This window comes from Aphelocoma coerulescens, chromosome 5 (genome assembly GCF_041296385.1).
Source record: "Aphelocoma coerulescens isolate FSJ_1873_10779 chromosome 5, UR_Acoe_1.0, whole genome shotgun sequence".
Taxonomy (NCBI): Eukaryota; Metazoa; Chordata; class Aves; order Passeriformes; family Corvidae; genus Aphelocoma; species Aphelocoma coerulescens.
The window spans coordinates 16175077-16382755 of NC_091019.1; the positions used below are offsets into that span (position 1 = coordinate 16175077).

The 207679-nt window shown below is 39.5% G+C and overlaps 3 protein-coding genes and 1 long non-coding RNA gene across 12 annotated transcripts; 3 read left to right on the forward strand and 1 right to left on the reverse strand.

Annotated features, from left to right (window-relative positions):
• Nucleotides 1-5706: 5706 nt before the first annotated feature.
• Nucleotides 5707-15944, reverse strand: CYP2R1 (cytochrome P450 family 2 subfamily R member 1). 2 transcript variants are annotated; one of them, XM_069016833.1, is made up of 5 exons: nt 15072-15944; nt 12933-13074; nt 12012-12644; nt 10680-11009; nt 5707-10071 (listed from the first exon to the last, which is right to left on the reverse strand). In XM_069016833.1, the coding sequence occupies exons 1-5, from the start codon at nt 15330-15332 to the stop codon at nt 9896-9898; spliced, it is 1542 nt and encodes a 513-aa protein (XP_068872934.1). In that variant the 5' UTR covers nt 15333-15944; the 3' UTR covers nt 5707-9895. The 2 variants fall into 2 exon arrangements, with proteins under 2 accessions (XP_068872934.1, XP_068872935.1); XM_069016834.1 differs by lacking the exon at nt 15072-15944 and having other exon boundaries at nt 12012-12208; nt 12933-13021.
• Nucleotides 15945-24505: 8561 nt separating this feature from the next.
• On the forward strand, nt 24506-27425 carry LOC138110747 (calcitonin). Of its 2 annotated transcripts, none has more exons than XM_069015929.1 (4): nt 24506-24611; nt 25586-25681; nt 25947-26078; nt 26880-27425. In XM_069015929.1, exons 2-4 carry the CDS (start codon nt 25596-25598, stop codon nt 27076-27078), a joined length of 417 nt encoding a protein of 138 aa, XP_068872030.1. In that variant the 5' UTR covers nt 24506-24611; nt 25586-25595; the 3' UTR covers nt 27079-27425. The 2 variants fall into 2 exon arrangements, with proteins under 2 accessions (XP_068872030.1, XP_068872029.1); XM_069015928.1 differs by lacking the exon at nt 24506-24611 and adding an exon at nt 25096-25177.
• Nucleotides 27426-30210: 2785 nt separating this feature from the next.
• Nucleotides 30211-34878, forward strand: LOC138110749 (uncharacterized). Its single transcript, XR_011151037.1, has 3 exons — nt 30211-30718; nt 33636-33900; nt 33998-34878. It is a non-coding gene; the product is annotated as an uncharacterized lncRNA (long non-coding RNA).
• An 18754-nt stretch (nt 34879-53632) lies between these two features.
• On the forward strand, nt 53633-179029 carry INSC (INSC spindle orientation adaptor protein). 7 transcript variants are annotated; one of them, XM_069016838.1, is made up of 14 exons: nt 88211-88273; nt 114028-114135; nt 117430-117681; nt 119082-119427; nt 119953-120005; nt 121611-121734; nt 123950-124063; nt 129612-129737; nt 158245-158416; nt 160580-160758; nt 171646-171712; nt 173522-173677; nt 174332-174408; nt 175762-179029. In XM_069016838.1, the coding sequence occupies exons 4-14, from the start codon at nt 119083-119085 to the stop codon at nt 175888-175890; spliced, it is 1542 nt and encodes a 513-aa protein (XP_068872939.1). In that variant the 5' UTR covers nt 88211-88273; nt 114028-114135; nt 117430-117681; nt 119082; the 3' UTR covers nt 175891-179029. The 7 variants fall into 7 exon arrangements, with proteins under 7 accessions (XP_068872936.1, XP_068872942.1, XP_068872937.1 ...); XM_069016835.1 differs by lacking the exons at nt 114028-114135; nt 117430-117681 and adding an exon at nt 53633-53836 and having other exon boundaries at nt 88180-88273; XM_069016841.1 differs by lacking the exons at nt 114028-114135; nt 117430-117681; nt 175762-179029 and adding exons at nt 53633-53836; nt 174856-175350 and having other exon boundaries at nt 88180-88273.
• Nucleotides 179030-207679: the final 28650 nt, after the last annotated feature.

Below are 207679 nucleotides of genomic sequence, written 5' to 3' on the forward strand. Positions count from 1 at the left end.
CCCCCTTTGCTGCCATTATTACTACCATTGAAGTTTTTACATAACATGAGCAGTGTTAAAACCAGATATTTCTGTCATTAATAAAATGTTGCACTATTGAAGCTGGCACTTACTGATCATACACCTGTATTTTGCATTTCCTTGGTCATATATTCTTCTAACAGATAATATGAAGACTACAAAAATTCTGCTTCTTTCAGTATGCTGTATTCTCAGCATTTTGTATTTAGACAGTGTTTGTGTACATAAAATATCATTTTAATATTGTTTAATATCATTTTGCTTTGTTGGAAAAAAATGATACTAATTAGTTTGTCTAAAGTTACTGCTCTGTTATTTTACATGCCAGGTTTCCATTTTTTGTTTCCCTTTGAAATTATTTTAAAAATAGCAGACGTATAACAAGGTAAAAATTAAGATTTTGTCTTTTACTAGGGCATTGGCAGGACTTATATGTGGTGACATCTTTGCCAGCAACTTTCTTATCTCAGGTTTCCCTTAAACTCTTTAGGAATACTGAAGCAATTTTAAAATCTAGTAACAAGCAGCAAACCTCAGTGTTTCATAAACTATAATGCTAATATGTCTTTCCAATTAGATATTTCCAAGTTACAACAGCTTGCTTCAAAGATAGGCTTAATTATGAATGTATTCAAAATCCACTTTAAAGTGTCTGTTATTTATGTGTGCACAGTATGGGACTAATTGTTACTCTAAGAGCAAGGGGAAAAGAATGGAAAAAAGTTAACAAAGGTTGGTTCAGGTCACGTTTGCAGAAGTGGATGTGGCTGTAACTAAAGGCATCTTAAATCTTTCAAAAATGGTAGTGGAGGGGTCCTCTGAATGTTGGTTGGGCTGTTGTCCAAAATAACATATCCCCATACAAGGCATATCACTCTTAAATCTGTGATCACACTTCAGTAATTCACAGCTACCAGGGGATGCTGAGGAGTGCTGGAAACCACACAAAGGAGCACACTTAAAAGACTTTCTAATGCAAAGCTACCTCTTTTTAAATTTTCTTTTCCACAAGTGGACCAAATTAGCCTACACTGAAGTTTATGCCATGCAGAAATACAACTTTTATGTATAATATTGTCAGGTTTGAGTCTCCCATCTCCTCATTGCCTTCTTTTACAATGTATGTTGGATTACTTGCACCCATACATACAGAAGTAGACCTACCAAACTTTCTGTAAGGACAAAATTCTCTCCATGCTCCTGGAGTCCTCTGGATGTGAAGGAGCTGCTAAACCAGTCAAAATGAATTGCTTGGAACCTCTTCCTGTGAGTTCTTCCTCTATGACAAAGTGAAATGGTGAGTGTAAGGTTTAAAATGAAAGGAATGGTACAGCATTGCTTCAGGTAAGTCCAGACTAACAAAGTTTGTTTAAGACCCGATTTGCTCTGTGCATAGAACCATTTCTTTGTATTTGCATCCAGCTTTGACCACAACCTGTGGCAGGTGAATCAGCAAAAGGAGTTAGCAGAATTCAAGAGCTCAAAGTTTTAGCTTTGGTGCCTGCTCCTGGGCAGACTTAGTTGAATCTGGGCTTCTGGATCCTCTGAAAGCATAGACAGAATTTGAGGTAATCCAGAGTGTGTTATTGCCCATAGAGGGTGTGGGCTCTCCCTCGCTGGAGATATTCCAGAACAGTCTGGACACAATCCTGTGCCATGAGCACTGGGATGACCCTGCTGGAGCAAGGAGGTTGGACCAGATGACCACTGTGGTCCCTCCCAGCCTGACCCATCCTGTGATTCTCTGTGGCACCAACATTCACACGGCAGCACTTCCTCTCTTGTCCAAAAAAACATCTGAGATGTGCAGAACTGGAAGTGTCTCATACTCTGGTGAGCGTGAGAGCAGGAATCCCAGCCTGAGAGCCATGTTTTGGACTGAAAGGATGGAATTAGCTTGGATGATGAGAACCAGAAAGAAGAGGTAAGGATGACACGAATATACTACAGATATTCAGAAGAGAGACACTGTTGATTGTCTCAGGAGAGTTTGTATTCAAAATAATATGGAAACAGTATGTCTTCATCAAGTCAGAATACTTGGATTTTTAGAAATGAAATGAAAATGGTAATGGAAATAATGATGCAATTATGACCACTTAAGCTGTCATACAAGTTTTAGGAAATTGATCCTTCTGTGGCCAATAAAGATTAGATGAGAGAAAATAAATATACAAAGTTGATTAAATGAGGTACAAAAAGTATGATCAACACAGTACTTATTTTGCTTTTTTTCCTCCAGCTCTCTTCAGAATTGTGTCTCTGGACAATGTGCTGCTTCATTCATGTCTATGTTAAGGCAAATGAGGTAATGAATTTCTTTCACTTGTCCAATGAGGAATTTTCCTTTTGATATCTTCTGAAGTAAGACTTAAACTTGCTATAAAAATTACACTGTGGATTCTCAGAGATGAAGCTGACAAAAGAACACAATTTTTAACTGCTCTCTACCTGATCTTAGTTTAATAGGGCTGTAAGCAGTCCGTGTATTTGTCCTCTGCTTAATGAGAGAAGGAGCAACACATTTTTAGAGGAAAGAAAGCTAATGGACTAAGCTGCTACAGGATAAACATTGCATTGCACTTTGCTTTCTAGTTGGCAGAGACCCTTCTGGCATAGTGTACAGCCCCCACAACTTTATGAATCCAGATAATAGATACATGAACCTCTCTCAGTGATTTTGTTGTCCATGTGTTACTCTTATTTCTCTAAGACATTTCTGGCTTAAGCTTGAAATAGTACTTCTGGTTAGTCTCGTTCCTGGTATCTGCAATACTGTAAAATCCTCCAAAAAGAGGTAACTACCAATTGCTTGTTTTGTTAATAGCAGCATTAAGCTAGAAAGTGGTTCCAGTAAAGAGGAAACTGTTTTCCTTTGGTTCTGAGGGTGAAACATCTGTCCAGAAAGGGTCTGACTTTAAATGAAATCTAAGGATACCATCAGAATACTGAATAATGAATGCTTGAGGTATGAAAATGATTGACACTTGGTTCTATGTGACACTACAGACACCCTTTAAAAGGGCACAACACAACCAGAAATGTTTGACAGGAGGGTCTCTTTTCAAATCTGCACACCCCAAGTCATTTTTTTATTTCTGGATTTCAAGAGATCACAGGTGGTAGCAACTGGTGTCTGTGGTAGGTTCTACTACACAGGCTGTGCCACCTGACAGAATGTTGCCATCTGTGGAACCTCATAGAGTAAAAATCTTCTAGTGAGGTGAAATCTTCTGTATTCTGGTTTATCTGTGAGGTTTCAGAAGAAAAAAAAAAAAGTAATCTTAAACAAACCCAGCCTTTAAATAATGGTGAGAGACGACGGTGTTTCAAATGATCCCTACCATTCACCTTGTGATTTGTCCATGTTCTAAACATCCTGCCAAAAAACAGGTGATGAGTCACTTCTGACTCATCTCTCTAAGTCAGCAGAACCCTTTGCACCTTGAATGAGATCAAAATATCTTCATTTTAATTGCATATAAAACAAGAGGTAATGCTTAGCTTAAAATGCAGGTACCATACCAAAAATCCAGAGGATGGGGTTGACATTAATTATTGCACATGAGGAGCAGAGTGCAGATTTTGTCCCCTGTGCCAGTCGGATGCGAAAACTTGCTCCTATATATAGCCATTCAAATGGGCTTAGCATGCCCCTTTCTTTCTCATGACATTCATCCTAGTAGAGTTTATTAATCTGCAGTATTGCCAGTTTATCTGACTCATATTAACTAAGCTTTCTTTCAGTCAAAGAAGTCAATAAGTAAGCCCCTCTATTTGTCTTTGAGAATGGGTTTGTAATAATTTTTTTCTATTCATCATAGCTAAGTCATTACCAAAATACTGTTTCTAATTTCAGATGCCACACCCCAGGAAAAACACCTGTCCATTAGACAGATTGCAGAGTTCCAGTACAGACCAGTGAGACTGATGACGTGGCCTGAAGAGAAGGATAAAATTAATTAAAGAAATTTTTTCCTAGTCTGGAGAAAATGAGACTCAAGTGAGACATTCTAAGGTTACCTTACAAGCCTGTTTCAAAGAGTAATCAGAGTAATGCCTTCAGTGTTTGTAGTGTTTAGGACAAGAAGTAACACCTTTAGGTTGCAAGGCTCAACATGACTGATTGTCTAAGGATTGAGAGGGCTGTGAGTCACTGAAATAGATTGTCTTGGGCTATTAAGAAAGTCTCTGGCAAGAAAAAAGAAGTCTGAAAACCAGCTTTTAGTAAAATTGTTAGGGGACCTGATGAGTGAACTGCATAACTTACTGAGATCCTCTATGAACCTATTTCTTTAAACACTAGGATTAGAGGTCTGATATGGAAGCCTTAATACCAAGACGAAAATGTGCACAATTATCGAAATAATAAAATTCAAACAACAGGAACTGGAGGTGTCAACTTCTTTATTTCAGTAAATATTGCAACCTTTTTATTTTAAATGTGTTTAACCCACAAGGTCTCTCCCATTAAAGAGAGTCTTTTTATTTAGAGCTAGAATCCTCTTGAAAGAATAGACGAGATTTGAAGCTCAGGCAGAGATACGAATCTGCCTATTTGTCAGATTGTGAATAAATGGAGATCAGTAGCCAAATATTTTTTAAAAATATGATTATCTAACGTTAGTTTGCTAAAGCTAATTAGATTTTAAATACTTGTCAAGCTATGTGGGCCTTTCTAGACATTAAGAAAGTGCATACTTAAGACATTGGGAGGTGTTGGATGCTTTAGAAGACGATGTCATTCATATACTTAGCAAAAGAATTAGTTTAAGTGAGTTGGATTTTTTAGACAAATTTTAGCTCTTAGCACTAAATTTTATTCCAATCAACAATGAATTATTCTTACAGCCTCTATATAATAATGACATTCATTATGGCACAAAGAGCTTGAATATTTTATACATTATACCTACAATTTGTGGTGAAGTAAATGCAATATTATGGTATGTTGCACTTCTCTCTATAGTGTGTATAGTTTAGACTGTACATTCTTTGAGAGAGAAATGGTGTGTCTTTACAGAATGTAAAATAAAATGGAACAAGATCTGAAAATGTCCTGAAGTGGCTTTATAAAGCAATTTTTATGCTTCCAAAAAAAGGCAATTAAATTAACTTCCTAAGCTATATCAGCTAAAGAGGGGTTGTGAGTACCAATGTTTTTCCTGGAAGAATTAGGCTTATAAAATTCCACTGTGGTGCATGTTCAGCATTATTATTATTGTTTTAAATTGAGCTTATTGTGGGAGTTGAAGAGAACCAAAAGGGCATTTTGACCCCTTAAACGGGGATGCCTGTGGAGAAAGGAAACTTAATTACCTGAGAACAGCCGGAATTCTTTCAGATGTTTTATCCATAGTGATTCTATTCCCTAACTTTCATTCCTTAATGGTAAGAAAGTGTACCTGTATTACCTATATTAGTGAGGGACCTGAACAATGAGGCATCCATTACCCCCTTGTTTTGGTGAGAGTATAAAGTGTCCAGGAGACATGGATGGGTGGATCCTGTTGTCTAGATGCTGATGGGCCTAATGTGGATGAACATCCAAGCAAATTAACTGTACTGTAAAAAGCTTTTTGATACATAATATTTTTTCATGCTTCTGATAAATCGTAGTTTACACAAATTAAAAATATTTCCTTTAAGTTTTTTTGGCATGAGTGTAGAAAAGGAAGTCAGGACTTGAAAACAGCAGCAGAATAAATAGTAAGTTTATTCTGTTTTCTGGAATATTGCTATAGGCTGGTCTACATCACATGTAAGATTTTGGGCAAGCAGCCATCTGCTGCAGTAATAGCAAGATATTGGATTAGATTGCACATTCCTGATATGCTCCCATTATTTTAATGGGTTTAATCTATTTGGAATGTTACTTATTCGGAAGAATGTAACAAATGTAATGTCTCCTGAAGCCTGGCAGCCTTCCGAAGGAATGACCACTCGAGTGTGGGTTCTGCTTAATTCTAATGACATGGAGAGAGTTGACAGCCTTCAAAAATGCCTGAAGGGATAATCTAGAACTGGGAGAATCTGCTGATGCTCAATTTATATTGTTATGAAAGGACAGAATAAGGCAGGAGATTTCCAGAGCCGTGGTTTAATTTGATCTTGATTAGACAGAGGGTTTGAATTATCAGGCCCAGTGCCAAAAATCACCTGGGAAAACTTGCTGGTTTGGAAACTCATGTCTGCACCTTCACAGAGCAATTTGTACAAAAAGTTCCTCTTTCAACCTCCTACTGAATAGTCCTCTGAACTTGGCCATGTTACCTTTTTTTCATCAGTCTATCTCTCTCAACCAAAGACAAATTTTGATCTGGTATCTTCACCATCATGATTTTTTCCCCCTTGTTTATCCCAAATCCTTATGTTTTCATATCCAATGCATTGCTACAAAATTTACACAATCTAATTTTCACTCATTTTTCAAAGGGAGTTCGCTATTTTTTACTGTCTTTTTCTCTGAGCTTGCTACTTTTCTCATGAACTCGCTATCTTCATGACAACATAATCCACCTCATCTACTCTCTAGTGCTTGCACAAACCCTTAAGCTCAATTCAGGCTAAAAAAATGCAGATTAGTCATTATTTTCACTAATCAGACAGCCTGACTTTTAATTAGATTAATAATCTGTGTAGCAGAACAACACCTTAAATCAAGAAAAGACCCGTTTGCTATGTGAGCTCAGGCTGCTTTAGCACTGGAACAGTTATGAGAAGTTCTCTAAATAGTTACTAGCTCCCAGTTAAAACACTTTTCTGTGTACATAACATCAAACATGGTATATTATAATCACTGCTATAATGTTCTCCTTTTCACTTCTTTGTCATCGTCATCCCTTTCTGAAGAGAAATTGAGATCTGGCACATGAGAGATTTTTCAAGGAAAAAAATGTAGCTACATCCTTTATATAGTCTGAGTTAGGTGAACTACTTCAAGTAAGCACTGACAAGCTAAAAAAACAAAGCATTAGTAAAATTCTCTAGGTTATTCTCTCACAACACGTTCTGGATACACATAAAAGTATATCACAGTAAGTTTAAACCATTTACTTTCAGAGAAGCAGTAATGTCTCTTGAACTTTTATGAAATCTCCCTTTGTATAGTTAATTTCTGAATTCATTAATTAATGAACGTTCCTGCACTCATTAGGTTCACACTTAGGATGTGTTCAGCAGTATCACCAGGACTGCTGGAAGCTCAGGAAATAAAGTGGTAAGGAATGAGCTTTTTCTTCAGCATTTATTCAGTGTCATATATGACATGCTTGTAGTGCTCCCTTTTCAGTCTTTGGGGATGCTGACATGGCTAAAAACAACCCAAAAACTTAAAGGTAAGGATAGAGATCGGGAAAGGAGGATTTAAGACACTCTGGTGGCACTACTGCAGCTTCTGCAGCAGTGTTAAGAAGATACACTGGTTAATATATCAACCTTTAATCCCCAAACAATGTTAAACAGCAGCCAGCTGCTATCTATCCTAGATATTTCAGCTGGAAATATCTGAACATCCCACCAGGAAATTCTGAACATCTGTCTGGCTACTGATGTTCGTTACTGATCAATGTTGATACAGTGGAGAAATTCCAGAGGACTAGAAAAAACTACTATTATGTCAATATTTCAAATTATTAAATTGGATCATTAGGATAATTCTAAGTCAGAGGGAAAAAAATGAAAAAGTTGATGGAGAATGAAACATGTAAATATGAGTAATACTGATACAGATTTATAGAAAAGACAGTTTGTCAAATGTATTTGATTGCTTAAACGAGACCATAAGTTGGCAGATAATGGTAAAAGTTTGGATTGCTATTCTGAGGCTTTTATAAGGCATTTTGATTTAGAAACCAGAACGACATATAATCAATATGGTTCTCATTAAATGGATTAAAGACTAGCCAGGAGTTAGATCTCAAAATACCTCAGCAAAAGGGAATTATAGCTGGTCAGCTGCATTTTGAGCATGGGTGCCTGCAAGAACTGCTCCTTGATGTTTGTTAATCTCCCCCCCACTTCAACTGGCGCTGTTTGAATCACATTTTAACCAAAGGATGGCCGAGAGTTCTTGCAACCCAGAAAGCAAGACTGGGTATTAACATGACTCTGGCTGTCTGATCTAAGAGCACAGGGTTGGGAACAGAAGAATTGCCATGAGTCCAAAACTGCAGCGCTGAACTCTTCAGGGCTGCTTCATTCTGAAGGCACCCAAGTTCAGTAGATTCCACAATTTTTCCTTGTGCACATTTCACAAGCACACAACACTTACTTGGTATCCAGAAAAACCGTGACCATGACTCCTAATCCCACTGCTTGCCAACAGCTTAGGAGTGGCTTATTCACAGCTTTCATGGTGTACCCAATGCACAGCAACGAGGTTTGCCTCCTTCCTCTCTTTTCTGAGTCTTAAAATCTTCTCTGCAAAAGGCACTTAGTTGTTCAGGAGGTGGAGTAGCCTGCCCAGCCCCTTCAGAGCAACATCAACATGTGTTAGAGCTGCTCTCTGTGAGACATGGGTAAATTAACCTGGACCTGCTGCATCTAACAGGCTGTTAGTGAGTGGACTGGTATTAGCTCTCTTTGCTTTTTCTCTTTTGCTGTTTCAAAAGAAAGGAAGTATTTCTCCTCAGTATAGGCTGAAAACATCAGGTCAGCAGAGCAACACCAATTCCTGCCTTTCAACTTTCCTGCAGCTCCAAGTTTTGCAGCACTATCTGTCCAAAAAGCCAGGGCAAACACTCAGCCCTGTCCTTAAATAGCTTCTTGCTCAGCGCATGCTTTGCTCTGAACCCTGTCCTGAGGCCCTCTCTCCTCACACAGAGGGGACTAAATATACCGTGTTCGAAGTTCTAGCTTCTGTAGGGTCTGCAGACACAAGTCTTTATCTACCAATAACCACAAAGCAAGAGCTGGCAAGAATAATAAATGAAGCTGGCAGAAGTCAAGTGCAGACCTTACAGCTAAAATTTGTGCTTAAAATTAATTTAAAATGTTTCTCCCCATCCTATTGCGCTTGTCCTGCCCAGAAATCTCTCCTCGGGCCAGAAGGGCGGGCAGATTATTTTCTTTACCCGTAGTATAGCTGCATGTGACTCTGGTAACACAAATACTGGTTTTTTCAGACTATTTAAGCAGAGATTAATCATTACATAGTACTTTGTATTGGGAGCCAGCAGAGCACAGGTGTTTGGAAATGCAATATACTGGAGAAAAAAAGCCCAGTGATTGTCAGGAGTATGGCAATACTTGAACACTTTGTGTATGGTGCTAAGTGAGAAGCAAGCCATAAGGGATCTTAAAAGTGAATGCACAGTTATCTGGTTCACTAGAAAATTATGACCAGCTGGGAAGATAGGGCAAGGAGAAAGAAGGATTAAAATGCTTTAATAGACAAACTGTTTTTCAAGGCTGGAAAATACAGCTTATTCTCGGTTACAGATATTTAAATAGATACCTTTTAAACCCCTGTTAGCTATGAAAATTTAATGGAGAATTACAAAGAATGGCTTAGCTGGAATAATGTAAATGATATTTCCACGGATGAATTCAAGCATAAACATTTTAAACCATATTCTCCATGCTTATGAAAATATCCTTTCAAAGTAAAATGGCTTGCTAAGTAATTAAATATTTAGAAACTGCATCAGAAGGTAGATTCAAAATAGTCCTCTGGAGTGAAAACATCAGTTTCACACAGGATGTGTTCCACACCTTTGGTTCAGGTTTGGTTTTTTAGTGTGAAAACCACGTAAAAAGAAACTATTAGTCCTTTAAATTTTTGTTATTCTGACTTGAATAGAAGGAAGGCAAAGTGGATCCTGAGCTGTAGCTTGGAGCACTGTGCTCCACCTGCCCATCTCCACCCTTCCCTTCATCGCCTTTCGGCGCAGATGAGGTACGGCTGTGGTTGTAAGGTCATCCCTAATCTTGGCTTGAGCTCTGGGATCACTCCATGAGGAAAATGCAGGTGAAATCGTTGTAGCAACGAGGTGAAAAACAGAAACATTTCCATTCGAGCCAGCTGTTCTCCAAGACAATGTCTTCTTCCTGGATTGAAAGAAAAGGTTTTAAAAAGATTTAAGGTATCTTCAGTTGCATTTTTGCTCTTATGATGAATAGGAATGGTCATTTCTGTGTTCTAAGAGTGCTGTGTGAATCTAGTGGTAGTATTTTGTAAGAAGGATAGGTGATAACTTACAGTAAGAAACTGATTTTAGAGAATTTGTTGCTCACAAATGCCACTGGAACTTATTCTGTCAAATTGATTTAGATACACTTGTTACCTACTGTAACTTGTCTTGAAGTGCCAATCTAGACAGAAAATGCTTTAAAAAATTATACTGTGAATTTCAGCCTTTTTCCCTACTATTTTCTTAATTACATCTACTGCCAGTCATTATGAACTGGCAATTATTATAACTTTATAAGGTGGATTCTTACTAGTTTATATAAAATACTGAGCTCATCTATATAAAAGATGTCATGCTAAAATTTGTTTTCTCTGGAGCGCATTATATTGAATATCTTTAAATTGAATTATATTGAATATCTTTAAATCAGAACTGAGGACATCATTCTGTCCATTTATTGCCATCCTTTACACGTTACACATCTCTGGATTTGTGAAAAGCAACAGTGGAAGGAATTGCTCTTACCGAGTGAAAATGGAATAAATGCATCTTTCTTGACAAACTGCCCATTAATGTCCAAAAATCTCTCAGGAAAAAACACTTCTGGATTGCTCCAGTATTTTTCATCAAAGTGAACAGAGTAGAGGTTTGTAATGACTGTGGTGCCTTCAGGAATCGTGTAACCACGCACAACAGTGTCTTTGGAAGTTGCATGGAAAATCCCTAGGGGGACTATGTTACAGAACCTCAGAACCTCGTGTAGAACAGCCTCAGTGTAGGGCATCTTGCACTTCTCTTCTAAGGTGGGCATTTTGTTTGGACCAATGACAAGATCGATCTCTTTTTGAACTTGCCCTGTTAGGAATAAAAGCTGAGGTTTATTTTGTAATAGCCTTTACGTTTCAATTTAAGCTAAAGAATTTGTGTATACATACTTTTAAAAGAATACTGAAACATGAAATACCTTATATAAAAACCAGTAGCCCACAAGCTTTTAAATTTAGACTCTATTTCTAGCCACAGGTAGTGTTATTATCCCCACTCTGAAACAATGGTGAAATTGATACCAGAGCGATATTTTTTGGGTCAAAGCACCAGTAGTAACTTTCCAAGTTATCTGGGCTGCTCTTCCTCCAAATCCTGGAAGTCTCAACTGAACCAAGCAGTGCTAAGGTTTTGGCAGGAAAAGTGAAGTGGAGGCAGTGAAAGCAGAAACATGACTAGAATCACTTCTACAATCCAAACTTCTACACAAAATGTCTGGGCTGACACTCAGACATCTATTGCTGTCTTACTTCAGAATGACTGTAACACATCCTTTTATTTTTAAATGCCATTTATGCTCTTCCAAAAGTGTAAGTATTCCTGTCTATAATATGTAAATCTGTTGTGAACTGAGGCACTTAAGATAAAAAGAAATTGTACTTAAATTGTTAACCACAACCTGATTTACATTTTTGCTGACACTTGTACGTTTTTAATTTAGTTTATTACTTTCATATTTAATTACATTTTCTTATTATTTATTAACGACATAGATTAGTACATCTGCCAACAACAGATCATGCATCACAATGCTAAACTTAAATATATTAGAAATACTTAAAAATATTAAAGCTTTATAAAAATGTATTCAGAAAATAGTATGTTAAAATTTTCTCATGACACTTGAACTTTTGATATCCTCTTTGTCTGCATTTAAAACAAGCTTTCCACCTGTGTCCATAGTATATTTGATAAATGATACAATAGAATAACATATAGAAACTTTTTTTTGGTGATGACTATGGGTCAATGCACCATTTTAAATTTGCAATAGGAAAGTGAATCAGTTCCTCAAAATGTCAAATTTCTTACCTTGAATGTTTGGATAAAGAGCCATAAATAACACTGCCCATCTTAAAACATTTGTTGTGGTTTCTGTCCCAGCTATGATGAGTTCTCCAACAGAGAAAATTAAATTTTCTCTTGAATATGTAGATTCTGGGTCACTTCCATTGGAATCCATCTCATCTAAATATGCATCTACGAAATGTCGAGGTGACTGAGGCTTCCTATTTTCAGAGACACGTTCAATAAGCTCATGAAGAAACTCATAGACTTCAGCTGCATTTTTAAACAGCTGCCGGTGTTTCCCAAATGGCAAGATACCAATCCAAGGAAAAGCATTATATAAAAATACAGAAGCACTAGCAGCTAATTCAATGTTTTCACTAAAAATCTCAATCATGTGCTGAAATTCAGTATCTTCATATGTGAAACGTTCTCCAAAAATAATCAAATTAGTAATGTTTGAAACAGCATTTGTTATCAAGTGCTTAAGATCAAATGGTCTGCCTTTGTATGTATCAATGGCATCAAGAAAAAAGAGAGATTCTTCTGAAATTTTGTGTTCAAAGGACCTTTGACCATATCCAAAAATTCGAAAGGTATTTACAGCTAATTTGCGGTGTTCTGTCCATCCTCTGCCATATTTACTGTTCAGTAAGCCTGAAAAAATATTTTGACATGGTATTTTATGCAATGCTTTATTTTTCTTCCCCCATAAGATAATAAAATCATTTAACAAGATAAAAAATGGGATAAAATATTTCAGACATCTTGCTACGGAACATAGTCCACGAGTGACAATCCTTTCCAAATAATATCTTTAAAGAAGCATCAAGTATTTTATGAAAGGACATCAAGTAGTGAAAATGGCTAAAGCAGATATTTCATGTGATTTGTTCATCTATGGGACAAAAATTACATTTTTATATGAAAGACACTAGCACTCACCTCCCATGTTTGTCAGCTTCTTGAACAAGGGAAGAGACGGCCTGTCTGCAAAAATTTCACTTTGATGGACAAGGCACTCCTTGACTGCGTCATAGCCATTCAGCACAACAGCAGATATACCCCCGAGATCAAGGCTGAAGATCTTTGGGGGGAAAGAAAAGGAATAAAATGTGTCAAATGCTATTACACCCCAATCTGGATAACAAGGAACGAAAAAGTGAAACAACACTAAACATCAATGCAAAATGCAGAGTTGAATAACCTTCAGCAGGGCATACAGGTGAGCAGAGGTGGGACAGCTGTGGCATTACACAGTAGAGTCTGTTGTGGGCTAATTTGTTCTGTTAAAAGATAAAGTAAATTAGCCCACACTACATTCTGTGCTTTGCTGTGCACCTAAAGCAACCAGCTCTCCAATCTAAGGACTGGGGACACTTTCATATAGTCCTTGGAGAGCAGTGAGAGCTGTGGTGACAGCCAACAACTGAGAGCAGAGCCCAGTTAGGCCCAGCTCCTCCTTCCTCAAGTGGTTAGCTCTGGATGCTTTGCAAAAAGGTACAATACAGCCTGCAGAAGGCAGATACAGGATAAAATTTAAAAAAAATTAAAATCTGAATCTACATTTTAAAAATTAAAACTGAGGCTAAACTCAGGACTGAAATCTTAGATCCCTTTCCATACATTCCCTCAGCATTATAAATCTGTATTTTTACCGATACAAATCTCTAGATTTTTCTTCACATCAAAGCTGTTGACCTCCACAACATGAAATTGTGTTAGCCTAATGATACATTCTGTGACAACTGGGGTTGTCACCCAAAGAATTGTCAGGTGCTGGATCAGGTTGCCCAGGGAAGTGGAAGAGTCACCATCCCTGCAGGTATTTAAAAGCTGTGTAGATGTGGCATTTGGGGACATGGTTTAATCCGGGGTTATAACAGTTGGACTTGATGATCTTAAGGGTCTTCTCCAACCTAAATGATTCTATGAGTCTATGACTATTTTATTTTTTTTATTTTAGCAAACTTGGTATTTTCACTGTTATAATGGTTCTTCTTTTTTATGTGACAAGAAGACACTCCAAATATAATTCTGCCCACATCTGTGAGTTTTGTATACTTTGATCTAGTTTATTTATCTTTATTACTATGATATACATGATTAAAACAAAAATAAAACCCCTTTGATTGTATTTTTCCACAGTCCCCCAAATCCTCATATGCTGTTTCCATGTTCCATCAAATTCTGCGGGATCCTTTCTGAGGGCAGCTGACTAATCTCCACACAGAATTCCAGGCAAGTAGAAAGCTTGGTTTATTTGACAACAGATTTTCCTTTCTATTTCTGATCTGTTTGTCCTAGTATTTAGTATTCTGCTTGAATAACATTTACCCTTTTTTTTTTCTTTTTTTTCTATTACCAAAATACACATTAGATCTAGTTTGGAGTCAAGTTTTATGAAGCTTGTAAGAGGAGATTGGCAGCTTAAAACTGGCTGATGAAAAGAAATACCCGATATAGAAGAAAGTAAAAAAAATAAACCAAAACAAAAAAAAACCAAACCCAAAAACAAAGAAAAAAATATACATTTTTACATAGTTACACTAACACACTGTATCTCAAATATTCCGCTGGAAGTACTTTCAGCGAGTGTAACAGATAACACCTATTACACTCGCTGAAAGTACTGACGGTACTGAAGGTGTTTTCAGCGAAAATTTATTATTTATCCCAGTGCCCACTCTCTGACTGTTGCAATTTATCACTGTTAAGCCCAGGACTTGTGGATATGGAACAAGGGAGCTCCATTTGTGGCAAGACACCGGTTTCAGCATTGCACCGAAGTAAAAGAACTAAGCGCAGGAGCCTGAGAGAGCGTGAGAGAGGTGGGCACCCTTCTGTCCCGGTGCTCGGTCCGGGCTGGCCGCAGCAGCGGTTCCGCCAGAGCCCTGCGCTCCCGCTCCCGGTACCGGCGGGGCGCTCCGCCCTCGCTGCCGCGGCCACCGGGAGCCGCTCGGGCCGGGCCGGGCCGGGCCGGGCCGGGCCGGGGCAGGGCGGCACATCCCCCCGGGCTGCGCTGCCCGGCCCGGCCGGCCCTCCCCGCTCCTGCCGCGCCGCGGGGCCCCGGGGCGGCGGTACCTGCCCGTGGATCTGGCTCTGCCGCCGCATGTAGACGTGCGGCTGCTCCGCGCCCAGGGCGGGGATGTTGCCGAGCAGCGGCAGCCCCGCGGGGCCGGGCGGGAAGCCGGGCGGCCGCCGCTGCTTCAGCAGCTGCCGCACCACGGCCGTGAGGAGCAGCGCCAGCGCCGCCGCCAGCAGCAGGAGCCAGGTGCCGCTGCCCGCTGTCGCCGCCGCTGTCGCCGCGTCCGGGCGCGGCCCCGGCTCCGCCGCCGCCCGCATCGGCCCCGCCGCCGCTTCCTCCTGCCGTCCCTGTCCCGCCGCCCGCCTGGCGCCGCGGATTGGCCCGCGGAGGCTCCGCCCGCCGCGTCAGGAGCGCTTCTGCTTCTCTGCTGGTTTGCTGGGTTTTCCCGGAGTAACAGTCAGAGGGGGTCCCGCGGGGTTTGTGGGGTGTGTGAACCCGCCGCCGGCTGCGCGCTTCACGCTCCGACCTCGGCAGCTGAGGGAAGGAACCAGCGATTCTTTGCTCCTTGTTAGGTCTCTGAGGAATCTCAAATCCGCAGTTTCGAGATGTCTTTCCCAGAGACGCTTCAGGCTCGGGGAGCCTTGGGCCAATAAAGCCCGCTGTGATTCCCGCTGGCAGATGTGTGCCTTAGAGGTTTCTGGTGCTAGGTGGGTCGGGGCAGCTCCCCGTGGTCACTGAGCCAGCCACGGCCAGGCCGGGAGCAGCAGCAGGAAAGGGCCCGGCGTCCCCGCGCTCGCAGGCAGCACGGCGGGGAACGTCCCGGCCGTGTGACCAAGCAGCTCGGAGATCACATCCCTAACATGCAAAGGTCGTTGTTCCTTAGCGGGATGATGGCTCAGGAAGGAGGGCTTGCGCTGCAGAAGAGACCGAGATCGGTAAGGCAGAGGTCAGAGAGCAGTGTTGCTGTGCCACGTGACGTTCTTGGCAAAACACTTCATAAGCAAACCCAGATTTGTTTCCGCTCACACTGGTTTTGCTATTACATTACTACTATTTTACAGGCAATTCGAGGCATAACAGGAGCATTCCTGGCCCATTACAATTTCTATGCCATGTGTTTCTAACTGGAAATGTTTTTCTTGTTGAATTAATATCTGTACTTAGATTTTTAAGAACTTTGATAAGATCTAAACAGATAAGGAATTTATGCTGATGGAGTTCATTATTAACCTGTGTCAATGCCAGCATCCTGTATCAAAATCTTACGAAGTTTGTCAGAATACAAAGAAGTGCCTTGAGCCCTACTGGAGGTTTATTTTTTTCATTCTTCCAAGTTATTTCTTCATCCTTTCTTCCAGTATGATACTGCTTGGTGTCTTAACAAAATTACTTGGGCCTGAACTGCAAAAAATGTCGGTATTTTCAATGTCAGGGCCTAAAGAATTTTCACCAAAGGGCAGGAGATTCAGAACCTCAGCTTGGCTCCAGCCAGAGGAAGAATGAGGAAAAATTGCCAAGGAGTAAAGTAAGATGTGCACATGCTTAAGTGTCTGAGAAAACATATTGCTTTGGCTTATTTTTACTTCTTATATTCTATGTTCTGTTATTCAAGTGTGTAATACCCAAAGTTGTAGATGGTCATGATTTCCACAGCATCTGTGTAAGAAAGGCGATTAACAGTTTTGGCAGCAAGCATTTTGAAGGGGAAAAACAAGGCAAAAATAGCATAGGAAAGACCCAAAAAGAGGGAGAAAAAAAGATACAGAAAAAAAGACACAGCAGAAAAGTCCAAATATTTGACTAAAAGGGAAAGAATAGACTTGAGGGGGTGGGGGGGAAGCCAACAATATTTGACCCTTATCTTCAAGCAGAGGAGAGAACAGTCAAAACTGACCTTACCATAGTGTTTGAGCTGTGGGATGGAGAAGAGATGGTGATGTTATCCACTGTAACAGAGGAACAGAAACTGAAGAGCATGACTGCAGGAAAATGAAATCCATTTTGGTCAAGCCAAATACTAAAAGGTGGTGAATCAACCAAGATTAATGATCTGAGATCCTCTAAAAGATGCGTGATTAAATGGAGGTAAAAAGCAGCAGCATGGACAAAGATGACTGAAACTTGTCAAAAGTAAGAGATAAATAAACCCTTGTGGACAGATGAAATCACCTAAGAATGCAGGTTTAGGGATGCATGACTCCAGTTGCTGTCCAAGGGCAGGATTCCTTGCCAGTTTCTGATTGATCTTTTTATTTTTTAATATTTTTTTTCATTCATTCATTCATTCATTCATTCATTCATTCATTCATTCCTTCAGAAGTGTGTGGGCAGCTTGTGCTGAATTGCTTCTTTGGGGATGTTTTACTCATCTTAATCATGGATGATCAAATGAGCAAACTCATAGGATGAATAAAGGGTTTTTTTTAATTTCAATTATAAAAATGATGGCTGAGTAAAGAAACCCATTAAAGCATGTATCTTTATTAAATTCTAAAACATTCTAGTAATCAAGTTTTACAATTACTTTGCACTGGAAATTCTGTAAGCAGAAGTTGGAGTAACAGGAAATGATTGTGTTCCTGTCCACTCAAGAAAATCAGAAAGCAATTATTTGGCTTTGTATTCTTTTGCTACACATACTTATATATAGCTTTGACTTTTGAAGAAATATACTGACAGGTGTGGCTGGTCTTTTAGTAGCAATATTACAATCTTGATGATAACTCTGGGGAGAAAAATTGTTTCCAAGTTCCATTAAATATCTCACAAACTTGGATTTATCTGTAAGTTTGAAACAGGCTCTGGTTTTCTTATTCTTCAGAGCTGACATTGTAGCTGCACTTCTGGAAAACAAGGTAAACCTTTATCAGGTTAAAGTGTTTTCCATTCCTATAGTAATGTCTCTTGTCCAGTGAAATCATGACATTATTTATGAAAAGCAGGGAAACAACTTCTTTATAGACAGATTTGTAACGATTTTGCTCCTTGCCTTTGATGGTGGGTCAGGGAAAAGAGGGAGAGCTGTACAGATGTATGTAAAACAGGCATGCTTGTCATGAAAGAAATTAATTTCATAAGCCCACTGACAAGTTGAGAGTCATATGCAGATGTTACCTATTACACTCACAAAGCTCTTTTTAAGCTATGTCATCATAGTGAATGATCAACTTCCATGTTACAATTATCTCCTGGGCTAATCCTGTAATGATGTTGGTGCTTTACAGATTATCTAAAACACAAAAACACATCTGATGTTTTCCCTTGTGAATTTGGTGATTGACTGCTGAGAAAAAACCCACCTTTTCCTTCAGTCACATCCTTTTCCTTCATCACAGTCCAACTCTGCCTAAACATTTCATGTCTGTCAAGCAGACTCAGAAAGCTAAGAGACTGGCTTAACTTCAAAAGTAGTTTTGGCATGTTGTATTTTCTGGTTCTTTCAGAGTGTACTCAGGTCAATTCTATGCATAAATTTAGAAATTTATCTTTTTAATTGATGGTCTCATATGACTATCGGTTCCCAGAAACTCTGCTGAAAGTAGATTAGCAAATATTATGTTGTAATAGCCTTTGCCTTCACATACTGTTTACCAGCACTGAAAGGAGAGAGATCTTTTTTAGCCCCAAATTTCACTGATGGCAGAGGCTAAATCAGTGCTGTAGGACCTAACAATGTCAGGACAACTGCATGGCTGTGGGAGGGACTGAGGAAAATACTGAGTTACCCTGTGGCTTCATCAGCCCTCAGTACTGGCAAGACAAAGAATGAAATGATGACACGAGGACTTCCACTCTTCTTACATCCTGTAAATAACAAGCAAGGATTAATGTGAAGACTTGAGAAACAGTTTCTCACCCTATTTTTGCTGACATGCTCTGACAATGCATAAGATAGTATCACAGCACTTGTGCAAGCAATGAAATCAAAGTTTTATAACCATGCTATTGCTTAACAGGATTATTTTTCTGTTCTAAGGTTGTTTTTTTCAACTCTCATTTTATCTGCAGAATGCAAAAAGCTGAAGTCCAAATGGGTGCTGATTTTGAAACATTTTCAGAGTGAGATTTTCCTCCATAGTGCATCCCCTCAGTGTTACCCTGGTAATGCTGCAAGTCTGACCTTGCCTCTGTTTGTTGAGTGTGAGGGGTTCTCCTTGTCAGCCTGCTGGAGGTGTAGCTTGGGACAGAGCTGGAATTTTGCCAGCTGTAGAGGGTGGGAATGTGTTTCCAGGTGGCAGGAGATGGCTGGAGCCTCTGTAGACCTGCTTGGAGGCTGAGCTGTGCTAACACAGCACAGAAGATGACAAAGCTGTAGCAAACTTCCTTGTGGTCTGCCCCTTCTGCCTGGCCAATCAAACCTCAGTGCAGGACAGTGTGGCCCAGTCTGGTTTAAAGGATTATTCCAAATTGGATTTTGAATATATCTGGGGAAATTGCCACAAAACCTACAGAGCCTTTTGGTTTTTTTTGTGCAATAAGAAGGTTTCAAGGAGATTAAACCAATGCAACACTGATCTTCTGTTTAAAATGTCTGTCATAAATCAGTCTTGGAGCTTTTCTAAGGCGTTTTGGAGGAAAATTTGCTTCTAGAGTGATTCATAGATTTTTCACTAATTAGTTCAACAGCAGTTCCACTTACTCAAAAGTAGGCACTGAAGCAGCCTAAATCCAGATTTAATGTCCATTAAAAAGGAAATGCTTTAGTGTTGGGATTTATATCAGTATTCTGGTTCTCAGGAAAGTACTGCATTTTTATAAAAAAGAAGCTTTCCTTTTTGGGCCAAATTCAAATGAAACTATGAGATATATAGGTACAATGTTATTTGTGTGGATAAGCTTGATGTGAGTTTATGCTAAATCTGAATGTGGTTTTTCAGAGACTATGGGAGCAGGGTTGAGGAAATAATTTGACCAATTAGGGATGTAAGTTTTGCAAAACCAAATGCCTACAAAAGTTATAGTGTAGGTTTCGGAGTTTAAGCCACACTCCAGCTATACAAATTATGGTCACAGAAACTGGAGGTGAAAGATATGAAGGGAACAAATGTAATGGATTATGTTCCTTCCTCAGAGCATCTCACCTGTATTTGTCCCTCCTGACAGATGTTAGAGTAACATGCCATAAAATCCTCCACTGAAAGAGGTGCCATAACTGCAATGCAACCTATTCTTGCATGTCATTAATCTCAGCTGCAGAAAGCTCTTCTCATGTGTGGTGTATCCTTTGTTGCCCTTCAAGACTATATCTATAATATTAGTACCAGATTGCAGATTGTTATTGTTTCATGGCAAGTAGTTATATTTTTATTATCACCTTTCACCATAGTCTTTCCTTCTGTTGTGTTTCCCTGATCTTTGTTTCCCTAAATAATTTTATAGGATCTCTGATAACTCTTACTGGCATTTTTTGGACTTTCTCAAACTTGCCCAAGTCTTTTTGATCTAGATCTTATCAGCAGCAAGTGGAGTGTAAGGATTACCTCCCAGGCCTCAAACAAGATCCTGCTGACATACAGCGTGCTTTTACAGCAGCACACCACCATTAACTCTGGCTTAGTGTATTTCATTTTCTGCAGAAGAGGTTACAATGAAATGTTAGAATGTTAGCTCTGCTCACCTTGCCCTACATGGCTTGTAGAGTCTTCTTAGGGAGCAGTGTTTGCTGGCTCTTCATGGAGACAGGATCCTGGATCAGAAAGACCAGGCATCCACCAAAAACCCAGAGAAGTGACTCCCCCAGAAGAAAGAGCATGTGATTTTTACAGCTGGCTTTATCATGAATAGTCTTTACCTGAAAAATCTTGATTAGTTGTTATGAAGAACAAACTCAGAGAAAGCAGAGACCTGAATCACGCTCACCTCCCTCATGGAGAACCTACTGTGTTTGTGGATCGTGGCCTCATCACTGTCTCCCCTTTAATTTTTGTAGGGTCCACCTTTCTCTGATATGAACCATGGGAATGGAGATTTTATCTGTGCAGCTCACAGTCTTGTCTTTCTTGAAGAATTACATTTTAGTATTGAACAAAAATTGCACCCTATGATACAAATGTGATATTTTTGTTTACCATCGTGTCAGTTTGTAGCATTGAAGAACTTCACTGCAGTGTCTGTGGCTTCTTGGCATAATGGCAATATTTACAGTAGGAAAAATGGTCATACTTTTAAATGTATTTGTTAAATTATATCAAAGAGTATAATATTGTAAGAAGTTGCATCTGGTGTAGAGAAAGTCACTTTAAAATAGCCCAGATTTTTCTTATTCTCTACAAATTAAAACAAATTTATTTGAAAATGAAATTCATTTTACTTGGAGCTGGAGGTTGCATTAGATCATCTGATTTCTTAAAAAAAAAAAAAAAATCCAGTAATTCTGTGGCTTTTTATTTAATCTGCTTTGAACCTATACCCAGCACTAAAAAAGGCAGAACAAGTCCCTGGAACAGATTGTTTCAGTAAATGTCTCTCTTTCTTAGTGCAGTGCTGCAAAGTACCCCTCTGTGCTAGATTTTCCACAAACACTTAACCTCTAGTTTTGGATTTATTAAGCAACACAAGAACGTCATCCTGTGAAAATCCTGTATCTTTTTCACAGCTTCAAAAATAGACAAACTGGTCAACTGCCCTTCTTCTCCATCTCATGTACAAGAGAAGAGAGATTTGCAAAAAGAAAATAAATTTGGGGAGACTAGATGACATATAGCTAAGGGGGGGGGGGGGGGGGAAGTAGGACAAGCGTTCCAGCTGGGAGTCCCTCCATTAGCGCTGGCTAGGAGCAGCCAAAGTGCCTGCCAACATCCAAGTGCTACATCATCTCTACGTGCACAAGAGTGGATCTATTGGCATTCGTACCTGTTGGTTTAAATTTACACTCCTTCCTGTGAAAGCTTAAAGTAGAAATGTTGGCATCTGAAATCCTGTAATCACCGCATCCCACAGGCTCCAGCCCGGGACCGAGCCACGCTGGCAGGAGAAGGGCTTGAGATGACTGGAATCAACCACAAGGCAAAATTTAGCTTTATCCTCCCCAAAGGAGGACACTGAAATACCCTATTACAATAGAATCGTCTGGAATTTTATTGTTTTAACTTTGAACACATTCTGTGTGGACAAGGAGTAAATAATTCCCCAAAGGAAATGGGAACGATGAGCTGTTAGTAGAGAAAAAGAAGAGCAGAGTTAGAGAGAAATATCAGTCTAGCAGCCTAGTCATTTGAGTTCCTAAATTTTATTTCTGTTGGTGTAACTGTATAAATCACATTAAAACAGTAAAAGCAAAGCCGAGCCGCTCCTTTAGGTACTGCCTAATATTTGTAAATGCATCCTCAGAAAAGCTACTTTAAAACCAGAACACGAGTCGTGAAAACGAAAGAGATTTTAAATCAAATACTTTGACTCCTTCTCCCCGGGGATTCCCTTGGTGAGCATACGTGCGAGGGAGCTGCTGTTTAAAACGAACTTTCAAATTTGGCAGAGCGGGGGGGGAGTAGGAAGCCTTCCAGGGAGCATCCCTTCTGCCACCCTCTCGAGGGCTGCAGCTCGTGAAGGGCTACGAAGACATGTTAGGGAAAAAAATAATCAACCTCAAAATCGCCTCAAATAGTGGTTTGGGTTGTCACCTGGAAAAAAGCAGAACCCGGACCCCGAGAGGGTTTTGCAATTGCCGTTCTGCAAAACGAGGGCGGCGAAGCGCCGCAGCGCCCGCCGGTGGCCGCCCCCGCGCTGGGAGGGGAGGGGGCCGGGGCATCCCGAAAGGCGGATGGCGATGGACACAGCAATCCCTCCCCGGACGGCAGCCACTCCTGTGTGCTTTCTGTATGTCCGCGGGTTTTCTTCTAAACTTCCCACCTAAAATCTCATCAACAAAACATCACCCGCCCCGCGGCTCTCGCAAAATTTATCCACCTCCCGGTGAGCACACGGCTCCTGCCGCCGCAAGTGACCCTGTCATTGGCGGCTGCAAAAACATAAACGAGGAGCCGCCGGGATGTTCCCAGGAAAGCTCCCTATCCATCTGAACAGCCAAACGCGCCATCCAGCCACGCTGATCACCTGCTCCCTGCGCGGCCGCGCAGTGCGCGCAGCGTGAGCGCAGTGTGAGCGCAGTGTGAGCGCAGTGTGCGCGGGGCTCTGCTCGCCGCCGGGGACGGCGACAGCGGCATAGGCGTCTCTCACCGCTGCCGCCGGCGGTGCCCGCAGCCGCCGGGAACTGGGAAGCGATGCAGGGGGGCGAGGGCAGGGGCGGGGATGGGCGGAGCCGCGTCGTACCGAGGGTCCCGGGGACGGTCCGGGCCCCTGCGCATCCCCGCCCGGCCGTCGCCAGCAGGGACATCGCCGGCTGGGCAGCCCGTGTGCCGCGGGGCTGCCGCTGCCGCCGTGCTCGGCAAGCGCCCAGCGACTTCGGGCGGGCAGGAAAGGCGCTCCCGGTCTCCCGGTGGAAGCGCTCTCTGTGCCCAGGCGCTGCAGAGCATCTCGCCCGGGCTGCTTCTCCCCCTCCCCACGCCCGCTCCGGGCGGCAGCGCTGTTGTGTCCCCCCCCCCGTGTCGCGTCTCCCGGCGGTCGCCCCCGCCGGGCCGGTGCTTGCTGCGCCTGGGCAAACATCCTGAGCGGGCAGGTGCGGCGGCGGCCGCCGTGACAGAGGGTCCTTGGCGGGTGATGCATGGGCGGAGGGCAGCTGCCCGGTAATCCCCGCCGGCGGAGTTCAGCGCCGGGCAGCGCGGGGGCGAGCCCCTCTTCCCAGGCGCCTCTTCCGTGCGCGGAAAGGCTCTGCACCTGCCGCTGAAGTTGTTTGATGGAGACGGTGGTGATGCTGATGGTTTCCTCTAGGAGCGCGGAGTTACTCCGCGGCCCCGGCCCGGGGGCGGTGCGGGCGCCCGGCAGGGCAGACCACGGGAGCCGCTCACTGCCTGCATGGGGCTGCTCGCCGGTGTCACTCGTCCCTCGCCCCGGTGAGGAGCGGCGGGGGCCGGCGCCAGCGCTCTCTCCTCCGCCGGGGAACCGAGGGGGCTCTGGTGTGCTCCCTTCGGGCAGCGATCAGCACTGTCGTCCGCCCTGCCCCTGTCCCGCCTCACATCCCGCCCGTGCCCGCCAGCGCGGAACCCCCGCCACCCACACTCGGCTGCTGTCGGGGCGCCGGGAGAACACCGGGTACACCCGGCTCCGCGCCGGAGCCGTGGCGGCGGCCGGGGGGCCGGGAATTCCCGGGGAGGGTGGGCCCCGCTCTGCAATGCGGTCCCACTGCTGCAGAGGTCGCCACGCGTGAGCGGTCCCGCGGGGGCGCGGCGGGAGCGGCCCCCCCGCCCCTCCGTGCGCAGCGCCCCGGCCGCGCCTCGCCCCGCGCCGCGGCTTTTTTTTGTGAATGGGACGCTCAAGGAGCGGGCCATGACGTCACCGCCGGGCCCAATTGGCGCCCAATGGCGGAGCGGGCCCCGTCGGGCGGCCGGCGCGGGGATTGGCTGGAGGGCGCGCGCGGGCGCCCACGCAGGCGGCGGCGGCGGCAGGTATAAAGGGGGCGGCGGGCAGAGCGTGACACCGCGGATCGGCGGCGACACCGGCACCGCGCCCGCTCCTCCGGCCGCGCTCCGCTCCGCACCCCGGTAAGCGCCGCGCCGGCCGCGGCTTCTTGCGCGGGGCGCGTCCCGGCAGCGCCGAGTCCCTGCCAGGGCGCGGGGCCCTGGTACCTCCATTCATACGCTCGTGTACGCGAGGTAGCGAGAGCCAAGGCGGGGGGGGGGGGGGGACAGTACTTCCCCGGTCGGTCACTTCCTTACCCCGCCGATGCGACGTGGTGTGTCCGGCCAGGACAAAGTGCTGCGGCAAAGGTCACGGCCAGAGCGCCCCGGGGAGCCTCGGGGAAGCGGGGCGTCCTTTGGAAGGGGGCTCGCAGTTCCCGTCGAGTATTGGGAGCTGGCAAAAATGAGGATGATGTGGTGGTTATGATGTGCTCCTTGGAGTCCAAGACACTGATGCTGTGAGAGAGCTGTATCTCAGATCTTCAATAACAGAAAATTTTACAGGTTTTGTGCTTATGACTGATTTTTAACTTATCCTCTTCTCTGGTTTCAGAGTAGAAATATTTATTGAAATTAAACTACTTAATTCTTAAAGTGTAATCTGAACTGGGGTGTTAGTGTGCTGGCTGGCAAGAAGCAAGCAGCTTCAGGTAAAGTGCTAAGGGGGCACTTTTTTCTTAAACATGTTAAACACATACTGTTTTTCCTTTTGATTTGTATCTGTCCATGTCAGACACACTGTCTGAGACATTGTGTGCAGTAGTTACAGGAACGTATTTTCTGCCAGTTTGAGGAAAAGTGCTTTAAGTTGAATGCAAATAGCTGCATGTCTGAAAAGCCCCATTTTTCTGCCCTGTAATAGTGCTAAGCTACCATAAAATTTTGAGAAAATGAAAGCATAATAGCAATAATCAAAATAAACAAAAAGGTGAACTTAAAATATAAAGCTATTCATATTTGTGCTACTTGTGGCTAGGAAGCAATGACCTCTTTAGTGGAACTTGCAGGATTGAGAAGGTTGGAAAACAGCCATTGCTTGATGTACCTCTTTGTTGTAGAGAGGAAATCATGGTTATGCTGAAGATTTCACCTTTCCTTGCTGTTTATGCCTTGGTTGTGTGCCAGCTGGACAGCTTCCAGGCAGCCCCAGTCAGGTAAGAAGCTGGTCCTGTTGCTGAGTGCTCTGTCTGAATGCTATGAAAATGCTTAATATTCTTTAGAGGTCTGTGAGGGAAACAGACCACGGTGAAGGAGAAAGGTGGCTGCTTTTTGTGCTGTGGCTCGTTGATCCCACCTATGAATGCCTAGCGGTGCGCATGAGGGGAGCGCATCGGGCTGTGCGTAGTCACACTGTGGAAGGCACTGTCAGTGACACGCAGGAGTGCCTGCCAAACCCCTGTTTTCCTTGCCTCTGCCCAGACCTGGCTTGGAGTCCATAACGGATCGAGTGACTCTCAGTGATTACGAAGCTCGGAGGTTATTAAATGCGCTGGTGAAAGAGTTCATACAGATGACAGCAGAAGAGCTGGAGCAAGCCTCTGAGGGGAACAGGTAAGGACTGCAGTCCTGGGCAGCAGAAAAGCAATGTGGGAGTGTTATGTGTTTGATACTTAGCCAAAGCCATCTGAGAAGACCCTCTGCAGGTCAAGGTCTTTTTATTTTCTTGGGGTTATGGCTAACTGGTAAAGGATGATACTGCAGAGACATCCTAGTGTTGGTGTCAAGAGAATGGCTTCCACCTAGTTAACCTGCCTCTGTCTCTTACTTCTGAAAGTGGAGGGCGATTTGAGCTTGAATGAGTGGGTTGTGTTAAAATATGGCAGCAAAAGGTACGTCTTCCCAGTGGGAGTGCTAGGGGATTACTCAGTCACTCTTGGATTCTCTGTTGTGCAAGTGCATGCTGTTGTAAGGCATGGAAAGTCCCTGGCAGGAGGGATGTGTTCCTCCCCGATGCACGCAGCGCCACTCTCCCTCGGACCAAAGGCATGCAGGAGCACTTGCATTATCCTAACAGGATTTGCATTGCAATGCATGGGGATGGATGAGGCACTGAACAGCATGCGGAATATAGGGGAGGTTCAACTTCCTGACCTCTGACTATACGGGCATCCAAAAGGCTAATGGACTTGCTTGTCATCAAAATTGGATTCATTAACAAATAGTGTTTTCCTTCTGACTGCTTATGTATGAACTTGCCTTGCATGGAATGTGATGCTGAGAGTTTGGATTTATTTTGAATGAATTTTTAAGTCTCCTAACAGTAGATTTTTATGTAGGGAAGAAATGCATGAATGTGCATGTTTGAGGTTACTCTTCCTTTGGGCATGTTTTTATTTTTTTTCCCCCCTGCAGCCTGGATAGACCCATTTCCAAACGCTGTGCCAGTCTGAGTACTTGTGTGCTGGGCAAACTGTCTCAAGAATTGCACAAATTGCAAACTTACCCTCGCACTGACGTCGGGGCTGGAACTCCTGGCAAGAAGCGGAATGTGCTGAGTGACCTGGAACATGAACGCTATGCAAACTATGGGGAACCCCTAGGAAACAACTAGACATGCTTATTTCTCCCCTTCTCCCTTTTTTTAACCTGATGCATGTGGATCTAACTTTGATTGCTAACTTTGCTGTGTTCTTTTGGTTCTGTTTTCGACAGAGAATGTTTGAGATGGACCTAATGTTAGGAAGACAGAGAACATAACATGCATACCAAGCTAGGGGAGAAAAAATAAATAAAAATGATCAGCACTGCCTTGACATTCCAAATGATTTTCTTAGACACTGATTAAAAAAAAAATTGAAACAGGGTTCTTCATTTCTGGCTGCTAAATGTACAAGTAGATTCTTTCTTTTGTGCTTGCCCATGCACTTGTTCAATAAACCTATTTTTCTATAAGGATTAGATCTGCTTGGTTTAAGAGTTTGTTTTAGAATGTGAGATTTCTAGGTGAGGCTAGAAACATTTTAAAACTTAATGTTCAAGAGAGGCAATGCTAGTAACTTCTAGAAAAGTTGAAAGAGAGCTTAGAAGTCAAAGTTCTACATATACATTGATATGTACTGCTGTAATCAGGCATGCATGCAATCCTGTTGGTAGGGACCCTGAGAAGCAAAGAAATCAGGAAGACTCATACATAGTCATTCAAACAAACTAAAAATGTAATCCTGTTTAAAACTGGGTACTGAACATGTCCAGGTAAGAATTTTGTGATTTTTTTCTTTTCTTATTTTACAATAGGTCTTTGCACTATATTTGAAACATATGTACCTTTAAAATATTTGTGATGATTTACAATTCACCTACATTATGTTGTCTTGAATTAAGAGCCAAACCCAGATTTCTTTACAGTTCTGTTGCAGCACTGCATCTATCTTTTAATCAGAGGCCTCTTTCAAAAACTTGGCATCGATGTTAAAAACAACTCTTCATTGTTAACATTAATAAACTGCCTTGTGATGCTTAGCTGAGAAAAATCCCTCCTACTGTTAGAAAAAATCACTGCTTTAGTAGAAAACTCTTTAAGCAAGGATTGTGTGAATGCATATTCCTTGCAGTTCCCCATCTGGCACAATTGTTAGCTGTAGGCTGAATTGTGAGCACAGAACTAATACTGTCAAAGTCTGAAGTGCTCCACAGTGAAGTGCTGTAGTAGAAAGAGGTCTCTACTACTGCAGGAAAGAGAGGTTCTCCTATTCCCACTAAGTTCCTGGAAGCAGTTTGTGTGTTTGTGTGGTTCAGCTGTGAAAGCAGCTGGCCAGCTGCTGAGCAGGTACAGCCCTGTCATAGTCACTGACAAAGCTCCTGTAGTCGTCAGTGATGCTGCAATTCCATTTGTTTTCTGGCTGTTAGGGAGCACAGGTGTTGGAGTGAGAAGTGAAGACTGTGTCTGCTACTGCCTTTCAGGAACACCTCAAGCTAAACACAAATGTGAGCTTTTGGAGGAAGCGGGGATTGTTTAAATGCTCGAACCTCCTCCGCTCCACTCTGTGGCCATAATGCCTGGCTGGAGGCAAGGCAGTAGCCCAGGTGCTGCTGAAAATCTGGCCTGGATTTAGTCTTCAGTCCAGCTGCTTTTGTAAAGTGAGCCTGACTGAGAAAACCACAAAGAGGCATCTTTTAGCAGATGTAAGCTGTGCACATGGAAGGCCCAAATGCCTTCCGCACAGCCAGCCTGCTTTTAATCCTACAGAAGAGTCTTTGCTCGTCATAGTGATGTTCCACTGCGTGCAGGGCTCATGCTGTGGGATCTAACTCTTCCTTTTCCTCCTGAAAAGCAGTGTAACAGCACAGAAGAGGGCCTGCAACACAGCCACCTGTGTGACCCACCGCCTGGCAGACTTCCTGAGCAGGTCAGGGGCAGTGGGCAAGAACAACTTTGTCCCAACCAACGTGGGCTCCAAGGCCTTTGGCAGGCGAAGAAGAAGCATCCAGATATAAGAAGCTGAATGGTGATGTGAACACGGTAAGTACATGGCACCAAACAGAACCTGTGGCATCACCAAAATTTTAGTTTTGCTGGGGGAATAACAGAGCTGCAGGGGAAACCTCTGAGAAGGCAGGCCAAGTAACAGTGTAAAAAGAAAAGAGGTGTTGCAAATAGAATAAAGACATGTAGACTGTGAAGAAGAGCTTTAGGAGATGTTGTGCTTGGGTAACTACCTTCACAGTGCATTAACTAAACACAACAATTTGGTTGGAATTCTTTGCTTAACATTTCATTATCAACATATCAGTAAACTCTGGTTTTCTTTCTTACAGATTGCAATGAAACTGAAAACTCGACTTTAATTTCTAATGGAAGCAACTCTTCTTCATAAACCAAGACCGCCAAAAAGATTAATTTTTCATCCTACTATTGAAAATGTTTTATTTAGTACAAATGAAAACACTTCTGTTATGTATAGTAAAAGAGGATCTAGTTATTAAAGTTAAATTATTGTATATTCTTTTTATATGCAACTCTATTTCAAATAAAATGTGACGGCATCTATTATTTATTTATCTTCCAGCTTATGTGATCCATGCTACTTATCCTGGCCCTACTGCCAAATCTCGGGGATTATACTAAACTGCTGCCTGGCAAGGCATATGAGTATTATACAGTGTGCTGTGCCTTGATGTAAAACACTTAACTATCCTGATTGTACAGTATGTTTAAAAAAAAAAAAAAGAAATCACTTCAATATTGTATTATTTGTGAATTTACGCAAAATTAAAAAAAGTATTTTAGATACACTTGGATTGAGAAACTGATTTTTCATTTGGACACGCTTATGGATACATGTGGCACTAAGCCAACATCATGGCAGATCAGCTAGGCCATTGATCTGCTCCAGCCTTATTAACTATAAATACTGGGGTTTGAGTCAAAAGTTCAGGACAGAAAGAATAGCTGCTTTTTATCTATATTAAAAAACCCCAACTGAACCAAGAGACACTACTTTGACTTCTGCAAGAAAAATAAAAAGAAGCCACAGCTACATTTAGTAAAAAGATGGAGACAAATTTAATCATGTGTAGTTTAAGACTAAATATTTTTATACAGGCTGTAGTTCAGATGAAATGGCCTGACATCTGCTGTAGATTTTTGCGTAAGGTCAAAAAAGTGAATTAGAAAGGGAGGGAAAGAGAAGCTACGAAAATGTACATTTCTTTGAAGCAATCCTGAGGCAGAGTCTATTTAGGGATCAGGGATAAATAATTAGAGTGAGTGCAGAAGAGGGTAGCTGGATGCATTCCATGGACTTATAAGTGGTGCTGCCAACTTCCTTCTCAAAGCTGCTGCTGTTTCAGTTTAGTAGCTGAGTCAGATATTTGTTTAGATTTGTTTCGTGCTTTACAGCCTGACCCTAAAATCTGCTTCATCAGTTCAGATGAATCCCAGAATGGGTGAGGGAAGAGGCCACAGTGGTCATCTGCTCCCACCTCCCTGCTCCAGCAGGGTCATCCTGAAGCACATGACACAGGATTGCATCCAGAGGATTCTGCAATATCTCCAGCAAGGGAGACTCCACCCTGCTGTGCAAAGCAGAGGTGGGGGTTCTCACGATGTCTCTGCGTGTCTCTGCTGCAGGTGTAATGCAAAAGGGGACCTTGGCCAGCCTGGTGTAGACAGTGATGCTGCCTGGTGACAGCGCTTCCAGACCATGCTTGTTCCTGGCTGTGGGTTCACTCCTTGGGGAACACCAGCTCTGGTAAGTCAGTGTACAAAGCAGGCCTTGTAGGAGATGAACCCAAGGATCTGCTTGGGTTAGGCCAAACTGCCAGTTTTGGAGCCTGTAAGCATTTGTTGCCATGTTTCAGGTATTTTTCCCCATTTTTCTTTACACAAAGTGGGGATCATATGCTGGGATCACCTGGCTACCTCACCTCAGCAACACCTTTCCCTGTCACTGCAGGTCCTCTTTCCCTGCCACTGCACTTTGTCTCTTTTGTTTCCTATTTCAGCACTTAATGGCTTAATCTCCAAGATAAAATGCAAGCACAGTTTTTGGGGTGAATACTTGCAATTTAGCGATTCATATTCAATAAGAAGCCAGGCAATGTTCATAGGCCCCTCCTGGCTTTAATGTCCAAATTGTCAAGCAGTTTATTTTTCCATTTCTAGCCATTCCCTGCTCAGACACACCTGAGGCTCTGTGTAATTGAATGACAGCTGTAGTGTCCATCTAGTCTAAAAACTATTAGCCTTTCTTTTCAGTTTAACAAAGTTATGCATTTTTCTGTCAGACAAAGGGATTTCCTCAGACCAACATTGTACACCACAGCAAAAGCCTAACAAGTAAAACATTCTAGTAACCTTGGTGCTGGCTTTTACATTGTCCTGGGTGTAGGAAATTTGGGTGAAACTTTTGATACATGGTTTTTGTGTTGATTTTTGTTTTCTTTTTCCTTAGGAAGAACTAGCTACTTTCCTGTTTCAAGATCTATTCCTGTTCTATCTTCTGTCTCATTTCTCCTTAGAATCTGTCTGCACATCAGTGCAATACACTTAGCAGTACATATCCCTGTAAAGGATAGAGGGCTGAGTACTGTGGAAGCAAGGGTGAATACAAAAAACCTTTTCCATGATGTGAAGGGATAGAAGCCCTTCACCACAAAAACGGAGATACTCAGAGCTTTAGAAGAAGCAGATTGTTACTGAAACTAGAGAAAAGCAGAGTTGTAAACAGTAATATTTTAAATAAAATTTTTTAAATTTTAAGGTAGTAAGCATGGTAGAAAGAATTGCAAAGCTGCTAGAAGGTTGCTTTTACTGACTGTGAACAAGTGGAAGAAATTGCTTCAATTTTTAAAAGGTACTGTTCTGGGTAATATTACCCAAACTTTTCAGCTCTCAAGTAAACCCCAAACTTCCACCCCAGGAGAAAATCTATTTTGGAATCAGCATTTAAAAAGGAAAAGTGTGGTTTCTAATGTACTTGTCTTTCCATTTTGATTACACTGCCATTCTAAGGATACTTGAAGCTGGTGGAAAGTATAACATTGGTGCAGTATACCTGAGTGGCACCAAACCCAAGTTCCTTAGTATTCTGTATTCATGCACGAATGTCTATGTTCTTGTTGATGAGGCAATGTCAGCCTGACTATAGTTTGGTTCTAACATTTTTAGATGTTTGTTTGTGTGTGTTTTCTTTAACCACTAAGTTTTTTTAAAATCTGTGGGCAAATGAAGTCTTGGGAGAGTGCTTTGCAAGTAAAGGCAAAAGTGGAAGAAATTTCTGAGAAGGAAAAGAATATTATCAGAGGATAATTTATTGTAGACGGTTCTCATGTAACCAGAGTTTTGGGGTTTGAATTTGCCAATTGTTCTCCAGTGGTTTGGATTTTCAGTGCCAATATGGACACATGCATCACTGAGGGCCCATGAAAAGTTATGAATTTTGCCCAATCCTCTGCTCTGAGCTCATGGGAAGATAAAAATGCCCCATCTTGTGGCCAGTGAATAAGCACAGTGAGAGCAGGGCATCCAGGGATCCTTCAGATGCTTTTGCCTTGCAGGTGGGTGCAGCTTCCAGCTGGATGTGAGCAGGGTAGGCAACCTGGGCTGGTGACAGGAGGCAAACTCCTGCTCTTGTCAGGAGCCCCCAGAGCCACTGTGCAGGGCTGTGGTGCCACCGGGGGTATCAGGCAGCCCTGGGGCAGCTTGTGTGGTACCAGGTGATGGAGAACAGGAGCTGAAACCGGTATGTGTCCCCATGGACCTTTGCAGCTGCCAAAACAGAGATGCAGGAGCTCTTCAGCTGTGTGCTTTTTCCCAGGGGACAGGTGGTGGTCTGCTTCTAGATCTGACTCAGTTTTTGGTTCAGGGTTGTTCACCAAGACATTGCTGCATGTCTTGGTAGAGCATCATTTTGAAATAATCCAAGCGGACTTCCACCATGGCAATTTTTTTTTCTTCTTCTGTTAGTGAAATTTAATTCATCTTCCTGAAAGCTTCCATTATCTGCAGTGTGAGAAAGGAGCAGAGCTAATGTTATTGCTTCTGACACTGAACACTGCCAAAAGCAACTTATATCAGGCAGTAGTAAATTTTGGTATTGGTTGTCTAATCCAGCATTGTCATGTCTAATCAGCAGATTGAACATCTCTAAGAGGTGAAGAGTTTAAAACATGCTGGAGAGTTCAGGTCTGTGCATTTTTCTAGGCTGAAATGTCTCAGAACAGGTGAATACTTGTTAAACTGGGTGCTTTAAACCTGGCTTCGCCCAGGTTGAGCACTGGCAGCTTGGTTCCAAACTGGTCACAATCTCTGCCTCTGACAGTCAGCTGAAGGCTGCCCTGGCAGCTCAAAGGGCTCTGCATGGTGCACACATCTGCCGTCTCTTTACTGTTCTAAAAGGCACCACATCCTCCCCCTATTCTCCACTTAGGATGCTCCTTATGCCTTCTAAAATAGTTCTTTTCTGCAGATAATGTCCAAGAAGTATAGTAACCTTCTTTATTTTTTTTTCCCCCACAGAAAGAAAATAATTCCCATTTCCAAATTACCCCTAACGTTGTCATACTTTCTCTGTGAACTTTCCAATCTCTGTGAGATTTCTGATTCAATGGAGTAATCAGAATCATTGCAACATTTATCTTTTCTTTCTATTCTTGGCTTCACCACAGCTCTTATTTTCACCAATTACTCTTTTGGCTGGGGCTGAGCTGTGATGCCAGCTAAATTATTAGTTTCACCTCCACGAAAGCAAATAATTGCCTTCAAGTCTGACTGCTAAGCCACGAGGGCTTTAAACACGGACCAATGTGTGATTCCGAACCGCGGGCGCAGAGGCAGCGATGAGGGGGAGCTGCCTGCCAGCCACCCCGGGCGTCTCCCTGAGAGGCCACCTATCCCACTAGAGCACAGAAAGAAGGTGGACAGCACAGCCAGGTTAGTGTTTTCAGTCACTAGCTCCTGTCCTCCCACAGCAGCTGTGACCCAGAATGCTGGGCATGGTGGAGAGTGCCTCCTCCTCCTTCTCTGCCAGGGTTGATGGAGACAGCAGGCTTCTGGCAGGACCTGTGGAGCCATGGAAAGAGGAGCCCACACCGTAGCAGGTTTGGTGGCAGGACTTGTGACCCCACGAGGGACCCACGCTGGAGCAGCCCCGTCCTGAAGGACTGCAGTCTGTGGAAAGGGACCAATGTTGGAGCAGTTCATGAAATGCAGCCATGGGAAAGACTCACACTAGAGAAGTTCCTGGAGGACTTTCTCCTGCTGGAGGGGACCCACACTGGTGCAGGGGAGGAGTGTGAGGAGTCCTCCCCAGGCAGAGAAAGGAGCTGCAGTAGCAGCGTGTGATACACTGACCACAGCCCTCATTCCCCATCACCCTGCACTGCTGGGGGAGAAGGTAATGAAATTGGGGGTAAAGTTAAGCCTGGGAAGAAGAGAGGTGGGAAGGAGGTGTTTTTAAGACTTGGTTTTTCTTATTATTTCACTGTGATTTGTTTGTAATAAATTAAACTGATTTCCACAAGTTTAGTCTGCTTTGCCCATGACGGTGAGTGCTGAGTGATCTCTCCCTCTTATCTCATCCCATGAGCCTTTCATTATATTTTCCTTTCCATGCCCAGCTGAATTTGAGAGTGACAGAGTGAATGAATTTGGTGGGTACCTGGAGTCTAGCCAGGGTCAACCCACCACACTAAAGGAACATTATCACATGGCTATTTGGACCCTTTATAGTTTCTTTGTAACTTTGCAAACACTTTGAATGTACAAATATATTGTGTCAGACACATTAATTTGCATATTATTCTGCTGACTTGCTTGAAAGACTGTTACAGGTCTACACTGTCTCTTGTGGAGGGAGCCAATTATTCTAGTTAGCATATGTTCCTAAAATAGTTGAATAAATAGTTTATAATTCCATTTGTAGCTCAATAAATGACCGTGATTTTATATGGAATAATGTCATAGTTGTTATTTGTGGTTGATAGGAATGGCCTGTTGCTGGAAATGAATCCCAAGAAGGTGCATCAGGGGAAGGATGACAGTCCTTGTAGTTCAGTGACTTCCATGTGGACAGGCAAATTTTATCTATGGAACAGGCTGAGGGGAACTTTTTAGCATGTCAATCCTGCTAGAGAGGCAGAAGAAGACAATGTAGCATCATTCCTGAGTGTTTACCTTTTCCAAGGAAGGTTTTACTCCTTGTTAATGCAGTCCCTCTTTATCATTCTGTAGTTAAAGATACTATCTAAGAGTTAAATTAGTTATGAAAATGAATATTGATTTGTGTTCTTAATGTAACAGAAGTAGAGAATTACATAGAAAAAGGAAACAGTTTTGATCTTCAGATACTGGAAATACAGAGTTTAAATGAAAACTGTCATAGTTTTTGTTTAAAACGCTTACAGATAAGCAGATGAGAGACCAAGCCACTTGAAGCACTTTATGTACATTGAAAGTAAAGTCAGACTTTTTTCATAAAGTCTGTGCTGTGGCTTTCTCTAGTTTAATCTTATTCTTGATAAGGTTATACACTTTAGTGTGCAAAAGGTTTGTTTGCATTATGTGAAGCTTCCATTTGCTTCTTTTCCATGGCTTAGGTTCTCAGAAGAAAAAAAATGTCTTTATTGCACCTTTTTCTGATAGACAGTGGCAGAGCTATGTGTTACCTTGCTTGTCATGTCAAAACACTGGATTTATAACTGTGTGTTCTAAAACCACATGTATTTAGTATTTAACTTACTGAAGTGCCTTTGTGACTGCAGTCTTTGATAGGATTTGTGTCCCTGTTCTGTTATTCCAGTGACTTTCTCAACAAAGCGTTCATTGCTTATTTGTTATCTCTTGTTAGATTTGCAGAAGCTGCACTTCATAAGCTGCCACTGGTGCCACTGCAATGATGTGGCAGGTAGGATTGGAGGTAAAGCCTCTACTCTTACAGAGGCTTGTAATTTGGGAGGTGAAAGTGAAAAACACTTCTAGTTCAGGTGCTTTTGATGATATGTCAAGATAAAAGTAACTTGGGTTGTCTTTCACAGCCAGCCAGCTTTAAGCTGATCATGCTCCATCAGCCTCTTAAACACCAAGAAAACTGCTGTCTCCATCAGGCTGTGGGTTCTCTAACTATGGACACCAGGATTATCTTTAATTTTGGGTGATTTCCCTCCCAAGCCAGCAGTTACTCTCTTATCAGAAGTTCAGCCTGAAACCTGCTGGGCGTCACAAAGTACAGCCCTCAGCCCACCATTTGTGCATCAAGTGCTTTTTGCTGTATACCATCTAATGACTTTATTTAGTATCCCTTATGTCTCACAACTCACCTTTTTCTCAACATTGCTATTTCCAATTCAGTTGGCATTTCTCTCGTGAGCTGAATCTCCTTTAAAGCACACACAGAGGACTCTAAATTGATACAAATATAGCGTGTATCTTTAAATCCCATTTATATCACCACTGAAATGCCTGTAAGGTAAACAAGGATCTAGACTAACATTTCTATGTCTTCATTTCAGTCTCAGGATAAAGTTATATCCGGGAGGAAGAGAGGAAATGGCGTTTCACTTTCTGTTTTAGCAAGTTTTTAGTGACTGCAGAGAAATGAGAACTCTATAAACCTGCTCAAGTTAAGAGAGTGATTGGTAAATACATCTTCTAGAAGCTAGAGGGCACAGGAGCCACAGAAAGCCTCTGGTATAACTCAGTTACCAGGAGGTGTGAGTGAGTCAGAGTAACTTTTGCTTCTTTTTACATAGAGCACTTGCTACTCAAGTTCAAACAGATTTTGTTCTCTTTCTGAAGAGAAGTGACTGAAAATCAGAATTGTCTTTCTGGATTTTTATTGGTCTTGCAGATGGTCTAAAGGAAAATCAATTATTCGTATTGCTATTGATATAGGTGAAGTTGCCAATATATGCTTTCCATTTTTAATCCAGATTAGTTCAGTAATAAGATAATTTTCTGCAGGAGATCCTGCCATTAATAGAGAACTGTTTTAATGGAAAAGGTCAGAGCTGAGTTCATGGGCATAGGAGTGTTGCTATCAAGCCTAATAACCACAAATTTCAGATTTTCAGTTGTCTAGTTGGTCTGGTGGAAGTATTTGACAACTTTTCTCACCCTTACAGAGTGTTTCTGTGACAGTCCTGATGTATTTTATGTTACAAGCCAAGTGTCTACCAGTGTAATACCTGTGTGAGAAGGACACTTTGTGGTACAGACCAATCTCCTTATTTTGTTTGCATTTTGAAATAAAGTTCACAGGGCTTACCCTAAGTGTGTAAGTGGAACAGAATATCCTGATCTGCTCTTTGGAAGACCTCCCCAAATTCCAGTGTGCTTTGATTTGGGTTCCAAGAAAGCCAGTGAGAGAACTGCCAGTCTGCAAAGGATACAAGATGTATGTATGCAGTAATTTATACTGAGTTTCTCAGGGCAGTTGACTTCCTCTCTTAAACAGAAAATCAGAGGCACTATGAGTTTGTAGGGCTCCAGCAACACAGAAAAGATTCCCTCCAGCCTTTGGGGATTCTACATTTTCCACAGGCTTTATGCCTAAAGCCAGATGGGTGCTGAACCATGGGGTGATATTCCAGTAAACAAAACAGCACTGGTGGAGTAATGAAACTGCTAAATTATTCACTGGGTCCTGAATGATGCAGAGAGCATTTTCTTAGTAAACAGCCCTGAAGACTAGAGCAGTGCCAGGCACAGCCCTGCCTGTGCTGTGCACCTGGCCTGTTTTCCCAGGAAGGCACCTGCAAAAATCCATTTCTTTGCATAAATGGACTGGAACAGTCATGTTTATCAGCTGTCAACCAAACTCGTCTTGGAATTAATGACTCATCTTGGAATAGTCAATCTAATTAAAAAAAACCAAACACTTAAGTGCATGCTGAAGTGCCATGGACATAAAATTAAAAGCACGTTTGAATACTTTGCTGCAAAGCAATGGACTTCTACACATTTTTAAAGAGAAGCACATCTTCACGCTTGTTGCCTGAAATCTGATTATGCCTAACTACAAAAACACAGAATACATCACCCAGGTTCCATCAACTGGTTCCAAAAAAAGAGTATTTTATACCAGCAACATAATTTTAGGCCACAAAGCATTTTCCCAGCTGGCCTTTGGAAGCTGAGGAACAGCACAGCCTCATCCCAAAGTAGGTATCTCGAGGTACTTTACTCCCACTGCTGTCATGGTTTAAGAACGACCAGGGATATGTTAATGTGAGTAGGAAATTTAAAGGAGGGTGTCCAGCATGGGCAGAGAAGCTGGAGTGGAGAAAATTATGATGGTGAGACCAACTGTGTCTATAAAACTAAACTGGTCTTTCAAATAAAAAATATCTGGAGGTTTAATTTTGGATGATGCTGAGAGGGAGTGTCTGCTGAAGCCTGCCAATAGAAATGGTGTGTGAAGCAGTGCTTTGCTCTACAGCTCTGGAGGAAAGATTACATTGGGTAGAGGGAAGGGAGAAACCCCTTTGTGGAATGAATTTGTAATCCAAGCCTCTTGCCTTCCCAAAAGCAAATTAGTTTTCCAAAATCCCACTATAAACTTTGGTGGAAGCAATAAATGTGCAACATTAGCTCATGATAGTCTGGTTGCTGGTATCCACTCATGGCAGAGAAGCACTGGCAAGGAGAATCATGCTGTCACTTCAGATTTGTGCTGGGCTTGAACATGGTAGTGATGACAGGTGCTATGAGAAAATCCAAGAGCAAAATAGTGGGTAATACCACAGGGTCTGAGAAACACGAGTTATAAAATGCTGTTCTTTGGGTGCCATCTGTACTGTCTGCTCAGTGAGGCAGAATCCTGCAAAAAAATAAAAATAAAAATAGAGTATGAGCATATGATCAGGGCTGCATTTTGAACTGGGCAGTAGTGAGCCAAGGAAAGGCTGGTGCACTCAAGCTTTCCCCTGTGTGACTTTGCATGTAATATAATGTCTTTTAGCATTATATTAATATAAAATCCTAGCATATAGTAATACACACATTAATTTAACTCAGCTGATGTTCCATTTTAGATATCTGGCTTGCTTCTGATGGTGGTTACTGCTAAGAGCTGTCATACTAGTTGAAATTTATCAGGGACAAGGTACAGAGTTTGGTTCATCATCAAGTGTCATGGAATAATTTCTTTTTTTCAACCTGTAATGTTTTAAAAAAATATAATTTAAAATTTATTACAACATTTGTCTTGTTCATTAAAGAGGAAGTAAAGCTTATTAGGATGTCCTGTAATCTTAGGATAAAATGTAGCAAATTAATCTGATAATTTATCATAAGGATCCAAAAAGTTATTTGTTTTGCTACTGGATAGCAAATCATATGGCTGTTGGAGAAGGTGACTCTGCTTAAAGGCATTTTTTTTCCTGATAGTAATTTGTGGGAGACTGAGACATGGCTTGTCCTAACAATGCAGGTTTAAATTTAATACAATATTATCAACTTCATGCAGTATAGGGCTGCTGTCTTTGCCTTTCCTATAAGTGTGCATCCCACCTTTGACAGCTCTGTTTGGTAAGACCATGTTGCTAGACAGAGGCACGGAAAAGTTTTACAGCTGTTTCCCTGAAATTGTACATATTTTTGTGCTGCCACTGCAAGAGGCCTCCCCTTTCCTGCCTGCTGACTGGGGCTATCTGCCGTGTTTGGCACTTTATTCTCTGAGCTTGACCTGTAGGAGAACATAATTTATAGGGTGTGGATACAAAAATGCTGTTAGCGAGGATTTTCTTGCTAGTTTCTAAGTCCGTGAGAGACTTTTCTCTCTCACAGAAGAGGTAGCAGAGTTCTGTAAACAACCAAACACCTGCAACCCTGAAAAGTCTTGTTTAGGGTATAGTAGAAACTATTTTGACAATGGATGTTTTAGGATTTTAGCCAATCACCCCCAAGAGGTGGCTGATTCTTGTCCAATTAGACTATGAAGAAAAAAGTCTATAAAAGAGTTTGTAAAATAATTAAATAAATCAATCTTGCTGCACAATTCCTGCCTGCTGGATCTTCTCTCCTCCTCCTCCCTATGGCTGCGGGACACGGTGATATACCCTAGGGCCTAGGCCTGCAGTAATAATAGGGAGAAGGGAAAACAGTGGGAAACTATTCACTCTAAAAAGTTAAATACTCATGACTTTTCCTGCACAACGGGCTTGAAATTTTTGACTTGATCTTTTGTGATATCTTTGCCTATAGGGCTGAAATAGGATGAAGTTCAGTTCCTGCTTGTCTGAACTTTTGACACTCTCGCTGGCTGTTTTCTGTATGTTATTCCCTATCCAGTCCAGATGTTTCTGCACATGAGCCACTCAGCCATTCAGCTTGTTTCTTTTGGAAGGCAAAGCCTTGATTTTGTCTTGTGATGGAGGACAACATTAGAACGTGGAGAGTACCCATTTTTTGTGGAAGGACTCCAGCGGCTTCGGCATTCCTGCATGATTGGATGTGGTTACTGCTCAACTGCTGCTTCCAAGCTGGCCTTGGCAGAGGCTGTGTGATTTCTGTAGTGTTTCTTTGGCCTGTTTTGGGTGCCCTGTTATGTGTTCCTGAGACTGTAATTTGAGCTTGTGGAAATCCCGCAGGAATGGTCCTTGGGTCACTGGCCCTCCTCTCAGCCTGTGCTCCACTGATTCCGCCTGCAGCCTGCACTCCCAAGGGACCTTGATGTCTTAAAACCAAATTTGGATCTGTTCCTCCTTTGAAACATATGTTTACTTGTAGTATTTCTAAGAAAAGATTATGTGAAAAACTGGTTGATCACTCTTCAGGCCAGATTTCTAAACTAGCTCTGCACTGAGCAGGTCTCACTAGAATGACAGAGCCTGGCTGAGTGCTGCAGTCATACATGAGACAAAATTTTGAAGGAAGACTTATCAGAAAGCTGACTTTGGGCTACCTTGGCAAGACCCTGATTAGACATCTTGTTTTGGGACACAGTGCTTGTATGGGTGGGAAGAGTGTATGGAAACCTGGCCTTCCTCACAGAACTCTTGGCCTAGGCCAAGCTGTCTGGGAAGTGAGAAGCTGGGTTTCCTCTGACTTTCTCTATGTGTAACACATTTTACATTATTGAGTTGCTGGAATAAATCCATGAGGGAGGCAGAAGAGGAGAAAGGAAGTTCGTGTTTTCTAGTCAGAAGATTAAGAACAAACTTCAGTGGTGATAGTGTGGGGGTTTTGGTGCATGCCTTGCTGCAGGCGCTGCCCAGTTACGGCCAGGGGCAACACAAAGCAAAGACTGAGCAGAGGCTGAGAGCACACAGAAGTGAGAATATATAACAAATGAAATGAGAAAAGATAAACCAGAAAGGGCTGAAATCCAAACCTTAAATTCAAAGAGCAAAGATTCTGCTTCTTCTCCCACTTTCAAGTTTTTGGGAAGTCACTTTTGACTTTTCACTAAAAGGTGTATGGAGGAAAAAATGTGTCCTAATCTTAAGAACTTGGTATGCTGTTTAATCTGCATTGGATTGTTGGGGTTTAACCCAGCAGGCAGATAAACACCACACAGTCACCCATGTTCTCTCCCCCCACCGCCAGTGGGATGGGGGACACAGTTGGGAAACAAGAGTAAAATTCATGGTTTGAGATAAAGACAGCTCAGTAGGAGAGAAATGGAAGGGAAAATAACAACAACAATAATATGATAAAAGAATTAGAATATACAAAACAAGAGATGCAGGATGCAACCACATCCAGTAGCCAGGAAAAGGATATTGGTGGTACCAGTAGGAGTGTTAAGGAGCACTGGTATCTATGCCAGTGCTCACTGAACAGTTTGAGCACTTACAATGAGAATAATTAATACCAGTTTCCTGAGAAGGTGGTGGAATTTGCCAAGCATCCAAAAAACAACCAGACCATTTTCAGGTCCTGATTATTTCCTGATGAACTGCTTGACCCCAAGGGCCTATAGCAGCCATTACAGTCTGCCTTTGCAAAGCCCCTTAGAATAGCTCCATTCAAATACAGACATAATTACACCTCTCCTCATAATATTATATTTCAAATATCTTCCCAGTAATCAGGATCACTGCAGTGTGTGAGGGGTGAAGAGCCCCTTTATCCTTACAGCAGAAAGCACATGAACTGTTATGAGCTAAAGAAGATTTATAATGGGAAAGGCTAATAGAAAAGGCTTTGAGGCATCATCATAGTCACAAAAAAGGCATGAGGAAATCTGAGAGCGAGTGACAATGCTGCCCCTTTACCAGAAAATGCCCCGATGGAGTGTGAGTGAGAACAAGAATCCTCTGCCTCCCCCACAGAAAATCACAGCTACAGAAGAGTTGTTGTATGTTTCAGTTTGTTCCCATGGTTTTAATCGTCTAACTTACTCTAATTATTCCTATTCAAGGCTGATTTATGTTTGGCAACTTTATGTTAAAAGAAGTTCCCTTCAACAGAACAACACATGCTTGCAGGCAGCATGGGGGGAATATGATCTGTTCAGATGCAGTGTGAGGGAGTTATTTGGCCAAGAAAATCTCTCTGACACTGCCTGTGCAGGCAGATTTTTCCTTATTTGCAGTAGGCCCTCGGTTTTCTGTCTCCCCTTGATGAAGAGCAGCAATGTTGACCTCATAAGGGATCCCTTCCAGTTTGTTTTCCAGGGCTTTTTTGGTACTAATACATAGGGTTTTTTTAACAACTGTATGCTTTTTGCATGAGCAGTACATAACACAATAGGAAGTCCATAAGAAGTTTCCACCAGCTGTGCTGTGTTATGCTGCAGCATTCGGAGCTCTGCTTTCCAGAATGGAGCACGAGTTTTTGTCAGCCGTCCTCACACTCACACTGGGACGGTCACTTCACAGGAGGGAGTGGGACACACCTGACAGCTGTGTAACCAGGAAAGTCTGAAAAATTCCAATGTGTCATAGATGCTAAGTGTCTACAAGTTGTACCAAAACTGGCTTCCTACTAAGGGAAACGTGAGGAATTGGCTGCTCTCTCTTTTTTTTTTCAGGAACTGCCTGTCATCTGGAAATGAGCTTGAGGGGCCTATTAGAAGGAAGCAGGGGAGCCATAATGGGTGTAATCTGGCACATGGAAAGGAACTGAGAACAGAAAGTTTAATAAACCTCACTGAAATCTCTGGGAAAACAACCTCTGCTTGTTCTGCTGCCTGTACAGAGATGTGGATTTACAGTTCCTCCTCAGTGGGAACAGATGTCAGCTGGGGAGGTGACCATTTTTCCAGATGAAAAGCAACCAGTAGTAGTGAGTTGGTCATGGGACAGACAATGAGACCACAGAGCAAACAGGGAGCTGGACTAGAAGAGGAGCCTGAAGTTATGGCCAACCACCCCCAAAGGCATTGCTTTGAATTGCAGAAGGTGACTGATGTGCCCACTGTCACCTAGACACAAAGATATACAAGCATATGAATCCTGGGGAATGAAGTGTGGTAAATTGTATTTAAAATGGAGGAGTGAGTGAGCTCTACACTCATAAGTGTTACTTCAAGAAACTTTACTGAAACAGTCTCCAAAGTCTGTGGACTGCAACCATACACAGTGAACAAAGTGTGCTGGTTCGACTGAAAACCTGTAATTTGTTAGATTAGCAGTCTGCAGAGATACAGTTTAGCACTAAGTGAGGGTTGCTAACTGAAAAAAAAAGAGAAATAGATATTGATTTGTCTAATTATAGGCAGGGTTTATTTAAAGTGGAGGTTAGTCTGCTTTAAAAAAAATGTAGTAGTGAGTAGATGTATTATGTGCTCAGTGCATTTATTGTTGGAAGCATGGGATTCCTACATGTGGTATCATGTATTTGCTTCTAAAATGTATGAGAAGAAATGTGCTTCTTGATACCAAATTGTCTTATCTTTGAAGAAGTAGAGGTGACCCCATGTTATGTTTATGGTGCTATCAAAGTAGCCTTTGACTTAATGAAGGAGATTTGACATGCCCTATGGCCATTGGTGTTTCTGAGGGGAATAACAAGGATTTTGATGGTTTCTCTGTGGAAAGCGAGCTGGATCTGCATGACAAACTGAGTGAGATGAAGCTGTATCTCTGTGGAAGCCATGCAGGGGTGCTTTCCTTGTCCCACTTGGTCTTCATGAATCCTGGGGAATGAAGTGTGGTAAATGACAAATTCCTGCTGGATTTTTTTCCCCCCAGTTTTCATTAACCTCTGAATAGATATTATTTTAATTAAAATAATCTTGACAGCACCTATGAAAAAGATGTGGGGGTTGTAACAGCAATTAAGTGTGTTGTCAAAGATGATAAGCAGCCTGGTATCACAGGAAGGAAATTAACACTCTGACCAATAATGGAACAGTAATCTTAATCCAGTGCTTTTTGCCTCTCAGGAACTCTTTAAAATGGATGTATTTTGGAGGCCAGGCAATTTTAGAACAAGACAGTTAAGCAATCAGTGCCATAAAACATCTCCATTTTAAAAGTCAATGTCATAGTGGTGTAATAGTGGCTGATGGCCAGCCAGCAAGAATTGTGATGTTAATTAGACATTAATAATGCAAGGCCTTGATGATTTTCCTATATTTTGGTTATCAGAATGATTGGGAATTGTATTCAACATCAGGTGCTGGTGGTGGAGCTTAAAAGTGATCTGCATCAATGGCAGGTGTCTGTTTGGGTTGTCTGCTGCAGACAGAAGGCATGGGAATGCTGGCAGCCTTTCTCTGCTGCGAGGAACATCAGGTTTGGGGGCCTTGCTTTCTAGGTTATGTCACCACAAGTCTTTTATTACTTAGGAGCTGCTCTGAGCACATAATTCACAGGTCTTTTGGTAAATTGCAAGCTCTCTAAATTATAGGATTTTGCTTGTCTTAAGAGCACCATACATCCTCAAGATGACTGGCATCACACTGGGGTAAGCAGAATTAAAATCAAACCCTCTGTGCTGGCCCAGGTTGGGAGGCACTGTCCTCTCCCCAGGAGGTGCAGGTGGAGCTGCTGTGGGTGCAAGGACTGGATTGCTCTGCCCCACACACTCACAGGGGCCTGGAGAGAAAGGCTGCCCAGGAAGGAGCAAGCTGTAAAAACAGCCACAGTTTTGCTATGGGAGAGGATGGCAAGGGGTTGAACTAAATATTGGACTCAGATGGAACCTTGGAAGAAGAGGACTGGGAATAGTCCATCAGTAGGTGCTAGAACAGATATGGGCAGGCTTGTAGGATATGGAATGGATGAAGCTGTGCTTATTCACGAAGTCTGAGGTAAAAAGGAGACTGAAGAAAGTTTATGGTTTACGGTTTCCTGGGTACCCCTGTGGCACTTCCTGAGGTAGATGCGTCTTTACGTGTCACCAGTGACATGTTATCCTGTATCTAAGAATTAAATGGAGAAATCCAATCCTATGTCAGCAAGGAAAGGGCTGAAAAGTTTCATAGACACCCTGCCTTGTCCTTATCCTGCCTTCCTAGGTATAATTCAAGCAGAACTGTGCCTTGGCATCTAGGGCTCATTTTACCCTTCTGCTGCACCCCTGTGCTCCAGCTTGTGCTCCTTTCCTTCACATTTTTTTGTCCCACTCTGAGCAAACATGAGAATTCAAGAATGGAATGATAGCATGTCATGTTCCTGGTTAGAGAAACCTGCACTGTAATATGCCTGAGATGTTTCAAAGGGAAGGAACTTCCTCGTCCTGCTGAAGCTTTAGTAGCCCTTTGTCATTTCTGGTAATATGTGGGTAGCAATCTACAATGTGCACCCTGTGCATCTACACAGAGGTTTTTTTAACTCCCTTTTTCATCCCTAAAACAAAACCAAATCTCTTCAGTTAGTTGAAAGCTGCATCTCAGAAGAGCTGTGATTTGCTGAAGAAGATAATAAGTAACAAGATGTTAAAGAAAGAGCTTATTCTTTGTTTGCTTTGCAGTGTGAAAAGACTGGATCCTGTTACTCTAGAGACTAATTCAAAATGTAGTGTGAGAAAATTCCTATCCCAAGGACATTTACATTGTAAGAGAAATTAAAAAATCCAAGCAAAGAAGCAACATGTAAGTTAAGAACCAGGGAACGGGGACAAGGGCTTATTTTCTTCTCTGTTAAAATATGTATTGTTTGTTCCTTGCAACCCTCCAACTTACTACTGCATATGGATGAAGGCTTTAGCCTGAGGGATGATGACAGCCAGGACCAGCTCACTTCTTGGACTAAATCAGGAGGGAGATTTCTTTAGGAGCAGTGTGTAAGGTAGCCCAGCAGGCAGCCGTGGCTGGAGATGCCCTAAGACTGAGGCTGGGCAGGACCTTGAGACAGGGACTCAGACCTGCAAAGAAGACTAAAAGTCAGTCCATAATGGAAAAGGTCGGTCAGTGATGGAGAACATCAGAGGAGGATGGATGAGAGCAGAATAGCAGCCCCTGTGAAAGGGACAGTGGATGAGGAAGTTGGAGCAGAGAGGAGAAGGCAGCAAGGACAAAAGTCCAGCCTCCTCGATGATGACAGAGTTTCGGGGAATTGAACTAAAAGCTTCCCTTGTGAGGAAAGTTCACATCTGAAGAGTTCCATGGATCAGTCATGATGTACACTGAGTTTCAGAGTCAGCTTCCAGACTGAATGTACATGGGAAATGGCCATACTTTCTTACTGACAGAAGAAGAGTAAAAATTAAAAGCAATAGAAACCAAATATAATTTCCAAAATATTTTCCTACTTTACAAAGCCAGAAGTTTAGAAGGTTTATTTTGTAAGACAGCAATAGGCAAAATGTGAAGTACTTCTCAGGAAACACCTGTGCTGTGTAAAACCAGTAACATACCAGACATAACATGGGTGGTAAACCAAATTTTTATTGCTCTGCATTATATCATTACATTTCTTTACTAAAATTATTTGATTTAAAAATATCAGCCTACGTTTGTTGAAACTGTCTTGGTGTCTCAGTATTGACAACAATCTTTTAAAAGAAAAGGTTTTTTACAACTTTCTTCCAGTAAAACACATCTGGATTTTTAACCTCATTGGAAGTTTTTAATGAGCTTTTATATCAGACTGTATTGTAATGGAATTGTTATTTATCTCCAAATTTATCCAGTTCCTCCTTTCTGGACTATCTTACATTTATCAGGGTCTTTAATTACATTCCTCTACTAGCTGACCACTACAAAAATTGAAATCCTCACCACAAATCTGTAAAAATGTTTCCACTTGCATTGGGAGACAAAAATAGAATAATTCCATGTCTTTTTGGACGGATGCCTAGCTGAAACTATGCAGGGTTTGACTGACAAGAGGATGTAGTCTTTGCTGAGAGAACTTTCTTTAAGGTCCTTTCTATTCTTCAGGAACATTTAAGTAGATGAATGAAGAGAGGATTTATGCTAGTTTCCCTTCATTTTTGTTAACTCTGCCTGCTTTTTTGTAACTTTTGTCTCCTGCAACAAAATCTTTTCAGCTCTTCGGGCTTACTGAATATATAATCACAAGCTGGTAAGTAGTAACTTCAGAAAGTTTTGGTTTGAAATGGCACTCTATTCTTTTGTGTACAGCTGTGGTAGAGGAATAAAACCCCTTTGTGCAGATAAGAAAAAGCAGAATTATTTAAATGCTCAGTATTTGCCAGGGTTATAACTGTAAAGTGTAGTCTTTCAGTGGTGAATAAATACAGTTAACACATAACTCAGCCTGCGAATGCAGAGGAGAGATTTTACTTGGGTAAGTTGGGAATTATTTTGCATCTGAGCGAGCTCTCCTCACTGCTCTGCACGGCACGTTATCCTTTTCCTGGGGAATGTGGATGGGAGCTTACCAAGCACAGCAGGTAATTGGCTGCTTCAGCTGGAAAAGCAGAGAAAGGATATTTGTTGGTATATACAACAAGAAAATGAGGACAAATGGTAATTGCTATTGGGTGATAATATTTGTCCATAGTCCTCTGAGGTGTCTGTGAGATTAAACCCATGCAGGCACTTAGTAAGGGCAGTGAGTGTGTTAAATGTGAAGTTTAGGCAGTTGAGCAACTTTTTCTGTCAGTGCATTTTGGGCTGGAACTTTCATATGCTTTGAATATAAGAGAGGAGGTGAATGTGTGTGTGATAACACGGCTTTTTTGAATGATTTCTTCTGCTGTTCAGGGCTTGTGTTTCTGTATCTCAGTGTACATTTTTGTGTTGCTACTTTATTTGGAACGATAGCTTCATTTTGTGTGAACGGTCTTATCTGATGCCTGTGGAAAGTGAACATAGCTCAGCCTTTAGGAACTTTTTCCTGTATTTATAAACCTTGCGTACGCTGTGGCAAGTATTTCCTCTTGGAAAGGGAAAGTTATTACTGGGTTAGGTACTTTTTCTCAGTTGCACATGTGGCAGTTTCTACAGGCAGACTAAAAAAAAAAAGCTGTAATGGTATATGTATGGCTTTTGTTTAAAGTGGTTTATGTCCAGATAGGGTGGGGAAGTGTGTTGGCAGTGTAAAGACAGATGTACCAGGTTCCTCCTAAAATAGGGCCATTTTCATGGAAACCACTTTGTTCTCTGCTTTTTCTCTCCCTCCTTTCTTTAACTAAATGGAGCATGTAGTTTAAAGTCAAGGCTGATAGATACTAGAATAACATAAAATCTAACTTAATTTTCATAATATTGTGTAAAACCCCACATATCTGGGGTTTGATATTCCAAAAAATCTGTCCCTTTGGGTAAATATGTATGATGAATCTCCCTGGAGCTGATTGACACAAGAATATAATATTTACTTCAAAAATGTTTGCAGTTTTATGTTGCAGGATTCCAGTCCTTGGACAGTTTGATTTTAATTTGTTTCTTGAAAGTCTCACCAGGAACAACATATACTTTGTTGGATGTTGAAATTGTGCTGCATGCGTAGAAAGAGACAAAAGTGAAATATTTAATGGGTTTGGTAGGTCTACCTGGCTGTATGTAGGGAGGATACTTGGAAGACTGAAACACAGATTATGTGTTTTTAGCATTTGACTACCTGTAACAAAAAAAGGTTTGTTTCCTCCCCTATGGTAAAGATGGAAAAGTGTTTCTTTTCTTCTTTTGTACACCCTTGTACTCTTTGAGGTGGCATTAAATTTTCATCAGTGTCATATGAGGTAAAATGCCTATTAAAGCATTAAGGAAAATGGGGTTAAGACATGCACTGTCTAATAAAAGAAATTAGTATTTTTTGGCAGTCATCCTTTGGCCTGTGTGATTTTTTTCCAGAGGGCACTGACATTGCTCCTAGTTTCTTCAGGACTGTCATTCTGTGCGTGGACATGTTTTTTACCCGTTGACCTTTTTTATTTATTTTCTTGAATGCCAAATACTTAATGTGTCATTTCTGGCAGAAAGTTCTGGTGATCAAAGAGGAAACAAAATTGGCTTGAAGCAAGTTGCTGGAAAGGCACACACAGGATGGCACAGCCATAGAAAGTTCTTTATTTTTCCTGCAGGAATTGCGTACCAGTCCTCATACCAACTTAATGAACACAGGAGGAAGCACATACTTTCCTGGGCCTGGAAAGCAAATGTGGTCTCAGAGTGCAAGGTTTACTACCAGGATAATCAGCTAGAGTGGAGCAAGCGACCGCCTGCCAACTTTCTTTTGCCTCCTGTGTACCTGGCCCAATTAACTCCATTCTTCATTCTTCAGTCATCTCCCCAGGTAGCTACCTGGTCTTAATGAGCCATAAAACCCATGGCACTGGCCCATATGGAAATGTTTTGGGGTGTAGGGGGTGTCTTAACCCTTTGTAGGGGTCTCTGAGACTGTCAGGGGCAACAGGATGTCCAAAAGGAAATTCAGAGGATATACCTGTGCACTGGATTACTGGAAGAGTCTCTTTGGGTAACGTAGTGCTACAGTGGGGATACTGCAACACGCGTATCAAACGAGGAGCCCGTGGAAAAGAAATAGATATGGACAGATTCTTGATAGATGTTTCAGAGATGTTTATTTCTCCAGCCCCATGGCTGGGGCTCTGCTGAGGAACTGTTCCAGTCACGGGACCCGAGGGTCTTTCCCCGAGCAGGGGAACACAAAACAACCAATGGGGAACGAGGCTGACCAGGAGCCAGGGAAACCCCGTGCCTCCCCTCAGGGCCCCTCTCCCAGGACCCCACGGCAGGGGGAAGGGACCCCGACAACGTAGGTCATGAGATGAAAGCTGGATTAGTTTGGGAGAGCCACACAGAGGACCCAGTGGAGTAACTTCAGCTAAGCACAAAGGGAAGAACTTCAGCTGGGATTAGATACGGTTGTTCTTATCTCTTAAACAAGATTTCTTCTTTGCTTCTGCCTGCCTGCCTGCCTCCCAGGAGGGGGGATTAACCATAACTTTTCTAATTGGACTTGTAAATGGATTGTGCTTAGTTACAGCAGCTCAGTTCTTTCCCTGCCATGGCCCCTGCGCTTCCTGGACTCCAACCCTCCATCTGCAGAGGTCCATGGGGTGGGAGGTAGCAGGGAGCAGATGGTCTGGTGAAAGACATTCATTCTGCAGACCTCAGATTCCAAAGACAAAGCCCTAGAAAGGCCTGAACTTCTGCAGGTGAAGCTCTGCAGGGAGGGAAAGCACGTCATGCTGTGATCCCAGCAGAAGGAAAGAGATCCACAGCTTTTGAGTAGGCTCATGCTTGAAAACATTTTAGCAGGCTTGTGACCTTTAAAAGAGATTAGAGCTAGCTATTAGTTTATTTCTACCTCCGATATTCAGTTGAGTGGGTGCTCTATATTAGCTGTGAATAGTATGCAAGTGGTATTTCACAGAAACTGTGTAGAGCCAAGGAATGTATTTGATTATCTATATCTACTCCTTGGGGTCTTCCATGGAGATGTGCTTAAACTCAGGATATAATCCAGAGCACAGAATTGAAACTATTGATTGAAACTGGAGCAGATCACTGGGACTCTGCAAAAATTTAGGGCTAAACCAAACTTTTCTCAGATCCTGCCTTTCTTTGCATATTTCTGAGTGTACCCTTGGAATCCAGTTGCTCTCATGAGGACTGAGAATTGGAAAGGTGGATTTCTGACTCATATTTTTCTGGGAAAATTGAGACATATTGGGATAAGACACCTGCTCTGTGTCACTCTAAGTCACCTAGGAAATTTAGAACATTTTGTGAATTTAAACCTGCTTACCTCTCCTGACATACAGAAAAAACCTGTGGAATCAAATTTACTTTTCAAACATTCTTATTTTTGCACCTTCATCCTCGGTTAGCTCAAGTGACAAAAATCTTGTTTTGGTGGTCGTGAGCTCTGTCATGTGGAGCTGCACATGATCATTTCTGATACCAGAATTCCAGCTTATCAAAATTGCAAAAATTCAGAGTTACTGAGATTTTTTTTTTTTCCCCAGATCTAACAGAGAGCAGGGCAAAGCTACTTCTAGAGAAATGATGCTGTTTTTAAATGCTCACAGCCCCAAACTCTGCACCCTGGCAGAGTGCCAGTGTAGTCAGTAGAGTCATATAAATTTGTCCTTGGTCAGGAAAAGCCCTCATAATTTTAAGTAAGTCATATCTACATGAAATAATAATAAAATCTGTGAACTTGTATCATACAAGCATGCCTGGAGAGGGATGAGATTAAAAACCAGAGGTGCTGGTACCTGTCAGATTAATTTAGTGACCTCGATTTGCAAATCCAAACTCACTGACTTCTAGAATTCTTAGAGTAAACTAAAATGGTGATGGGTCTCTGAGAGCCAGAAACTGCTCACTCTGATGCTTTTTGTATTCTTGGTTAGGAAGGAGTTAAAACCAGTGCTGGACATGAACTGAAACATTCAGAGTAAGAGTTTTCCAGAGGGGGCTGCGCTGATTGAGGGTGGACTTAGCACTTTCTGCTGTTCTCCTGCTCTCAAATTATGAAAGGTGTAACAAACCCACTGGCTGTGAGGGCTCCCAAGGAATGGCTCACAAAAAAGTAATTTGGTATTGGCCTAGTTCAAGAATTCTCAAAAAAAGTCAGCCCTGGCTTTGAGCTGGAACACAGTCCCTGGTGGCTGAGAGCCATCCTGCCTTGCCCATGCCAGGCTGTCAGGCTGCCCTGGTCAGGTCCATGGGGAACAGCACCCACATCCTTGATTTGACTTTGTGTGTTAGCTGGGACAGAGATATGCTGCCCTGCTCAGTGCAGAGGAGCAGGGCTAGCGAAAATGTTTCAGTGCTGTAATTTCAGCAGAGAAAACATGAAAAGGAATAAAAATCAGATCATCTGGGCAGCATGGGCTCTATCTCCCATTAGGGATTTGCCACAGGAAGACAGTGCACCTTGTCTGAGGCAGGAATTCTGACTCTGACCAGGGTTTAAAGCCCCATTTCTTTCCATAGCTATGCACCAGATACACCCTCTCTCACCAGCTCTGTGTCTCCCCCTGTGAGGATGCAATCTTGCTTCTCCAGGTTTTGCTGTGGGACAGCAGCTGCCAAGGTCCCAGTGCTGCAGGGAGGTCATTTCCAGGGCTACACCCAGAGAGGAAAAAGCAGGAGTACTGAACAAACCTTGGCAAAAACTGATCATCCCTTGGTTAAAGTCTTTATTCCTCTGGCATGCTGAAGGTCTGCTGAGGGAGCCAGAGCACTCATGAAGATCTGCAGCCGGCTGTGTGTGCCTGGTTAAAACTCACTCAGGCAGTATGGCTGTGTCTGTTGTCTCATCCACTCTAAAATATGTCATGTTAATGATCCTTGTCACATATGTCAGAAGTGCTGTATGATTAATAAATAAGAATATTTCATGTGTTGCCTTTGATACTGCGTCAGTCAGACAGTGGCAGGGCACAAGCTGTGCTCACAGAGCCCTTACTGCAGGTGGAAACTGCACTGGGGTCCTGACTGCAGCACGCCGAGCTGGTGACGAGGCATAAAAACTTGCATTCAAAAAGTGTCTTGGAAGTATTTCTTGAGAACAGAACATATTGCAAGTAGTGTATTTCCAACCTGCGAGGGCCACTTTAGGAATAGCTTTTCTGTTAGCTAATTTCTGTCCTTAGGAGGAAGCAGCTTCCTTCCTCTCTTCATCTAACTCCTTTGCTGTGTTGACCTTCACCTGTATGACTCGCTCCCTGAAATCCTCTCGGGAGGATCAGTGTCAGTTCTAATAAGCCAGCTGTCACTTTACACCAAACAGAAAGTAAGTGTTTCATTTGTTAAATGGGCCAGGAGAACCCAGTGGCTTTTTCTACCATCCTCATTTTTTTCTAGGGGAAAGCGTTTTGCTTTGACGTGACTGAAAGCGCATAAAGCGGATTTGAAGCTGCAGATTTAAGTGTCTTGAGTGAAGACTGCCATGTAAGGCTTTTCTTTATTTATCAGTTGTACTGAAACACGATCAGCCTTACAGCGCAGGGTCTGGGCACAATGAGTTTTCTTGTGTTTCCAGGCAGAAGATAAGGGATACGCCATGAAAGGAACACACTGGGAATGTCTTTCCTTTAGAAAGCTGCACAGGAAGACACAGGAAAAGTAAGATTGTTACACTGAGCTCTTGGCTGCCAATGCAGGGTGCAACACTGCTTCTTGTTGGGAGTTTTGCCATTGACTTGATTGCGAACAGGACAGCTTTCCTCTGTCACAGCTGTTTATTTGTTGCTCCCCTTCCACTGCTTTTTGGTGCTGACAAGCACAACCTGTGCCTCTTCACCAGCTTGCACAGGTGGGTTATATTTAAACCACTAAGCTTGGAAAGTATTTGAGAGTGGAAGTTAAAGGGAGGACTTTTTTTTTGGTGCCTTTTACACAGAAGCTAGTGTCTGAATTCAGCAGCTTGTGGAGCACAGGCTTTAAATGGTGCTTGACAAATGGGAAACCAGTATATGTCACTGACTGACCACCACCGTGGAGAGCACCTTGAGACAGGAAGAGAAAGTGGCAGCTCCAATGCATGAGAGGAAGGCCATGGTTTATCTCTGTGAACCTGGAAGTTGTGTAAGTATGGCTGCTTCTGGGGATTTGACTCTGTGGTGGGGATTTTGAAGCTGAAAACAGGGCTGTGTGTGGAGCTAGATGATGACAGTGAAACATCACCTGCTGGCTCTGCAGTTAAGCTCTGTGAAGCCAGCCCCTCTTCGCAGGCAAGGCAAGGCTGCTCTGCCATGCTCCTGAGGGCAGTGACTGCTTGGCTCTCAGGGCAGCTCAGAACCTTTTGCTCAGTATTGTTTGGAGGTACCGCATTGCAATAGCATCCCACAGGCTCTCCTTTCCCTGTGCACAACCTCCCAGGAGCTCTTCAGACTTCTGTTGTCACTGCTGTTCCACAGGAGCCTTTGCCAACAGAGGCTAAGGGACAGCAAACTGTTTAGGGCGTGTTACAGGAGGCTGCCCAAGCTTTACCCTGGATGTCCTTCCTGGCTGCAGAAGTGGGGAAGGCAACTTGCCTCTTGTTCCTCTGGGCATTTAGTTTGTCTTTGTCTCATGATCTGCATAGGCTGGAGGCTCAGGGCTAAAATCTTTCTTCATTAGCACTCTAATTTATACTCTAAACTATGTGTTTGCAGTAACTGAAATAGATATCTGAGAATGATTTCAAGATACTTAAATCTAGTTAAGTACCCAATGTACCTTCCCTGAGGCTGAGTGAGCTTTGAAACTGTGTATGTATGACAAATATACATCTGTCTTCTTTGTGTCTTCCCAGGTGTGGGGAAAGGCCTTTAAAAGTTCAAATCTAAAACCTTGTGCTTGGCCCTGCTCTGCAATGAGCAGCCATAAATTGCAAAGAGGAGGTTCTGGCTTTGTTTGTTCAGATTTTTATGTTGGATATTTTTCTTGGATGTGCCTGCTGGATATGTTCCTAAGGCTATGACTTGCAGAGAGTGGTGAATCTGTTATCTAGTAATGTTTCTTGTGTTTTTGTTTTTCCCCTTGGTCCACTTCAAACAACTACAAAATGGGGCTACCTAATCTTCAGAAAAAACCTAAACAACCCACCACCAAAACTTCTGTCCATAGCAATACTGAACCTTAAAAAAATACCCTGTAGCCACTAAGCCACACAGCTTTGAATAATTGACTTTCTCAACAACAGCTGAAGTTTGTGGCTTTTCAAGTGAATGGAACTGGAGCCCACAGAATCATTGTCTGTTCAAGCCACTGCCCAGGTGGGAAGCGGTGCTGGGTAATGAGCCAAAACTTTCTATATAAAAAGAAAAAAGGATAGCTTCATTTTCAAGAGGTCTAGGATTGGATTTATTTTAAATAAAAGTGTGTTTATAAGTGTAAATGTATATGGAAAAAACAACAGATAATCAGCCTGAAAAATGTGTAAGCCACAGATGTCTTTTGGCATGTGCCACTTGGATATAAACCTAGAAACACAAAGCAGGTTCTTTTGTGGTTAAATCTCATCATGTGAGGGAAGTAAAGTAATTCATAGTCTTGGTGTAATTCCTTGTTGTTGTATTTGGAAAATAGGCAACACACAATTCAAAAGATAGTTCAGACTTTTTATCTTTGATAAAACTTGGTCCCTGTCATTCCCATGGATGTGAGGAGAGTTGTTACTTAGGAAAGTGCAATGTTCCCTTGTGTAGGTACAAGGCTCTGCTGCCAGTTAATTCAGTATGCTCTGAGAGTACTGAAACTGGGCCATTGAACACTTGTTGATGTTTAATCAAATTGTGATTTATGGACTCAGACTTTCTTCTGAACTTTATATTACTTAGAGCCTGTCTAAGGGACAGTTTCTAAGGGACAGAAGCAAGAATGAACAAGAAGAAAAGAAGCAAGAATGAACAAGAAGCCCATTTTGATGTGATATACCACATTTTTCATACAGTGAGCCTATCCATTGCAGAATTTTGTCTTGTCCCAGGTGTAGGGATTTTACTACTTGTAGTCTGCATATATGAATTAATAAAAAGATAGGTGTCCTTCTTATCAACTTGTGGTCTAGATGTGGGTTTAAGGCTTTATAATCTTGGACATGAAAAAAATGCCTTGGAGGAGAGATTTAAAACACCAACATCTTCAGATTGTCTCACTGAAAATATTCTCAATGTTTTTGGCTGGAACACCACCTTACTCTCATCATTTACATTAGCCTTTCTACAAGCCAGTTGTGAGAAAGCTTTCCTGGACAGAAAACTGCCTTTCTCTTTTCCATATGTTAAGGATTAACTGGCCTAGTTACTTTAGGAATGCATTTCCCTTTCCTAACTGTATTCCTCAGAAAAATACTGTAGGTAGGAATCCATAGCAATCACTGAATATGATGACCCTGAGTGCCCTGCTGCAGAGGCACTACCTGTGCAAAGGAGTACAGCTCTTGGGAAATGAGTTACCACAAGAAAAGAAACATACTGGGTGATTTGGTGGGCAAATCTAAATCACTGCTTTTTTAGTCCAGTGTCATTTTGAAATTAGTAATATGTTTGAAGCTGGGATAAATCTTCAATATGCTTCCTGGTAAAGTGTCCTCTAAGCTTTCACTGCTATTTTTTTGTCCTCTATAAATGGAGAGGCAATGAATTTCAAATATGAAATGAAGAATTTGGAGACAAAATTGTGATTATGTTCTATATGTGCAAACCTAGCTTTGCATTTAGAAGCTGCAACTGAACTTGTAATGAGTGACCTATTGTCATAATGAGGGATGCATGTTTGCACTGATTCCCATTTAGCAGTTGGTTTTCTATGCTTTGGAAGGTGGGGTGAATTTAATTGTTTTTTTTTTTTTCTGCTCAACTAGAAATAGGTGTGCATGTTAGCTGGGTTTATTTTTGGGGGCGAATGGAGTATGAAAAAAGAAGTTTGCCTCATAATTACTGTGTGAGTGGAAAATGTTAGGCATGTGTTAGGATTAATATAGCCAACACCTGTGAGAGCTGTTTCAGTCAAACAGCAGATGGTGTAAATTCCTTAGTAAATAATTTGGAGTTAGTATTCCTCTTCTGAGTAGTATGAATCTGTCCTCTCCCCCACTTTTTTCTTTTAAGCCCTCCAAATCTGCTTTCCTTTTCTGTCTCTAAAATGATCCCCAAGCCTTCACTCTCTGTTGATCCAAAAAAGACTACAACTTCCCATTGAGACCTTTGGAATATCTGTGGGCAGTAAAGATGATCTCCTCTTGGATCTGTTAATCTGCAGCAAAAGTTTTGATTTATGAAATTATTTTCACGATATTCTGCAGGACCCAGCACAAGTTGCAGAAAGGTCAATGATGAAAAAGGCCTGGGTACTACACACAGGTCCAAAACGCTGTAACAGTAAATTGCAGTGCTGGTAAGTGTCTTGTTGGTTTGAAGGGTGGCAATGTGACAAAAATAGAGTCATTGTCTCGGTCTGAGTGTCATGGAGAGGGTTTTGTGCAGATGTGAAAGCAAAGAGAGGAAATGCTGTAAATTGTCAGTACTACTATGAAGTCTTTTACTCACCTGTTAGTTTTGCTTGTTCATAATAAAGTACAAAAGTTGTGAAACAGTTTGGTCATAGTTATGAATGTGCCACTGCTGCATTTTTTAAAAACAAAAATAGGGCAAATATGAAAAATAGGGAGGACAGAGGTGTTGAATCTCTTTCAGTTTGATCATTTAAATTTCTGATGCTTCTGGATCTTCCATACTCCCATCATGGTGATGAGTGGAAGTCAAACCACCACTTTAATTCTAATGCTGATCTGGACATGGCAATTAGCAAGACGAGGTTTGATGCCGATTAACAGAAATGTTCTGGTTGCAGCACAAGTCCTTGTCCAAACTAAAGTCGAAGGTGGATGGCTGCTCTCTGGGTGCTGAGGATTTTGTTTTGTTACTGGATGAATAGATGAGAGAGGAATTTACTTTCTTTGTGAAGTTTCTTCATTCAGTTGTCTTTAGGGAGATATTTTAAGACAAAAGAAGAAAAGCAAAAGCCTTGTTCTAGAGGTGAAAAGAACAGTGGAACTTCAGAATCCTATAAATTGCCTTTTAAAAATGATCCTACTCATAGAGTGCATGAGATGAACACTATTTTTGCCTCTTTTGAGTTATAACTTTTAGTGAGAATGCAGCTGCCCGCTGTGCAGTGCTCAAGAGCAGTGCCAGAGCTCATGGACTAGTGCTCTGTTCCACCTCCCACGAAAACCCCACATACACAGAAAAATGACCTGGTGGCAGGATGTGATCCAGATAATGTCATTGGATTCAAGAATATTCTTTTCCTTCTCGTAGTTGCTGGGTGGTTTCCATGGATAAACATGCCATCTAAATGAGGTGCTTATAAAAATGTGCATTTTCCTAGAGTGAGGTTCTTTCACAAGCACCTGGTGGCAGATTTTGGAGTTATTCTTGTGCAGAGGCTGGCAATAATGCCTCAAGGACAGACAGAAGAACAGTTTTAGATTTAATCAGGTTCCCTATACCTTGAGTTCCTCTTCATGGTTTTTGCCTTTACGATCCTAGTCGACAGCTCTTGTACTTAATGAGATAATTTTGGCTTTTCTCTCGAATCTTGCATTTTTTTGGATCCAGCTAGGAAGTCTCATTATTTGTTTCTATTTTCAGCAGAAAATGGAAACTGTCCTTCTCAAAACTGGAGCACAACAAACTACATCATAAAATAGTAGTAAATAAAACTTATTCTAAACCAAACAAAAACTTTGTATAGTATTGTGAATCTCTGTACCATTTTGTCAAAGGCAGACCACAGTTTAATTGAGCTTTCAAAATAGAAAAATTAAATTAATCAAATCTATTTCTATGGAAAATAAATGAGGCACTTCTCATCACATGAATAAATTGTTCCTTTAGAATATTGTTTTGTACCATTATGGCTTCAAATACCATTTATGTTGTCTGCTAATGAAAGGTGTCTGTAGCAGCTAACACACCAGGTATGGAAAGGGCTCAAAATTCCCAATTCCTTTCAAAAGTGAATACAGTGTGTCAGAAAGGAGAGGAGAAGGGGGAAAAGAGTAAGGAGCTAGAACTTTTTAATAACAAGAACTAACCTGGGGAGAAAAGTTCCTATAAAAGGATAATACATAAAGAGTTTTTCACACTGCCTCAAGTTTTTGTTAAAAATGTATTCAAGATTTATAAAGATATTTTCAATTTAAAATACTTTTTTTTTTCTTCTCTCTTCCCTCTCACAGCTTAGCTACCTCCAAAATAAGTTGAAGGAATGGGCACAGTGGTAATTGGTTTGAAGAAAATGAGATAGGGAGGCAAAAGTTGAAAAATATTGCTAAAGAGGGATTTGCTTTAAGGAGGCAACTGACCTATCTCAGTGTTTTAAAAGTATTATTTGAGCTTTCAGGCTGTATTAGCTCAATGGCTTTATTAGTTGTTGCATATACTAGATATAAGTAACTGTAACTCTAGATTTTGGAGAAATACTGACGTGCAACTCTATTTGCCAAATCAATATGTTCATTACTTGTTGCAGATTGGATTCCACAAACGAAGTGCCCATGGGTGGTGATGAGATCATATCTGAAATACCAGACAAATTCTGTCATGGCTCCAGGTCTCTGCAAAGCAATGCCTGACTCTGCAGTGCCTGTCTCCCTTTGACCTGGCTGATGGCTGGTATTTCTGGAAAGAATATTTAAGTTTGTGGATGTTCCTCTTTTATTTATTTATTTTTTTTCCTTTTCTTCCCAGAAAGCCCAAAGGCCCCAGGGCAGGGTCTTCATGGAGGGGAGCCCTGTAGTTTGGCTTGGCTCAACCTCTGATTTATTGAGGCTGAACTGCTTCACAATTTCCAGTAAAAAACAAAAAAACCCACATTTGTGTCAAAGACTTTTTATTTTTATTTTGATTGCTGTGGAGTTTAACTGCCTCAAACTGGGGCCAGCCTTTGTTCTGTCTTGCAGTTAAGTAACTCTGGCATTTATGATAGCCTGCAATTACTGTACAAACTATCATTTTTCCATTTCAAAAGTTAACATTTCTCCATGCTTGCAGCATTATCTCAGATACCACAATTATGTGCATCCTCAGGAGGAGGAAATGGCTGTGGCACATCACATACTGTGGTGTGGTGAGTGTAGGGAAGTGTATTTTGGGGGTTTCTCTGATAAGTGTTCTTGTGGAGCCAGGTTTTCATAAGTGTCTGATGAGAAAAGTTAGTTCACAGCACATACTGTAATGCCCTTCCTAGGAAGGTTTGCAGCTATTCATTCTTAAGTGATTTAAACATATAGGTAGGAAAGGTAAATACAAGGTAGATTACAGCAAAAATAAACTAGTGAATACCCAAAGCCTCATTTAGTCTGAGGCACACATGAGAACATCATCCAGGAGTCAAGAAAGACCAAAAAGTGTTTCTAAGTAGGCAATGGTCTCAAACATTTGAAATTAAATCCAGTGTGCAAGGAAACCACTTCCTACAGGAACTGCTAAAAGAGCAGGTTGGCTGTGGCAGGCCTGGGAAAACAGTGCTGTGCTTGATTTGTTTGCTCTGATTTGCTCTTTGGCTTCCTGGAATTTTTGGAGTTCAAGCTCAAATATATGGTACCTACAAGCAAAGCAAGAATAAATCCCTACCTTGCCTTTTTGTCAGGGGTTTGCTATTTATTTTTTCAGGCAATCTGCAATCTGCATATGACACAGAGCACGTGGGAAGGCAGGGATTTTCGTCATTGGTCTCAGATGAGCTGAGTTCCTGATGGCTTCAGTGCTCTGGAAACTGAGGGATGTTTGCAGATGGATTTGGATTTATAAGATGTGCTGCAAAAATAGATGCAATTTTAACGAAACCTTTCACAAGAGGCATATAAATTCTTCTGCCTTTTGCCAATGTATTAACTAGGGACGTTGAAAAGTTGTGTCAATCTCTCCTTTGCCAGAAGCTGTGGGGGAGAACTATGTTACAGCCTTTAAGTATGACAGCTTTCTATTCTTCTGGAGCTAATCTGTCAAGTCAATTTTTTCATGACCAACTTTTTACAGGTATGTAGATTAACAGTTTATTATATAAATGTAGTCCAAGGGCACTGTTAGTTTATTTTCCTTTAACATTAACATAGAAGTAAGTGTAACCTGTTCTAATGCTTTGATGGTTTGATGTACTAGGATGGCCAAATACTTCAGTTTTTCTTTTTGCTCTTTCATGACTTTGAGACAGCTGGTAAACACTTGCTTCATTCTGCATAAAGGATGGAATCAGCTGTGTTTATTGTTGAACAATGTAGTGTTGATTTGGTGAAGAAGAGATTAAAAAGACCCAGGGAAATACAATCCCAAAGCTTGGCTGACATCACTGTTTGGCAGCCCATTTAATATAGGAAGTCTTGTCTCCTCCTCAGAGTTCTTTGGAGTTCAGGAGAGGCCTGTCTTGTATTCAATCTGCTTGTCCTGGTCTGTTCCATGGCTTTGCTCTCATCTGGTGGAGGGAAGGCTGCAAAACCTTCCTGCTGCAGCATCACTACCTAAGGCCTTCTCTCCCAAAGACCACACACAGCATTTTATGTGGCTTCTGCTGTAATAAATCACATAAAGCAGCCACTCATACAGGGCTTGTAAAAGCTGACTTTTTGTTTTGTCTAAATGGTGGTCTGAATAGTGCTTGTACTCCATGCACCTGTCGGGTATTAATAGGAGAAAAACAGGATACAGTTTAAAACTTATATTTTATAATGTTGTCCATTTTAGTGTTGCCATGGAAGGTGACAACACCTTGAAAAGAGAGTTTTACTCTGGATTTTAATTTGTGCGGTTAATGGTGTGTTTATGTGAGAAATAATTAAATGCACAATGGTTTCTTAATCTATTTATAAAAATTCAGTGGATGGCCAGTTAGATAAATTAATCACAAAATGTTGAAAAGTCTAGTAGAAATCTAATTATGAGTGAAAATAGATTCAGTTCTGCAGATGTGGGTAACAGAGCTGGTGTAGGGTATGGAACACAAGTCCTGTGAGGAATGGTTGAGGGAGCTGGGAGAAGAGGAGGCTCAGGGGAGACCTTTTTGCTCTTTACAACCACCTGAGATGTGGGGTTGGCCTCTTCTCTCAGGCAACTAATGACAAGATGAGAAGAAATGGCCTCAGGCTGCAGCAGGGGAGGTTCAAGCTGGACATCAGGAGAATTTCTTCACTGAAATGATTGAGTCTTTGGAATGGGTGGAGTTGCTATCCCTGAAAGTGTTGAAGAAATGACTGATGTGGCTCTTAGTGCTATGGTTTAGTTGACAACGTGGTGATCAATCAAGGGTTGGACTTCATGATCTTGGAGGTGTTTTCCAACCTTGATGATTCTATGAAATATCTGTAGTCCCTTTAATATCTTGGACGTATAAAAGCTCTCTTGGCGCCATCAGAAAAGTTTTCTGCTTGATAAACTTAGCACAAGTGTCTGATGTCTCAGTTTTACAGTAACCTTGCTTGTTTGAGCAGGCAGTGTGATATCAGGGAGGGCAGTAACCTTCAATGTGTTACTAAAACAATCAGATTTTGCCTTTCTGCACAAGTACACAGCATGTGTAGAGTGAACAAAGCCCTCCTCTGCCTTTTATTCTCAGTTTAATCTGCTAAGAAAGATGAGGAATTGCCTTTAATGAGCCCAAGAAGTAGCTATGCCCATTCTCATACCCCTTTAAAACAAAAAGTAGCCAGATGTGGCTCTGATTCTTATGGTAGTTGGGTGCAGTCTCTCCTTGGACTGCGAGCACTATTTTGTAGTGTTGCCCTCAAGTATTGTGCAAATGGATCAAAACCAGTAATACACTAAATATAAATATACTAAATACACTAAATATATACACTAAAATATAAGGAAATAGTGGGAAAACACTCGTTGTTTATGGTTTGTCCAAAATACTCTTCTGAAGTAAAAAAGTGATGCAGAAAGGGTCTTCAGTGAGATTGTTTAAATGTTGAGCAGGTGGCCAAAGTTCTGTGCAAGTCAGCTCTGTTGACAGGGATCCACCACAGTTCAGAGCCGATCAATATCGGTTCACAAGCTGAAAATACTGGTATAAAACCTGTTGTGTCTCACTGTATGTGGCTGTAAATTACACTTTTCTGCAACAGCACCTTGAAAGTCCAGCCTTTAAAGTGCCACTAGAAATTAGAGGTAGCAATGTCATTAGATCCAGGTAGGTTTTTTAACACTGCAGTATCAAAGGAATATTCCCTGGTCCAACAAAACTTCAGTGAGGAATGAAGTGCTTGTGTTGACAGAAGTTGGTAGGTTCACTTGATAAATAATATTTTTTTTTCTTTTTGTTTTAATTAAAATGAGGGATACAATTTTACATCCTACCATATTGTTTTCCTAGTAAACTGGCTTTCAAATCACAGTGTGAGTTTTCAACTTTGATGTTCAAAATACCCATTTGTGCCAGTATTTTCTGTATGGGGAGCAGAAGCTGACTGATTAAGTTGCATATGCTTGTGAGCCACCATGCTGTGTCACCCCCACAGTGTGCTGACACAGTGTTTATGTGTTTGAACAGTCTTTTCCCACAGATATGTAGCTCTTGCATCACCTCTTTTTACCAAAACAGGACAGTATGTGCACAGATTCTTTAGGATATTGGTAAAGAATGAAACAAACTTGCATATAACCAAAAGCAGCCTTTATTTTTCACCCTTGTTCTCTTTTCTTGGTTTTCCTTTTTTTTTTTCCTAAATGATAAACTAATTTTTGTCTGAGCTTGAGTTGTGATATCATTGTTCCTTGTTCAACTTGTTATTTACAAAATCCTCTCCACTTGTGTTATTTTTTTCTACATGAATCCATGTTGTCATTTGCAAGACCATCGTTTGCCTACAACTACATATTTTTGGTACTGTTTCTTCATTGAGACACATGCCTAAAGACTCGGTGGCTGTACATTTTGTTTTGAATATGAAAGCTGTGAAAGGTCTGTACAGCCCATTGCTGTGTCTTTTACTTTATCATTGGAAATAGATTGCCAGCTACAATCTGTATGTATTTAATTTGTCAAAAAAAAAAAAGTGTTGGCCAAATTTTCACATTTTAGACTTATTCAATTTACCTTAATGGTCTTTAACTGAGAGTTATGTTCACACAGTAGAGGATAAAATAGACTGAAATTTTTTCTCAGAGCTATTAAATTTTTCAACTTGATGAGTTCCCATCTAGTCCAGAAAATACAGGTTTTGAGTGTGTCCAGTGTCCCTATCACTTCTGGCAGCAAAGACCTAGATTGCTTAGGGTTATTGGAAGATAAAGGAATAGTGCAAAGCAAGGAACGTGAAGAGGAATGTGATTATTTCTGCAAGGCAGAAACTTGCTTTATTTGACAAAGAACATGCTCAAGCTTTAATGAAATGGTTTGGCTTTAAGCACACGCTCTGTATCTTCCTGGCTAGACATGCATTTTGCAGAATCAGGGTGTGAGTGACTCACTGGGCTGCACAAGAACCAGGGACAGAATGGAACTTGTGCTCCAAGCAGAGAAATCCCATGTCATGGAAAGCATGTCACTTCCAAATGAGCTACTGGGGGCAATAGCTTCCATGTAGACCTTAAGGTAGGTGGGCTACGCAGCCATCCCCTCTGAGGCATTAAAAAACCGTTCTGAATCTAAGCTATTGCATGAGGGGCATGTTCTATTCAGTGTTGCAGTTACTAGGAGTTTCTGTACCAGATTTCTCTTGACTGTCTTCAAGAGTTGTGTCAAAGCCTTAGAAACCTTGGTACTCTAAGCATTTCAATGGTGAAACAGCAGCTGTGCTGAGACAAGCCAGAGGTAGCCCATGCACAAACCATGGGGTGTCTGGGGGAGTTAAAGGCAAGTGCCAAAGGACAACACAACCGATTTCAGTGAAGACTCACAAGCAGCTTGTCTGGGAAGTGCTGAGGCTGCTGGCCCTAATGTAGCAAAGCATTTCAACAGGTGTCAGGTTTTAAACATGTCAGATTTTTCATTTTGTTTCATATGAGCATCCTTAAGTAGTGTGCTGGATTGGGATCCTGGCAGGACTGAAACCTTAAATATCTTTGCATGTTAAGCAGTGTAAGTTATAGCAAGAATTTCTTTGAATTTGCAGCTTTTTCTTAAATTCTGTAAGATGGTTATACTGTTTCCCTATTGGTAGTTCCTGCTTCTTTTAGTGCTTGAAAGAATTCACTGGGTTTTATAATATTTAAGAGTCTACATTTTTCTTCCTACTAGATATGCAAACATGTTTAAAGAGCTTGGAAAAAAAAAAGAGAGACCAATCAATAAGCCCTGCAAAACTAATACTGATGAAAAATACACTTCTTGCACAGCTTTGAGGTTGTCCATAGAAAAAATTGCAGTCTTGTCAAACAAGCCATCACAGAGAAGCACTTATTTGTTTTCTGGCCTGCCAAAAAAAAAAAAAAAAAGTGATTTTGAGAGCTATATTTGCACTTAGCATGGAGGCAAAGATAAAGCACGTCTAGCAACAGCTCAGCTGAGCTCAGCTTATCTGAGCTGTAAGAACTCACACTTAACAGCAAACCATCATAAATGATGGATTAGTTCTACAAAATGAGTGCTGTTGAGCTTGATTCTGCTTATGTTTCATGATTACATTACACATCTTTGTGTTTCTCTGGTGATGATACCTTTCCCTTTTGTGAAGTTTCTTCATGCTGTTCTCGCATATTATCGAAGAAGGAATTTGGAGACTGGATGGCAAATACTGAATGCAATGCCTTTTTCAAAAGGTATTAGTTGTTTGCCAAAACTAGGTGAATAAAATGACTTTTCAGCATAGAAAAGCATATGTTTCTTTTGGCTGATGAGAAGAAAGCTGAAGGAAGGCTGGGAGAGCTCTCATGATTCAGGCAGCAGGACCTGGACTGTACTTGCCCAGTTTGCACTATTGTAACTTGCAGGTTTCCTGCTGTTCTTCTAAAACAGATTTTTCACATTGATTGAGGGTCTCTTGGCTTGAAAGGAGGGAGAATACAGCAGTTTTTCAGTGCAGAAGGGGGGTGTTCCAGCTGTAGGTTCTCTGTCTGCCCAGCTAATGAGTCTGCCTGAGATGGACTTCAGCAGTTTCCAATATTGAAAACTGGGCCAAGCAAAAAAAACCATAGAGGACATGATTTCATAAAGAATTTTACTTACTAGAAAAAATAAAAGTATTTAAATGCAGATCTTTTGGAAATGAGCACTATTACTGCTGTTCCTCCAGCTGGTTAGATTTAAACTTGTAATTACAGAAGCATACCCAATAAGCTGGCCCCCAAAATATGATACTAGTTGCCTCAGTCACTTCACAGACCTGACTATAATCTTGAGGTTGCAAAGGTTTTCCAAAGGGATGAATTTGCCCTTTCATTTCTCTTCCAAAAATTCCATTTTAGTAATGAAACGTGATCTCAGCTTTTGCTCCTTGTTCCAGTGGAAGCAAAAGGAATTAAGTCTACTTTCAGCATTGTGTCAGCTGCTGGTCAAGGCTTTGGTTTATGATCTGAATCTATGGTGGTATCCAAGTCTGCAGGTAGGCCAGTATTCACAAGAACTGTGAAATAAGTAGAATCCTGCACCATCCACCCCCTTCCTGGTGAGTCTATGAATTCAATGATGGTAAAGGTCTCTTGGAGCAATTCTTTGACATTAGCTCTGCTTGCTTGTTCAGGTTACTGAAGGGGGAGCATGTGGAAGATGTAGAAATGTCTTGGGCAATATGGTTGTGGCAATATTTAAAAAAAATTATTATTTTTGTTGGTTTTTTTTTCCTCAGGAGAAGTTTCTGCACTCAATGCAGTGTGAGTGCAAAGTATCTATGCAGGGCTAAAGCATTTACTGCTTTCCAGCCTTCCACTCTGCAGGCGTGCAGCAGGCACAAATGCACTCAACAGTCCTACAGAGAACTTGAAAAAGTGGCTTGTGGGATAAAGGTTTGCTTGTTTATTGGGGTGGATTAAAAGACAGAAAAGTAAATGTCATGTCTAAGTACTAAGATATGCTGCTGTGCTGGGTAAAACAAATTGAACTTTACATCTAGATTGCATTAGTGCGCTGCCTTCTTTGCTAGTCACGATTTATAGGTTTGAAAAATACTTTCAAGCCCTAATTATGAGCATTTCTTTAGTCACATAATTTGAAGGAACAGTTTATGGTTTAAAAGGGAAGGATTTTTTCTTATTCATCTTTTGGTTCATGTCTTTATTTTTTATATTTCTTGGACTTAAATGTTCTTGTAACTGTTACAAGGTGAAGTGAATGCCAGAATAAAAATCTCAGTCTGACTGGAAATGAACATTGCCTTCTTTCACAGTAATAAGAATATCTGTTCTTTGTTTTCCTTAAGTCAGTTTATTTTAATTATGATAGTAATTAATTTTTCTTTTAACTAATGAAATATCAGTTGATTTTAATAATAAGTTTTGTGTGATCCAAGTTCTTTTAGTACTCAGCTCACAATAAATTGTTCCTACAAGTTATTGATAAAGTTGCAAAATTTTGTAAGAGCAGCTAAATGCTTTTCTGCTTTATGACATCTTTTCAAATAATTTTGATTTAAAAATTATCCTTCATGTACCTTATTTAATAGTGAAAACAAACAATTTTTTTAAACTAGCTTGAAGAATTGATAAATTCTTAATATTTACAGAATATAAATGTTATCCTTCTGGGTCATATACTTTTAGACTATGCTGATCATACAGGAAAGCAGCTTTTCATTTTCCCTTACTGGTCCAATGCTGCAAGATAAAACCAGTGTACAAGGGAAAGGAAGTGTGCCTTGAGTACACTGAGTTTTCTGTGTGGGGCAGTGGCACCCAGAGGTGCTGCATTTTCCCCACAGTTTGCTGTGTTGCATGTGCTGAATTCTAGTTTGTTGTCTACTTCAGAGCAGAGTGTAAAAATTTCAGAGAAAGTAGAATAGCTGTAAATTTATATTAAAATAATGGACCATAGCACAGTATTTTTAGATTCCAATTCTCTATAGCAAAAGGAGTGAGCCATATTTTCAGCTGGTGAAAGCTGGCACTGCTCCATGATTGCTCTCTTTTGTTGATATCCATGCTGTCCTCCAGTAAAACAGAAGCTGTTTATCCACTGTAGGTTATGTTCATAATGAATCTATATCAGAACACAGTTTTACTTTGGAAGAGTAACTTTTTAGTTCATATGTCGGATGTGAGCTTTGCATTTATTCTGGAGTCCATATTTTACCCAGAAAATGAGTGTTTGCAAATTTGGAAAATATTTCTGATTTTTTTTTTTTTTTTTTTTTTTTTTTTTTTTTTGGTGATGCTTCTTAATTTGACAATCTGATCCTTTGAATCTGATCTGATTTCTTGAGGGTTTTTTTCTTCAGCATCTGCTTCAGGAGGCCTACTGGCATGTGGAGGAAAAAAGTATTTTAAGACTTGTTCAGTAGAATGAAGTGGCCTGTTGATCATTAACTGTCTTCAAAAGATGGAGTACCACCAACAGATTAAACAGGTGGAAAATGTCTACACAAGAACTTTGCTGTAATCAGAAACAAACCATTAGAAACTGTTGTGGGGAAACCTTTGAAGGCAGGCTGGGTTATACACTTTCCCAGGCACTGCAGTTGGGAAAACCAACCTGTTGAGAGTCAAGCCTGTGAATAATCAAAACTAGGTCAATTTGTTCTCAAAGATTGAGATCTGAGTAATTTTGAAACATGAGCTTTCTTCATCTAAAGAAACTGCACTGGTAAGCATACACTGCATATAGGATTTGAGCATGCCTTTCCAGCCCCAGTGCAAGGGAGTTGGAAGTGTTTGATTGTACCAACAGTGGACTGACCTTTTGGTATTTCATTTTTTCCGGCTGCTGTTTGTTACAGGCCAGGTGAAGTGTTTCAGGATGGGTGGTTGATTGGTTTTTTTTTGAAAAGAAGTATTCACGATGTGTCACAAAAAATCATTTTGATGTTGTGTGATGGAGCAGGCAGATGAAAGGGCTGACGTCAGTCCCTGCCACAGCAGTGACAGACTGAAACGTGTGCTCCTGTTCTTTTGAACTCGTGTCTTTATCAGTACCAGTTCACACACTGATGTGTAAACTGTTAGAGGCAAAAGCCAGCTCCTGGGAGTCTGCAGTCACTAATACTAGCTCAGGCTGAGGACTGGGGGTTTATTTTATTTTAAAGCCATGGTATTTAATGTCAGTCTTTGTCTTGGAGCCTGAAGAGTTTGTGTATTGGATTCTGGAACTCCTGTTTCAAATATAACGTTGAAATGACAAATTTACTCCCTGCCTGTTGGAACAGGGTTTAGTTTTGATTTGTTTCTAAGCTGTTTAGAAGAGAAAGAAAATGAAGATAGAAGAATACCTAGCCTGTGCTGGAAACTTTGGTTTTCTTTGCTGTAGTAGTGAAGATGGTGATGTGGCTACTTTAGTCCCTCTACACACAATGCTTGCACACATCCACATGAAATCCCGCCAGGAAGGTCTGAGTGGCTGCAATAGCTACACTGAGAAAAGAAAGGCAGAAAGTGAGATTGAAACACTCTGTGTAGTGATTTTTGCATATCTGATCTATCGTGTCTTAAGAAACGCACTTTGGTTTTTCTAGATCTGATTTCTGTCCCTTACAGTTTCTGCTTACTCTCTCCCACAGTCCACAACTATTCTGCCAAATGAAAACGAGAAAATATACTAACTGTGTCTGTACTGAGGAAGTGGTTTGCCATATGAACCCTATAAATGCTGATACCAAAACTATAGTTGATTATACGGATGTGGGCCCTGGTAAAAAGGAAAATGGGGTCTGTTTGCTAGCTAAAGGGAAAAATTTTGCTGCTGCCTAGGCTTTCTGCCAAGGCACAGCTGAAGTAACAGTATTTTAGGTGTGTGTTGTGTGGGAGACTTTTGTCCCTTTGATTTTTATATAAGTTCTTGTATGAACATGGCTGTGAACAAAGAGCGAGTCTGGTTTGATCTCACATTGTCATGGACTTGCAAGTGAAAAGGTGAGTGCATACTTTGACAACTGAGCATGGGACAGGGCTCCCAGTGCTGCCTTCAGCCCTGAGTCGGTGCTGCTCATTTCCCTGGCATGGCTGCAGTGGAGTGTGGGCAGACCCAAGGCAGATGCTGCTCTTGAGATTCCTGTTGCAGTGCTGGTGAGGGGGTTTGACAGCTGGAAGTGGTCAGAGGAGCAATTGCTGGCAGCAGAGTGGGAGACAAAACTGTGGTGTGTGGGTACCTGCAGAGCTCCATCCTCTCTGCTTTCTCCAAGTGTCCATGCTATCCAGCAGGAATCTTCCTGCCAGCTGGGAGTTAGAGCAGCTATTTAATATAAACATTGGTTCTCATCCAGGGAAAATGTAGATTGGGGAACATGAGGTGGATAAAAAGTTGGATTTCCCTAGAAATATTAGAATAAGGTCATAATGCATGGCACTGTTAGATACTAGTGTAGAGTCAGTGAGGTGCAGAACTTTACTCATCTCTCAAACTGAGATTTGCTGTTGAAATTCTCTCATCCTTCCAACTTACGAGGTATAAACTTTGTTACTTTTATACCCACATTATTTATTTTTTTTTAGCTGGGACCTGCACTTCGATGTAAGCTAGAAAATCAGTTAATCAATAGATTTTCTTTAAAGGAAAAAGTAGCAATGAATATTCAGCAGTTGTAAAAATGCTCTTGAGATTGCCATCTAATAGAGGTGAAATAAAAAGTGGAAGCTGATTAGAGTTCCAGAAAATGGGATATTCATCTATTTATAGGAATTTGAGGCTTCATCTGCCAGGTTTTATAATATCCTTGATTTTAAGCACTTCTGGAAAAATCATTAAATGAAGGAAAAGTAAAAGGAATGTTAAAAGAGCCAAATTATGTTGATTTACAAAAGAAAAATTCAGCCAACATCAATTGCAAAATATAACACTGCTGTATCTGAAATGTGGTCTCATCATTGCTGAAACATTGCCCCATGCCAGGGACTTACTGTCTCCAGCACAGACTGATGTCCTAAGCCTGAGATACAATGGGACTTTTCATGGTGCATCTTCTTTATTTACAGGGTCATTTTCAATGAAAGTGCCTCCCCAGAGGAGATTTTTCTTTTAAATCTATTTTCTTGCATTCTTTTTGTGTTTGAATGCTCTTGCCTCTCCCATTTCTAGCTCCTCTCCTTTGGAGAACATCTGTGGGACTTGTGAAATGAAGATGACCTTTGGTTGCTGTGAAAATGTAAAAAAAAGTTTCTGGACTTCCACTTCAATGGAGATGTATTAAAGAGCTCCTGACATTGTGGGAGACCTGGAAATCCTCAGGGAGTTTTTGTACCTTGTGTTTGGTTATATTAAAAAGACTCTGCATATAATGTTTTAAATCTAAACATGTACAAATTATGAAATTAAGTGCTGTTATAGGGTGACATACTCAATATCACATGTGGAAATGTTGCCTGGTTTTTTATTTATCTAAGTATTACTATAGCTAGAAAACAATGTCAAGGGTTTTGAGAGGGAAAAAAGGCTCAAAACAAAACTAAGCAGAGCTTGATATTATGTGAGAAGAGATGGACTGTTCATGTCGCTTATCATGGTGCTGTTTTCCAGCTGATGTGTGTGCCTGACCCTTAATGTCTGTGAATTGTGATGTTGATGCAAATGCAGCGCACCTGCCCCAGGTGGAGTGAAATTGTGCACTGTATTTTGGTATAATTTCACTTACATGTGAAGGATGTTCAGGTGCTTTGTAAATAACACTTGCAAATCAGGTCTATTTGTAGCAGTTATGTCCTTGTACTGGAGAAAGTTGTGCACAGTATGGACAGGGCCCCTGCTTGGGACAGCAGGGACTGGCAGTAAGTGGGGCTGAGGACAGGAGCTGTGAGCATCAACATTCCTGCCTGCACCATCTGAGAGGAGATGATGTCAAGTGACTCATCCTAGGCCGAATCATTCCTTCCAATCGTTGCTCCTGTATTTTCTTGGCAGCAGTATGTCCACATTATCAGGCCAACTTGGCCGTGTTGTCACTGCTGGTGGGAGTGGCCCACTACAGCCTGGCCCAGGGGAAGGGAAGATTTCTCTGTGAAGAGCTGAGGGAAAACTCAGCTGCAACATTGGCTCCCCCTGCCTCCTCCACTTCAGTGTCTTCTAAATTTTGCTACTCCAAGCAGCATATTCTGAGCAACTGCTCAGAATCTGAGCAGCTGAGCAGAAATTTTGAACACTCAATACTGCTTGGGGGTGTTTTGATGTGTAGCAATTTTACGGGCAATGTACCTTGAATGTCTCAGTTCCTCTGAGCTTTCCTATTTGGCTGTCGGGGGGATTTTGGAACTAGAAAAATATAAGTGTTCTCTATTTGGTGGAGAGAAGTCTATTCTGGTGAATTAAATTATTAAAAATGTGGATCCAGGTTCATGTTGTCCTTGCATTTTGTCATCTGTGATTTTTTTAGATTTCCTTTTGATAATTTCGTCTTCCTGTGTGATTTCAAGTGCCACACAGTGTTTTCACTCTTCTTAACTACTAGATGAAGGATTGGCTTGCAGTCTATTTCAGTGCCTTTCAGGCAGGTGATTTTTCAGTGGAAATTAACTGTGGAATGTTTCAGAGGGTCATCACAGGTTTAAAGGATTTAAGTCCAAGCCACTTCCTTGTGCACCAGAGGGAATGTCAGCAGATATGTTTAGTCTGAGAGCAGGAGGGTGAACAAGGAAGACATTGTATGAAGGGGTGTGGGCTGAGCAGTGGTAGCCACCAGGGACTGAAAGACCAGAGTGTTGCTTATTAAGGTCTAGAACTGTTATTACTCTTGTATTGCTATAGCATCTGAAAAGTATTTAAAGGGGAGGGGACTTTCTGCAAATAATAGTGGAGCAATCTTTGCCTAGTGAAAATTGGCATAGCTTAGATCCATTGAGAACCTTGACTAAAATTTTCTTAATGTGTTTGGTTCTGGTAGAGCTAGAATCTAAAACGTAGTAATTCATAAGAGGGTGAAGGTAGGTAGGAAAATAAGCAATAAGAATTGATTTGCAGAAAATAGGATGTGCAGGCCTTTCCTAGGAATTCAGGAGTTGTGTGTAGGAGGCCTTTTGAATAATCTGGCCAGCATTGTTGGCTATAAGGCACCAAATAACTGTAAAATTTATAACAGCCTAGCTATGGTAAGCTGGTCTCTGGACTAAATTCATCACTGCAAGCAGCCAGCCTGGATTCCTTGCTCATGGAAGTGAGTTAATACATGCTAAGAGTAGGAAGGGTTTCATTGTGCCAGCTGCTTTAGAAGAATTGAATAAAATCGGGGGGGGAAAAAAGAGTAGTCCATTGAAATGCTGCCTCTGAATAGAGATACTGGCAGCAGTTGTGTTTTCTGTAGCGTGCTCCTTGCAGTCCCCCAGCAAACCTTCACTGGCTGGCACAGGCAACTGCAGCTCCCATTAAGCTTAGCAGGAGCTGTGCTTGCTGAACTTGGCCCTCTGCCTGTAGAAAATTAAATGTGTTGGCAGGTTAGCCATAGAAAATGTTCTTCTATTTGGGGTGCTCGGCGCTTGTTCTGAGGTCTTCTGGGCTTGCGGATAAGAGAAATTCTCCAAAATTAGGGCTAGCCACGAGGGCTTAGACAAATTGCCTCTTCCTTCTTTGCCTCTGATAAATGCTGGGAGGCCTGAGAGCTGCACAAGCATGGTCACTGGCAGGCTCAGCACACATGGTGGCCTGTCCTGCACCTTGGACTTCATGGTCCTGCCTATAATAATGAGAAGCACTCCTTTATTTTCTCTTTTATATGGCAAAGGTTTGACAGGGGACAACAAAGTCACAATTTTTTTTTTGTCCAGGTGTAGTGGTCAGACAAGTGTGTGTGCAGTGGTGATTGTAATGTGTATGTACTCACACACCCCCTTCAACTCCTGGAGAAGAATAGATGAATGTGTGAAAAAATCCTCAAATTATAGCTCTGAGTTATTGCAGTGCAACCGTTCCCCCCTTTTCTGGGCTCTATTTTAGCCCCAACTTGTTCTTTATTTGATTATCCTTCTGAATCCCCCTCTTAATTTGTGAGAGTAGATGAGCTGTCCTGTCCTGGGATTTCATAAATTAAAAATACCCCACTCTTCAAATGTCTTGGGACATTGAGTCCTTGTTTTGGAGAGCGGGGTAGTCACTTAGTAGTGTAAATCCCATTACAGGCAAATGGGATTCAGAATTGCTCATGCCTATTTCTTTTATTTAAATGGAAATTTGGTCTCCTGCTAGCATATGGTCACTTTGTGTGCTCCTTGAAATTGTGCCTAAAATAAAGCAGTCCTATAAGATGCTGGTATTCCTTGCATAGTATGATGACTTACTTTTGAAGTGGACAGAATTATATTAACTGGAGTTGCAACACTTCAGTCTCTCAGAATGTTTACAATAAAAATCTGATGCTGACGAATATTGTGGAGTGTATTTATTCTCCTGCTGTGGATTAAACAATTGATTCTGGAAGATTAAAATGCCCTACCTGCCTTCTTGCACACTTCTGTTTTGCCATGTCAAACAATATAAAATGAATACTGCACTTCCCTCTATCTAATTGAATAATTTACTGTAAATAGCTGTCATTTACTTTAGAGCAGTAGGGGATCATTAGCCAAATGGATGTGAGTAAGTCATGCCTTTAATGCGTTAGAGGGGCCTAAAATGGAATCATCTAAATGGGACCATCAATACAGCAATGCTGAATTAAGTCAGAGGCACTTAAAGCTTTAAGTCCTCTTTCTTGTAAATTACATGCTCCCTCGGAAGAAAGATAATCAAGAACTTGCATAAAATATAGCATCTTTGTTTCAAAGCTTTATTTTTAATGAATAAAATAGTACAATTTAGATGACATGATTGGTAGGTATAACTGTGTTTTGGATTTCCCTCATTTTAATTACATCCCTTCCTTAATCATTGAAGCCTTCCTGCTTGCAAGCAGCTACTTGTGCTGACTAATATTGGCTCCACTGTGTGAATAAGTAAGATGAGCAGGTAATAAAATATATTTTCTTGACTTTTATGGGTATATGACCTGATAATTATTTGCAGAAGCTGGTATTTTGTACATGTAATTTTAGAAAGGTCCCAGTCAATCTTAACTCCTAAATGTACAATAAGTTTTTGGGTTCTTTTACTGCTGAAGTCAGTGGCAGGGCTGTTGGGAACTTTAATGCATTTGTTCCTCTCATTGACTCCTCCTGACCCTATCTACTTCTTGCATCCAGTTTTCTGTTATCCTGGAAAAGGTTGGTCTTCAAAAGTTCAATCAGAAGCCAAACTTTTAAGGACATCCTAAGGGGAGGATGTAATACAAGCAGCAATTGTCTTGAGGTATGACAATTTAAAAATTATTGTAAATAACTTTAACTTTGGTAGTTTGTATTATCCATAAGAATTTCCCTTTTGAAGCTGGGGTCCTTTCAACCTCAATGATTCTGTGGCTATGTGATTTTCTGAGTCAGTGACTTTGTGGGAGCTAGTGATGCAGGTGCTACAAAAAAGCATTGCCTGTCTGAATTTTGACTTTGCTGTTTTCTTCTTCTAATTTTTTAGGGGCTCTAGGATGTTCAACTTCCTGATTTATTTTTCCATGTTTACTCCCTTCTGGATTCCCCTCTTAGTCACCTGCTGTCAGGATTCAACCATTTCACATTTTTACCAAAGTCTATTTTTGTGCCTTACGCATTTCACGCTCACATGTATGAAGTCTTCAATTCCTGGAATTAGATTTGGGATGATGCTTTAAAATCAAGTTGAGGTTCAAGGGATGTAAAAAGGCACCTCCAGCCCCCACCTTTGCAGACATAATCTGTCATTGCACTAAAGAGAGTAGAGGAATTTGGAACATTATCACTTCAGAATATGGAGAGAGGTTAAATAAGTTTCTATGTAGCTGTGAGAGGATGGTGAGAAACCCTGCTGTGAAAAGCAGGGTGATTTCTGTATTTTCATTCCCTGGATGTAACCAATGCCCTGTGTTTCCTGTAACTGATTTCTTTTTCTACCCCATCTTACTGAAATGCCTTTTTCTAAAGGTAAATTCATCTTGTGCTTTGAAACTTTTCAGAATTTGCTTATGAACTGCTTTCCCTTTTATTGGATGAGTCATGAGTCGAAAGCTCTGTCCTGTAGTTCTACCATGAGTAATGCCTAACATTTTCTTGGGTTCTCTTTTAGAAGACTATTAAATTAAAAGAAGAATCTGCTTTTTGATATCTTAATGGACATTTAGGTGGCTGGGTCTCAGAACTGATTTACATTTACCACTGCAGTAATTTAAATTTTTTTCCTTCAATTTAAGGATGTCACTGTTTTCCTTGCATGTACATGTTGCTGGTCACTCTATCTTTAAATAAATAAATATATTTCAGGTTTTGGGTCTGCTGTACGAGTGCTGACTGTGCTTTTGGGGACAGTTTTCTCACTGAGGTTTGTACTGACAGTAGGTAGGAAAGCTGGACCATGCACATGAGCTTCAAATTACCTATGTGACATTCAAGTTGTGGTAATTAGTATAGATGATATGTGGCTTCAGGATCCTGTTCTTTCACCTGAGCACTGACTGAGAGAGGGCTATTTCCCTGAAACCTCTGCTCTGAGTCTTGTCCAGATAACATGAATCTAAAAAAAAGAGTTCTGTGTGCATTCTGTCCTGCTTTTGGGGCAGACTGTGCCTGACTGCTCAGGTGGCAGATCCTTCCAGTTGGATGCCAAGGAACTGGCACATCAGTGGGTAGGCATTGGCAATACCTAGCCAGGTATTTGACATGCCTGACCCTCAGATATTTCCTGGTATATTGTAAGTGTAATTGGCACAGGCAGTTCCTTGGATCCAGCTGATGTGAGGGCTGGATTGTTGATAGCGTCTCTAAACTTAGGCACACTGAAAATAATGACAGCCACATTAGCAGGTGGAATGTACACTCTGTCACCCTGAGGGGTTAGGAATGTGTCTGTTTTCTTGCTGAGGCCAATTATTGCCTTAGGTTACACTGGAAATACTGGGAAATGGATGTGTGTTTCAAGATTGGCAGAGCTTTCTGAGGCTGATCGTGGAAAATGGAGATGAAGGAAACTCTTGATCATGGAACTATCTCTAGAAGTGGTAGATGGAAAATGCTGGTATTGTAATAGTGAAATGAGCTCTCTGGAGAGATTTTGGGTTTTCTCAGCTGCTCTTGCAAATGGGAGATGGGCTGCTCCACAGCCCACATATCACAGGTAACAACAGAAACAGGTCAGAAGACTGAAATTTTTGGGGCAGTGGATCAGCAGTGTGACTTCCAAGTTTTGGTGCATTTGCAACTGAATGGTCAATGCCATTGGTCAATGCCAAATTTCTGGAAATGGAAGTTCATGGAGAACTTTTACACTTGTTTATTCTTACCAGTCTCACATGTCTGGAGGGTTAATAGTGCAGAGACTTGCATTGGAAAGGAGTGAACAGACTTCTTTCCAAATGTGGGTCTAGTGTGTCTCTCTTTGATTTGCAGGGAAACAAAGTTCTGTGGCATAGTCATAAATAACTGCAAAGCTCAACCTAAAATTATGGGGTTTTTTTCTATAGGGAGGAAAAATAAACCTGGAATCTGAGCACTCCTAAGCCTAATGATTAGAAATTCACTGAATTTGGCTTCTAATAGCAAAATCTAGGCGTTGGGACCTTTTCTTCCAACTAATTCTGATGTATGTGTCTCTACTTGTGCCATCACAAACTGTTACAACCTCATGATAATGATAGGAAATATTTATCAAAACACTAGCCCTGTTCTGCAAGGAGACTTGTATAAGTTAAAAGATAATTTTACTTTTCTTCCCATATCAATTTTTAGAAAATCATGAGAACAAACAATGTAGCCATCCTGGAACAGACTGTGTAGCAGTTCATTGTGTACTCAGAACTTGTGTGCCAGTTCCTTGCATAATGGGTTACTGAACATCAGCTGATAGATGTGAAGTAGTTGGACTCCTGTAGTTTGCTGCATATCTGGGAATTACCAGATGCATAAGAAGATACAGGCTGTGACTTGTATGCCTGCCAAATTTGGGGGTATAGTAATTAAAAATACTGCGACACATAGTACTTTTTAATTGAAACTGCACAGGTCCCTCCTGGGCTACAATATTTTCAGGTGTGGCATAGCTGTTCACACACATCAACATCTGAACTTTATTTCCCACCAAACAGTACTCCTCTCCTTATATTTTTCCTTATTATTTTGCCTGTGCTCTCTGCCTTGGCCCTTCCATACTAAAATTTCAGCCTGTAAATTGAGTAGGGGGGAAAGATAAAAAAAAACAAAACCAGCAACAACATCAACAAAAAAAAAACAGAAAAAAAAACCAAAAAGAAAACAAAAAACAAACAAAAAAAAAACAAAAACAAAAAAAAACAAACCCCAAACTCAAAAAGTTCCAAAGAAAGCTGACCTGTGCAGGGCCAAAAGTTGGACTTGATGATCCTGATGGTCCCTTGCAATTCATCATATTCAATGATTCTGTGGACCTCATCATAGTCTACAGCTTCCTCATGAGGGGAAGAGGAGGGACAGGCACTGATCTCTTCTCTGGTGACCACTGGCAGGATGCAAGGGAATGGCCTGAAGTTGTGTTAGGGGAGATTTAGGTTGGATATCAGGAAAAGGTTCTTCACCCAGAGGGTGGTTGGGCACTGGAACAGGCTCCTCAGGGAGGTAGTTGCAGAACCAAACCTGCCAGAGTTCAAGAAAAATTTGGACAATACTCTTGGCACATGGTGTGACTCTTGGGGATTGTCCTGTGGAGGGCCAAGAGTTGGACTTTTGATAATCCTTGGGGTCCCTTCCAACTCAGGATATTCTGTGGCCCTAACAAAAGCTGCCATTCCATCAGGTAATACCACCTAAACTTTCTTTGTTTCCCCTTCCATAGCTCTGCAGCCAGACACTCAGGGGTGCTCAGAGTGCACAGACTGAGTGCAGCTCGTTGACTTGAAGTAGGATTTGCACTTTCTGCTCCCACACCCAACTTGATCTCTGGTGCAGAAGTAATGTGAGCAGGCTGGAAAGTCCCCCCCAAGCCTTTAGGCTTGCTTGGAGTTTCTGGATGTGCTCTGCTCATGTTACACCCACCCCTGAGACACTGAATATGGGAATAACCCTGCAGAGCAGTTTTGCCTCTAGCCCTGCTGAGGATTCTGTGTCTGTGATGTTGTTACAGCTTTTTGGCTCCTCCACATTTTTTATGCGAAGGGCAGAGGAAGAAGAAAATGTCTGGTGATTGGATACTCTTTGGCAGTGGTTCAAAATTATAAATGAAGTATTTTCTCCTTACAAACAGAAAAAAGCCCACTGCTGCTTTATTACTTGTTCTCTGTGTAGAATTATAATGACTAGGCAGCATAGTTTACTGACAGGCTGTCTGGAAGTGTTAATTGGAGTTAATTAAAGGAAAAAGCAAGAAATAAAACTATACTCAAATTTTGCTGTAGGCTCAATATTCTTATTTTTTAGTGAATAGGTAATTTCACAACATACTCTAACTTTTTTCCAGCTTTCAGGAAGTTTGTCTACTGAATTTGCTGTGTCTATCTTGAAAAGGCAGGCTTGAAGGTAGAACTTGTAATGAGCATGAAGAGAGCTGGGATCTTTGCAAATACATAGATCAACCACATGTATTTTACATTTTCTTTGGTGTGTTGGTCCATCTTGTATGCTTGTTGCCCAATTTGATTGCCTGCTCTTGCATTCTGCTGAGTTATCTTATTAGCAGGCACTAACTGATCTCTCTCTTCTGCTTTCTTCCCTTCTAACTTTTCAGTACTCTGATGTCCTTGTTTTTCTTTTCCCCAGTATGTTGTAGAAAGGTGAAAAATTATGCTGAAGTTTATTAAAAGAAGTAGGAAGTTTATTAGCAATTCAAATAGAGAAGTGGTTTAAGGACTAAAGATAACACAATCACAGAAGGCCAAGAACAGCTAGCTTTTTGATAAATGTGTGTATATCTGTACTGGTTTAAAGCTGATCTTAAGGTTTTCAGAGTTATGACCCAAATAAAGCAATTTGATATTAACTCGGTAAAATGATGAACTTAATCACCACTGGCAAATACTGTGAAAATACCACCACTGTTTGCCATGTAATGCCTTCTGATGCTAGTCCAATACAGCCTTGGCTAGTGTGGGCTATGACCTGAATTAATAATATTGTTTTGCTCTTCTCTGTTAAAATGTCAGATTCTTTTTTTTCTTTTTGAGGAATATCAAGGTAAATAAAGATGTCTTTTAAACTTCCTGTCTGACTAACAGGAATGGCTATTAGGATAAAATCCTTTCATTACAGGTAATGGTTTGTACACAGAGATGTGCAAATATTGTCATATTTCCTTGCAGTGAGTTATTTGTGTAGGTCTCCATTCTTTTCCCTTTGAAGTGCTTAAATACAGCATTATCTTCTCTATGTACTTGTTTACAGTATTGAACACTAGAATACTTTGTTTCAGTTTGTACTTGCATCATGTTTAACTTTGGGTAAGTCACATAATTATTTTTCTTTATTCCTCAATAGGGAAAGGACTTTCCTTTATCTCTTTTCAGGTTAAGATCCTTTTGGAATTTTTGCATGTTTGTAGGGGAAATAATGAATCTTAGCTCCAATTTCATTACGCTTGGAAGAGTCATGTTAATTAATATCAGAAAATTGTGATAATCTGTAGGCATTTCTTCTGAGCAGCACAATCTGCACTTCTATGTTTGTTCAATCTAAGGTGCAAAAATCTCCCATTTTCCTTGTGCCCTACACAGTGGCTGGTTGAAAGAACAGCCCTTTTATTTTTGATCTCTTTACATGGAGGCAAGATGAAATCCTGGCTATGGTGTTGGGGTAAATGAGACCAAAACAGGGCAATCTAATTTGAGTTAATTTATTGTCAACACAGACCTCTGACCTCTAATAACACACTGGGGTCCCCAGCACTGGAAGGATTCAGACTTGCTGGAGTGAATCCGGAGGAAGACCATGAAGACTATTAGAGGGATGGAACACCTTTCCTATTAGGAGAGGCTGAGAGAATTGGGACTGTTCAGCCTGGAGAAGAGAAGACTCTGGGGAGTGTTAGAGCAGCCTTCCAGTACTGGAAGGGGGCCTAAAAGAGAGCTGGAGATCAACTTTCTATAAAGGCACACTGTAATAGGCGAAGAGACGATGGTTTTAAACTGAGAACAAGTTTAGATTAAATATCGGGAAAAAATTCTTTACTGTGAGGGTGGTGAGGCACTGGCACAGGTTGCCCAGAGTTGTGGATGTTCCATCCCTGGAAATGATCAAGACCACATTGGAAGGGGCTGTGAGCAACCTGGTCTAGTGGAAGGTGTCCCTGCCTATGGCAGGAGGTTGGAACGAGATGATCTTTAAGGTCCCTTCCAACCCAAACCATTCTGTGTTAGGGGATGCGTGGGGGAGCCAGCCCCAGCTGGGGGCTCCCATCACAGGGAAGCTGGGGGCCCTCAGAACCATGGCTGTGAGGTGCTGAATTTACAGCTGGCATGCCCTTGATTGCTGCTTTGTGTCTAGTCTTGGGGACAGGGGTGGGGGGAGAAAAAGGAGGGGCTGGAGTGAAGTTGCTCAGCCTGGTGGCAGCTGGGCACCTTGGAAAAGGAAGCCCTAATACCATGCACTGGCCACAGGTGCAGGCACTGCCATGGCTGAGGGCAACCCACAGTGAAGAGAGCTGGTCTGCAAACCAGGTGCTGAAAGCCTGTTTTATCTGTTCCTCTAGTAATATAGTTGAACAGAAGAGGCTGTGACCAGGAACAGGGTTGCCCCTGTTGTGCATCTTTGAATCAAGACTGGTGTCAGTGCAGGTGATGTCAAACTGGCTCTTTGGGTTAGGGGAATAGGAAAGCCCTGTGCTGTCTGTGTGAAAGTAAGGGAAGTGTAAAAACCTAGGAGTTGTACCCCTCAGAATGACGTGGTAGCAGCTTGCATTACTGCTGCTCTGAGAACCAATAAACATTTATATATGGTGATTATTCTGCACCGAATAAAAGGTAAAATATAGCTCTGGAGTGCACCAACCTGACACTTATTACTCAGTTCCTGGACCTCAAAAGTAAATTCTTTTCCAGTGAAACTGCCTCTAAAATGCTAATTGCTAGAAAGGTGACCACTAATCAGACCACAATAGTGCCAGCTATAGAAATTGGTGTGCTCCTTTCAGAAGGGGAGATTTTAAAGACTTTGATAAGATTAACAAAAAACCAAAAGATGCCAAGTGGCTGTTCCAGTGGCCTGCTGCCTGAAATGATTTTGAGGGGGAATGGATGAAAAGAAGTCATCAAATCTGTTGTGCCATTCTTTATCTCCTTATTTTAAATCTTTTCATAATGTAGTCCATGATGATGGAAACTCGATTTTTCTGGATATTTTGGATTTAAATGGGAAAATTTGCTAAAGATGCATTGTAAGAAAACCCATGCCTTGGCAAAAGGACTTACTGTAGTTCATGTGATTATTGATCTCCATTCCTAATCTTGGAGAAAGCTGGGTTACCTAGATAAATGTGTCTATGTTTTTCCCCTGATGCCATCAGAATTCTAGTTGCATTGCATATATTCTACTTAGTGCATTTCATATGATCCACTATCTAAAAAAAGATGTGGAAGGAGCAATCCAATAGATCTTGCTTTCAAAGCAGGATTATGCCTTGTGGTGATCATAAACAATTTTTTCTTTGTGTTGAAGGAGGGCTTTAAAACCAGGAAAGGAATTAAGGAATTGAACTCTGTAAGCAGAGGAATGGTACTGACTTCAGATTTCTTTGGTTTTTTTTCTTCCACTGTGAAGGATTTACACAATAATGTTCCTTGTCTGTAATTTTCAGGATGGCCTATTTGACTAAGGTAGATTTTTTTTTTTCTCCCTCTCCATCCTCCTGGATATTTCCAAGGTACAGTTATGTAAAACAAGGCTAAAATGGGAAATATCCAGAAGAAAAAAGAAATAGCACAAACCAATTTGCATGAAAAACTACATTAGATGTATGTGTGTGTATACATATATATACACTCTCCAAACCTCCATATATATTAAAATTTATACTTTAAAAATATTTAATTTAATAGAACTTTATAATGAATATATAATAAGACATATTTTTTACAATTATGAAAATATAAGTGAATGCAAGAAAATATTTAAATAGATGCCAATAAAAAAATTATATATGTTTTTTATATGTGTATATATTCAAGGACCACTTGGATGAGGATTTGGGCAACCTGATCTTGTGGAAGGTAACCTTACTCAAACCCAGGGTGTTGGAACTAGATGATCTTTATGGTTCCTTCCAAAACAAAGTGTTCTATGATATATTAAAAGGAATATTTTCAAAGACAGAGGCTCATGTAAAATGAGATCCTCTCTCTGCAGAAAGCAGAGAGAAAAGAGAGGAAGAAATATGCAATAAAAATAAAACCCCTCTTTGACTGAAACTGGATTTATGCTTCAGATTGTACTTGAAGTGTAAGGCATAAACTGTTCAGCAGTACTTTCTCTGATTATTGGTTCTGCAAGAGCAGCTGCCATGAATGAATGCCACAGGCAGTGCCTTTTCCCACCTCTCCCTCCTAGTTTTAATTTTGCATTCTAGGAGTGTGGTCCATAGATCTGTGTATATGATCCCATGCTGATACAACCCATTTTAATGCATCATTTGAAGGGCTCTTCATTATTTTTGCTCCTGGTTTTATGGTTTCTTAGATTTGTGACACCCAGCTTAATTTTGAGTTGGCTCTTACTATTGTAATTAATTCATGTCTATATAAGCCTCTTATAAAGCAGAATGACACAGGATCTTGAGTTCTTAAAGGGTTGGTGTGGAAAAACTTCTGATGGGCTGGATGTGTTGCTGAAGGACAGAATGTATGTATTTACTTTCTGACCTCTCACATACATGCTGTCAGAATTTTGCTCTTAATTTGATTTGTGGCATTCCATTAACAGTTATTCTGCGTATAGGAGAATAATAACTAATGATTCCCAGACTCCCAGAATTGTAAAATAAGGGCAGGCACTGTTTGGCAGAAAAGAGACTGTACTTTAGTACAGACAGGAACTGTTCATATTAATCAAGTGATATCTGGTCTGAAATGACTTCTAGCTAATAACTTCTTATTCTCAGGTTAACCATATTGCTTACAGGTAACATGCTCTTCTAATTCAGATGATTATTAATAATCAGAGGCTAGATGTGTGGATTTCTATCTCTTTCTGAAAGAGAAATGATGCTCTTTTTTGACCTTATTTTAAGATATGATTAGTGTTGAAATTATGATGTTAGGGGTTAGAAAGGGCCTGGTGAAAGTTCACAGATTTGACTTTTGATTTGAGCCTTTCCAAGGGTGAACATATGTGACATGAATGAGCTCAAAAATTTGAATTTAATTGTGTGAAGTTTCAGGGCTTATTTATTAAGGATATAATTTTGTGATAGAGAACTTTAGGGCTATCAGTAGTAGAAGGAAATGAGTCACATTGAGTTCACCTGAAAAACATGCTTGTTAGCATGATACTTTTGGGCATGGATGTTATTCCTAAAAGAATCCTTATGCTAGAACCCTCCTAATGTCTAGCTTGTTAAATATAAGCTAAACACACTGAATGATGGAGAAGAAATTTAAACTGGGAGATTTTACAAGATACAGTTTGTTTTCCTAGCAGAAATAACAGGTTTTGCAGGGTGCTAAAAAGCCATCTGGCAGTGTAGAAGCTGCTCTCCATCGCTAAACAGGCTGGTGCCAACAGGAGGCTCCCAGCAGGGAGTTCTTGTAAGGCCAGAGGAGTTTGATGTGGAAGAGTGGGATAACAGCTGCCAGCTGCACCACTCTGCTAATGAGGTGTTGCACAGGTTTCTCCCGTGCTGCCAAGCCTGGTGTAAGTTGGGATGAGGCTTCTCCTTTAATTTACAGGTGGGCTGTTGGACAGTTTTTTAAGCTGATTTTTGTTCTCTGTCAGTTGCTGGCAAGGCCTGGTGCCTGTCTATGAGCAAGATTCCCCTTCCCGCTTTTGTGGTTTTTGGGGTTTTTTCTGGCCATGAAAGTCACGTCCTTTAGTGACACTTTGCTGATTTCTGAGAGCAAAGCTTACATGCTCTTTCAGGTGTGATGCATTATTCTCTTCTGAGCTCCCGTTCTCTGAAAAAACTTTTGGCTGACTGTCTTGGATGGGATTGAAATGTGGTTTGTGCTCTGCTTATCTACATCTCCTCCATGAGGAAATAACATCTCAAAACCTAATTCACTGTTGACATGACAAAGAGAAAAATGCAGGGCACAGAGCCTGCTGCCTTGAATATGTGTAGCTCCACATGCATGCACTGCTACCTACCAAAGGAGTCAAACAAATGATAAGTCAGCCTTTACATTGTGATACAAACCTATGTGCAGATGTAAAACCCTATATAAGGTGTTAAATAAAAGGCCTCATAATAGTCCAAGAATACAACTTTATTATGGCAGTGTGTCACTCAGGTTTTTACCAAAATTACCAGTATGGCAAACTAGAAGCAGTGGGTTTTTTGGTTTTTTTTGTACAAATTTACCTAGACATCTCTGACCAGCTGTGGGCCTAATCATTGGTCATGGAAGCCAGTGGAAAAAAAAATTAGACTCTCTTACAGAACTCTACTGATGTTACCTATTATTATGTATATACTTAATAAAAGTGAGTGAGTGAGTGTGTGAGTAACATCTCCATAGTCAGCTAGAGTAGAGGACTTGGCTTTTAGGAGTGCTGACTAGAGCTCCTCACTGTGCTGTGGACACAAATAAAAAGCAGAATCAACTAAATAGGAGGACTCATCAGCTCTCTCCCAGTCTTTACTAGAAAGTGCAGTTGTCTTGGTCTTACCTGGAAAGAGGAATGAGAACACTGGAAACTGAACAATATCTGTCATGGGATGTTGTAATTGCCCAGCAGGTAGAGGGGCTGTTCCAAGAAGCACCAGAAGCCTGTACCATATTTCACTGGTGTTTCAACCTCTCTTGTGACCCTGGGGGTACAGTGGATCCTCTGGCAGACTGCCAGGTGCCTGGGGAGAGCATTTCCTCACACTGCCAACATTAATTTGGGATTAAAGATTTGAGCTAATATCTAATCATAGTCTCGAGCCAGACAGTTTGGTTAAGATATTGTTGTGGCATTATGTTATTGTTCCTGAAGAATAAGTAACCTCTAAGTAGGAGTTGATAATGTTTTTAAAGGCTCTCAGACATAATATAAAAGTGTGTTTTGTGGGAAGACAGCATATAAAAACTTGCATTTTTGTCAGGTTTCTAATTTATGGGGAACAAGGACATGCAATAATCTAATTTATGTCTGTGTACATTATGTCACTGATCACAAGTAATGGAGTACAAGAAGGTGCTTTGATTTGTATGTGTAGAAATTGGTAGTAGGCTGAGCTAATGGTGAAGTAGCTTTGGCTTGCCAGAGGAAAACCTTTGATTTAGTGTTGGTAGCATGAGAAGGTAAATCCAGGTCTCATGCTGAGCAGAAACACATAGCTAGTGTCCATGAAATCTGTACTTCTGCAGGCTGAAATGTTGGGTTTTGGGGTCCTTTAAATGATAAGATTTAGAAGGGGAAGCTTCATTTTGGAGATTAAGATTTTATGCAGACATATTCAGCTTTAAGAATATGAAGACAGTGATTATCGTGATATTTGGCTGTTTCCAGTAAATGTGATTATATGACTTTTATCTGGTAATCTTAAATGCCTTTTATTAAAGACAAATTCTACTAGTGGAAATGAAGATAGCTGATTTATTCCATTTGTTAGTGAAATCTGTATATCATACACTAAATGCTTTAAATTCCCCCTGCCCCCCAAAATAAGCTTGTTTTTCACATCTTGGTGTGTCACAGGAGCAGAAGAATACATGCTAATATTTTCATACTTGGGTATGTGAATCTTCAGTCAATGCCTATGAACTATCTGCCATCTTTTTAAACCAGAGATTTCAGTAACAATTAAACTATTTTTTAACGTATTTTTTAACAGATTCTTTTCCTATATTTCAATCTTCTTAGTCCATACATCTAAAGAAGGATTATATCGAGTTTGTTATTTCCAGGAAAACCTGGGGGGTAGGGAGGAACACGGGGTGACACCATCACCAAAGCAATCTGCTGCTAACAGTGGACAGGACATGTGAACCCATTACGTTGGTTGTAATACTTTTATGTACTCAGGGCATGTTTGTGAGATCTTGGGGAAAAAACAAGGCCATGCATTAGTAATGAGATCAGTTTGCTATGAAAGGCGCTGAGGACCACTCTGTGTCAATTAAGAGCAATTTGGGGTGGCAAATATCTTGAATGCTGGCTGACTCAGCTTGCACAATGCAGCCAATAATCAAATAGCAGAATTTCACAAGCAGCCACATCAAAGACACTCTGCCTCAGTTGGTGACATAAACAACAGTAATTTCCTGTGTAAAGTATTTTCTCTAGGAGTGAGATCCATTGAACCAGTTTTTTCTTCACATCTAAGAAAGCATAATTTTCCCACTGTTCCTATCTCCTTGTCCAAACAAATTCATTTCCTCCATGTTCTTCCTGAGTCATGGATTAATCTTTTCCTTCAAGTATTTCACCTTAGTTTTCTTCTAGTCTTGTGTGTGAGTGAAAAGGACTTCACCTTTTTTGGTAGAATAAATCCTCTATGATTTTTGATGTGAATATACCAGATTGATCTGTAGTAGGTAATGGCGTAATATAAGGTGAGGTTAATTAAAAGAAGAGCACCCTTCCTTTTGTGAAAATGAGGTGTCTTTCTTCTCCTCTCTTGTCCCTCTCTAGTACAATAATGTTTGGATACATCTCTTGGTCACTAGGAGTAGAGGAAAAACATTACAGGAGAAAGATGTGTGCAGCATTTAAAATGGATATAAAAGGAAATTGTTTAACACGGAACGGTCAAATACTTCAGTAACTTAAGACATCAAGGACCTTTCTGTAAATGAAGTACTTAACAATCCTGAAATCATATCACAGAATAAGTAAGGTTGGAAGGGACTTCACTTGCTATCTTTCTCACAATAACATGAAGAATTATTATAATAATACATTTTCTCTAGCATTCTAGTTAATACAAAATAAATGAGGCTAAGTAATACCTCAATGCTAACTCAGAAATGTTAAACCCAGATGGTTTTGACTTGTTCAGTAGTCCAGGATCTTCCAGCTTATGCAAAACCTACACTGTTTATGCTGTAAAATGTACTTAGTGGCCTTGGTTATCTGCTGGAGTTGTGGGGTACCTGTGGAAAAGGAGCCTTTTTAATTGTTTTAATGAGTTCTCTCCACAGAAGAGCAAGACAATGCCGTGCCAGCCTGGGGTGAAGATGCCTGAGTTTCCCTAGGTTTACTAAATGGCTGTTTTTTTTCTAGATTCCAGCCTATGGAGAAGTGCACATAAGAACTGGATAAATATGGCTTTTAAGGGCGAGGACCACTTAGATTCCCTTTCCTTACCAGTTCAGCGGTAAGTGGTGCACTCTATTATCCAGATTTGAGTGATTAAATGCTTCTGAGGCTGCAGCTGCACTTTCCTTTGAGGCTCTGAAGATTCTTAAAAGCTCACTTTTCAACTCAGTATTAGGTAATATTCCTACAGAATTTGGAGAATGAAATTTGAGATAAATGTCTTTTTGTATACCTGGAGTCTGGTAAATCATGGCAGTGTTTCTGCAGCCATCGTTTTAAATGGATGACCATGTTTGCAGTGGAAATGTGACCGTAGTGACTGGACTGGTTCTTAGTCATGATGGAAATGACTGGAACCCTCTGCACTCTGGGAAGACTGCTGAAAGTTACAAATGTAAATTATTTAGTGTGGTTGACTTTGTTCTGGTGTAGGTATGGTAATTATATGAAGGTTATGATATAAATTCTCCGGTCTGTGGTGTCCTGTTGGGAGTGGAGACACTGGTGACTCTGCTAATCAACAGATTTAAAAAAAATCTATCTGTTGGTTGCCATCTAGTAGCTGTCTCTGTGTAGTGTAGCTTTGCTTATAGCATAACAGAGGTGCCATGAAAAGAAAAAGACTACAATAACCTGCAGTCATTATGTGGCCCAACTGGGTTTGTTTTGTTTTGTTTAGGAGGAGGAGGAGGAAAGAGGGTGAGGCCTGCTGAATGCAGGAATAAAATCAGAAATAAAATGGATTTACATTTCAGTTTTTTCCCTAGTCTTCTTTCTTCAGGTCAGACTGCAATTTTTTATTGTAATTAACTGGCTGCTGACATACAATCTCAAAATATGATGCTTTTCTTCATTAATAATTTGATATTTCTCTACCTTTCCTTACCTTGGTCTTCCAGCAGACACTTTGATAATGCCATTAAACTCACAGTCAGAGTAAAACCATATAAATACATTCTCTTCTGGAATAAACACTATATAGAGGTATGCCAAGAACGATGAGTTAGTTAAGACTTATAGTTGTAGAAAACCAGCTGGAAAGAGAGCCAAGGGAACAGGTCCTATGGGTGGCCAAAGGCTGATCCGTGCTGATGATGGCAAGATTTGTTTGCCAGTACATAAATGAGGAAATAACCATGAGTCTCTCCATGCCAGCAATTGGAAATGTGGAGTAGGAATAATGCACTTAGAGGTAACAGCAGCACAGAATAGAAAAGCACTGAATTTCGTAGGCTGGTGACTTCTAGAAAAGGAAAGTGCCTGCAAGTCACAGGTGTGCAGTGTTTGGGGAAGCAAAGCTCTGCCATGTTATGTGAACAAAACCACCCTACAAGGACTCCACTGTAACTTAGCACAAGAAGTGACTTGGAAAAGTCCCATATAGCAAGCATTATGTTTTGACAAAGCGCTTGACTCAGCAGGGAAATTCTCTATAGTGAAATTTAAAAGTAAATAAATAAATACTCTCCCTCAACCACAATAAAAAAAAAAAAAAAAGAGCTTTATAAGTTCGATTTTGAAAAAGAATCCTTTTTCCTAAAGATGAGGGTTGTTTCTGGTAAAGGCCCTGTAATAAATGGGCAGACTGAAGTTGTTAGTTGTCAGAAAAGGTGAAGGTACAGAGAAGGCTGGAACTGAAAATAAGAAAAGGTGTTTTTAACCTAAGAATTCAGCAGAAAGAGCACAGTATGGACTAGATAAAGTTCAGGAGCTGTACAAAATGCTTTTCTTGATTACTAAAATAACCAAAAAACCTCACTCAACAGCTTTTCCAAAGAAATGGAATTTTTATGAGATTAAGTCGTTTCTTTGGGTTAGAGAAAGGAGTGATATGGCTCCTGTAGGGAATTTAAAACAAGGGAATTTTCAAAATAACAAGATTCAAATATTATTGTTTTTATTGTTCCTGTATCCAAGGCTAGGATGTATGACAGTCTCAGGATTCCAGTTCCTGCTTTTGGTGAGAGGGGCTTGAATTAACTTCTTGTGTCCTGTCACAGGGAGAAGGTACCTCAAATCCAGCTGAGGTTAATCCTGTGTAGGAGCACAGCCATGTCTTGGTTCATGCTGAGGTCATGATCTTTCAGAAGTAAAAACAGGCAGGTCCCTAAGCAAGAATATCTGTCTCCATAGGAAAAGTGTATCATAAACGTGCAGATTCCAAGTGTTTCCACAGTGGTCATTGGGGTCAACAGTTATCTTGGCTGTATAAGGATTTTAAAACTGGGGCCTTAAACCAAGTCTCTGTGCTGCATGAGTTGTTTACACTCTTTCCTTAGATTTTATGGGAAATCACAGCTTGTATTGGAGTCTCTAGAGTACTGAATCACTGTGTTAATGGCTTCCTAACACACTGTCAGACCTGCTGGCTCTAATTGACATCTAGATTTCTATGGATTCAGTATTTAAAACTATGCACTATCCTGAGGAAAAACACAAATTATTGTTACAGAAACTTTATTTTCTATTTCAATGAGTTAGGAACTTAAATGAAGGTTTTGTCTCTTAGGAGAGAAAACAATTGGAAATAGATCACTTTTATAAAAGAGTAATTTAGTTATTCTCCAAAAGCTCCTTTGTGAAAAACCTTACAGGACCATAAAAATTATGTTTTCATCAGTGAGGGCCAGTTCACTGTAGCATGTGAAATGTGTGTGTATTCCTTAGAGATGCACATTAGCCCCATTCTGAAATAGCTGTTTTTAGTGTAACTTTGGGAAAATGTCAGTGCCCTTTCCTCATCTTTATACTGGTATTGTTTTTCCATATTTCTGGTGAGCTTTTACACTGTTTTTTCCATCTGGAATAAAACCTACCTTTCACTTATGCCCCCATCCTTTGTCCTGTGTCATGAATGTTTGTTGGCCTTTTTGCTTTCAGTGGGTTAAAACTGTAGTTTGCACAGGCTTTTTTCATTGTAGACATGCGGATTTTTATACTTTCCACACTGGATGATAAACTAAACTTAAGACAGTGCTGAATCTGAAGTCCTTCAACTAAAGAGCCAGTACTCATAACCAAAAGTTGAAATAGGATGCTGTTTTGGCTTCTTGGATTATGTGTTCAGTTCAGGGCTGCAATTGGAGAAATACAGTATAATTAGAATTTTTAAAAAAAGAATAAAGAATCATCTTTTATCAAAATTAGGTTACAAAAACCAACCACAATTGTCATCACCAACTTCCCCTCTTCCCCATAAAAACCTCCCAACCCCAAAACAACAACGAAGTAAAAACAAAATAAAATTAACAAAACAAACTGAAGAAAAACCTAATCCTGAATATGGGTCAATGATGTGCACTGGCAGCTCATAAAACCAGTTGTATCCTGGGCTGCATCAAAAGAAGCGTGATGGAGATTTGAGCAATCTGCTCTAGTGGAAGATGTCCCTGCCCATGGCAGGTGGGATGGAACCAGATGATCTTTTAAGACCCTTCCAACCCAAACCATTCCATGATTCCATGAATTGTTTAAAATAGCTTGACAGTTTTCAGCAAGCAAACTAAGGCTGCTTCCAGAACGCCAGGGCACCATGTTCTCTTTCATGACTCTGTTGAGTACACTGCTGCAAATGATGCCTTTATGCAAATAGAAGAAAAAAAAAAAGAATTGTTTATATTTGGTATTAATTGACTTTTAGATAGTATTCATCAAAAGTTGAAAGTTGTGACTGGAAATAGAAGCAAGAGAAATTCAGGACTTTATACTGCAGGCACTGCATTGATTCTGCTTGTTACTTTGCCAAATCAGGATGAAAAACTCATAGGACTTTATAGAAAATATGGACATATGAGATGAACAACAGAGAGGTCTATAGTCCCAGAAGTGAATATTGTTTAAAAGAAAAAAAAAAAAGGAAAAAAACCCTTTATAAAGTAAGAGGATTTCTACTTGATCAGGAACTGAATTATTTTAGGGACCATTCACATCACATTTTACTTCTACTTTTAGAGCTTCATGTGGCCCCTATACAGCTGAAAAGAGGTATTTTCAGGGGTAAGACCTGCAGAACCTTTCAACGTATTTCATATTGTGTTCATATGGGGCTGTCAGGAAAAGAATGGATTCATCCATTGGTCTCTACTTGCAGAGTATCTAAAATTTCTCAGTAGTCAATATATGATTTAGTGCTCTGAATCAAAGGCAGTGAAATTTTGTTATCCTGTCATAGAAAGCGAATTCTGACTAAAATGGCATCTATTTTTTAAAAATTTTTTTTAAATTTTTTTTTTCTCTTCAGCTTGCCAATGATGTCCTGCCCCTTGTATTCTGTAGGTCATGGGAATCTGTAGGTATTGATGCCATTGTTTTTCTGGCCCTGAATTTTGGGCAGTGAGTTGTTTGGTTGCATGTCAGTTCATTGAAATGTTTGCTGTTTCATTATCTATGTGGTTTCTTAGATATGAGTCCCCAAGTGGAGGGCTTCTAGGGATTTGACTTCTGTGAATAAATGTGAAAAAAGATTGTTCTCTTTTTTTCCTCATTCTGGTCTATTTTTTTTAAACCATCTCAGTTCCTCTTACTTTTCTATTTCCAATCTGCATGTCTTCTGTAATTTGTTGCCACATCTCTTAGTGCTTGTTCTCACAAGATTTTCCTCAGTTTTTTATTTTTTATATACCACCTCATTTAGTTTTCAATTTTAAGACCATGCTCCAGTTATAATTAATCATAAAATACTTTTTAAGTAAAATTGCTTTAAATGCTTTGTCTGATCAGGGTTTGTATATGTCCTATATTTTTAGGCATCTTCTGCAAGTGCTGAATTCTTCCTATTTCAGTTTCCTACAGTGTTTGCTGCTGATAACCAAGGCCTTGTTCTGTATTTCTGATTTTTTCCCCACCTGTGTCTGCAAACTGAACTTCCTGTCTAACAAGATCTTCATTCAAAGCAGGAAACAACATTTATATTTCTGTCTTGTATTTTACAAGCTACTTGCTGTGCATAGATCTTTCCCTGTTAGTTATAATCCTACATTCCCTATGGTCAGTTTTATTTGGGTTACTTCAGGAATTTGTTTGTTGTGGGTCCTTGAAAGTAGTCAGGTAAAGACTGTAAGAAACTCTAGAAGAAAAAAAAAACAAACCAAAACCCAAGTTATTTGTAATACAAGAGGTAGAGCAGAAAATTTTCAGAGTTCCAAGTTCAGTGTGTTTACATGGCTCTATGATTTGCTGTTTTGAGTTTTCAAAAACCATTTGAGAATTGAATACTTGCTGGGGAATTGAAAATGTGTTTTGAAAAACTTCCTTTTGCAATAGGCTGTAGGAATAGATTATGACAGAAGAAAGGAGGGTGTTTTGGCAATAATGCAATAAAATCACCTTCTAGTGACAAGAAATAAAATCAGTTATTGCATAGCTCAAGGCACTCATGATACCTCATTTAATGACCATGCATTTTTTTTCTTTCATTTAGTTTACCCTACAACAATTCAGCAAATAATTTTATAGCTTCAGAAATTGAGCTCACCTTACTATGAAGTATTTTTGACTTTAGTGATTTACATGGCACCTGCAACCAAACTGAAAACTGAGTTGTTTGTAGGGAGTTTTTATGGTGGTTGTAAAACAGATTTGTGAATCTGTATGGTCCTTCTGGGAAGGATTTTCAGGCATGCTAGCTGACCAAGTCCAAAGGGTGATGTTAGTAAAGCAGCATGTATTGATTTGCCATCATTTGATGGCATTCATGAGGAATATGAACTCAACAGATTTTTTTTTCACCCCCCTGTGAATCCATGGGTAAAAATATCTCTGTTCCTCTATTTCAGGATGTTAGAATGTAGGTCAGCAGTTTAGCTAGCAAGCAGCAAAAATAATTGCATTTCACTTGTACTTTGGGCATTTTTGGGGTCTGTAAGTCTGCCAGAATGCAAGATACTTCCTAACCTTTTCCTTCCAATAGTTTTAGCATTATATCTTTATATTTAGTTGTATAATGCACTGTAGAAATATGTTATACTACTTCCCAGAGCTATGCTGTAAAATATTGTATGTTGAACTGTAGAAGTCACAAAAGAATTTTGGCTTTTAACCTGAAGGAAATTTGAGTTTGTCTGTTACAATAATTGTGAAGTTATGGTGACTTTAAAATGTGAACAAATTGATGAATTTAAACAATCTGACTGGCCTACCTAGACCTTTCCTTCATTAAACTTGGTATTTCTTATTTGTGGCTTGCTGTTACTTGGAAACTACTTTTTAAGGATCAAGGACTGTCTTTCATCCTTAAAGACAATTAAGAGTTTATTCTGAATCCCTTGTCAGGGTCAGTGATGTTTCCTAGTATGTGGCACACAAGCACTGTAAAGAGCTCAAAGTAGTGCTGGTGTAGCCTTTATTATGGAAGAAACTCTCCCTATTATTTTGAGAATGAGTATTTTTGAAATGTGAGAATCTGTAGAAGAGGCTCCTCTCTTTTGGTGTCTTAGATAAAAACCAGTTGCTATCTGCACAGTGGATATCTTGTGTTTGTGCCTTGGTATCCTTTTCAGAAATTAATTTTAATTAACCCTCAGATTAATGTCTTTGAAATCAGTGACAGAACTGTGCCTGAATGTTTGGTTGCCTCATCTACCAGGCATAGATGATGGGTTCTGACTACATCTTCACAACTGTTGCATGAAGTTTTTATTGTGACATCAAATTAGTAGTCCTGTCAACTTTACACCCTGTAGCTTGCTCTTCTAGCCATTGGTTTATGGCTTTGACTCCACAGTTTGTGCTTCTCTGCTTTCACTGATCCTAGCAAGACCTTTTCAAACGATTCAAATATTTGTGGTCTGTGTTGCTTACTTGCATTTTGACTTTCATAAGCGTGTTTTCCTGTATCACATCTCAGAAGTGATGTCGATCAGGTTTAGACATCTGCCACCACTCCTGTTGGAGTGCTCTGTTTTCAGAAGACAGACTTGCTAGTTATTTCTGTGTAAAATTAAAGGTTTTATCTTGCACATGGGAGCCTTCTTTCCTGTTTGTTAATCTAACAACGTGAATGATGTATTGGCACAAATGCTCTGATTTCCTTTAGTCCGCCAAATATTTTTACTGCAGTTTGATACTTTTCTGCTTTATGAAATCTTCTAGCCAGGTAGATGGAGTCTTAGAAGTCTAAGATATTATAAATGTACTATGAGAAGATTATGGAATTTTTTAAAATTGTAAAGCAATTCATATTGTCATCTTTTATTTTGCCATTTTCTATTATGATAATGGTTTATAATTTATATTTCCCTTAGCATTAACAGTATTCCTTTTGGTTCACAGGTGGTGTTCCATAAATTCTCTCTCTCTGAGAAAAAAAAGGGCAAAAGTCAAAACCTGAACCTGTTTAATTTTGGTGTAATCTTAAGTGAAGTGCCTAGGTGTCTTGCTTATTTGCCATACATCCTTAGAAAAAACCCCACCTAAAACCCTACTATAACTCCTCTTTTGGTTGAGCTGCTGGGCAGTAATGTTATGGTTTTTTGTCATAATGTTTCAGCCACGGGTAGCTGCTAGAAACCACAGGCTTGACTGCTGTACTGTCTTTGTGAGCTTCCTGGCATTAAATAATACTGAGCCTGAGCTCCAAGTGTACACTTTCTGACCCCAGTGTGTTTGCTGTGGGGAAGACACATGCAAAAGGAACCTCTCCCAGCAACAAAACATATCAAGTTATTGTAATGGTCTGATCCTGTCCTGCTCTGATAATTTGGTCATGCAGGGAAGAATTTACAAGTTAGTCTTCAGGATGGCAAGGTTAAGTAGTATTATTGGTAAACAGTGCATTTTACAAGGAAAACACAGAGCCTGCCTTGTCTAATCTTTGACTTCTTTGCTTTCCAAGTCTTTCTGGACTTTGCAAATGACAGAAAAGACTGTGTGTCTGCTCTTCCATTTACAATACAAGTTATTAGTTATTTGTATTATTGAGACACTTTGACTTTCTATGCAACTTTATCTATGTCAGGTAATCTGAACTTACTACTCTTGCTGGCATAACATTGGAAACAATAGTATGATTTTTTTTTTTTTTTTTGGCAGGGAAGTGTATGGGACACCACCTGTGAACTAAAAGGGAAAATTGTTAATGCTAAGGAAGGTAAAAAGTGTAAATTATTATCATAATAGGTAGACTAAGCGGAAATGAAATGGCATGCCATGGAACCAAAAGTTCCATAATTTTCTCTCCTTTCAGCAGTTAGACCATATTACTGGTATTATCACGTTGGTAATGTAGCTGCAATTGTTCTGGTTAGCCCTGGAAGGAAATTAAGGATGAAATCCTTGCTTTTTACTTCAGTAAATATCCAAAATACCTTTCCTGTACAAAATTGAAGCTGCTTTGAAGCATTCCAGGGACCTTCACCTTTACTGTTCTAACAAAAAGGGCAAAGAACCAAGTCGTCCTCCTTAACAGAAATACAACTCTGCATGAAACTTGAAAAAAAAAAGCTCAGACTAATGAAGGGATCCTAAAACTCAAGTAGTCAAGTTCACTGAGTTAGTTATTGACTTATTCTGAGAAAATATGCTGTTGTCACCTGTCTTCAAAAGGGCAGTATGGGTTGTTGAAACTTATTTAGCACTAGAGACATCACTCCTCTTGATTCTATTGTGGCTGTAATGCTGATTAATCTTCTTGCCTCAGGCAAACCACTTTACCTTCTCCTGTCTTTGTGTTCCACCTCAGCTGTGGAAACACAGAGGAAGTCCTTACTGGCCTATCTCCATATGTTTCTATTTCAATGGTTCTTATACAGCACTGTGCTATGAGCTCATGTGCCCTGTTATGCTTGCTGTGGGTGCAGCAACCTCCTGCACTGTAGTATGTGGGAAATGTTGAATGTTACCTACAAGCTGCTTTCAGTAAATGCAAAAAATATGTTTCTGTTTACAAAACATAACTTGTTCCTTCCATATGTTACATTTTATCATCATTTTCACAGTGGTGATTTCTGGCAAGTGAGTTCATTAAACTCTCTTTACAACTATGGCCATAACAAAGTATGATGAGTAAATACCTCTACCTTGGTATTTCTGAGGTTTTTCCCACAATTAAATTTTTAAAAAATTAATTCCTTCATTAAAGATATTTTAATGGTCTTACTATGACTTGTCTTTTCAGCTATGTAGGACAAATACTAGTACCATACTGAGTTAAATGCAGTATTTTTCACATCATTTCATGTTTCCTGGAAATTTCTTCCTTATCTAATTGCCTGGTCTCTCTTAATCTGGTTCACTGTTGCCTGGGGATGGTTGGGAGGATCTTGTAATCAGTTGTTCAGTAGCCAGTAATGAGCAAATTTAAGAAAGCTATAAGGACAATGCTCCAACTTTGTAAATATTTTTTTTTGTTATTTTCCCTTTTTGACAAATAACATAATGATCTTAAAAAATGTGCTGGTCAGTGTGACCCCATTTCTGGTCTCATTAAATTGGCCCATGTCTGTTAGTGGTTGGGTTTATGAGCTCATATTAACCCCGAGGGATTTGGAGTGCAAACAGGAGTTTAACATTAAGCTGAAATGTGACTGTTAACAATTCCAGTTGTTTTGTTTTGCTCCTCACAGTCTTTCAGAGAATGTGGTAAAGTGAAAATATATGTACACACATAGACAAACACATTGTTTTATTTAGGGCAATCTGCATAAAGGACTATATGTAGTTCCTGTTTCTAAACAAAAAGCTTTTCATTATGTTGCATGTATAAACTATGCTTCAGGTATTTGAATTTTGCATTTTGCTAACTGTGGATACTTTATTGTTGAATTTAGTTCAGGGCTTTCATGGGAGTATAGAAAACATCTACATCAAGAATGTAATATTCTCTTCAACTAAAGATATGGAAATAATTTTCCAATATCTTAAATGTCAGCAGCACTGATGTCAGGATAAAGATTAAACAAGAGCAAAGCAGGGAAAAGCTGAGAAAATTATTGAAAGAAAAAGGGAAGAACTAGGGAATGGTATCCAAGTAGTTGAGGCTGTTCAATGGATGACAAGATAGGTGAAAGCAAACTTTTGGGAAGTACTGTAGAGCAAAAAAAAATCTTGTTCAGTATCAGCTGCCCACAAATAGCATTTTGATTATTATGTGTTAGATTAGAGTATTATGTGTTACACAGCTTAACTGGGATAACTGTGGTAGTGGGGTGGGATGAAAGCAAAGGGCAGGCAAATACTGGAATTGGGAAGCAGTGAAATCAGCTAATGATACTTACTCAGATTGTTAACCTTGCTTGCCAGAATCCCAAAGTAAGGGAGCCATAGATGTCCACTGGCTGACTTATAGGCCAGGCTTGATTTCTGGGCCAGAGATTTCTATGCTTTGTGCCATCAATGCAAAATGACACTTTTTACATTATTTTTAAACTTCTTTTAAATTTTAAATAGCAACTTGCAAAATGAATTCACTTAAAATACTAAAGTTAATATTTCAAGCATAAAATCTGCCATACTGGCCTGTCTTTAAGACCTTGTGAATATTACAAGTGTCTAGTCTGCAGCAGTGAAGAGTCCTTTATCCAAAGGTGTTTGAGTTGGGCTCTCAATCTTGAGAACATCAAGGAAGTCCTCAGGCTTCCAGATTTCAAGTAACAATCCTTAAAATCAACTATTGTTTAACTCTTTCTTATAGTCCAGTGCAAGCAGTGGGAAGTCAGGAGGGAGAATTACAAATTCATACAATCTTCATAATTTTATTTTTATATTGTTTTGACAGAAACTTCTCTCAGTGATGGTTCAGGCACAAAGCTAATTTTTTCCATCTCATTTAGAAGCAAACAAACTTTTCTCAAGCTTGTCTTCCTGTGGCACAGTCCTGATGTGGAGGCGTAGGGGCTGTGTTTATGTTGTGAGGGTGAATCAGGAAGCAACTAGATGGGAACACTCCTGGCTTAGTCTAACCCCCTATTGCTCTTGGCTAAAGTATCAGGAGCAACCTGGAAAGCAATCAGCTGCTACTGCCAGGGACAAATAAGATATTTTGTTCTGCTCCAAAGGGCTGGGATTGTACTGAACATTCTCTGTTTAACTGCTGGATGAGAGATTGATCTCAGTAACTTTGAAAATGTATTTTTTTATTGGTAAAATGTGAAAAGAGTCCAACTGACTAAACTGCTGCACAGCTGCCCTGCTGTGAAGGAGAGGGTATTTCAAAGTGCACGTTTTTCCCAGCATTGTTCTACTGTAGTTCCAGCTGCTACAAATGCAAGGTGCTCAGTAGATGCTCAAATGGAACAATTTTTACCACTTAACAGCTTGATATAAATTTACATTCCTCAACAGATCACACCATTTTGATGAATTTTCCAGCATCTAAGAAGTGATACTGCTCTTTTCTCACCAATTAAATTTCAGTGTGCATATGTATGTGTTTGTGGAAGAAACAGGAAGAGTTTTTGGACAGCTCTGATGTTCTTTCAATTGGAATTTAGCTCAACATTTGTATATCTTTTAAAATTTGACACAAATAGGGATATATATGACATACATTTAATACAGTTGTTATAGTGCAAAAGCACAGAAAATTTGATTTCAGTTTACTCTTCTAGCAAATAATATGCAGTGGTTTATGTTTCCAGAAAGAAGCCTAAAATTATGTTTGGAAGTAAAATGGGCTCCATGAATTAAAAAAAAAACTTGTTGTCATTCTCTTTGTTTCCTGTTTGCTTCTGTCTTTTGTAGGCATTTTTCCAGTGATCCATCCACTTTGAGGATTACAACATATTTTTTACATATAGCTTTTTTCCTGCTGTCCCCCCAGTGTGTCTTAAGGAATGTTTTTGCATCACTGCCCTTTCCCTGTTGTATACATGATGCTTTTGACAATGACACTTAAGCTGAGATTTTCTCAGAATTGCTTAGAGAGACAGGTTACAAAGACAGCCAAAGCTATGTGGGGAGGTTGTCCCCATATTTATATTAGAACCATTAGAATGTTGTGGATGGAAAGGGACCTTAAACATCATCTGGTTCCAGCCCCCTGAACAGGGATACTTTCCATTGCATCAGGTTATTCTAAGCTCTATCCAACCTGGCCTTGAACACTTCCAGGGATGGGGCATCCAACATCTCCTTGGACAATCTGTTTCAGAGCCTCATCACCCTCATAGTAAAGAATTTCTTCCTAATATCTAATATTTAAACCTACTCTCAGTTTGAAGACATGGCCCCTTGTCATGTCACTACATCCTCTTGTAAATAGTCTCTCTCCATCTTTCTTGTAGGCTCTCTCCAGGTACTGGAAGTTCACAATTAGGTTACATAGCTCTGAGTCTTGTATCACCTTTTCTTCCCCTCTTCAGCATTTCATTTGGGTCCCCCTCAATGTGTGCTTGCACATGGACATGTGCTTGTGTTGTAAAATGATGCTTACATGGAGGCCCTGTATGAAGTCACCCTTTGCACTTTTCATATGTCTCTACCTGTTTCATACTCTGAAGAAATGCCTTCTGCAAATACGATCACCTCAGCATTAAATGAATCAGGAAAGAGGAAATGGATCTGCTGGAACATGCATAATATTTCACAAATGTGATACAGGAACTGTACCTGCTTCCTGCAGGTATATTAACCTTAGTTTGATTTGAGCCTATAAAGAGCCTCCCATCACTCTTACTCCCAAACAGTGCTTCTCCTCAATTTAGGTCCTTAAAAATCTATAACTAGAAGTGAGTTTAGTTTTATATCTCAGAACATCAGTGGTGAAAACAGCCCATTATCATCAGAGCTTTGTATACATCCCTGCAGCTCGTTAGGACAAAGGTTTTGACTTCAGTCAGAAAAATGTGGTACAGATTAGCTTATTTACTACAGTTATGTAAGAGAAGACTTGTTAGGATTTCAGGCATTCTTTTATGTCAGAAATAGTAAAAATTTTTGCTAATAGGCAGCAGAATGATGCTGATATTTGTCTCGACACTATTCTCCAAGCTTTTTTCCTCTGGGTGTTTTGAAAAACATTCAGAAAGCTCATAATGCTGTCATTGCTAAGCACCTCTGCAAGGGATAACCATGTGGTTCACTGAGCTACCTGTTAAAAAGTGATGAAAGGATATCCTAACCAATGGTAGAGTGACACAGAGATTATTCAGCATGACCTAGAGCATTCCTTTGGGAAATTCTTATTCAGTTTTCAGGAAATATGATGGTAGAAAGTTGAATGCATCTCTTATGCCTGTGGAAGGTGCCTATTTCTCAACATCTTAGGTTTGAAAATTAAAGGGAAATGAAGTTTGTAGGACTGATTATCAAGGTATTGCATTTGTTTTTCACAAAGCCAAAGTTGCAGAACAAATTAACTGGAGTTCTGAGTACAGTTGGCTGAGAAATGGCTCTTCTGTTTGAATATTTGAGATTGCAATTTTGTTTTACCTCTGCACAAAGATGTTTCTTACCTATTCCACTTAATTATTTGAAACCAGCAGAGGAAGATCTTCCACTGAGAGCTTCTATCCATAAGAACAACCCTCAAAATTGGGGCTTGAGCCCAAGTTCGTTATAAATGCCCTAATATTTTTCTGGATAAATACGTATATATGTGTTGATAGGCAAATGGTTCCAGCAGGATTTATTGCATGAGGCAAATGTTAGAACAGCAAAGATCTAGCAAATGAAATCTGAAGTTAAAATATGTTAAAAACACAACTTAGTGATCTGAATGAGGAGATATATGACCAGGTATTCACCCACAGGTATCCACATATGCATATATGTGCACCCTTAATTGTGACTCCAAGTTAAGTCTGATACATAAAAACTGATCTGATTGGAAAAAAAAAAAAAAAGGGAGAATGGGATGGAGACAGAAGCAATAAAATTGCTCAGAAAACAGCCAGCTACTTCTAGATCTGATGTATTAAATAGCATTTTGGTATTTGGGTTGTAGTCTTTTCCATCTGGTAGTTACTTTTATTATGTGAAGTATCATGACATTTGATTTCAACTGTGTGTGTATGGACACAGACAAGATAATGACTTAATTGGAGTGTGCCCTGTCATGGTTTCACTCCTGCTATCATCAGCCATCATTCCAGGCAGCTGTGAATACAGGAAAATTTAGTTCCAGTAAGGTTATGCTTGGTGCAAAATCCAACAATATATTTAATATATCAAGGGTGCTGTGAGACAAAGGTGATATTTCATGAATCAAAAAAGAGGATAGTCTCATCCCTCTCCAATCTCAGTGGAACCAATGACACTTATATCAATACTGCTCTTCAAAACCTCACTATGAGACTTCGACATGAATAGTGTAATCTGGAATATCTCAAGTCCTCCAAACTTCCAAGTTCAGGTCAGATGTCTGTGGGGTTGTAGTGGTGTAAAAAAGGTGGGAAGGGGAAAATCATAAGTACACAACTTTGGCCATCAGTACATATCTGACAAAATACAGACAGAAGATATTTAATGATGTTTTTACTGATTCAGTTGTTGGAGGAAGTTAGCAGCATGCAAGCATTGATTTCCCTCCACTCCCAGCTTTAAATAGAGAATTGAAGGTAGTTTTAAAGTGTGAAATTGTGGTGAACTGCTGTTGTTTTGCTTGTGCCTTCTTTCACACTGTTTTTAATGGCTGGTTTTTTTTTTTTTTTGATCAGCCTTAAATAAGTTCATTGGCATTTCTTTTCTTCTCTCCACTGGAAATGGGCGTCTTTGCCTTCAGTACACAGCAGTAGTGAGAGGCAGGAAATCAGAGACATTATCTTGTTTGTTTTGGGGAACAGAGGTGCCTATCAGTGCCTTTTGAAGAGCATGTCTATTCAAATTATTAACTTCTGTAGTATATTGAAGAGGAACGATGAATCTTTCGCCAGGTAGGAATTGGATAATTGGATCTTGCCTTCTGATTTCAGAAGGAAGGTTCAGCTGCTTTTCTTTCAGTTGGATAATGTCCAGTCTAAGAATTAATTTAGCGAAATAAAAATTTTGGGGGAGAGAGACACTAGAGAGAGAAACAACATTTCCCTCCAAGTTAGAGATGGCCCAAAGTACACTGTGTTAAGCCTGTAAAATGTTTTAAATTCAGTATTTGGGTTTCAGGACATTGTTTGAAACCTTCCAGGAACAGGTGTCAGGTGAGAAGTGGAATCCAAATTACACATCTTTTTGCTTGCAATCGATGTGACAAATTAGTGCTGAGATTCCTGCCTGAATTTTTTGTATTAGTGGCAGCTACAGAAAAGTACATCTTGCTTGAGAACTGGAGCTTGAAAAGCTGTTGAGCAGGTGCTTTGCAAATTTTATTAAGTGATGAAAAGCCTTTAATAAAGCTAAATTGATTTATCCTTGCATGCTGAATAACAGTAGAACACAGAAATCACATAGAAAACTGGATCTACTTTATTTGCTTCTCTATACAGTGAAGTTAGTTATCTTATTCTCTGTTCACATGATGGCAGCAGAAGAGGATTTTTAATCAGACAAACACAGAGATTTTTTTTTCCTATGAAGATTTTACTCTCATAATGCAGGCTGAAAAAGGGAAACTAAAAGACAATATTCAGTGAATAAGTAACTTTATTTTGTGTGTATTTCACACGTGTACTTTTCATTTCTGAGGAAATTTTTTATTTCACAGTAATTTGTATGAAATAAATTCCTTTAGCTAAAGCTGATGACATAAAAGACTTAATATGGGGCAATACATCCTTGCTTCCATTTCTGATATATTTTCAAATCCGATTTCCTTGATGTGCTGTGAGGTACCATAAAGGATTATAAGAGGACAAAAACCTAGTTCCACTCATCCTTTAATTGTTTTTTTAATGCAAAATACTGTACTCCCATAAAACATCCATTTATTTATATTTGCTGCCAGAGGCTAATTCATTGAACCTGGGATATATTATTGCAAAACAATGGTGTTCACTACATTTTACGCTCTGTTAGCTGTTTTCCAGGTTCTTTGATGGCCACTAAGAGTTTATTATTGCAAAATAAATAATTAAGAAGGGATAATTGGCTTATTTTTGTGCAATGATACCAGAATGATGTGGGGGGTTTTTTGGGGGAGGAAAACATCATTGTTCTGTTTTTAATGCACTGCAGAATGTGGAGCCTGCATACCCTTATGAATCATGGATAACTCATTTGTGCCAGAGATTCACTGACAGTGACCTAAACCCTGCTCCTGCTAACTGAAGAGGAATAAATAGATATTCTGTTTCATTCTACTCACTAAGAAGGGGGAAAAAGAAGCAATCCTTATTCTGTCTTTTCTTTCTGTCATCGTTTGTAATATTCTCTCAGTCTGTGTAAAAGCCATTTGGTTCTATCCTCAGGGGTTTGTAATTCTTTTCACTTGCTCCCTTGTGAAGGTGGAGATTGACACCTGTGCAATGGGGCTCTTGTCAGCCAGATTTGCTCCCTCCCTTGCTCCTCTTTTACACCTGATATTATGAGTTGCTGTGAACAGCAGAGAGGTGAAAAGTCCTTGCTAATGAATTATTTCCCAGGAATGAGCAATCTGTGGGATTCCTAACCCACTCATCTTTACTTTTGCCAGGAAACCAGGCTTTGTTTGTTTCTTCACCTCATTCAGTCTTGCAAAGGACCCTTCTGAACTCTTGTCTATTTCAGGTCTTGGAATCCAATTGCTTTGGATTCTATATTTTAATGAGAGTGTTCTAGTTGAGGCATTCTTCATACTTCAGCTGTTGCCCATCATTCCAAAGCAACTATACGGTGGTAAAAATAACCATCCATTTCCTTTTTCCTTTTCCTATTTGGCCCTCAGAACTCTTCTCAGGATTGCTTGGAAAAACTTACTCCTTTACTGTGTTATGGTAGCATCTGGAAGCTCCAATCAAGATGAGAACACTGTGTGCAATGCTCAGTGCAAAACCAAGGAAGTGTCACTTCTTAGGCTAAGCAGAGAAGAGAATTTAGCAGGAGAGAAGGATGGCAGGAGGTAATGAAAATTCTCAGAATATTAGTAGGAAAGCAAAGAGTGGAGCCCAACCTTTGAAATTTCTGCTTGCATGTATCCACTGGATTGGTCTTCTGCTCTGAGTAACATTGTTGTGGCTGGAGGGCCACAAAAGCTTCAAGGAATTCAGAAAATATAAGTCTGGCTGTGTACAGCCTCCCACCACATCTGCATAGATAAGTAAGGCAAAAAGAGAAAAATGTTGTATTTCTTTTTCTGATGTGAAATAGAGCACAAAGCTTACAACCTTAAACAAAAGTTACTCAGAAAACATTGTGGGAAGGGCACGTTGTTACTGAACCTGCATGGTCAGCACAGACCCCTGGAAAAAAGGGATTTGTCTGGGTGCTTCAGTCTGTTGGGTAGTGGTTCTTGCACCCTTCTGGCTATCTTGGAACAATACTCATTGCTTATACACCTTCCCCATCACATGTGTTGTATTCGCTCTTGAAAAATAAATTCTGTGAAGAGCATCGCTTATGGAATGGAAAGGAATCAAACTTGGAAATAATCCTATCGAGGTCTGCTTTGTTTAAACAGATGTACAACTTCCACCATGCCTGGGCAGTGCTTCCTTGCACCCCGCAGTGCACCCCCTAAACCCTTGAATTTCAAAGCATTCACTATGCATTCAAATGTCCATTCATGCAAGGAGTGAAAGCCTTTCTTAACTGCAAAGGGTAGGAAAATCTATTGACACCAGTGAAGGAAGTATTTCCCACAATTCCTTCCTAAAACTGTATGGTTTTGAGATTTAATGTTCAGTTTAGGGATGGGTTTGCCATCATTGTTTAAGTCAGCATCTTCAAACATATTTAAGCTTTTTTATTATTTACTCTTCTCTTTCTTGCCAGCATTGGATGACAGTATAAGACTTCATTCTAAACAAACAACTCTGTCTGCATTATTGCTGGAGGAAACAACGCTAAACTGTTTTATCCCTGCGTTCCAGTCAAAATATCTTTAGCTTCTTTCTGAACCATCTTCCTCTAAGCTTCTGTTCATTTAGCATAGTAAAGACGTGCTGCCCATCCATAGTATTGTTTTGCAAACACAGTCTCTATTTCTACGGTGTTTGTAGTTTGGCCTGTAAGAGTAATGCACAATGCAAGGAAATGCCAGAGTCAAAAGATGAAATAAAGCTGTTTGGTTGCAAGCAAATAACTCTGATGAGTTTATTCCTTTGCTTTAACCTGTCTTATTTCATAAACAGAAGTCTAGAATTTATAACGATCGATACAAAAAAGAGGAAATTCTTAATACACAGAGCACAAAGTTTTTGTTAGTGGAGCGAAGTAATTTCAAAGGTAATGGAACCAGACTCCTTGTAACTAAACAAAGATTTGCTACAGATCTGTCTGTGTGGATGTGAATGCCCCTACTTAGCACAAAGGGTCCTGTTAGGGGAGGCCGCTCCTTTCTATGCTTTCCCCAGTCTCTTCTTCTCCACTGTGCTGACAAGTGACTTCCTACAAATACTATCTCCAGTGCCTGAGCAGCATGAAGGCAGCCAAGAAAAGGGCTTTGTATATGTACTGTTGGATCTTTCTCTCTGCTGCCAATGCAGGTGTTGTCAGAGCCTCCTGTCTGGCTTCCAGGTGTGCAATTTCCTTCTTCACGCGCAAGTGTAGCAGCCGAAGGCTCGCCTCCTGCTCCTTCAGCCTCTGAAGGATTTCTTCTCTTCTTCCCTTCTCAAGAACAATTCCCTTCTCTTCAGAGGACAAGAGCAGCTGGTCGATGTCAACAGCTGCCATCAGCAAAAGGAGCACCCAGAACAGTCCCACGACCATGGCAGATCCTTCCTTGAAAGAGAAAGGAAGGTGGAATGACCCAAGATTCAGACTCTCAAGAAGAAAAAGAAGCTTCACACTGGCATAAAAGCTTTCTCATCCTTTCCAGCCCTGAAAAAAAGCTGGAAGCCAGAGGTGCTCCTCAGACCATGCCTGGTGCTGCCAGTTCCAAACTCAGCTGCCCAAAGAGGCTCCATCATCATGTGGTGATGCAGAAGGTGAGGAAGGTGTGAGACACCGAGACACAAAACAGAAATGGCCATGTTTGAGGAGAAAGAAGTCCAGAATTTTAGATGAAAGAGGAAACAAAGTCCTCCAAGCAGGAGGAGGAGAGAAGGGGCCTGACAAGCTGGTGGCAGGCAGATGGGGGAGACATTCCCCAGCTGTCTTGCTTGCCCTCAGGGTGGCTCAGGGCAGGTTGGGTACAGCAGGACCTTCTGCTGGAAGGCAAGGAACGATGAAGTGCTGTGAAGGAACTGTTGCTACAGAACTCACACACTCTCACTTGTTCATATGAGTTTTAAATCTTAAAAGTGAGAGTTTGTCAGGCTCTCCCTCTACTACTAAATTCCTAGAGATGCTGGAGAGACCTTGACTGAACCTGAGGGGCTGGTGGAAGGTCACTTACCAGCAGGTGCCTCTCAGCAGTAATGGTGGCTGTGCTGCAGCACCTCCCTCTGACACCAACCATCTGTTGTTGCCTTGGAGACAGACCTGGGGTCCTTGGGTGCCGGGGTCATGGAGTCCTAGACTCACAGAATCCTGGGAAACCACAGATTCTGATGCTGAACTTTTTACCTGGAGATGATGCTAAGCCATCAGGTTCCTGAGAACATTCTCCATTACTTGTATTGGTATTTTCAGTGAATATCTTGTCTCTTCTCAATTCCAATGTAGGAATATGTTGTTCTTAAAATTCTTTATCCTTGATTGTTTCCCTTGGGGAAATATACTGTAAGCATCATCAGAAGAATCATGAGTGGCACATACCCAAGCCTCATCCAAAGTCCACTAAAGCCAGAGGGGGAATTTACTTTCAATTTTAAGGAGTGTTGAAACTACACTTCTTTATCCCACTTAAAACTGGTGGTTCACATTTGCTGCTTATGTTACAATCCTCAGGTATCCATGATTATCACCCAAAAGCCTATGACATACTACATCGCTGTCCCACAGAAATATGCTTTATAGCAAGGTGGCTCAGAATTCCCATTTTCAGTTGAAAAATACTGGACTACTTTGTGAAAATATTTCTGCCTCAAGTGTTTTATGATAAAGCACACTGTCATCATGAGCAAAGCATGATGGAAAAAGGGATAGTATAGCCTGAGTCTCTGTTTCTAGATGTGGCCTGAAATGCAGATATGGTGTGAGTCTGGTTTTTCCTGTTGGTTGTTATTATTGAACCTGCTTTATTTGTGTTTAAACCTTCATTTAGACTGGCTTTCTTAGGTTCAACATCTGCACAAATGAAAATGAAATGCAGCCAGGAACACTAACCACCTAGTTTTGACTTTGTCTAGTGAATGGAAAGAGAAAGATGTGTCTGAGATAGAAGCAAAACACAAAATACAAAAGGCAGGAAAATTTCTCTACTTAGGCTGCTGAACTTACTAAAAAATTTTTGTAGTGACTCGAGGTGTAAAATAACAAAATATAATGTTTGTATCTAGGAAGTGAGAAAGGGTGGAATAAGATTTAATCGGAAAGGAAAAGGAAGACCTAGTAAAGAGTAGTTAAAGGTTTGGAATAAAGCAGGAAATGGGATGACAATAAATGAGTGTACCAAAGATGCATAGTAATGAATAATCAATCATTCTCTAGGGCAAACAAAATTACCCCTTATCATTTTCCCTCTGAACAAAGGAAATTCAGTGGTTATACACATGGTATTTACTATTAAATACAGAAAACTAGTTATTAGACAAAGGGGTAGTGACAAAAGGTACTTTTGAAAGTAGAGATTTAGAAGTGGACTTTATTGAATTATTGAAGAAAAGGGGTGAGTAACTGAAATTTCAAGGTTATGCATTTGGGGGTTGGGAACTAGAAAGTCTGCAACTACCTGTAGTTCATTCTATGGAAAAAAAAATAGGAGGATGACCTACATATGCTGGTTGATTGAGATGACTGTGACTGCCTTTGCCAGTAAGATGTGGTGATGAAAGCAGAAACTCAGCCCTAGACTGTATGAAATGAGATTTCTGGTGGAGATAAGGGTGTACTAACATCACTGAAACTTACTGTTAGACTTTGTTTCGTATCAAGCAGGATATCATGTCTTTCAGTAAAAAATTAATTTAACAAGAACTACAAATCTATTCAAAGCAGGGGTCTGGAAAGACACGGTTTCATAAAAGGAATCTGAAGAATTTTGCTTGTCAAGTCTTGCAAATTAGAAGCTGAGAACATGTGTTTGCTTTCTAGAAATGCATTCAAAGATAAAATCTTGTTCAAAAGGTAAGATTAAACCAAAAGGGAACAAACTGGCTTTTACGAAATTTAGATTAAAAATAAAAAACTTCCAACCAAACTTCCACTGTGATTCTTGAATAGCCATTTAATATAACATATTTGAGCCCTCTAAATTATTTTTGGAGTGATTTTTAAGCCATTTATGAACAAATTATCAGAAGTGTAGGTTTGAAGGCATAAGATTTCCTTTTCCATTTTCTGACTTCTACAGAAATATATAAACCTATGCACAAATATTCAATTTGTTTGAAACTGCTTCCTTATTGGATTGAGACCACCTCAGGTATTTTTGCCAACTCATTCCAGTATTTGTGACACTGTGTTGCTACTTTTCATCTTTTTAATTTTTCTGTTGAAAGGTTAATATTCTGATGGGAATCTTAGAAAAGTCAAGATCAGGCAGTCATTTTCTCACCCCTTTTTTGACAGTTTTAGCTGGAGCTGATGTGTAATACATGTGAACAAGGGTCTCCAAATTTCTCTAGTCTCCTGAGTGATACTGATCTCATAGCTCCCTGTAAAATGCTTGTTGCTCCCTTCATTAAGTAATCCAGGCTTTACTTAATCAGTAGGGTTAGGACCTTAAATGAGTAAATAGTAGAAGGTGAAAGGCTAATGCTGCTGCTCATAATGCATGTCATAACTCCTTTGACTAAGGCACAGAGAGCTGTACTGTTTGTTATTAAACTACAAATTAAGGCAGATTTGGAGGAAGGAAAAAACAATGTTCAACAAGGCACTGGTGCTATTTTCATGGACTCTCATGCTAGTCTCCAAATTAGTCATTGCTTGTGATTGTATTTGAGCACTTTCACTGTCCACGGCCCCAGATTATGTCTGATGTTGTTTTTCTCCTTCTCACTTTCATTTCTGGTTCTCCTTCCCTGCCAGGTGTCTCTCTCCTGCAGCATATTTTTCTTATGAGGCCATGAGAAATATTGTCCCCTACAATTACAAGTGTAGCCTGAGCACTGGGAAGCAGTGAACCAGGATGAGCTCTCTCGAGCATATTCTCTCCTGCTGCTGGCCTTGTTGACTTTTCTCCTTCACAATGCAGGAAACATGCCCTGTTATTTATGGGAGTGAGAACTATAGGTGTACTTGGGAATCTGCAATTTAAATGTGTGCTGATGGCAACATCCCTTCAAGTTTATCAACATGCTTCAGTCGCCATGTCAGATTTTAAACTCCTGGAAGAATCTGTAAGGATGTTCTGAGAAGATCTGTCATGCAATGTTCCATGAGTGCTGGTCCTCTTACATTGGGCTAAATGAAGCCAAAAGTCGTGGATTCTGCCATTGTGTAAAACGCTAAGGTCTCTCAGCTCTACTATCTCATCTCTCAGGAAAACTATACATGTTGCACATTTTTGCAAGACCCAGGCTGTCATTTGCAAAGAAATTGAGTCATGGGATCTTTCATCTTCAGCACTACTTTTGTCTGTTCACTGGAGAATAGTTTGTTACCAATCATCAGGTAACATGCTGAGCAGAAGAACCAATATCCTTCACAAAACTTGGTCAGCAGATTACTTTTTGCCCCATCCCTCATGTCCAAATTTAGGAGTGGCTAAAATTGCCTGTTTCTAAATTTTCAACTCCTTAAGTTGGGTCAAAGCTCATTAAGTCTGATTTGAGTCCATAACAGTTTGTTAAATCTAAGCATGCCGATATCACAGGGTTCAATAAGCTTAGTGGTTTTGAAAACTTTCCTTGGTTTACCATCTTATAGCAACAATGCAGTAATATTAATTGTTAGCAGGAATTAATGATACTATACAAATATAAAACCTATGTATTTTGGTTGGTAAGCACTGTGACAATATTAGCCTAGTCTTTGTCCAGCTTTGTCTGAAAAGAGGCCAATTAACAGCCTTATGCTGTCATTAACTTGCTGATAGTGGGGCTTTTTAGCATTTTCCTCCTTTCTTTCAGGAAATTATATTCTTTTATTGAGGTCTTAATTGCTGGGAACTCAGTGGCTTGTCTGTTTGTCAAGACAGCTACTGTTTTAGCAATGTAATGTGCTAGGCAGGAAGTAAAACTCCTCAAAGCCAGCTTGAACTGTGCCTCAGTATCGCTCCAGCAGATGGAGGCTGGAGACGACAGGATCTACTTAAACTATACCCATGTAAAGAGAATTAATATGTGATAAGTTTGTCCTAGACTTTCCATAAACCAATCAGCAAGCTGAGTTAGCCTGTGATTTTACAGAGGGACTTCCTTATGTTCTGTAGTGTGCCAGCAATTCTGGGCTGGTATAATATTTCCAGACATTTTTAGAGGGACAACTCACAGTGAGGATTTCTCAGAAAAACATAAAGATCTGAGGAGAATACTGGTGCAGCATTTACACTAAATTATTTATATGGCCCTCTAAAGAGGCCTGATGAAACAACTGTAAGTTCACACATGATACCTTATATATTACAAGTGATTACTCTGTTTTTACTTTCTTTACAGACTTTTCTACACTGATGATTTTTGAGTAATTCTGGTTTTGTTGCCAATATTTATATATTCTGCCCATTGGCACACTGCTTCCTGAGGCTAGTGGTCATATCTCTTTTACTTCTTTGCAGTTTAAACCCACTCCTAAAGTAAAGAGAAATTTTGAAACGTCTATAGGTAATCACTACTGGCTAACAAAGTTCTGCCTTCCACTTCAGGACAGCTGGCTGAATGCAGTGCACCTTTCCTTAAGTTGTTTTGTTTTGAGAAATATTTGTGCTGTAGTTTGCATGATCTGTTACTGACTTAATTTGGGGAAGTTGTTAGACTTTGGTAACTGTAACAATTGAGTAATCACTGAGGCAAACTAAAATACCATTTTAATATAGCCTGTTAACTTTTTCAAAACCTAGGAAGTAGCTTTTTATCCATGTGTTCTAAAGGCCTAAGTAATTCATGCTAAAGTCACCTTTTGTCACAGTGAAATTGGATTGCTAGTGTTCCACTGGGAAAGGAGTAAGTAAAATTAAGGGGGGAAAAAAGAACACCCTGCAAACCGTTTGGCTGTACTTTTATCTTGCCACATCAAGTACAAAACCTAAATATTTGTAAGATTCTATTACCTTAGGAATGATCTACATAGCAAGTGCAATCACTTAAAAACAGGAATCTGATTCTTATCTACTTTAAAGCTACTCTGTATGTTTTAAGCTATCTCTCCTGCTAGCTCTACAAAATTTTGCCAAAATCAGTGCAAATACAATATCATGTATCTAGAGGGCTCTTTTATGTGATTAATGTCATGTAATGCAACTGAAGATAAATGAGCACTGTCTCTATGGCTCTTCTCTCTCTTTTTCCACTGAGAGTTGAGTTCTGCTGGCCATTGTATTGATGTGGAAATTGGCCCTGGGTATATTGCATACCCATGAATAATTTTGAAAAGATGAATTAGAAAAAAATTAGAGATTATTTATGTTCAAAGAGGGGGTTAAATTCATTCAGTAAGTTGTTTGTTGCCAATTAATTACCTACCACTAATTAGAATAATAAATTTGAACAGTGTTGTAAGATTTGGCATTGACTTTTACCATAGGCTTATCTGGAAGCAGTACTAAATGCTCTCATTAGTATTGGTAATAAATCTGTCATATTAGCTGAAAATGGATAAAAAGGCTAAGAAGCCTTGAAAACATAATTTGACTGAGCAGAAGCCTTTACACTTTATAAATATGACCACTGGAATTACTCACGTGAATTGATCAGCTCAGACTTCGCACAATGTTATAAAACATGAAACTTTTGCACTTAGTGAAACTCAGTGCTAAATTGGAGGTATAACTCTTTTTCATGATAACATTTGCAATTTAAAACAGGAGTGTGTGTGCTGCCAGTAAAATGGTGGTAAAGAGCTTCAAGCTGGAAATTTTAAACAAATGATCTAGTTATTAACTCTTGACTTTTGTATTCATGTAACACCAATGAGAGAGGTCAATTCTTTTGTTATCAATCCATCTTGTCTGTCCTAAAAATCATGATTTTTTAGTCAACAAACAACTTGAGAAGATAGAAAATAGCAAAAAAAATTAAAGGAAAGAAAAGAGAAATGCTGGTAACAGAACTTTGAATATCATGTGTCTCTTCTTAGATATTTAAAATAGGAGTATTTTTTTAATGTCTTTACCCAGGATGAAATTTGCCTGCAATGTGCTATGTAGTGCAGGAACATCTATATGAAACAAGGTCTGAGCATCTTTTGAAGTAACACACTTCTAACAGGGTGTTGCTCTAAGCTGGCCTCAGCCAGTGACACCAGAGGATTTTTTCAAAATTACACAATTTTTAAAAGGCTGTTTTTTTGGCAAGCACACTAGAATTCAGAGTATTCAAATTACTTGTTAGTCAAGTTCAGTTGAGTGCTCTTGAAAACTGTGTCAAATACTTTACAACCTCAATTAAAACAGAATGACTTTTAAGAAATATTGGAGACTTTCTCTTGAATTTTCTTCTTGCACTGAATTATTTTTACAACTGTTTTTACATTAAATGCTGCTTTTATAATGTTGAGTCTACATAAATTGCTTTTCTGTCAATATGCCACGGCGCACTAAATTCAGTAATTTTAACTAGTGGGGAACCATTATCCATCTATGTATCTATGCATCTTCCTTTCAAGAAGGAAAGCCTAAAGGCACAGGAGCGGGCTGTGGCCATGTGCCAAAAGATGGGGAAGAAGACTGACCTGGCTGAACAGAGAGCCTTGGCTGGAATTCAGGAAAAAAAGGCAAGTTTATCACTTTTGGGAGAAAGGGAGAGCTGCTCGTGGGAGCTACAAGGATGCCATGGGATTATGCAGGAGAAAATTAGAAGGCCTAAAGCCCAACCAGAATTAATCCGGTTACTTCTGTAAGAAAAAACAACAAAAATGTTTCTATAAATATATTGGCAACACATGGGGGGCTAAGGAGAATCTCCTCCTTTATTGGATGTGGGGGGAAAACATGGTGACAGAGGCTGAGAAAAAGGCTCAGGTACCCAATGCCTTTTTGCCTCAGTCTTTAACAGTAAGACCAGCTGTTCTTCAGCTTCTCAGCCCCCTGAGTTGGAAGACAGGGGTAGGGAATAGAATGAAACCCACATATTCCAAGGGGAAATAATCACAAAAGTCTATGGGATGGAGGGAATCCACCCAAGAATACTGAGGCTCCTGGTAGAAATGCTCACTAGGCCACTTTCCATCGTTTACCAGCACATCTGGCTACATGGAGAGGTCCCAGGTGACTGCTTTTTAGCCAGTGTGACACCCGTCTTCCAGAAGAGCTGGAAGGTGCATCCAGGGAGCTACAGGCCTGTCAGCCTGACCTCAGTGCTAGGGAAGGTCATGGAGCAGGTCATCCTGGGTGCCATCATGCAGCATATCCTGGACAACCAGGGGATCAGACATGCGTTCAGGAAAGGCAGGTCCTGCTTGACCAATCTGATCTCCTCTGACAAGGTGACCCACTTAGTGGATCAGGGAAAGGCTGTGTAGATGTTTTCTGTCTGCCTGGACTTCAGTAAAGACCTTGACACATTTCCTGCAGCATTCCACTGGAGAAGCTGGCTGCTCATGGCTTGGATGAACGTTGTGTCAGGCAGGACCAGGGCAGTAGTCGTCCCCCTGTACTGGGCACTGGTGAGGCCACACCTTGAGTGCTGTGTCCAGTTCTGGGCCCCTCCCTGCAAAAAAGAGATTGAGGGGCTGGAGTGAGCCCAGAGAAGGGCAATGGAGCTGGTGGAGGGTCTGGAGCACAAGTCCTGTGAGGAGCGGCTCAGGGAGCTGGAGGTGTTTAGCCTGGAGAAAAGGAGGCTAAGGAGGAACATATCTCTTTTTATTACCTCCTGAAAGAAGAATGGAGCAAGGTGAGGGTTGACCTATTCTCCCAAGTAACCAGTGCTAGGACAAGAGGAAATAGTCCCAAATTGCCCCAGGGGAGGTTTAGATTCAAAATTATGGATCATTTCTTCATTGAAAATGTTGTCAAGCACTGGAATGGACTCCCCAGGGAAGTGTTTGAATCCCCATCCCTGGAGGTATTTAGAAGCTGTGTGGAAGTGGCACTTAAGGATATGGTTAAGTGATGGACCTGGCAGTGCTGGGTTAATAGTTGGAACTGATGGTGTTAGAAGTCTTTTCCAACCTAAATGATTCTCTGATTCAATAAACATCAGGGTCTCAGCCAGTTAACCAGATACTTTTGCTAAATTAGAGAGAACTGTGGAAAATCACACCAGTAAGGTCTCTTATGCTTGAACAAATCTTGTTTAATGTATTTAATGACCTGAAAAATAGTTATAAAAGCAGGATAATACAAGACTGTAAAATTCTAGAAGAATTTATATTTTAATGAACATAAATTAGTGCATGTGAGGAGGGAAAGGGAGCTGAAGCACAATTTCTTTCATTACAGGTATAGTGAACTCTACATTATGTATTATCACTCGTGGAAAAGATTCCAAAATCAAAATAAGTATATTTTCAGAAAGGTAAAAATGAAACAGCCTTCTGGAAAACACTTTAGTAAAAAACAATTTAAGAATTGTTGCAAAGTAGGGACTGTGTAGAAAATGTGCTTCAAATGTAAAAATTTACCTGAGTCTTGTATACTGTGTCCTGTTTCTCCCATCACATCTTGGGACACAGGGAAACTTGAAAAAGCTTTTTGAAAAGGTGGGGAGAGTAAGTGAATGACCAGAGGGTTGGAATAAAGTCTATAAGGGGACAGACTAGATAGACTGAGTTTCTACACCATAGAAATAAAATAACTTAGAGAAGATGGGGTAGAGCAAATAAAATAATGAATTGCATGAAGAGGGCAAATACAGAACTGTCATTTCATTTACAGCATCTCAGAATATAGCAACTAAAGTGTTTGTGTTCATATCTCCAGGCAGCAAGTTTAAAACAAACAATAAGAAACACTTTTTCATACAAAAAATAAACAATGTGAGACACTGCCACTAGATATTGCAAAGGCCAAGAGTTTAACCGAGTTCAAAAAGGGATTAATGGCTACTTTTGTTTCATGAATTGTAAAAACATCCTGCTCAGACACGACTTCTGGCTGAGGAAGTTCCTAAACCACTAATTGCCAGAAGATGGGAAGGAGGGATTGTTCAGCTCTTGCCACGTTTCTTATAATCTTTCCTTATGCATCTCCTAATGGGCATGTTGGGACCAGGATAATGGGCTAAACAGGGTTTGTTTGTTTTTTTGTCTGAACCATTATGGTTCTTTTTATTTTGTAGGCGTAGATTTTTTTTTGTTTTTCAGTAATGGGAAGACAAAATGGAAATTTCCAACTTGTTTTTTGAGTTCAGTAAATGCTATCTGGAATATGACTCCTAATAATTAATTAGGGATGATCACATTTTTTTTCTTTCCTTATTTTAATACGAGTCTACAAATTAATCTGTAGAATGCTTACAAAGATTTTCTCTAAATACAGTGAGATTTGGATGAAGGTGAATAATTTATGTATTTCATTTGAGTGATAATGATGTATGTCTAATTTAAAGGACAATGTGTCAGAAAAGCTGACACAGTAAGCAGGGGGAGTTTTCTGTGGTCCTCTGGAAAGAGATGAATGGTATTATTTTTGGCTCTTGTTGTTAAGGAATACTAAGTTTCAGTAAAAGAATATCCTACATTCTGCAGTTGTACTTCTGGCAATTAGTAGGAACAGAAGCAAACAAGGAGATTTTCTTTAACATCTGTGCTTTTTTTTTTTGTACAACTCATTATTTTTTTTTCTCTTTAGAGTGAAGAATGACTTTTGGGACTAGAGGAAATAAGAATTTTTTGTTGTTTTTTTTTCTCACTAACTTTCTGTTCTAGTTTTTTATCTATGTGAATTTATAATGTAGAAGTTTATTTCTACTTACTAAACAGAGATTTAATCAATTATCACAGTACACTTTGGAAATGAAAGATATATTACTCTGTGTCAAATGAGTTTATCCTGTTCTGCATGCAAACTATGCACATTGTCATAAATCATGGTCTCAAACTTCTAAAGTTGTTGTTTTTGTTTATTAGGAAACTTTGCTTCAGATCCAAAAAGGCAATAAGGAGACTACACATAGCAAGAAGAAAGTGGGCCTCAATCGATCATGAAATGCAATTACACAATATTCAAAACTGAGTGAAATAAAGACCTTAAATAACAGTAGCCTGTAAAGTTTGGAATTAAAAGTAGTTTCTTCATATATTGTGAAAAGGGAGATTGGATCAATGAAACTGATCTCTTGTATCTTGTTTGCTGTCAATTTACATGAAATGATGCTTGAGGTGAGCCTCCTTTTCCTGTATATGCAAATACATTTTGTTTATTTATGGAATATTACTAGAGTGGTCTGGAAGGAGATTTCTCAAGTTCAGCTGGTGCTCACTGTATAAATGGAAGCACAAGAATTGAAAAAGGCTTCCACCTGGTCCTCCTTAGCTTAGCTAATGAGATTGCAGATTTTGTTCTAGCAGTAAGGCTTTATATAACAGCATGGACCATGACTGGTGTGTTGCTGAGTTGCAATAAATCAGTATCTGAATTAAAGGAATGAGGACTATGATACAAACTTTCTTTTTGTCAGTTCTGGTATAGCATCATAAAAATCTGCTCATGCTCATGTATCCAGGGATTAGGCAACAATCCACTACACTGTCAGACTAGCTGTAGGATACCAGTGGAAGTTTGAAAAAAATAGTTAAATCCATTTTTTAAAGTAGTTAAATCCAGTCTTGCTTTCACTTGATCTGATTTCTTCTTTACCTTGCATCTTCAATTCTTTGGAAACTTTTAGCATGGTTAGGGTGAGGATTAACGTGTTTTTATTAGGACCTCGGCATCTTATAAGAAAAAAAAAATTAGGCATCTTCATCTCAAGACTCTGAAATTCGTGATCCCTCAAAAAGATGAGCTCAGAATCAGTGCAACTTCTGCCTCAGGTACCACATTTTACTGGCTGGAGGGTGCAAGGGCACAAAATGCAGGCCCTTGTGTCAGGGTACACTTGTCAAGAAGCTTTTCAGCCTTGCTCGTTCACATCATGTTTTTTGTAGTGTCAAAAATATGCTTTGGAAATCAGTGTGCAAATTGTACAGAGAGCAATGAGAAATGAGGGGGAAGGTAAAGGTCTGGTTTGGAAGTAGAATCCAGTTCTAATTTCAGGGATTATGGCATGGAACAAATAGATATTGCTGGCAGTATTGTTCACTGTCTTTGTTTGGCTGTGTAAGTTTGGAAGGGCTCTGGAGAGATGCTGCAAAATAAAATCTTATGTTAAGCCCTTAATAGGCCAAATGTCTAGAAAAACCCAACAGTCCCATAAACAACACGAAAACACATTCATAGCTTTGCTCCTACTCCGCATTAAACTCTGAATGTACAAGAAACATTTTTCCCCAAAAAATGCAATTTAAACTTCTGTTTACTTCTCTCTAATATCCACTGATTTTTGAGATATAATTTTATAGCCGGGTGTGCGGTGTAAAAGTGATTAGAAATCTAGAACCTGTTTTTAGAATAAAGAGCTAAACATTTCACTGTGTTACTACAAGCAAATTATTTGTTCTGTTATTTCCTTTGGTCAATCCATTGCAACCTCGTAGTGGGTGCAGTTGTATGGTGTTGCTGGTGGTTATTCTAAGGTTTTTTTGCTTTACCTCATTCTTCCCTCTCCTCTGCCTTCCAGCATGCACTTAATCCAGGTGGACTCTGTTCAGCGATGGATGGAGGACCTGAAGTTGATGACAGACTGTGAATGTATGTGCATTCTCCAGTCCAAGCCCATCAGCATTGAGAAGGATGAACAAAATGAACTCATCCTTTCCTCACAGCACAGCACTTGTGATAACTTGCAGCTTCTGCTAAAGAGGGCTTGGATCATAAGCACAGAATTGACCAGGATTGCTCAGAAGCTGGACAAGAACAGGTGGCAGAGGGTCCACAGCATGACAGTGAGGGTCAACTGCCACGTGCGTTCCATGATCAATGAGTACAACACCTTCACCAGGAGTTCTTCAGAAGAAATGCACCAGGTGAGAAGATGCCTTGATGGCATGTTTCTTCTGCTTTTGGAATTTTTATTTTACTTTAATTATTAAAACTTGCTTTAAACAATCTGTAAGAAATCTTTATGTACTGATACTGGTCCCTTGTTTAAGGCTTTGCCATCCTGTTCCAGCAATGGAAATATTCTTGACTTATTTTGAATCCTATTTTATCATGGGCTTGATTCTGAATATTAATAGTGTCGTCAAATTGCATTTAAAAAAACATTTTGCTTTTGGAGACTACAGGACTAAAGTATTTTGACAACCAACCTGTGAGTTCCTTTGCATTTACAGTGTAGAAAGTGCTACTTCTTTATTGACCTCTTTTTTATCTCTACCTGTTTTATACAGAAAAGTAGATTAAGGGTGTTCTTATGAAATATTATCTTTTGGGATAATATTTCATAAGATGGAGGGTTTTCAATTAACAAACAAGCATTACTTATTTTTGTAAGGCAACTGTGTGTATGGACATAACTTTAAAACCACTTTCTCTTTCTCTCTCTGCAGCTTGAAAAACTTTTAGTAGACAAGTGTTCAGAATTTACAGCATTCACAGAAAGGTAACTTAAATTTTGTAGTTGCAATATTAATTTTGCTGTTTTATTATGTTGCAGAACTTCTAATGAGAAGCACAAATCCCTGAGCACCCTCAACTGTTTGAGCTAGGCCCCTGGAACTCTGCAGTGTTCCTAATGTTAATCTCTTGTGGGTGAAGTGAGTTGCTTTTACCTAAACTTCATCCTAATGAAAGATGGGATCTGCTGCTGCACAAAGAGCCTGACAAAGATGCAAAGCTGCATGCAAGTGTATTTTTTAGGACTTTAGATTTAGGATTTTAGAGAAAATCTGACTCTACTGATATCAGTGACAAGGTTCCCTTTTAGATCTGTGGAGTCAAGATTTCAGGTGATGTGAAAACTTGGGTTGTGAGACTGTCGTATTACATGTTCCTGTAGGAACAGATCCATGTATTGTAAATCAAACCACAGTAAATACACATTCCTTTAAACTGTAGTTGTAGGTTTACTCATCTCCCTTCACTCTGGAATACTGTGACTGGAAAATAAAAATCTCTGTAATTCTTCTCATGGTAGTTCCACTTTCTAACATAAGTTACCCATTTCCTCCAGCACAGTTCAATCACTCTTTTTTAATTTACTTTAAACACTGTGCAAGTCATTCTGTTTTGGGGATATCATCAGGGAAAAAGACACTGCCTGATTATCAGGAAGTAACATTTTTTTGGAGCACTATTGCTTTTTGCCAAACCTGCACAGCTCAGACTTTAGTTTTATATTCTACTATGAGACACGGTGCTTAAATAATGAGCTCCAATCTCAAAGTGTCTGACCCAAATCAGCCCTCTCCCTTGTCTTTTTGACAAAAAATTGATATACTTGGCTGACAGACAGGTAAAGCTGAAAAGGTGACCTGTGTGCAGCTAGAGAGGCTGATCGCCCAAACTATATCTTCCATTACAGTGGCCTGCCTGGGTGAAATATGTTTTGAAAACTCAAATGAATGCCTTTCTGTGAGGATATATTAGTTATTTTATTTGAATTGTATAAAGTTTTCCATCTTTATCTCATTTCTTCAATTATAGCCAAACATCACTGGTTGCAGAACAACTATACCAACTCTGTAAAGATGCTTTATGTATCTTTCTGTATAGAGGGCCGAATTTTATTTTTGATTATACTGTTTAACTCATCTGGACACACATTTCTTTCTTCATCCTTATCCTGCTATCCTTAAACTATGACAAAGAAGGTAAAGACATGAAAATTACTGAAAGCCCTTCATTGATCATGAAAGATGGGTGGATATGCACAGCTGCAGTAGAAATGCAGGCATCCAAGAGTGATTGGAAAAGAGCAGTGTTACACTGTATAAACACACAGCATCTGCGGCAAAATTTGGCCTGCAGTCTGTGAGGTAAATTGTGATACCAAAATTATTCAGTAGTGTCCACTGTTATCCTTTCATGGTGTACTTACCATGTGTAGGCAAAGCTTTGATTAAAGTCTGGAATGATGCCAATGGCACAATGTCCTTGTGAACAGCTGAATTCCCATTTCACCCGTGATTAACACGGGCCTCACCTCTGACAATCAGCTCCATTGAATCCTTTCTTCTTCATCCCTATTCTTTCTCTTTCTTTTCAGGTGCTTACAGACTGAAGATGAAGACATACTGAAGTCCATGAAATCTTGTGTTAATGAAACACTCACTACTGTTGCCCAGTATTTTGGCCAGTTGATAGAGCTGGTTTTGACACATGAAGCACAGGTTTGTTTGTAGTAAAAAAAAAAATCCCAAAAACAAACAAACAAAAAAATAAACCAAAAAGGTCTTCCAAAATTGTTGAATCTTGAGGATAACCATCCATTAAGGATCCAAGGTTGGGTTGGATGGGGCTTCTGAGCAACCTGATCTAGTGGAAGTTGTCCCTGCTAATGGCAGGGACAAGGCAACAGGAAGGTTTTAGAGGCCCCTTCCAGCACAAGCCATTCTATAGTTCCGTGATTAAGAGAAGGATTAGAATTACAGCTCTCAATTTGCAACAAACTTATGATCAGTAACTCACATGTTGCAATGAGATTTAGGTATTCTTATTCTCAAATCCTGCAATAACCTGAAATTCTGAACAAAATGAACTTGTGGCTCATCATGTTACTTATTTTTCCTGATGTCTCTTTCTTGCAAGGCATCTAAATGATGACTTCTGGTTGTCCCTTCCAGCCTTACCCATTCTGTGATTCTGATTCTGTGAAATACACTGAGTAATTTCTCTGAGGCTTCAAATAAGTTAATTGTTTTTCCATTAGATCATTATTGAAACAGTAGCGAGTCTAGCCAACCTATCTTGACTTACACTGTTTTCTTTCTTTCTCAGTAGAAATCCATACTCTAATCTTCCTCACATATAAAAACCTCAAAAGTAATTCTGCTCAATTAATGTGTTCATGTTTTAGAGGTGATGTTATGCTGAAATTTTTTGTTGTCCCTGCAGAAAAAGAGGAGAGGTTTAATGAACACAAATAGTTAAATAGCATCTATTACAGTGCCAAAACAAAATTAATGCATGGTATTGGTTAAAGTTTAACATACCCTGATCTGTTAAGATGGCAAAAAATATTGTGGTTGTTTCAGAAACATCCCTTCTGGTTTTAAATGGCTATTACCAGGAGGTGAGAATATCCCAAATACATTTTTAGAATTACAGTCAAACTAACAAGCTACTTGTTAATGCTCTTCAGGTGGGATTTATGAGAAGTACATGAAATGTATGAGTTGAAGTGTGTAAATAATTTTGCATATTTCATATTCAGTGAGTAGGTTGCCATTGTTAAGATGCTTAATCTTTTCAGTCTGAAGAGCAGTTCTTCACTGCTGACATTTCTGCCTTTGGGCATCTTGGCACCTACTGATACACCTGAAATCCTACTCCATTTTTTTTAAGGGAATGGAAATATCGACTCCATATCATCTTGTGTGTATTTGTGTGGCTGAAGGACTTGGATTAGAAGTCATTAATAAAAACAATTTTATGAAGAGTTTTCTGAGCCATTCAGTCAGGCTGTGTGCCCACTTCTGCCATAAAAAACACATTGTCTGGGGGTAGTTGGCTGTTCTGAAGCAGACTAAGTGTCTGCGTGAGAGGTTTTATCTTAAATTGTATAAAGAGCTTTTTCTCAAATCAGTGTATCAGGATTTTATTCAGGATAGGTTCATATCAAAATGTGAACTCAAGCTATGTTTTTTATGGAATATTCTTCTAATGCTAAAGGTGGAAGAACAGAGCCTCTTAGAGGGAAGGTAACTCAATTTTTTATAAATAACAGTGTAAAAACACCAGTGTAAAATACAGTGGAATACTTCCTTGAACTTTTGCAAAGTTGGATTAAATACAGAAATGCTTATCTTTCTCCTCCTAGCAAATAGAATTAATTCTTCTAATGATTCTATGCCTTTTTTCAGAAACATAAAATTAAATAGACTTTATGGTCTTCTCACAGCTGTGCTTCTCTAAAGCTGCAGTGGCACAAATGCAAAAGCAAGATAATTATTTAAAAAGATAAAACTATTTAATCTATTTCATACATTGGAGAAACAAACTGTGTTTCTTTATAAGAATCTCTATTTGTCAGTGACATTTTGACTAAGAATAGTGATGAACCCAGAGCCTTAGAAGGTAGTGTAAGAAGGGGTGTAGCAATATTCCTTACCAATAAGGTGGAAATCTTGTATGGCCATGTGATTCAGCTTCTGCACTAACTAAATTAGTTGCCTTCTGAAAATTCTGGTTCAATCCCAGACCAAAAGCCATAACAATTTACTAAATAGCTGAAGACCATACTGAATGTTCTCACACTTGTACCCGTTGTCTCACTCTGTTAATATTTATTTTTGAATATCACTATCTTTGGTTACATCTACTCAAATGCAGTGAAAAATGTGTGTTATCAGTCTGACTCCAAGTTTTTTATCCTGCATCCCCCAGAACCTGCTGAGGCAGATAGAGCTCTCGGGCAGTCTGTACGTCATGGAGTCGGCCATCAGCAGTTTATTCAGCCTTGCCCAGGAAGGTGCTCACCTCTGCCGCATCATAGCCAAGGTAAGGGATATATGGACTAATCCAAGGCAAACTAGCCATACAAGGAAGTAATTTTACTGAAGAGCAACAAAATTTACTCTGAGAAACTACTTTTTTCCTCTTGTTGTGGTGCTTTTGCAAGTCTTACTCTACATAATTTACCACCACAACTATTGTATTAGAGGTTTTTTTTTCCAAAGAGGACCACATCCCCCCAGGCTTTAATTTAATAAAGCCCAGTACCTGTGCAAGCAGCTTCAGTAGGATGGTTAGCTCCAACAGGCTTCTCAGCATTGCTTCAGTTGCTGTCTTTGTGCCAGCTGAGGTATTATCACTCCCTTCATCGTTTTGGGAACTTTTTTAGTGTCTCACCTGATAGTACTTTTTAAATACCAGCCATATAAATGGAGAAAAACTTTACAATTTGCCATGGCTGTGGCGGACTGTGCAGAGAAATAGCAAGACCTCTTCAGCTGTGTGTACAGGAGGGTTAGAGATATTATTAAAGATGCAAATGTAGAAATACTTCGCACCCATGATTATCCTTTAACAAAAGACCATCATTGCAGTTACTGCTGTCAATGTGTGTTCTCATTTACTGAGTAGTTGGTGCTAACTTTTGGTATAAATGAGTCATTCTGCCAAGATCTGTGATACTGGAAATCCCTGCAGAGTTTGCACCTTTGAGGACGCTTGGATCTTGAAGAAGTGAGAAAGGTGGGACGTGGTGTCTTGATGAGGATGGGATAAGCACAACCACAGGGCATGCAGAAAGAGGACAACCTCCCTCCCCTAGCTTCTGCTTGTGGAGTGCTGTGCTAGTTCCTTGTCCTACACAGAGACAGGGTTAGACAGCAGCATTTCATTACTTCTGATGTGCCTTTAGATGGAGATTTACACCACAAAATGTACTCCTCTGATCTGAAGCCTGAGAATGAGGCAGACTCAGAAACCTATAGTGGATTCTGGCAACAACCTGGGAGAGTCTGTTTTTTTCTAAATTGGTATTTGAGCTCCACTCAGTGGTACCCAAAAACAATGTTAAAATGTTGAGTATTGAAAAAATGCAGAACTAACAAATTAAAGAAAATTGGTCTTGGGCTTTTTATCATTTTACGACTTCCATAACAGTTTAATTTCGCAGAAGTGAAGTCTGACCTTTCATAAATCACTAAACCAATATATTGCTAAAACCTGGGCGTGTGTCACAGGTTTACAACTGAGGAAATGCATCCCCTTGTGCAAAGAACCCTAAGTGGTGTTTGGCTGCCAAATTACAGCAGTGATTGCATAACCTGTCCCGTGCTTCTGTCTGCCCTGTGCACTGGGAAATGCATTTCTCCAGACTGACCATTATCCTTCACTCTCTGTATTGTCTCAGTTCCCTGCATCAGTGACCAAGGGGGCAGAGGAACTGCAACAGACCAGAATTTCAAATTGGTCAAATGGGTAAAGAGCTCTGTTCAGACAAAGAAACTTAATAGCACTGAGCTTTGCTTGCTTTGGAGGTTAACTTGCACCTTTTCCAAAAGCTCCCAATACGAATAAAGTATGCTTTTATTTATGGTTTGCAGACTTTTTGGCATTTCCAGTTTTTGACCAAATAACACATAAATGCTGTTTGTGCTGTAATACAAGTTTCATTTGTGACAGGCATCACAATCTCTGAAGCAGAAAGGAAGAGAGGGATGTAGGTACAAAAATGCTGTTAGCGAGGATTTTCTTGCTATTTTCTAAGTCCGTGAGAGACTCTTCTTTCTCACAGAAGAGGTAGCAGGGAATGTAAACAACCAAACACCTGCAGCCTTGAGAAGTCTTGTTTATGGTATAGTAGAAAAATATTTTGACAATGGATGTTTTAGGATTTTAGCCAATCACTCCAAGGGGTGGCTGATCCTTTGTCCAATTAGACTATGAAAAAAAAAGTCTATAAAAGAGTTTGTAAAATAATTAAATAAATCAATCTTGCTGCACAATTCCTGCCTGCTGGATCTTCTCTCCTCCTCGTCCTTATGGCTGCGGGACACGGTGATATACTGTAGGAACCAGGCCTGCTGTAATAGAGGGACACTGGTTTTAGTTAGCTATGACAGTAAAAATTCAGGGTGATTTGAAAAAAAAATAAACTAAAAAAAAAAAATCTGTAAAATCTGTAATTGTTCTCAGTCATTATGAGGGTGAAAAAGGACTGAAGTCATGCAAAGATCTCAAAATCTTTTACAGAATCTGTAGTACCCTTGAGAGCTGTCATAGTATTCTTAAAACTAGCCAGAGAGGTTGAATATTTGTTTACTGTGAAAGCAAACTGTAACAAATTTGTTCACGTAACGTTGAAGTCTTACTCTTCGTGATGAAGTGTGATCTTGTGGAACACTGCTCCTAGTTTTATTCCTGTTCCAAGCTATAAATTACAACTCTAAAGCACACCAATATCTAGAATGTGCAAAAAACCCCCCCACGATAGTATTGCAAAACTGCAGAATTACAGGAGCTGGTCTCTCATTTTACATTTTGTTGAGGGTTTCAGTCTTCTCTCTCCTTCTCCCCCATCACCTGCTAATAATTTACAGAAACTAAGAAAGTCTATGAAATGCTGAAGCATCCCCTGTAATTTTATTCCACCTACAGGCATTCTTTGACACTTTCTTTTTTAGCATTTAACTTTGTAATCTGCTGTGAAAAAATCATGTTGCTGACTCACCCTGGCAGGCAGTAGTAGTTCTCACTAGCTGTCAGAGACATAAAACCTAAGGTCTCTAACAAAAATGAGTAGTAGCATGGACAAGATAAGAAAATTAGCATTCCTTGGGGCAAAAGGGCTACAAATAGATTTGGATTCGTAACGATCAGAAGAATTGGTAGAAATCTGTTTCTAAGTTCCAGTAAATAGGTCACAGAGTGATAAAGAAAATAGTATTTTTTAAAAAATCCATTATACTGATGATAGAATCCAATACCAACTGTACTGAACAGAGTGCTGTGATAATAAGCTTGTAAAAGAGAAAGAAGCCAAAATGAAGATATTCATACTTTCATAGAACCCCCTTTGGAGAATACTTGACTATTGGAATTCCTTACTCCTGTGCGGCAGATCACTTAGTCTGAGAAGCTTCTAATGCATCTTGCCTTACCTTCTTGATATGCCAATTCCTTTTCTAACAAGCATTTATGATGAAGATCTCTTTGGAGATCATCTATCAAAAGAATTATAAAAGCTGTCAAAGCCTTGATGGGAATTTACTGTGCTTTGTGTCATTTCAGTCTGAAACTGCAAAATATTCCACCTTAGAATTAGATGCCTTTTGCTTCCCCTCTTTTTTCACTCAATTCACATAGTTTTGTTGATTATATTTCAGGTGATTTCGTGACCTACACCTAGCCCTTCTGAACAGCATCCCACAAAATTGAACTCCTGTTAATCCAATACAGGAGAGACATAGGTCATCAAGTAGTGAAGCAAGTGTCCCTCTCCTCCTCTGAATGTTTACCCACTTGACCAATTTGTGTATATCCCTGTCAGATGGAATGGTTTGGCATCATTGCAAAAGGTACAGGGGATGAATCTTGAAAAAGGTGAATAAAGTCTGAGAACTGCTCCAATCCCAGTGAGGGGACTGGTTTTTGACAAGCCAAGGAATGAGGCTCAGCATTTTCCACCCATCCAATATTTCACTTACAGATCCCTCGGTTCATTACTCATGGTCAATGTTTTACATCTTAGTAATGGCACACGAGGCACAAAATAAAGAGTACAGATCTCCTCCTGACAAATGCAGTGATAAATCGCTTCCTGTCCATCAGAGGCAAAATCAGGGCACCCATTTGGCATAGAAAAGGCTTGAAGCAAATGTGCCAGCATCACTTGAGCATTACTAGATTTGTCCACAAACTTCTGCTTATTATGGCTAAAGCAGAGGATTAGATCATCCCTGATTCCTTTGAACTGTGGGAAAATTCAAATTGATAATGAAATAAAAAAACAAAAAACAAAAAACATATTACCTTTGGCTTGAGAATGATAATGCAACACCTTTTTCCCTGTATTTTTGATAGATACTTTAATTACTGCTTGAGTGAAATATCAGTATCCTTTTGAGGAAGGAAAAATATGACTGAAACTTTTTTATTCGTGTACTGCCTCTTTTTTCCTTTAAAGGTTCAGAAATATCTTTCTGCCTTAGACTATATATAGAGGTACCAGATATAAAATAACAGAAACGTGAACACTCGCAATTCCAGAAATAAGTTTTACTCCTAACAAACTTCAGCAAGCCTATTGATTTCACTGATGTCACAGAAATTCCATATGCTTGTGCAAAGACACGATATCAAACTTCTATCTGGAAAATGTGTTGAAGAGTTAACTTTGTCTAATTCCATATGACTTGGAGTGAATTTTTTCTTAGACTGAACAGAGGGTTTTGCTTCCTCTATTATTCTCTACAGTATTCAAGCAGACCTAGTACAGAAATATAGAATTCTGGAAATGAGTAAAGTCTGAATTGTAGCCCAGAGGTTTTTAGTGAGTATAACCTGTTGAGATTTCAAATAATGCTTGGGGAAAAAATGGCTGAGGGAAAAATAGATGATTTATGTGAATCTAAATATATTTTTAAACAGAATCTACTGAAACAAGCTTAAAAAAAGGGTGCACTTTTAACACAGTCCATGATTTCAACTATTTTTAATTTACTGCTCTAATCCGAATACTTTAGTCTGAGAACTTTCACCCATCGTCAATAATTTAAATGCTTTCCTCTTCACCACGTCTGCTTTTGCATCATAAAAGTCATATGTAGTTTACCTGATAGCACAACATTTTGAAATAAAAAAATAATTTAAAAAAACTCCCACCACATGAAGTGCAACAATTGTTGGCATTTACTTATATTTCTATTTGTTATGTGAAATGTGCTAAAACGTATGTTTGCAAGCTGTGTTGGGAATTAATTAAGGATAGCTACCCTAGTATGTACTCAAGTCTTTGTCACTATTGTTGTATTTAAAGAAAAGCTTTTAGGGATGCAAATTTTATTTATTAGAGGATGAAGATATGGATTGTGTCTGTTTAGTATTTGACACCTATTTCCACCTTATTTTCAGTACCTCTTCAACCGTATGACCTTCTGGTTCATAATTTTAGTGTTAAGTAAATATTGCGTGGAGCTCAGAAATTAGAGGAATGGGAAATATATGACAATAAAAATCTATTTTATACTAATAGAATATGGCTGAAGGATCGCTTAAATGTCACTCTAATTGCCACCTATTGATGTTTCTTTGTAACTTTTGCAGGAATGTCGGGTTTAATTTAAATGGAGCTTGTAATTGGTAGAAGTCAATCACTTAAGCACACCTCCTACTGAGGCTGTATTACTTTTCCATCACTTAGTGTACAAGCATTAATCCACTTGAGTTCTCTGTGTGAGCTTAACACCCTCTTTGTTGGTGTTGTTGCTATAGCTATTTTGGATAAACTGCTAAAGGAATCCACCCATCAGCCCAATCTTGGTTAAGTACTAGGGAAACCTCCAGTGCTGCTTTCCTGATTTCTGTTTTTCCCCTACAGGAAGGAGGTGTTGTTTCTCTCTTTAAGATCTGTCGCCAGGATTGTTTCAGGTGCCTTTATCCCCAGACCCTGAGAACACTGGCATCAATTTGCTGTGTAGAGGAAGGGATGCACCAGCTGGAAAAGGTAGGCACTTCAGGATTCCTTACTGACTGTGTCATAAATAGAGAAGCCCTGTCTTTAATCTCTTCCAGAAATTGATAATTTGGTGGTGTTTGATACTGTGTTCCATACTGTGCTCACCTGTTCAGTGCTGAGCACATCTTCAGTCTTTACAAAATGAGTCCCAGCAATAGCATTATCTTATTATCCTTGTATAAATAAGCTTTCTAAGAGGGATAGTTTCATAAAACAGGTAAACATGTTACTAACTACATCAAAAAAAGAGAACAAACTGGAGAAATTATAATTTCTGGACTCTCTGAAATGTTTGTTTAGAAACTCCACTGTTTCAAGTCATCCTTAAAAGACAGAAGGCTTTATACCTCTTTAAATTCTTTCCTGATGTTCTGATAGGGCTCCTGCTTGTGCCAGTGCTGCAGCTTGTGAGAGTTGTAGTGCACAGAAAGAAGTGGGACAGATATGGTCATTAGTCGATCAAAAAATGTGTCTGCTAATCAGCAGATTTCATAAAAACCACTTTTAACTGTGATGGCCGACACCAAAAAATTATCCAGATAAAATTATATCAACTTCCTTAGGCTCCTTTTCTTTCTCACACTCACTATCTTCTGCTGTGTTTTGGAAAACGAACACTTCTGGTCACTAAATCATGATCTCATCCTTTGTATTTCATGAAACAGTCATCTTCCCCAGCTGAATTATGGCCTCTTCAAGTTAATGATAAATGATTTCACTGCCTCTTTACATTGACATCTCTTGTAATTTACTGCCCCGAATACAAGCAAACTGTGACCGAACACCTGCAGCAAAAGCAAGTCTCTGAGTTTACAGTAAATGAAGATGACTTAAATTTTTTTTGACATAATGCTGGTTCAGATTGACCCAGAATCAGTCTAAAAGGATCTTTCATTATGTCCACTATAATGGCGGAGTTAATAGAGTTGGAAATGAAAAAGATTGATTTGAGTCACCCGGTCCAATTCCTGGCAGCGCCAACATGTGTTTAATGTGGCCCATATCAAAGCTGATGGAACAGGAATCCCAGAAAAATTGAACACTTTCAAACTCATGTTTCTTTGATCTGCTTTAATGTTGGCCACGAGTAAAATTGGTCAGGGTAAACTTGATCACAATCAGGATTGGAGTAGTGTTTAAAGGATTCTTAACTGAAATCCCTACCTTCAAGGAATTTCAGTTCTTAAATAATCTTCTTTAAATATGAATAGATTTTTCTTTCAAAATTTGAAGCACTCTTCCAAACACAAAAAAGAGGTAAAAGTATTAGCAATCCTGTAATTACAAAAGTTATCATAGGACTTCTTATCTTGCAGAAAGGGCGGCTTCTTTTCTCCAACTAAGTATCTGGATGCTGGTGAATCATTTAATTTCTCTAATATGAATATCATTATGCCACCTAGTGCATTGAAATATCAGTGCAATTTGAACTTGGTTTTTAATGACAGAAACTTCATTAAAAAAAGCAAACATAGCCACCAAGCAATTCAGATTAGGCAAATCAAGATATAAACAAACAAACAAAAACCTGTGCAAGCCCTTCTTCCTGTATTTTTCAATTCGATTGCATCGCCATTGTAGTGTTTAAAAGACCACTTAAAAGAAAGCAGCAAGAGTTCTAATTTGTTATGAAACACTGGTACACTTTCTGCAGTAATTGCAGTTCTTAATTGCTAAAGACATCAGGAATATTTATTCATCCAGTGCTTTTTGACCTTGCCAATTCAGTGCCCATTTCTAAAGATGTAGAAAATTGCCTATTTTAATGAAAAATACAACTTTCCATTTAAAAAGAAACCAACTTATTGTTCTTCCCAGCCACACATAAATATATCACACTGGAAAAAGCCATTATCACCTTTTTTGTCGTCTTGATAAACAAGCTGATCTTTGGTATAATTGCAGTGATAAGGTAGTTGTTGCAATGATTAGCTTTTCCTCTTTTAAGTGAATCTAGTTGGCTCTGTGTACAATGGTGTAAAATCAGTTGGTTAAAATGGGACTTTGGAATAATTATTTCACTTGCAAGTGATTTACTGAATTGTGATAACATACTGGTACTCTTACTTTGTTGTACGTTGAAGTGCAGAGCTCCAGGAACTCAAGGGTAACAAATTAGGCACTTAAAGTAGAAAAATAGTGAAGAAATAGTCCCATTTTGTGCCCGAGAACCACATAAATAAATGATCTCTGTAAGCTGTGCTCAACAAGTGGTAATTTTGGTGCTTCAAGCTGCTTTTGGGTGTCTGGTTGTTTAATACACTTTAATTTTGTAATCTGCTGTGACATCAGCAGGTTTGAGATCATTATTTGGTCTCAGCTTCCCGACCAGTCCTATTTCAGAGGGGAGTGGAGAGACCCTGGAAAAACAATCAGAACATATTATTCCTACAGCTGTTTGTCTCTGTACCCAAGTAAACTTTGTCATCTGTGTCTTGTGGCACTCAAGCATGCAAAGTTTTGTGGGGAAAACTCACTGCACCAGAAAAGATGGTTATTCTTGGTTTGGGCATTCAGAGTTTATACAGAGGCAATGAGTAATACAGGTACTCGGGAATAGAGAAAATAGATAAAATCCCTAAACCCAGAACTGGAAGGAGTTTGTGAGAGCTGAGCTTGACTGAAACTGAAGAACAATGTTAGTGTTGCACATGCAGACAGACCTGGTGGTGTGTCGTGCCTGAGGTTTAGGACAGAAATACAATGATGTGGTGGGAGATTGGTTCTCAAGATTTGTTAAGGGCTCTGGAGAGAAGAATATCTGAACCTTCATGAATGAGCTCTGCAAACTTAATTCACCTCAGTGTAGGAAGGACTGTTGGAGGCACAGAGTTGGGAGAGATTATTGTGTGTTCACAAATTTAAGGTTCAAAAAAGTAAAAATTGTGATCTTGGTATGTATATCCTGCAAATTGAATTAGGAATAACTGTACTTCAAGTAATGCTTTCATTATCAAGACACACATAAAACCTAACAGATATGGTCTTCAACGTGGAGCAACCTTGCCTGGAAATGGGATTTGTGTTTGAATTGACATGTTTTTCCTAAACCAGTTCTTCAGCCCTTACCCCCCTGAGGCTGCATTAATTCCTTGTTTTGCAGAGCTCTCTGAACAAAGTGTCTCCTATACATTTGCTGATGCACAGTCTCATTAAAGTCTAAAAACTGTGGCAGTTTCTCTGCTTCAGGGCTGTCTGTACAACAGTTGGTGATGGTGGTGCTAAAAGGCATGGCTTTCCAATTTTTGCCCTACTGAAGCTCAGTTGTGTGGCTTTCCATTGAAGCTTCTGTGGCAATAAACCTCCTGCTGCAATAAAAGAGCTGCAGAGCTGATTTAGAACTAAATAGCAAACAGTGAAATGTACTGCAGCTTTTACTGTGCATGTGAAATGTTATCACATTAAAAAATGCATCTTAGGTGGGACCTAGATCACAGGTCAACTGCCACAAAAACAGGATGATTATACAACTAGTCAGCTGCCTAAATTTTCACAGTGTGCAGAGTACAGTTACTTACATTATTTAAACTACTCCAGAATGCAAGACACCTGGAATCAACTCATTAAGAGGAGATAATCCAGAGACATGGGTGACAACAGCTGTTGCTTTCATTAGTAAAACCTTTTTAACAAATGACACAGCTTTTATCACTGTGCTTTAAGTAAAATTGCCCAGGAATAGATTACAAATTACTTTGAATCCTTCATTTAAGGCACACTAAATCAAATTACCTCCAGAAGAAGAAGGGTAAAGAAAGTATGAAGTATATATTATTTTGTGGCTGGGAAACTATATGAATTCTACAAAGACTTATAAAACATGAGTGACCTAAAAATCTATTACTCACTCTGAACCCAGTCTGAGTCTTAGAATAACCATATTCTTATACACAGTAATAATTTCTGCATGATGGGAATGTAGTCTGTCCATGATACAGCTGAAAAAACAAGCTTTTCTGGGGAATTAAGTAAAATGTGTATTACAGAGCCTCCTCCTACAACTTATTCACAGTTTTTGGGTGCATGTGTGTTGATTACTTAATTCAGCTCTAACCACTTTGAACTTTGAGTTTCAAACATGAAACTCGGTAAAAATCATGGAGTAATTTTGCTTCAGGTGAAATCTCATCTACTAAAACCACTGAAGTTCATGTAACTGTACAATGAGACAGAAGTGAGAACTCTGCATTAGGAAGAAATTCCTCACCGTGAGGGTGGTGCAACACTGGGACAGATTTCCCAGAAAAGTTGTGGTGATGCCTGGAAGTGGCTACCTGAAAACAGAGGCTAGACAAGAGTAAGAGAATAAAAGTAGGTATTTATTTGAAGGGCCTTCAAAGGTACACCCTGGGAGTGTAAACCAATGAGGGGCTCCACCCAAGATGGACCCTGGGTCAGGGGTTCTTCACACTTTTATAAGTTTGGTCCATTTGCATATCGGGGTTAATTCTCCAGTTATAACTTCAGTTCATGATGTAATTACCCCAGGTTTGCTCCTCCTCTTCAAAGGCTTTTAGTTTACACATTTTGGGGCCTGGGACAATCAAGGTGTCCTTGAAGAGCAAACCTAGAGAGGTTTGTTATGTCTAACCAGCATGAGAGAACAGCAGCTAACAGGCCAGAGGAAACTTCAGAGTTACACACTGGGCAGTACAGGATTTGAAAAATACAAAAGTTAAAACCTAAGGCATCAGTGGATGTCCCATCCCTGGAAGTGTTCAAGGCCAGACTGGATGAGGCTTTGAGCAGCCTGGTCCAGTGGAAGATGTTGGAAGTAGATGATCTTTAAGATCCCTTCCAACCCAAACTATTCCATGAGTTATGGAGAGGGCTTTGATTATGAGAGCTTGGAAGGTATGAAGGTAAAGTCACTAATTCAAAGGCTGAATGCAAAAGTTAGCCGGTGGCCCATGGATTTCATTGTCACAACATGGGAATGCTCCACAATCATGAATGTTTTAATTTTCATAGTACCTGGTATACAATGGAAATAACTTTGTACAAGAGATGGAAAATTTTCCTGATCTGAATGACTGATATAGTTGCCTTCATATTTCATTATTCCAAATACAAAATGTCAAGGGATCTTATTAATAATAGTCTTCTCGGAAAGGTATGTGAGATTGCCAGTTTAGATATGAGAAACCCATAGGCTGCTACATTTAAAAGCATGTCTGCAGGCTGGTTGCTTCTTTTAAGAAGTGCAATAGTAGTGTGCAGCTTTCTGAGAAGCAGTGAAATGTTGATTTCTATTATGGCAAATAGTGGTTGATTCAGAGGACTTCCAGCAATGAGAAAATCTCAGAAAGCACAGAGGTCTGCCTCAGCCTCTTAGCCTTTCTCACTCCTCAGAGAAGAGCTTCGTGTTAAAGTTTCTTTGTTTCTTAGGTGAAAAATTCTCATGGCCTATTTTAGTAGTTTCAAAACAAGGAATTATATGGCCTATGAGATGAAAACATAGCACAGTTATTTTATTCTAAAATGATTTGAATTCAAGAACTCAAATGATTGAGATTTTTTTTAAAGAAAAATATTTTCAAAAAGGCCATAAATGTAAAAATTTTGTTTTAATTCATGGAGAGTCAAATTTCATGTTATTCTGTTTCCTGAGTGAGACAGGACAAGGCTGGGTAATACCAACATAATGCAGGATTCTTAGAAGCCATTAGAAGGTGTCAGGTTGTTAGAGACCCTTCTCTTGTCTCTTTCCCACAAAAACAGGTAACGTGCAGTGTTACAACCCTTTCTGAATTTTTCGTGGGTCATGCTGGCAAACACTTCCTTAATGCTGTTTTCTAAAGGGGAATACCATTCTTTTATGCTCCCTAAAGCAGTGCTTGTTTACAGGAGAAACCTGTGAAGCTTCATGGTCAGGAAGAGCCTGGAAACTTACTTTGTGCATGCTTGAAAACACAGAGCGCTGTCTTGTGTGCTAAAAACATGTGAAATGATTTAGGTGGATAGGATTCAATGATGCATTGCTTTTACAGCCCTTTGGCTGGAGAATCAACTCTTCTGGTCTGCATAACGCACTTCTTTCCATCCTGGAACACTGTTTTGGCTCATCTTCCATGGCTGTTTGCAGCCAGGCTTTGAAATCACACTTGTGAAGTTACAAATGGGAAGCAGGAATGGATGAAGAGGTTTCAGAACTTTGAGGGAGAAGGATAACCTTTTAAAGACTAATTCTGGCAACTTTTGACACACAGAGCACAGCACGCTGAAAGTTGGTGGCATTGATAGCTGGAGCTGGGAATTGTGTCTCACTGCTGTCAGTGGGTAATTGTGCAAGTCACGTGAGAATGAAGAGCAATGAGAAAAAAAGAGAAGTCAAACTTCAGGAGTAGCATGGGGAACAACATTTTTGAAGCTGCTTTTTACACAGCCTTTTAGATAACCAGGCATATCTGTTTCAGTAGCTGAGTTTGTGGTACAATTAGATAATGTAAAGTTCTAGGCTTGCAGCTCTTTAATTTACTGGACACTTCTTCTGAGTAAGGCTGTTTAATTAATTGGCAGTGAAAAATGTGCTGTGTTTGGCAGATTACATTTCTGTCAAAGCCCCTGCAAGATTCACTAAATCACATCTGAGAGTGCAGGAGCTGCCCTTCCTCAAGTGCTGGCTTCATATGTGTTAGGTGGTTCAAGTTTTACCTCTGACTACACAGTTATGTACATGTAATTAGTAAATGGAGCCTCTTTCAGCACCTTCCCAGGCAAGAGTAACAAGACTTCTTAGGTCACTGCAGAATCTGACCATCTTAGATGCAACAGGCTGCAGTTCTAAGGCAAAATAAGGAAGTCATGGAAGTGACTTATTTATGAACACTGAAAAAGTGTGTGAAAAGAGGTATAAAAAACTCCCCCATCCCTCCCCCCAAAAACCTCACAACAACAACAAAAGAAAAAGCCTAAAACCAACTGGGAACCAATCTCTGAAGTAGCGTTTGATTTGTCGAAAACCTTCTGCCAGTTACACAGCAGATTCAAATTTGTTCACTTTATGTTAGTACCCACTTTTTCATGCAAAAAGGAAAGCAAGAAGGGTTTTTTTATGCCTTATTCAAGAGCTGTAGAATTGAATAAAGACAGACACGTTGGATGCGTACATTGCCAGACGTCTGTAGGAAAAAAGTTTACATAAACTGCTTTGGCTGAGGTCATGGCCATTATTTCAATTCTGTTCAAATGACTAATGAAATTATAGTGGTTGTGTTGTAGTCCTGATGTTCTGAAGAGATACATATCAGTTGCTCTGATAAAAGATATTACCTCTCCTTACAAACCTTGCTGCACTTAAATCATATAGATTTTAAAAGAGGGAGAAAGGAGCCAGCAAGTGTAGCACTAAAGATAAACATTTTGATAGCACTGGTGAAGGAGGACAATGTGGGACTTAGCTGAGGAGTTGGTAAATACCTGCCTTGGGCTTTGGAGGACACAGATTCTACTTTTTATCAGCAGATCCTCCTTTAGATATCTGGCCTTGCCCAGATTCTGCAACCATAAAAATGTACACTCAGCCTTAAACCTGTGAGTAACTTAATTTAAAAAACAAGAGAACTACTTCCTGCTAAAAAGGCCAGCAGACATGCACATCTGTTGGTCTGTTCAGATTTCTGATGGCAATAAATTTCACAAAGTAAATATTAATTTGTTGACTACTGAACACAGTGCTGTGGCACAAAGGAAAACTTTTAGAGTCAAGTCAAACAGGTGCAAGATCTTTTTGATAAACTTTGTCTGCCTTTTCAATGGAGTGCAACATGCAATCTATGAATTTACATACAAATCTATTTATAATTTGGTAAATTTGTTAACAATTTATTGATAGATTTGTATGTCAATTCAAAATGAGCTGTCTTCTAACCCAACAATGAATATTTTAAGTCCTTTCCCTCTAGTGTGAGTCCTTCCACATCACCCACAGATATAGGCTTTGTGAGGTTTGTCCTCAGTGATATATTGCTTCAGCATGGATCTGTGATAATGTGTCCACATGCAAAAATTTTGTAGCAGGCAAAGCAGCCCAGTTTTATTGGTTTTTTTTATGTTTCAGCAAGACCCGATCAAGAGAAGGCATTGCAGTGGCCTTCAGGTATTATCACTGATGTGCTGGGAGTAAATCTTGCCACTGCTCTATGTATTTCATGGCTTCAGAGCAGCGTTCAGCAAGTGAGAGCTGACAGAATGAGGTGTACTTTGGTATTTGATTTCCATTCAAGATGTAGTTACTGAAGGAGGAGAAATTCCCTTCTAATCTATCCCTCAGCTCTGTGTTTTTATACACCTCAATTTTATTAATTGAGATGCAGAAGAGACTCTACAGATTTCTTTTTTCTTCCTGTTTTAAAAAGATAAATTTCATTGAAATAGATTTTAAAAGCTGAAAAGGAAAGTCCTCAGGCTATGCCAGGTTATTGAGGTGTACATTTCAGTGTGCAAGATCAACTTGGAGCAGTGCCTGTAGATTGCCATTCCCTCCAAGTTCATTTTGAAGCTTTGGACTGCTGCCAGGTTATTGCTCTGCACTTGTTTGGCTCCCATATAATTTACACATGGTTTTTGCAGTCAGTTCTGTTAGTATTTTATGCTATCTATTGATTTTATATTTCGCTAAGTATTTTACTTCAAGCACTCCAAATAGCTCTAGATTTATGTTTCAAAAGTCAGGATGTTAAGAGAATTTTATAAATGAAAAATAATTTGGAAATCACCAGATGATGATTTTTCTGTAACAATTTAAAGTATTACCTAAAGTGATGACAGTGATCAGGGCAGCAAATGATCCACGAATGACGTCCGAAGGAACAGAAGCCAACACATCAAATAACAGGTGGGTTTTCCCTACCTAATAATAATAATAATAATAATCTATCGAGCAAATTTAATTTTAAGATGAAAGAAACAGCTTACTCAGCTCCTAAACTGAAGGCAGAGATTAATGAGAATCAATTGAAGCATTTAAAAAGAGAGAGCTTTTTTGGACCTCGAATATTCCCCTTGTCCCTGACAGAGGCAGAAAACTGGAAAGAGATGGCCTTACAGAAAGACCTAACAGATGAGTAACTTTCATAATCCTTTTCTCCTCACTCAGCAGGAAACTATTGCATCTCATATTTGCATTTGTATCCAGTTGTAAACACATGTACTGAAAGTGCTTTAGTTGCATTTTTTAAATAGCTTAGCTGTAGCCATGATAAAGGAGAGATAGGAGCGAAAATGCTTGTAAAAGGAGACAAATACATTAGATATTTCTCCTCTATAAAATCTCTGCTGAATAAGTTGTGCTGATCCAACCAATTCATCCTGCTGCAGATTTTATGACTCAGTATTGTGGATAATTTTTCTGGCTCATTAGAAAAGTCCAAAGAGTTTACTGCTCAGAGCTTCCCTTTCTTGTCTGGCTGATCCCTGAGCTTACCTAAAGCCCTGCTGCTTTCTGAGACCTCTGCAGGAAGAAGAGCAGGTACCTTCCTGCAGAGATCTGGTAACATGCCAAAGATTTAAATGCCTTTGGAGCCTGAGGATTCGTTGCCAGCATTATTTTTCCTTCTAATTCTTTATTTTCCTGCCTGAATTAACTATCACTCTTTGAGTTTTCTAGTGCTCTGTATGGTTTCTTGTTCATCTATTCCTGCTTGCATAACATCGATTTTCAAAAATGTTAATACATATTTAATTTTGAAGGACTGAATTCTCGGATGCATATTACTAAAAGGCAAAAAGAGAAAATCCTTTCTTCATTCATCTAACTGCACCTATGGAATTTCTACTAAAACTATACTTTGAGAAGTACTGAATGATTAAAACTCTCAGAAATAGAGTTATTTCTCCTGGTTTCAGGTGATATATATTTCTTATCTTTAGGGCATGACAGTTGGAAACAAATAGCTCTGGCTGTTCATAAATGAGCAGATCTCAGTCATACATGAGGGTAACATGATGGAGGCTGCTAGATGAAGTGACTGGCTTACTTGGTCAGGAAATTGGTCATATTGGGGGTGACAGTCAGGACATGAGAGCACTGCAGAAAATTGGTTTTCATCACAAGAGCATCCATATTCTGAATCAACTTTTCATCTTGACCACTTCCTTGTGCTTGCTTTTTGGTAGTAGTTCAAACTAGCAAAACACATAAACCTCAGCTTGTGTTCAGCTTAGAACTTGGCTCTTTTCCAAAACCACTTTTGCCATTCTCGTACTCCCATGAGTGCTACTACCCCTCCTCCAGTTCAGCCTGGGGTTAACAAGCCCTTGAATCACAGCACTTCCCAGAGTTCACACTTAGGCAGGGAGGCTCTAAGAGTCCTGCTGTGACACAATTCAGTCCAGGTGTGAACTGGGAATCTTTTCTAGCTGCAGATACTGAGGAACCTTTGCAAATCAGGTCCAAGAAGGGCTCCCAAAATCTGAAAGATCTGGATATTGTTACTGAGAGGGAAACGCACAAGTTTGTATTTTGCAAATTTTAATTTTATACAGTTGCTCGTAGTTTTTGTTTGGTTTCACACAATGTTTACCAAAATTACAGTCAAAATACTTGGTTCAAACTCTCTTCTCTTTCCTGCTCTCCAGCACCTAACACTGTAAGAAAGTCAGAAAACATTTTACAAAACAAGGGAAAAGTACATGCAGGAAAATGTTACAATATCAGCCTTGGCCAGTTCTAGCCCTGGCCACTATCAAACTTTCTACCAGTCGGTTTGCTTAGTTTAAATGAGTGCTTAGTAGTTTAACTTTACGCCTCAAACAACATCATAGAAACAAAAAATAGTGTTTTCCTGTTGGTAATATTCTGACTCTGCCACATGGGCCAGAAACTAACCCTTAGAGAAACTGAGTCTTTCCCCAGAGGTAGTTGTAAAAAAAAGAAACTGATGAAATCAAACCCAGTGTAATCCAGCTGGCTAATTAGATGAAACCTGGTACCCTTTCCTTGTGATGTTCATTTTAAGTTAGGGCTGGCATTACTCAGGTGAAGTGTCTTGCATGTGCTCCCGACAAACCAAAGGGAGTTAATTGCATGAGTTTTTTCTTACCTCAGGTTTGTAATGAGCTCAGAGTTACCCTGTGTCTTAACTGAACTTCACCCATGATCTGTAGGCGTCTCCATGTATTTCTTGAAAAAAGGGAAGGTTAAACAATAATTAATGGCACATGATGTAGAGATGTGTTTGTGTGTCAGTGTTAAGAGGATTTTTTTGCTTAGGCTTGTTTGCAGGAAACCACTTATGTCTGACGCACTGCCTGATTTACACTAAAACTTTCATGTTTCATAAAGCATCTTTGAAAACACTTAAAGAGCTGTTGGAAAAACAACCTCTTCTGGTAAAGATAATAATGCTGTTAGAAAAACATCTAACAGCATTGCTTGTATATTTACCTGACCTCTACCTTTCTTCTCTTGCCTACCATTAAGTTCCCAGACAGTAGCTCTTTCACTGACTGTTCCTTCCCTTGCCAGTACTGTCTCGAGCTTTTCCTTTTTAAGGGTTCTCAGTTTGTTCATTTGCAGTCCCTGGGAATGGATGAGCAAGCTTTTGCATGGATCAGGGCACGCTCATATGCTTGTCAGACAAGGATCTTCAGCTGAGATGAAGAAGGAATCCCTATGGGACCAGCAGGTTGAATTAAGAAGACAGAATTCTTTCCAGTTTTTGCAGGAACTCATCTTTGTCACTTTGTTCTCAAAAGAAGGTATTGGAAAGATTTCACAGTAACTTAAATAAGCCAAGGGCCAGTCCTGCCTGACCAAACTAATGGCTTCCATGATGGAGTGACTACACTAGTGGACAAGAGAAGATCTACTGATATAATCTATCTGGACTTCTGTAAGGCCTTTGGCATGATGTCTTCATACTGAGAATCCTGTCTTACTGGAATGTGTGCACTTCCTTTATACTTCAGATATAACTGATGGATTATTTTGCTCTCACCAATTTTCATTTGAAACTAACTGTTAGTTTCAATCTCAAGAAAATAGTATTGAAGGAAGACAGTAAATGGTACTGGTCTGAATATGGGCTCCTGAGGGACCCCCCTCATCACTGCTCTCCATCTGGACACCGAGGAGTTGACTACTACTTTCTGATTGTGAGAATCCAGCCAATACATCATCCAAGAATAAATCCATGTCTAATCCCAAGCCTGCTGGTGTAACTAATGTGTCTTTCTAGCTTCTCTTGTGTCTCCATAATGACACACTTGCGTGTCTCTGCCAGAGTCCAAATGTCTTCTTGTCTGTCTTTGTTTAAATGTGGGCTTAGCTGGATTGCAAAAAATGGGAATTGCTGGCATGAACACTTCAGAAAACTGGATTTGGAAGGGAAGCCAAAGGTTTATCTTAGATACATCCCATGAAGACTTGTTGACACTCAAGAGGGGATCTATAATGTCTGTCACTGAAGAAGTTGATTTTTTTCTATTAAATGTGCCATGAAATTCTGTGATGTCATTACTACAGTGGTATCTGACAGTTGAGCAGAAACTGTTTTACTAGATTTACTAGTCCCTACACTGCTGTGCTTAGTTACAACTGGGAGGTCAGCTGAAGGTTTTCCCTCCATCCCTCAGGACTTTATATCCTTTCCTCCCATATGTACATCCATCTTTTGTAAGGAGATATGTATCTTCTATGTATATCTTGAATTTTCAAAGAAGCCCCTTCTTAGAAGAGTTTGTGACAGCCTCAATGGGACTGAAGGCAGAGCTGGGTGCCCACAAAGCTGAGTCCTATGCCACTGGAGAGACCTTGTCACTTGCAGATGTCCAGTAAGAGCCATGAAAGATCTGCACGTGATGACATCATTTCCTGGTCATTCTATCTTCTACAAACCTTCAGCTATACTGGCCAGAGTCCTGATTAACTAAGGTTTGTAAAATAACGGAAAGAAATTAAACCTAAACCAAAAGAAAATACCAAATCCTAACAGATAAGTAAAAATGGAAAGCAATGCTGAGGTTGAAGCCTTCTGATACCCTGACAACTGCCCAGAAAAATGCTGAAGGCAGAACAAGTCTTTAGAAAGTATTTCTGGTGGCTGTGCGCTGGCAGTTTCCTGAGCTGTTGGTGAGGTAGGAAAGACCATACACATCCTAGATTCCTGGAGGTGGGAATGGGCTCTCCCACCCAGAAATTTTTAGTTCAGCTGTTAATAGGAAGACGGGGATCTCCGAGTTTTTGATAGCACAAATTGATTTATAAACCTGAACAACTTTGCATCTCTTATGTTTCCTTTACATCCTCATGACACACATCAGTTTAAAGAGCAGGTAGATAGTACTTTTGTCCTGTTGCTTTTTCTACCTTGATTCAATCAGCAGGCATAATGGAGGCAACTGTGTGGGTGATGGTCACTCCTGCAGAGTTTGCCATATCTGATGAACAGCAGCAGCTGGAATGCTGAGAGAGCACTAGAACAGGGCTGCTCTAGTAGAGTGAAATTCTGCCTCTGTCTCAATCTTCTTTTGCAAGTGCTTCTCTTTCCTGCCCTGGGTGAATTTCTTGAACTTACTCGATTACCTTACCAGATGAATTGCTGTTTCTCCTTTGCCAAAACCACCACTTTTGAGTCTCCAACAATGCAAGAGCAGCCAGGCTTCAGGGCATTGGTCTTCCCTGCTGCCCCCAGACCTGCCCCACAGATCTGTTTAGCTGCTGGTGTCAGTGATTTAGCTGACTTTGAAAAACTGTGGGTCAGATTAAGTTTCAGTCTACTTGCTATTTGCTTTTGCTGATTTTCCTGCTTTGTTGTATAGTCTCTTTCTCTCTTCCTGCTGCATCTCCAAGTCTTAGAAAAGTCTATACTGCCAGACTACTGCTTACATGCTCTTTTTTTGCCCATCTCTGTGATAATACAACCAATATTGGGCAGTCACTTAAGCTTCTCTTTGCAATAAAACTTGTGTCAGAATACAGCAGATTTTCAAGGAAGTATTTTGGATCTCTGCTGGAAAAGATCCTTTCAAAGGCCAGGGACTATAGACATTTCTGTACTTATCAGTGTCACCCTATATGAGTGTTGAGAGGAGTGTGAGGAAAGATCAAGTTAAAAAAATAGACTTCATAAACGCTGAGACACTGCTTCCCCCACCTTCAGCAACTTGAAACAATTGTGGTTATGTCAATTCTGCCAACTGAGTAGGGTAATAAATTATTCCATAATGGAAGACTGGCATGAAAATCTCCTTCTCACAATACTTCACCTGGAAGGATTTTGTATGTTTTCTGTAAGGTCTCAGTATTCCATTGGGTAATATTTATTTATAGAATTATATAGATTATTGAATATAGTATTATGAGGAATATATTTAAATATTTTTATTAATTAATATAATATTAGTTAATATTACTTATTTATCTATTTATTTAATTCTTTGAGGCCTGGGAAAAGGAAATAAAGAAAAATCCAAGAGCAGGGATAATGTGAAATAGACAAACCAAAGGTGATTAAATTGTCTGCCCAGAATTTGCAGAAGTGATTCATAACATTAAGCTTCAGTATTTTTGGGTTCCAGGTTGAGTCACCAGAATGATATCGATCAAGTTGTGGATATCCATGCACCATCAAATGGCAATTAAATCCACTCCATAAAACTAATACTTAATTTCTATTAAATTAAAAGTTGGCTGATAATGTATTTTTTGGTGTTATTGTCATCCTTGGGATGTGCACACAGTTTAAGAGCACTGAGTGAATGTTTTTAAGGTATCTGTGGGTCTGTGGTAAGATTTTACCCTTGTGCTAGTTAAGCTGTCGTCAAAGCACTGTAGATGGAGACAGAGAACAATAGAATAGTTTGGGCTGGAAGGGACTTTTGAAGGTCATCTAATCCAAGCCCTCTGCAGTGAGATTAAAAAAGATACGGCAAAATAGAGGGCTAAATTGATTATCAGTCAGAATGGAGGAACAGATCCACACATGGGGATAAAAGGCTTATTCAAATACAAAACCAGGAACGAATCTGAGCGCTTTTGCATGAGAGCTTTTCAGCTGTAGCAAACTAGGAAGAATTAAATCCTCCTCGTATTTCTGTGCTGAAATGATTATCATGTGGCATTTTAAAGTCATAAAAACCAAGTGATAATTCTCTGCATATGGTCTGAAAACTTCACGAGAGTGAAGCACAAGTCGAAAGTCAGTTTTGCCAGGCTGTTGACTCCCGCAGCAAATGCACATTATGCTGTGCAATAGTGGCACCCAGTGGAGGCTGGAATTACAGCAAAGTTTGTCCTGCCGCTGGGTAAGGTCTGCCCAAATCAATCCCGTGTTTAGGAAGGCAGCAGAGGATTTGAAAAGACAGGTTTATGAGGACCAAAGCTATGCACCACTGAAGCATCCTCCTAAATCAAGGCAAACCATGTCAAACGGGCTTTTAATCTGAAAAGTTTAGGCTCTCTTATCTATTCACAACAAACTGGATAGCGTGAGAACTGTTTTCCTACAGGATAGACGCTCTGCTTTAACTGCTTTAATTAATTAAAAAAAAATTCCTTAAGCAACATCTAATGCAAGAGAATCCTGGAGAGTGGCGAAAAAAATGCCTTCTATTCTTGCAGTCCTGAAAGTACTGCCTGGAAAGCGACAGTATCAGCCTCAAAAGCTTGGAGAGAGCGTGAGGAGCAGGATGTGCACATGGGGGAAAAGGGGATTAGAAGGAAAGCATGGCTTCTCATTCAGTTTCAGTCTGGGAGAAGCTGCAATAGTCTGAAAAGGCTGTAAGGTGCATGAGAGAGGAGTTGAGAGCAGCAGGAATGCCAGGAGTGTCAGGTGGGTGGGAAGGAAGCATCAAGGGAAAATATCTTCAAGTTTTAAATTCATGGAATGCTAACAGCAGCACCACCAAAAGTAAATGGTTATTAATAATAAGCTGTAAGCAGAACAACTCAGTGCAGAGTCCTCAATATATTACAGTGTGAAATACCAGATTTCTCTAAAGAATGCATTATTTACTATGGGGTGCTCCACTTGCTGCTCCGTGGGGAATGAGGCTATCTATACTTGTCATCTTCTGGTTTTTGCTTTCTCAGGCATCGTGTATTGCAAACAGTTGTGATGAACAGGGATTTGGGAGTGACTGACACATAGTGCTAAAGAGAATGGAGTGAATTAGAATAACCTTCCTGTGCATGAGGTGCTGCTGAGCTCAGATTTCAGTTCCTGTTATTTGTAGGCCTACTCATAAGATCACAAAAATGTGATGAATGAGAATGATGATCTGAGTTCCTAGAAAATGTCCATCCTTGACTGCTTTAGCACTCTCTGCCCTTTGCATTTATCTTAGGATTTCATTATAAGCATGGATGCTTTGGCATTTTGACCATGCTGGAATTACTCTAGGTCTGCAGAGGATGCAGGAAAACACCTTCCAGGACTTTCTGTTGATCTGGTTATTATTCAGTGTGAGAAACACTCAAATTATATCTGGAGAAATGACAGTTCATTTGGACAGTAATAGGTGGAATTATTTCAATGGCCTATATTCACATATTATGTGGTTGTAGGTAAGATTTTATCTTCATTTTATAGCACGGGGTATGAGAGGGAAATTAAGTACTCAGAAGTGAGAATCTGCCTCAAATGTATAATGTGAACTTCATGGCTGATCCAAACACGACGTTTTATTACTGCCTAGGTTGAGAAAGGAATTATAGTGAAAAAAGAGGCAAAAAAGCTGTTAGAATAGGTTTGCAATTTATTTTTGAGTAATTTACTTGATTTGTTCTGAGCAAAATAATTAGAAGGCATAAGTCAGCTTTTAGTTACTAAAGATTGCTCCTGTCTCATCCTGTATCCTGGAAGAAAAACTGGGTTACAAGTCACAGGATCTCACCTAGGAAATATTCATGGATGAAGCCACATGACTGACTTCCTGCTCCTGTTAGCTGAATTTATTTATGTGTTTAAAGGCTGTGACAAATTGCTTTTCTCCTCACTCAGAAGAGGATTTTTGATGATTTGTGCCCCAGGGAACTGGCAGTGTTTGAATTTTCCAGCCCATGGACTTGAGTGTGGCTGTGTCAGATGAGGTTGAGAAACACACCCTGCACCTTTATTTTACCAGCTTTGCCATTGTATTAATGATATTGATGTTGCTCTGAGTAAAAATTATGTGTTTGCTGCTCTCCTTTGGTTCATCTTCCCTTCAAGCTCCTTTAAACATGAAATAACACACTTGCATCTAATTTTTGGCACTTTTTTTTTCTCTGCTAGAAGAATTTCTGTCTTGTATGAGCCAGTAAAAATGAAGCACTTGCCACAAAATGTATGAAGAAGGTAAGGCACTCAGGACCTAGGGCATTGGAGAAGACATTAGGACAGAGAAGTCAATTAATCAGATCAGGGCTCCCAACCTAAAAAAAAGGACAGGTCATTGAGACACTCATGTAATTACAATTGATTCTTCTTGCAGAAAAAAAAACAACCCAAAAGACAAAGAATGACAATTGCTGAAAGTGGTAATGGCAAAGGAAGTGATTTTAAGTGGAGATGACACTGGCTTTTTTCCCTTCTTTTTCTCTCTTGGTTTTTCAAGAAGGAATGAGTGCTGACTTCTAATCTTTCTAGTCCTAAAAAGAGCAGTAAGCCTATACCAAAAAGTAGTATTTTATAGTTCAAATAAAGAGAAAATAACAGAGAGGGAGAGATAGGAAAGGATATAAAAATCAAAGACCTTTTCAGTAACATGAGAGATCAGTTAAAGCTCATTAAAAGCCGACGGATTAGACTGTTGGTTTTTAATTTTTTTTCCTTTAAGAAGAATGGTTTGTGGCCAGTTACTTTGAAAAAAAACATTTGCACTTTCCTTTAAAATCCTTAAGGCTTTGGAATAGGTACTTGCATTTACTTTGGCCATTCATCTTTGAAGTGACTCGTGTATTTTCCTTCTGGTTAAAGTTGCTCTTCCCTAAGACAACTACAGATCTAAGCCATGAGTGACAATAAAGCCCAGCCAACACCTCTGTTACTAATGGGCAACTTGTCCATAGTGGCTGGCAATGGAGATGACAGAGATATCCTGCAGGTTTTGTGCATTAGGAATGGGAAGCATTAGCTTTCTGTCACGGCAAGGACCATCTAGAAGGTGATTTGAATCTACTTTGCTTTAGAAATGTCTTTGCTCAGTGATGGGATTAATGAATCTCCAGAGTTTGTGGTGAATCTTTGCTGTTGGCAATATGGAAGTTATTTTGATGGGAAGCAATATGGAAATAAATGCTATTGGTATTTGATATGGGTGTTAGGAAAAATCATAACCACAGATAAAACCCCAATGATTCACACTGCTGTACATCCACACACAGAGTTGCTTCAAAAACTGGCAATTCTATAAATATTTTGAAAACAAAAGCCCACATGTTCCATGCAACAACTGCTATTTAGGTTTTCATACAGAACTTAAGAGATGATGTTGTGACTAGAACACCTAAGTGCCTAGGCAGTCTGAGAGTATTCATAACTGTTTAGGTGCAAGGACTTTTGTTATGGCTCCTAATTTCACTGAAGAATGCTAAGAGTTCAGTTTGTCATATGATTAACATGCCTCAATTGCAAGGCACTTTTCACACATTTTGGGCAAAACCAAGCCTGAGGCATGCTCTTTATTCGTGGAGAGAGCCAGCAGTTCTTAGCACACCAGAGATTCACTTCAAGACAGTTTTGAATCACCTTCACGAGAACATCTCTTCTTCTTATGTAGAGAGGAAAAGAAAACATGCAAGAGAGATTGGCCTGAATTTTTTATTTGGAGGCTAGTAATCCAGGGATAAACAATATGGGGGATATTTTAAGAAGTAATTTGCACTGATCATTCTTTTATTTCCTTCAGGATCCTTGTTGGATTTGAACTTGATATAATTTGTTTATGTCAAAACTTGTTTTGTATGGTTTACTTTCCTCATCAGACATGAGTCAAAGTAAATTTCAAAAAATATGCTAAATTCATCTTTGGTAAAAAATAATGGGAGAGACATAGCACAGACTTTCCAGTGTTTTTTCCCTAGCACTCACTATCGTTGTTTTCAGTGGCAGCTCAGGCTTGTTACACTTTCCCAAGGGTGAGAAGGATGTGACCAGAACTCTGCCTGCTGCCCAGTGAAGCTGGACATATTTGTATATTCTGAGATGTGGTGCTAATATAAATGGAATGTCCACAGTTATTTCTTCCTTTTGTTCTTTGTCAGCTGTAGAGATGAAATATCAGAAAAATACTTCAACTGACATATTTTATTTACAATCTGAATTCTTCTAGATTAGATTGCCCAGATAATGACACAAATTTTGTTTTTAATGCTTTTGGGAGTGGGGAGTGCACTGCAGGCAAGTCTCAGGAGAAAATCCAGTAAACCATTGTTTCTTTCTAGGCAGTTGTCCTTCAAAACAGCATTTTTTTTTTCTTCTAGATGCCTCGAATTTGATTTCTTTCTAGAAGTTTGGTAAACTTCAATCTAAAGTTACATTCTTTAGCCTCAAGGATTCAGTAGTTCTGTTTTCAGAGCAGTATGTATGTACCCCAGTTTCCTGGCCACCACACTTTTCTAGTAGCTCCTCTAGATTTCCTGTTGTGTTATCTCTTCTTCCCTCTGAAACAGAACAGGCCCTAATCCTGGGAGCTCTCCTGGAGCCAGGAGAAGCCCTGTACTCTTCTGTGGAGACCTGAAGTGGCTCTTCTGTTCTTTATGGGCTGGCAGATGGCAGAGTGTAGCTTGCTCTTGTGAAATTTCTAGTCTGGATTAGAGCTTTACAGATCCTGGAGGATTCTGTTGGTTTGGAATATGGAATGGGAGTTTTCACTGCTTATGTGAAGTGAGTCTTGAGTGTTATTGGGGAAGTCTAATATTTAGTACTTTGTAGTTGTTACATTCCTTCTGTTATAATGTCTCTTGCATCTTTCTAAAAATGAGAGAGCTGGTTTATGGATTAGGGACAATATTAGAAAAACAGGCAGTGACTGGATGACAGAACCAGAACAGTATTTGGGACTTTCCTAAACTACATGTTTGTTTTCCCAGATCTGTGCAGCTAAAATATGGCAAATTGTGGTTTTATCTTTGCCATAGAATAACATTTACACACTTATCGATCTAAAATACCTGGAGAAGATCCTGGGCTATTGAAGTTGGAATCTGCTCACTAGGTAAATTCAATTTCAGTCAATTCTGACCTGTTTCAGTCAATTCTGACCTGTTTTTCTGTTGTGAGATCAGTTTATAAAAATAAGCTGACTTAAAAATATGATTTTTGAATGTAGATTGGAACTGCACCTGTACAAAAGCTCTGTGTTGTACTGATCCTTGGAAATTTTTGTACTTGTCCTTGGATTTTCCAGCTTATGTTGGAAGAATAATCTCTATTGAAAGTGTAACAAAATTTGTGGTTTTATTCCTCCTGGTTCAAACACCAGCTTAACTTTAAATACATGTGGTTATTATCATTCATAAGAGTGCTTCTTTATGTTGAGGTCTTTTAAGGCAGCAAAGAATATTGAGTAGAAGGAAAATCAAAATTCAGCTTGCAAAAATATTCAATTTTCTCAGCATCTTAGGACTGTCCTTATTTCTTCTAAGATAGAATCAATGTAGCAACTGTATTTGACCAAAGAGCAGCACTGGCAGGTGCTAATGGAGAGAAAAACATCTGAGATCACTTTAACTGGTAACTCCAAGTAGATCTCTGACTGCTCATAAAGATTGTATGCAAACAGTTGATCTTAAACTTGAATTTCTTAGGCTTAAAGCAATTCTGAAATTTTTTTATTGCCACTGCAGTCATAGAAATAAATCAAGGTTTGTAGGAGACCCAAGGAGATTTACCTAACTATCAGGAGAGGAACCTTAGGACCAAATAATTTGGGTCTGCTGTAGCCAATAAAGTTCTATCAATTTTCACCAGATGAAAACGGCCCCTTTTTCACTTTTTAAAATTTTTTTGTTTGAATAAGGGTAGCAATTTCCTCTGTTGTTATTACAACGTGAATGGACTCTTATTGAGTTGCTCACTAAAAGTTTTATAGCTAAAGTACTGTGAGAGTTTTCATTATAAATGGGTATCATAAAACTCTACAACTTGCTTGTAAAAATTCCCTGCCAATAAAAATCTGGCACATCCAAGGTTGGTTCTGGAGTTAATTTATTTAAAATAATTTATTAAAATAATTGAACAGCCATTGTGAAGTAATGAATGTAGCAAACAATTCTATTAATGCCTGGTGCCTCATAGCACTGCTTTTAAAAGCAACAAAAATTTTGGGAAGAAAAACATGGATGAAGCAGTGAGTCAGTTTTGTTAGCTATGTCAATTTAGACATAAGAACATTTTTCTGAGCAAGTTATATGTATATATTTAATACTTTACATTACATAAGTGTTCTACTATTATGGTGCATTTGATTATCGTACATATGATTCAAACACTGCAGAAGCCTTGCATTTCAGAGACAGGATGTTTTTTAGGCTAAACTGACTGACACCATTGAAATAAGAAATATTTGCAGGAAAATTTTTTGCATAAGGATCTTTTCCTTAAAAGTGTTTCTAAAAATCTCATATTTGGAAAAACAGTAAAAAAAAATGACAACGTCCTATGCAATGTCCATTGCTCAAACACTTTCTCTGCCTCTCTAATGTAACTCTGCTTTCTGCTGTGGTGTTTCCATTGTCATAATTTGAGAAGAGAGTAGGGTTGTGTTTGTATGGAAGTCATGGTATAATGATACACTCCTGGCCAAGAATTTTAATTCAATGAGAAGTTGTATGTGAAATTACAGTAATAACAACAAAAGGGATTATTAAAATTATTAATTCAATTTTTAGCATAATCAAGTTAAGGTTTCAAAGATTTGACTTGAACAAATCCAGAATTTTTGCAGGAAGATTGTCAGATACTTTTCCTGAGAGAGTAAAGACTCTGTGAAGAGTTAGATTAGGTGATAATGAGTGGCTGTGACCTCCATGCTGCTCTTTTTGGATAGGGACCCTTTCTCATTATTGTAATAGAGTAAGAGGCTCCTCTAAAAATGTGGTGTGCATGGGATTTTTTTTTCTCCCCATGAAGAGGTACACTAAGAGACACTTCTTGAAAATAAAATCCATGGTGTCACACCAAAACCTAAACGATACAAAGTAATCAAACATGCTGAAAGAGTGTCCTTGTTTTTAAATGCCAGGCACCAGGTGTTGGAGAATATGCCCTCACGCAATGAAGTGTCTGTGACATTATTTATTTAAAAGTAGGTGATTGGAGCATGTTTTTTTCAGGGAGCACATCTCATTTTCTGGAGTGCCCCACTATGAATAACCCTGGAGCCCCTGTTTTTTTATAGGAATAGTTGAGGTGGGTACTTTTCTTTTTCTCAGACTATGATCCCCCAGGGTAAATAAAAATGAGGGCTATGTGAAAATGACTAATGTATGGTCTTTCCTTAATTCAGACTTCAGGTCCCAGTATCTTGTTCAGCATTCTTGTACAACACTTGACAGCTCCTCTCATCTTGTTGACAAGTCCTTTTTTGGGTCTGTGTGGCTTCATTTTAATGGATTTCAGACCCCAAAATATAATATATAAAGCCTTATCTATTATTTAAAAGAAACAAGTATGTGCTTTCTGGAATTTGTAATGCAGATGCGCATACCAAGAAAACCCTACAAATAGGAATAGATTCTTGCAGCTTAAAAACAAGCCAGTGTATCCAGCCCTTGAAAATGTAGGGCAAAAGAACCTGAGCAACATTTGGTGTCATGCATCACATAACTTCAAGAATTTAGTCTTTATCATATGTGAGCATAAATAGTTCTTCCCTATTCTTATACGATTCTGACACTACAGGTAACATAGTCATTTTTGGGATTGTTTGACAGAGTAGGAGAAAGAGAATGTAACAAATGCCGAGTACAAGGGTCATTGCAAATGTCTTCCCCCCCCCCCGCCCGCCCCCAAGCCACCATACTCATTTGTGACCCGTGGTTTTCCTTCTGTTTTATCCCAATCCTGTGAACACCAACAGGGGCTGAGTAGAAGCACCTGTACTACAGATGACTTCCACATAACTGCAAGTGAATTCTTTTGCAGTCTCTTCTCCTGCCCTTTGTAGCCACTCTGTTTATCCTGTAGAAGTGGAGGGATATCGTATTGGAGGAGTAGATCAGGAAAGCTGAGTTTATCCTTGGGTGTTTCACTTATGTTTGTAGAGAGCAGTTTGAAGCAATGTAAGCTGTGATTTATGGGAGTGGGAATATGTGAGTTGCTAGGCTAATAGCAGTGCAGTGCCTGGTTTCTTTCATCAACCAGAGAAATACTTTAAAAAGACTGTCTTATCCTTCATATCAATCCTCAATATTGAGGGAGTTCAAAGCTGGCTATTCTCTTATCCTTGAAGCAAAGACAAGAGAGAAGTCTGGATATTGATGTTACTGATTTGGTCCACCCTTTCTCTAAAATGACTTTTTCTCTATTATCTCTTTGACAAACAGTTGTACTTTTTATCTGCAACAAGCTTAGAGCATCTCTGAGTGCCGAAGAACATGAATTCTGAGGTGCAGGGCTGCTTCCTCTTGGTTTCATTGGGAGAAGGGGTTTACATACGATTTATCTTTTGACTCCTAGTCAGCCCAGAGTAAGGAACTTATTTAATCTTTCCCTGCAGTTTGTTTCTCCCTGCAATATGGATGTAAGGTTGCTACTCAGGCGTTGCCACATTTAATGCATCCTTCAAGCTGATACAGCCAAATGTCTTTTTTCTTATACCATACAACAATATTCCTCATACAAAACAGATCAACCTTACACTTCTCCTTGATGGATAAACATCAGGAAGAACAAATACCTCTTCATCAACTTGACCACACCTGAAGGAGGGAAGTTTAAAAGGGAAGCTCTCGTCAAAGTTGCTGCAAACCAAAGCAGAACTCATTGCCTGTTTAGATACAAAGCTAAAGTTATTGACAGAAGTTTCAAAGGCGCTGAGTTGGGAGCTGTTCAACCTCTATTCAGCCCCACACTGTTCTGTCATGTATGAAATAGGGCTTATAAATTAGATGCCATGGCCACTGTTGTAGAGCATTAGTTATAAAAATCATTGCCGTTTTTTTCACTGGCCACTGCTGCTGCCATAGAATTGACGCAGTAGTTTGGACTGCTTGGGATTTTATTTGGGGATGTTTTAATGGCATCACTTTGTTACAATATCACTTTATTTTCAGAACAGCTGACCAAGTGTTCATCTGGTACAAATCAGCACAGTTCTCAGCTAAGGCAGTTTTCATCTGCAGAGCACTTGCAACGCAACTGCTCAAACATAAAAGATCATTATGCGCAAGGTAGCATACTTTTGTCCTTTTCCATTCCTTTCTTAAAATGTAGAAATAACACAAGACTTGTAGATCTTCTAAGAGACAGAATAAGTTACAGAAATCTACACAGGATATACGTCAGCCTTGATGATCAGAAATTCAGTTACTCAGTAACAAGTCATCAAAATAACAGTATATGGGTTTTGCTGGATGAATATGAAAATCCTCCCTCCCTGCCTTCTTTCTCAATCACCCTCTTCCTCGTCCTAAACATTTTGATGTGTTTGGGTTTTTATCCACCTTTTTATATTTGGTTTTCCCTGCTAATGTTCATGTCTTTACCTACATAGTTAACCCGTCCTAGCTTCATGTAGGAGGTGCTATTACACAGCATGTGTGAAAGGATAGAAGACACACAGCTCTGATCTATCAGCTCTTGACTGTTGGATCAGTCTCTGCTCTTGATATTCTCCTCTGGTAAGGTTGAGATTGTTTAAGGGGAAATCCCCTTTGTGATAGTGTTTCCACATTTGCTGCCTTACATCTGGATCTCAATGTCTCCCTTCTATTCTTCCATTAAAACTGCTTCAGAGTCTGCTGGTTCTTCTTACCAGAAGTGCACAGATTCAGGCTGATAGTGTTATCCATGGATTAGATAGTGGAAAATCAGCTGATAACCTGTCAGACTTTACAGTCTCACTAAATGACTCTGGAGATCAATTTAGAGAAAGCAAAAGAAAAATTTTGAGGAAATTTACCAATATGTAAGGATCATCGGAACGTTCAGTGAGCAAACAGGAATGGTAGGGAAAGTCATGCTATGAGAAAAGGCCTTTGGCAGCATTTTATACAAATGAACATAGACATTACTGTAAGGAAGGCAATGGGTCTTGCTTCCCAGAGCAGCATGGAAAAACTGCCTTAAACCTCCTTGTGGAAAGCACAGAGTTAAGACTGCTGTTGTGTGTAATATTTCAAATTGTGAAGTCATTAATGCAATTCACCCCAAGTTCTGGATTGGTATCTTTAACGGATGCCTAGTTTTATTTAATATTTTTAGGAGGAAGGACAGGTATACTGAAGAAAGAAGACTCTTGCCCCAGAACTCATTCATTCGTGTTGTAGAAAAAAGAAATTATTTCCCTTCAGAAGACTTGATCTATGCAGTAACATGGTCACACATTTATTTTGTCACTTGGATTAAGTTTCTACAACAGGGCTATGCTCATAAGGATGTAAGTTCCTGGCATTTTTCCAGTTATCAATACTGAAATATCAGTGATCAAGCGTTTACTGAACGCCATTCCTCAAATGCAGGGGCTCCTCAGCATCTTGTTGCATTCATGGAATTCATTTGTTTGCATTATCTGGCTAACTGGTTCTTTTGTATTGCCAAGGTGATGAACAGATTTGACATTTAGCTGATTACTTCACCAAAATTAAACAGAAAACAGGGCAGCCATCCAAAGTTCCTTTCAGTGTGAAACCTAATTATAAAAATGCTTTGAGCAGCAATTTCTTTTTGGATGTTAAAGTGCTTTTATTAGATTGTTCCCCTGTCATTTTAAAATTTATTGCTAGACACTTATAAATGGGGTTGCCTGCTGAAGTAGAATTATTTTATTTTCTATATTTAAGATAAGAGGTAAAAGTGTATGGAGCAAATTTTAGGCTGAATTTGTTAGTATTTTACATGTTTCTGAATAAGAAGGAGAATAACTAGTGCTGGCTTTCACAGACCCAAAATATGTAATTTATCTTTGTGTCGAATGAAATCATTTTTTATTGACAATTCAGCAACTCCCAATTTCCAAAAACTATTACTTAGCAAATAATGAAATCAAATATATGATTTAAAAGTTGAGTACAGCCCTGTATTGTTAGGAGCTTGTATTATTAATGTAGATTTACACAATCACTGGTGATAGAAAAATCTAACCATGTACTTGCACCTGTCTTTCATAATCCATTACCTGTTCTCAAACAGCATAAAAGTAGTCTTAAGTCATTTGTCAAGGTCATCAAATAAGAGTTGGCCAAGTGAATTTTAAACAGAAAATTTAGAGCTGAAGACTGCTGAACAGATCTTAGAAGAAGTTTCTTGTGAAGTATTTTTTGAATGTCTTGGAATATGTTTAACTTTTTATACTGCCTGTTGTTATTAACATCCTTTGGACCCCAGACAAGGTGTGATCTGGGGAGATTTCAAGGTGACAAAATTGTGGGATTTTGCATATGATATTGTCTAGCACACTTTGGGTACTAAATCATCTTGTGAGGACATAGATTAATTCTTGACACTGAGATCTATTAATATACCTTGAAGCCCAGTGAATTATGTGAATCTGCTGTTTCAAGCTGTAGAATTCTGCCATAACTAGGAGGAAATATTTTGCTGTAGGTAGATTAATGTTGAAAGCTTGTCAAAAAAAAGTTTAATGTTGAAAATTTATTCTTTCTATTTTTGCCAGTACTAGAGCTTCTACAAGAAATACCATTTGTGATCTGAGGAAAAATAGAGATATAATTTCTTTTATATTTATATGTGTTATTAGAGTTTCAATGATATAGTCTATTCCCTATTAAAAACTGTATCCCAGTGAATAATCTTACAGAGGGTAATTTTTACTCCCATCTGAGAGCTTTTCTCGTAAAATAGAGTAACTGTCAGTGCTTATCAAATAATTTAATTCATGCCCTTTGCAGGATAAGTAATTTAGATAACATCCTGTATTAATAAATTTAAAAAATGAGAGTAAGAGATTTGCTAAATACCCTTTTATGAAGATAATGGATAGATTTTAACATGGATGTTCTGAGGAAGCTTTGAGTTGACAGAGAACACAGTCTGAACAACAGAGCTAAGAAAGAGTCTTAGTGGTTGTACAACACAAATGTGAGTTTGGCTTTTGTTTGAGTGTAGAAGTATATTTCAGTACTAATCCTTCTCAACTCCTCTTTGTAAAGTGTCCAGAGCTAGGGGTGTTTAGCCTGGAGAAAAGGAGGCTCAGGGGAGACCTTGTCACTTTCTACAACTGCCTAGAAGGAGGGTGGAGCAAGGTTGGAGTCGGCCTCTTCTCCCAGGCAGCCAGCGACAGGACAAGAGGAAATGGCCTCAAGCTGCACCAGGGAAGGTTCAGGCTGGGCATCAGGAAGAATTTCTTCATGAAAAGGATTGTCATGCATTAGAATGCATTGCCCAGGGAGGTGGTGGTGTCACCATCCCTGGAAGTGTTCAAGAGATGACTGGACATGGCACTTAGTGCCATGGTCTAGTTGACAGGGTGGTGTTCGGTCATAGGCTGGACTCGATGATCTTGGAGGTCTTTTGCATCCTAAATGATTCTGTGTTCTAACTACTTGCTTGTCAACGTGATAAATTATTCAGGGCTATGTTAAATGGGGAGAAACACATTGCTGCTAATTTGAAATTTCACAGATTATGCCTCTGTGCACGGAGAACGTTCCCTTCCTGCACTTGGTTGCTAACAATGATCCCAGTGGATGTGCTCCATTGCTGTCTTTCATTGTGTCAGTGAGTCTCCTGTCATCTAACCAATATGTGTGTAAAAGATCTATCTGCCTGAACTGTGTAAGAACACTTCAAACACTCTAAAGTCATAAACCTAAGTCATTTCTCATTTTTCTGTTTCCCTTTGAAGTAAGCAAGGGATATGTGGACCTGGCTTTAATTTAAGTGCTCTGCAAGCTCATCAGGAACATTTTGGCCAGGGTCATCTTAATAGTATTCTTTTCAATCCTGTGTTTGCTTTGGGACAATTTCAGGGAAAAGTGTCAAGTGTATCTGTTTAGAGCTTAGTGCATACTCAGGTTCGAGCCTTGTGGTGGACCTCAAATGAGGCATAGTAGCAATTGGCATTTGCTTATCAGAGCTTATTTTTGGATTCATTTTTAAATTAGGATGTCTGTCAGAAAAGATTTTGTTTGACCAAAATTGATTTCATGGAAACATTAAGGAAGAAGGAACTGCAAGACTTTTGGCAGGTCCACAAACTCATGTGCTAAACTCATTTGTATTTGCTAAACTGAAGCTTCCTGCATCACAAAGGCCATCAAGTTTAGGTTATTTTTGAAAATAAGTTGAGTAGTTTAGTCACCGTTGAGAAAAGACAACTGGAAAACCATCTTTGGTTGCAAAAGTGCTTCCTACAGTATTTCTAACTTCTACCTATTGTTATTCCATAGGTTGATGGGATACTGTGCCTGGCTGACATCCTCACTGATAGCAGCCATTCTGAAGCTACTCATGCAGAAGCAGCTGCAGTAATAGCCCAGATCACATCTCCACACCTCACGTTCACTCAGCATCTCAGCAGCTTTCTGGAAAATATGGAAGAAATTGTGACAGCACTTGTCAGTAAGTTTTCTGCAGGACTTCTGAGTTCAGTTAAAAAAACAGGGCAGGACTCTTTCATTAGAAATATTCCCTAAATAAGGTTTACCATACTTCCCTTAACAGACAAAATAACAATTTTAAATTTTGAACCAGAGAATTCTGAAATTGCGTAATATTTTTTACTCCAGTCCACATTTGAATAGAATTTATGCATGTTTGTAAAAATAATATATGTGTGAAAATCTACCTTAAGAGCCTCAGGAAAAAAAGACTCAGCAAAGCGTTCTCTTGCCTGATGTTTATCTGTAAAAGAGCAATATTAAGAGCTGCTAACCTTCATGCCTGTTCTATTTTCCAAATTTGCTAGAACTCAAGCTCACCACTACATCTGCATTTGTATGACAATTCAGAGGAAAAGTAGTGTGTCGTATAATTTATAGGTATTGTTAAAAAGAAATAAAAGATCTGTCTTTCTTGTCTAGGCCTCTGATCCATGATTAAAAGAGACAAAGGTAACAGCAAGATTTTTCTTAACCTGGGTCAGTGAGGATACTTTAGAAAAACAAGATGACATTTCTCATTACTTTATAAAGAGAGGAATATCTTATTTCTGGCACTGTGCTCCCTCCCTCTCAAATACCAGAAGCTTTCATTCAGGCATTCTCTTCTCTCTAGTTTGGAAATTCAGTTTCCCAGAGCTCCACGTCAAAATGTACTGTTTGGGTTTTCTAGTTTGATTTCTCATGTATAATGGATCAGTACATTTGGATGTTTTTCTAGTGAGCCCAGTGGTTACAGTTAGACTGCAGCATTTCAATTTGAATGCATGTTTTTGTGTTTGGGTTTTTGTTTTAAATAAGAAAAAAAGAGTAGTACCTGTGTTTGAGGATTCTGCAGTGCCTGGGAATTATCTGAAATGTATTTAGGAATTCTTCAATAGGCCCAAACAGAACTAGTGATGCAAAAATCAAGGGAACAGTTTATTCCTGATGTCCAGCAACAAATGGAGAAGCTTTTGCTGTGACACTGCCCTGAATCCAGCAGGTGGAATTAAGCTGTGCTGAGCTTGATTCTGTTGTAGCTAGAGGCATCTGTCCTGATTTGTTTCAGATGATTTTCTGGGTTATTATAGTGTACCAGAGCCAAGGGCCAATCTGAACAGCCTATCCAGAAGGCATTAGCTGGTGGATCATTTCCTCAATTGTTGCTGTTTAAGTTCCACAGGAATTTTAGTGATATATATTCTGCCCAAGAAATGTAAGCATTAAAAATGGAACATGTATAACTTTGCAAGAGCCATTTCAGTAATCACACACCAGTTTCCTTGTAATATTTATAACTCAGTAATTGAATTACTGTAATATGTTCAATTTTTAAACCATGCAGAAATCCCATTACCAGGTGATTCACATCTTAGTTAAAGTACATATGTACGAGAGATTAAAAGGTAGCTGTCTCTTCAGCACTTCTTATTGAAGTTGAAAAATATGCACGATGATTTTCGACTACAGAGAATTAGATTTAGAGATAGGCAACATGTATATGTACCTTTCTCTAAAGAAGAGGATGTATAACAGAATTATTCTCTTATGGAGCATTTACTGTTAGCTTTCTGCCTCCTGTATTTAAAGCTTTATTTTGAACAACATGCAGTGAAATATTCCCAATAGAATGGTATATTAGGTAGAGCATATAATTCATTAGAGGTTGTAGTAAAGTGGGTGTTGGTCTCTTCTTCCAAGTAACAGGTGATAGAACAACTGTAAATGGCCTCAAGTTGTGCCAGGGGAGTTTTAGATTGGATATTAGGAAAAATTACTTCATGGAAAGGGTTGTTAAGTGCTGGGAAATGCTACCCAGGGAAGTGGTTGAGTCGCCATCCCTGGAGGTATTTAAAAGCTGTGCAGATGTGGCACTTGGGGACATGGTCTAGTGGTGGACTTGGCAGTGATGGGTTTGGTTGGAGCCGATGATCTTACAAGTCTTTTTCCACCCTAAACCACTCTATGATGTTACATAATTGAAAAAAATCAACTTTATTTTTTGTTTCCTCTTTATCTCAATGTTTATGAACTTGATATTTGCTAATAAGATCACTACTGCAACTTGCAGATGCTTAAATATTGCCTTTAAATGCTGCAATAAAGGAATGACTTTTATTCAGCTTATTTTCTGCATTCCTAGAACTGTGCCAAGAAGCCTCATCAGGTGAAGTTTTCCTGCTGGCTTCAGCAGCTCTTGCCAATATTACTTTCTTTGATACCATGGCTTGTGAAATATTGCTCCAGTTAAATGCAATGAAGATTCTCCTAGCAGCATGTTCCGACAAACGCATAGTGGATACTCCATATTCTCGGGATCAGGTGAGGAATTTCTCAGCAAGCCACTGTCACATTTGTGTAAAAGCCAACAGATTTCAGCACTGTGTCTGTTTTGGCACAGTCAGACCTAAATTTCTTTCATGTATTCCTTTCTTGGTTCTTTTCAATATATGCCTCTTTCTTTATCTGCTTCAGTTCCTTCTTTGATTTTGGTTTGTTGTGGTTTTTTTTTAATGAGCACTACAAAATACAACAACTTGAATGTGATTTCCAAAAAAAAAAAAAAAAAAAAAAGGTGCAGTTTCAAACATTTAAGATAGTAAATTTTTTTTTTCCATCATGAATTTGGCCAAACAGTGACACAGAGACCCAGAGAGGTGGTCGATCTCTGTCTTTGGAGTGGTTCAAAACTTGAACAGATGGAGCTTTGAGGCAAAGATATACATGGAGCCTAAATAAATGGTTGTCAGTTCAAAGAAGAATTAGCTCCAAAAGCTGAATAAGGATCTGATCCCCAGCCCATTGACGTCGGTGGGCTTTGGACCAAGTCCTCACTGCCTGGTAGATGGTTTGCAAATTTTTATTGGCAAATACTGCTAATGTACTTTTGCCTTTCTCTTTCCTTCTCACCATTATTTTAATTTTTTTTTTTGTAAAGGGACACAGACTACTTAAGGTCTGTGGTAATGCACGGATGAAATCAGAGGGAATTCTTTTGCTCCTCTCAGGAACTCCTATGCAATGGGGTGCTGCAGAGGCACTGCTTATTTGGCATCTCAGAGATTAATTTTGCCTCAGCAGAGTAATGTGCATGAGGCCTGAGGGTTCCAGCAGTCACTGCTGAGGGATGGAGGTTGGTACTCAGCTCCCTTAATCTACTTCTGTTCAAGAGACCTTGTGATTGTAACTAAAAGTCCATCATTCAGGCCTCACAACCTTCCCCTTCACACCTCTGAAGTAGCCAAGAGATGACTTATGGTAGATTTAGGATCTGCACTGTCAAAGAAGGCTTTGTTCACCCTTAACCAGGAGCCAGGCCTTGGAGATTAAGGCACAGTGGACCCTAGAAACTAATTATTGGTGTTCTACAGGGGTTACTAGGTAACCTAGCTTATATTAATAACACTTACTAGTTTTTCAGCTCAAGACTGTGCATAAAAAGATAGAATTAAGCCATAATTACTGTGTTGCTCTTTGGGCAAAGTCAAGGATACCAGCTGTGGTGTTGACATGGCTGGGTACTATTACATATGTAGAATTCCTCAAGTCCTTTTTGTTTTATTCCTCCCGTATGCTCTCATAGTTTTGATTTCCGTATTTCTTTATGCCCTCATCTGAATTCTGCTGTCACCCGTGAGTCTGCAGTTTGCTGTGAGGGTAGCACACCAAGCCCCTTCTTTTTATGAGGCAGGCAGACATTGAAAGAAATACCTATGACTTTTTTTAGGTGACAGACTTGTTCCAGGCCTTTTACAACCTGCAAGCTGCAAGTTCATCTCACTAGCTGGATGAAAAGCAAACTGAATGGCATCCTTCCAAGAACTGATGAGATTTCATCCCTCATAACCCCTCACCTTCCATCTCAGAATGAAAAACTAGAGCAGAAAGGGTGATATTCTTTGTGGTGTGCTGCAGGAAGCTTCTGAGCTGACTCCTTGGCTCCTGCAGCAATGGGAAGTATAAAATCCTACCTTGGGGTCTTCTTTTATTGAGCACTGAATGTCCAGCTGGGATCTGAGTGCTGCTCATCTTGTCTTTTAAGAGCTGCCAGTCAAGAAGTTTTGGTAATGTGGAAGTCTTCCTTCAATTCCTGAACAAGTGTGTGTTTGACTAAATTGCTCCCCTTGTTTCAGTCCTGTATTTGGGGGTGGGGGTGGTATCTGCCAATTATGGAATACATTGCCTTTTAAATTGCCCTGAGCCTAGTTGCAATGAGGAAAATACTCTCACCTGAAAAGAAAAAAAACAGTACAATACTATATTTTTATAAGGCTATCATAAATTGCCATTTTGGTTTTTGATTGTACATCCTTTTAGGTAACTAATGTAGTCAATATCTTTTCCCAGTATATATGTTATTATGTCCCAGGCAGTAGACATTTGCCTAGGGAGATGTACATTAAAGATGAGTAGGTTTGAAAATTTTTTTGATTCAAGATTTTATTTTGGAATATGCAAAAAATGTGAAATGTATTTTCATGGACTAATGTCCATTCTGAACGATTAAGTCATCCTGGCCAGTGAAACAGATGGTATGGAATTGAGTTATACTAAATGTTAAAACAATTAAACAAAGTAAGAAGATTCATAGCAGATGCAACAAAATATGGTCTGAATTATGAAATTGTATAAAAGAGTCCCTCAAACTTAAATGCTCTGTTTTCCATACAAAACTTTAATTGAAATAACACAGCTACTTATAGAAAACCACCTAGTATTTCCAAGTATATTACTACTTTAGCATTAATGCTGATTTAAGAAAGTTTAATTTGCTAGACTGAAGTGTGCTTTTCTCTGTAAGCCAAAAATGGGAGAAAGACAGCTGAAACGCAGGGAAGGAACAGTGAACTTTGTTTTCCTTTGTGCCATTTTATCTCATCTTAAATTCACACTATGTCCTTCTATACAGGACATAGAATTATTATTAGTTACCATCCTCTGTGATGGTACAAATAAATAACAGTCTTCCCAGGAGCTGGATGTCGGATACATTGTGTGTTGTCTGCGAGAAGTATTTTACTGCTCAAGCACCTTTAAAAATGTTCTGCCTTTTGACTTCTGGAAAGCTTTTTTGTGTAAATGATAACAAACATTTCCTGTCTTCACTATCTGAAAACCAACCTACTTCTTCTTTCAGTTCCAAGGCAGTGTTAGATTAGGTCAGGAAAGAAATCTAGAACTGAGAGATGGACTTACTGATAAACAAAATTATTGTTGTCCATTTTATAGAAGCATGTGACAGTTTCTGTAGCCAGCAACATTATACTGAGATTCCTCAGTATTTAGCAAAAAACATGGTATAAGTATTGTCATAAAGCAATATTTTCCAGATTCTTTAGTTATTTTCCATATTCTTTAGTCCCTTCTTTTGGGTCAAAATGCATACGAATGTACCATGTTATTTTTCTTTCTGCAGACAGTTATTTTCTGAAGAGGGGGTTTTTTACTTAGAGAAGTATAAAAATATCCTGTCAGAAGGGCTCATGCCTAAATTCAGCAGTGTAGTATATACAGTCTTAATGGAGTTTAAGCCCTGTCAGGAGAGGGGTTTAGCCAAACCCCTTATCATTCACAGTCTTCTTGACTTTAACCATCATCTTAGACTCTACATGGAAAAATATGAAATATGTATGTGTGTGCACAGTATGTTTATATATAATAAAACTTTTCTCTCTGCATTCCCACTTGTCTCTTCAGTGTTGTTAGTATTCTCACCTTACCTGTGAAGTTGTGGAGGTATAGCCTAACACTTTCTGATCTTCTCTTATTCAGGCAGACAAAGAATTAATGTGCAGTGAACACATCCATTTTAAAGTGGTTATTCTTAGGTCTAAAATCAGTGAATTAAGTTTCAAAACACTTTGAGGTGGAGAAAGGCTATTAAGTTGGAAGGAAAAAATGGAAATGGTTGCTGCTTTTTTTTTTTCTTCTGATAAATTCCTGTTTTCTTGGTATTTGGGAGATGCTGCTGGTTTTGTCATTTAGATCTTCTGTCTCACTTAAGATTTTAAATCCTCAATACCTCTAGGTATTTCCTCTAGGTTCCACATTTTTTCTCTGCTCTTCATCTTTCTTTTCCTTATCAGGCATTTGTGTTTTTTTTTTTTTCCTGTCTTTCCTCACTTTTTTCCTCCTTAAATGGAGATTGTCATGTCAAAAGGAAGTTAGAGACAGTTGTTACTTTAATACAAAGAAGTTTTGCTTTTTAAATATTTTTGAACCCCAGGTAAAACACTCTAAGAATTATGTTTCTAATGAGAAGAGTATTAACACTTCTTTTAGATTTCTTTTGAAAATCCCTGGCTGTATGAAAGAAACTTGCAGTACTACTTCTCAATGTGAGTTTCTTGAATACTGGGGAGTTTATTAACAAAGCCTCCACATATGGACAAGGTCATAAAAGGGTATCTGTACCATTTTCTTGCACAGGTCTCTGTTAATATCCAGCTCTGACATTAGTACCATGATCACTAGACATGTGGTTGGGATTGCCTTCCCTCTGAGAGGCCTGGCTGTGCACTGTGCCTGGTAAACTGTACATTAAAATTGTAGGATCCTTTCCAGTATTGACTAGATCACACTGAGAAAACGTGATTTAAACTAATATAACTAGAAAGAGAACAGATAAATTTAAAAAAATTAAGTTATTTAAAAAAGCTTAAGAAATCAAGAGAAACATGACTGCCAGTAACAAATGAAAAAATGAAAATTAGGCCAAAAGTCACCTGACTATCTGAATTTTAACCACACCATTATATTATTGATATCCAAATAAGTTTCCCATGCAAGACTGTGATAATAATTTTCCTGATGTCTTTTTTTTTTTCTTTTCAACTGGTTATCTCTTTCTTTTCATGCACTGTTGCAACTGCTGGACTCTGCCTAGCAGGCTGCTGCTCCCGGAGAGCTCAGCGAGGTTTCCTAGGGCCATGCAATCAGTCACATCCCTGAGTCCATTTCGGACAGCCCCTCCATCTGGCTCCGGCAGCCAGCAGCGTTACAATGCAGGGGTGGTAAAGAAGGCAGAGAAGGGTCTCTCATGAGGGCTTGAGATGGCTTTAATCACATCTTGTCCCCGTAATGTTCAGAGGTAGAGAGACCCCATGGTCTGAGTGCCGGGTGATTTTGTCAGGGGCCCAGGGGCGGTCCCTGGGTGGGGTTGGGGTACAGGAGCAAATAGGGAGAAACCGAGGGAGTGGCCAGGGCTAGGGCACAAGGGGGTCATGTGAAGTAGGAAAAGCAGTGGATTAACAGATCCCCACATCACACATGTGACCAGCATAAATAAATAACAGTACTGACTGGCATTATGTGGTCAGTGTTATGGGTTGTTATACTTCAGGGGTCCAACTCTCTATCTTAAGCGCTAAAATTTTTGAGACAAAATTCCTGCTTAGTTACAATTCTGCCTTTCCCATTTCAGATTCTATGCAGGATAAGACAATGTGCTCCCACTTGCAAAGCAAGGAGCTCAGTTGGAAGAATAAAATCTCTGCTCAGTTGAAGAACTAATTTGTATTGAAAAGCTAATTTGTACTCTGGGGAGATCAGATGCCTTAGGTGCCTTTGGCTGGTTGAACCCGTTTCAAAACATGAGAGGCTTTTCAACTCCTTGGAGGAAGTCTGAAAGATGGTTATTCTTTCCCCCCACCAGGTTTTAACCTGAAAGACAGAAAAAACTGTGGCCACTAACTCAGTCACTCTTCTAGTTATATGCCCTGGTTTATGGGATGTGTTCTTTCACAATGTGACCCATACAGGGTGCATGTCCTATGTGCTTTTTTATAAACAAATAATGTGAGAACCTGGATATTCTGCCTATTACTTATCTAGATTAGTCAGCAATAGGAAGTAAAGTAAATAAAAATGTAGTAAAGACTTCCTTTGTTCCAAAATATAAGTTTCCTACGGCTTTAGTCCCTGCTGCTATGCCTCAGCATGCCAAGAATACAGTTCCCTGGCACAGTCTCAGAATAAACCTAGACTTTGCAAGCAGATCCTGTCTCCAACCACTGTTATTATTTTATGGGGATGTTAGCTTCTTCTGCTCATCTAGGTGTATTTATGTCCTGTTTTCAGGGAGGAAAACTAAATTCCCTATCACAAATATGGCTATCAGAAGCAATTGGAATTATTTTCTCTTTTTAAGCAATATAATGCCCCAGAAAATATTTCTAGAGACTTCTTAGTGAAGTTTTTTTCTCCCAGTAGATAACATCTTGAAAGGTTTTTTCTCCCTCAACTTGCTGTAATGCCTGTTCTTGATCCCTGCTATATGTACTCTTTTGCTGTCTCCCTGTGGATGGATCTTGAATTGTGATGTTCTGATGATTTTAATTTACTTTCAGAAACAGAGACTCTGTCTTGCTTCTGAGTAGTTTTCAGGTGCCACTTTGTTTCTGAAGATGGGTATCTGGAACTTTGCAGGCACACTATCAGTTATGCTTATGTCATTTATTTGAGTGAATTACAAAATGCTCGTATAATATGTACAAAAATTAATATTACTTAGCAATCAATCAGCCTTAAAGGAGTAATTAACTAAGAGAATTAGCAATTCTATATTGATCTACTTTGCCACTTTATTAAATTACTTGCTAATTCTTTTTTTGAGCTTGTGTCTTTCTTTTTATGTCAGGACTGTTGATAAAAGCCTACTGAGCAGTGTGCCTTTATTATCAATAAAGGTATATTAGTATCACACCTTCCACCTCTGTAGACACCCCCCTCCCACAAATGAGGTAAGGGACCCTCAATTGTGTAAGATATTGGCCCTTTAACAGGCTAAAATATGTGCTTTCATCCTCCAAATCCTGTGGCATCTTTCTGCCTGAGTAGCTGGTTTCACAATAATGGGAGATACTTTCAGATCATCTTAAATCTCCCACTAAGGGAAAGTTATCAGAGAAGCCTTCTGTTTCTTAAGTATTCTTTAAGTTTAAATCTCTTTGATAGATTTACACAGATTTACACTTTCAGTGTATCTTATTTTATAGCAAAGCATTTGTATCTAGTTTTCACTTTTGCATCAAATATTCAGTACCTCTGTGCGCTGGTTGGTGAGCATTAGTTGCCATTAGTTGTTTAGAAAAGTGTTATTATAGTGTTAGTAATTACATATTTTAGCAAAAACAATTTTCAAGGTGACTGCAGTTTGAACAAAACTATTTTAAAGGTTTTTAATTACCCGTGTTTTCTCAAATTTAAATTGCTCTTGACAACTCAAATTTCTACAGTTTAGTGCAAAGCAGACTACAGAACTGAAAAGGAAGGTTTACCACTCGTAAATTCAATATGTGTGAAAGTCTTAGGGAGTGGAAGGAAGCTGCCAAAATAAAAACTAATTTTAAATTATGAAATATATGTATAGAATAACCAAAGGAGATCAGCACCACCAATTTTATAAAAATATATGATATTGTCATTTAAGAGAGGTATCTGTTTAATATCTGTTTACTTATTTTGCTTATAAAAACAGAGATTTTAAATTAGATTTCAGACTAATTTCCAGGGCAACTGCAAGACTAAGAAGATGATGCTGTATTGACATTTGAAAAATATGAAATAATGACACTATTTTTAAAGTTAATTTATTAAATAGGGAAATTTTCCAAGGACCTAAAGGCACCCTTCTGCCTCAAATATGTCTTTATACTCAGTTCACCAAAAACCATGTAATGATGAACCTTCGAAGCTTCTTGATCTTAGATGTGTTTTTTTAAGTTCTGAAGGTTAACTACTTAGTCTCTTGTGAAAAATCCTACTACTCCCAGTGAAATCTCTGCATGTTGCTATTTTGCTAAGTTGGTGCCCCTTCAAAAGGTGCTAAAAGATGAGCTGGTCTGAGAATTCCTTTGCTGAGCTTTTGCATTTTCCTGTGTCTCAGTGCTCCGTGGTTCAGGTGTGTAGAGCCGAGCACGCTGTAGCAGGCAGGTGTTGAGCGCGGGATGAACCCGGCAGGCCTGTTCCACTGGTTGTTTTTAGCAGTGGAACTCGTGACACTGACCTGAATCATCCATCTCTGATGGCAAAGAAATGTCATAGGCCTTCCAGGACCTGAAGGGAGCCGACAGGGAAGATGGGGAAGGACTTTTTACAAGGGCATGTAGTGACAGGCCAAGGGAGAACGGCTTCAAACTGAAACTGAGTAGGTTTAGATTAGATAGTGGGAAGAAATTCTTTGCTGTGAGGGTGGTGAGGCACTGGAATAGGTTGCCCAGAGAAATTGTGGATGTCCCATTTCTGGAAGTGCCTGAAGCCAGGCTGGATAGAGCTCTGAGCTACCTGATCAAGTGGGAAGTGTCTCTACCTACAACAGTGATTGGAATTAGATGATCTTTAAGGTCCCTTCCAACCCAAGCCATTCTATGATTCTATGCTGATTATTCATTGATCAAGTCTATTTTTCTGTGGTCTTCATTAGTACAGTGGATTTAGGGCTGCCAGCTCACAGAGAAAACTGCAGCAACCAGGTTTATCACACTGCTGTTTTAGAGAGGCACCTGCAATTCTTGATGGATTTGGATAGCAGGGAAAGGAGTGTGGACCAGCCTGTGTCAGTCTATCGGAGAGCACTGCTAAAACACAGATACTGGAAATGCATGGATCAAGATCCACCTCTAAAGCAAATCTGCCTAGCAGAGATACAGGTGCTGAGGTAGGGAATTATGCTGGATTCCCTGAAAAAATTTGCTTAATAGCACATCTACAAATCCCAGAGGTTAAGACATCACTAGCGTACTGGAATTAGTGGGTGGTTTCAGCACATTCCTTCTGCGTGGTAGGATGGCACTGGCAGATGACCAGGTCTTACATGTCCTGCCTTCAGGATATCCTCTTTCTTATACTTTGAGTTGACCACAAGTTCATTTCATGGCTTAGGAATACAGAAGAATTGCAAGAATCATAAATTGTGTCAGGTGCCAGTGCTTTGTAATCATAGAGTGTGCTCTTTTACAGGATTAATTACTTGAGCAAGTAATGAAATTGATATTAAAAATTGAAATTGAACAGTAGAGATTCCATGTTAGATGTCTTCAAGTCTTTCAATTATTTCAAAGTTATTTCAGTTCAAAAAGAGGTTTTAGTATCTTTTTTTTCCCAGTAATTTTCAACTATGAAATGAGGCTTAGGCAGTCACTTTTATCTGTATCTGTTTGTGTGCTCCATGTCTCAAAATAACCTCTGAACTGGTTTGCTGATTCAACAGGACTTTGTAGTTATTTTTGAGACTGCCTAAGGCTTTATGAAATTTGGAGCCAGATAATGGGAAGAGAGTCTAAGGTAAAGATTGCACTGTAAGTCTGGGTATCATTAGACAAAACCCCCCTAAAAATCTGCATCTAGAGATGTAGGGAGACATGCTACTAGAAAACATCTATTTATGTTTTTTGGTAAACTCTAAATCCAAAAGAGATGAGATTTCATTAATACCAGTACTCAGGGACGTGTTACTTTCTGAAATCAAGTCTACATTTGTTGAGTTTTCCTCTAGAGTGTTTACCTTTAGTAGGAAACTTCCTTGAACTTTGGAAATTTTCATGTAAGTTGCATGAACTTTAAAATAGGAAAGTGTAGGGGAAATAGAGCATTCAAAGTCAACTCTTTATTCTGCTTGCCTATTATACTTTTACATTATCCTATCTTGTTACATTGTTTATATCACAGGAAAATGAATTTTCTTGGGAAAAGAAAAATTATCCATATGGAGTGAGCTAATCCATGTCTTAACTACCATTTGAGTCCTACTAAGATTTTAAAAGATAATATAGGTAAAACTTGATGGTCATTGATCATAAGGGTCTTTTTTATACCCCTCTGGAGAAGGTTGCATACAAATCCATTAGGGTAGTCCATAAACCTTGCAAAATATGGGGGCCACATAATCAACACAAAGGAAGTACAGCTATAACCTCAAATAATTTTTTGGTGTCAAAAGATGCACACAAACTATTTTTATGTATGAAAATACTTATTAGACAAAATAAGTTGAAGCAGTGGAATAATTGGCATGTATTCAAATTGTGGTTAATTGAATTCTTCATCTGTGGCTTAGAAAGCCACATGGGGTACAGATTCTGCACAGAGGAAGCAATTTTCATTAACGGGATATAATTTAGAATGAGAAAACATATACACTCTGCCTGCAACACAGTTAATAATTAATATGGAATAAATACATAGACATACACTGAGTTACCATATTTCTACCTGTCACTCTAGAGTTTCAGAAACTCATTTGCATGCTAAGTAAGTATATTTATTCAGAGAGATGACACTGTAACACTGCCTTCCAAAGTGGAAGACCTTTATGTCATGGCATCGGAAATGAGTCATCCTTGTTTTTAAAAAGGCAAAGTGAGATCAGAATGATGATTTGATCTCATGCCTCCTTAGATCTAAGTTTGCTGGTTTCTGAACTGACACTGTACTGTTAAAAAGTTGATAACCATTTCCAAAATTGACCATTATTTTTGAGGCTGGTCAGTTTTCCTGAATTAGATTAGAGAAAATTTAAAACCTCTTAAGAAAGGATATTGTTTCTGTTTTGCATTCTGGCCATCTCTAGCATTTATTATTTGGTCTCTCACATATGCTGTTAATATTGAGATGTGTCTGCATGCAAAAAGCAAACTATTTGAAGGATAAAGAAGAATGTCTTGCCAGATGTGTGAGAAAGTATGTGATATCAATGAAGGGAATGGGGGACTGAAAGCCAACAGCACCACAGGGTCCAGGCTCTGTCAGTGGCTTGTTGCATCACTTTAAGCAAGTTGATTTACACCTAACCTCAAAAACAGTTAAAGTTTTTTGGGATAAGAAATTCTGTAAATCAAGATCTCAGAATATGCTTGTGTACATATCAACACAGAATGTGTTGGTACAAGCCTGACCATGGTCTATACCTCTGGAAAGGTATAAACAGATTTTTAAGTCCAGTTCCTTTTGAGATAGTGCCTTGACATGCACACCTTTCTTGACTTCAACAAAACTGAAAAATATTCCTTAAATATTCCCTTGAATCAAAGCTCAAAACTCCAGATCTCTTGTGAGGATTCTTAGCATTTCACCTGAACCGATTCAGCTCAATAACAGCACTCCCAGATGTTTGCCATATTTCTGCCATATTTATTTTATGAACCACAATGATATTTAATATTACTGAATTGTAGGACTAGACTTCATATTTCCTTCTCTTTTTAACAACAGGTGGTAACAATATTGGCAAACATGTCTGTGTTGGACCAGTGTGCTTCAGAAATCATTCAAGGAAATGGTATGTATTTTAGCTGAATTATATTTTTTCAATTTATTTTTGGAGAGTCTGAGTAGATGGGACTTACAAGGTAAAGGAGAAAGGCTTCACTGATAAAGCTTCATTTTACATCCTATCTCAGCTGGATATTGCACATTGCTGCAGGGCACAAAATGAGTCCTGGGGGTGGTTCTACATGACAAATAAAATGCCACTGTTTTAGGAAACTTTGCATTTGTGACCACATTGCTGGTGTTCCGTGTGTGTGACTTACTCCTAGATGCAAACCTAAGTAGTAAAAAAGGTTTCAACAACCTTTACTGTGGTAATTACACCATGTGGCAATTCTTACAAGCTGCAGGTCATCACCTGATGCTGAGCCGTGCATACCTGCATTTTGTGTCACTTCTTTCACAGGTGTTCAGAAGTATTATGTACTTATTACTATACAGCAATTGCCAGTTTTTTTCTCACACTTCTTTGAATACCACATTATGCAAAATTCACTATGTTGAAGAAATCCTGGGTGTTACTGGCACACCAGAAGTCCAAAAAGTTAATAATTCTGTGAATGAAATAGAGGAAGATATAAATGCTGTATTAATACACCTACCAGCAAATTCAAGGCCAAGAAATATAGTAAAACAGGTGCCTTTTTTTTTTTTTTTTTTTGGTGGGAAACATTAAATTGCAGTGAAAATTCATATATATTGCTTTGCTAGGCCAAGTAGGCCTAACTCATGCTAGGCACTGCAGTGGATTGTCAGGGACAATGACACCAGGTAAAATTGCTGTATAGACTTCATCATGGAAGTTCACAAGAAACATTTGCCCCCTGGCTTTTGAGGGGGTTTGACATTCATTCTTTGTGTAAAGTCTTTTTTGTGTCTGCCTAATGTTATAATAAGCAGGTGCTAGTCAGAAGCAACATTCTGAGAATGGTCTTTGAATGCTAGAGAGTTTAGATACTTTCTTCTCAACCCTGACTTTTTTGTATGCTGATTGATTATTATCTAGCTGCGTGGTTCTGATGATAATTCTCTGAATTATTTATGCAAATGTTCTAACAGTTAAAAATCCTCTGATGCTACCTGAGGTAATCTGAATGCCTAATAGCATATGGAGTCTAATAGCACATAATTGTCTTTACACTTAAAATAATCTAGAAAGGAGAAGTCTTTTTTTTTTTTTTTTTGTGGTACTACAAGAAGAGTGCCAACTCCTACAGGCAACAATAAGTTAGTGAAGCCAATTTGACATGGATGACATTGTCTCTTCTGGAGTGAAGGGTTAGTCGTACAGTAAACTTCAAGAAACAGAATGTAATCATTCCCTTCATTAAAGGATTCCTCATTCTGAAATACCCTTAAACAGTTTGAGAAGGAAACTTTTAAAGGCTTGCTTAAAAATATGTAAACAAACAAAAAATAATTACTTTAATTGAGACTGAGACTTCATTTAGAGAGCTGAAATATGCCATTACAGGTTTTTCAGGTAGCAATTCCCTTCAGGTTAATTTAGAAGAAAATAAGGAATTGCATTAAGTTGACCGAAATAAATTAGTGAAATTTAAAATACCAACTTTTAGAGGAGGAAAGAGTTAGTGCATTTTCTAGGTCCAGAAGTTCTGTAGCTTCCTAGTGGAGACAAACTTATGCACAGATCAGATGTGCCTGAGTGCTGATGTCCAAATTGCTGCCCTTCTTTTTGTATTCTCCATGCCCTACTTGGGCAGTGACTGGTCTGTATTAACCCAGCTTTCCTTTTCCCTTTAATGCACTGAGTTTTTTTGTTGGAGAGAGGATAACGATGGCTCTTGTGTTCTTTTAGGTGTTCAGCTTTTAATGGAAATGCTCTTTGAAAAGTCCTCCTCAGGAAATCCAGCTGAAGTTGCCGCTTGTGAGCGAGTCCAGCAGAAATCTGCAGTGACCCTGGCACGGCTCAGCCGAGATCCCGAGGTGGCAGATGCAGCCATAAAACTCAGCTGTAAGGATGTGTCTTCTGCTTAATGGCACTGAAAGAGGGAGGAACTGCCAGTCATGGAGAAGCTCTTTCTAATTTTTAGCCTCACTTGGTGAATTTTATGAAAGATATTCCCTATGGAGTCTGTCCAGAGAATGACTGAGGAGATGGAGCTAAATGAACCTCTGGCTCATTTCCCAGAGGAACCTGAGGTGCAGCATCCACTCAACGCGTAGCTGTACCTTACTGTGCTGACTGACTCTGCTGCCTCCTCCACTCCTTTATGTAAACCCTTGTGCAGGATCTGTCAGGGCACAGAAAACCAGGACCCCAGCAGGTCCAGATGTGATGAATCCAACGGGAGGGAACGTGTTCTTTGGGTAGGAGTTTTTTAAGGGTGCATTGGAGGATAAGTAGGGAAGAAAATGGAGTTACAATTTCCACTCTGAGAGAGCAGTAGCAAGTAAACTCAATTTATTTGTTTATGCTTTACAACTATTAATTATCACTGCTCTGAACTGCATAGCTCCATGGAAAGTCCCTTAAGTATTTGCATTTCATCTTTGCATTAGAGCTCATATCTACTAAAAAAAGATAAATATGATGCATCTAAAAAATTCTCAAAATAAGAAGTTGTTTTTCTAAATTATTTCTCCTGACACTCTTTTGTGCACTCAGGTATTCCTCACCTGATTAAACTTTGCAGATCACCAACAGAAAGAAATAACAGTGATTCTGTTTTAGTGGCATGTCTGGTATGTACATTTTAGTCTTTCTTCCATGCTTATACTGGAAAATTAAGAAAAAAACCATCCCTATAGGTTTCAAAATGCATCAGTATTGCAGAAATGTTTTAAATTCATGTCAGGGTCTCCTGCTTTTCCCCTTAAGCATAATCCTGTACACTGTCAATTATTCATCATCTGATTGAAGATTTAACACATAAGGAAAAATGGCTTCATCTTCACATTATTGGGCACCAAAGAATTTCACTGGAACACTTTGGAATTTAAGGATGCATTAATTCCTAAATTCCATTCTGTGATGGTTCTATGTTTGTTGAAATTAGCCTTGAGTCATGGGGGTAGCAGCCCTTTATCCACACACACATACATATGAAAATATCTATGTAAAGCATCCAAAAAGGGGGAAAAGTGTTTCTTGCTTCCACTCCAATTTTTTGTTCTATTTGTGTCTCCAAGACAACGTAGTGCACAGTCAAGGAGTGGGCAACAGAAGAGTAACATTTTCTCTGCTGAGGAGAAAGATTCCCGCTGCTGGTCCTGCACTGCACGGACTGTGAGCCAAATGCCAGAGCTGAATGATTTCACTGAGCATTCTGTGAAAGGGCCCTGGGAACATGAGTGATCTAGGGTTAGGACACAAGCTCTGATGGGTGAAGACTGAAGAATATTGTTTGACAGTGCTTTATGTTATTAATGTTGTTTTAAATGTAAAAGTAAAGCTCAGTTATTGCAGCTTGTTTGTTTAAAGAGGTCTCATTCAGGATGAAGGAAGTATAAATGTGAGCATTGAAAAAGCTGTGATTATTCTTCCTACATGCCAAGAAGACTTGTTAATCTTGTATGGTTAGAGCAGAGACCACAGAGCAATGGCAGCAAACCAGACTATGATTTTTCTGTCTCACTGAAGTTTTTGCTGCACATTCCTTGAATCCATGCCTATTGCTTGAGACGTTACCTACCTCCCTGTCTCAGCAACTCTGCTTCTCCTGATATTTTAGTAACTGTCTGAAGACATTTTCTGATAGAAATGTGCTAAAAATATTGTCCTTGACACATAAGATGCTTCAAGCTCTGACAGATATTCTTACTGGTGTCTGAGGGCTTGTACTGTGCTTAGAGCTGCTGCTTAGGTCTAGAAGTAATGTGCCCCAAAATAATTGTCATTTAATAACTTTGCTTGAGGGAAGTTTCATCTGACAGATGAAGACACTAACGAGAGATTACCCAGGCAGCAGAATTCATAGACCTGCACAGTTCAGTTTTGAGTTCTGCCTATTATTTAGATATGGCTGTTGTGGACTCCTGCAAAGAAGACTTTGCCAAACCTGTCTGCATGGCAATGATGCTGGTTTGTTTTTCTAGGCAGCCTTGCGGAGACTGGCAGTTATGAGTCCTGGTGGACTGGAAGATTCAGACTTTCAGCAGCTGGTAAAGCCCAGACTCGTGGATTCTTTTCTGCTATGCACAAATATGGAAGAGAGCTTTGTATAAATGGGAGCCAAAAACCTGTGAAGAATATAGGATGATAGGTATACAGTTAGCTAACACATGTACAATTTTATTTTGTTTTAGTCCTATTGTTATTTATGACTTATTTATTCTAAACCCATGAACATGTGGTTTGTAGGAGCAAAGGAACAGAATAAGAAAACTTGTTTCAGTGGTTTGCAAAGGTAATTTTTTATTTTATTTTCCTGCCAAGACACACCAGACCTTATGATTGCCATCAAACAAAATGTTTTGTTTAATATAGTTGAATTAAGGTAATGAAGCCAAGAATTTGTTGCTCTGATGTTAAATGCTTGTAATGATGTTTTATCACTGATATTTTTCTATAGTTAGGACATTTTGTAGGTTTTTTAATAAATGTTTTAGCCTTATCTGTATTAGAAGAAAAATAATCCCAAAAGCTGCAAGTATATACCTTGAAATGAAAGGGATGTTACAGTCTGAGTCCAGTTCTTAACTGTTGTTATTTTTTAATAGAATTATGTAACTGAGAGAAAAATTTCCAAAAAATGTTCAAATACTGGTTTCAAATGATGTTAGAAGACATTCTTAGGCTGTATAAAGATGTGCTCCATTAGAGGATACAGACTTGTAGAAAGTTCTTTATTTACATTGACTGAAATTTCCTACAGAAATTCATAGAATTGTAGAAAAATCTTTGATGGTGTGTGTGTTTTAACTCATAACATGAGATTTTCCACCTATGGTTTAGAATCATTACACAGTGATAATGTTTTCTCCTTTCCAAGCCTTACAAGAACTGGAATTGCTCATGTTCAGACATGTTTTTAACATTCAAGCTACTGTTTTTGTGAAAAGCTGTTCACACATATGCTAAATAATCTGAAGAGTTTAATTAATTGTAACTTGAATTTTCACTTTCCTGGTTTTCTAACTAGCCCTGTGTTTTTTAAAACTCAAATGGGACTTTTAGGAGCTCTGGAAGTTGAGAAGTGGATGATAACTTAAATAACAGACATGATTTTAAAATAGATTTTTTTACCAACATTCTTAATTCTTGCTTTTTCTTTTCATCGAGAAACTACATATATTGAAAATTACTTAACCAGCAATATCTTGGTAGTGTTTTTTTTCCTTAACTTCTCACAAAGCACTCTATAGAATACGAAATAAGATATACTTTTTTCTTGATGGCTTCCAACCGTTGCTTTGGATCATTTTATGATCAGCAATTTTAGGATACTAGGATATCTGCCAAAAAACCCCCACATTTCCTTCTTACTGTACTCACTTTGTAGATATATTAAGAAGCTTAATTCATTAATGTTTATTTAGTGTTATGTGGTGTTCAGATGAAAGGCACCAGGAAATTGTGAGCTGTGGTTGACTTCCATATTTTCTGTATACATGAAATCTGTCTTGCTTCAAGCAGTGAGACAACGATGGCTACTTTTTTCTCCCTTGATTGTATGGGTTAAGAAGTCTCTGCCTTAATGTCTTTCTTGTGAGCTCTTCATTTAATAAGCTCTATCTTGACTGAATTTTAAAACCTTACAAAACATACAGCGACCTCTGTCATGAGCAGCTATTCAAAGAAGTGTTGAATCAAATGTTCTAGCAAGCACAGAGATGAATTCTGCTTTTTTTGCTTACCTTGAGACAGCTTCTTAAGTTTCCAAGATTGTTAAAATGTATGGTACTGTAAAGCTTTAAAAATATTGTATTAGTGATGGACTTTAACACTTTCCTTGCTAAGCAGAAGTACATATGTGAGCCATGGATGTCTTGGTATAAACAATAAATTCATAAATTTCATTGAAAACTAATTCAAAATAAGATTGTGTTGCTATCTTTCTGATAGCATGGCAACCCCTGATAAAACACATATCAAATTCTGTAGTGAATTGCTGTACAGAACCTCATTCTGTCAGCTTCAACTAACACCAGAGATACGAGTTTCTAGATGGAGTAGGGTTTATCCCATAATAGGTAAATTTAAAATCTCATTTAAAATTTTTCTCCACACGTGCACAGTGAACTGAAGCAGCTATTAAGAAAATGCCATCATGACTCATAATGTTTTAATGTCATTTCCAACACGTCAATCAAATATTCAGGGAGGAGGTTGGCAACAACTAATTTGCTCTCACAGTAATGTGAACTGAATTTACTACAGATACTCTCAATCTGCAAATACATGTCCATAATTCTAGGCCCATTTTGTCCATTTATGTGTGTATATTATGAATGTGTCTGTTTATATTACAGGAGAAAAATACATTTAGGTGGAACTCATATTTGCAGCAGAAAATATATCTTGAAAGAGCCATTTCAGCAGACCTCTTGTTACCTAAGTGTCCTCAAAACCATTTTAGCTAGGTCTGATTTTTTCACCTAGAGTTGTGCACTTTATTTTTGTATATGTTAAAGTTTATGAGAAAATAAACATACCTCTAACATTACCTCTTGATTCACTTGGAAATATGAGTCATTAAAAACATTGATTTACTTTTCTCATTAATTCTGAATGAGAATTCTGGATTCTGAATGAATTCTGGATTCTAAATGTTTGCTTTGAAAGTGACTCCTCAGCTTTTAAACAAAGCAAGCCAACCAAACAAAAAAGAACAGTTTAAGCCAGAATAAACATTTTTGCTTTCAATGTAGTATGAAACAAAATATTTCATATCAAGAGATTTTCACTAAAGTATTGTGGTGGGTCAATCTTTGGACTCCCTGTGTATATACATATACAGGTGGGAGAGAGAGAGGTGGAGAGTATGTGTAATACATTCACAAATCAGCTAATTTATGTGGACTCATTGACCTATACTGTATGTAGCTTAAGTATTGGTTTAATCTTCCTGGAAAATGAATGTTAAACTTGTTAGAAATGTTGTAGTTTCACTTAAATTCTTCTGAACATTTTCAATTTTGTGTGAGGTTAAAAATGCTTAACAAACATGCAGTGAGTTGCAGGATTCTTTGTAATTTTGATTTACACTCCAGCAACTTTGGACAATGTCTTCAAATTTCGGCTTTCATTTCAAACTGTTTACAGATATTCAGGGCCCAGATGTTTCATTCATAGAATAAAGTTTGGTTTTTCTCAGTTTATTGTGTACTTGGTACATGAATCACTTATGTGGAATGTTACTTGTCTGACCTTTTCAGTTTAAAATAGTATTTGTATCTACAAAGAATAAAAAAATGTCTTTGTAAATTGCATATCTTAACTATTTTTTGGGGTTGCCTGTTAGTATACAGAAGACTGGATTTCAAATGTAGGGTTTTGCCTTTGTACAAGAGTGATTCTGGTATCTCATATGGCTTGTTCCAAATTTTTGTGTTGACCATCTCCTTTTAAATAACAGCAATGAACAGTCTAAATAACCTTGGCTTTTGTATTTTGAGGAATCTGCTTTGATTTTCAGTTTATATTAAATTTGAGGTATTTAAAGAAGCACTCTAGACACTGTAAATTATTCACCAGTGTTCCCATTTTTAAAGGAAGGGGAGGGAAGATGTCATTAAGCATTGAAAGAAAGGTCTAGAGTGAATTTGTTAGCTGGAGTTGGAAGCGCAGAACTGGTGGGAAGGTGCGTAAATAATTTCAGCCCTTGACAAGTTAAAGAACTGGGAACAAGAAAAACACAGGGCCATCTAATCTAGATAATTATATTCTTTGTGAGGGCCCTATCTCTATTTTCTGGCTTGCTCTTGGATCTGAGTTTCTCTTTTTTCCAGCTGTGAAAAATTTCTTCCTCTTGGGAGAATATATTTGTATGATTGCTAGTTATCTAATAGAGGAGAGTTACATTCCAAGGTCTGGTCCTGATAATTATTAAATTGATAAGGTTTTTGCTGAGAAACTAAGTAACAAAAATATCTTGTAAAATGGATGTTATAAGGATCACCTAGAACAGAAAGAAATGTTTATTGTTCTTATAACAAGAGGAAGGACCAACCTATCTTCCCAAAAGCCCGAGAAAAAACATAGATATGGTAGCTTACTCCCATGTTTTGGTACTTTTACAAGCAGACCTGCTAACTAAGAGTTTATGAATTGATCAGTTGTCAGCCAAATAATCACTGAATCAGAGAAGTAAAAGCAACCCACTAGACCTACAGCCCAAATGCTGGAACATCAGATTTTTTACTTTAATTTTCAACAGCCAATCAATGACTTTTAATACTTGAAATGTTCCTAGAACCCAAAGAAACCTATGGGAAACCAGTGGGGGAGAAAAACAATGAAAACAATGTAGCCGGTAGTGCTGCTAATTTGCTTTGGAAAGAAATTAAAAAGGATCAAAAAGCTTAAATGATGTGAAGAACAAGGTGTGTATAATGCAGTGTCTCTCCCATCACTGTTGTGATCACCTGTGTTACAAATCACTGCTCATACCCTCTTTAAGCTTTCTGGATTACCACTGGTTTTTAACCAGCTATTGTTTATGTTCTTCACAACCTTTAGAATGTGACCTAGTAATGCATATGTCTTCTAAGTGATCTACTTAGTCTGATTCATTTTTTTATACCACATATTGTAAAAATTTTCTTTTTTTGCATAGTTCTGAAAAGATAAACCTAACAAGATGTGTCTGTTACATATGTTCATCAGTTGAGACAAAGATTATGATAAATCAAGTAGATATATCTAAAAAGATCCAGAAACAGCCATATGTGTTTTCACTTGTATCAAAAGAAAAACTATGGAATGGGCACAAATGATCTAGGGAATTCTTATTTGATGCTGCTTCTTCTGACTTCTCCTGTAAGTCAGTTTGCTTGCACTGAAGTAAAGAAGAGCCAGAGGTAACCTCAAGGTTTCCAGGATTCTGTAGAGTTAGGATTGTAGAGGTTTAACACAAAATAAACATAAAAAAAATCTTACGACATGAAACTAAGGATAAAACCCTTTTTTTCAGCAATTAATACAAGTCAATGATTTTAAAAGCTTATTCTATCAGTAGAAGAAATCATCACATGCTTTATCTAGGGGAGAATTTTCAATTTTGTATATCAAAATATAAACATCTTGGTATTATTACAAAGTTCAATTCTGTAAGCATAGTCCAGACCAGTAACTTAGGTCTTTTCTGTAGAGAGAAGTGGGCAATACTTTTTTTGATGATGACTGCCCGAGAGAGAGTATACATAATACCATGGGGCTGCCTTTTTTTTGTCCAGTGGCTATTGAAAAAAGGGCTGATGATTTCTATGAGGGAGTTGTCTAAACACCTCGACATCTGGCTCTTAGTTCAGATCAGGGGAGATGAATTCCAGGCTCAGTCTGGAGACAAATGGGAGGCACTCCCTCAGCTAGGGTTTTACATGCTGTTTACATATCAAACACAATTTGCCTCAAACCAGAAAATTTTGCAAGATCAGACTCTTTTGAAATGACCAAGACACCACTTACTTACTTGGTGTGTACTGACTGATGACTTCTGTTTGCCAGTATTTTAAAACAAGGAATAGCTAGAGCAACTCATTGATCTCATGATAATATACCAGGTCACACATTTCTTATTACAGAAAAAGCTCTGGCATTTGAAAAAAGGGGGAAAAAAAACAGGTCACGGGACACTAACCCAGAACTCCAAAGTGAGCTATCCTGGAAAATATGTGAAATACCACTGAGCTGATCAATAGCATTTCAAATGCCAGAAAAGCTATTGCTCACCAGAAAGCAAGAAAAAAAAAAAATCCCCTCAAACCCAGCACACCTTCTTTCCCAAAAAGTAATAAGCTGAGCTGGAAGAAGAAGGAAGGACTCTTCCTTACAAGGCAGAGCCTGGAACATAGCAACATCACAGGTAAGACACTGATAAATGAGGACTATTTCCAGGTGGTTCAGGCCATTCTATAGGAACCCACGCTGGCTTGGAAGTTGTTTACTATCAAGACCATTGCTAAACCCTTTCATGGAAGTCTCAGGTGCTGTGTTTACTGTGGCTTAATCTTTGAGCTGTCAAACATTGGGAACCCTTTCCTGAATGCATATTCGAGAATATGCTTTGCATCAATGTTGGAGATGGTGGATGGGTGGTAGTTCCACCACTGTGTTCCTTTCTAAGTTTCTCTTGGCCTTTCCCCCTACTGTCAACTGATTGATGCTCTCCTTTAGAGTGAATGACATCTGAAGGATTTTCATGGCTCAATGCAAGGGAAAGCTACTGAAAGTTCAAAGCCAACGTCTGTGAAACCCAAGATCTGTTTTACAGTGTATTTGCAGGTGGTGTCTCACTGCTCTGTTACATCTGCATCAAGGCAATCTCTTGGTCTAACATCTTGGCTAAAAGTTTGTCTGTTTCCATGCTTGCACTGTTCTCACCAGCTGACAACTATTTCTCATCAAATATTATCTATTTTTCTTTTTTGAAAGCATTATACTTATAGTTACCAAAATGCTGGGTAGTGCACTCAGATGGAACTTCTGGATTCTGCTGCAAAGACCAGATGAATGTGCATGAATTGTTCCTACTCTCATGTTTTGTTTCTCTTTCCTGTGTAGGCTAAAAGCTACAGGAGTGAGGTGTTCCTTTCCGTCCTGTTGTATGATACTAAGGTCTCTAAGATTGCTGCTTTCATTTGAGGCCACTTAAAGGGAATTTATTTTAAAAAATATTAATAAAAAGACCAGTTCCTTTGACAGTACCAGTATGGTCTTTTTGTTTGTGCCCTTAGATATTCCTTGTGTGGAAATCTCTTTGCAGCTTCTTTTGTAGTTAATAATCTGGCATGGCTGTAATAGAGATGTCTTCTGTGTCCAACCCCTGTACAGCTGCAGCTTTCATTCACTAAAAACAGCTGAATTCAAACTTTTTTTTTTTACCATTTATACTTCTATTGCTTGCAAACTCATCTGAGAGCCCTTTTCATGTGGCAGTACTTTTGTTGCTTCTCATACTCAAAGTTTTGCCTTCTTCATTTACCCGTTGATCATCTTTATAAATTTTTTCACTTTTCTCATTATGTGTCTCAATAAAATATTGTAGCTGTTTTAATTCTGATTTAAACGTTATAAGTTGGTGTGGGCAATAATTGAAGAGGCTGCTGAAAATTAAATTACTAAAATGTGTTTTTGGTACAGAGGTGTTATTGACACCAGGATCTCAGGCTTTAAGTATTTTGAAATAGTTCTTAGGTACTTTTGAGGTAGAGCATCTTTCACTAAAGAAGTATGGATATATTTTTCTTAAAAGATTCTTTCTAAGATAGTTTTTTTTTTTTTTAATTAGAAATGTTTCTATTAAAATAAACACAAATAGACCCTCACTGTCATTTTAAAAGCTATCTAGAAAATAAAAACTATTTTGTTTAAAGAAGAGTCACAATAGAATTGACAATTTAACAGTTAACAATTCTTTAACCATTATTTTGTTTTCTACAGTCTTGTTGCATATGAATAAAGGTATCAGGTCATTCCCTGGTGACTGTCAATAGACTATATATTTTATTAATATTCTGAGGCTACTTTTTCTGATATAGAACTGTTTCCAGGCCTCAGTTGTAATCAGTAGAATGAAACATGGCTGCTGTTAAGTGAAAATATTAAAATTCTGCAATTATTTTAAAATTATTTCAGTTTAGCACTTCTTCCAAGGCCTGGAGACTGCACTGGTGGAATAAAGTTCTCAACTGAAAATTGTCTTAAGGTCCCAAAACAACTCTTCACTGTCCAGTGACTGTCTATGATTCTAGAGACTCTGCCTTTGAGAAAGATTTTACCAAAGAAGTTATTATATTCTTTTTCTTTCACAGCATTTTGCAGAGTTTTTATGTCCCTTTTTACCTTGAGTCCACAAATTACACTGTTAGTAGAAAAAAAAGAAAATTCTAGTTTCACTTAGGGGCTACTTTTTCAGGCAAGTGAGCAGATATCATGTTTGGTTTTACTTGCAGCACTCTGGTAGTTCTACACTGCAGACTGAAGGTGTGTTTTGTGTGGGAGGCCAAGGGGCAGGAAATGCATGAACTACAAGCAAAAGCAAAGGTCTTGCTGAAAGTGCTTTGTCTGGTGGAAGACTGAACACAGCCTTTGTCCTTTGGAGAATGCTCCATGGCCCCTATGGAGTTCAGGTGTTCATGGCCTTCACTCTGTATCCTGTGGACTTGTTTACTTTTTAAAAAACCTTGAGTGGCAACTTCTCTCTGTTCCCATCAGGACAGCTGAGAGCTGCAGCCCTGTGGATAATTCTGATTTTGTCTGCATACCTCTTTTTTTCTGCTTTATTTGCAACACTTGGCTGCTGAAGAATCATCTTCCTTACTATTTGTTTACTCATTGCAGGCTTTTCTGAAATCTAAAAAACTGCAGTCAAACTCACCTCCTAATTAATATGCTTTTTCTATGCAAAGACACCATTATTTTTGTCATGCTAGAGCATTTTCTGGAAAACTTAATCAGTTTTGTCAGGGACAGTTGCTCATATTATTCTCCTCCATTTGCATACTCTCATCAATAAACTGCTTTTAACAGTTCAAGCAAAAAATCTCTCTTCAAATTTAAGTTATTTTCGAACAGGGAAAAAATTTCAAATGCCTTCCATGAAAGTTTGTTTTTTTAAAAAATAGAAAGCAATCAGAATCTTCTAAAAAGAATCAACTGTCACATAGCAGCCCAAGGTTTTGCCATAGACTGTATTTTTCCTTTTTTCTTGAGAAGGAGTACAATGCTGCTATTGTTCAGTTTAATGTTAGTTCTGGCTGCTATTCTACAAATCCCATGGACAATAGAGTTATTTAGAGGCCCCTTTGCAGCTGGGTGGGAAAGGAATTGCAACAATAATCTTTTAAATATCCTTAAAAAGTGCTTGATAGTTTTTTAACTTGTCCTGGTGACCTGATCCCATGAAAAAAGACATTTTAAAAAGTCTAAGGGATGCACTTGAATCTTATCTCACTTCCTACAATACTTAAGAACCAATTTCCCTTGCATCTCTAATGTCTTTAGTCAGTTTGGCTGTTTCAAGCTGGGTGAAATCTGAATGAGAGTAAGTAATCTAGAGACCTGCAAATGAACCTTTCTGAAGTCTTTAGACCACTGTTGAACTCATCAGAAATATATGATCATTATACATTGTTATGCATCCAAACTCTCTTCCAAGTCTTAAAGGGTGAATGTAGCCAGAAAATCAGCTTCCCTTAGGGCCACATGGTCAAGTGAAAAAAAAGTCACACAAAACATTTTCTTATCCTGGGAACTGTTGAGAATTAATTTTGTCTTCTAATGTCCCTTTGAAAATGTAAAATTTGCTCTAAAGAAAAAGAATATTAATACCTCTTCAGAAAACGAAGACTAAAAATTTTTTTCTGTGGCAGAATAAGTTCTTCTTAGTTTGGTTTTTCATATTATAACGTCCTGTGGATCTGAGTTGTTTTTAAAAGAACAGAGTAAATTTTTTTTTGTTGTATTTCATATTACAGAGAAATATAAAGGGATGAAAATTTATTAATTGTCAGATGTGAGGAGTCAAGATCAGTATAAAAAAATGAATATACATTGATGTTGTTTCTTAAAGAAGCAGATTTTAGCTAGACATGAGTTTCATCTGATATTAGTTTGAAAATATTTTCTTGCATGGAGACTTAGTGTGTAAAGAAGAAGGGAAAGTACCAAGAATGGATGTAGCTGACCAGAAGCATGAGCCTTCTTCCATGATGTCAGAACCCCAGGCCTCATGGGTACCTTGTTCCCAATGGGAATGGAGAAAAATGTAGCCGTGAGAGTCAGGTGAACTGAAGCATGAGGTCTCATTTTTCATGAGAGGAGAGGATAGCAGCAAGCAAAAGCTGGAAAGAATTGAACCCAAACGTTTAGAAAGGAGACACTATTGGGGCTTGTTGAAACTTGGGAAACAAAAGCAAACGAAATGTTGCAGGGAATGGTTATGAACACTGGAAAACTCACAGTAGTCACAATCAGGGCTGTAGTTACAATCAAAGTATCATTTAAAACTTTGATACTATGAAGTATCAAGTGACAAGGGAAAAAATTAATACAACACTAGGTACTGTTTTGTATTAGCAACAACATCACAATCGACAGCTGATCTGCATGTGCCCTGGTTTGCAATAGTGGCATGAGTTCTAGAAGCTCATTAATTCCTTGACACAGATTAGAAAAATGGATATATTCTTTTTCTGTCAGAACACAATGTAACCTAAAGCAAAAGGAGTCTCTGTGCTTTCTCAACTCATGATGAAGTGCAAACTGAGTTTTCAAAAGCTTCTTTTAGATGTACTTAAGGACTTGCTGAGGGAGAAGTGGTGACATCTACTGGAATTTTAAAACACTTCATCATATGTTTCCAAGGCTGCTAGTGAGACATATTTGGTTTAGGTCTAAAGTTGAATGAATAATGCAGAAACAATTTCTCCTTATATTTGTGCAAATTTGGAAGCAAATCTTCAGCCATCTTGGGGTTGCTTTTGGTGTCATTTCCTGCACACACTCACAGAGTTATTAAACTTTAATCGCATAACTGTTGGCAGAAAATAAATGTTAAGCTCACACAGGAATACTATGAAAAGTGAATTTCTAATGTGCTTTCTGTAAGCCTGTGTACCACAAAGCTGATTCCATGAGTTATGTTCATTAGACTGGAGGATGGAAACAATATTAAGTGATTTATGGCACTAACTGCAATTGAACAGTGAGCTTGTGCTTGGAGTAGCAACCCCTTACTTTAAAAGAAATTAAAAAAGAATTCAATGAGGAAGGAATATGTGAAGGAAATTGCAACCCGCTCCCCACATTTCGTGGTAAGAAGGAAGGAAGCTCATCCATCATTAAATGCATTCATTAAAAATTATTCACTCAGATCCATTTAAAACATGTTCTAACTTTAATCTCCTAATTTCTTGGGGCTAGATTGTGATGTGCCCTGCATGCCCAATAAGATCTCGAAGGCTCTTCCTGCATCCTGATGTAGGTTACTTGGACCTTGGCTCTGGGCCTTCAGGAGCAGCAGGGTTATGGATGTGCTCCCTTTCTCTCTTCAGAGAAAGCCTGCGGAGGGGAGGGAAAGGGGAATAAGATTGCAGAAGGGGAAGCAATTCCTCTTGATACAGAAATCCCAGCTAGCTGGGTTTAGATGAGGGTCAGGGTTTGCCAAAATTTTATTGCTATGAACCAGTGAATAAATGATTTGTGCTGGGACAAGGAAGATGTAGGCAAAATTGGCCTTTTAGATGTACCCTAAAGATGTGTTTTCCAGTGTTACCTGTGTGCCACTGCAATTTGCCTATCTTATGCCCTTGAGTCTATGCCTTATTTTAATCTCTAAAGTTCAAAGACCTTATGACTTTACAAAGTTTATGACATGATTGTATGTTGTGATTATGGCAAACAATTAAATGTTGTTGAAAGTGAGGAGCAGGAGTTTTCCCACTCACCTTAAACTAAAAGCCAAATTACCAATGCTTGAAGTACATTGGTACTTCACAGACTGCTCCACAGAGTTTCAGAAACTCTCTATTTTACTGGGCTTTTTGCATTTTCAGCCTTTGCACACAATGGACTAAATAAATTGTGTGATTTCTGGTGGGTAATGTTAAATGATTGCTCAGCAATATTTAGAGTAACAGGCACAGAAATGCAAAATGGAGAATGTTGCTCATTTAAATCCCACCACCATTTTTCATTCTTACTAAGGACTGCTTCAAATATTACACATAGCTGGCTCACATTATTGTACTGGGTTTTTTACTCAATATATCTATTTTGTTAAAAATTGCCTAATCTGTGAGAAACTTTCTGTAAATCTTTCCACCAAGCTGTCCTTAAGGATTTTCTCCTGGAATGACAAAAGGGTACCATTTGCTGCTATGCATCAAGACAGACATTTACCACTAGCCTCACCCTTAATTCTGAAAGTTTCAGATGTGTGGAGACTTTATGTGGATTTTTCCACCTGTGAGCATATGAGTTGTTGTAATATTCCATTCTTGCAGCCTTCAGCTGGGTCCTGAGAATCAAAGGAGATCCCAGCCACCACAGCTTTTCCAGGAATGAGATTTGTTTTGCACATCATTTGCAGTGTGCTCTGGTTATGAGACTGTCTGGTTAAAGAGATCACAGGTGACAGTCTAACTTACCTGCTGCTAAATATTAACAGTTTGGCTGTCAGCATTATGGTGGGAAATGCTGACGTGACTGTTTTCTGACTCTAGTAATAAGTTTTAATCCTCCAATTTTGTTAGTAAGTGTTGACTTTCCTGCACTGTGTCTCTGATTTGCTAAACTGACACATTTCTATCAATATATCACTCCTATTTAGCTGGCCTGCTGCTCACAAGTTTTTCTAAATTTATCCCAAATAACACATTTTTAATTGAAAAGAGATACCCTGAGTCTGTATGCATATCCACATCCATTTCTAACCATTTTTGAGGCTTAAACCTACTCCTGTTGCAGACCCTCCAATATCCAAGATCTGTGGACAAAGTCCTTGTATATTTTCAATTAGTACTTTTCATAATGACACTTTGGTGGATCAGGTCATTGCTGAGGAAACACATCTGCATGTAAGAAATGCCAGAAGCTGCCTGTACAAGGATGCTGGCAGAACTTCTGGCACAAGTTCAGAGTATTTTAGTACTACTTCCACTTATAAAAGCTGAAGATCTGGCTGAAGACATTAAAGCAAAAATACTCCTATGTTAAGCTAGTAAAACAATAAATGATTGAGGGTGCAGGTACTAAAATCTTCCTCAGACAATAGCACATGATATCCAATTAATAGCTGTGGTGAATCTGTCTGAAATGCATTCCATATCATTTGTGGCAAGAGTTGCTTTCAATCGGAGATTACAGAAAACATTTAAATTAGCACTGAGAATTACCCTGAATAACAAGCTCATTATTTACTATATTTGCATTTATTGAGTTTATTAGTTGCACTGCCTGGTTGGATTTTGTAGATCCTTTTCTATCCTTTCTGTATGAAAGCCCAACTATGGAACATTTCTGAAAGCAACAATTGTGATTTTATAATGAACCACAAGAGGGGGGAGAATGAACATAAATGAAAGAACTTGATTTTAATGAACTGTTACATTTAGGACAATGCTGTATCAATGCTGAATTTAGGAATCTTGGCCAGGTGTTGGCTGTGGAATGAAGAGTTTGAGCTAGTGGTGAGATGTTTTCTCTAAGATTCATCTTTTCAGGTCTCCTGATTTATTGCTGAGCTTCACTTAAAGCTGTGGGCAAACCACACTTCCAAAGTCACAAAATGCCATGCTGAGTGTGTTCATCCTTTCCTTTATTGCCTTGATCAAACACAAAAAAATACTAATGAAATGGTAAAATTAGAGATCTCTGTGACCTGAATAATCAGTTTTATAACTTCCTACCCTGCATTTTAATTTTTTCCCCCCTTTATAGAAAGGAGCTCTCTAACTCAAGTAATCAAGGACTTCCTGGTGCATAGATGAGTTTTTAGTGTCAATATGAAAAATAAATCAGCTCACTCTTGTGATTATGGACTGACACAGGACTGGTGAATTTCCAAGTGGTTTCAGCCTACTCTTTAAAGAAGTCTCACAGTCCTCTGGTCATTGTGTGCAGAAGCAGTTACACTGATGACAAAGCTGGGAACTCCTAGAGGTGGTACTCTGGGACTGCGGAGGGCACATGTCCCTTGATCAGCCTTTGGGAGAGGATGCACAAGCAGCTTTGGCAAGGAATCAGCTTCATAATCCCAGGACTGTGGTGGCAGTTCCTATAGCCAGCTGGAGGGCAAGGAAGGAAAACAGATTTCAAGAAGTCACCCACTCCACTGTCCACTTTCTTACATTTCAAAGCGGATACAAGGGACAGAAACTTTTCCAATATTTAGTCCTCTGTATCTAATGTTCCATGTTCCTCCTGTCCTAGGCTGTCAGTCCCCTGGGAGAGGGATAAGAAAGAGAAGGATTCTTACTTCCCCCCAGATTAAGAAAGCAGCAAAGCAACAATTATCACAGTAATATGAGGATGGTGTTGCAGCAGGTGTTTGCAGCATGGAAAAAAAAAGAATGGAATAGTCAGCAAACCTCAGCTTTTTGCTGCAAGTAATTACAAGTAGCTCAGTAGACTGTAACTCTGAGAGAAAACCATGTAATATTATTAGGCAAAATGATAATGTCCTTAATTTCATGTTCAAAAGCTGAATGGTTCTGAAGGAGGCTTGCAAAAAGAAATTAAGATAGTTATACTAGAAGAAGACAGAACGTTGATTACCAGCAGTGAGGTATCCAGATTTGACTAATGGCACAGTTATTGTATGCATAAGCCCTAATGGTGTTTAAGTGGTTGCTAGAATGAATGCAATTAATGTAATTTATTTGTCAGCATCCAAACACTTATAATACTCAGAATAGGATGGGAGGTCCCTTGCCTAGCATATAACCCTATGAATGTTTTTCACAAGTACACAAAACCAGTGACTGTGTGGGGTTTTGTGTTTTCTTTTTTTTTTTTTTTCTTTAATGATTCTCATGTTTTAAGGGGAATCATCTACATAACTTCACTGATTTAAACTGATTTTGTTTTGCTTCGTTTCATGGATTTCAGAGAGATATTTTGGGATGTTTTAGTTTGCCTTGCCACTTGAAGACAATAGGCTGTATCTATCCTACATGTCCTGAGTTGTTTTTTTTTTTTTTTTTTTTTAGAGAGGGATCTTCCTAGTTTGTCTGAACTACTGTAGGGTTAAGAGAAAATCGATTACTTTCTTAAATTGCTTCAGTGATTGATGGTGATCTATGCTTAAAACAACCCAAAAAATCCCATGTATTTCTAATGGGAGTTTCTTTCAGCTGAAAGCTGGAGTTCATCTGTGAGATCTTGTCATGCTACATCAAAGAACCTTGTGTTAGTGGAGAACTTTCCCTAAGTTTGACTGGGATGTAATCAAAATCTTTGAGTGGCAGAGATAAAGCTTCTGATGTTTCTCATTGTGTGTCTGTTGCTTTTGATTTCACATTTTTGCAACTTTCTAACCATTTCAGTATTTTCACTTTGCGTTCTTTGGGGTTTTTCTTTGGGGTTTTTCTTTGGTGGGGTTTTTTGTTTGTTTGTTTTAGATCTGAAGACCTCACTAATGTGATGTCTGAGAAAAATACTCTTGTGGTGTTCTTGTTTGATATTTTCTTACTTACCCAAGGAGACAGGGACATCAATCCTGTTGAGAGATATTCCTCTCCATGGTACAGCTCTTCCAAGTGTGTATAGCAGCTCTACTGCAATATTCTCCACTCTCCTTGCACTAATGTGAAAACATCCCAAGCTTTGGCATTGTTCCTCGCTGACTCAGAGAGAAAACAGAGTCATTATTCTCCTACAAATGAAAATTGATTGATATATTAGGGTTAATAGCAAAACTTTATCAACAGGCAAAAATTATCAGCTTACATTTCAAGTAGGTTATTCAAAAATATTGACAGGCTCTCTAAGCTACTGCTGCCCTCTGCACCGAGGACTGACATGGCAGGACTGGGGTGACACACAGTTGCCTTTCAGTCTGGATCCAGATCAATTACCTTATTGTGAAGCCACCAGCAAGAGAGCTGGGTTGTATATCAAAGTTCAACATAAGTAGCAGCTGTCAAAGCCATCAGATTAATTATTGTTCATTAATCATTTCTTGTTCGAGATGGAAAACCCTTCCAAATCAAGGCCCAGAGACTTGAAGTTGCTGTTTAGAGCAGTGGATGTGTATTTTGAAGAAGGTTTATAGATTTGACAAATGTTTGTTACTTACCACTAAATATTTTTTATTGTAGTATCTCCCTGCCATACTCAACAACGTAGTTAAAGATTTAGGAAGGGATACATCAGTGCAGTTCCCTTATTAATAGGGGAGCTATATAAATTTATATAACTGCTTCCTCTTTATTCCCCCTGACCTGTATGGCTCGTTTGAAGGGACTGCCATGTTTAGATGAGCTTAAAGCAGCATGGAAATATTCCCTTAAGATGTATTACTACAAGAGGAAGGATTGTCTTCTTTGTCTTCTTTGTTTTTTTCTTTGTCTTCTTTTACTTTGTCCTCTTCAGCTAGCAAAATGTACAGAGAGAGAAGCAGAGTTAGTAGGGAAGGCCCTTGTAGTGGAACAAACAAACTGCTGCTTTTAACTCTCCTGTGAAAAAATGGAAGACTAAAATTTAGCTCTGATTCAAAAAGAGTAAATTACTAATGTGTTTTATAACAATCTGCTATATTGAAAAAATATATCCCCATGCCTGTGTGCCTCTGAGTTCCTCATGACATCTCCCAATCTTGGAATTGCTTTTTGCTGGTAGCTTGATCTTAGGAAAACCTGTAAGAATCTTGACTTAGCATAGTGGACAAGTTCTACTGTGCATTATTTCCCATGCCTGCAATCTATACAATGATAAACCTGAGGTGCCTGAGTTTTTACCTCCAATAATCACAACTAGAAAGCCACAAATGGGCTTTTCATTTCTCCCTTTGCAAGAGCTATAAAAACTAAGGTAAACCATCCTGCCAAATCACTTTTATGGGGACCTCACTTTCCTGTTCACTAGTTTTACTCCAAATAATTAAAAGCAGCACTCCCGCCCTTCACTGTGGTTTCCAAGGAATTCACAAGGTGCACATGCTCCATCCAAAGCCCTGAGTGAGGCTGAATTGGAGGTCCTTGGTGAGTTCATAGCCCAGAGCTCCTACACCTGGGGATTTGAGCTGCAGTGTCCATAAAGTCCCCTTCTCCAAAAGATGGAGGCTTTATAATGCTGCAATGAGCAGTCCACATAAAATTTAATACAGTGATGAAGATGAACTTAGTCCTGTTACTTTTATGTTTTGTTTGCTTCAAATAGGATTTATCATTTTGATGCCTCTGTAAGGAAAAGGTGAGCTGAATATTTCAATCTGTGGGTGTGTTGTTGTTTTTTGGTTTGTTTTTGTTTTTTTTTTTTAAGAACATATTCCTGTCTGTAAAAGGTCTTTAAGCATTCTGGATTCTCCTTGCTTTCCAATTAAGTTTTCTGGGGTTTCTAATGTGGTCCTCTGGAGTGCTGGAAAGTAATAGGAACAAGAATGCATTTAATACCCAGCCTGGTGTCTTGGCAGCAAAGCTTAACACTCCAGTGTGGGGAGTAGCAGGTTCAAGACCAACCCCAGGAGTCTCAGTACTTGGACTGGCAGAGGGCTGGTGTAATGCACAGACAGTGAGCTCATTCTGCAGGTGGAGTGTTCAGCTGCATTGATCTTATGGCAAACCCAGCCTGCTTAGATTTTGGAGAAACATTGGCTCTGATCTAAAAGGAAATTGTGCTGCCTTTCCCTGTCTTTCCACTAGTTTAGCTTGCAAGCTCTAATAACATTAAAACATACTCTAAGCAAGAAGGCTGACGCAGCTACAGAGACAAAGTAATTTCCTAGAAATAGTAAATACAATAAGCAAAACTCTAATCTCTCATTAGGTAATTGTATTTTCATGGGGTCAGCCAGCCTCCGTGGCCAGGTTGAGGTCAATTCTAAAATATGTGCATTATATACATTAGGCATCTGTTAATGAAGCATAAATTTCATCAGCAAGCTGGGTGCCAAAATCAACTCATTTGGGTACATGGCTTGCATCTACAGTGGAGTCTTATGGATTTGTTCCATAGCTGAAACAGCAAGTTTGTGTAGATGCCATGAATGGCATATAGCAAGGAAGAAAAGGAACACCACAAGCATTATAGATGCCCAGGGAAAAAAAACCAAAACAGACAGCCATAAAAAAAATATCAAAAGCCAAACCCCCAAAAAAACCACCCCCACACTTAAATTCCACCTCCACCACCCTCGGTTACCAGCCACCACCTTGTCTGTGGTGCCATTACAACTGCTTAGTAGAGTAGATCATGCTTAAAACACCTGGATTGAGATGGAGGTGGGACATTTACTTTGCTTCTTTCACTGAGGACCAATCCAATGTGCAGCATGGTCACACAAAGATGCTTTGACACAGCTTCACTAAGGGCAAATCCTTCCTGACCAGTCTGGCAGGCGCCTGTGATGGGTTGATGAAAACAGATGACAAAGGAAGACCAACCAACATCATCTACCTAGACTTCTGAAAGGCCCTTGACACAGTCTCACACAACATCCTTATCTCCCAACTGGAGAGAGATGGATTTTGAAGATAGACTATATATTGGATAAGGAACTGGCGGGATGGATGCACACAGAGAGTTGTGGTCAGTGGCTCTGTGGTTAGGTGGGGGCCAGTGACAAATGCTGTCTCCCAGGGCTTTGGCCTGGGACTGGTGCTCTTAATGATCTTTTCCAATGAAAGGCAGTGGGATTGAGGGCACCCTCAGCAAGTTTGAAGGTTACACGAAGATGAGCTGTTCAGCCTGGGTAAGAGGAAGGCCCCAGGATGACCTTGCAGAAGGCTTCCAGCACCTAAAGGGAGCCTAGAAAAAATTACTTTTGAGAGGGGCGTGTAGTCATAGGACAAGGAGGAATGGCTTTAAGCTGAGAGAGGGAAGGTTTAGTCAGATATTAGGAAGAAATTATTTACCATGAGGGTGATGAGGCACTGGAACAGGCTGACCAGAGAAGTTGTGGATGCCCCACCCCTGGCAGTGTTCAAGGCCAGGTTGGATGGGACCCTGAACAATGTGGTTTAGTGAAAGGTATCCCTGCCCATGGCAGAAACTGTATGATCTTTAAGGTCCCTTCCAGCACGTATACAAGGAATTGTATCACATTATCTAGAGGTAAATACAAGATAGTTTCTTCTTTTTCAGGACAGCCACAATGAGGTAGTCTGATATAAGATTGCTACCAGGCTAGTCTTCCAAGACTCCAGGCAGTCACTTTGACTCTTAAAGACAAAGAGCCCATATGCTAATGAAAGCAGAAAATATTGCCCTGCCTCCTCTACTGAATTCCTGCTTTGCTCAGTCTTGGAATGAAGATTGAAGACCATGTGGTCAGAACTGAAAGGTATAAAATTGAGCACCCTCATAACCAAGTACTTATATATATAAATAATGACCTGGGGGGGCCGCCAAATAGTGACCCATGGAACCAATGGGGGCCGCCAAATAGTGATCCCGACCCCCCCGCCAAATAGTGATCCATAGGAACCAATGGGGGCCGCCAAATAGTGACCCAGCCCCCCGCCAAATAGTGATCCATAGGAACCAATGGGAGCCGCCAAATAGTGATCCCCACCCCCCCGCCAAATAGTGATCCATCGGAACCAATGGGGGCCGCCAAATAGTGATCCCGACCCCCCCGCCAAATAGTGATCCATAGGAACCAATGGGAGCCGCCAAATAGTGACCCCACCCCCCCGCCAAATAGTGATCTATAGGAACCAATGGGGGCCGCCAAATAGTGATCCCGACCCCCCGCCAAATAGTGATCCATAGGAACCAATGGGGGCCGCCAAATAGTGATCCCGACCCCCCGCCAAATAGTGATCCATAGGAACCAATGGGAGCCGCCAAATAGTGATCCCGACTCCCCCGCCAAATAGTGATCCATCGGAACCAATGGGGGCCGCCAAATAGTGATCCCGACCCCCCGCCAAATAGTGATCCATAGGAACCAATGGGGGCCGCCAAATAGTGATCCCGACCCCCCCGCCAAATAGTGATCCATAGGAACCAATGGGGGCCGCCAAATAGTGATCCCGACCCCCCCGCCAATTAGTGACCCATAGGAACCAATGGGAGCCGCCAAATAGTGAGCTTTTCAAGTCAATGGGAACCGCCAAATAGTGATCCCTAGTCAAATTGTGATCCATAGAAGTCAATGGGCCCCCCAAATAGTGACCCAAATAGTGACCCGGACCACTGACTCTAGGAGCTGTTTCCAAGGGCATCTTAGCGAGGACGCCCTGAAGTTCCAGCCCCTCACACCTTCATCCATCGTCTGTTTGAGAAACAGAACCTGAGTAGGAACCAAAGGCTTGAGGCATTCAGTGGAGAATAAAGGCTGCATGTTCAAATAGGCACTAACGGGCGTGGGTTGGTCTAAATTTCCCTACAGTTGTTTTATTCTGGGAACCTCACAATGGAGAAAAGAATTCTTTTGATATCCACATTTCAAAGAACACACTTTTGTGAATATTTTCAACAGAAGATGATAGCAGTAGTGGTTTGTATAGACTCTGTATAAATCTACACATGCATATGCACAAACATACATGCACAGCATATACATATGTATATGTAGATCTATCTGTAGCAGAGGAGGAGATCTTTTCATTTTGCCTTTTGTTCCGCTCACTCCAGGAATCTACCCTTGATCTTGGCAGAACTGATAGTTTATAATTAATACTTCTCCAGCTTTCATGGCTGGCATCAAGGAAACACCTGGGAGTAAGATTTGTTCACAGCGGTTTTGTACGTTTCCTTTTTAAACATAGTTACTGTTCTGTTTGCCTCTAATAAACATTTTTATTGTGTTTAAATATTTTATTGGTTCGGGAAAAACCAAAACAAATGAAAACTAATAAGTAAACAAGAGAGACTGCTGTGCTTCTGCAAGTGGAAAGAGATACTGAAAGGCTAAAGAAACTGGGCCAAAGGCAGGAGTTGTGCCATTGACTGAACTGCAGCTTAGCTGATATTTATCAGTGCCTCATTTTCCCTTTAATTGCCTACGTAGAAGAGAGATGTGGGAAAATGGTGATCACTCTCAAGAAAGCCCTGACTCCTATTTAAAGTGCATACATGGCATTTACTTTATATTGTATTCATCTCAACAACAACACTGTGAGACCGAGAATGTAATAGTCTCACCTAACAGAAGGGAGCCAATGCAGTAAGAGGCCAAATCATCTACAGAGGGTGACTTCTGGTGAAGTTCTACGAATCTGACATAGAAGATTTGAAGTACAGCCTGCTTTGTTGCATCAGTTTAATACAACAGATATTAATCTCAGAAATAATATTTTAAGCAGGATAAAATGCCAGATGTAGAGCAAACAGAATATTTGAAGTAGAGATTTAGAGACACAATACCCCATTCATTCTATTTTAAGGAACCAAGTCAGCACAGTCAGATAACATTCACATTCTACATTGATGTGGTCAGACTTCCTTTGTCATTATGACATTCCTTACTCCTTCCTTTCTCTGCAATTTTCTGCTTGAGGTTTGAAACATCCTTGACTCTAGGTAGTAGACTTAAAACCGCCTATTCTGAGATTTGAATTATTTCCAGTAACAACTTCTGTTCTAAGCAAGTTACAGAGAGTAAATAGAGCTAGCTGAAAAGATGTGGTGCATTTTAGGGGATCTCTTTCCAAAGGTTTTGACTAGCTCTGTAAACTGAATAGGAATAAAACAAAATTGAAAAGTCAGATACCTCAGAAAACCAAGAATATCTGCTTTGTTATTCAATTTAAATAGCAAACGTACAACCTAAAGGCATACATGCAAGAAATGCAATCCGTGAACAGGGTCTTATTCTATCACCTCTTTGCTAAAGTTTTGGGGTAGAAACCAGTGAAGAGTCAGTCCTTTTTCCACATGCAGGTTAGCAGGAAGAGGCTACTTCATGGACTCTGAAATGCTTCCATGAAAGCCCTAGTACTTATGTAGGTAGTCTAAGAAAGCAACTGTGGAGTCTGTAAATCTCAGTATTCCCCCATACTCCACTGCTCCAGCTGAGCATGGAGAGGAATAGCACTCTGTGGGATATTTTTCCTTCCTGTGATACCCTGCATTTTAGTCTAGCCCATCTCTGGAAAGAAGCTTCACTGGAAGTTCAATCAATTCCACAGCTTCAAATGTGTTTCAAAACCAGCAGATATGAAAAGGGGAATAAAGGGGAGCTTCTAATTCTGTATCTTTATGAATACTTATGAAAATATGTGGATCAAAGCCTCTTCCTCTGCAAGTAAATTTCAAGCCTCCTGTAGGACTCAAAGGAAAAGTGTTAGAACTCATTTTATATTTTAGTTAGCATAAAGCATGTATTCTTGCAATAGGCTTTCCCCTAATTTGCAGGGAACTGCTTCAGAAATGGAGCAGAACAGCCTAAGCCACGCCTTTCTTCTGCTTCCCTTTTCAGGGATATAACCAGAATGCAAGCTATCCGTGTCATTACCTTCACAACCAGCTCTAGCCTACCTTACACACGTGAAAAGTACATCTAAAGAGAGAAATGATCCCAGGTTAGACATAAGATCCTGAGCTCTCTCCCTGTTGAAACAAACATCAGCCAAGCTGGCACCTGCCAAAGCCCTTTTGGCTTCAGAGTGATCGATCAAACCGAACACTCGTTCCAACAGCTTCAGGTCACAACTCTTCCCTGTCACTGCCATTTCTCCTGGAGGAGCAAGTCAGTTGTTAAGGGACCAGCCACAATGGAGAAGTTCTACTTTCAATACTCAGCTGTAAAAAGGAGCTGTGAACACAAATTATTCTGACCTGAGATCTCCTCCCAAACCCAGAGTTGCCCAGAACCCAAGCAGTAATGTTAGCACAGGGCAGCACATTTGCTGCCATGGCCATTCACCTGAGGGGGAGTGAGCTCCTCCACAGGCTCCTCTACACCATCCTTTAGCTTTCCTACTCCCAAAGCCGTGGAAAAATTCAGGAGCAAAAGGACTTATGTGTCCAATGTTTGTTCTGTACAGTGGCTACTGAGGCTTGAGCTTTCTGGTGAAGTTCTATTTCCAGAGATAGAAGTGGTACCACAACACAACAACCAGCAGAGGAACAACTACCAAAAAAAATCATCTTGAAAATACTTTCTTGCATGTTTTTCCGAAGCAAGAAGGGAATGAAGATGAAAGAAGGTAAATAACTGAGACTGAAGAAAGTTCCTCTGCTTAAAAGGAGAGGAATTTCTGCTGCTAGGAAGGAAGAAGTACATTTTGAAAAACACCTACACCCATTAAACAATTACTGCAAAAAGAGAACAGAACACTGAATTCTGTTGAGAGAGCACTGCCCAACTTTCAAAACCTGCCCAGGTCCTTGGAAAAACAACTGATACCAGCAGTTTTGTGTTGGCACAAAACTAGTGTGTCTCTTACTACCTCTACTCAAATATCACACACCGCCAAAAATTCCAACAACTAGCCAGGAATTTCACAAAACTCAAAACAGGAGAATTGCATTCTTTGGATTTTGGTGCACGTCAGTCCTTTATTTTTCACATTCACATCCGAGAAGAAAGAAATAACTAGGTGGGATCTCAAGAGAAAGGGAGCCACTTCCCAGTTCTACCACAGACCTGATGCACCATTTAAACAAGGCATTCAGTCTTTCCGAGTCTTCGTTTCCCAGCAGTAAAATCCAGGCAACAATTCATTCATTCTGTTCTTTTACTCATTTGCATGGGTTGTGAATGCTGAAGGGCAGAGGCCATCGCTTATTATGGATCCGTGTAATAGCTAATACAATAGAGATCTGAACACAGCAGGGCCTTTAAGGCCTATCTTGTGTTTGAAGTACATTCCAAAACACACTGTTCCATGCTAAATATGTCTCCAAGAGCTTATTACAGAGAGAGCTCAATAAAGATTCATGGTCACTGAGTGTAATTTAGTGTCAGAAATATGACACTAATATGACGCTGCTGAATATGCTGGCTTTTGTAAGAGATGAAAAACAGAGTCTGTGATCATTTGTGGTCATTAAGGATAACTTTTTTTTTTCTTTTTCATGAATAGAGGTGTTAGTGAAGGTGTTCTGGCCTAATTCCAGCTCCAGTAATTGGATTTTTTTTAACCTACACACATTCCTTCAGCAGTTTCATTTAGCTCTGTGTGTTGGGCTCAGTTTAGTCTTGCTACATTGCCCCCCCCTTTTTTTTAGCTAGACTGATGCAAACAGACACTAAGACAACTGTAAGCTCTCTTTTCCCTCCCATATAGCCCTTTATCCCAAGAATATAATTACTGCTTAACACAGTTTCTTCAGATGTGCTTTCAGTGGTGTGTCTGTACCACCTCTCCAGCAATGTTTGGTAGGGGGACATTTCTAGAAGGCAAACTTCAGTTGGAACTCAAAAAGTGTATGGATTATCTATTAGGGACTGGACATTGGTGGCTGAGTCCTTCTGACACTGATTTTTAGCCCTGTAGTGGCACACACGAACACTCTCAAGTCAGCTTGTGGCAGGAGGTGCCACCCACTCTGTCCTGCACAGTTGGATTTGTAGTGATGGGTCGTTATCAGCCAGAGATAAAGATAATTCTGTCTCTCTGTGTAATCTGGTAAAACATTTCCAAAAGTCATCAGGGAGGAGATGAGCAAACTGAAGGCAGAAGTACAGTGTTAGATGGAAAAGAGGAAGAAACATATGAGGGACATGAAACACATGAGAAGCTGAATCAAAATATTATATCTTCCACTCTGACAGATGTGAAGACATAATGGAAAGCAAGGTTGCTGCTTTTCTGCTGCTGTGCCTAATTGAATTCACAAAAGATGATCAAAGGTCAGACAAAGTGCAAACCTCTCATTTTTCATCTAGACTGAATAGTTTCCAATGTGCTGTATGCCACCAGCTTTAGCCCCTCTACCCTGCTTTTTAGAGGGGCTCTTCAGTCAGGCATGAGATGCCCCAGAATGCCTAAACAGCCTGGGAGTGGTGAGGTTTGATGAATTTCTAAAAATGTGGGTTTTTTGTCTCTCCACAGAGATCAGCTGAGCTAATATGTAGCAATGCCACCAAGCTCAGAGATTTCCTCAGACATTCCTTGTCCCGTGTGACTCCATGCACATCACAGTTTAAAATCCACGGGTAAACCCTTCATTCTACACCAGAAAAAGTCCATTCACCCATGGAAGAGTGACTAGGGATTGCCATATGTTTAACAAACCTGGAAATTGCCCCAGTTGTCCTTGGAGTTTGTTATTAAACAAGAGAGAACCCAAATTGGAGCACAGTTAAAGGCCTGCAATGAAAACTTTATGTGGGGTGCACCCTCACACTGTTGGTGACAGAGAGTGCCTCTGCTCCCAGGCTGTGACCATCAGCAGGACTGGAGATCACGGGGAGGCAGTGCAAAGAACAGGAATCCAGGCTAGACAAGACCACAGTACACTGGAAAAAAAGTGTATAGTTCTTATACATATTACTCTTTTCAGGAAAATAAGTGTGCTTGCTACTGGAAAACTTCGTTGTGGGCTATTAAGGGTTAAAAAGCATTTCAAAATCAGCTTCTATTGGATTATTTTGTTTGGCCAATATCTGACATGGGTTGTACTGAGCACGTTTTGCCACCTGGCCAATTTTTTTTCCTGCCAAGCTATTCACTCAGGCTTGTGGTGTGAAAAATAGATGTTTAATAGTCAATGAAGTACTATAGTGGGTAATAGTTTATAAATTTCCATGACTTATTATGCTCAGCCTAAGTGACTGTTTATTAAGTGTATTTAAAGCCCCCCATCTCATTAACTTACAGTACTGGTGATTCCCTCCTCCCACCACTGCTGTTTTTAATGGAAAGTATTCACACATGTCTTTCTCCTAGGGCATGTGAAACAACCCTGTGGAAAAGAGACTGCCTGGATAAGAACAGGACATCATCCTTGGCTAGGTACAATGTGTTCATAATTTTTGGAAATAAAGTGAATCTGAAACCTGAGATATATATGTTGTGGACCAAAAAAAATCTATAAATGTCCTTTGTAAAAAATACAGCTGCCAATATCCCACCCTTTTCTGCTTTGGGTTCACAGTGAACGACACGGTCAGTGTTATCAATAAAGCATGTCTCATGTAAAAAAATATTAAACCAGCAACTTAATTATGAAATACTGCCTTATTTTCTTAATGGATTCCATGATACTTCAGGGAAATATTACATACTAAGGTTAAATAAATTCTCTGCTAACAAAAACCAGGCCCAGTCTTAACTTTAGGGATCTACTATTAGCTGTGCAATGGGAAGGTGAGTTTCTGTAGCAGGGAAAGACCACTAATTATAAAAGAACATGTTTTGTTCCCCTATATTAACCTCTAGAATGAAAAAGGTCATTGGTTGCTCTTGATAAATTCTGTGAAATCTATCAAAAGGATCCTGCTGCTGACATCAATGAGATAAGTATCCTTTTGTCATATATAATATTTTAGTAATGCTGTGTAAGTAAAACTCCAGATTAATCCCTGAGGTAATTCCACTGAAGCTACTAGGAACGTAATACAGTTAAGTTTGGTCCTCTAACACTTGGCTTCGTTCTGTTTGCATCAATTTTCTGAAGGTCACTTGGAAGCTGAAGATAAACATGAGATAATGGCAATACGAAAACGGAAAAATCGGTGAGTATTACGATAATGTGAAGAGATGGCTCTAATAAAGGTAAAGGAAGTTGTGCATAAAATCCCCTCCAGTAGAAAGCATCTGAGAAGAGAATACAGTTTTTCTGAACCGGGATGTTAAGCTGACACAGATGTTACAGAGGAGCCCTTTCCATATAATCTCAGATGATACATATGGAAACAGCCACGAACATCAGCTCAACCTGCAACAGAGACAAGTGGTGCAAGAGCAGGGCCACCTGTGCTGCAGAGAGTGAGCAGCTCTCTTCTGGCCTGCTCCCAGGTACTTCCAAACAGCAGATATAAAATACGTGCCCCCAGTGTTGAAGGAGTTAATGTGACATTGCAAAATGAGCTTTGCTATTTGCTGTTTTGTTTGGCCAATAGCTGACACAAGCACATTTTGCCACCTGGCTAATTTTGTGCTGCCAAGTTATTCATTCAGGCCAGTGGTGTGAAAAAGGAGGCATTTAATAGTCAACAGAGCACTATATAGGGTAATAGTTTATGATTTTCCATGACTACTTAGATGCTGCTCAAATTATTCTTGATTGAGCAAATTATTCTTTTTTAAAATCATCCCATTCATTTATTTACTAATGACTCGATCCCATCTCTCCCGTACACCATTTTTTTAAAATGGGAACAATCAGCCATTTCCATGTTTGAGGGGATTTAGCCAAAGGAAAACTATGAGCGCATTATAGCTCAGATCACAACTTTGAAAGACCTTTTGCCAAGGTATTAGAGGTTGAATAAAATCCTTTTCTGAGCTTTCCAGGGAGCCCTGCACAGGGGTGAGGTGAGCTGGAGAGAAACCCTGACATCTTGGTTCAGTGGATGAAAATATTAATCCTCCCTGCCCCCCAGTTATTTTATTTTTTCAGCAGGTGATTGGTTGGTGGGTTGATTGTCAAGCTGAACCACAGCCTGATGGGCTCATTCCAGAGGGGTCACCAGCTGGCTGAAAACCCTTCAGCCCTTTGCTGACAGGGAATCCTCGGCAAGGCTATCCAAGATTAGTGTTGGAACAGCAAACCCCTTCCACAGGAAAGCCTACCTGTTAACAGGCGAGTTATTTATCCTGCAAGGTGCTGGTGCAGATGCTTAGATTAATGCCAGAGCCAAAAATGCCGGCATTTCTGGAGCAGATTGCTTTCATACTTGTTTGGTGTTGTGTGTACTTCCTCAGGTGCTGGAAGCAAGCAGGAGAGGTAACCCCTTGCCTGTCACAGCAAACACACAGTGGCACTGTGTGTAAATTGATTTTCCGGGCTTTTGCTTACCTGTGTTAAACCAAAGGGAGGAGGACAGACCAAAGCATCCTGCTCTACAGATGTGAGTTTATGAAGCCATAACGCCAGAAGTTGTCAGAGCAAAATAATGCACGCTTTAGTGAGTTTGTCTGATGTCATATAGTTTAGGCAAACACCGGTGATAATATTCATTGTATGGCTTAATTGGTTTGATACAGAGTAGCAACACAAGTGTAGCGAGAAGCTTGTTATGTAGGTCTTCGTGTTGTTTCAAAGTCTTTATTATTATGACAGTAAAGTCTTGTTCATTAAAGTTTCACAATCCATTTTCATTAGGATGAAACTGATTCTGTAAATGAACAGTTGCTCTGAAAAATCAAACCCTTGCAGCTATCACAGGGGAGGTACAAAGTCTGTATTAATTATCAGGAATATGGTGTCGATCGAAGATGTTAATTGCCCTGATGGTTAGTTATTTGGGGAATTGCCATGCATTTCATGCAGGGATAATAAAAATGAATTTTTAAACAAAGAGATCTTAAAATAATATATAATCTGTAGAGAATACCAACATCAAAGGCTTATCTCAAAGCTTTGAATTTTATCTTTGTGGTCCAAAATGTTAAAGATGAACTGAGCAATATTTCAGCTGGTTCAAGTTTGTGAGAGGAAAACAAAACAAGAGTTAATTAACTGTTATTACAAACCTTTTCAACTTTAATTTGACTTTCAAATATTAGCATTTATCTATGAACTATGCTTCTGGGTTTGACAAATTAGCTTTCACAGAACAAGTTTAATTAGGCTTCATTGTGCTTTTATGTCACTTTGCACAGTTCCAGACAATGAATGGATTAACTTACTAAAAGTCATATGTTTAAAAGAATTTGTTGAATGCTAAAAAGGTTGACAAAGTTGCAAAGCTTTACCAGCCTAATGCAGAAAAGATGCATCCTGTTTAGCATGATAACACGCATTCTTTGCAGAGAACAGCTGGTGCTGACACACACAACCCTGCCTGGCTGCTCTCAGCACCCACAGGCAATGGCACCACCGCCTTCCCAACCCATACCGCCCCGGGAAAGTCTGGGGTGTGTGTTTACTACCAAAGCCTGATACCTGTGAAAAACAGGAAAGGGGAGAGCTACAGGTGCGCATGACATGACTAAGCATGCTGGTTCTCTAGCTGGAATAAAATAATCTCCATGTGGACTTGTATTTCTGTTTTAATTTTTGATTTATTTCTTTTTTCACCAGTGGCATTAGGATGGCTCCATACTTATGCTGTATTTATGAGACATCAAAAAAAAAAAAAAAAAAAAGAAAAGTAACTATAAGACTCTGAAGCAGTATGGCAAACTGATTTGTCTCAACCGACTCACAGGTGAGAGTGGAGAGCGTTGCAGAAAAATATAAATAGATGTGAAGTTGAGAAACGTGTTGTTGCTTTCCATCACAAAGGGATATGTCACTTTAGAACTCACTAAATACAGATTTGGTGTTACAGTAGGTACTGTCAATAGGAGAGCTTGTTTGTAGCTGGGCATTAGACCTTTTCTGTTGGTTTCTGACTTCTCATCCTCCTCTCTAGCCACACATGTACTTCTCTGCCCTGTAGTGTTAAACCACTTTTGTCTAGACAAGCTGGCACAGTCAGGAGACCCTGAAGAGATCTAAGAGGCAATTTAGTGAAAATTTTGCTGGATAACAGAAAGCCATGGCAATTCTTCTGGGGATAGAGCAGTGTTTCTGACCAAAGAGCATATTTGTGATGGCTGCATGTAAGGAGGCAGAAGTAAATGCTTTTAGAAACTGGCAGTGCTGATTCTAAATCACATAGCTCTTTCCTGGTGGTCAGTATAATTTAGGCTAACATCAGACTGTGCTGACTCAGGGTTGGCTGAATGCCTGCAGATTCTTCCAGGGATGATACTGCCCCAGGATTGTCCAGTCAGGACATCTACACTAAACGTATCCTGTATTCCACGGACAAGGAAGGCCCTTACTTATGTATTGATATAGTAGCTCAATGCCAATTAAGGATTTTCTCCCTGCAGGAGCATTGCCTGGGAGGCCCTGCTGGTTTCCTGGCTCAGTGCTGAGGGTGTGTCCTGTTAGCTTTTGTGTAAGAGCGTTGTTGGACATTGTGGACCCTTTTAGGATGCACGCTATGTTTGATAGACGAGAAGAAAGGTCATATGTGAGAAAGTAACAGAAAAGGAGTTTAGGAGGATAAGGAAGACAAAATAGGGAAGCAGTGTGATGAACAGAGCCAGAGGCAACAAGGAAGCCATTATTAAGCAGCAGTGAAAACCAAGCAAAACTAGGGACATTGCAGATGGGAGAAGAAATTAGTCAAAAAGTACATTCCAATGCAGTGATAGCAAGCTGAAATGAAACCAAAGAAACAAGCAACAAGCATCAGGCTGCCACCTAAATCCCACTAGGCAGCATGATGAAATATGCTGTAGTGACCATTTTGTAAAGGGTCCTATAAATTAAGGAAAGAGAGGCAATTTAGCACTCGCAGCACACCATAAGTTGCACAAATTCCTCCCTCCCTTCTAGCTGGCAAGTGCCAGTTACTCTGTTTTTCTGTATGCCCATTATTGGAATTTTCCAGTAATTTTGCACAATTCATACAAATATATAAAGCAGAACTCTGGATTAAATCAATGTAGGAAGAAAGTAGACAGAATATACAATATGCTTTTATACTTAAAACTCCTATTCCCCTTATCAGGATTTATGAGTGTTCAAGAAAGATAGGCCCACACTAAACACCTTTAACATTATCTTATATGTTTTCCTAAAGTTCTACTAAAAGTGAAGATAAAATCTATAAGGTTATATGTATAAGATCTAGTTGGAAAGTGGAAAAACAGTTTATGGAGTACTATAAAATATTTGACATAATTTCTGTTTTATAAATTTGAAAAACGCATACTGTTTTCAAAACACAGTCCCTGTTTTACAAATCCACTTTTTCCCTGTCACTCGTATTTTTCCCTGTTGGTACTGAGTCCATTAAAATCCATACTGTCTACTTACTTCCAACTTTCCTTCAGCTGTCAGTCTCTCTTCTCTGCTTCATCTACATTGGGAAAGCTATAATAAATAATAAAAAAAAAAAATCCCTTTCTTTTCTAAGCCCAAGAAATAAAGAATATTTTAGTTCTAGAGAACAAATTTACATGAGAATAAGCACCTTATTCTGCTAAGGAACTTTGACATGTAAGAATCTCAGATGTAGTATCTTGGTTTGAAAATACCTTCTGGTGCTCTGTTTATTACTTATCCTGATTGATTCCAATGAGAGATTTCTGAATAAAAGTAGTTTAAAATATTAAGTAAGGATTTCAGGATTTGGTGTGCTTACACTGAGGTCCCCAGTGCTGGAAAGGTTTATACATTTCCTTTAAATGTGTGCACTGTATGTACATCCTTTGAAGTCACTGGGACAAATCCTCAGCTGATATCGATTGCTCCTCTTCCGCTGATTTCAGTGAAGTGATAACATTTATTGTAGCTGAAGACCTATCCCACAGAGACTGAATGCTATTGTAAAGTTGCATGCTTAGAAGCTTTTTCCACATTTACCCCAAGACTATTTCCTCTCTGTTCCCAGAACCTTCAAGCAGCCTTTTATAGTATTTCATTTCACTGCAGTGCTGACACGAGTTCCATTTCAGTGAAGGAAGAGAATCCTATACTTCTGTGTTGCATAAAATGTTATAAACAAAAGGCAAGTGATAAATCGGACCCACACACTATGCTTCACTTACTATTTTTTGTGTATAGTGTGCTGCTTATACTGGTATGGCATTCTTTCAGGTATGGTTTTCATATGTGAAAAGCTTGTACTTCCTTGTGTCATTTTTCACTCTTCTGAATTGTACATGGGTTCTGTGAAAACGTGGTCATTGAATTCTTCTTTTTCTTTCTCCTGTTGAAAGGTGAAATCAAGCAAGACTTTTTGTCCATGTTGTCATATCTGACAAAAGGCTCAAAGGCACGATTTATACTCTCAATTTACAGCTGTGCAGCCCTTCTTTCAAGTGTTAGGCTGACTTTAGTGTGTTGATCTGAAACTGCTCTCAGAGACTCCCCCATATTTTCTCTTGTAACTTCTTGTATGCTCATACAGTGCCCAGTGAAGCTTGGTTGTGTGTAAGGCCACAGCCTACATGTTTTTTTATGGCTTATTCATTAAGATTTTCTAGTATTTTTCCTCTGGATTCAGTGCCTATGGTGACATCAAAATGACTCTTTAGGTTGATATTCATGGGTTTGTAAATGGAC

What these genes read in the sequence shown, in the direction of transcription:
- CYP2R1 (XM_069016833.1), bottom strand. Translation starts at nt 15,332, where the DNA reads ATGCGGGCGGCGGCGGAGCCGGGGCCGCGCCCGGACGCGGCGACAGCG. An exon ending in AGAGCCAGATCCACGGGCAG is followed by an intron (nt 13,075 to 15,071) that starts GTACCGCCGCCC and finishes TTCCCCCCAAAG; the next exon opens with ATCTTCAGCCTTGATCTCGG. An exon ending in GAAGCTGACAAACATGGGAG is followed by an intron (nt 12,645 to 12,932) that starts GTGAGTGCTAGT and finishes ATATTTTTTCAG; the next exon opens with GCTTACTGAACAGTAAATAT.
- LOC138110747 (XM_069015929.1), top strand. Translation starts at nt 25,596, where the DNA reads ATGGTTATGCTGAAGATTTCACCTTTCCTTGCTGTTTATGCCTTGGTT. An exon ending in TTCCAGGCAGCCCCAGTCAG is followed by an intron (nt 25,682 to 25,946) that starts GTAAGAAGCTGG and finishes GCCTCTGCCCAG; the next exon opens with ACCTGGCTTGGAGTCCATAA. An exon ending in CAAGCCTCTGAGGGGAACAG is followed by an intron (nt 26,079 to 26,879) that starts GTAAGGACTGCA and finishes TCCCCCCTGCAG; the next exon opens with CCTGGATAGACCCATTTCCA.
- INSC (XM_069016835.1), top strand. Translation starts at nt 88,221, where the DNA reads ATGGCTTTTAAGGGCGAGGACCACTTAGATTCCCTTTCCTTACCAGTT. An exon ending in TTTTGACACATGAAGCACAG is followed by an intron (nt 121,735 to 123,949) that starts GTTTGTTTGTAG and finishes TGCATCCCCCAG; the next exon opens with AACCTGCTGAGGCAGATAGA. An exon ending in CTCCATATTCTCGGGATCAG is followed by an intron (nt 160,759 to 171,645) that starts GTGAGGAATTTC and finishes TTTTAACAACAG; the next exon opens with GTGGTAACAATATTGGCAAA.